The 253696-nt window shown below is 35.9% G+C and overlaps 6 protein-coding genes and 2 long non-coding RNA genes across 10 annotated transcripts; 4 read left to right on the top strand and 4 right to left on the bottom strand.

The window, feature by feature from the left end:
* The first annotated feature begins 2934 nt into the window (after window positions 1-2934).
* LOC121423280 lies at window positions 2935-4452 on the top strand. The gene is made up of 3 exons (XR_005971256.1): window positions 2935-2986; window positions 3829-3899; window positions 4367-4452. It is a non-coding gene; the product is annotated as an uncharacterized LOC121423280 (long non-coding RNA).
* Window positions 4453-21568: 17116 nt separating this feature from the next.
* On the bottom strand, window positions 21569-37192 carry LOC121423076. Its single transcript, XM_041618359.1, has 13 exons — window positions 37086-37192; window positions 33951-34293; window positions 33283-33540; window positions 31504-31613; window positions 30868-30959; window positions 29326-29355; window positions 28625-28720; window positions 27664-27771; window positions 26113-26139; window positions 25125-25219; window positions 24393-24537; window positions 23715-23963; window positions 21569-22664 (listed from the first exon to the last, which is right to left on the bottom strand). Exons 2-13 carry the CDS (start codon window positions 34281-34283, stop codon window positions 22546-22548), a joined length of 1662 nt encoding a protein of 553 aa, XP_041474293.1. The 5' UTR covers window positions 34284-34293; window positions 37086-37192; the 3' UTR covers window positions 21569-22545.
* Window positions 27694-28811, top strand: LOC121423077. The gene is made up of 2 exons (XR_005971231.1): window positions 27694-27783; window positions 28633-28811. It is a non-coding gene; the product is annotated as an uncharacterized LOC121423077 (long non-coding RNA).
* An 8270-nt stretch (window positions 37193-45462) lies between the features above and the next one.
* On the top strand, window positions 45463-125827 carry LOC121422489 (katanin-interacting protein-like). Of its 2 annotated transcripts, XM_041617571.1 has the most exons (40): window positions 45463-45579; window positions 48846-48910; window positions 49572-49642; window positions 50436-50593; window positions 51354-51460; window positions 52350-52413; window positions 53025-53188; window positions 53978-54181; window positions 56210-56266; window positions 59031-59214; window positions 59396-59423; window positions 60845-60948; window positions 61618-61805; window positions 63040-63269; window positions 65091-65253; window positions 65799-66026; window positions 67084-67221; window positions 67986-68862; window positions 69648-69801; window positions 70881-70955; window positions 71830-71873; window positions 99093-99299; window positions 100607-100828; window positions 101779-101851; window positions 103124-103265; window positions 103882-104079; window positions 104717-104811; window positions 105063-105105; window positions 106001-106147; window positions 108720-108924; window positions 109813-109990; window positions 111288-111453; window positions 113492-113670; window positions 115979-116043; window positions 116551-116661; window positions 117629-117768; window positions 118862-118963; window positions 120421-120581; window positions 121276-121376; window positions 121818-125827. In XM_041617571.1, exons 1-40 carry the CDS (start codon window positions 45573-45575, stop codon window positions 121868-121870), a joined length of 5898 nt encoding a protein of 1965 aa, XP_041473505.1. In that variant the 5' UTR covers window positions 45463-45572; the 3' UTR covers window positions 121871-125827. The 2 variants fall into 2 exon arrangements, with proteins under 2 accessions (XP_041473505.1, XP_041473507.1); XM_041617573.1 differs by lacking the exon at window positions 70881-70955.
* A 1730-nt stretch (window positions 125828-127557) lies between these two features.
* LOC121422490 (cytochrome c oxidase subunit 6B1-like) lies at window positions 127558-149146 on the bottom strand. Its single transcript, XM_041617574.1, has 3 exons — window positions 149040-149146; window positions 129616-129816; window positions 127558-128181 (listed from the first exon to the last, which is right to left on the bottom strand). Exons 2-3 carry the CDS (start codon window positions 129808-129810, stop codon window positions 128128-128130), a joined length of 249 nt encoding a protein of 82 aa, XP_041473508.1. The 5' UTR covers window positions 129811-129816; window positions 149040-149146; the 3' UTR covers window positions 127558-128127.
* A 6325-nt stretch (window positions 149147-155471) lies between these two features.
* On the bottom strand, window positions 155472-178750 carry LOC121423160 (nose resistant to fluoxetine protein 6-like). The gene is made up of 17 exons (XM_041618462.1): window positions 178524-178750; window positions 171997-172227; window positions 171369-171520; window positions 170591-170672; window positions 166792-166897; window positions 166023-166401; window positions 165020-165110; window positions 163795-163968; window positions 162843-162939; window positions 162218-162310; window positions 161044-161215; window positions 160527-160606; window positions 159815-159925; window positions 158106-158274; window positions 157081-157270; window positions 156509-156651; window positions 155472-155819 (listed from the first exon to the last, which is right to left on the bottom strand). Exons 2-17 carry the CDS (start codon window positions 172211-172213, stop codon window positions 155679-155681), a joined length of 2397 nt encoding a protein of 798 aa, XP_041474396.1. The 5' UTR covers window positions 172214-172227; window positions 178524-178750; the 3' UTR covers window positions 155472-155678.
* A 3488-nt stretch (window positions 178751-182238) lies between these two features.
* LOC121422388 (nose resistant to fluoxetine protein 6-like) lies at window positions 182239-220058 on the bottom strand. Of its 2 annotated transcripts, none has more exons than XM_041617396.1 (17): window positions 219990-220058; window positions 216850-217123; window positions 205832-205983; window positions 205072-205153; window positions 197268-197373; window positions 195233-195443; window positions 194044-194149; window positions 193223-193396; window positions 192748-192844; window positions 191832-191924; window positions 190390-190558; window positions 189722-189801; window positions 188898-189014; window positions 186872-187037; window positions 186064-186253; window positions 185466-185608; window positions 182239-183494 (listed from the first exon to the last, which is right to left on the bottom strand). In XM_041617396.1, the coding sequence occupies exons 2-17, from the start codon at window positions 217088-217090 to the stop codon at window positions 183339-183341; spliced, it is 2283 nt and encodes a 760-aa protein (XP_041473330.1). In that variant the 5' UTR covers window positions 217091-217123; window positions 219990-220058; the 3' UTR covers window positions 182239-183338. The 2 variants fall into 2 exon arrangements, with proteins under 2 accessions (XP_041473330.1, XP_041473329.1); XM_041617395.1 differs by having other exon boundaries at window positions 219985-220058.
* Window positions 220059-224074: 4016 nt separating this feature from the next.
* Window positions 224075-248796, top strand: LOC121423122. Its single transcript, XM_041618411.1, has 5 exons — window positions 224075-224253; window positions 245709-245822; window positions 246742-246811; window positions 247624-247865; window positions 248293-248796. Exons 1-5 carry the CDS (start codon window positions 224131-224133, stop codon window positions 248386-248388), a joined length of 645 nt encoding a protein of 214 aa, XP_041474345.1. The 5' UTR covers window positions 224075-224130; the 3' UTR covers window positions 248389-248796.
* The last annotated feature ends 4900 nt before the right edge of the window (window positions 248797-253696 follow it).

Genomic DNA, 253696 nt, shown 5'->3' on the forward strand with positions numbered 1-253696 from the left:
TTGATAAAACTTGAAATTCAATCACTTCGTTATTCCTAATCCGATTTTGATGAAATTTTCAGCATTTTGCTCTGTGAATTATACTCTATTCATTTAGATGTAAATATTGTTCAGATTGGAGTACCCATTGAAAAATGAATTGAGATTTAAAAATGATTTATATTCACAATTATAGTAAATGATAAAGAAGAGAGATAAAATGTGTGCAATTAAAAATATAGATAAAATGAATAAAAACGAATATGTTTGCTTAATACTATAAACGAGGAGAAGGCATAGAATACAGAGAAGCCTTATTGGTGCTGCCACCAAAAGAACAAAATAATGAATCTATATCAAATGTATTGGCATGAGGCTATGCTCAATGTGGAGAAAAGCTTACTTGTCAATTTTCTTGTTCAAAGTTTATCTAAACATAAAATTTCATATTTTATTCATTTTTGCATATTTTTTTTCGAAATCGTGTAAATGAGCAATGGAAATAGATTAGCCATCTGTACTTCACCTAGTCCAATGACCTTCTATTTGGACCAGATTTCAGTCGCTCTTGTTTGTCCAGACCAGTCGGGAGGGAATGTCAGTTAAACAAAACAAAAACAATGGCGTTGGTGTTATATTTATTACACTTTGCTTCATTTAATTGCTAATTTAAAAACTGCATATTTAATTTCAGAATAGTTATTGCTGGTCAAATTGGTTGTTGTCATTATCTAGGATGCCTTATGAAATAATTATAATCCACCACAGGCCACAACAGGCTTATATAAATACGTGGAAATAGCAGGATGATTAAAATAAAAATAAAAATTTATAGGACAGATTTTAAACTTATATTCAAAAATGATGCAGTCACCATATATATTGGATACTTTGCAAAGATAATTATATGGGAAATATTGTCCAAACGTAATGTGTCATTAACGGGTTGATTTGATCAATGTAATCTCATCATACACTCTTGATTGCCTTACAGTATGGGATAGGACTTTTTTTGTAAAAAAATATCATCCGCCTCCACAAAGATGACAGGGTATGACACCACCGCTTACATTCACGCCAGTGTGTCTATACTTTGATTGTTTGTCTATCTGTTTTATATTGGACAAAACGAAGTGTTTAGATCTACACTAGAATAAACAGAAGTTTAATGACTTTCTCTATCAATATTACCATAGAGCTATTAACAGATATTACCACACTCCAAGCTCCAAGAGTTGGAGCACAAACTTACAATGAAATGCCAACATATGGATTGAATCAATCACGCATCTCTCCCTTTCTCTATCCTCTTTCACATACATGCGTGTATTCTCAACGGATGTGTCCATGGCGAAACCAAGGATATACAATAACTCAAAATTTCGCCCGTATAGTGTAACTGCCATAAGTGGTGGCGGGAGTTACCCAATGAAAAAATAAACTGAGGAATTTCAATATGCTTTTGCGCCAGCGTCTGTACATGACTCTCATGGCGATGACAATTTAATGTATACCAACACTGTTAGAAAAAATAAAAGAAGTTCCTGCAGCAGAGTCTCGAGAACACCTGTAATCTTACCGAATTGCGTAATAATCATTCTGTAAATTCATAAAACAAGTATTTTTCTGCAATTTAACAGAACAGGTCTGTTTAAAAAGGGGGAAAAGGGTGTTTTATTCAAGGAAATTTGTAAGATTCCATACATCAAATACCAATTTCCTGTAAGATTACGCAATTCGGTAAGATTACATGCTGGCCATGTTGGTCGATGCCATTATCATATCCAATCCAATGTATGAATATACAGACTATTTGATGACCTATCTGGGGAGTGAGCGCCCTTCGGCCGCTCGTAAAAAGGGACATTAAATCGAGACGGTTTCTAGTGATTCAGCAATGGTTTACGACCGTTGTCAAAATTTGAGAGGAATTGAAGTTCTCTGACCTTCGCCATTGGCTCAACGATGTATGAAAAATCTCAAATATATCCTTTTTCCAACTTTTTTACAACTACCCCCTTTCACCCTGACGAGATAAAAACGAGTGATTTTGGCCAAGTAGAAAATTAGTCGAATTGGAGGCCATTCGTGACATTGATGAGTTAATAACGAGAGAGTATGGAGAGATTTTGGCCGGGGATCTCATAGTGAGGTAGGCTATATGCTGGTAGCATCTCAGAAAAACTGTATCTCTACCAAAACTTAATATATTCAAATAAAATGACAATTATTAACGTTAAATAATATGATTAAGAACATAATTAATACAATCAATATGATTAAGAACATAATTAATACAATCAAATCGTATTCTTACCGAATTGGGCCTTTGTAGATGTTCCACAACTAACTTTTAAAGATTTCTGCTGCAGTGTTATATAACGTGAACCTTACTGCATCACTTCGACAATGAGAATGACCAATACTCTTCCCAAAATGAAAGTAGATGAGATGAACAAAGAAATTCTTTGTGACTCATTAGTGAAGTCCAAGAGGAACTTTCTAGAATCTTACTTGTAGTCTTGTCTTAAGACCTTTTATAATTAAAATATTACATTTTCATCACTACATCCTGACGTAGTCACATTATTCGATTGTATATTTAACTCTGTTTTTATCGCACTATATTGCTGATGATAGATGGATAGATCCAATTGGCCCGAATTCACAAAGGTGGATTCTGCAAAATCCACGGATTAATCCACGGATTTTGTTGAGTCCACAGTCCACGGATTCGCTTTTGTGATTCACAAAGGTGGACTCGACCGAATCCACGGATTCTACCAAGTCTATTACGTCACGATTTCGAGTCAACTGTTTGGGGTGGTCTGAAACAGTGGACTCCACAGAATCCGTGGATTCTAGGCGTAATTGGCCAATCACAGCGCAGCATTTGGGTACATCTAGCTAGCAGACAACAACCGCTGGACGATAATTTTGCAGCAAAATTTAAGTTGGACGTGAAAGTGGTGGAAAAATACATGCTGGACCGAGCTCCGAGAAAATTGTGAGTAATTTGACATATTTGTTTGATGAGCAATATTTTTTGTCACTTTTTATGTATTGATTTGTGAATTAATGTCCGAATTTATGTCATAAATGCATGTATATTAGGTACGGTCATGAGAGTCGAGATAGTGAAAATAATTCTCGCGGAAATGGTTTTGTGTAGCCCCACAAGTGCATTTCTGTGTTGTTCTTTCGCGAGCTCTGTGACACGGCTAGACGTACTCGTTGACGTTAGTTAGACGATTAGACCCTTGACATACTTGTTCCCCTTTTCACTCGGTTCTTCCGAAATTTATGATTCCCCTGTCCCTGTCGCTGGATTTTCTTAGATCTACATGGTCTATCTTACTCTAGCCTGCACGCCTGAAGGCTCCTGAAGAGTAAAAATCAGTTCTACGATGCACTCAGTCTCAGTCAGATTCAGAATCAGATTCAGAACTGACAGAAGTTCAGTTGGTACTATCCAGGGTCATGATGGTCATGAGTAAGCCTACGGGCCAGCTATGACTAATTTTTACTCTCCAGGAACCTCCAGGCTAGTCTTTTCAGCAATTTTGAAGATTTCATTTGAGATGATGAATCGTTTCAAAGAAAATAAATTTGGGAGAGCAGTCATGTATTTTAATTTTAGCAAAAAAAATGGGCATTTTCAGAGATAAAATAGGGGATGTCCTTACAGAGATGAGACAATTTTCAGAATACAGATTTTAGAGAATTTTCTCAAACTGTTATCTCAATGACTGATGACTGAATCTCATTCTAGTCTCATGCTCATTTTTCTTATGACTATTTTCTTTGCCATTGAAACTTAACCCTATGTCAATTTCATTTTCTATGCAGAACAAAAAATGGCAGAAAATCACCGTGCTCATTTATTAATGCATCTTGATCGTGTCAACAGCCTCAGAGAGGTAAGATTTGATTCAATTGAACAAAAAACCGATGCAGTGCTTATTGCAAAATATTTCCCTTTTTTATTACTGACAAAATTATGACTATATGGAGGAGATACTGGTTGAAGCACTAGTGATGAAACCAACATGGCAAATTTTTGTTCCTACTTGCACAAGCAGTGACAATTTTCAAGATTTAAAAATGGATGGAGTCAAAATGAATGAAAGGAGTACAGCAATTAAAGCAGCAGATTATTTGAAACATTTGACTTGATGTATGCAATGCATATTTATTAATGTAAAAACAAAATTAGGAAAAGAAAAACTTAATCCTAAATAGACTGGGCTATTTCCATACTGTACCTAAGAAGACTAGGGGGGGGGGCTGAATGGTTAGCAAACCTTACCTATTGTTCAGGGAATCTTGAATTATCATTTTTTTTTTCATGTTTGTCTACTCTAATTCTTTTTCCATGTATACACAGATAGCCAACAGGCCCAGACCCTGATGGGATTACAGAAATGAATGAATCCTTTTGAGTTGTACATGGATGAAGCCTTTCGAATGCGGTATCGCTTCTCAAAAGAGACTGCACTCCATCTCATCAACATGTGTGAGGGTGATCTGAGCTGAGGAGGAATACAGAATGTAGTGAACCTCTACCTGTTGTCATAGGTGTCATCGATGGGACTCATGTCTACATTAGGAGTCCTGGTGGGGAACAAGCCCTGTACTTCCTTAATCGGAAGAACAGGTATTCCGTCAGTGTGCAGATTGCATTTTTAATATAAATGTAGACTCTGTTATGCCAGTCTGAACTTTTGGGGAAGGGTCGATAATGTGACTTGTACTCCTATCATCATTCCAATGTCACTAAAGTATAATAGCGGTCATTGACTATTTTTAAGCATTGAAATTTAGATTGTTTTATTTAGCACCCTCTCTTTGTTATGTACCGTACAGTACTTATTTGTCGTTTAACCCTTTATAGCCGGGGGGGCCTAAAAGGCCCTCCTCGACATATTTCGCGATAATTTCTAAATGCAAAAAAATAATACGCTGAAATTTCATGACTTTTTTCTTTCACATCTCCGGCACATTTTGAGACCGTTTGTGAAAATCGGGGGTACACTTGCGGAGATATAGCACATATCCGTAACCAATGTCACCGAAAATGGCAATTTCCATTGACTTTTGTGTGTACAATGTATGGGTTTTACAATAAGTGTTGTCAGATGAATGTTTTTTTCTGTTTTTCCTCACATAAGTTTCTTTTGGGCTATCACCAACTATTCTAGATTAAAAAAACAATAAAAAGTAGATATTTCAAAACAAAGAAATATATAATAAATTAAAAACAAAGAAATACATAAGAATTTGGAAACACGGAAGGAAACAAGAATATTATCGAGAAAAATTAGCATATGTGCATAATTAATTACTATCATAATCTAATAATTATACAATTTCAATACAGTTGAGTGAGCTGTCTTTTAGATTACATGACTGGCTACTAACATGCTTGATTCCATTGCATTTTCTCAAAAAATGGGGGGAAAACTACAAAAAAATGAAAATTCCTTGAAAAAATTTGAATATTTGCATAATTAATTAGATATATAAAAAATGATAATAAATATCACAAATTTGACAACGCATTCTTGTAAAATACATAATGAGACACCCACCAAATTTGGTCGCAATTGGTCGATAAACGGCCGAGATCTGAGGGGGGGGGGCAAATAGGCACCCCCCCCTCCCCGGGCTATGCAATTTCAAAATAGCACGGGCTATATAGGGTTAAATATGCTCTTGAGCATTTTCCTTACAAATTCATTTATCTTGATATTAGACGCTACAGAGTACAGACTAAGAATTTAAGTGAGTCTTTCGATAATTGTGTTTGATATATCAACATATATACAAAATCTTATAATTCCATTGTATTTCTTTAAGTTAGAGAAATGTGAAAATCATTCAGACAAAGACCAGATCCTTCTAACTAGGTTTACTTTAAAAATAAATACTCACTTTCTTACTGTCATGCTCTTCGTGTATTTTTCAATTGATAATACCGAAGTCATATATCAATATTCAATAAATACTTAATCATCATACAGAGTGATGAATATAAGTACATTAATAACATAAATATAATATAGTATCACCCCTATCTGACGTCTGAGCTGGACATTTAAAATGTATGGCCCTAGTTTTCATGAATATTGATAATGAGTCAGGTACTGTATTATCTGTATACTATATTTGTTTTTCTTGGTCTTTATAGTACAATGTCATCCATTGCAACATAATTCCTAATTTATGAATAGATATGTCTATATACAGTTTTTATGATATCAATATTCAAATGAATTCTCCCAACCACATCAACAAATCAAGATCTTCTGTTATTTCTTTATCTATGAGTATTTAATATAATCTGCAGTACTGCTGATACAATATAAACCCCTCAAAAAAAGTTTGTAAATCTGTGTTTGGCAATTAATTTCTCCCAACTCCCAATTTCACGTAATGCATATTTGATATCATTGTTTTTTCAATGAAATTTGTTGAGGACTCTTCTGATAATAAACAGCATAAAATAAATACATTTAAACCAGTAAAGCTAAAAATAATCATACATTTATAATTTTTGGTTGAAAACATAATTTGCATTGATTTTGTACATGAAATCACGCTTTTGAGCAATTTTTGGTCTGACATAATGTTACGTAATTTCGGGACCGCGTACCCGGGTGACGCAAAACTGGTCTCATAAGTTGCGCAAGACTTGAAGGTAAAAGTCAGCGAGCACGTTTAAAAAATATCGCACTGCGAAAATATTGCGTCAATCTTTGGGGGGGGGGGGGGGCTCCGAGGCCTGTATAGGGTTGATGGTATTCCATGATAGTATGATGTATATAAATTACAAAAAAGAAATTACATGCATATCACTTGACTTGCAGAAAAATTAATGTTAACAGTCATAATCTATGTAATCATAGTTAAATAATCATGTAAAGTGTGGTTATTCATGTGTGGAAAATGTGACAAAATAATATATTAAATTGTTGTCTGTTATCAAATTGAATTGATTGTGCTTTGAATCATTCCAGACGTTATTCCCATTCATAAGAGTGATCATGGTGGTGATGTGTTTTTTGTGTGTGTCAAAATCAAATATAATGCTGTGATATTTTAGATTAGGTGATGATGTTTGAGTATAAAGGATTGGAATGTCTGAAAACGTTATTCATGATTAGTTTCCTGATTGCATCATGATCATGGCGTGATTCAAAGTGAATTGGCAATCAGTGATTACCTTGTTCTTAAAGATGGATCCAGTGGTGCTTTAGTGATGTGGAATTGGTTGCTGTAAAAAGGATTGTGATTAGTTTCTCAGTTAAATATCTTATCCTGTCTATCTGAGATTAACTCGATTAAATAATGGATTTCTGCTTTTTGCCACTTCAGGGCCATGGTTGATCAGGTGCAGCTAGCTGATGATGTGCTAATTTTTTTTTGTGTGTAAAGATATACAACAATCAATGCCAGCAAACATAATTCTTGGGGAGGGGGGGGGGGGAACCAGCAAACATTTATTTTAGAATAATATTTTTTCGTATATTGTGTATATGCTGCAGATGTTTGTTTTCATGACACTGAGCATGCGCAGTGCAGTCTCAAAAAAGGGGAAGTCCCTAAATTTGATTGAAAATCCAAGGTTGAATCCGTGGATTCGGTTGAGTCCACGGTTGAATCCATGGACTCAACCGTGGGTCTGGTAGAATCCGTGGATTTTTGAGTCCACTGTTTGTGAATCACAAACTGCAGAATCCGTGGATTTTCCAGAATCCATGGACTCAAAAATCCACGGATTCTAAAATCCGTGGATTTTGCAGAGTCCACCTTTGTGAATTCGGGCCATTGAATCCGTTGTACTTTTACACTCTCGTGTCTCGGGTTTAATAGTTCCATCTCCTTTGTAATATCTTGATGGAAAATTCAATGCTAATCGACTTCACCGCGAAGAACATAAAAGTCAATGAACAATAGAAAATCGCTAAATGTAAAGTGGATAAAGAGCTTTCATTTTAAAACTTTCACTGACAATACAAATGTCCATCTAACCTTCAAATAAAATTTGTCAAACATGTGGTGTACTGTGTAATCCTACCTTTGTAAATCTTGAAAATAATGACTCCTACTTGGTCCTCAAAGTGAAATAAAATATCGAGACGCCGTTTTAATCTTCGTGACTGCTTTCCTCGCGGTGTGTTCAATCAATGCTTTAACAATAGAAGAAGTACACCTCAGGGCTGCACGGGCCTAATCACTAGTGGAAGGCCATATATATTCATTCGTGCCAACCTATTGCTATTTTTTTTTTTATTTTGATATGTCTCATTGACAAAGTGTATGCATATGATTGTCCATCTAACACTGATTCTATTTTTTGGTAATTACTGAACTTCCTTTTCCCAAATTGGGAGGAAATATCACCAATTTTGGACTATATTTTGACTGGCCGAAGGATTAGGGCTATTTTGCTGTTTGAGGTGATGAATCTGCTCCCCCCCGACGATGTCTTCAAACACGCCAATTTATTTTTAAAATGAGCCGGTCGAGGGACCCTTTTCTGGTCAGATATGGATTGCCAGATATATATCCTATCCAATGGTAGTAAACATTCGACCCCCGAATTTCATCCTTATTTTTTATGAATTTTTTAAAGTGCAAATTTAACACACGAGTCTATGTGTGTGTGTGTAGGGCTATGCAACCAAAAATTATGTAATACAAATATAACCCTCCCATTTGAACACTGACAATAATTCATTTTCATTTTATTTATTCAAAATAAACTTTAAAAAACTCACTTTTCAATATCTTATGCATTCTAATTATATAACAAATTCTTTGTCAATGATATTATGTTTTTATAAAATTAGCTCCATTACATGTCCTCCCATTCGTGATATTGAAAAAAAACCACCATGTTTAATAACACTTCTGTTTCTGTGTCTGTTTGTGGTAACTCCCGTATAGGAACTCGGCAGGACAGCACACTCTAAAAACAAATCAGTCAAAAATTACTGGTTAATAGGGTCAGCTGGGAGCAACTGTTATTCTAGTCATATTTGACTATTTTCTCGTCATATTTTACTAGAAAAGAGTTATTTCTGACTAGAATATATGTCAGAAATGTGAATATCAGTGATTGCCATATCAGTTGCTCCCAGCTGACTACTGGTCTAGTCAATTTGACTGATTTGTTTTAAGAGTGCATGTTTTGCTGGTAAACGCCAAGCTGGTATATAATCAATTACCTTGAAAACATTTTACGTCTAGGTTAATCAGCAATAGTGGCTGACATAATAGACGACATATATCACTCTTGGGCCTTTTTATCAAAGTGGAGACAATGGCAGAGTTGGGATTCGAACTCACAACCTTGCAATTATGAGTCCAATGCTCAAACCACTGGACCACACGACCCGTAATTGTCTACGTAGAAGTTTTAACTTAACGAAAACCATTATAATACGCATACCTTTGTGAAGCAAAGCCAGGAGGTACAGATACCTGCGCACAAAATAATATTGGGGAATCCCATTACATCATTCATTATTTGCGTCAAAGGTGTTTTTTTTTACAATTCAAGGGCATTTTGTTTTCCGCTGTATATTTGAACTACCGATAATTAGCTGTTACCCACCCATCCCTTTATCGCACCGTTCCTGATAGGTGCAACAAATTGATAACGTTATGCATTTTACAGTCTAGTATATTGGGTGCTCGCTTTATTTGCAGTAACTTTAATGCTGGTTTTCTGTCGCTTTCTCTCAAGAGCTACAATTATTTTAAGCTCCTGGTGCTACCATATAAACATTTTGAAAGGATATCGATTTGACTGCGAAGAAAATTAACGTCAGTGAACAATAGGGAATTTCTTTCTGTAAACATGGTAAAGAGCTTTCCCTTTGAAACATCGATTTCACTGTTAATACACGTGTCCATCTTACCTTCAAATTCAAATTAAGAATGTCAAACATTTGGTGTACAAATAAGCTTACTTTCGTAAATCTTGAAAAGAATGACTCCTTCTTGTTCCTCAATCCTCACAGTAAGATCAAATGACGAGACACTGGTTTAACCTTCGCGATTGCTTACCACGACATGTTCAATTAATACTTTGGTTGATTTTATTAAGAAGTACACTTCCAATTCATGCAGAGCCCGATGCTCATGCGCATTGGCTTCATCAAAAAAAAAATTTCGCGCCATTTAAGTGTCTACTGGTTACTCCACATCTTTCTTTGTTTTCGCACTCAAGCTCTTGCTTTCCAGGTAGAAGGGGAATCTCGATTACATCATAATTGAACTATTTATAAAGTAAAACATCTTTACTTTGACTTCTGTGTCAACGTCAACGAGTTCAGAAAAATCGAGTAATTGTCAGAAATAGCAATATATGCCTACATTACAATAAAAATATGGAACTTCTATAACAAGTTCTGCATGGACAATTCACTTCAATGACTAAAAAATTTAACCACACCCGAACCTCGAACAGGGGATTCCCTGATGACGTAGACTATCATGAGTGGGGTTTTATTTGCACTTCAATGATTATCTGTATATGCAGCCCAGGTCTTGAACAAATAACTCTGTTTGATGAGGGTAACTTCTATTCATAAAACAATCATCAAACAGCAATAAGATCACTCGATGACCAAAAAATCGAAATCACAGCACCAACTGATGATATATATAACGGTTAATTATCGGATGGTCTTATACCACTTGGTCTACTTATCAGTTCGTCCAACTTCACATAGTCTAAACTCAGGCGTCTACAACCAGTTCGTCTAATATCCAATTTGTCTAATTCCCACTTGGTCTAATATCTAATTCGTCTAATTTCCACTTGGGCTAATATCCAATTCGTCTAATGAGCAGTTGGGCTAACACCATTTAGTCTAACTTCCAGTTTGTCTAACACTACCTGGTCTAATTTCCACTTTGTCTAAATTCCACTAGGTCTAATTTTCATTTCGTCTAATTGTCACATGGTCTAATGACATTTTGGTCTTATTGCCACTTGGTCTTATTTCCATTTTGTCTAATTTCCACTTGGTCTGATATCCAATTGGTCTAATGACCACTTGGTCTAATCGCAAATTGGTCTAATACCCAGTTGGGCTGATCGTCACCTGGTGAAATATTCATTTGGTCTAATTCACACTTGGTCTAGTGTCCATTTACTCTATTATAACATCATTCATTATTATTAATTTGATCTAGAATTAACAAAATATGGTACGAATATAGTGGGTAAATACCATGCATCAGTTAATACAATGTCATGTCGCCAGGATCCGGAGGGGTAGAGCCGAAGTAGGGCTGGTGGGGGCAAAACCTGCACCATGAAGGACTGTCGTTGACGAGATAGTCGCTCATTCTAATCAAATATAATTCTTATAATCAGGCCTACATACTTATCGATTATATAGATGGTGATGAAAATTTTGTCATACTCATAATCATTACATCACTGCATGCACATACAGAACAATAAGTTGGGAATCGTATCTACCCTGGATGCACCCTAACAATCAGGGAACCCCCATTTACTGAAAACAGGGATATTATAGAAGCCCACCACGGGAATCACAGTGGCCCTGAAATCAATATTTGTTCAAAATATAACACCCATACTAATTTTTCGGAGTCCATCCTTGGCCTTCAGAAAATAGGAATGCTGAAATTTGGAGCACTGAATGACAAGCTATGTTGACACTAAAAATATATGGTATCACCTCCGTAATGAAATCCACTTCTTTTCCGACGAGTTGTGTATTGATATAAAAATAAACCAACATGATATTTACGCAACACCATTAACATCATTGGGAAGTAAAATGGGCCTAAATAGTTTTTAAATAAGTAGCAGTCGGGTGGAAATCCTGAATAAAAACTAACATTGGGACTTTGGATCAAGTCTATATACGTCAACAATTTTTTAATACCCTATTTAATAGGGCATTAAAAAATTGTTGATACACCGATATAAATGGTTGTCGAGTACAAGATCAGGATTAGCAACATCAAAACGACGGCTGTAAAATATAGATTTTGATTAATTTCAAATGTCTTAGAACAGAAACCAATTACAGGAAACAGTAGATTTCTATTTTAAATTTATATTACAATAAACTTCTCTGTAGCAAGAAAAAAAAGAGACTCCGTCAGGTTTTGTAACTAGTGCAAGTGGTACTTAAATGGCAAATTCAAGTTCAAGAAAGCTCCGATCACAAAATAATCCCTTAAAACATTCCTCTTTAATGAAGCGTTCAAATAAACGTCTCCAAATACTTTGCCATACATGTATGTTACTGATTAATGTTGATGTTGTTTAACACGTTGTTACTCTAAGTAATTCCTTATGTTGTATAATTTTTATTTCTGTAAAGTGCATGAGTCCTCTCAGGTTTGAAATGCGCTACATTACAATCATCTGTGGAGGCGCGTTAGCTCAGTCGGTAGAGCGGGGGTTTCGGATTTCGGTGACCTGGGTTCGATTCCCAAGCGGTGCTCTAGTGCCCTTTGATAAGGCATTTATCATAATTACCAGGTCCATCGGAGAGGACCTTCAGCCGTTGGTCCCCTGGTTGCTGCCTCACAGGCATTCGTGCTTTCTTAGCAGTCAGGTATTAAAAAAAACCTCGTTATAACCGATAACGGTATAACGGTATGAATGAATGAATGAAGAAATGATGTGGTTCGATCGATGATGACCTTTGAGCGAACTGCAATTTGAGTCACGGATTGTGACGTCATCTTCATCCATTCATAAATTCTATAGTATTGGGGAATCCTTTGTAGGAAAAAAACACACCCGCCTGCACTCCGTACTCTCCTATTATTGGATATGTTGGAGTGGGTGGGGTGGGACCTAATTGGGAGGGATTCTGGGTGTAATAGAATGAGAACTCACCTTAGATCCGGCCTTCCGGGCATGGAGTAGGATCAATGGATAGGGGTACATAATTATAATCACGACACACTATGGATAAGTAGTTTTGTGTGTGTGTTTCTGTCATAAGGAAAACAGAATTTTCCTTTGTCATTCCATTAAGTTTGAAAACATATAAACAAAATCGCAAAAAGTTTTCAGCTCTGTGACTTTTTTTTGGCACAGCAGAAAGGCTTACTCCAGATCGATCAGTCGATGTAGCATGCCATTTTTTATCAGTTGTCAATCAAATTTTTCTAGTTCTTGGAGAAAAAAAATTGAATAAACCTAATTTCATATAATAAAATCCAAAAGAACAAGTGGGGATGTGACATCATCAGCCCACCTAATGAATATTCATGACGACTGTTTCACAAAATATTCCAAATTTGAAATTCAATAACTTTGTTATCCGATTTTGATGAAATTTTCGGCATTTTGCTCAGTGAATTCTATTGTATTTATAAAGCTAACTTTCAGCCCGAACCATCCCTTTGAAGGAAGGTTGTTTCAAGATCGAGCCCCATCTTGCAAACTGTCTATCACGGCAATTGATAGGCCTACTTTGAAGAGATGATTTTTTTATTAGGAAGAAACATTTCGATTCCATAATCGAATGGGTTGTTATTACTAGATGAAACCACTCAGATAAGCAGGGACCGATTTCATTGATATTCTTAATATTTAAAGGGATTTAAAGGGGAATCCAACCCAAATAAAAACTTGTTCTTAGGGGAATAAGAAAAATCAGACAAGTTGATAGGTGAAGTTTGAACACTATCTGACAAATAATAAGAAAGTTATGATTTTTTTTTAAGTTGTGAATATTGGTAATCCCTAGATCCATGGAGACTGCAAATTGGCCACATATGTGATGTCACAGTGATGTAAGGCAAGGACATAGAGATAGATAATCTATACATCTCTATGGGCAAGGACTACTCTTCCATGTACTCCAATACATAAAATGGCTAATATGTCATTTTTTCAAATGTTTTACTTCAATTTTTTTTTTTTTCATGAGGACATAAAACAATATACTACAAGGGTTATATTTAGATTACTGCCCCAGGGGAATGGGCAGTTAGGAGAAAACCACAAATCCCAATTAAGTACATGGCCTATGGGAAAGTTGTCCTTGCCTCTTGTCATAATTTACTTACCCAGTTGCCAATTTGAAATCTACATAATCATAGGGATTTCAATTTTAAAGCAGCCATAACTTTCTTATTGCTGGTCCGATTTCTTTCAAACTTTCACCATTCTGTTTTATCTATTTTTCTCCTTTCCAACACTACATTTTATGACCAAGGCTGGATTCCCCTTTAATGTGAGTTTCTATCATCTAACATGATCTGAGTGATTTTGATTTTATGTAAAGGTGACTTTGGTTTACCACGACGAGCTTCTCTTCCATTTCTAGTCTCCAACAAAGGGAGGTTTTTGGCTCACCCCCCCCCCGTACTATTCAAAACAAGTCCTAACATGCTTGGAAACACGTTCTACACAATACACACATACTTCGATCCATACCCATTCATTCAATATCTTAACATGACGTATCGTACAAAGAGATAAAGCCCCATGCAGTCCCACGTGGGACATATATTGCATGGTTAACAGAACAAAAGTGAATTGAGACTGAAAATATACCTAATTAATTGAATAATAAGTGACTTCTCAATTATTGCATAGGTCCGATACTCAGACATTTGGAAGTGTCATGACCTTGATTAATTTCAGAATGATGCTCTGAAAGATTGATGTCTGCATGGGTCCCAGCGTGCAATCGGCGTGCAATCATTCAAGTTCATGGCCGGAAGGAAAAAAAGGCTTCAATTTAAGTGGAAATTATTCACATTCAGTACATTCGGACACAAATACATACATACGTACACGTCTCATAGATCGGTGACACGACAATTGCTCCTGCGCCATTTGCTCCGGTATTATATCAGAGGGAATAGGGTTAGCGTTAGGGTTGCAATAGAGATTTTGATTCAGAAGATAATGATTAGGGTTTATTAAGTTATAGAGGTTGGGTTTTGTGTTTGGCTTAACGCGCGGTATTTCCGTCGGAGCAATTGTCGCCGGAGCAAATGGATATGGAACCCATAGATTATTTCCACGTAGAAAACACATGTCGCATCGAATTTATTTCTTTAAAATAGTTTCATCGTGGGTTTAAATTCTAGAGTTCGGCATCATCTTAGAGCGGCAATGAAAACAGATTAAAAGAACAAGAAAAAAAATGATTTCTTACCTTACAGATGAGTAGACGAATGAACAAGGATGAAGGGCAAAATCTATTTCTCGAACCGGCCGGCGAACGTCTCAATTTCAGTGTGTCATCCTGCGGATGACATGCGGTAGTGATAGATCCCGATAAATCAATTAAGGGGAGAAGCCCAAAATATTGCGCAATGTCTAGATGCGAGCGACCCACTCGGAGCGTGTCACATGTGTGTTTCTTGACTTTCTTATTGGAGGAGAATGTGCACGAGTATGTGGGAGTTCCACTTCTCAGACCGGATATCGAGAGTGCGTGCCTGGCCCTTGCACCCCCCCCGCCCCAACAAAAGAAAATTATATACATATATATATATAATCGACAACCATATACCAATACCAAATACCAACAAAATTGCTCTACCCACAATGTTTTTGTTTACCAGATCATTGTGCATTGAAATCAAACGATCACATGGCTTTACGATGACCTTTGAGCAAACTGTCTTATATGAGCCGGTGATTGTGACGTCATCCATTCATACATTCTTTTGGGGAACCCCATGTAGTAAACAGACAAAAACGCCTGCCTATTGGATATGTTGGAGTAGTCTACAAATGTAGACCCACATCTGCAGTGTGTGTACCTCAGCTGATTCAACAAGTCTGCATAGCAGACTATGTCTACTGAAATGGCTCGCTTCGCTCGCCCTTTCAGGCTGGTTTGCTTCGCAAACCAGTAGCAGATCCCACCTCACGAGCCATAATTCAGAGTCTGCAAAGCAGTAAAAATGTTGGAACGGGTGGGGTGGGTCTTAATGGGAGGGTGTCAGTGAGTTTGGGGGAGGGGCGGGGTGATTATAATGCCGGGTTATAATGAGAGCTCACCTTAGACAGGGGAACATTGAGCAGTAGGCCACATTAATCACGGTACACACCGGGGGGGGCACTCATTATATAATGCATATGTGCCGCGGAGGGACCCCCATTTTTACACTCAAATTTCCGTTCCAAGGCATTATCATTTTCTTCTTGTCGAGAAAAACAAATCCGCTCCAAAGCTTCGCATATTTCGTTACGCCGTTCCGATCGCATCGATCTGCTACAGAGCTGCAATTTTGGTGCAAAGCGGCTTGCCCGTTCCATAGGGATGTATACACACTCACACGCTAGCGACCCCCGTTTTCACAAACATATTATGTAGTTCCGAAGCCCGTTCCGAGGACCCTCATTTTTACAACAAGCCCGCTCCAAGGCCCCCGTTTTTGGTCTCGCCCGTGGCACACCCCAACATTTTTTTTTGGTCGAGCGCCCCCCCCCCCCAGGTACACGTGGATAAGTAGGGTTTTTTCTGTTTCGTTTTTAAAGGAAAAACATGCAGAATTTTCCTTTGTCATTTCATTGATTTTGAAGGGTTGTTCGTCAGCGTTCGCGGAACAGGGATGGCCGCACCCTTTCGAGATAACGGGGAGCTTTTCTCGAAAAGATGGGTTGAGGGAGGGGAGTCAAATAAACACACCTTTTCGGGACAACCGGGGGAGCTTTTCACGAGAGGCTGTGTTTAATCGTTTTCTCAACCAGTCGTTTATATGAAAAATATTCCTCAAAATAATAACAATACAATATTAATGGTAGAGGTGCATGATGGGGGGGCTTGGGGCGCTTCCTCCCCCCCCCCCCGAAAAAATGACGACAAAAAAAAGAAGGGAGAGAAAAGAAAAGAAAAGAGAGAAAGGTGATATCATTTTCTGAATATTTTTATGTCAAAATCTGATAAAAAATTTGATTTTTTTTTTAATGAAAATGTCGACTTTTTTCTCCATTGCTCGTTCACAACTTTTAGTACATTTTGCCCGATACGACATATCTGACACCTCAAAATTTTGGGCTCATTACGCCACTGATAATTAGGAGAAAAGAAGAGAGCTTGCAGTTTTGTGTGATTTTGAATAAAATTGCATATTATGAAGTAAATTTAGACCCCAACAATTCCACAAAGCCATATAAAACAATGGAATGTTAGAAGAAATAGCGTTTTCTATTCTGAATAATTAGCATTTGCGCAGAATTATAATGAAACATAATTATCAGTGGCGTAATGAGCCAAAGATTTATGAAGGGGCTAGATATGGCGTATCGGGCAAACTTAAAAGTTGTGAGCGAGCAAAAAAATACATTTTAATCTTTAAAAAAATCCAGTTATATTCATAAAAAACATATTTCACCATTCACTCTTTCCCTTCTTTTCTTGGTTGTTATTTTTTTGTCGGAGGGGACAAGCGTCCGAAGCCCCCCCCCCCCTTATCTGTACACCACTGAAGCAATTACGTTGAAACTGGCTTTCTTTCGCTAGCTGCTATAGCTAGTACTATAGTTACCATGTACGGCAGAACCCGGTCGACGAGTGCACCGCCGAGACTATTGAAAATAAATAAGCCTGAATGAAAATAGATGACATACATGCACGCACACACACCCCCATGCACGCACATTCTCACCTCATATGCGGCTTCCATATATACTCTCATACAAATTTACACAGACACAAAACCAACTGGTACAAGAGACTACTCAGCACTGCCTTTCGTGAAAACCTCCCCCGGTTGTCTCGAAAAGGTGCGTTATTTTGACTCCCCTCCCTCAACCCACCCATAAGAAAAGCTCTCCCGGTTTTCTCGAAAGGATGCGACCACGCTCCCTGCTCCATCCCCGCTCCGTGAACGCAGACGATCGTAACAAGCCATTTTGACAACACATTTTGTTATTGCACAGCAAAAAGATAGGCTTACTCCTGTTGATGTAGCATGCCATTTTTACCAGGCGTGGTTCTAGACTAAAAATTTGGTTGGGCTTCTGGGGGCTCGAAAAAAAATTAGGTTGGTTTATTCAATACAATGAAAATAGCCTATTTTGGGTAGCATAGTGTACCAAGTTGGTAGAATAGGAGACAAAAGTGATCTGAGCTAACCCCCCCCCCCCCGCCTCCAAAATATTTATAATAGTACGCAAGGGAGCGTAGCGACCGATTGAAAAAAATCACATATTCAAAATGACTGAGAATTTATTTTATAAGCATGGTATGCATGTAGATGAGGGCACGTGATTAAAAAGGGGACAAGAAAGTTTTATTATCTCCAATTCGTTTTATCTATTTATATAAACATTATGAGTTCGCCAATTAAAGGGAAAACACCCGAAGAAAAGTGGCTCAATAAAAATAGGAGAAAAATGATTTTAAAAATGGTGAAGTTTTAAGGGAAATCCATCAAAGATTAAGAAAGTTGTTAGAATTCAAAATTTCGGAATTGTGACGTCATAAGTGAACCAGCTGCGCAGTATGTAATGTAAAATTGCAATGGTTCATGATGACTTTTTTTGGGGGGAACGGATGTGAAATTGTTTGTCTATTGATATACTGAAGGGAACAGTAAAAGCATTTTCAAATTTCTGAGAAAATGACATTCATTTTTTTACTATACGATGTGTAGGAAAGCTGCTTGCATTATGACGTCACTAAAATAATTAATTTTTTTTGTTTTTATTCGCAAACCTTCGGCGATATTTTTTCATATTTTTCGGCTATTTTTACTATAAACTATTCGTCAGAGTGAACCTCCCCTTTATGTAAAAGTGCAACAAAAAAGAAAATCTTCTTTCAAAAGTGATAGAGACCTATGAACGTAATTTAAGACTTGATAGAACGAGGGGACATTAATGGCACCCATCTCCTATAGAATATTACGAGGGAATGTGGTTACAGTAGAGAAAATTATTGAGATGAAACCAATCATTTAGATCACTTTCTTATAAACTGCCTAAAAAATCTGCATTTTCCAATGACTGTATGAGATACTCAGCATGCAGATATAGGCTGCAAAAAGTCGCTGTTCTGTGAAACACATTAGTCTACACAAGAGTATTGTGGATTAGAGTCAAATATTTCTAAGCAGAGGGGGTAGATGCGTCGATCCTGGGGAGGGAGTGATCGCCCACATGAATATATTGGGGGGAACATATAGATTTGCCCCAAAATATTATAAATTATGCAATGCTAAAATATGTTTGAAAAAGCATCGGAAAGTACTATGTAACCATTAAATTTGACATTAAAATAATTTCAGATATACAATTTCGTCTTCGCTCTTAAAATTAAGTAGACTAAACTTATGGATATTCCCCACTCCATTTTAATTATCGGTCGACATACCTGACCATAAACCAGTGCCGTACCTGGCATATTTGGTTGGGGGGGAGGGCAAGCGACAAGGATGAGCAAGGTTGGGGTAATAGGCATGAACGTATATAGGCACAATTTTTTCAAGGGGGCTGATAATAGTTTTCCAAATATCAACTTCACATTTTTTTATTTTCGAGCGAGCGAATATTTTTTTCAATTATTATTTAGCCTTTTTTCATGATGTGAAACGTGCAGAAATTATACATTCGGTCATTAAATTATACCAATACACGAGGATATTTGGGCACCTCGCAGTCCTCGTTGCCCTGCATTTTGCAGCCATCCCCCCTCCCTCCATGCACGTTTGGATGTGTAGGTTTGGCAGTGGCACTGAAGGTGGGAAAGGTTACCCAGGGGGTGCCCAATAAAACAGTTGGGATCTTGCTACTACTAATATTTGCTATCGGGAGATTGCATTTTAAATATTGTCGAAATTGATTCTTTTTGTTGTATATAATTCCAGAAATGAAATGTATTGGATCGTGATCGATATATTTCTAATCAAGTGGTCATTGCAATGTTTATTGTAAAATAATTATTTCAAACCTCTTTGAGGGTGTTTACATTTTGTCTGGAGACCTTATAAAAGAGATATTTGACATTCATTTGAATTTAGTTAAAAAATAATAATTCTGAATTCTTTCTAAAAACTAAGACCTAAGACGATACATTTTGTGCACTTAATTATGAATAGGATGGTAATTTGTTTCTAGCTGAATAATCAATGGATGCGAGCGCGAAGAGCGAGCTGAAAATTTGAGATATTCCCCCTGACAATTGGACATTCTAAGCACTTTTTTTAAAACTATGAACAAGATGGTAGTTAAAAACAATTAATGGTGGGAGCGCGAAGCTGAATTTTTTTTATATTTCGACCTAAGAACTTGATATTCTAAGCAACATTTTGTAACCATGAACACATTGGTTTCTAATGATATATTTTTTGTTTTTTATATTCCGACCTGAAAACCAGACATTCTAAACAATTCATTTAACTATGAACATGATGGATATACCTAAACAGTTATGTGAGCACGAGGCACGACCTGACATTTTTGATATTCCGCCATAAGAACTGGATATTATAAGCACTTTTTGTATCCGTGAACAAATTGGTTTCTAACTAATCAATAGACGCGAGCGCGAAATGCGAGCTGAAAATTTTTCATATTTTAATCTGAAAACTAGACATTTATCTTAGGTATCCAACAAAATTGATGCCCCTGGTCAACCCAGTCCGTCCTCACTTTCGGTACAGAGAGCTCTTAAAGTCGCATTGCGTAAAAATCACAATTTACCGATAACAGGGTACAGTTTAATGAACATTTACCGACAAAGATGGTGGCACTAAAAAACCGAATCAGCTGGAAAAGCCCCGAGTGCCAGACAGTTTCCGACAGTCTGCAGTCCAGTTTTTGTTTTCCCCTTTTTCTTAAACTCTTTCTTATTCCCCTTCCCCCTTTTTCTCTCTTTCCTTTTTCCTCTTTTCTTTTTTCTTTCCCTTTTTCGCTTCCTTTTTTTTGCTTGCCGACTGTGACTCGTCAGGGGGGAGGGCAGTCTGCCCCAGCCCTGTCCACCCCCCCTTAGGTACGTTAGTGTTATGAACTTTATGTTCCTAATAACCCTACCCTAGACGGTCAGAGAGTAGTGGCCGATCCATTTTCTCATTTAAGGATTGTTATGTGCGGTATAAGTATTGTTATAGGCCTATTTGTGGTGGTTTAAGCAGGGTGATTAATAAAAAATAATGCAAGGCAGTCTGTTGCAATTGCAGAGGATCATTGATTTTCTATACCTGCATTAATGTATTCTGCATTTAGATTAAATGTTATTTTGCGAGAGAGCGTGTAGCGACCGAGCGAGAATTTTTTTAATTTGAATAGTAACCGCCTTAATTTTAGGGCACTGACATGAATGGAATACTGCATTACTCAATACATTATACAGCATATAGAACCTTCATATTTGTGTTCTTTGTGGTCTAAAATTTTGGAGGTTCATTGATTTTTGGGGGAGGGGGAGGGCTTCAGTCCCCAAAGCTCCCCTAGAACCGCACCTGATTTTTACCTCTGCCATTATACCTCTGCCATTTTTACCGCTGCCATTGTTACCTCTGCCATTTTTACGCCGAACCATTCCAGTGGGCGGGGCTGCCTGTGCTCTTCTGAGCGGGGATAGATACATGTATAAAGTAAAGAGAATAGAAACAGTTTGATAGGAATAATTCAAATTTTATTAAAGGAAGTCCTCAAATATAGATGGTATCAGTTATGAAAATATCAAACAGATATATTATAATTAGGTTATTTTACTCTAGTCTGTATTCTCCGATTTCGAGTCAAATAGTATTTCTGATCTGGCGAAATCTTAAGCCAACATTTTGTTGTCTGACGAGCTGTCAGATCCGACAATGTGACAACTGCCCTTGATTTTGATTGGCTAAAACGCACAGATTCATGACGGTTGCTATGGTAATGCTCGGATAAAACACGGTATAAAACATCTGACTAGTCCTTCACGAAATGTTCCCCGATCAAAACAAGCTTTCAGACTTTCACTGCCTGGTGACCAATTTCCATAACATGGATATGTCGGATTACATTTACGAAGACAAAATATAAAATGCATACACAAGTATCGAGACAGAGATATAACCAATGCAGGTGATTCGTCATGTTCATCAGGTAGTGCCTGGCAAAAAATGTATATGGAGTGACTGGATTATTATTAAGTACTTGACATTGTTTTTAACCACCGGATTGCAAACAGCTTCATGTTTCGCCACAACTGTTTTCAACCGGATGAGCCATGTGAAAATGAAAACACGATAATCGGTGGCCAACAATGATGTCGGCCAGGGGAAGCGGAAGAAAATAAAAGATTCCTTTAATGTGCCTGTGACAAAATCATGTGCTCGACACAAAAATAATGGTAGAAATAAGTCTTATTTCCGGATTCTTTTCTCACCAACACACTGGCGAAGAGAGAGGGGGAGAAAGTTGGGAATATTGTCCCTCGAATATAGCCAAGGAATACATGGATGAAGTAAAACGACTGGTCATTTTGACTAGCGTATAATATCATGCCCAAGTACTTATGCTTCCCGCCAAGGGATCCGGTAAATTTGTCAAATCTGGCCCGTCACTTTTGGAATGCATGTGAGAACCGTCGTCCATGTTTACTGCGCGCACACATTAATGAAAACTTCAGTCAAGAACTTCGGATACCCTCTGTCCACCGATTGACGACCACTGCTGATCTTGAAAACCTTCTTCGATCGAACAAAATACATGTTACCTATTAAGAAAGAAAAATAAAACAATAGTAATTTTTTTTTGGGGGGGGGGTAGATTTATTGTCGGGAATAAGCTGATATTTTGTAGTCTCGGGGTAACTACTTGGATTACTACTTAGAATGGGCGACTGACTGAAAGGTCTTGCAAGGGCCGCGGAACGGTTTTGAAAGTGGAGGGCTGACCATACCAAAAAAAATCACACTCAGACGGTCATTTTTACGTTTTTGTACACGATTTTGGGAAAAAAATTGTGGGGCGGGGCTGAAACCCCCAGAGTTGCGAACTAACGATTATATGCATTATTTGATTTTCCTTTGTATAATACATTTGTGTGCGTTTTAGCTAAAAAAATAGAGCTAATCAACAAGTAATACAACATTGATTAGTGGTCGCCCCAAGATTATTCAAAGTCTTGTATAATTATAAGAAAGGGTTCAAGTAAAGGACAAGTCCACCCCAACAAAAACTTGATTTTAATAAAAAGATAAAAATTCAACAAGCATAACACTAAAAATTTCATCAAATTCGGATCTAAAGTAAGAAAGTTATTGCATTTTAAAGTTTCGCTTCATTTCACAAAACAGTTATATGCACATCTCGGTCGGTATGGAAATGAGGAAGTGATGACATCACTCACTATTGCTTTTGTATTTTATTATATGAAATATGAAATATTTTTATTTTCTCGTCATTGTCATGTGAAATAAAGCTTCATCCCTTCCTGAACACGTGGAATTCCAGTATTTTAACATTTTGTGCTTCAGACAATCCTAATCGTCAATTCGTGAAAATTGAAATATTGTATAATTCAAACAATAAAAAATAAAAGAAATAGAGAGTGAGTGACATCATCGACTCTCTCATTTGGATGTAACTGGCTCGTTCATAAAACTTTTATGTTAAAAATAAGCGAAACTTTGAAATGTCATAACTTTCTTATTTTACATCTGATTTTGATGAAAAATTCAGCATTGTGTTCGTTTTATTTTTCTCTATTGATTCAAATCAACATTTTTCTGAGGTGAACTTGACCTTCAAGAAAGCCTCTTACCACTCGCATCTGAGAATGCATTCGTTAGTTTGGTTGGCACGCCAGGGAAAACATCAGAAATCGGCCTCGGGTATGTGCTGTCAACCCGACCCGATCTTTCGTTGTAGAGGTATGTCTTTGAGCCTTTGAGGAAGTGGGTGTTCCCTTCTGACGCAATGTATATTGCACCAGTAGGTCCCTTGGGGATTCCTGTGGGTAGCGCACTACGCCCCGTTCGTACGGTGCCCATGTACATGAACAGCTTCTTTCCTGAAGAACGGAGATGAATGATACATAACCTGAATAAGAGCCCGTATTACCATCAGAATCATTTGAAATGTTTAAAAAGTGCCTAAAAACCCAGGGCAATGGAAAATATTTTTGTTACAGGGGGAGCTGATGTAAATTTGACAAGAAAAAAAGGATTTCACAACAAAATGAAGGTCATTTGGGTCCCGAGAAATTTGACAAGCAAAAAAAGGAGTTTCATCACAAAATCTACGTCATTTTGGATATATGCTCCATTCCCCCCCTCACCTATCATAATTCCTGGAGTGCTGCCTATGGAGAATAACACACGCAGCACCGCCCAGGAAAACAGCACCCCCGCTTCCCAGTGCCATGTAAAAACCTGCATGTGGGGCAATGACTAAAATACTGTATAATTATCAAAGTTTATCATCATCCATCACATCTTACCTCTGGCAAATACGACTTCTCCAGTAGGAAGCTCGTAGGCGGCACTCACTTTGGTGGGTAAATTTGTGAAGAAATCATTGATCAAATCACCGGATTCTGGGGAGAGTAGTTCACCATTGGTTCGAACTCGCCACACTTTGTCATCCTAAGAAAAAAGAAAGAAAATAATTGGAGAAGTAGAAATCGGTTCAGTGTTTTACTGTTAGCATGGTTATTCGCGTACTATCCGCATATTTTTCGTCAGTTTATATAAAATGCAAGGTGAATAAAATAAACGCAGAGAGAATTTTTGCTGTAAATTTTCTGCCACAAGTACCATAACCGACAAAGTTTTGAATTTTTGATTTTTTTTCTAAAATTTTTCACTTTTTTCATTTTTTTTTCAATTCAATCAAATTTTCGCCCGCAAACTACCACAACCGATGCAGGACCTTCATTTTTATTCTTATATATATATATATATATATATATATATATATATATATTCATAAGAATAAAAACCTTTCATTTTTTAGAGCTATGCTCCTTTTAAATCTATGATTTTATTTCTACGGCATTTACTATACCATTTATGATTATTTTATTCCTTATGCCGAAGCAGACTATTTCTATATATATGTATGTTCATGAAGTTATTCAATTTATTCATTGACTTGCAATGTTTCCGGCACCAAATGAGATACAAAGTTATATTCGATTAATTCATAACTGAATTTAAGAAATAAGTAATACCCTAAAAAGATGGAGGATTCCCCGGATATAGGCTGCTGCTGTGAATTTCGTGTTGCATACTTCAGGTTTGGTGGGTGGATCAGGTGGACCTGGTCCTAAACAAAACAAAAGTTGAGAAAGTATAAAATATTGTTTAAATTTCTAGATCCTGTTATAAGTCGGAATAAAAGGCATACGGCCCAAAGGGGCTGGCAATTGTTTTTTTTTCATAAGTAATCTGACAGGCAAAAAAATTCTCTACATTATTTGACTTTTCCTCCTTTTTCTACAAGCAAAAAAAATGAAAAGGTTATCTGTACAATTATACCCCCTTGACGCCCATGGAGCTAACAAAAAAATACACATTGAAATACAGTATTTCTTTAGAAAAATCATACATTTTAATTCTAGCACTCCCCCCCCCCATCCGCTAACAGGAGCCATTCAAATATTATAATAGTCAAACTTATAGGGGGACTTCGGGCTAAATATGTAAAAATCACTAAGAAAAATGTTGAAAATATCAAAATCTGAATAACGAAGTTATTAATTTTTTCATATTTTAGCATTAATTGCTTTGTTATATGCACTTGGTCTTTATATTCGTTAGGTGGGCTGATGATGTTACATCCCTACTCTCCCTTTTCTTCTGTTATTACATGAAATCGTAATTATGTTTTCATACATCTGTGTACGAAGTAATGCATAATGTCAATTTTTTTTATTCCTTTGATTTTTGATCGAATTCTCAGTGTTCAATTTGTCTGGTTTTTTTTACCTGTTCAAATGATATTATTTTCATCATGGAGTTTCCCTTCTGGACAGTTTTTCACCAACACATTGGTGTAGAGAGAGGGGATGAGGATGACGGACCTCTCTTGCTAGATATAACATGTATAATGCTCTATATCCAATCCCGGGTTTGGATCTTCAGGTTTATACCTCCATTTGACATGTGTGAGTGGATATCATAATTCAAAAGTATATAGTGGTTTAATATTATACTTACGACAAACAAAGTCTGGGTCTGCTGCATCTATATGACAAGTTGGGAAAGATTTAGAAATCAAACATAAACGCAATGAAAATAGCTTGCATTTCGTATATTTAGCAAAAATATGCAACAGATTATAGAAGATCAATGATGAAATAGTGTAAACAGAGCTAACATTGTAAGTTTAGCATGCAAAAATGGAATGATCATTGCACACATGGCATATGAAATCAAGAAGATATTTATACTTTCATCTTTCAAATATTTCCTTCTTTTTTTAAAAAAAGGAAGCACAAATGTATTGATTTTCTGTCGTATGTTTCGAATCATAGTTTTTACTCATTCATAATTTCCTTTCACTTTCTGCTTTCTCTTTCAAATAACGGATATTTTGAGGCGATGTGAAATTGAAACGAGGAAATGAAGATTGCAATTGACAACCACCGTGACCGCAATAACATTGAGGACAATATTGCGGTTGCCTTTGTTCTGTTTACTTGTTATGAATTTAGGAAATATGTACAGATCATTTGAGATGACATGACTTTAGTTCATTTTCCTATTTTGTGCCCTCAACTCACTAAGCTCAAAATTGTAGTCACAATATTATGGATATAGGGCAATATTTTTGGGGTCATCCTGAACGGGACAGATAGGCTATCTGTAGCCACTGAGGTAAATCCTTGCGCCACACCTATTTTTCGGGGAGGGGGGGGGGGGTAACAATAGATCATTCTCCGAGAACAGAAGGTGTGGCGACAGCCCAAGAGTCGGGCATCCCATTAAATAGAAAACATGCCAGCGAAAAAATCTATTATTTGTATTTGTTCCATGATTATCATCTGATATTTTTGTCCTCTCTCGCTCTTTTTAATGCAGATCAATAAACGAGAACGACAGATCAGATGCAATTAAACGTCTATGCTTAGCCTCTAATAGAGGTGTTGGCCTCTTCCTTTAGAAGTGGTATAAGAGTTACTTTGGAAATGTCTGGAGTGAATCGATCATTTCAGTAGAATCGATGACGAGGCATAGAAAAGTGGGCCAATTACTTCAAGATTCCTAACACAAAAACACAAAATACTTATTACTTCAAAAAGGAATACATTTATTTAAAAAAACATAAATGGATAAACAATCCCAGTGTGCCCCCTGCATGGACCCGCACCTGCTTTTGGTTTTCAATAATTATCGAAGCCTCCGCCCCAAAGGGTCTATTCAAATATTAATTTTGGGGCAATTGACTTCCAAATACAAAGGAAAGGCTATAGGCCACTCCCCCTCCTTTGATTTTTTTCTTCAAAAGTAACACTACTAAAAGTGGGGTGAAGAAAAAGGGACGAAAGTAAAATACAGGATAAAAGGGGCGTTTTCGATAGTTTTGCTTTAAAATCCGCCTATCACTCAGCTTAAAGAGGGGAATGTCACGTTTTGGTCATCACCCCCCCCCCCCCCCATCGAAAAGAACAATCCTGGTACCGCGCCATGCACGTATCACTCCCTAATCAATAAAGAACACTGATCCAGCCACCGCCCTTTTACAGATAACTCCAGCAGAGAACTTACTGCATAATCCGCACATCTGAGGACATCCTTCTCGAACCTGTGCGTAGCCGTCGCAGAATTGTGGCCACCATGTATTATAACACCGACTGGATGTGTCCACACATCGTTCTGTGATTATAGGTAAGAAAAAATAGTTATCATCGCTGTTTTTTCCTCTCTTCTTGTTTTCTTATGTCTGGAAGCCTTTTGAGTTATTATACCTTACAATCATAATGTTCTCTTATATGCCTTGAAAGATGATATGGCCTATAATGGAATCATAATATGGAGTGTTGATTTTAGAATACATAAATCATGGAGCTATATTCTATATGGTCTTGGTTTTTTTTATATGTCTCAATGAGTTTCATGAATCATAATAATCACCTTCCACATTATTGCATTTTACGAAAGAGTCCTGCAAACTGATTTAGAAGGTTAGTAGGATTGGAAAAAAATCATCTGAAAATCGGTCCCAAAAGTAAATATTCTTCAAGCTTTTCTGGCAGTTTATATTCTGCATCACATTTTGTGCAAAATTCATTCAGGACTGATGTTTCAGTTTTGGTTGAGTTTATTTCCTGTAACAATCAGTCATAATAACCGAACATCTTGACAAAAATCTTTAAAATTTATTGAATGAAATAAAAACGCATTTATTAATGGAATGGCCTGCGAATAATCGATAGATGGCGCAGGTGATTGATTTCGACGAACCTGACAGAATAAACTCGTGAGTTCTACCAGTGGTCAATATGGTGTAAATATTTTGAAAAGGTGATTATATAATTTTTTTAATGAACTCCTTAAATTGGTAAAAGTTTCAATGAGAGCTGAAGAAAATAATGAAATTATGCTCATGCATAATTGAAGAATGTATATATTTTTTGCTACTTTCGATCTTTTATATCGACATTGCAATGTTGCGGATAATGTTTTTGAAGAAAATTACCTGGGTTTTCGTTTTCTTTTTCTTTCTTACCTTGACAGGTCGCACCGTAGAAGCCATCCTTGCAATTACACGTACAAGTAGATCGATCCAACACACCGCAGTTATCACAGGAATCGATAGCACAATCTACTCAAGGAATAAACGAATGAGATAAGGGAGAAGATAACAGTTATGAAGTAGGAAATAAAGGAGAAGTAAACGAAGAAGGGGAATAGAAATAAGAAGAAAAAAATAAAGGAAATAATGATGATGATGATGATGATGATGATAATTAAGAAGAAGAAGAAAAGGAGGAAAGAAGGAGGAGGGGGAGAAGAAGAAGAAGCCAGAAGACGAAGAAGAAGAGAGAAAGAAAGAGACAACGATGAATAAGAAAGTGTATTAAAATGACTGGTAAGAAAAGTTGTAAATAATTTTACATTATGATGACGATATGATGTAAGTTTATATTTGAGTATTTGACGTCAACTCAGATTCATATTTTTTTATTCTTAACTTAAAAGCAACTTCACCAGTCAATGCGAGTTGATCAGAAAAAAGCTTATTTGTTCAATACATAGTTAACTGATTTGCATGATTTAATACAATACAGAGAATCGAAGATAATTGATAACATAATTATGAGACTACTGTTTAAAATATATAACAATATTTGCAATTGAGCATCTTCCAGTCGTAAAAAAGGTCAAGAACATAAATGAACGAATAAAAAAGAAAGACTTTGCACTCACCACAGACTTCGTTATGCTCTGCACAAGGCCCTGCGTGGTGTAAAAATGAAAGAAAGAATAAAAAACATTATACGAATTAAATTTCGATTTGATTTGATTTATTGTTTTCTTCTGCATTCATATCATTTGTATAATAAATATTTCACAACATAACAAACATAGCATATTGATAACCATTTTTGGCATGAATAAAAATAATACTGAAAACGAAAACCTATATAAAAGCTGAAAATCTTAACGCTTCACTTTACACGATATACTGAAAGTTTATTCAAACATTAATTTGTTTTAAAAAGTCACAACTAAGTAACATACTCATTAGCTACACAGATCGAATAGTCGATTAGTAGAGCTGAGTAGAGTATAAAAGCGTGCTGAGCTTTGGCATATGTCAGGGCAAAACGCAATCACGACCGTTTCATAAATAATATGGTCACTTTATCGCTTTTGTTTAACTGCCATGGAAACCTTGATTGTGATTGGCTAATAACTGATCCTTGTTACCATGGTAGTTGCCATGATGGCAAAGTTACTGTAGCTGTAATTTATAAATTGTGCCCCTGAAGTCAGCTGTAATGAATGTACAGGAAAAACCGAGCCAAAAGGAAAAACGTCGCGACAACAATATAAATCAGTACTCTACTTCACTTTGCTTCAATTCCGAATCGAAATTCTTCAGAATGTCTAGATTTCACAGTGAAACAAATTTCTTAATATGATCTGGTTTATGATATGAATTCATCGAGACTTGAATGTTCAAAAAGGATTCGACACTCAAATGGCAAGTTTTGTTATCATTACTGTTAATATTTGTAAAAATATTTATTTTGATTTCTCTAAATGATACCTTCATAACGGTAAACAAGGTTTAAAAAAGAAATGGTTTACTAATTGTATTGCGCCCGACGGGCCGCTATTTTGGTGGACATCATGTTTACGCGAATATGACATTGGGTGATTTCAATTACGGTGTTGGCCTCAGTGTTGGTGTTGGTGTTGAAATTTTGATTGCTTCCCCTAGCTCCAAAACTTATTCATATTTTGAAAAAACTGATCCAGATCACATTCTTGACATCTCAACAACTAGTGAGTGACTTTTCGGGACCATCTTCATTTTATGTTTGGTGTTATAATCGTATGAAAATTGACCTAACACCAACACCAAAAGGTCAACACTGAACTTGAAATCACCCACTGTGTCCGAAAAAATCGAAGGTCAAAATTAATCAATAGTTTGGTAGATTCTATCCAATAATTTGATAGTTTTCACCTTTTTTTTGGGGGGGGGTCAGACCCTTATTCACAAACAAATTTTCTTGGGTTTCATACGGTACGTATGCTATTTTTTTTTATTTATTCTAGGAATTTCATTTACTAACAGTACCCAAAATGAATTTAATAAAATGAACCAAACTCCGATTAGACATAATTATACAAAAATCAGTCCGTTTTTCATGATTTATTTTCCCGAAATGAGCTATCCTGTATTTGGGCTGATCTCATATTCATGTAATCAATTAATCCTTTAAAGTGTTATCTTACTGCATAGTCCATTGTAGCATTGTCCTGAACCGGTGGTACATTGGGTACATGATGTCCCAATAGAATACGGTTGTACGCCTTGGTAATTCCCTCTAAAAAGTATTTAAAAAATAAAACCAAAATTAGTAGGACCAACATTACTTTTACCAATATAATCTACCATTTGAACCACGCATTGCAGTATTTTGTGACATTTAGGAAAATGCCTGATAAACTCTTACTCGACCAAGCCCAAGTTGGCACTTTCTAATTACTAAAACATGATTAAAACCATGCATAAAATCCTTTTTTGTTCATTTTTTTTTTTTCTATTTCATTCTATTTTTTTTTAGATTTATCCAATATGAGTTAGAAAGGGAGCATATACGTGCATGTCATGTTTGTTGGGTAAACTATTTAGGATGCCTCGGCAAATATTCACACACAAAATTTGGCAATATTCAAGCAATATTTGCCGTCATGTTACTCAATAAACCTGCGTATTATGGATCCTCACAGTCATGCCAGTATTATAGGTCATCAGTTTGGAGTGTTTTTTGTGACTAATTTTTCACCATGCACAATCATACAACATTTGGCGGCATTTTATCAAGTAAAGTATTTACGCATTTTTACGAGTTCAATGGAAATACTTACGCAGGGGCGTAATTGCAGACGACATACCATGCGTTTCTCAGGGGAGTACGGCTGAGACTTGGACAGAACGTTCGGCCACAACCGACCCTGTTCGTAGCGGCCCAAACAATCTACATGGAAAACAGAATTATTGTATCTTTTTGGTGTCAGTGTTTAGTTTGTTTTTGTTTCGTGTGTTCAAGATAGTTCTAAATTCGAAGAGACAAATACAGGTGATTAATACCTAGATATCATAATTTTGAATAATATTCTGCATTAGACTATTGAGTTGGGTTAATTTGATACTTCGCTCAGCAACCTACGGATGAATCAAGAACAGTAAATACAGGCCTATTGAAAAAGCCCGTCAAATGAAACAGAACGGTTCAAGGGCTTTGGCGAAAATTGATGAACCGGAACAGCAGTTTTAAAGCTGACGAAAAATTGTAAATACGTCGTTTCGCCAGAATCAAGGACTAATTTTTTTTTTTTTTTGATTAACCAATTACCGACGAAAAAAATCTCTTTGATGTTCCTTGTCAAGATGGGCATTTTCGAAATCATTTCCTGTGTTCGTCCGTAAGTTGCTGAGTGAAAACTCCCTATTTTTCTTTGTATCACCAACGTCGTCTAAAGCTTGGAGAAATGTCCAATAGGCCAAATAAGAATATTGGTATACACACACAATTTCTTATTACAGTTTCAAGATCGTCAACCCCCCCCCCCGCCCACTTTGATTATTTGTGAAAGTTTGGCTTTCATAATTGTTTTTTTTCTCGTTTTCAAATGCCGTTTCAGACACCGGTTGGTCAGTATTCGGATAGGGCATAATTGTGAAAGCCATGTTTTAGTTAAACCTGTGATAACTAAGACCACACTTTTATGGAGTGCCAGTGATCAATTCATTCGCCAGTTAAATATTTTTTTTGCTGCCGCAAAGTGTGTATCGTGAAATGGAAAGAATATCAAAATACAAAAAATAAGAATTTTAGTTAATTAATTAATAAATATATTATAATTGCGTCGAATATGGAAGACATATCGTGAAGCCCAGCATTCCATAGATGGTTCAAAATACTTGTTTAGACTATAGGGTTACACCTTGGTTTAGTTATCAGAGTATCACCCTCATTGTTTTAAACTAGTGAGTGCGGGTATCACACGCCTATAGTTGCAATATTAGAAGGCAAACCTATCCATCCGACCCAGAGCATTCGTAAGATATTTAATTTGATTTAACTAATCCACAAATGTGTATGAATGATTATGATTCGCCACCTAGCACTGATTCTAGAAAGGGCAATCATTGAACTTCCTTTGCCCTAGGCTTGGGGAAGAAATCTCACTTTCCTTTTGGAACTGCATTGGGGATATTTTATTGTTTCAGGAGAAGAATGAGATATCGTCACGAGATGTTCCCATAATGTTGATTAAAAAAAATGAGCCGGTCAACGTACCCTTTGATGGTCAGATATGAAATCTCAGATCTATTTCCTCTCTACAACAATAGTAATCCTAATCTAATTCTTATCTATGGCGGAATATTTACTAGTGTGAAACTTTTACACCAAAAGCTTTTACAAAAATTCATCATGTATTTTACAGCCCACATGCTTGAGGATAGGTTTATACCGAAAAGAAGAATACACAGGGGGGTATTATTTTGGTCAGAATCTCAAAAAATAAGTGGTATTCTATATAAAATTGGAAATATTCTGAAGGCAAATGAAGAACCTTGGGTATTTACCATTTAAGATTTCCCGCCCACCAATGGATTTGTGCGATCCGTGAGAACTTTACCTGTGTATAATGACCACACACTCGACCACAGTACCCGCCACTACCGGCCTGATAGGTATAGTCCACTACCTCATCATACCAGTCCTGGGTTGCTTTAGTACCAGAACGTGGGCTGTCTCTAGTCCCTGTATAGGCCCAAATATTCTGGCCTATCGTTTCGTATGGGGAGACATTTTGCATTTCCCCAGGCTGAGGGTGGTGGAAGCTGCAGCCTCTGGCCCAGGCCAAGGCCATGTAGGCCAGATCATCGTCCCATGTCTATCAGGAGGAAATGAAAGAGAAAGTACAGTCACGTACAAATTTAGGGCAGTATTTTACCCAATGCGGTAAACATATGGGTAAGGTTAAAAAATTAAGCAGCATTTACTTTAGAATGGGCAAAATTTTCACCACCCTGGATGAAAAAAAAATGCCCAAAAGAAAAAAAAGATTAGGCAACCAAATTCCTGTTCTGAATACCAACACTAACACATCGTTAATGTACAAAACAAATTATTCATCTATTGCATTTTCTTTGTGTGGAAGTCATTAAGTTATGTAATTTAATTATATACTAAAATTTGAAGCAAAATAATGTCAATGACCATGACAGAGAAATAGCTACATGCAAAGATCAAGAGTAAGAGGACAATAGAAAGGGAAAACAAAATACGTAATTTTTTTTTTACCATGTGCTCCATATCTGAAGCCGTAATCGCGTTTGGGTCGTTTCTTTCAAAGTCGTTTCTCGCCGCGGGTTGTCGACGGAGTAGATTGTGTCTGTCGACGATTTCGTCCGCTTCGTACACAGCGAAGTTGTAGTCGCCGAAGCCAGCGGGTAGTTCTTCCTTCTCGGCCTCGTTGGGGGTCATGTTGAAGCTCTGGTAAGACTTGAGCGGGCCCGTGGTCGTCGATGAGGAAGTTTCCTCATCGGTCTGACGTTTGGTAAGCTCACGACCTTGAGACGACAAAATGAGGATGGTGGTGACGATGTATAGCGTAGCGTAGCTGCCCAGAGCCATGGTGTTATTCCTTGTTATAGGATTTTAAAAAAAGTGACAAAAAGACAGACTTGACAAAAGAGTTATAGGGAAAAGAGAGAAAAATAATCGTGTGTCAACAAGCGAGAGAAGGAAAAACAATTGAAGAGAGGGGAAATATCTTGCTTGAAATATCACATATTTCACTTCATGTATCGGATAGGAGGAATAATAAAGATGGTAAGAAAATGCTAAGAATGAAGAAAATGGGCATCGAGGGAGATGGGTAAGGAAGAATAGAGACAGAAACAACGAAATATGAGAAGAGAGGGAAGAGAATGAAAGACAGACAGAATGACAGAGACCTAAATGAAAATTAATAGAGGCGATCGATTGAGGTAAAGTAATGGCGAACGTTCATTTGCTCATGCAGCCCCTGTTTTATCATGGACCATGTTTTTATGGAACAAACTCCCAAATTCTCTGAAAACAATCGATTTAAATTCAACCAGCTCTTAAAACATATTTAAATTGCACCTAGCCTCAACAAAATGAACTCATTAACATTTCTCTTCCTCTCCTTTGTTTTATCAAGCGCATAGAGACTTATTTGTTGTGTTATATGCGCTATACAAAAACTGACCATTGAATATTAATGTTATTAATGAATTCGGAAAATAAAAAATGTGCAATGCAAACCTTTTTCTTCATGAAATTGAATGAACGAAGGAAAGAAATAAAAACGATTACACAATATTGAATTAGGGCCTATAGGAGGTGTGCCAAATAACGTAAAGTCATAAGTGAATAGGAAATGGAAGCACCGTGAATGGAAATGAAAAGATTGTTCCTAAGTCATATACATATAGTCTCCCGAATGTGTCTTCAGCAAATTATTATCTTCAACGAGATTTCATTCCACTCAACATCTACCCAATGAGCTTTTAAAAAAATGTGTCACATCGCTCAGTTTGACATCCACTGTGGATTATACCAAATAATCTGATTTTCGATTGGGTCATCGCATCATATGCATGCTGAGAGCAAATGCAAGACACACTACGACCAAAAAAATACGTGCAAGTTTGCACCCAACAACAATTGAAGCATGCAATCTTGCACTATATGGCGCAAAATTGTTCCTTCTTGTTCATTATTGCACCTGGAATGCCAGTTGATATAAATTCTGCATCTGTTTCGGATGCATAGATTTATGTGTTCCGAAACATTGCACCATCCATCATGATCCATACAACTTTGCCGCAAAATGCAGTTAACTGTATCGTCAATTCTGTAAACAAGCGTCCAGGGCAAGTACGGTGCAAAGTTGCACTCAAGAATTAAGGGGCTCACAATGTTTAATTTGAAGGGTGCAAATAAGTTTTCACGATGGTTACCGTTGCTCAAGATTTAGCAAACACCGATATTAGATTTTATTCAGAACATATTGTAACAAGCTTTTTTATTATTTACATTATAACAGAGAGTCATGATAACTCAGAATTATTGTTAATAAAGGCATTTATTGGTGATTTGTGGAATAATATCAACATAGTGTAATCCTCCGAACATCATGAAACGTCATCACTTAGCTTCAAATAATGTCTTCCTAAACTTTGCAGAAAAATTAAGTTCGATCATTGTTATTTTGTCATTGTCATGAAACCCGTTTTATTCATCAACTAATGGCCACGTTTTGATTTCCATGTCAATATACCTGGTTATTTCGCATACATTCGTAATTCCGAAGCTTCGTTATTCCGAAGGTTCGGATATTCCGTAGGTTCATTATTCCGAAGGTTCGTAATTCCGAAGGGTCGTTAGTCCGAAAACAAAGTGAGGTTCGTAATTCCGAAGGTTCGTTAGTCCGAAAACGTAATGATTAACGAACCTTTTTCATTTACGGACAAACGAACCTTCGGAACAACTGACCTTATTTCGTTTTCGGATTATCGAACGTTCGGAATAATGCCACAAATGTTCGGATTAACGAGCCCTTTTTATGTGTTTCGGAATTACGAAACTTCGGAATAAAGAACCTTCGGAATTACGAAGTGTTTGGCTCTTTGATGTGTACGTCGGATTCATTGCAAGAGAATCTGGCGATCGGGCAGATGTTCATAATGACCCAGCTATATATTAATAATAATTTATGAATATCGATGCGGAGGAGGAGGAGGATGCGGATTACGACGACGACGGTCATAACGATGATGACGACATGAGGACATAATTGATAACGATGATGAAGTTGATGATCATGATGACGATGATGGTCATGATGACATAGATGGTGAAGGTGGTCGTGGTGATGGTGGTTGTGATGATTATGATAATGATGATGGTGGTGGTGGTGGTGGGTGGGAGTGATGATGATGATGATGGTGGTGATGGTGGTGGTGATGCAGTTATGTATTAGGTTACTATGACTTCGTCATATTCCTCATATAAAGATGAGATGGGAAAGGAATTTATCAGCAGTATCAAGCAATAATTATTTTGATACAAAGTCACTCGATATAAAGTTGTCTCTATCATCAAGGATTGGCGGTTCAAGCACAATTGAATTTAAGTTTTGAATTAAATTTTTTAACCCCGGCAAAAAAACTCAAAATAAAAATGATTTTCATTTCACTTTAGATAGGCTGTGTAAAAGAATGCAGAGTACTTCGAACAAGCAAACCCCCTTGGCACTGCAACTTAAAATGGTAAAGAAATCTTCATATAAATATTCATTCTCTTACTGTAATATTATGTTGTAATCGGTAAATAAGCCTTATGGAAATATATTTTTAAATAGAGCGATTCGATGATAATGATATCCAAATTATAATTAAAACTTACCTTGTTGGACCCTTGAAGAGATAGATGCTCCTTACTCGTTCGATGATGAGAGAATTTATGATCGCTCACATCCAGATAGAAAAGGATGGAATGCTTAATGATGACGGGAGATACAAGCTCGCACGCAATCACCTGGGTTCATTCAGACCAGAGGATTTTTTTTACGAACTCTGTTGTTAAAAGGGCTGAAAATTCCGAGGTCAAATTTACAAAACAAATTATGAAAGAATGGACACAAAGAAATCTCATATAGCATGCAGGAACATCGACGTCCCCTATGATTAAAAAACAATTTTCTATATCTGACTCGTGTTACTTTTTCTTATTTGTGTCTGCTACCAGTCCCCCCCCTCCTAAAGGCGATATCGAACCACATACGATATCGACCAAAATAACAATTTTGTGAGGTAAACTTAGGGCATCCAGGTTCTTTTTCCACCCCTGGATAGCCTAAAAAAAGGTAAAGCGTTCAAAATGCAATAGTGAGAGCGAAGCGACCTAGTCGGTCGAATTTGTATAAGGATCCAATACCCTTTTCCCACCCTATAGGATAGCAAAACAGGTAAAACTTTCAAACAGTGTGTACATGCTTACAGAGGGTCGTGGGTTCGAATCCCAGCCATGGCGTAATTTCCTTCAGCAAGAAACTGATCCACAATGTGCAGCACTCAATCCAGGTGAGGAAAATGGGTGCCGGTAGGAAGTAATTCCTTAAAAGGCTGTGTGCACTGTGAACGCCCAGCTTAGCCGGGTAATGAGCACATAACAAGGTGCCATATAAATACCCTATATTATTATTCTTATTACATTTCGGGTGGGTTGAATTTTTCGTGAAAAAAAAATGTTTTCAAAGTAGGTTTGAAAAAGTCTTTGAGGAACACCCCCACCCCTCTCCCTTTGCGTTTTACCCTGGGCGTGTAATATACCCTGACGATCATTACATTTAGGAAAAAGAGAGAGAAGTCCTATTATTGCTTTTCCTGGGCTAGATCGAGCTATTTCATAATTTTTCTTCCCAATACAACGATTCTTTGTGGTCTGAAAGAGGAGACCCTACCTGACCTGTGTTTGTTGTCCTATGTCCGATTTGTATCATCACAGTTGGAAGTGATAGGAACGGAATGATAAATGTCAATGCTAACAAGTGACAATGATGACTACGGATGTGAGTTTTAAACAGGTAAATAGTGGAAGTTCGCGAAAAACAGGTGGTTGAAATACAAAGTTACAAAGTTAAGCAGAATATTACAATTATAATATAACTTTGAAAGGTGCATCTATATTTATTGGTAGAAACATGGACCTATTCTATGATAGAAATATACATTCCTAGGTTTGGTGTTGGATTATGCGAGTTCAGGCATTTTTATCTTTTTTAAATACTTATTTCTGATTATTTTTGTTTCTTTTCAAGTTCTTTATTTTTTCTCTCTTTATTCATTTTTTTCTTTCTCTCTTTTCTTTTTCGTTGTCTTTACTTTTATTTCTTTCTTTTTTTTCTCCTGCCATGTTACTAATATACTTTATTTTTATTTATTTTTCTAGAGGTTGGTGTTTTGTTATTGCATTTTCTTGCCAAGCTCCTCTTTCTTTCTAGATTTTCATCATACGATTGACTATTTACTATCTAAACCTAAGCGAGACTGTGGTGATGTTTCAAAACCTACTTTCTCACTCTGTTCACTTTTCACCCCGATAATTAGAAAGCGCTTAATATAATTGTGTTAAGGACAGGAATAGTACGGGAACTTTCGTTTATATTTGTAGACTTGAACTTGAATTATAATCGTGTTGTCGGCTACATTGACCTCTTAAACATGTTTTCCTTTAAGGGCTGTATATCCTGTGTTTATCTGGTTCATCCCTCAAACAACAAATTTTAATCAGGATTTCGTTTACAAAAACTGAAACAATAATTTACATAAAGTCACCCAAGATGTTACAGTTCACGTCAGGACACCCCCCCACTAAGTTCTTTTTGCACTGCAAAAGTCCGGTGTTGATTTAGCACCAGCCTGGAATCTATATAGGCATAGGCGAATAAAGCGGGGGGACGTGCCCCCCCCCTAAATTTTTACCTGATGACCTTTTTTTTTTTTTTTTTTTTGCTTGTCAATTTTTTTGCCTGTGTTCCCCCTCAAATTTTTTGTGGGCTTGTCAAAATATTGTGGCGTTCCCCCCCCCTAAAATTGTTGGCTTCCGCCGCCAATGTATGCAGGGGTAAAAAAAAATGGTGATATTTCGGTTTCCTTAGGGCTCCTGGTTGATGCGGTGTCTTCTCCTGAGCGTTTTTTGATGCATTCACAATTTTGAAAGGATTTTAATGAATAAGGTAGTCATGGTCCCGGTCATGGTAGTAGGGTGCTCGGGGGAACGCCCTCTTCATGTAGGCTGGTGCCCTGTGCAAAGGAGAAACGTCGCCATTTTATAACCTATCTTTATTATATTTATATTACATCATTTGTTCTTAAGTTATACTCATTGTTACTTTTGTGATATACCACTATATTTAAAGGGGCCAGGTCAACAAGCCGTGCTTCACTGGGGTCCCAAACCTATACCACTGTTTGTGTTTTATTTGGTTTGAATAAAATACTATACTATATGTGTCCACACCAGAGAAGTATTGAAACAATACCAGATTGTAATCAAACCGATGCTGTTTTGACACTAATTGGTATAAACACCTTTCTGGTGTTAAAACCGAAATGGTGTTTTTTAACACTTCTCTGGTGTATATAAATTCCGAGCTTGTTTTAAATCAACACTGGAGTTTTTGCACAATGAGAGCTTTGTATGGGATGGGGCTTATTAAATACTTTTGATGAAATCGGCCCGAAATCTGTTCCCCGTCTCTTATGAAACCCTTGATGTACCCTTTACGAATCGGCACGTAATATTCAATGTCGCTCATAAAACATGTTGAAAAGAATTGCATCGACAATATCAGATGAGGAATTAAATTGTTAAAATAATCACGTTCTCTTGTGTTTGATTAGATTAAAGTACTAATCATCGAAAGTAAAGACGATTAGTGTATCCTCGGCCTTCAACGACAACAAAAATATCAGTGAAATAAAACTCAACCTCAGATCACGTCTCTCCTGCACAGTGGCGTACCGTGGGTCACGGCATTGGGTGGTGGGGGCACCAGCAAAACATCTGAGTCACTTAGTGGGCGCGCGAAGCGCGCTCAATTGCAAGGTATGCTGATCTAATAGAGACATTTTAATGGTCAAGTCCAACCCCAGGAAAATGCTGATGAATAGAGAAAAATCAAACTAGCATAGTGCTAAAAATTTCATCAAAATCGGATGTAAAATAAGAAAGTTATGACATTTTAAAATTTGCTTTTTTTTCATAAAACAGTGATATGCACAACTAGGTGAGTCAGTCCATCACTTACTATTTCTTTTGTTTTAATTGTTTGAATTATAAAATATTTCATTTTTTTATAAATTTGACAATAAGGACCAACTTGACTGAATCATATAGTATTAAACACTGCTTATTCCACATGTTCAGGGATAAGTTCATCATTGTACCACCTAACAATGAGGAGAAAATTACAATATTTCACATTTCATGTAATAAAATACAAAAGAAATAGTGAGTGGATGACGTCATAGTGTCCTCATTTGCATACCAGCTATATAACTGTTTTATTGAATTAAGCGAAAATTTAGAATGTCATAACTTTCTTATTTTACATTCGATTTTGATGAAATTTTTAATGTTATGCTTGTTGGATTTTTATCTTTTCATTCAAATCAACTTTTAGTTGGTGTGGACTTGTCCTTGAAGGACTGTGGCATTAAACGAATATGTATCTCACTGATCTAATAATACGAGCGTGAAGAGCGAGCTAAACATTATTTTATATTCAGACCTAAATATTATGAGCAAATATTTGTAATCATGATACGTATATGTCTGTCTCGACGGCGAGCACGAAGCGCGAGCTGCATTTTATGTATATATTGACCCAAAACAGGTATAAGGCAACTTTTTAAAAGAAATTCATGAAGAGTCTATACATTTCTCATAATCTCACCATTAATAGAATTACACCTAAACATGTAGTCATTGTAATCATGAACATATACGTATCTCACTCGTGAAATATTGCGAGCTCGAAGCGCGAGCTGAACATTTTTTATATTCAGACCAGAAAAGGAGACAATTTATATGTCTTATGTAATGTAATATCTGTAACATAATATAAACAATCTTCCCATACTACGTTTCTCTTCTTTCACTTTTTCTCCTCCCCTTTTTTGCCAGCCGATGGAGGGGAGAGGGCACGTGCCCCCCATGTCCCCCGTAGTTACGCCACTACTCCTGCACTTCGAAAAGTGGAAATGACGAATCTGATTGTTTTCCCTACAATGTGAATTCAGGAAATATATACGTTGGCAAAGTAAACGCACTAACATTTTTAAAAGGTTATGAATACTATTGTTACAACGACTGGGCTAGTATAAACCATTTTGAACATTCCATGATAATAAAGAAGTTGTTTAACAGCTTATAAAGGGCCACAATGGGGCAGGGGTGACCGCCACCCCCAAAAGAAAGAAAATGAATAAATGAATAAGTAAGTAAATAAATAAATAAATATATATATAAATAATAAATAATTGATAAATAAATAGATTGATAAATAAAAAATAATGAATGAATAAAAAGATAAATAATAATTATTTTAAAAAATATGTAAAATAACAAAATAGAACTTAAAAAGGTAAAATAGATATTCATTTTCATTAGTCTACGTGTCTTTATCGGATTGAATACAGTAGAATATGCCTACGTTTGTTTTTGTTTCTGTTTGTTTGTTGTCGTTTTTTCGTTTTGCATTGTTTTTTTTTTTTTTTGGGGGGGGGCGTTGCAGGGAAGCAATGCCCTTAGACCTATAAAGTCTATAGCGCTTATCCTATATTTAGGTACTGGTTTCAGCGCGGCGTGTGGTGCTCAATACATAACAGTCACTTTTTGTGTTAAGCATTGAGAATGAGATATATATATGAGAAATATACATGATTTAGATAAATTTAAGACTTCCCTAAAAAGTATCTGCTTAACTTGTAATGAATTCAGTGCCCAGCCCCCTTCACTTACTTTCTAATTTCTTTCCTTAGTTTTATCCAAGTGCATAGGGACATGGCGTTGCTATATATGCGCTATAAAAGAACTGAAGATTATTATTATTGAAAGTGCTGCAATTAATCAGAAGTGCAGTCATTACAAATTCCTATATGTGATGGTTTTACTGAAATGTCTGATGATTTATGACCCACTCAAGCACATATAGGATGGCCATGCCCATGCCCCCCCTCCAAGAAAGGGTTTTATGTCAAGAAAAAAAGTAAAATGGAAGGGAAAAAGTGAAATATATCAAAATCTATATAAAAAAATATTTGTATAAAAATGTCAAATGGTTTTTTACTCATTCCGCCCTTGTCATAGTTGACAACTTTCCTCGAGTTTGACCGGGCTGCAGGGTTTGAAATCAAAGCCGACATTTTTATTTTTAAAAATAGAATAGGCCTACCATTTTCTGTATGCATTATTATTTTGAAAGATATTTAGAATGAAAATTATCAGGTGTGCCGCATGAGTTTTTGGGTTAACTTTTTCTCAATCGTTTGATTTGTATAACCTTTATATAATTTCCTCTTTAAAGTGCAGATCTATCTAGATCAAATGTGAATAGATTTTGTAGGGCATCATTGGGCGACGATCTTTCCTGATCAGTTCATATTGCCTCATTAATGCTGCAGTTGCATTCCCCTCCCCCCGGTATGGGCAGTTGAAAACAGCCGTTTCATTTATTTTTATTCAAACTACCTATAAAGCTTGTTTAAATAAAGGTTAAAACGGCTGTTTTCGACTCGTCCTACGGCCGCTTTAGGGGAAGTGACTGTATTACTACATGGAGTCTTACTCTGAATTCGCAACCGACAATGATTTATGCACAGAAGCTATATAATTGTGCTAGTCTTGTTGTGTGAAGACCAATTAGTTGATCAATCAAAGTTCATCCGGGTCTGCGCCTGCAGACTAAGTTTGGGATATGAAATAAAAATAAAGTATAAAAAAAGAAGGAGAAAGTAAAAATTCTAATACATTCTGTTACAGAAGGTAGGCCTATTTGAAATGCATTTTTGTTTTTCTTTTTATTTTTCGAGTTGAAACTGAACATTATAATAATTTTTTTTTAACATGTTTAGGATATTAGTATCTAACTGTAAAGAATTGATGCAAGCGTGTATGAAACGCGATCCGAAATCTAGTTGCTATAAAGGATGCGAGCGCAAAACGCGAGCTAAAAATATATTTATATTCCAATCAACGGAGCCCAAAATTGTCAGGGACCAAAAATGACATATCGGGCAAAATTTATGAAAAGTTGCGAGCAAATTAAAATTTCGACATTTTAATTTATAGGGTAATCCCCGGGATAATCAAATTGTATGATAGATTTTGACATAACATTCTGAAATTAATGTTATGTTTCACCCTTCTTTTTTTCCGATCTGCCGAATAACTAGACATTTAGCACGTTTTTTAATAAATAAACAAGTAATGCGCGGGCTGCGATCGCAAGTTGATTTTTTTTATATTCTGACCCGAAAGGGAACGCGGTTTAAGACGTAGCAAAATTCTGAAGATTTTATAAATACCAAGTTTCAAATGATGCGAGCGCGAAGCGCGAGTTGATTCTTTCCACGATTTTTAAAACCTTAAAACGGGACATTTTATACTTTTGCGTAATCATGAAATTGATGCGTATTATTTTTAATGAGAATGCAACGCGGAACTGAAAAGAAAAGGAAACATTTCAAGCAGGGGCGGTTCCAGGATTTTCCAAAGAGGTAGGGGCACATTTTTCCGAGGAATAATTTGACTTGACAAGCAAAAAAATAAAAAAACCAAAAATTTTACAGAAAAAAAGGTCTTTATACTTAAGGGGGTGGCACACTTCTGTTTTATGGAATTTTTACATTACAAAAGTTCTCAAAGGGGGGACGAGCCGGCTGTGCCCCCAGCCCCTGGGGCCGCGGAAGCGGGTGAGCCCCCCCCCCCCCACACATTTTTCCAAAACCGTGTACAAAAACGTATAAATTACCATATAATTTTGATTTTTTGCATGGTCAGCCCCCCCCCCTCCCACACTTTGAAAACCATCTCGCAGCCCCTGCCTGAAGCGGATTATGTATCTTGCTAATGAAAATAATTCGAATGTGTAGCGCGAGCTTAAATATTTTCTTATATTCAGCACTTAGGATCCGTAAAACGATAAAACAATAATGAAAAATCAAATCGTGATCACAATTTGTGTTCATTTACTTGAAAACTGGTTATTTCATTCCCAGTGCTTTCTCCTTGTGCAGATTATATCTCGCTCAACGCGGAGCACAAAGCATGAGCGAAGGTTTTTTGTTACCAACTTCAAATCATAATCTGAAAGTTTTCTATTTTCCAATTATTTCCCTCGACTCGTTCATTCACCCTTTCCCCGATCTTATCTTTCTCCTTCTTTTTCTCCTCGTCCCTCAGTCTTTTTTTTATTTTCCCTTATCCCCCCTTTGGCACCCCAATGGGCCGGGGCGGCCGCTTCGCCCCTTCGACCTGCCTACATAATTTTCAGAAGTAGGAACCTTCCTATCAAATTAACTTGTTAGCCTCTGAGTCTATGAAAGGGGGAGCCACCCCAACAAACATTTATTTGAATAAAAAGGGAAAATCAAAGAAGCATCGCAGTAAAATTTTCATCCGAATCTGATATTACTGTTTGAATAAGAAGAAAAAGAAGAAAAAACCCTAAAAAATCCCCAATTTAAAAAAAAGAATGTCATGAAAACATAATCATTTTATTATGGTCGGAAAGAGTCGCGGAACGGCTTTTTAAGGGGGGGGGGGGGGGCTGAGCCAAAAGTGGGGGCTGAACATGCTAAAAATCACAATTGTATGGTAATTTTTGCGTTTTTGTACACGGTTTTGGAAAAAAAGTGGGGGGGTGAAGCCCCCCAGCCCCCCCCCCCCCCCGTTTCCGCGGCCCCTGAGAGAATCTTCTCCCAAATAATTCGATACCATATTTACATGGTATGTTTTCACACTTTTAGTATAAATTCTCAATGACATCACCGTCACTTTCGATTTCGCATGTTTTTTTTAATGATTGAAATATGGAATATTTTAATTCTCTTGTCATGTGAAACAAAGTTTCATTCCTTCTTGAACATGTGCAATATGCATTGTTTTACGATTTTGTGACGTCCTCGTTGTCAAATCTGTCAATGAAATATTGTAGGCCGGGATTCAAACGGCGCTTCAAACTTTTCGGAAGTATCTTTGCTTGAAATTTATTTCAGCTTGAGATGAGGCTACGGATTGCATCGCTGGGGACGCTTTTCACTAAAAAAAGTACGGCGATCAGAATGTTCCGAATGAAACAGCCTCTTACATATTTAACAAATAATCATGGACAGTGAGTACTTCTTAGTCATTTTCCTACCTCAAAATAACCGTTTTACTGTAGATTGTTATCATGTGACGCTATATGACAGTGCTAACTATTGAGGAGAAACGATAACATTTGATGTTAGTCCCACGTGTGTACAATTGCGTTTGTTTTTCATCGAGACATTCAACTTGCAATGCAAGCGAGCGCGAGCACGCACTTTTGAATGAGTGTTGTTCTTGAATGAGTGTTGTTGCGCTGAGAAATCTTGTTCTGCTATTAAGCAGATTTACATTCCTCTTTGGAGAACCATTGGTCTGTTACAACTGGAGGCAAGACTTTAATATGTCCCATCCACTAAAATTGAACAAAAAAAATATGGAGGGAGTCGGGGAGAATAAGGTTTGTCATGTTTGTCGTCAAGAACTAAGAATTATTTAACGAGTAACATAAAAATACTAAGAGATTTAGGAAGGAAAAGTTTGATGCATACCGGCAAAATATGGCTATATTCCGTCAAAACCTAGAGTGTGCATAATTATTAACAATGGCATCAGTTTATTTAGTCAGAAAATAATTAGACTAATAGTAGCACTCATTCAATGAACAAGGTTATAATATAACCTTGTTCTCAGTTATATCTCCATGTGTGACAAAATAAGGGTGGCAATGTTTGGCTTATTTTCTCTTTTTCTTTGGGGCAAATGCTTGATTTTTTTACACTGACAGTTTCCATTAGACCTGTTAAAGGGAAAGTTCACCCTGAAGAAAACTTTGTTGTAAAAATAGCAGAAAAAATAGTAAAAAATATTGGTGAAGATTTGAGGAAAATCCGTTAAAGAGTAAGAAAGTTATTAGAGTTCACAATTTTGGATTTGTGACGTCATAAACGAGCAGCTGCCCCATGTGTTATGTAATATAAAATGTATGAATTTCAAATTTTGTATGGTTCCTGATGACTTAATTTTGTTTTCTTTTCATGATCGGGTGTGAAAACGATTTGTCTATTGATATACAAAAGTTACAGTGAAAACCATTTTCAATTTTCTGAGAAAATGACATTTCATTGATTTTTTACCATTCGCTATGTAGGAATGCTGCTCGCATATGACGTCACAAATCAAATAATTGAAATTCTAATAAGTTTTTAATTTGATGAATTTTTCTCAAACCTTCGGCAATATTTTTTATTATTTTTTCTGCTATTTTTACAATAAACTTTTTGTCAGGGTGAACTTCCCCTTTAATTCATACTGCTTGGCTCTTATTTAAATTTGATTCTTTATATCATTTATTCTTAATTAAAAATAGAGATCAAAAAATGAAAATTTTCTTGCCATATTACTTTCCACCAATAGAGGGCGTACACAAAAATATGCCCAAATTCAAGTTTTTGAGCGCTCTGGTGAATACAAAAATTATTCCCACATTACTAATGATGAATAAATTAAAACTGTTTGAAAATTAGTAATTTTGGTCACAAAAGTGATATTTGAATGATTTTTTAGAGTGTGTGCTCTATACAGCATTGGGATACCATAGTCCTACCTGTAGATTCTCCACAGGCCAGATGGTAGCAGTGAACAAGTGAATAGTAGTAATCTTGCCTTGGAGAGTAGACTAGTCGTAATATCGGTTGATAACCGTTATGAAACCCATGCCGTTTCAACAATTCCTGCTAGCTCATTAAGTAAGTAAGGCAACATAAGGAGATGCTTCATTCTGCCGCGAGAGGTTCGAATCCGAGTTCCAAGCGGAAGTAAGAAAGAAAAAAAAGAGAACGAAAGAAGCACTCATTCAACAGTAGAGGCACTGATCAGAAAATTGGGATCGTCCCAGTTTACAGGGACTGTCTCAGTTTATAAGGATTTCTTCACACAAGAAATCTAGGGAAGTTCATTCCCTGTCAAGTGCCAACACCAATCAAGTGTGCTAGTCAATGTAAACATATCAGGTTTCATAACAAGATTATTGGAAGACGGTAAGTCGTGAAAAATAGACGGTGAATTGGGGGGGGGAATTAAGGTCACTGAATCTATTTTTAGCACTCTCAATTTCCGCTATTGCTGTCTTTGTCCCGTAGGGGGAAGTGAAAAAAAAGTCCCCATTAACAAGGACAGTCTCAATTTATCAAGACATGATTTGTCTTGGTTTAAGAGGATATCCTTGTTTTCTGGGACAATCCCAATTTTTGGACCAGCGCCTCTACTGTTCAATGAACAAGGTTATATAACCTTGTTCTCAGTTAGATCTATATCTCCTGGTGTGGCAAAATAAGGGTGGCAATGTTTGGCTTATTTTCTCTTTTTCTTTGGGACAAATGCTTGATTTTTTTACACTGACAGTTTCCATTACACCTATTCGTCATACAATTTGGCTCTTAAGTAAATTTGATTCTTCAAATTATTTTTTTTCTTAATGAAAAATAGAGATAAAAAAATGAAAATTTTCGTGCCATATTACTTTCCACCAATAGAGGGCGTACACAATAATGTGCCTAAAAATCAGGTTTTTGAGCGTTCTGGTGAATACAAAAATTATTCCCGGGGGGGGGGGGGGGGGGGGGCCAGTCAAATATATTGCTGTACACACGCATGACCAAGGAATTTCCAAACACCCCCTAAACGAGTTTTTCTCTGTGTGCAAAATAACCCCCTAAACAAGTTTTTCACTGGCTTTATTAACACATTTTGACCCCTAAACAAGTTGTTACCAAAATATGATCTCAGGGAAAAAGCTTGGGGAAAAAAGCATACCTTAAACACGTTTGGCTAGTCTTTTTAAAAAGAGCCTTGGGTAAAAAACATATCCTAAATACGTTGGACCTTGCGATTGACCAGTCTTTCAAAACCACCCTTTTTCTTGAAAATCGGGTCCACGCGCGGACCGCGTCCAAAACTGAAAAACACCCCTTTAAACGCATTTTTTGGGTCACGCGTGTGTACAGCAAAATATTTGACTGGCCCCCCAACCCCCCCCTCCGGAAATTATTCCCAAGTTACTAATGAAAAATAAATTGCAACTGTATGAAAAATTAGTAATTTTGGTGACAAAAAAGTGATATTTAAATTTTATATTTAATTTTTAATTATCCCCCACTTCACTTTGTTTGATTTTTGGTCATTTCATGTATGTTAGACTTCAGTGCATTAGGTAGACTTGACTTTTTCTTCGCAGTGTAATTTGTATTTGACAAGAATGTGCACAAATCATATGAAAGTGAATGTAATTGAAGTGAGATCTTGAAAAAATAGAATTTGAAATTAATCAGGTGAATTTTCTTAACTTTACAGGGGGTCGGCGCAAACAGTGGCAGAAAGAAGCCGTTAGTCCACCAAAAATAGCTGATGCAAACCAGGTAAATAGGCAAGGGCTTTTTTAGTTTTGTGTGCGTGTGTGTGGGGATGATGATGGTCTAATAATATGATTAACTAATCAACTACTAATTACTGACATGAAGATTCAAGTGCATGGTTGTAACTTTCATATGAAAAACTGGCATTTGAAAATTGATATTCCATTTATGTTGGTTTTGTCAGAAAAGAGTGATTTTGGTAAATGAAATATTTGTGTAAAAATTGTAGCTTACAATACAGGTATATTACTATCATTTTCATACTGGTATATTGAAGTATTATCTCCATTTCAATTAGATGTGCAATGATGTTAATTGCCATTGATTTGCAATAATTTTGTTAAGTGTTCAAGGGCTTACTTTGTAATTTACTCTACTCGTCAGAGTGAATGTTATCCTGTTCTATTATTAAAGGAAACCAAATCCCAAGGGTAGAGTAAATTTTAGTGGAAATGCAACAAGAAGTTTTTCAAACTTCCGTTATTCTCTTCAATAATTTATAACCAATTTTTTTTATATAAAACTTGCTTTAAATTGCTTTTCTCATTTTACTCTTTCTAATAAGATTGATTTTCTCCTTGGTATTTGGTTTCCTTAAATTGATAAATAAAGGCATACTTGCATGTACTCATCATCTGGCCTTTGTAATAATTTTCATTTACAGACCCCACGTGGAGCTTATGAGGGACCGGACAAATACGATGAATACTTGATACAGCTGCAGTATAAGAATAGGTACATATTTCCTCACCAAGAATGCATATTCGTAGCTTGTAAAGTTTTAGAAGTGTTGAGCATTGGGGTAATTTTGTCAATATTTATGAAAATTTAATTGTATTACCATAAAGATGACCTTATCAGTTTCAACATCAATCTGGATCTCATTTAAAAACAACTTTACCTTTTGTTTGATGATGGGAATATCCTTCTTGCCTTTTAACTAGCATTAAGCTATGAAGGGCATGTATTTTAAAAAAAAATTATATGTAATATATTCTTACTTCCTATAAACATGCATTTATTGAGAAATGCCACTCTATTCCTGGTGTGTACTGTATGCTTAAGTATTATGTAGCTGTAGCCAGTAAACTAGTATAGGAATGAAAAAGGGGAATAAAATTACTACCATTACCCTTGACTTTTTTAGGTAGAAGTAATTTAAAATTAATAATGATAATAGTATTCAGCTTTTATATACTGCTTAATACATCGGAGCAATGTCTCTAAGCACTTTACAGATATATTATTGGCCTGGTAAAAATCATGTTTTGTACATAACACAGGCAGTTGAATGCCAAAACTGAAAAAACATCTACAGAGAAGAAGTTAGATGTGCAATCCGGGCTAATGATAGCATTGAATTGAAAATCCCTGAGATTTGACACATGAAAGCACATAAAAATTTCATGTCATTTTATATTGATTCAACAACAACCACTTTTAAATACATGATAAATTTGCAGTAATATTGAAAGAACAATGCATGGAAACAATATCATTTTTTTTATGATGTTTTTTCCCTTTACAGGTTACTGAAGCAGTTGAAAGCCAAGGATGAAAAGCAGATAGCCTTAGAGAGGAAAGAGCAAGGGTTTTCTTTGTATGTCAATGGAGCTCATACCAACCTAGCAGGAGCCAAGCACTCCCCTCGAAAACCAACCACAAAGAAACCTAAAACTGCTGGAGGTAAGAAAATTTAAAGTTATTTTATTTAGAAAAAGAGCGTAATCAAGTCGTTGATTGGTATCACTGACAAGTCTTTAAGGTCGCATGATCAAGGTTAAATATCATTTATTGTTAATGAACATAGTCATTATATGAATGGTGTTTTTTGTGAATAATTATTTCATAGTAGTTTTCAAAGTCAGCACTGCTGCTATATTGAATTGCTTGATGCAGGTGAGAGGTGCTCCACTTGTTTTCCTTTTCACACATGCCATTTTTTTTGCCTAACCCCGGCTAAGTAAATGTTTCCTTATCTCAAACATAATTCAGTAATCCCTGACTAGTGTTAGTCATTCATGATTGCTTTCCTCTGATTGGACAAAAATGCTGTCTTTGTTGCCCCTAGGGCATAAATCAAGCAACGTCCTTGGCTTAGCCAGGTTTCTTTTTACACCAGTGATCTTAACCTCAGACTATCATTCTTAGTACTGCAATTTCTTGGCTAATCCTGCTATTTTACAGTGCCAAATAATTTACTCTAGGTGGGGTTAGCCCACTTTGCAAAAAAATCAATGTAAAAAGAAAGTGGGCTGAGTTTTATCCTGTACTATAATAAGTGGGGCTAAGGAAATTTTTGCATGTGGAAAAAGCATGTGTGAATAAGTTATAACTTCTTAAGTGTGAATGTAGTTTACAGTAATACAGGTGCAAGCATGCTCTGGAGGGCGCTGTCATTATAAATACAGGTATTGAGTCATTCATCGTTGTTTTTCTTCCATAGATTACCCACGAAGAGCTCTGATTGGTCAGATAGATGTTCATGACGATCTCGACTTGGACAGAGCCAAGACAGCACCAGAGAAGGTTCAAAGAAAGAATTGGACAAAGGTATGATATTTTCATTGTCCAATCGCCAAACAATCAAAATTCGAATGAGATGTGAGGGACAGTGTGTGATTGAGCCGTCTGTCCATTATAATGAATGAAATACTTCCTCATTTTTCAAGCATTATTCATAAATTTGGTAAATTTTATTCAGAGAATTTTATTTAGCACCGAAGAATCCTGGCCAGTCTTAACTTATAAACATAAAATAAAACCTGGGTCCCCTCTTACAAAGAGTTACGATTGATCCGATCAATCTCAGTTATATGGTAATCCATCAATGTCATAATTTCTACTACAGGACATTTGTACAATGTCCTTTGTAAATATAAAAGAGAAACACTGAATTTTCAATAAAACAGTGAATGGGAAAATCTACATCATATCTTGAAAATATTTTGAACAAACGTGCATTTAAAATGTTGAAGTTGCTGGCTATCCATAGTTGTGGTTGATGAGCGGATCAATCGCAACTTTTTGTTAGACGGGGCCCTGAAAATGTAAGTATCTAATAAGGTATGAATTTTATAGTATTGGTTTGATATTCTTTCAATTTGAGGGATGTGGGTTCGATTCCAAGCTATGTTGTGTTTCCTTTCTGCAAGAAACTTACCCACATTGTGCTGCACTCAACCCAGGTGAGGTGAATAGGTACCTGGTAGGAATTTATTCCAGCGCTCATAACAGCTGCTCTGCTAGAGCCAGGGTAATTATGTTGTAAAGCACTTGGAGACTTCTGATAAAGTGAGAGTTAGGCGCTATATAAGCAATTATAATCCAGTATTATTAGTGTGTCTTCTATTTTGTTAAGCTAATATTATTTTGATACATTTTTTTTTCCTTTTGATATGCAATCAATTACACAATATCAATTATCTTTTATTCAATTCAGGCCTCTGTTGATATAAAGACAGATCAAGGAGAGAGATTAAAACTAAAATCCAGACTTGCCCAAGGTAAGCATTACAGCTAAAGGCTGTTTAGAAAGTTGTCATTTTCAACAATTAAAAAAATATATATTTCCAATCACTCATGCAGCCCAAATATATTTTTTTTCATATACAGGTTCATCATCACAGAATTACCAATTTTGATATTAATCACCACTCAATTACTTTTTTCTGCATTTCCATTTTGCTTCATACATCAATTTCTTCACTGTATAAGTCTACATTTTGTCATCATATTCATCTAAATGTATACTACATAGTTTAATGACTTTGTTTTTTTATAGACTGATGTCAATAGATCTAACACAAATCAATTCTTCACAACTGTAATAATAATTGTATTGTCATATACCTGTAACTAGATTAACAAATTTTCCACATTTGAAGAATATTGGTATTTTATCAGAGGTAAAAATTACAAGATGAGAGGATGATTCATGTAAATTTCAATAGTTATAGATGAACTCTGAAAAAGTCCAAATAATAATAAGTTTTTACTTATCTAAAGAAGCTGACATATGTCCTATTCATCGACAAGGTTTTTAATATTTGCCAAAAAATCCTTATTTGAATTGATGAAAAAGTATGATTTAAAAAAAAAAATTATTATTTTGCAGCCACCGAGTATTCTGAAGACTTTGAGGTTTACGAGAGTATTGCTTCACAAGCCGACCACGAAGGTGATGAGGATGATGGAGAGAATGAAGAAAGGAAGAATGAAGAGGAAGAAGAAGAGGAGAAAAGAGATAGAAATGATGAGGATGAAGAGGATTATTCACAGGTTTGTGGAATGATTGTTGTTAAAGTGTTCACTTACGAGAAAGACAGAAATTATATTTTATGTAACCCGAGTAAATGAACATTTTCATATAGGAGCCCATTTTAATGCTGCTGGTAACTCCTCTACTTGCAATATTCCTACCATGCTGACAAAGCAATATTAACATTATTGTATACATGTAGGAACCCTACATTTTTGTATTGCTATAATCATTTATCATATAGGGAACTCCTCTACTTGAAAAAAAATTATGCTCTGCTGATGAAGCAAATTACCATTATTGTATTGGAGTCCTACAGCTTTTTGTATTCCTAAAATCATTTGTCATTTAAAGAAATCCTATACTTGCAATATTTGTAATCTTCTGATTAAGCAAATTACCATTATCCAATAGGTACCCTACAGTTTTTAATATTCCTAAAATCATTTGTCATTTAAAGAAATCCTATACTTGCAGTATTTGTAATCTGCTGATTAAGCAAATTACCATTATCCCATAGGTACCCTACAGTTTTGTGTATTCCTAAAATTATTTGTCATTTAAAGAAATCCTATACTTGCAGTATTTGTAATCTGCTGATTAAACAAATTACCATTATCCCATAGGTACCCTACAGTTTTTTGTATTCCTATAATCATTTGTTATATAAAGAAATCCCATTCTTGCAATATTTGTAATCTGCTGATGAAGCAAATTACCATTATCATATAGGAACCTTACTGTTATATAATGTCTTTTATCCGTTATCATATAGGGATTTATTTTCCATTTTCATTACTTGTAATCAGCTGACAAAGCAAATGACTGTAATCTTAGAAGGTGCATCAGATGGTGACAGTGATCTTGAAATTGATGCTAGCCAGTATACCAAAGAAGCATCCTCCCATCAGACAAGGAGAAAGAAAGGTGGAAAAACTGAAGAGGAAGAGGAGGATGAAGAGGATGATGATATCGTAAACCAACAACTGCTCCTCAGCATTGAAGATGTAAAGGTAAGCACGCAGCCCCACATTCAAGAAGGTGGTTTGCGATCCTTGGTTTGGAGTAGTGGTTTATGCAGATATCAAGTATTAATTTTGCTTAATTCAGCCCAGATATTGATGGAGATTGCAATAGTTAATTGGCGATTTATTCACAGGGCACTGAATTTATGTTAGTACTAAAACCAGGTCCACTAGTGAGCTGACTCTTAAACAGTATTACCTTTATGTAACTAGTGAGAATTTGCCCCTTTTGACAAAAAGTGTGCAATCATTTTTTTATTCTTTCCCATAATTTGCTATTATGAGCATGATTAATGTATAAAATCTGCATAAACCATCGTTTCAAGTCCTGGATTAAAAAAACACTTTTTTTGAATTGGTGTTTAAATGGCTTCATTGCTTATGGTGACAATCCTGCAAATTGTGAATGTTATAATGATTTGGGTGTAGATCATTTCTGTTTGGAATGATATACGTGTAATTTAGTACACATTATGTATGATTCATGTCCAAAACATGAAAAAATATGAAAAACATAATTTATAGGAATTATGTGAATGCAGAAGAAAACAACATATCAAATCATGGGGGTGTTTCACAAAGATTTAAGTATGACTTAAGTCGCACTTAAATGCCGACGCGTACATGATATGCAACGCGTGATCTTTTTGATAGATACGCATTAGTGCGCGTCCTCATGACACGACCTGACCTATGCGGTCAAGCCTTTCATACCGTACACAACTCGGTATTTAAGTGCGACTGTTAGTCATACTTAAATCTTTGTGAAACACCCCCCATCAGTTGTATCCATAATTCATATTATTGTTATTGCATGTATGCTTACATTTTATCATGAAACTGGCATTGATGTTCAGAGTATGATTCACTCTATTGTCCATTTCTTCTTTTTTTTCTATGATTTCTGAATTAACTTGTAAAGTGATACTGTAATACAAACCTTAGTTCTTGATTCTTGGGCTGGTTGGTGCACTTGATCACATATGTCAATATGTGCAATCAAGCTTATACGTGAATCGTACGATCAACTGCCAAGTCTGTGTTACTGACCCCTGGTGTGTGTTTCATAAAGCTGTTCGTAAGTTAAGAGCAACTTTGAGAACAACTGGTGAACCTTTTTTACAAGCTGAATCATCACCAGTGAATATTTAATGGTGAATATCACTTAATACAAGAAACATACACCATTCGTTCTATAAGTATTTCGTAACTTATGAACAGCTTTATGAAATGGCCCCCAGGAACCGTAAGACTAGGTATTGATACCAGAAAATTATCAAGAATGATTGGGGTAGATTGTTTCAGAGTTGAGGGGATACTGGATAAAAAGATCAGGTTGGTATTTCATAAAGCTGTTTGTAAATTAAGAACGACCGGTGAACCTTTCTTACACGCTAAATAATCAACAATGAACATTTAAGGGTGAATATCATTTACCACAAAAAAGGATCACCAGTCATTCTTACAGTCGCTGGTAACTTACAAACAGCTTTATGGAACACTCACTTGATTCTTATTCTAAAGGGATCACTTGCTCATTCAATGTAATTTTTCCTAAAACAATGGAATATCAAACCAATTGTGAATACCAGGGCTTGAAGTAATTTTCATTTTTAGGGGCTATAATTTTTTGCCACATTGGGCTGATTGCTTAATTTTGGGGGCTATCTTTTTTTCATTTCAAGAATTACAACCTTGTGCGACAAAAAGTTATGCCATAAAAGAATTGCTTATAATTCTGCTATATATGTAAAAATTTGATTTTCTATACATTTTTAATATTGTATTTTTTTGTCTTACCTTGGGGCAATTTTAGAAAAGATGGTCACCCAAACCATACAACTTTGGGAGCTTTTAAGGCGATTTGAGGGTGAAATCACCAACTACCATCATGGATTTTTTACACTGATAAATACAGACTTTCTTTTCTACATGTATGTATGCAAAGTGAATTCTGATGTTAATAGTATTGTGTCCCAAATTGACATTGCTCCATTATGTTGCTTTTGTTTGCAGACACTTAGGAGAAGTTTGGAGGCAAATCCTCACATAAGGAGAAGCATTTGCAGAAAGGTAATTAATTACAATATATGCAAATCAAACATGAAAAAAGTGGGATGCATAGATGATGACAACATAAATTGTGATTTCATTCCACAAACTCTGTCACACCTCTCCCAATGCTTTAAAGATAAATGCCCGTTGTGGTAACGATATCTAAATGAGTTCGTACAGAATCCAATGAAATGACCATCAAAGTGCCTGTTTGTATAAATAAAAAATATGTGCCAAAGGATTCTGGAAGAAATTGTGTAATTGCTGAGAAATCAGCAAATAAGCATGGGATTCGGGTCAAGCGTCGGGCCGACATTCAAAGCAATAATAATACACTGTCCAACATGCTCTTATCTGTGTTGGTCATGTTGGTGATCTTCAGTGTGATCATTTTTCAGCGTAGATATCAAGATTTCACAAAGTTCAGTTTCTGTAACTGTACCAGATCTAGATCCATGATGATATAGTGACAATTAAGCCTGGTTTTACAGACTTTCTTGTGAAATCAGTGTTTACTGCAACTACTTTCATTTATCTTTAACATCAATAAGCAAACAGACCTGATGGCTGAAAATAGGAAGGCTGTACAGTGTGCCAATTTGGGGCCAGATATCTGACAATCGTTTGTACTTGTAGATGATGAAATCTAAGAAGAAGACTTTCATTTGTGTATACAAATTGCTATGTCTATCCATCACCATTTCTGCACTTGATGACACTCCTTCCAGTGGCTCACTTGTTTCATCATCCTATTTATAGCTTCCTGTATGAGCTGTCAAAGGGATTAGTCCAAGTATCAAGTACCAATGAATGCATCACACTTTTTTTGTGAGATTAATCGGCAAAAGTGTGTTATACTATGTAATGATGTCTTTAATTTCGCAGCAATATGGAGAATTAAAATGAGAAATACACACGTCATTGTGAATTTAGGCAAATGCTTGGCTGTCAGTTTAAATATATACATATAACTGTGCATGCATTTGATTTAAAATCATAATCATTTTAAGCAAAGTTGTATGTCTCTGACATGCATTGAAATAAAATTTACTTTTCATGATTTCTTCAGAGAAATTCTTAGATAATGTAGGATATGGGACTGCTTGATTTTCACATTAAAGGCTTATTACTGACCCACTGTTACATTTAGGTTATTTTTGCATAGTGCTATCCCCTTCAACTTTTTCCAATAGTATAACATGCCTCTTGGCGACTTGTTTTGAGAAAGAAAAAAATATATGTAACTGCAGCAAACAATTATTTCATGAGAATGTCTTTAAAATCAAAGTTAATTGTTGGGCTATTATCAAAGATCTAGATCCGGTAAATTAATGTAAACTTAACTGATGGCCTTCCCTTTTGATCTCGGCCGCCGTTCGTGTGATTGCATCAAAATTTGGCATGTACGTTTTTTACCACATAAACTACAAGCCAGTGTAAGGAAAAATTTCTGAAAACAATTATTTCTTATTTATTATGAATAAAACCATCAAATTCATTCGTTAAAAAACATTATTTGCATACTTAACACCAAATTTCACTTCAAAGTTTCTTCTATTTTTTCTAGATGTCATCTTTGTAATCAATTTTAAAGGTTTTTTACAAAGAAGAATTGCAACAGCCAATTTGTTTTCCTTATGTATTTGTTTGTTTTTAGAGTTTCTTATGTATTTCCTTGTTTTTTCATCTTTTGTTTTTCATTGTTTTTTTCAATGAGAATTATTTTAGACAATTCAACAACTAAATCAAACCCTAAAATGATTAAGCAGACCAATTAGAACGAAAAATAATAACCCTTTAATGAATTTCATCTCCCATAGACTTTGTGCACAAATAGGGACAGTGATTTTCCGTTTCTAAAAATTGCCTTTTCCGTTTCAGAAAATCTCAAATTCCGTTTCAGCATGTCTGGAAACGGAAATTCCGTTTCCCCATAGACTTTGTGTACAAGAAAAATTGACAATTCCGTTTACATAGAAAACCAATACGCAACGAGTAGCGATGTCAAAATGCTAGCGCTGCTCAAAATTTGCATCTACCAATGTACTAACATCGCTTTAAAATCCATTTTAATCGAAGAGATTCGAGCTAAAAAAAAAATAGGGAAACATAAACAACATTAATATATTCTCACCTTTCATATTATTAGCATTATTTTATTGTTAAATGGGATTTTATCGCTGATTTGGGGACTTTTTGGACATCGTTTTGAGCAGTCGACGACTTCCGAATATCCACCATTTTGGATTTGATGAATCACCGTGATCATTATATTATGACCGAACGCAGAGGGCAGCAACACACGGCCGGATTCTGCCTTCTATGCGGACGTAAGTGTAAACTAATTTGGATACGATCGAGTGATGGAGAGGCTCGAGTGTAGTTACGATGTGTTGATTGTCATGATTGTTGTTGCAAAGTGAGATCGTGTTTTTTCAGTCGATATTAGTATTTTGTTGATGATTTGGGATTAATTTCTGTTGCTTTTTTGTGCATTTTGAGAAAAACGTGTTTTCCGTGACTTTCCGTTTGAAAAGCTACTTTCCGTTTCAAACAGCCGATTCCGTGAATTTCGTCCGTTTTCCGCGATTGCGGAAAATCACTGTCCCTACACAAAGTATAAAAATGAGCCATTTTCGGCATAACATCGTCTCGTAAAAAGTCACATATTATATCTGCATTTCAGAAATATCGCGCGAAGCACGATACTGGCATGTGTCTTTAATTATGCCCTTGAAGCAGTCAATGTCTTTATAATATATCACTTTTTGTATTTGACCAGGGCACCGATTCTGATGAAGAATCAAGCTCCGAAGATGATATTGAAGAAGAAGATGAGGATGAGATTGAGGAAGAACTTGATGTTGCTGATGACAGCCTAGATGCTGGGAGGAGAGATAGTGGGGAGAAGATGAAGATCGAGCCTGGTGATATGATAGTACTTGATTTCGCATCACACATGAAACGTAAGGATCATATTATCGTAGGATTAGATTATCTGTGGATTATCTTTATCTAATTGTTTAGTGTCATGCATTTGTTTATTTAGGATAATGTACTTCAATGAAAATTCATTATTTGTTCTTAAATAACTTTTAGTTGTAATTCATTAAACATCTGTATTTTGTTTCAATTTCTCATTTGCAGCTAAATCCAGGGAACTTGTAACTGCAAAGTAAGTAACAGTATTCCTTAAATGATTGATTTTACCATGATTGTGAACCAATCATGTAATAAAAATATTGCTGTCTTTAAATATTTATATCTTGTGTAGGGTAATTGTGAACTTTTAATTTGTAAATAAATAAAAAAAATAAAAAATCTGGATATGTTTCATTCAATTTAGAAAGCTGTTAATTCACAGATAGGCCTAACGCTGTGGGATTGGTGCTTTAGAAATATGCTTTATTTTTATTTTCATTTTATTGATCAAGTTTTTGTCTCACCTGCGAAGCAAAGTGAGACTATAGGCGCCGCTTTTCCGGCGGCGGCGGCGTCAACATCAAATCTTAACCTGAGGTTAAGTTTTTGAAATGACATCATAACTTAGAAAGTATATGGACCTAGTTAATAAAACTTGGCCATAAGGTTAATCAAGTATTACTGAACATCCTATTAGAGTTTCATGTCACATGACCAAGGTCAAAGGTCATTTAGGGTCAATGAACTTTGGCCAAATTGGGGATATCTGTTGAATTCCCATCATAACTTTGAAAGTTTATGGATCTGATTCATGAAACTTGGACATAATAGTAATCAAGCATCACTGAACATTTTGTGCAAGTTTCAGGTCTCATGATGAAGGTCAAAGGTCATTTAGGGTCAATGAACTTTGGCCGAATCGGGGGTATCTGTTGAATTACCATCATAACTTTGAAAGTTTATTGGTCTAGTTCATTAAACTTGGACATTAGAGTAATCAAGTATCACTGAACATCCTGTGCACGTTTCAGGTCACATACCAAGGTCAAAGGTCAATGAACTTTGGCCGAATTGGGTGTATCTGTTGAATTACCATCCTAACTTTGAAAGTTTATGGATCTGATTCATGAAACTTGTACATAAGAGTAATCAAGTATCACTGAACATCCTGTTCAAGTTTCAGGTCTCATGATTAAGGTCAAAGGTCATTTAGGGTCAATGAACTTTGGCCGAATCGGGGGTATCTGTTGAATTACCATCATAACTTTGAAAGTTTATTGGTCTAGTTCGTTAAACTTGGACATTAGAGTAATCAAGTATCACTGAACATCCTGTGCGCATTTCAGGTCACATGACCAAGGTCAAAGGTCAATGAACTTTGGCCGAATTGGGTGTATCTGTTGAATTACCATCATATCTCTGTAAGTTTATTGGTCTAGTTCATAAAAAGTGGACATAAGAGTAACCATGTATCACTGAACATCTTGTGCGAGTTAGAGTATTATTCAAAGTCAGCACTGCTGCTATATTGAACCGGGTGATGCAGGTGAGACGGCCAGAGGCATTCCACTTGTTCTCACATTCACATCTAGTCTATAATTTAACTAAAAATACTTTAATTGAAATAAAAAAAGAATGATTGGGCCAACTCAACTTTCTGCTCCATGTTTGTAGGAGGAAAGAAAATGCTGATGATGTCTATTTCCCTCCAAGATCAAGTCAAGATGATCTTAAAAAACAAGGAACTCCAAAACATAGGGATATTGTTATGGATTCAGGTAAGAAATAGTAATTGAAGATTTCCTAATTATTCTTTATTTGGGTTTTATGTATGTTTTTTTTTGTCTTATTGTACTAACTCTCCTGCTTCTCCTTCTCTATCCCCCCCCCCCTCTTCTCTTTCTTTCCTCCTTTCCTTCTCTATCTTCTCCTGTATATTCTTCTCCTCTTTCTCCTCTATCTTCTTCTTGTTCTCCTCATTATTCTCTTTGTTCTTCTCCCCCTTCTTCTTTTGCTCCTCACTCTTACTAGAGCTCCTCCTTGCCCCCCCCCCCTTCTACTTCCCTTCCTTCTTGTTCTTCTTGATCCTTTTTTCTTCTGTCTCTTATGTTCTCTTTATTCCTAGAATGAAAAGTGATGGAATACCACCTTTTTTATTTGTGTAATATATTGTTAATCCCATAATGATATCTCATTGATGTCTTCTCTTACATAGCTCCTTATCATTACTATGTTTGAGACTTTATCACCCATGTTGAAATGTTCTCAGTTACTGTCTTAAGGCCAAAACAAAACAAAACTCAATAAACTTCAAATGATGAAACAAACAATGGCATAGTAATATTTTACTGTATATCTTCATGTTGACTTCCTTTTTTGATACTTCGCCATTAAAAAAAAATGTTTGGAACATAAATGCGTTTTATGCATTGTCCATGTACTTGTAGGTCCTGTTGTGAGAAAATCCACTCCCTTACAAACTCAGAAGAAGAAGGATGAAGAGACTCACAAGTGGGCCAGCACTCCAAAGGATGACGTCTCGGCCATCCAGAAAGCTATGGCAGCAGAGAACAGGGTTGCTACGGCAACACGAACGCAGAGTGGTGCCAGGACTGCTCCTAAGGAAGAGACCAAGGTAGATAGTCCTAAAGTAATCTGTCATAGATTGCTTTCTGTGTTTTTGCAATGATAATACATTGAAATAAGGATGATGTATGATTTAAAGACCTTAGGGCTTGGTTGGAATTAGACAAAAAAAATCACAATGCACCATCTCTGAGAAATGTGATGTTTTCACATGGTTTATTTATTTTTTGCTTATTTTGGATGTGTTTCTTGTGTACTTTTTATGGGTTTTACAATATAATTATTATGTAGAATATAATATCATACTCCAGTGTCATGTTGTTTGTGTAAATTTTTAGTATTGTCTTTTCAGTGCTCAATTGAAATTCCTTATTAAATACCACCTCAAATCTCATAGGGTATGTTTTTTAGGGGTAATAAGTTATAAACGGCTCCTTTTGAATAAGGATTGATAGGTTTATCATTCCTGAGTTGATGATTAGTGTATTTATGATGAGCAGAAGTATCTGGGACCTGTTTTACAAAGCATGTTAAATTATTTTCATATTACAAGATATGTTCAAAACTTCTGAAATGATGCAATAGATATGTTTGAGAGTGGTAGAATCCTACCATTGGTATTATTTGATAGCAAGTTTATGGAAAATAACAAGAAGCTTAGGATTAGAAATAAATTGTTTAGTCATAATATGCCAACATTTCTTTGTAAATGTTTTTTTTTGTTCATCATATAGCCATTATCTCTACATGCCTAAGTGGCCAGTGACCATTTCTTTCTAAAGTAATAGTAATTTTACCCCCTCTTCTATACTAGCCACTATCACCATTTGCCCAAAAGATCAATACCCATTTCTTTTTTTTTTCTTTTCATTAAACGTTTTTAAAAAGAAACTATTATAAAATTACATGTAAATTATCAGGGTCGTCTTTAGGTTTGTTATGTTATACCTGTTTAGGGTTTGTAAGGTTTTGTTAAATGTTCAATTGATTATTATTTGTATCATCTTGTATGTACTATTTATTTGAAATATGCTCTTTTTTCATATTTTCTTGTATATTACTTGGCTTTAATTGTTTGTATATTGGTGGCAGCATTTCTCAAGACTTCAATGTTCTTCCAAGCTCTCTCCACATTCTAATTTGTTGCATATATATTTTTACCTTGTAATTGTTTTTAATTTTAAATGAAGTAAATTAAAATTGTAATTATTTTGTAATGATAACCATTGTCTCCATATGGCTTAGAGACCGGTGACTATTCTTTGTTTTACCCCATCTTGTAGCCATTATCTCCATCACCCGATGATATGCCCAAAAGACCGGTGACTGTTATTCTACATCGCGGCGACGAGAACAAACCCGAGACCGATGACGGCAATGAAACGGAAGAGATTGCTGAACTGTCCAGTGCTTCGATTGAATCCTCGAGCCATGACCCGTTGCTTAATTCTCAGAACCTGGATGACCTCAAGCTAGCTATGGCCCTGGAGAAAGTCAAAGACATGGATGCGAAGTGAGTAGATCAATCCTTTAGATATTATTGACAATAGCTTTACAGTTTTATGGTTTGGCTAGATATTGTTCTATTTATTCAAAGCTCATAATGTATTAAAGCAGATATGAATCATTATTGACTTGCCCACCGGAGGTGTCGTCGAGACTTAGGGATCCAAATGTCGTCCGTCCGTCGTCCGTCCGTCACAAATCTAATGACACATAACTCCACAACCGTAAGATGCTTTTCAACCAAACTTGGATGGTAGATGGACTTAGGGGACCTGCATCTTGTGCTGCAGTTGGAGGTCACATGGTAAGGTCAAAGGTCATTTTCAGGTCAACATTAAAGTTTACATGCAAGACTCTCTTTTGACACCGAACTCCGCAACCGTAAGTCACTTTTCAACCAAACTTGGATGGTAGATGGACTTGGGGGACCTGCATGTTAAGCTGCAGTCAGAGGTCACATGGTAAGTTCAAAGGTCATTTTCAGGTCAACGTTAAAGTTTACATGCAAGACTCTCTCTTATGACACCTACATGTAACTCCGCAACCGTAAGTCACTTTTCAACCAAAATCGGATGGTAGATGGACTTAGGGGATATGCATGTTATGCTGCAGTCGGAGGTCACATGGTAAGGTCAAAGGTCATTTTCAAGTCAATGTTAAAGTTCACATGCAAGACTCTCTTATGACACCTGACTCCGCAACCGGAAGTTACATTTAAAAAAAAACCTGGATGGTAGATGGACTTGGGGGACGTGCATCTTGTGTTGCAGTCGGAGGTCACATGGTAAGGTCAGAGGTCATGTGCAAGGTTTTTATGACAAGTGTTATTCCATCCCAGTCATTTCACAATGAAGTTTTGATACAATTCTTTTGCGTGCCCTCACAGATCACGATGTTTCTGGTTATTTTCATAAGTGGGCTAGACACAAGATCGCCTTTGCCTTGTTCAATTTCTCATATCTGTCCAGGTTCCTAACCCATGATAATAGTGATAATAATAATACATCACTTATTTAGGGCATCACAAACAGAAAGCTTCTCTATGCGCTTTACAAAAGAGAACAAAAAATACATCATAATATAAACAAGAAATAGGCCTATAAATAACTACATTACTTGATATTTGAACTTACAATTGTTACCAATTTAATGCAACATTCTGAGCAATATAGTCTTGTAAAGGCCCACATGAATGAAAATACACTGATTAACTTCTTAATATCATACCTCAATGTTTATTTGTAAAGGGAATATAGATGTGAAATGCGATTTGTAAATCCGTTCATAAATTACAAATGCTTTTACAAAGACTTGTGTCCATTAAATATCACTTAAATCAGCACCAATGAAATTTTGGGTACACCATAGTAGCACAACAGAGGATCACTTATTAAGGTTTAGTCATGCATGACATCTGGACATTTTTTTTTAATGGCTCTAATGGTAACTTATCAATACTTGTCATCTGATAAGGTGTCAGATCTGATAATGACATAGCATCATTGTTTTGATTGACTGTGAAGCATAGGTATCTACATGTAACTGTTTCTACAGAAACTTTCAGAAAATGATAACTTGGCAGCAGGCAAACAATTTTGTTTTTTTTATTATTTTGGGGGCTTGTATTCGCAACTTACTGCCAAAATCTGCAGCATTTGATAAGTTTTAATATTTCAATGAATGGGAAGTTTCCATGGCTCTTTTGAGCATTTTGGGGCAAAGTTGCCCCAAGGCCATGTGTATTTTCCCCCCTGGTAAACAGTTTTGAAAGGTATCATAAAACAGTCCCTCGGAAGCTAAAAATTGTCACCTCCCTTTTCTTATCTAGGTCACAGAGGAGACTTCTGAAGGTTCTTGGAAGACTAGAGGATTCAACAAGCCCAAGATCATCCAGGAACACACCTCGTCACCACCCTTTAGGAAATTTGTCTACAGAGGGCGCTTCTGAGAGTGATATCTTCAAGGGACCCAAGCTAGCTCCTCGCTCAAAGGTAAGAACATGGATTTCAAAACTGAGTCTGGACCACATAGTTAGTAATCCTACTGCATCTCTTTGTCATTGCTTAGGCAGTCATGTCAAATACGCCTCTCTCTACCCAGGTTAAGAATATGAGATCACCCAGCTCCAAATTCACAATCAGTTTTCATTCTTGTTTCTATGTTTAAAAAAGCAAGCCAAAATATGCATATACCTATACATATAGCCCCCTGACATGTGAGCTGTTTTTACCCAGGCTTCAAAAGTTGCATGAGAGTAGAAAGAGAAAGGGCGTGGAAGTTTTACATTGTGGGTTTATTGCGAAAATTCCAGCTCTTTCTTTATGGAATAATTTGACATAGAATTTCAGAAATATATTATCAGGGACATTCAAATCTAAACTAAAGTCTTATAACATCTAATATCAGCTCTTGGCACTATAAAACTCATCAAATCTCTCTAATTCTTTTTCTTTTTTGTTGTTGTGTGTCTTAAAGAACACTATATATATGCATAGTGTATATTATGGTTTTATCATAATCATAATCATTTTTACAGAGTGCATCAAGTTCAAAGTCAAGTTCACTTGAAGCATCATCCCCTGTCCTTGAGGTTGTCATTGAGATCAACTCTAATTGGGGTCATCCTTCAAGGGTAGGGGTCACAGAGGTACAGTTCTTTGACCTCCAAGGTCAAAGGTTAACACTGCAGCCATCGAGCATTGAAGCTAGGAATGCAGAGGAAAGCAAAGGAGAGCTTGCTAATATTATCAATGCCAAAATGAAGGTATCTATGCAATTCTTTGCATTGAAAAGTTAGACATTAAAGGGAACAAAATGTATTTATAAATTTTGTTTTTCATTGGGGTATTCCTATTAGGAAATAAACACTTAACTTTTATATTTCCTTAGGATCAACAATTTGAAAAAAATTTAATGATATTGGATATAATGCATGTAATAATAATCATGATAATGATACTTATGATTTATATTTTACATTGAAATTTTGAGTTTTACCTCAATTTTAACCTGCTGGGGTTACAGGTGGGTGTTTCATAAAGCTGTTCATAAAGTCACAAACAACTTTATGCACAACTGCAACATGTTCTTAGGTCATAACTTTATTACATAGGGATATCACATAGCACAAGAAAGGATTACTATTATTACTATTTGTTTGGCGTCACCTGTGCCTGGGAGGCGAAAAGCGAACTGAATCACTATGACCCGCAGGTCTCTCCTCCCGATATAACTGATTAGGGGGAATGCAGGTGGACCACTACACCGCGGTTACCCCCTACTCGTATACGAATAGTGCAGTGGGTTCTTAACATGCAAAGGTGGTGACTCTCCTCTACATGGGGCCTCCATTTAACGTCCTATCCGAGGGACAGAGTGTTTTCCATTGTAACATAGGCTGCATCTATGAAACATGGGAGAGACGTTTACACACAACGCACTGGCTTCAGTCATCCGCCCGGGGTGGACTCGAACCCACGATCTTTGGTTCGACGGGCAGACGCGTTACCGACTGAGCCAACACCGCTCTCAATCACCAGTCATGCGTAAAGTCATTCGTATCTTACGAACAGCTTTATAAAACACCCACCAGGTGTAAGTCCCTTGTAGTAACTTTACTGAGTTCAATTTGATACTCATGCACATTGTTTGTTCCTGAAATGTAAAACAAAAATGGGGGGAGCTTAGAATAAAACCATAGTTTTTATGTTTAATTTTTTTTTCTTTTTTAGCCAGAGTGAATTTTGTTTCTTTTGAAGAAAAATGTTTATTTTTCTCTATAGTTTGTGATAAAGCATGAATGATGGGACTTATTTTTACAGACTACAAAAGAAAGGAACATGTGGAGCTGTGAATATGAGAAGGGGTCACCAATCTTACTTCTGTTCAGAATCCCATCCTCTCCCGCCGGCAGTGGGATCTCTAAGATGAAGATATGGAACTTCAACAAGACTCTGAAGGTCAGTACGTGGGAGAGTTTTCATGAAATAAAAAAGTTGGCGATTTTTACCGACAGCTGTTGCAAGCTACTGTAATCCTCGCATCTGATTGGATGAGAACAAATTGGTCAGTGAAAATCACAGAACATTTGCTTTGTAAAAAAAACTCCCCTGACATAAATAGACTCGGTTAGTGTCTAAATGTTTCTCTCATGGAGATTCAGTAACCAGTAATAGTTTTCATGAATGATCTCTGAATATTTAGTATAATTTTGTATTAATTGGTTGTTGCTATGTCAGACTATCCTTGGGAAATTTTTTCACTTTGTCAAAATGAGTCCTTGTGTCCCCCTGAATACCAAAATAGAATATGTTGGTAAATATGATGGTTGTGCAGGGATGTTGAATTGAATACATAGCGAGTATTTTTTGTCTCAATATTTCTCAAAGATTCTAGGCTAATTCTTTCCCCAACAGAAAACTACCCCACTACTAGATGAACTCTTTGGCTTTGGGAAATTTTCATAGAGGAGTTGTCATCTTGGAGAGGGTGTTTGGTGGAATAGTTGAAGGAGCTACTGTCAACAGGCAATATATGCTTTATAGGGGTGTTGTTGGATGAGAATAGTATCTGCGCCAGTTGTCCTATCATGCCTCTGCTATATCAAATTCAGAGATATGTTTTTATCAACTTTTTCATGTATAGAATTTTACTCAGATGTGGAAGTGATTAATAATCAATCGTAGATTATTAATTATGTGCCTTCTTTCTATCCTGCCCACAGGATTTAAACATCGGTGTCAAAGAAGCCAGAGTACTCCTTGGAGATAAGGTAATATGGGAAGGAACGGTAGACAAAGGCTGCGGGAATCAAGTCTTTGATTACAGTACAACCATTATGATTCCTATGGAATGTGCAAAGGAGAATGCAAGTAACAGTATTCCACCTGATGCAGTAAATAAGGAGAAACAAACTGCTATTTTGAATCCAGACACACAAAGAACTGAGCTCTCAGAACAAAGGAAAAATGTGGAGCAGAGGTTGCATGGTGCTGGAGACAAGGGCTTGCAGAGCAATCACCCTCAGGGGAAATCTGTGGAAGGGAGGTTGTCCAATCCAAATAAAAGCAACTCAAACAGTAATGGGAATGAGGATCGGGATGATGACGGGAGCGGAGAGCTGCGGAGGAGCATAGCGTTTGAGATAGATCTGGATCTGTTCCCGTCCAAACCAGACCAAGATCCAAAGGTGGACCAGACCAAGCGCAAGGACTTGACTCAGAAGCCCATTGAAAAGAACAAGACTAAAGGTCAAACCCCTGCTAAACCTAAACCAAGTGCCACTCACCCTCCCATATCACTCTCTACTCCATCTTCAGCCCAGAAAGGTCAGGTCCCAAAGATCAGTGTAGACCCCAAACATACTGCTACATCTTCTGCGTCTCTAGAAGCCTCGGTCAAGGACTCCATAGGGTCGAGCCAGGACCTTGGATTGAGACCTGGTGTCTCAGAGAGCTTTAGTCCAGAAGACCCGAGACAGACTATTAGATGTGAGACCAGGGTGCTCATGAGGTCAACGGACGCTACCCTTGATCTGCCAGTGGTTGATGACTCCATTCATATCTATGCTACACCAAGGTCCTCTCTGGATGCAAGCAGGGGTAGGTTCATTGATTCCTATGAGAAAATTGGATCTAATTCAAAGTAGACGATTGACTGATGATTTGGTTGTTGTGGTTGTGCCATTCAGGCAAAAATATATATTTTTTTTTTTTGGGGGGGCACTTTCAACACCTTGCTGTACTACTTAAATGTGAAACATTTGATAAGCTTTAATATTGCATTGAATAGGGATTTTCCAGGTCTCCTTTTTCAGTTTCCAGTGCTCATTTGAGCATATCGGCTCGAGCCCCTGTGTGTATATTTTTTCCCTAGTGCCATTGTATTAGTTGATCTTTATGTTTTTTATTGTTGTGATATCTCTACCCACCATAGGTGGTTGCTGAAGGCATTATACTTTAGGGTCATCCTCTGCATGAAATACATGTAGGATACTATTTTCAGATAATAAAAGGTTCCCATTCAAACTATAATTTAGAAATGCATTTTTTTTTAGCAGTGCTCATTTTAAAAAAATATTTTCATGTCATGTTTTAACAACAAAGAACAAACTAAAATATTATATTGTAAAAATATTTTTTGGCTTTCAACCCAGATTGCATTGATCGATCTTTCTGATAAGTCAGAAAAAAAATATAGAAACTAGCAGGAATTGAACCTGTCATCTACTGATTGCAGGTCAGCGACTGTACCACCAGGCCTTCACTGGTCCATGGCACAGTCACAATGAAATAAGAACAAAGCCCTCAGTTCCCCTGATTTAAATTAGAATACAAATTATACGAATTATTCTATTTTATATTTCATTTGCATGTATCTCACTCAGAGAAAACTCCCATTGCTGATGATGATGTGACTCCAAGAGCCGTTCCAGTGGGATTAGAATCCTCACCAAACAAGACAATCGCTGCCAGTGAGCAGGACACAAGCTTTGATAAGGAAGAATCTTCTATGCTTGATCAGCTCAAAGAATTAACAGGGTGAGTTAATATGGAATGTTGTACATGTTTGTCAGTCTGCAAAGTGTGTTACCATACATGGAAAAAATAGTATTGATCAAGACTGGCCTCACAGGAACTTTGTTAGTGCTAACAATGTGCTAACAGGGGTCTCTGTTACAACTGGTAATGTTGCAGTATCACCAAGTGTTACAACAACTTCTTATATAGACCTTGGATCAACATTTGTAACTTGGCCTACTATAAAGGCTCTATTAGTACTGCAATACAGTTTTGTAATGCTTTTATTCTTTTTGAGTTAAGTGAGAATGCTCTGTATATTGTCCTTGTTTTACATTATCTTTACCTAATTTATACATTCATTATAGTTGTGCCATAACTGTGCTCTGTCTATGTTTTATGATCATATAGCTCTGCTGTTCCTTTCCTTTCCTACATGTGAATCTACTTAGATACATTTACTATATCTTTCATAAATGCATTTGCTGTGAAATTGTAATTTATCTTTATTTTTTTTACATTTATGTTATTGCCCGATATTTTCTTTCCTTCAATTTTATTTTTTTCTACTGTATCTTCTTTAATGTATTTTAGAAGAAACAATGTGATTTTCTATTCTATTTGACTGTGTCATCTCTTAAATATAGATTTCCTCTATAAGTCAAGCAGACATTAGTCCTCTTCTTTTATAAGTAAATATGAGCAAACTTATCGTCTTTCACCCTGTACACCTTACCAAGCAGCTATGACTAGACTTTGAACATAAATCGTATTTAAATTTTCTCTGATTTCATGACACACTTTGTGTTATTGGTTGAAAACACAATTTGCATATGAAAAGATTGTAAGCCTGCCTGCTCCAAATAAGTCTTGCAAGTGTTTAAAAACACTTTTTCCAACATATTGAATTCTGGTATTGATTCAGTAGGCCTACGTATAAACAACATTTTAATCCAGAACCAGATTTCAATCATATTTTAAAATTGTTTCTTATAAAAATTTTTCTTCAGTCTATTCTTAGTTGCATTGTGGAATGTACAGTGGCCATATTCTTCTACACTTTCAGTATTTTCTGAATGTTGTCTTCTCTATCTTAACAGCGAACAAGCAAAGAGCGAACGTCCTCACACTGATAAGCCTTCATGGCTGAAAGGGGATGCAAAGAAAAAACGGGTGTAAGTCACAATATTACAACCCCTTCCCCCTCCGTTCTTGCTTTAAGTTCGGTACATTAGAATGTTCTAGAGAGAAAGAGAGACAGACAAAGAGAGAAAGATAGAGTAGGACAGGCAGAGAGACATAGAGAGAGAGAGATATAGGCAGACACACAGAGAGGGGGATTAAAGAGAGATAAAGCGAGAAATACTGAGATTGAGAGAGATAAGAAGGGAAGAGTGATTGAATTATGAATGAATATATGAATGAATATATGAATGAATATATGAATGAATGAATGAATGGACTGACAGATTGACGAATGAACCAAAGAACGAACGAATGATTAGGGAGTGAAGGAACGAGTTAGTGAGTGAATGAAAGTATTAATTAATTATTCAATTAATTTTTAATGAAAAACTCACAAAAAAGGTATTACCCATGAAATATTATCTATTTAATATTTCACTTTTTGAATGTTGAGGATAATTTTGTATTCTATAAAATCCTAAGCTTTCTGTTTACTACAGCTGTATGACTTTCAAAATACTAGTCAGTAGTCATTCAATCAGTTTTTCCTTTTTAATATATCGCTGTCTTGTCTTTGTTTTTTCTCAGCATGTATAGTACTTCCCATTATAGAGTAGACTTGAAGAAATGAAATTAGAGATAGAACTAGGAGCTGGTATAGAGTTGATGATATGCCTCTGGCATTGTACCTGCATGTTCAACCTCTGATGCTGCATGTATGTGAAGTGAATATTTAATTAAAATTTTCATGTATATACTTCATCTTCTCACTTTCTTTTAATGCATGTTAATATTTTGTTGTGCCCAGTTAATAGTGTTAAAGTATTGTTCAACAATATTTCTATGTCTCTTCATCTCCTGTAGATCCAAGCCTAAGCAGCAGAAACCACCGTGGCTGAATATATTAGGTAAGATTTATGTTCATCTTGTTACATATTTATATTATCTGAATTATTACTTAATTTGGGGTTTATGAAATGTTGTGACATTTTAATGTCATTAAGTCGAGAATGTTGCTATAGTGTCTGCATTGACATCGGTCTCTGACTACAGTAGAATTCCCAGCACCTCGCAGAACTCCTCTGATATCCTCCAATCAGAACGTTTGTTGATAACTCTTCTTCCCTGCCTCTCATTGAGGGTTAACCCTATTTTTATTGGGTTATTTTAAGCCAGGATATACGCAAAAATTTGCACATGCATAGAGCCCGATGTACAAACTAAGTTATTACTGCAAATAAGAGTATGAAATTTGCCCTAAATTTGTGTTTTATTATGTTGTTTTTGCCTTTAACTTAACTCATTTTATTTAGCTAGGATAATGCTATTTTTGGGTGGAAATATCAATTTCTTCATTTCTAAGTAATATGTACAAAAGAATTGCTGAAACATAATAATTTTTTTTATGTATTTTATTGTTTTTAAATTATTATGTATTACTATGTTTTTTCAAACCTTTGTTTTTTATTGTTTTTTGGGGGGATGAACTTTGTGTAGGACCTCGAGTTGGGAATACCCCTTTTCCCAGGGTATTACTGAAAATATATAAACATGAAAGAATGATAAAGAGATCTGAATAAAGGGAGACAGAATTCAGACTGTATTATTGACATAGGCTGGCAACAAAATCGTTCAGGTGTGTCAGCCCTTTGAAGTCATGGCTGAACGTGGCCTAGACTATTGTTCGCTTACCTACATGTACCTTACAGGTATTTTTACTATTCAATGTTTTTGAATGATGAAATACATGGTATAAATAGAATTAAGGATCATTCGCTGTTCCATTTTGCTGAACTGCAAGCAACAACAAAGAAGACACAGCCACATGTATGTGTCTGTATTTACAGTGTGCGTATAATGCCAGGTTGTTGTTTTTTTTATAAGGGAGAAGGGCTACACAATTTACATGTATGAGACATTAGGTGACATAAATTATGAAGATATTTTTTTTTCTCCTCAAAGAAGAGAAAGGTTATTATGTACATGTACATGCAGAGCCAACCCAATCTTTTCAATAGACCTATTTTTTTCTCTGTTTTCCCTTATTTCTCCTCCTCTTATGTATCTTCTTAAAAAAAATTATACTCCTTATTCTCCTTTGTCTTCTCTTTTCTGTCCTATTTTTTTCTCCTCAACCTCCTTTTTCTCCTCTTTCCCCCTTTTCCTCTTCCCTCTTTCTCTCTCTCACTCTCATTTCTCATGTCATGTCAAGGTTTACCCCCCCCCCCAGCAAAACATTTATTGGATAAGCTTTAACATTGCAGTGAATTGGAATATGGGGCAAGGCTCTTTTTAATATACAGTGATCTTTTGAGCAAATCACCCCAGACCCCATGTATCCCCCCCCCCTCTTTGTCATTGCACAGCACCATCTGTCTTGCATCTTCCATTTACGCAACACAAGTATTAGTTCTTACATGTAATCCATCTCCTTTTGACATCAGTGAACTGGGGGGCGTTTCATGAAAGGACTTGTCGGACGTTTTATCCAACAAGTCTTGTTTTATTTGACAACTCTTGTTTTATCCGACAGTTACTGTGTAACAGTGCTTCTCAACCAATCAGAAACCAGGAAAGTTGTCAGATCTGACAACTTGTCAGATGAAAATATTGATGAAATGCCCCCCAGAGGTTCAAATCCTGCTAGTTCCTCAATTTTTTCTGACTTTTTAAATATCAGATAGATCAATCAGTAAAACAATACTAGGAAATGATACAAAGTCACTCTGAATTTTCAGAAAATCTGTTGTTTATTAGTATGAGGATTATTCTCTTCTACAAATTAAAAGTACCGGTACATGGAGTCTTTCTTACACATTGTTTTGTACATTGTTGCTAGGGAGACAAAATTTTATTAGTAACTAAAAAATATGTTGAACAAAGCTATGTTTAGCTTTTTTTAGGTCATTGTTCAACTTGTTTCGAAACTTCATACATTTTTCATGTCTATAAACTGTTCGATTCTAAAGATATTTTCAATACAACTTGAATTTTTTTTATTGTACATAATACTTAGTTCCTTTGTGATCCATTGTTTGTTTTTACTCTTTCTTACTTTTACAATTTTAATAGGGAAACCGTCATGATAACATTCTTAAAATTGATGTAGGAAACAAATATAACTATGATTTGGATCTTCATTAATCATTTAATATCCTCGAGTTTATCCATAAACCTACCTATATTTACTTCACTAAGGTCATGTTTTTCAAAGGAATATGATTTACTGTTATTTTCTTTTTTACAAATACTAAATATAGGTAAATGATCGCTGATGTCTGCAACCAAAACACCTGAGATAATATGTACAAGTTTATTTGTAAAAAATATTGTCTAAAAGGGAATTTGTATTATGAGTGGTACGTGTTGGAAAATATATTAACGGATACATAGAATTGATCATGAGAATATCTAGAAATTCATCAACTATTGCACTATTAAGGGAATTCATTAGATCGATATTAAAATCCCCAACTAAGAAGAGATCTTTATTTTCTTTATTAACAGATTCTAGAATAACATTCAGCATTCCAAGAAAAGTAGGAATAGGTTGACCTGGAGGTCTATATATTGTACCAAATACTGTTTTTTTTGGGGGGGGGTTCAAAGTATTAAATTCAATAAAAATGGATTCTATACAATCATTATTCACATCAAGATCTTTTCTATGTATAAAGTTAAGATCATTACGAATGAAAATCCCTACACCACCTCCTCTCTTTTTTTCTCTTGATTTTTCAATAAATTCGTACCCACTTATATTACATTGTATCATCAGGTTTTGACCAAGTTTCAGAGACTCCTTTTCCGCAAAATGTAAAATCTAAAATACTAAGTAGAGATAATAGAGAATCACCATTTTTAATATACTGCTACAATTTACATGCATGCATGAACATACGTCTCTTAATTCATTCAACTCCTGATTATTAATGCAACTATTGAATTCCTCAGGTAAGTATACATGTAACTCTTTGGCGAGCTCACTATCACATTTTCATTTAAACTTGGAGATAAAAATTGTTTCAATTTAGAGATATTTACACCATAAACAGATTTGCTTGAACTGACAGAAATAGGCATACACATACCTGTACATTCACACACCTACATACATGTACAAATACATACAATAAATAGATAAAAGAAATAATCAGTAATTAGTAATAAGTAAGAAAATATGAAAAGTAAGAACCAGAAACATTCAACATTTTGTATGATTTTTGACATTCTTCCAAATTAGAGTACAATCACCAACAGTTGTGATCATTGCTTTAATACTCCCATACAGAGAAAGCCTCTTCTATACATTCATGCATTTTAGCATTACCTGGCAATTTCTTTTTGGGCAGACCATTGCAAGTTGCCCCACTATCAGTTTGCATCTGCATCTTTTCCCCTTAAATAAGAGATATCACATTCTCACATCCTGTCTATGTTACTACATGTACATATGTATATTTTGATAAAGGCACACTTTAAGCATACATCTATATACAAACTAGTTATACATGTACCTTTAACTGCTACACTTTATTCTAATCTCTTCAACCCCTGCATCTTCAAAATATATACAGTGCGTCCTAGAAAAATTCAACGTAATTTTTTCCTATCATGATTATAAATTTGCTTTACTCGACCAAAAATGTGGTAGGTATGTGCCACGGGTGAGACAAAAACGGGGCTCTGGAGCAGGCTTATTGTAAAAAAGAGGGAACGGGCTTCAGAACTACAATGTTTGTGAAAACGGGGGTCCTTGGAACGAGTCGCCTGCGTGTGAGTGCGTATGCATCCCTATGGAACAGGCATACGTGCATGCAGATAGCCCGGCGGCGCAGGCGCCGGGTACGCTCGTGCAGTGCTAAAGGCGATGGTTGAACAGCGCTCTGCGGCCGCTTTTCACCAAAATTGTAGCTCATTGTAGCAGATCAATGTGGTTACGAACTTTGTTTTCCTAATAGGTAGCAGAAAAACTCACAATTATAATTTGCTCATGCAAATGAAAACTTGGTAGCAACTTTTTCCATTTTTCTACCTCAATCATGCATGCATTGATGAAAATATCATGAAACAAATTTACAGGTATATGATTATGATAGCAAAAAATTACACTGAATTACGGTTTCCTTTTTTTCTGGGATGCACTGTATTGGGTTAAATCAGCTCTTTCTTACAGTTCTCAATTTTTTTGAGATTCAAGGTTTTACCTACTGTTAATATGCAATATGTATATTTCAACTAAGAAGTATTTTTAGAGACCCATTTTGGTATCCAGGGTCTCTAGATTGGCATGAGAAGATTAACGTCTTGCCAAAGGACGCTAGTGCTGTGGTAACATCTAACCTTTGAACAAAAAGAAACATGCTACTACAACACCTCTTTAATTAAAAAACATTGAAATTATCACTGGTTGCTATAGGAACCTATTTTGGTATCCAGGGTCTCTAGATTGGCATGAGAAGATTAACGTCTTGCCAAAGGACGCTAGTGCTGTGGTAACATCTAACCTTTGAACAAAAAGAGACATGCTACTACAACACCTCTTTAATTAAAAAACATTGAAATTATCACTGGTTGCTATAGGAACCTATTTTGGTAGCCAGGGTCTCTAGATTGGCATGAGAAGATTAACGTTTTGCCAAAGGACGCTAGTGCTGTGGTAACATCTAACCTTTGAACAAAAAGAAACATGCTACTACAACACCTCTTTAATTAAAAAACATTGAAATTATCACTGGTTGCTATAGGAACCTATTTTGGTATCCAGGGTCTCTAGATTGGCATGAGAAGATTAACGTCTTGCCAAAGGACGCTAGTGCTGTGGTAACATCTAACCTTTGAACAAAAAGAAACATGCTACTACAACACCTCTTTAATTAAAAAACATTGAAATTATCACTGGTTGCTATAGGAACCTATTTTGGTATCCAGGGTCTCTAGATTGGCATGAGAAGATTAACGTCTTGCCAAAGGACGCTAGTGCTGTGGTAACATCTAACCTTTGAACAAAAAGAAACATGCTACTACAACACCTCTTTAATTAAAAAACATTGAAATTATCACTGGTTGCTATAGGAACCTATTTTGGTATCCAGGGTCTCTAGATTGGCATGAGAAGATTAACGTCTTGCCAAAGGACGCTAGTGCTGTGGTAACATCTAACCTTTGAACAAAAAGAAACATGCTACTACAACACCTCTTTAATTAAAAAACATTGAAATTATCACTGGTTGCTATAGGAACCTATTTTGGTATCCAGGGTCTCTAGATTGGCATGAGAAGATTAACGTCTTGCCAAAGGACGCTAGTGCTGTGGTAACATCTTACCTTTGAACAAAAAGAAACATGCTACTACAACACCTCTTTAATTAAAAAACATTGAAATTATCACTGGTTGCTATAGGAACCTATTTTGGTATCCAGGGTCTCTAGATTGGCATGAGAAGATTAACGTTTTGCCAAAGGACGCTAGTGCTGTGGTAACATCTAACCTTTGAACAAAAAGAAACATGCTACTACAACACCTCTTTAGTTAAAAAACATTGAAATTATCACTGGTTGCTATAGGAACATATTTTGGTATCCAGGGTCTCTAGATTGGCATGAGAAGATTAACGTCTTGCCAAAGGACGCTAGTGCTGTGGTAACATCTTACCTTTGAACAAAAAGAAACATGCTACTACAACACCTCTTTAATTAAAAAACATTGAAATTATCACTGGTTGCTATAGGAACCTATTTTGGTAGCCAGGGTCTCTAGATTGGCATGAGAAGATTAACGTCTTGCCAAAGGACGCTAGTGCTGTGGTAACATCTTACCTTTGAACAAAAAGAAACATGCTACTACAACACCTCTTTAATTAAAAAACATTGAAATTATCACTGGTTGCTATAGGAACCTATTTTGGTATCCAGGGTCTCTAGATTGGCATGAGAAGATTAACGTCTTGCCAAAGGACGCTAGTGCTGTGGTAACATCTAACCTTTGAACAAAAAGAAACATGCTACTACAACACCTCTTTAATTAAAAAACATTTAAATTTATCACTGGTTGCCGTAGGAATTATGATGAAAGGTAGTTTACCCAACATTCATTACTTGCAGTGATGAAACTTTTGTGTTTTGCTGATCAGTTCATCCCATAGGGATCATAACAAGTTATATATTCACATGAAAGATTCTGTTTGTTCCATTCCAGAAGGTTCTTCAGGATCTGGATGATTTATCTTGTTGTGAATATCCGAATTATAAATCTTTATATTTTTCTTCTTTTTACAATAATAATAAAGCGTAAAACAATCAAGCGGCAATAGAACTGCACTTAAGATGAAAGGGAACGATCGGGTCGCCGTGCACTGCCAGGTAAGGGGGTATTGTGCTGTCGGAACTTGTAAGCTAGTGAACACTTTTTGCGAGAGTGATCACGCATTTCCTAGAAAGCCAGTGAACACTTTTTGCGAGAGTGATAACGAATTTCCTTGTTGACCACAGTAGACTGCGAGACAAATGAATACCCTCTAGCGATTATGTTCATCTTGTTACATATTTATATTATCTGAATTATTACTTACTTTGGGGTTTATGAAATGTTGTGACGTCATTTAGTCTGGAATGTTGCTATAGTGTCTGCATTCACATCGGTCTCTGACTATATAAGAATTCCCAACACCTCGCAGAACTCCTCTGATATCCTCCAATCAGAACGTTTGATAACTCTTCTTCCCTACCTGTTATTGAGGGGTTAACCCTATTTGATTGTGTCATATTAGGCCAGGATATACTGGGGGGGGGTCAAATTGACCACCCTCCTTCAGATCTTGGCAGCTGATTGTGCAATCGCCGCAAAAATTTGCACATGCATAGTGCCCGATGTACAAACTAAGTTATTAATGCAAATAAGCGTATGAAATTTGCCCTAAATTCGTGTATTCTATTATGTTTTTTGCCTTTAACTTAACTCACTTTATTTAGCTAGGAGAATGCTATTTTTGGGTGGAAATATCAATTTTTACTTTTCTAACAAATATCTACCAAAGAATTGCCAAAACATAATTATTTTTTATGTATTTTTATTGTTTTTAAATTATTATGTATTACTATGTTTTTTCAAACCTTTGTTTTTTATTGTTTTTTGGGGGATGAACTTTGTGTAGGACCTCGAGTTGGGAATACCCCTTTTCCCAGGGTATTACTGAAAATATATAAACATGAAAGAATGATAAAGAGATCTGAATAAAGGGTATTATTCTGTATTACTGTATTATTGACATAGGCTGGCAACAAAATTGTTCATGTGTGTCAGCCCTTTGAAGTCATGGCTGAACGTGGCCTAGACTATTGTTCGCTTACCTACATGTACCTTACAGGTATTTTTACTATTCAATGTTTTTGAATGATGAAATACATGGTATAAATAGAATTAAGGATCATTCGCTGTTCCATTTTGCTGAACTGCAAGCAACAACAAAGAAGATAAAGCCACATGTATGTGTCTGTATCTACAGTGTGCGTATAATGCCAGGTTTTTTTGTTTTTTTTTATAAGGGAGAGGGGCTACAAAATTTACATGTATGAGACATTCGGTGACATAAGTATGAAAATATTTTTTTTCTCCTCAAAGAAGAGAAAGGTTATTATGTACATGTACATGCAGAGCCAACCCAATCTTTTCAATAGACCTATTTTTTTCTCTGTTTTCCCCTTATTTCTCCTCCTCTTATGTATCTACTTAAAAAAAATTCTACTCCTTATTCTCCTTTGTCTTCTCTTTTCTGTCCTATTTTTTTCCCTCAATCTTCTTTTTCTCCTCTTTCCCCCTTTTCCTCTTCCCTCTTTCTCTCTCTCACTCTCATTTCTCATGTCATGTCAAGGTTTACCCCCCCCCCAGCAAAACATTTATTGGATAAGATTTAACATTGCAGTGAATTGGAATATAGGGCGACGCTCTTTTTATTATACAGTGATCTTTTGAGCATTTTGGGTGCAAAATCACCCCAGACCCCATGTATCCCCCCCCCCCCCCCCCCCCCCCTCTTTGTCATTGCACAGCACCATCTGTCTTGCATCTTCCATTTACGCAACACAAGTATTAGTTCTTACATGTAATCCATCTCCTTTTGACTTATCAGTGAACAGAGGTTCAAATCCTGCTAGTTCCTCAATTTTTTCAGACTTTTTTAATATCAGATAGATCAATCAGTAAAACAATACTAGGAAATGATACAAAGTCACTCTGAATTTTCAGAAAATCTGTTGTTTATTAGTATGAGGAATAGTCTGATACAAATCAAAAGTATTCTTTTACACTTACTGTTGTACATTGCTGCTAGGAAGACAAAACTTAATTAGAAACTAAAAGAATATGTTGAACATTCAGGGGAAATTCTCTTGGTGTATGCCAACTCAACTTTACATCTATTCTGGGAAGACAATAAATTAGTGGTGTCGGCCATTGGGACCAAGTTTTCACCTTGCAAACTATATATTTTCTGAAAATTTGTAGTAATTTTTTTTTTAATTGATGATTTTCAAATCAAAGTCAATATACAGTGTACTCTGGCAAATTATTTGTGGTATGGTTGCAGTAAACCTGAGAATAAACCATTTCATCATTAGCTACATGTATTGAGCAACTTTTTTGCACATGACCTTTCCTTTTTTCCAGTTGGATACACAAGCAATGGTTTGCCACCTGTCATTATTGGCTCAAAGCCAAGGGTATTTCCAAGATTTCTTAAGTGGGGGGGGGGGGTGGTGTTTATGTTAATATGTTTGTATGATAAAGGCACACTCAGGCATAATATGATATACAAACTAGTTATACACTTTATTCAAATCTCTTCAACTCCATGATGATACGATCTGTCGCCAGATGGCGCTATTCCAATGACATTGATTGTGCATCCATTGCCTAACACCTTTCCTTATTTAATAGACAAGTACACCCCAACAAAAAGTTGTTTTGCATTTAAAAGAAAAATACAACAAGCATAACACTGAAAATTTCATGAAATCAGATGTAAAATAAAAAAAAATTATGACATTTTCAAGTTTTGCTTAATTTCACAAAACATTTCTTGAACACTTTTAATATGTTCATTTCAAGTGCAGTTTACTAACTTTTTAGGGCCTTTGTATCAGTGTTGTAGTCAAGGCATAAACCTCCAAGGCCGAGGCCAAGGCTTTTTTAACTGGATTTTGGTCCTGGGTACCAAGGCCAAGGCTTCAATACCCAAGGCTGAGGCCAAGGCATGGAAACCCAAGGCCAAGGCCAAGGCCTGAAAACCTCAAGGCCAAGGCATTTCAAACTTTAGAGCGAGCGAACTGAGCGAGCAAAAATTTTGACTTTTGTACATGAAAAACGAAAATAATTTCATGGTAGATTTAGACATTATATTAAATGATTGGATCACTGAGATCTGAAGAACAATCGACCAAGAAAAACCGCTTTGGAATTGCATAGGCTGCATTAGTCTGCAATTTTATTCAATCTGTATAGAAAAAACAGAAATGAATGCATCATAAGTATTTGTTCAATATTTGCACAAATAAATGTTGACTTTGATTTTACATATCAAATATCTCGAGTCATTTTGTCATTTATATAGAAAATGAACAATAAATTGTAAGTCAAAGGCTTTCACCTCAATACGAATAGATATGAGGCCTCTAGTCTTAGCCATGTCATAATTTGCATGTACTTTTCAAATGTGGAAAAGCAAACGTTTGGTGTATAACAAAACACTTTAACTTTTATAGGTATGCTTTTTGCATAAATTAAAGAACTTCATCCTTATTGAAGCTCACACATATTATTCTAAATTACGAGAATCACAAGTGCTTCATCTCGTCAATTATGCTTAACTTGCCTGTCATTTTAATATGACTGACACTTTGTGTGTCACTTTGAATTTAAGTCTTGCATCCAAAGACACATTCATAAATAAACACACCAGTCTTGAATAAGACTAATCAAATAAGACCTGCCTTACACGCATTCCATTTGATCATTTAAAGCTAAAAATTATGGCTTGGCAATTTCTAATTACATGAGCCTATTCCTTAAGCTCAAATAGCATTTAACCTCCAAAAGAAACATTTGACCTTGAGCTAACCTTCATGCCCAAAATACCACTTCCTTGAAGGATAATCTAAATGTGACTAATGTAAATGTATATAAAAAGTAGACGTATCTGCAACGCATCATTTCTATGCTTGTTATAGATTTTATACAAAACAATACACAAACTATTGTTTCTATCTTTTTGATAAATAACTCACAAATGCTTTGCTTTTATCATTTGTATCAAAGCTAATAAAAAAGTTAATGGCCTATTATCAAAAACCTATCCCTAAACAAGTAGGCTTTCATTGATAAATTATAAGCCTCAGAATATCAATATGACACTTCATCGTTCATATCAACGTAAAATTCAAACTTCCTTTTCTATCTGTTTCCACAAATTAATCGAAACCTTCAGTCAATATGAAAACTATCGGTATCTTTTTATATGAAACGACTATATGAAACGACTCATTCATTGTTTCATGTTTGTTTATCTGAGAATGTAGTCTTCTAACCACTCTATGTTTGTAAAATAAATAATCGTTCTATCAAACAGAATTCTGAACCATTTCTAAATTGACCTTATGAAATTCAATATCTTTTATCATAAAATGAGCGACATTTATCTCCATGTCATGTCTGTTTTATACCAAATTGATACATGTTATAATTTCAACTCGACCTACGTGTACGAGTACCAATATCGGTCACGTATCGCTTCATTGTTTATGCACAGCGAATTACCGTATCGTACTACGCACACATAGGTCAAGTAAATTCCAGTTTTCTTCTATATCCAACCAAAATATACATTTCTGGTTTATACATAATTATTAAATGATAATTTATCTTTACACTCACTTCTTGGGCGGCATTTCTCGGCAACTAAATTTTATCATAAGATGACTTTCATCTTTCAAACATCCCTTCAGCTTGAACATAACATGGCTTCTGCGAACACGTTTTCTACAGAACAAATTAGCATAAATTCCGAACGACTTCATGGTAGCCGTGAAATTTCCAATGGTGTCTTGTAAAAAGGAAAAGGAAAAATTGTGAGATTCACAACAAAACAATGATAATATAGTTACCTTTGTACATATAATTATTATTATTAATATTATTATTAAATTATTATTAGACTTTATTATTTTTTATGTGATTTACATTGCAATAATTATTATTACCACGGTCATCAGATCCTGGCATGCCCATTCTCAACGTATGTCTTTCTCCACTCAATGGGACAGGGGCGGCAGAACATATTTTTGTTTGGGGGGGGGGTCAAAGCCAAAAAGGGCACTTATATATATGTTAAAATTGACATTTGGTGCAAACAGATATTTTCAAAATGAGATCATCAACTATGTGATGTAATTGTGTATTTTGTGGAAATTAAGTTGACCAAAGCTTCTTTAGTGATTTCTCATTTCTCATTGATAAGATAGATATTTTGATTTAGCGGTTTAAAAAAAATCAATTTTGAAGTTGAAAAACTCTATGTTTGGTCAATTACAGTGCTAATCACTTTTAAAAGGGCATACTTGCGAGATGTTGCCTGCGTGAATCATAAGCAAAAGCTTTTGACATTGAGACATAAAAATCAAATATTCCGGGCTCTTTTTGTAATCATGTAAAAGATGTGTATCTAACTAAAGAATTAAGCGCGAGCTGAAATTTTTAATATACGCCACTGATTCCTGTTATCAAATCGCTGTAATCTTTATCATAATGATTATTACTATCATTATTATCATCATTAGTCATGATTACAACACGTTGCCAATATATAATGCTATTTTTCATCATTACTGTTTTCTTTGTCACGTACGAATATGATGATAATTCTTGATGGTGATAATTACAATTTATGGCACTGCTAGAACACTTACTACTGCTGACTGGAAGAAGTGCCATTGAATATACAGAACAATTACTAATAACATTCTAACATTTATAATTACTTATATAAAAACAAATGAAAGTACAAAAAACAAAATGCCTTGAAAAAGCCTTGAAAATGCCTTGAAATTTCAAGGCTCAAAATCCTCAAGGCCAAGGCCAAGGCCCTCTCAAGGCCAAGGCTTGAATGCTCAAGGCCAAGGCTTTGAAAAAGTAGGCCTTAAGGCCAAGGCCGAGCATCAAGGCACTACAACACTGCTTTGTATATACACAATTGAATATAGTAAAAGTAAAACACATTAGAAAATTCCATTGTTCTTGGATAAATGAATAAGTTAGTCACATAGTCATTGAGATATGACGGCTCATGGTGCTGTCACATGCTTCTGTGAACTGTAGGATAGTGTGGATGTCACTGTTTTTGCTATGATCATTGCGTTAGGGACCATAATTATCCTAAAAAGGTTCCCTTGTAAGATTTAGTACTCTACTGTTGTTTGAAACTCAATTCCAGCCTCAACGACTACTCTGTAATATCGTATTCTGACCTTGCCAAGAACTTTTGCTTTTATCCAAGATTGACCATCGCAAAATTGCAGACAGACTCTCACTGCTCAGTTCTGGAAGATCTTTGGTGCTACGATCATGAATTTTAGCTTGACAATCTTGGGTAACATGCTTTTTCTCATAGACATTTGTTTGCATTTGGGGTCAAGCAATTTGTCTTTCATGGGCAGGTTGTTGCAAAGTCTGTGGGAGAACATATGTTGTGTGGGCAAGCTGTTATCCCAGCTGTAGGAGTATTGCTCGATACTGGAAAGCCCATGCACATTTAGAAGTCGTCCCATCACGTTTTGTCTTCTTCAACAGGCGCTTTGCCTGTTTTAATGCACTTGCAACTTTTCCATTACTCTGCAGATAATGTGGCAATGTGGTGTGCACAAAATTGTAGTATAGCTGTTAGGGAACTCTGCGAAATCACACAAATTAAATGGAGGTTCATTGTCCTTGTGGACTATCTCAGGCACACCATGTGTTGATATTTCCCAGTAGTCTGATATAAAGGTAATCTGTGCCATCTAGCATTAGGATATAGCACCCAAATTTCTGCCAACAGCAGCTCAGCACCTCATGTTGATTGATCAATGAATGTGACTCTCTCTTACCCCTTTCATAGCAAAGGCGAAGTGGAGTTACTCCAGAGTAACTCCGGGTTGTGTTGATCCGCTTGTACTGCGGACCGACTGAAAACCCCCTTTCATATTGGCAAGCACCACAGCGGTGTATCCGCAGTCGTTGCCATGGTTTCCAAGCGAGTTCGCGCCATACGTGTGGCCGAATTCCCCAATGAGCGTTTCGCGCCGAAATTTGTTTTGCAAATGCAGCTACGCTAGATAGCGATGTGTGCAGCGCGAGCGTCCGGTACTAGATACTCTACTATACTGGCTAGATAATCGTTGGCTTTATGATATCGTAATCTGTTTGCTTCCATATCACAATGTTACTTTGAGTCAGTTCTTACTTTTGACGATTGTGATGATGATTGAACTGGCCGCAAGAACACGGTTAAAAATGCGGGACATTGACGATTCGTTCGACTTACAACTACGGAGATCACAGCGATAAGCGCATGCCGCATTTCCGGTGCGGAGTATTAAACTCCGTTTGTAACCCTCTTCTCGAAGTGGGTTGAGTACTCTGCTTTGAATCCGGATCGAACTAATCTCAGAATTTTCATATTGCCCTCCAAAGTGGAATAACTCCTCCTGGACTCCGGAAAACTTCACTTCGGTTTTTACTATGAAAGGGGTATCTGTGGCTTTCGCAGATAGAACACTCATCCATTGTAATCGCACGATATATCATTGCGAATAGCATAGTAGGGCTTTGCTTCCGGTTTGCATTTACGAATTAAGTCAAGCCAAACAGATTTGACATACGCAACTATTTGAAGCCCTACTACATCTCTTTGTGTTGCTTCACGAATTTTGACTTCTGTTAACTGCGAGTCTGGTATGGCGTCCATCAGATGGAATGTCTCCACCTCGCTTTCTGTCGCTGACCGGTCTAGAAACTCTAGATATACTCTAGACAGGGTATTTGCAATCAAGTCTTTACCAGGTACAGTAGGGATCTTAGTATTTCGTATGATTTTTGACATTCTTCTAAATTAGAGTACACTCACCAACAGTTGTGATCTTTGCTTTACTCCAATACAGAGGAAGCCTTTTCTATACATTCATGCATTTTAGCATTACCTGGCAATTTCTTTTTGGGCAGACCATTGCAAGTTGCCCCACTATCAGTTTGCATCTGCATCTTTCCCCTTAAATAAGAGATATCGCATTCTCACATTCTGACATCCTGTCTATGTTACTATATGTACATGTACATATGTATATTTTGATAAAGGCACACTTTAAGCATACATCTATATACAAACTAGTTATACCTTTAACTGCTACACTTTATTCTAATCTCTTCAACCCCTGCATCTTCAAAATATATACAGTGTGTCCTAGAAAAATTCAAGATAATTTTTTCCTATCATGATTATAAATTTGCTTTACTCGACCAAAAAAATGGTAGGTATGTGCCACGGGTGAGACAAAAACGGGGGCTCTGGAGCAGGAGGGTCCTCGGAACGGGCTTCAGAACTACAATGTTTGTGAAAACGGGGGTCCTTGGAACGGGTCGCCTGCGTGTGAGTGCGTATGCATCCCTATGGAACAGGCATACGTGCATGCAGATAGCCCGGCGGCGCGGGTGCCGGGAACGCTTGTGCAGTGCTAGAGGCGATGGTTGAACAGTGCTCTGCGATCGCTTTTCACCAAAATTGCAGCTCATTGTAGCAGATCAATGCGGTTACAAACTTTATTTTTCATAATAGATAGCAGAAAAACTCACAATTATAATTTGCTCATGCAAATGAAAACTTGGTAGCAACTTTTTCCATTTTTCTACCTCAATCATGCATGCATTGATGAAAATATCATGAAACAAATTTACAGGTATATGATTATGATGGCAAAAAATTACACTGAATTATGGTTTCCTTTTTTCTGGGACGCACTGTATTGGGCTAAATCAGCTATTTCTTACAGTTCTCAATTTTTTTGAGATACAAGGTTTTACCTACTGTAAATATGCAATATGTATATTTCAACTAAGAAACATTTTTAGAGACCCATTTTGGTAGCCAGGGTCTCTAGATTGGCATGAGAAGATTAACGTCTTGCCAAAGGACGCTAGTGCTGTGGTAACATCTAACCTTTGAACAAAAAGAAACATGCTACTACAACACCTCTTTAATTAAAAAACATTGAAATTATCACTGGTTGCCATAGGAACCCATTTTGGTAGCCAGGGTCTCTAGATTGGCATGAGAAGATTAACGTCTTGCCAAAGGACGCTAGTGCTGTGGTAACATCTAACCTTTGAACAAAAAGAAGCATGCTACTATGACACCTCTTTAATTAAAAAACACTGAAATTTATCACTGGTTGCCATAGGAACCCATTTTGGTAGCCAGGGTCTCTAGATTGGCATGAGAAGATTAACGTCTTGCCAAAGGACGCTAGTGCTGTGGTAACATCTAACCTTTGAACAAAAAGAAACATGCTACTACAACACCTCTTTAATTAAAAAACACTGAAATTTATCACTGGTTGCCATAGGAACCCATTTTGGTAGCCAGGGTCTCTAGATTGGCATGAGAAGATTAACGTCTTGCCAAAGGACGCTAGTGCTGTGGTAACATCTAACCTTTGAACAAAAAGAAACATGCTACTACAACACCTCTTTAATAAAACACTGAAATCTATCACTGGTTGCCATAGGAACCCATTTTGGTAGCCAGGGTCTCTAGATTGGCATGAGAAGATTAACGTCTTGCCAAAGGACGCTAGTGCTGTGGTAACATCTAACCTTTGAACAAAAAGAAACATGCTACTACAACACCTCTTTAATTAAAAAACACTGAAATTTATCGCTGGTTGCCGTAGGAATTATGATGAAAGGTATTTACCCAACAATCATTACCTTCAGTGATGAAACTTTTGTGTTTTGCTGATCAGTTCATCCCACAGGGGTCATAACAAGTTATATATTCACATGAAAGATTCTGTTCCATTCCAGAAGGTTCTTCAGGATCTGGACATTTTTTCTTGTTGTGAATATCCAAATTACTAATCATTTGAAAATATTCACTCGCTTTTCTTTTTATATTTTTCTTCATGTGACAATAAAGCATAAAACAAGCAAGTAGCAATATACATGTAACTGCAGTAGAGATGGAAGCTGACCGTAATACCACCTGATTAGTATTCATGTATTTTTCAGTTGGTATTGATGAAGTTGTAGTAGAGTATTGATAACTTTGATTGTATTGCATGACAGTAGTTTGCTCTGTAGTCATTTCTACTGGTGGTGGACAAGGGTCATCACTATCACCATCTGATAGATACAAACTAGTATCATTACATTGACATCTGTTTTTAGATTCAATCCATAAAAATGAGCAACAGAATGTTGGTTGTGCGTTTCTGATGAGAAAAGTCTGATTCAATGGTGCATCAATCTCAGTATATGTTGAATAAGGGGGCAGCCAGACACCATTTTGATAGCATTCGATGTCCCCTGGTAGACTTCCAGCACTGGCTGTGCAGTCTATGGAAACCCACCCTCTTCCTTTACCTTCACCAACAACACATGATGCCTTACCGGGAGGATAATCAACAAAAAGATCAATCTTTCTAATTGCATTGTTTAATACAAGCCTGTCCTTGTATACTAATAAAATATACGTCCCTTGGTCATATCTCATGAGTTCACGTATTGTAAGTTCCAGAGAGCAGCTCCCACTGTCATTTCTGCTCTGCACTCTGAATCTTCCAACCTGACTGCCATGTAAAGACAGAGATGGATTATCTGTTGATCTATAAAATGGGGCATGGTTTGATTGCTGTAATGTGATTTCATTACTATCACATGGGTAAGGGAAAGTCAAGGTTGCTTCCTGCCCTTGTAGTTTAGTGTCCTGTACCTCTGATGAACATCCAATTAGATTTAGTAGAATGATAAACATTCTAAATTTTAAAAATACAACTTTCCAAACCATCCAATTTTGATTGCAAGCTTTCAATATTTTCATTTTATCAAATACATTAATATACATGTATCTAGGCAAATCATCCCAATTGAATTTAAATGAATTCATTTCCTCCAAATATAACCAACATTTACATATATATATGAATATCTTTATAGGAGGTCGGTAAGAAAAAGAAACTACTTATCAAGGTACTTACAAACAAGTACATGAAAATACCCTTGCACATCTATGTATAAAGTTTGTAAGAACAAATATAAATCCCAAATGCACAATTAAGAATGTTTGGAAAGAGTCAAGTAAAAAAGTGACGGTTCAAGGTTTTGTGTAAGTACTGGTAATTAAGAATTATGTTCCTCTTTTGACATTTAAGGCTACCAAGCACTTCCACATGGATGACGTGGACAGCTAGTTCAACTCTTAGTGCAGCTGCAGTACTTGTAGTATATAAGTGTAGAGATGTATGTCAAAAAGGACTGTCTTTGCGATCTGCAGTTTTGATTACAGTTCCATATTCCACACTTTTTAGGTTGAGATTTGAAGGAGCAGAATGTACAATGCCTGACACTGACTCGTTCATTCAACTCTGTATCTGTGAGGAAAACAAGAGAAAAGAGGTTGCTATGTGTATGCATTGAAGCCTGTGCAGAAGTGTCAAGTGCACAGGATATCATTACACAATCACATGGCCGTATTAGTCTGACGGTAAAAATGCAATGGGAAAATGGGTTAACCCAAAATAAATTGCAAACAGAAATTATATTTTCAGCAATTGACTATTATTGTAGCCATAATAACATATCCAAAATGTAGGAAAATCAAAGATGTGGAACTATGTCTAATTTGCCTAAATTAAAAATGGCCGCCATATCTGGCACTAATTGTTATAACTGTATTTTCTGATCAAATACTCATAAAAACACATTTCCAACATTGAACCTCTGTTTTGAGGGTCAACGAACTCACTGATCAATAGTATTTAATTCACGCAATATGAAAAATAAGAAAAATCAAAGTTGTGTCTAATTTGTCTGTATTTTCTGATCTGAGACGCACATAAACATATTTGCAACATATAAATCAATTTCGAAGGGTCGAAGAATGATTTCATACCATATTTATGAGAAGTATAGAAAATCAAAGATCAAAAAAGATAAAAAATCAATCATTCTCTCCATCACTTTCAAGATGATCGAAAGAAGGGATATGGGCCTTTGATTCGATACATCCTGTTTGTTCCCTTTCTTGGGCACAGCTATAACATAGGCAGTTTTCCACTCTGAAGGTATGGTTTTTCTGTTCAAGGACAACTGGTATAGCAAGAACTGGTGCAAGCTCAGCTGCACAGTTCTTAAGACCTGTGTTGATATGCCAGTTGTCTTGGATGTGTCAAGATTGCATAGTTCCTTAAGGACAATCTTAGGCCAGAATCTGATGGTAGAGATGGATTTATTAGTTTTCAACTTCAGCTTAGCAGGAACTTGGCCCTTATTGTCAAGATGCAGATTTGTAGCGAAGGTGCCATTTAGGAGCTCAGCTTTGTCTTAAGCTCCATTGAAGACCTGGCCATTGTCATTTTTTCAGTGGATGGACAGCAGATGACTTAAGTTACAGATTTGACCAGTTTCCATCATGGCTTACTACTGGCATTCTAGAGTTCCTGCTATAGATGCTTTGAGAACTGAGCACAAGCTAGCTCTGCGTATGGTGCGCTGGCATTTAGATTTGGATTCCATGTATAGGATCCAATAATCTCTTGTATGGTTCTTTCGCCACCGTTTGTAAGCCTTCTGTTTGTATTTAACAGCTTCATGACATCTGCCATTGAACCATGGCTTATATTAGTACTTGTGTTTGATAGTCCTGGATGGTATGAAAAGGTCCATTGCATCACCAATGTTTCCTTTCGTACTGTTCCAGGAGATATTAACACTATCAGCATTATGCACCTTTGGAAGGGAGGACCAGTCAGCTTAAAGAGACCTTCCATTGACAAATCATGGGGAAAGCAACGCTAATCTCAGAACAGAGAAGGGATTCAAGTCTGTCACTTGGCTGCATGCTTGGGGATGTTATGTACATGTATCAGACACCAGCATGTTTTGGAGGTCTAATTTAGGAGAGCAAAGGTTAGTAGACTAAACCAGAAGTAAACTGCATGTTTTTCACTTTGAAACATAATTTCACAGAGGTTTGTTATTGGTTAAGCAATCAAAAGACCTGCTAAGAGTCTAGGAATTGGCATTAAGAAGTAACGATCACATGTTTGGTCAAATTCGTGCTGTCTGAACTTTTATCGCATTAGTCCGACAGGCTCTCATGACGAACGGATTATGTTATGCAATGCATTTGGCCTTTTGCAAATTTCGTATTGATTCAATTTCCCCATGATTTGTCAATGGTAGGGCACTTCTAGACAGGAAAGAGCGCATACCATCCCAGTCAGCTTTATCGTATAGCCAGGTTTTACGCTTGCCAGCCTTGCTTAATTGTAGTTGGAAGTCTTTCGTTAGCTACGTCCGTAACCACACTGGTCAAAGTAGCTGCAGGGGGTTCATCAACTGATACCACATGGTTCCCGGGAGAAATAGGAAGAGGTCTAGTTTGGAACTCCATCCCGTCCAATTCTGGTTGGGTCATCTACAAGTTGACAAAGGTTGCTGAGTGGCAAAGTTGAATGCAGATTCACTATGGGCAAAATGATCTGTTTTTATGCTTCCTAGCCACTCCTCATGGTGAGCATTAAGGTCACCCAAAACAATTATTTCAGATCTGCGTTGGAGCTCTTGGACAGCGTCAGTGTAATCTGATATGGCATCATAGATGCAATCGTCAGCAGATTGCGGTCTATACACACAGAACATGAACACCATGCAACCAGGTAGAATAATCTTCAGGCAGATTAATTCATGATGCAGCCCTTGTTTATATAAAAACCCTTAAGCATTGGATTGGCTGAAAATTTTAGGATATAATCTATGTAGGCTGCGTTTATGCGACCTCAAGCCAGAATCATGATTTAAATCACGATTCAAAACACAAACATGAATCACAATATCACAGAATCAGCGTTTAGACGACCTTCATTCCAATGCTGTTCTCAGATTCGGGCCAATCCAGTGCGCAGTTTGACAGAGGAAATTTTTCGCACGTGTTTCGGCTCTCATAAAATCTTTTGCTTCCAGAATTCAGTCAAGTTTTTCAAGTTCAAGTTTCAAGTTTATTTCATTTCTCAACTCATAACAAGATAAGAAATAATTGCACAATTATTATACCTCATTTTGTTTACTTCTGAGATCATTGTCTGTCCAGTTAATTCATTTACTAGAACTTGAAGTTGAAGGCATGACCAAAAAATGAAAAGTAGATGCGATGACCAACACAAAACTTGAACATGACAAGAAATGCATTCATAGTACATACAGTGAGCATACAGAGCGCCTAGAGCTTGGCAAGAGTCGAACCGAAAGTAGCCCAACACAACATTGAGGTCATAGAATCATGATTGTAATCACGATATTGTTTATTCAAACATTTTCTTACGTGATTCTACAGAAACATCTTTCCAAACGCCCCTTTTTTCGTGTTTCATGTTTGTGATTCTAATCATGATTATATTCAATTCCGACTAAACACAATCCCGATTCTGCAGAATCATGATTTGAATCATGATTCAGATCATGTTTCTAGGGTAAAAAAGTGGCGGATAAACACACCCCAAGTTTTCTTGCATTTAAATAAAGGAGAAATGCAGATATACCTACCTTCTGGATCTTTTTGTTATAGGAGTCGAGTAAACACCAAAGCAAATGAAACTTATTACACAGACACTGAGGTTAACAAATTTGTGGGGAACAACACAAAAGGATTATGCATGTATCTTCCTCAAAAAAGTGCCAATTACAAGAAGATGACAAAAAGGCCTAGAATTTGCCATCTCTCAAACAAGTTGGATAACTGCTGACAAGCTTGACGAAATTCCAAACAATGAGGTCCACAAACTTTTGTTGAATCCCTTGTATTCAGCTTGCATGTAATAAGTGGGAAATCTGCAAAACTACAGAAATTAACATACAGTGTAAGTGGAGCGTGTGCAAAACTAGAGAAAATTCCAGAACCGTATTTTGTGTGCAAAGCTCAAAGTCCATTTGCAGGATAGGTACCATGCATGTCTGTCTCGATCCTGAAATATTTTTTTTTTATTTTGTAAATGAACTCCCACTAGTCTGCAAGCACAGACCCATATTTGACTCTTTAACCAATGATACCATGTCTGGAGTGAAGACTAGACTCCAAACAGAAATAAAATGGAAAAAAAAAGAGAAAAGAAAAAAGAAAAAGAATTTTAAAAAAAGAGAAGAAAGAAGAAAAATAAGAAGGAAAGCAAAGGAAACAGAAGAAACAAAAAGAAAAGAAAGAAAAAAAAGAAAAGAGAAGACAAAAAGAAAAGAAAAAAAAGAAGAAAAACAAAAGACAAAGAAAATAACAGAAAAGAAAAGGAAGAAAAAAAATTAAAAGAGAGAGAAGGAAATAAGGAATGGAAATAAATATATAATAAGCTACTGAAAATGAACAAAAACTGTGGCAAAAATAGTCAATCCTGACTGGTTGCCAACCAAGGAAAGAAGAAGAAGAAATGTCTGAGTCAGTAGAGGCAGCCACAGTACACAGTAAATCTAGTCTCACTATGTCAGACTCCTATTATGCACTACACAAATTTTCGAGAAAAAAAACAAGTCTGTTCCTGTAGACTGTCACTAAACTCTCACATGCTAAGAATCTTTCTTATAATATCAATCATTTGATAAAGCGTGGTTTCCCGCCCATGAAAGGGGAATGATTTTGACATAACACCCGAATGCTTGCGCTTGCGTGCATGAATCCTTTTTCGATGAAGGATGCAGCTGATGAAACGTGTTCAAAACATTGCATGTATTTCCATATACATCACTATGGAAACAACATGGGCCCCAATGCTAGGCCTGTACACTCATGAGTGAATAATTTCAATAGCTATATGTTTGTAGATTTTGTTTTTGTTCCTTGTCATCCCCAAACATAGCTGAACATTGACAAATGTATCAGGCTTTTAGAAAATATAGTGGGAATTATTTATCCGAGGTTGGACTGGCAATTACTATTTTTCCTGAGAAAATAGTTATATTGCCAGTCAAACTGAGGATTAATAATTCCCAATGTGCTTTCATAGGAAACACCTAATATATTTAGTTGATATCCCCCTTCATAACAAGTCCTTGCTGATGTTTAATCAATCTAGACCAATTTTAACGTTGCCGGATCTAGTCCTACTCTAGGCCTATCGAGATAATGCTAAACAGTTCCTGGGTAAGCTGCGCACGGCTTCAACCCGACTGAGTTTTATAAATATATACGCACAGGCTAATTATTAACATTACTATAGACTCTATAGTATTGGACATTGACTCACCTTATTAGGTATGCTTATTCCAAATTTTAGGATCCTGTATGAATCGCCATCATGGAATTATATTTTCTGCATTATATTCTAGACCCAATTCCACACTGACTTTTCAGATTTTCAGAAAGTAATTTGAGCGCCAGAGTTTGTGTTTGATAACGGTATGGATCTGGATCCGGTCAAGTCGGGAAGTTGAGAAGTTGAACGTTGAGAGAACATATCAGGCATGAGCATGCAGTTCTGCCCATGAAAGTATATCGAAAAATATTATGCTGAGCTACCAAAAAACTATATGGAGCTATTTGCAGCGATGAGTTTTCCTATTGATACATCACTTTGTCACACGATCACAAATTGACCAATTGTTATCTTGAAATATGAATATTCATAAGAGGGATATAATTATATAATATTGACTGGCTTTGAGGGGAACATCAAATATGTCACCCACAACAGAATCATATTGGCCCGAGTCTTTGGAAGAGGGCAATGTGGTTCTTTTAAGGGCAACATATTTGATGTTTTCCGAAAGAAGAGCCAGTCAATTACCTCAGGCTGTACAATGTGTAATTCAAGCTATTATTTTGAACAATTTATATGCCTGTTCACTATTCAGTCTGATTTCAAGTTATTCAAGAACAAAGTAACCTTGCAGTCGCTCATCATGCATGGCGCGCATATACACTTGACGCGTAGAAAACTTGTGTTTGGGTTTGTGTATGCACTGGCCACGCCGCGCATTATCTACAATGCATTGGTTCATAAACTGGTTCCAGCCAGATTTCTGAAATACTGATATTAGCGATCAAAACTGGCTCCTACTGCGCAAGTGCACTAGCAGGAATAAGGCCAATATTGCCCTCTGTTTTTGTACAGTATTCATACCTGGGCAAATCCCGGAGAGGGCAACATGGCAAATGTTTACCCCATTGGTCTCGGATTCAGTGAAAGTAGCGAGCGAAATATGACATTTTTGTATCTGCTAAAATGCCTTGTATAGGTAAGGTAATAATCAATAATGCGCAATACAGAATGATGAAATCACCATTATCATGATCATAACTATTTAGGCTGTTCATGTTATGACAGTATTAAAGGCAGGGCTTATATTAATCTAAGGCCATTCAAGGATAATGGCATTGGATGCCCTTTTTTATATTCTCATTTGAATTGAAATTTTATAATGTGCCCGAAGACTAGTAGTGCTGCTCAAAGAAAATCTCAAAATGTAAGGTCTGGTCAGGTATTAAAATCCCAGTTTTATTCAGAGCATGTTTAGCATATGTGTTTTATATATTAATTTGTTCACATGATTAAGGCTAAATCCCTTATTTAGTATCTGAAAAAAGCAAAACTGAATCAATGATTCTAAGCCATGATGATTGTATTACGTGATACATGTACATACGTAGTTGAGTCGAACGAATGGGAGCCCCTCAGCACCAGTGAGGAAAGATTTTTTGATCTAATTTTTTATTTAATGTTTAATCTAGGCTTTTTACCATCAATTGCATTGTAGTCAGTTTCATTGATGTTACTAGATGTACAATGAGGAAGTAATTGTTTTTAGTTTGGTCTCATTTCAGTGAAATATTCAGTAATACATTCTAAAGTATTTGTCGTCTATCTAACAAAATTATTAATACTCTCATGAAGCAAAGTAAATTCTCGTCAATATATCCCCTTTTGTGTCAAATGGTGGTATTATTTTTAAGTTTTTTTTATATTAAAACAGATAAACAATGCACATGTAATTTTTTTACTAATAGAATTTAGCACAAATAGTCTTTTTTTAAAGATTTTCACCTTGACTGTCCAGAGAACGATTGCAATCCATTTCTACTAATTAGTAATAAGCATATTCATTGTGGGTAAAAATATAAAAAAATAAATTATTTTAATGAATTGAAAATCAAGATGTCTGCCAGAATTGCCAATTTTGAACCCCGTAGGAGATGCTTGTAAAAAGGGAACATTTTAAAGTAGACACTTCAGGCAACACAAAATAGTGGTCACATTTCAAATAGGAGGATCTTCATTGCATTAGTGATCTCCATGGGGGAAAAATGGTATTATGCCGCCAACACACATCATTTGTACACATTGTTTGTTGAGAATACATGTATTTCAATAAGGGATGTACAGTAGGTAACCTGTCTAGACTCTTTGTTAAGAGTTATACCTCGGTCACATTTGCCCTACGGCGGCCGTACGGCGAGTCGAAAACAGCCTTTGTAACATTTTTTGTACCAGCTACATATAGGTGGTTTGAGTGAATAAAAAGGCTGCCGTAGGGGAGATGTGACTGCAGCGTTACAATGCAAGGGATTTCAAGCATGACAATGATGTCTGATGTAGGGTTGATGGGGGGTATCACGCAGCAAGCACATGATACGTTCTCAGTACCAGCTTGGGATGTCACAATAGTATTGATTTTCATGCACATTGAAAATATTTGTTTTCAAGCACACTTTTGTACTACTTTATATTCCAGACAGCCTTCTTTTATTCCCTCTCAACTCTTTACAAACTTGTGCAAATTTGGCTCTTTGTTAAAAGTTGTCTAAATTACATGTATGTAGACCAATTGGGATGAGTGTGTTTTCCTTGTGTACATAGAACTACTACATAAACTTGCACTTCAGATTGCAGTAGTGATTTTTGCAAAACCAACTGGTTGCTTTAACTTGATAGTGTATCAAGTTGGGTTTGTTTGTATATTACATAGTGAGTCGTGCTAGACCTATTTGTTAACCAATTTCATGGCCAGTCTACCCAACAAAAAGTGAAAAAAATCAAACCAGCATAATGATGAAAATTTTATCAAAATCAGATATGAAATATTAAAGACATGACATTTTAAATTTTGTTTTTGTTTCTTGTTAGCAGGGAACTGATTAAACTGACAATATCACCCACTCACTATTTCTTTTGAATTTTGTTATTTGATCTTAATAGTTTTTCCTCATTATAATGTTAAATATATTTGAGATTCATCGTTATCGCAACTTATTGTGATTCAAAGAAGATGCTTTCTTTTTATCAAATCTGCAAAGAAATGAAATATTCTATTTTTAAAAAGGTACAAGAGAAATACTGTAGTGGTTATTTGACATTATCAGCTCTCCTATTTGCATATCACCTAGTCATGTGTGCATATAACTATTTTGTAAAAATTGATAAGCAAAACTTTGAAATTTCATCTTTGAAAATTATTAGGCCTACATCCAAGTTTAATGAAATGTTAAGTTTTGTGGTCGTTTGATTTTTCTCTATAAGGGTTGACTTGCCTTTCTGTGTCAAGTAAATTTAGTGTCTGTTCTTTATGCCACTGGATCTCATTTGGGTAAATTTGCATCTTGGTCTATCAACTATTCATGACGAAAACCTCCATTTGAGAACACTATACCCCAGTTTCCCTCAATCAATTCTCTACCTCCAAGTAGGACAAACCCTACTGCCCCAAGCAAGCAATATAAGTTTCAAAACACCTGTTTCTTGACCTCGGTCCGAAGATAACACAACAGCCCGAGCACGGCCCCTGCAAAGCATGCCGCCATTTTTATTCACTTACTTTCCTTATTTCGAGGTTGATTTTCTTCGTTTTAAATTGAAAATGGACTAACATTGAATTTCTGAATACAATATGCCTTTGAAAACATGATTAACTATCGAATACAATAATTTCATTCTGAAGGTCCTACTACAGGCAGAGAAGTCTTACGTAATAGCACAGCTGTTGTTTATCATTTCATCCCTGGCTCAACGCTCATAATCTGGCCTGTGGAGGTGAAATTGAAACAGCGGGGACTACCTGGCCGAGAAGGGTTGATCAGGCGGGTGTTTCATGAAGCTGTTCCTAAGTTAAGAGCGACTGGCGATCCTGTCTTCCGGTAAATGGCACACAACAATGGCGATGATCACCAGTCGTTCTTAAAGTCGCTCTTGACCTACGAACAGCTTTATGAAACAGCCCCTTGGGCTTAAAAATGATTTTTGAGATTTTCAAACGCAAAATGGGGTAAAATATCGCACTTTGCAATCTGAACTGCGATCTTTCTCCAAACGGGGGTTTGACGTAATGTTGTACACTTTCTGTTTGGTCTAAATCCTAGTTTGTCTACTTTTGGTCTAAGTGAAATTTAGCCCGGTTCCCATTTTGTCTAATTTACATATACTGTACATGCAGCTTGCCCCATCTTTTATAATGTGCATGTATTATGTTTGTAATTTGTATTATCATGATTACATACATGTACGCTTTGTAACAAGATAAAGGAGCTCAAATCAAATGTGTTCAGTAGGGCTCAATTTAATCCAAGTCCACCCAATGCCCTCAGAATGGCCTTGATGTCCTTCCAAGTATTTGTACACTTAAGGCTAAAATAAGGGCCTTTTTGCACAAGGCCTTGGTACCCTGTGGTGATCAAGTGCATGTGTGTGTCCCATTGAAAAAAAAACTTTTACTATTTATCCCCATTTTAATGGCCTTGGATTCCATAAAATGATCGCTGCCTTTTTGTTCCTTCAAGTATCCTATTATACATGGCCTTACCCCTTTGAGTTCTTAAATCAAGCCCTGGATCTGAATATTTTGTTCTCTTTTGCAGATGATGAAGTCAATAAGAGTGACAGCAGTATCCCAGAGGAGGAAGAAGCCGACCCTCTTGACACCGGTAACCCATGGCCCGGGATGCTTAGACGGAACTCTGCAGATAGGAGACCATCCAATGAGATCCTGGACTATGATGAGACTAGCATGGAACCAGCAGGGAGGAGGAGCAGGAACCAGGTCCAGAGCCAATCCAAGATAGCAGGTCCATGTTTGTTTCATTTTATGATTCCAGGGTTCCCAGCCCATCAGGGAAAATTATTTTACTTTTTTCCAGTCAGGAAAAAATCAGGGAATTTGATAAAAAAAAATACCTGAAATCAGGGGAAAATGCCTCAAATGAGGGAAAAATCAGGGAATTTTGATTGGCCCGAAACTCGAAAGCATGGTAGTCAGTTAGACTCTGCTATATTTTGTTGCATATCAAAACAACATCCATTGAATTACTGGTTATGGTGGTACTAATTAGTTTTATATCATTGTTTTTTAAATTTTTTACTGAAAATACATGTAATTTGCTGCAACAACTTCGAAAACATGCGAAACTTGGAAATGGGTTTAAATAATTATCAGGAAATTTTTAAACTTCATCAGGGGAAAATCAGGGAATTGTTTTCTTGAAAAGCTGGGTACCCTGTATTTCATGCAAACCTTAAATTTAGACTGTGCGGTATTCTCATAACATCAATTGTTTTAACCTAAGGTCAACTTGGTTGAAATTATATTGACATTGATTCAGCATACTCAGTACCCAATACACCTCATGAATATTCATGTCACAGAATATAGCATAATTCACAACCCACCAATCAGCTTGCCTGGTGTGGCGCGATCTGTAAAACAATGCGCTATTGTGAGTTCTCTGCGGTCAAGCTTTATGCAGGTTTGAGACTCGCCTTGAATGATTTGTCAAAGTTCTCTCTTATTTTAAGAATTGAGGCAAGACTGTAACATTACTAGTCTAAGATTTGTAGTCTAATTCAAAGCCTCTAGAACAAAGTTAGCCCATATCGTATGGTTTTATTATGAGTCTGCCGAATCAAGGCCAATATAGTCTCAATCAGTTAACTTTAACCAATTTTTTTATGGAATGCCAGTTGCTTGTTAAAAAATAGATGATTTTAATTTTGCACTGGTATATACTGTATCAACAAAAAAATATTTTAATTTTTTAAATGAAAAGAAAATGGAATCTAGAAATGAATTGTAATCAAATATTACTTAAAAGTCATGTACTACGTATAATGTCTGTAGTTCATTTCATTATCGAGTACATACATTTTTTGAATATATGTTTTGTTAAATTAAATTTATAAGAGTTTTTATAGCCATACATGTACATACAAAGAAAATAACACTTTCAAATTAGGATGTGTGAAAACTATAGATTACCAGTTGTTCTTTTAAAAAAGAAGCATACATTTTCCCAAACAGCTTTAGAAATGTTCTTCATTTCTTTTTTTTATCGAAATAAACCTTAAATATTTTTGGTTAATTTGTTGTTCTTCACAGCAATGGCTGATGATATGGAGGAACTGCGATGGCGACAGAAGGCCGCAGAGGGTGGCATTAGTGACGAGGATCACCTCTCGCCCCCTGCTAGATTTGAAAAGCGCCCTCATCAGTCCAGAAGCCACCAGGAGCGTAGTCTTGAGGAATCCTGGACATCTCTATCTCTCTTTGATAAATCTCAGAAGGGGAGACTGGCATCAAATGTTAACCTGGATGTAGAAGGTATTTGTCACTGGATTAGTTAACAAAAACTTCCCACTTGTTTTCCCCAGATATTCTACCAAATGCAATATTCAGTGGAACAGTTTCCTTGTGGTGACTTCGCTATAAAGGTCACATGCCTATACATTAAATTGAACATGTATTTCATCAATTTTGACATGCCACCAGGGGGAAAAATATACAGAAGCTATGGGCAATTTCGCCCTCAAAATGCACAAGAGCCCTCAAAAAATTATTTTCCAAAAGCCTCTGAAAATCCCCATTAACTGGAGTCCATGTAAAAGCTTATCCAATGTTACAGATTTAGGCAGAAGGTAGCCCTGAAAAAATATATATATTTTTTTGCCTTTAAGCCCTATGAGTAGACAAACTATCAAGCAACGAAGAATTCACTTATAATGTATATCTGAGAATTTTTACTCTAAATTCCTTTATTTTTGCATTATTTACCCACCGCACTTGGTAATTCATAAATCGTGAGTGAAATTTGTTCAATGTGCATGCATAAGAATTTGTTGCATATATGTTGCCAAGACACAAAGTTAATGTTATTTGAAATCTTTGAAACAATTTACTCCATCTTACTCAGGTCAAGAGTCATCATGATCGTGGAATGTCAAATGAATTCATGAAGTTCATGGGATCAAGTGAATACAGTGTACAGTTTGAATGCATTGGTACTAAGAAGTGTCTTTTGGAATGGTCATGAATGTTTCCTTCCTTAACTCTTATCATTCATACACATTCTAGGAGACATAATATGGCATTGATGGCTTTCGGTAGGATCAAACTTAAATCTCTGTGATATTCAATTTTAGAACAATAGCAGTTTTAGTTTGATTTAAATCTTTGGCCACACTTTGTAGTACAGGAATTAGAATAGACAAAGATTATGAATTCCTGTATTCAACACACCAACTCACACCATCATCCCTGTCTTGTTCTTCTAGGTGATGTTCTTGATACTATCTTATCAGGAAGAAGATCCAAGACTCAGGAAGATGCTGATAATGATGATAGCAGGTTAGTTTAGCAGGGGGATGTTTCACAAAACTTTCGGTAACTTAAGCTTATCTTTATGCACTGGCATATCATTTGGGTATATAGTCAGATTCTCATTCATTTTGTTCCCTCAGCCAAAATTGAAAACGGCACCATTTCATAAAGCTTGTCAGCACTGAAAAGTCTTTCTTTTGTAACTGTCAATGACCCATGCTTCTCAGTCGCTGGATTTATATAGTGCTTTTTGCCCAAGGATACAAACTGGTGCTGATATTACCCCGAATTTAGCTGCGCTGCCCATATAAGTGGTTAAGTTTCTTGCTGAATGAAAACATGCCATGGCTGAAAATATCCACCCATGTGCCTCAGATTGAAAGACAGGAGTCATAACCACTAGACCACAACCACAATGTCTTTAGGTGGTGGCGGGGATGTCTTGGTGTCATGGTTCAGTCACTTGACTCTTAAAACAAGGATTGAGGGTTCGAATCCCACCCAGGGCTAATATCCTTTGGCAAGGCACTTATCCATATTGTCACTCTCCACCCAGGTAGGATGTGAATGTCTATGTGATTAGATTGGCATGTGTACAACGATAAAGGGTGGCCTGGCCAAGATACTCCCCAGGGAGTGGAGATGGTGCACTATATGTGTGGAACAGTGATGGATCCTGTGACCGTGGTGATAATTACAATTAAAAGCACTTAGAAACCAACGTATGAAGCGCTATATAAATGCACTTTTATTATTGTTACTATTATTATATACCAGTTCACTCTATTGATAAGAGCTATATACCTGTTGCATTAATGGGCCATTCTTGGTCATGTGTGTGCCCAAAACTATGGCAAATTTTGACTTTCATTAGCTATAAATCAAAACAATTTTAGAGATTTAGTAATTCAAAGGTTATACATGTATAACATGTTTAGTCAGCTACACATGTATGGTTTGGAAATATTTTTGCTGTCTGCAATATGCAGATTCACCATCAGAGGTCAAAAGAAGTGGTTCATGTGTGTGACTTCACACATAAGCATGATTTTGAAAGTTAATTTCATCTTGAAATTTTGAATTTCAAAATGGAATCAAACTTTCAAAGTTATCACAATTAGTTATAAATCTCTAAAATTTTTATATTTATAACTAATTAAAGTCAAGATTTGTCATAAGTTCTGTCGCACATGTGACCAAGAATGGCCCCAATTTTATCCTTGAATACACTGCATCACCATGCACTAACACACTCTCACCGGTGCATTATTTGTTTTATTATTCTTTGTTTCTTGAAAGCGATGAGTTTGAGATCCCCATACTACCCTTCGGTCACTGCATGACGATAAACGTCAAGACGACCTGGGGTGACCGTCACTACATAGGTCTCAATGGAATAGAGATCTTTCAAAGCAATGGGGAACATGTTCAAGTCGCTAAGGTGAGAATCGTGAAAACCTGAAAGGTGTTGTTGTTGTTATTTTTAACAGTGATAGGCCATGAGGTCATTATTTCTTCTGAGGTTTGCATATTGTCTGTCATGCAAAACTTTTATTTTAAGGCCTTGACCACGGTGGTAGCATGTGGGTTTATGTGAATAGAGGAAAATCAATCAAGCATAGATGTCTTACACTGACAATTCTGTCAAAATGTGATGTATAATGGGAAAGTAAAGATTTTAATAGTTTTTTTTTCTTTGTAAAGTAGAGTTGGAATAACATGAATAACGTTGGCCTAAATATGTAGTCATACATTTGCCAAACTGTCAATCATTCGAAAAAGGCTTTGAATACCGGTATTGACCATTGACTACAGAATTCTACAATGAATTACTGAAAACAGTACATGTGCATATATTACTTGGTTCCAGTTTTAGGGAATAATTTCACTTTTCAATTGTGACTAGCATTTCTTGTTGTGAGAGAAAAGCTTTTGATTGTATTCTGAACAGTCCTTTGTATTTTTGTTGCAGTCATAAAAGATAAGGAGCAGATTGCACTGCGATAGGAAGAAATATTGTTTCATGTTTAATCATATCTTTTTCACCTTGTTTACAGATTACTGCAGAGCCCTGTGATCTCAATATGTTACCGGAACACACCAACGACCCAAGAGTGGTGTCAAATCTTATTGATGGTGTGAACTGCACCAGGGATGATATACACATGTGGCTTGCCCCTTTCACACCAGGCAGAATGCATCTCATCACCATGATCTTTGCCCATCCTGTCAAGGTCGCCATGATCAGGATTTGGGTGAGTTACGGGGAGCATTTCGTGAAGTGTCTTGACAGTGATTTCATTAGCTCTCAGCCAATCAGATGCAGGGATTTCAGGAACTTATAACAGTTATCAGTGGTCAGTGAAAAAATCACTGACAAACTGTTTCATGAAACTTCTAGTTTTCGTAACTTACACAAATGACGAATTTGTTGCTGCAGACACATCTGATACCATTTTTATCAATTTTTTCAATAACATTTATCTATGGAGAGTTTGTCATCTTGTATTCTTTTAATATTTTTTTCATATGGTAGATAATTTTTATTTTTAGATTAGATTATCATTGATGATATAAAATGATTATTATAAATTAATGGCATCAATATATAAGAACATTGCTTTTTAGATCAAGTATGTTTTTCTGCATTACTTTGAACTTTAAATTTTGAGTAAGTGAAGAACTAATTGATTTGGTAAGAATGATGATTCATAGCATTGTCACCGTGTTTCTCTTTAAAAACATTCGGACCTCTCCAAAAGGTTAGCGATATCTATGAGAAAATAGGAGTCTTGAGTGAAAGTTTAAAATACATGTGATTGTCATTTTGACAAAGACATGTGGCATTTTTTTAAAGATGATATTATTTCATTGTTGATTCATTATGATCAGAATTACAACAAGTCAAGAATTCATTCTTTCAGAGGAGCTAAGGATATAGAGATCTCATTGGATGACAAACACATCTTCAAAGGAGAAATTGCAAGGTGGGTGGTCTATGTATTCATGTTCTGTTATATTTTTTCAAGGTTTCCATTAAGAAGTACATGTATGTACCTAATAGTTGATTATTTAGATAATCACAGGGTCTTTGGATATGGTGTTCTTTTCTTCATTTTCTGTTTTGCTTTATGTGGTAAATACTTGCGTTTAGGTCATGATGAAAGCAATTTGAGCATGGCTTTATCCTGCAATATTTTTAATTGTCCTTTGTTTGAATTTTTTCCCTTTATTTCAGGGCTTCTGGAGCACTACAGGGAGACCCAAGCTCATTTGGCGATGTAAGTACGATCAAAGCTCATTTCTGTTTCCATAGTAAAGGAATTTCATGCCATTTCCAACACTCACTTCTTAAGGGGGGCAATATATATGTGTAACTCATAAAAGGGAGATGCTTCTCATGAAATGGAATCCCTCATGGATTATCTTGGCAAAAATAAAGTACAAGTGCCTCTTGCCTCTGCCCCCCCCCCCCCCCCCGGACTTGCTGGACTTGTGCCTTTTCAACACCAAGCCCCAACATGAAACCACCCTTTACAATCTTGATAGAATAGTGACTCTTTAAGGCGACTGCACACCTTACGACTGGTCTGCGACCCGATTTCAGAATGAAATGTAGTAGAATTTGATGCTAATATTGAGACTTGGAATATCTTACTGTATAAATAATTGTATGAATACCTATAATCAAATCTGTGAGTATGGTATCACCCTTCTTAGAATAAAAGCGAATTTAATATCTAGTCGTAATGATGTCATAGCAGTCGTACGATTGGCTACGATTTGAAACTAATTTGGCCTTTACTCCAAAATAAAGGCTTTCAAACTTTCAAAATGGTTATAATATTACTCTTCCAATTAATTTCATCCTCAAATAAAATGATATGTTCCAATCACATCTTCAGAAAATGAACAAAATGTGATTTGTTCCAAAATCGGATCGCGAACAGTCGTAAGGTGTGCGATGACCTTTACATGTATATTCTGATTGCCTTCTTGATAGTAAGACCATTCTATGTACTGAAGATGAAGATATCTTAGAATTTGCCCCTTATCTATATATTCCCCCCCCCCCCAAGTCTCCACTTGACCAACACCAAGCCCCTCCATGAAATCACCCCTTTATGGCCTTGATAGGATGTAAATTCTGTATTCTCTGATTGACCTTCTTGATAGACCATCTTATTCACTGAAGATGAAGAGATCTTGGAACTGATTTCTAAGAACGATGAGGTGTACGTCGCAGCTGAGGATTGGTTTAGTTCCAGCATGGATGAAGACGCAGCCCCGCCCACTAGACCACGCACAGCTGATATGAGTGACGTGAGAAAGCCTACATTCAAATATTTTTACTTTAACAAATTTGTCGTACAGATTAGTAAGTCCGATACAAATGAAGGAATAAAATCTAGTCATTTAAATTACAGTATACCCATACTAATATTTATTAAATGCATATACTTGTGCCGTGTGTATCCAAAAATCTTTCTTACTGGTAACACTGTCCATATACAAGTTAGAGACCTTTATTATAATTTTATTCTTATTGATATCCAACATCAATACCAGATATGTATTATGCTCATTTCTTATTGTAGGACAGCTAAACCATCATTTATTCATACCATCTTGTCATTATTTATGTACTGTTTGTCAATAATTAAAATATATTTGATGTATTTGATCATGTGTTGAAAATACACATTTAGATTGACATATTATTAGAACATTTTGGTACAATAGCACATAAGAACAATTGTGTTTTATCTTTGATATTCAAGGGTTGTTTATATTTCATATCATCTTGATGATGTCAAGACATTTATGTATTAAATATGAAAATATGCTTATTACAATTTTGTGAAAAGGAATTTTTCAAAAGTGCAGTTTGGGGCCTGAAAATTATATGGGGCTACAGCCTTGTGATCCAAAATAGTATGATAATTCATTTTTAATGCTCATCTTTGCAATTTTCTGGGTAAGAATCTTCCAAAACGTGGAGTTTGGGGTCTGGAGAGTATTTTTGAGGTAAGGTTTAATGATACAAATGGGTGTGTTGCATTAGACAAGCTATGAATTGTTTCACAAATCTGTTTGTAAAGCTATGCACAACGAGCATCTGAAATACATGTATGGCAAGCTAAATGTGTATGTCTCTTGTGCTATTCAGAAGTTGCAAGGCAGATATTGATTACAATTTTTACTGTAAAAAATACATTTTTAGTCCAAATTATATTTTTGCCTTTATATGATTCAAATCATTTGAAATACAGTGTACATACAAAATTTGTTAAAAGTATACCCTGAAAATAGTTCGGACTTGCTTTATATTTTGTTTGTAAAATCATTCATAACTTTACAGTTTAAAGGGGAAGTTTACCCTGACAAACCTTTTTTTTGTAAAAATATCAGAAAAAAATAATTTGAAATATTGATTAAAGTTTGAGGAAAATCCATAAAAGTTTGAGAAAGTTATTTGAATTTCATGTTTTATATTATGTAGAATAAAATGCACGAATTTCATTTTTTGTGATAACTTATATTTTAATTTCTTTTTAGGAGTGGGTGTGAAATCATTAATGTCTTGATAAACTGAATGTACAATAAAAACCATTTTCAGTTTTCTTAGAAAATGACATTTCATTGATTTTTTTTACTATACATGTATGATATGCAGGAATGCTGCTTGCATAGGACATCACAAATCAAATGATTAAAATTCTAATAACTTTTTTATTCTTTGTTGGTTTTTCCTCAAACCTTCGGCAATTTGCAATATTTTTATTATTTTTTCTACTATTTTTACAATAAATTTTTTTTCAGGGTGAACTTCCTCTTTAATGAAACAGCCTCCAGGGGTCCAAAACACAAAACTTAGCAATGATCATAGGAACATTTTTCTACGATTGTTTCCATTGACTACAATGTACAATAAAATTTCGTGAAAATCAAGCGTGCAATCAATCGCTGTAAAAACCTTTGTGTTACGGGACCCAGGTGTGATTGTGAGTTTATACTGCAGTGTGCAGAGTATGTTGAGGCAAGAAATAGTGTTTCTTAATGTATTTTTTGTGTTATGAAGTGCTGAGTGTCATCCAATTTACATGATATTATGGTTTGAGAGTGAATATACTCTTTTAAGGAAAATTTAAAATCAGTCTGTATAAATGGACCTTTGATATTCATGATAGTCATCAATTTTTTAACAATTAACAGATCAGGTACCCGGTGCAGAAAAGTTGCAAGTTGGAAATAATCACTTTTGATTGGTTTAATATCAAGTTGGGATTGATGTCTGGAGCTTAATAGTTTGATTGCAGTTATTTATGCAATGGCCCCCCCCCACAATACACAAACCATGTGACTTTGGCTCTAAACTTGACCTTGTTTTAACTCAAATAGATTTTTGTGGTGCTAAACGGAGAGTTTAGCAGGGTACCTGGAACTGAATGTGGAGTTTTCTTGAAGTGTTAATTTTCTTATCGATTGATATTTTTAAAATAAAAAATGGGAGATTTTGTTATTTCCCTACCAGGGGCCCTTATTATCATAATTCTATTGGTCTAAAGTAATAACAGCTGAGTATCTACCATAAGTGCAGAATGTTATTTATTTTTATTTTTTGTATGAATTGTTTTTCACCAAATTATTGCAGGTTTTCTGGAAGATACTGAGTCTTTTCAAAATCAATTATTATGCATGAATATGTTGCAAGAAAACTTCAAAGGTTTTTTCTATCAAATTATGTGTTTTTAGCCTTCAGAGTATTAGGAGTTATTTGAAATAATTGGCATCCCCAATCTATCACTTGTATGAAACACCCTGTATGATTTCTGTAATAGAAATCATCATATCCTACTATCTACATGTACATCTTTTTTCTTTTCAATCGTAGGAGCGACCAATGACCACTGCCCGACAGAATCGAGCTCGTCCTTCAAAGTCAGAATCAATAGTAGAGACCGGTCAAGCCAGAGGAAATTCACCCCCTCCCAGGTCACATGATACCAGTAGTGACAGCACCCTCTACGCCAGAGCCAATCCTGCAACAACATCCTCCTGGATAACGCAACCACAAAATACTGTGTTCAGAGGCAGACGTAAGATTATGATAATAAATGATTCTTTTTGAAGGGTGAACTTCCCGTTTCTTTTACAGAATGTTTAGAGCTCTTTATAGTCTGCAGGGTTCAGACCCTGATTGAAACTTTGATCAGCAGATGGGTCTTCTCACATAAGACTAACACAAATACAATTTGCTGTTTAGAGGGGCCTTCTATACCCAAGTCATTGGCAGGGAAGGACCTTAGGCTGCATATTTAGACCAATTTCTTTGTAGGGTTTGCACAGCGGACTAGGCTCTGCATGGAACAAAGAAGAGAAACGTGTAATAGTAGGGCAATTCCATAAAATATGTACGTCCGACCCCTACATGTGGGACCATCATGAAATTTTTTGTCTCTGATTTTTTGTTTTTTTGACAGTTTGTAATGTTCTGTCATTGACCACAACTTGGTCAGTTTATGAAGTGAAGAAAGATTTGAGAACAATAGGGGTCGAACCTACAAAAGATTGATCATTTTATGGAATTGCCTAGTAGCAACGAGTAGTTTTACTATAATGTAATTTTATCATTAATAGGAATGATATATGTATTATGCACATAATTTCGAGCATTGTATCATATCTATTTGTAGCAGCCTATCATGAAAATGCAGGATAATTTATGACAACTAAATTGAGCCATGCCCAGGTTTCAAATTCGTCCAAGACCATGACCTCTGTTGCCCTCATTAATAGCCTTGATGCCCTTCAAGATATTTGTAGACAAGTTACATGCAAGGCCAAAATAGGCTGCCTTTTTTGCCAAAGGCCTTGGTGCCCTGTGTTAAGCTGTTAAGCTCTGCCATTTGTATGCATACACACAGCAAGAGTTCTTGAAATCATTGATGTATGAACTCTTACAAACATGTACTTTGATTGAATAGATATGAAGCTGAATTTCACATTGACCTGGGGTGATATCTACTACCTCGGCCTGACCGGTCTTGAGATCATGGACATAGAGGGCGACGCAATCCCAATAACGATGGATATGATTGATGCTTGCCCGAGGGATCTGAATGAATTACCAGATTATGGAACAGATGATAGAACTTTGGATAAGTAAGATTTTATTTATTACATCTCAGGGATTTTAAAGTTTTGCTTGGGTTTTATTTCCTGAAGGATAGTCATTTCATTTCTATTTTGTTAAATTTTATTTTGTTTCAATTTATTTCTGGATACTTAACTTTTTTTTTCTCTCCATTTATGTTTCTGTCTAAAGTGAAATAAAAAAATTCCCTCTTAATCCCAATGCTATATACATTTTTTGTTAAATGTCTTTTGATTCTTCTTATTTGTAATTCATGTTCATTTCAGTTTGTACTGCTAGACATGTTGTTTTCAACGAAATCCATTTATCTTTCTTCATCTATCTATTTTATTGAAACACCTTTGCATCATGTGGAAAAAAAGATATATAAGTGAAAAGGATTGACTGATTCTTTTTTTTTCGCCCCCCCCCCTGGGGGTTCATTCAAATGTATACTATTGTGATGGGTTCATGCCAGTGGCAGTCTTGTAATCTAGCTCGCCACACTTGTAGGGAAACTAGCCAAACAACCAGATCTCTTGAAATTTGATATGCAACCAACAATTTGCACGTAAATAAAACAAGAGTCCATTATTCATGATGACAAGTGACTCTGCTTCTTGGTGGTTTATTGTACAATCAACGATCTCCAAAATATTCACATGCACTGGCATCTGAACATAAAAGGCAGCTCACGACATCGTCCTCTCACAATGCCATGATAGAACCAACAGCCATGCTGAATGGATGGACAAACTTGCCATGCTCTTCGCATGGATGCATGTTAGCAATAATGCCAATCACATGGAATAATTAATTTGTTGGGTGATATATAAAGACAAGAAGTAAAATACTCATTTTGTCTCCAACGATGCCACGAGGGTAACATGCAGCCGCTTTGTGAAGTAGAGCTCGGCTGCTATGAGAAATTCACAGGCAGACTGGGCGAGATTCGAACCCACGACCTCTTGATTACCATCCAGTGTCATAACCGCTAGACCACCAGAGTGCCCTTAGTGATCTGGGTTCAAACTATCCCGTAGATTGGATAGCAAATCAAAGGGAAAAATTTAATTTATTGGGGGATAATGACAAGAAATACGATATTCATTTTGTCTCCAACGATACCACAATGGTCAACACATGCTACTGCTACTTCGCACAACAGAATTTTGTTTTACCCTTGAGGTATGGTTGAAGACAATAATGACAATATTGTTGAATCTTTATTTTTCATTTGACCAATCACAATATACAAAAAATATACAAAAAATCACAAATACAATGCATCAAGTAATATATGTGTTTCTTTGATTTTTCTATCAGACTCCTGGATGGGACGAATGTAACCTCTTCAGACGAGCACATGTGGATGATTCCATTTACTGAGGGGGCGGAACATCTAGTAACCATCGACTTTGGGAGGGAGGTTCAAATGACAGGGCTTAGGATATGGAACTATAACAAATCACCAGAAGACACCTACAGAGGGGTAAGATTCATTTTATAAGATATATTTTTTGTGGAGCGTTTTGGCCCAGTGGATTAGTGTTCTGACTTTGAAACAGAGGGTCGTGGGTTCGAATCCCAGCCATGGCGTAATTTCCTTCAGCAAGAAACTCATCCACATGGTGCTGCACTCAACCCAGGTGAGGTGAATGGGTGCCCGGCAGGGAGAAATTCCTTGAATGCTTGAGCGCCTAGGCAGCTCAGCTAAAGCTGGGGTAATAATAATAGCAGGGCCCGCTGGTAGAACAGTTTTCGAAACTAAAGTGGCTACCGTGGGTAAATATGCCTATATTATAATTATTATCATAAAGGTGTTTGCTTATTATTTAGTGATTTAGAGTAAAATGCTTGTTTTACAGAGGGGGTAGACCATCTTGTAACCACTTACTTTGGGAGAGAGAGGTTCAGATATCAGGACTTGATATACCTGAATGGAACTATAATAAGTCAGTAGGAGATTTCTGTAGACTGATACGGTTCATTGTATAAAGCCATCACTACCCAGGACCAAAATCCAGTTGAAACCAATTAGAGCAAAACCAATTGAAACCAGTTGGCCAACTGGTTTCAATAGGGAAATTGGAACAACTGGTTCCAATTGAAAACCAGTTGCCAACTGGTTCCAGTTAAAACCAATTGGGCAACTGGAACCAGTTGGCTATTGGTTTCAATTGGTTTTCAATTGGTTCCAGTTGTTCCAATTTCCCTATTAAAACCAGTTGAATCCAATTGGAGGCAACTGGTTTCAATTGGTTCCAGTTGAAACCAATTGGAGGCAACTGGTTTTCAACTGGAACCAGTTGAAACCAATTGGTTTCCAACTGGATCCAATTGGAACTTCCAGTTGGAATGAACTTAATTAGTTACAAATTAATTAGCATTTGCACTAACTATTGCTCATGCCAACACAGAAGCAGTGTTATTTGTCTATTAATACCAATGTAAAGGGCATTGATAAAATACAGACTTTCATAGGTATATATTCATATTGGAGTTCTTCAAATATATGTATTATTATTTGATGTAATTTGGTAACAGTTAGTGGTGTACTAATTATCTTTGAATCTGTTTTAATTATAATCTATAATATTTATGAACATGGTTTTCACTGCTAAGTATTGGAAACACTTATCTGAAAAAAGTGTGGAACTTCAAATTGAAAAAAAAATAAATAGATACATTGTAAATTGTGATGAATCTCATAAAACATTAATCTGTGCACACTGGCAGAAAATATGCAAATTAACTGGTTTCAATTGGATCCAGTTGGGTAACTGGAAAATTTCCAATTGGAAACCAATTGGAAATCATTTCCAGTTACCCAACTGGATCCAGTTAGGATTTCCAGTTACCCAACTGGTTCCAATTAGAATTCAGTTACCCATCTTTCCAGTTAGAAGTCATCTCCAGTTACCCAACTGGTTCCAGTTAGAAATCATTTCCAGTTGGAAGTCATTTCCAGTTACCCAACTGGTTCCAGTTAGGATTTCCAGTTACCCAACTGGTTCCAGTTAGAAATCATTTCCAGTTGGAATTAAGTCATTTCCAGTTACCCAACTGGTTCCAGTTAGGATTTCCAGTTGCCCAACTGGTTCCAGTTAGGATTTCCAGTTACCTAACTGGTTCCAGTTAGAAATCATTTCCAGTTGGAAGTCATTTCCAGTTACCCAACTGGTTCCAGTTAGGATTTCCAGTTGCCCAACTGGTTCCAGTTAGGATTTCCAGTTACCCAACTGGTTCCAGTTAGAAATCATTTCCAGTTGGAAGTCATATCCATTTACCCAACTGGTTCCAGTTAGGATTTCCAGTTGCCCAACTGGTTCCAGTTAGGATTTCCAGTTGCCCAACTGGTTTCAATTGGTTTCAACTGGAAATTGTTAAATTCCAGTTAAAACCAATTGAAACCAGTTGGAAATCCAACTGGTTTCAATTGGATTTTGGTCCTGGGTAGAGTAAAAGATTAGATTTACGGAGGAGGCATATATGGATTTTCATGTGTATGTTTCCATTTTCCCACGTAGGCAAAGATCGTCCATGTCTGGATAGATGGGCAGGAGGTCTCACCCAGTCAGGGTTATCTAATCCGCAAGGGCCCTGGAAAGTGTTACTTTGATTTTGCTCAAGACATCAGCTTCGTCAGCCGGACAAACTGGCAGGCCTCCGTTGGACGACAGCAGAGGGTGGTTCCGGATTCTCTCAGGTGATTCTTTCAGCCAGATACACGATCAGTCACGATGAATCCATCATGCTGTTCCAATGACATGTGCTGGTCTGAAAGATCTGCACACCACTCTTAACCCTTTGAACCCTAAATTATTAGGGGCGGTGGTGACCTTGACCCTGAATTATTTGCACATATTGACCAAATTCATAAATTCCCATGATACGAGACTCAGTGGCATCTTCCCCCCGCTAGTACCCGGACCGAGCCGACTGGAGTTGTTTACCTTCCCGTAGACCTAGTCTACAAACAGAAATATCAACTTTAGTGTCTGTTTTTGGCTCAAAATCACTGTTTTTACCAAAGTCAGATATATCAGATACTTCCCCATAGTAAGCACGTGACTCGCTGTGTATTACACAGTGTGTTACCGCACATACGACACGAGCAACCACAAAAAAGTGGCATATTTTGGCCATTTTTTATGCCGAAGCCTTCCGAAACCATTGCCGCCCTTGTCTGAAATTATCGACCAAATATTCCTACACATTTTGCTATGTACATGTACTAGAGAGATGACGTCATTGTAAAAGATCACCTGACATTTGAAGTCCCATGGCTGTAGGCCGACCGGCCTATCGGGTATTTGCGCGTTCACTGGTAGGCCGGTATTCCGGCCCATCGGGTTCAAAGGGTTAAAGATAAATGCCAGTTGTGGTAACGATCTCAAAATGAATTTTTACAGAATCCAATATAATGACCACCAAATTGTCTGTTTGTATGAATAAAAAATATGTGCCAAAGGATTCTGGAAGAAATAGTTTTATTGCCGAGAAATAAGCAAAATAAGGGCAGATTCGGGCACTTCCGTTTGGTCTTTATTCCAGCAATAATAATATACACTGTCCCACGTGTGCCAATCTGTGTTGGCGATCTTAAGTGTGATCGTTTTTCAGCTTAGATTTTTTTATTTCACAAAGTTCAGTTTATGTGACTGTACCAGATCTAGATCCACGATGATATAGTAATACTTAACCTTGGTTTTACAGACTTTCTCATGAAATCAGTGATTTACTGCAACTACTTTCATTTAGCTTTAATGTGATAAACCTGCTTCAGCGGGTTCCATGACATTTGCTCCAGCAACAATTGCTCTGAAGGAAAATCTGCTCGTCAAGCCAAACATAAAACCTAACTCCCAAATCTAAATAAACCGTAATTCTAATCTTCACATTATTCCGAACCACAAACTCTATTACCATCCTAACTCTTACCTTATGCCCTCTGAGGTATGAAGACGGGAGCAAATGTTGCAGGAATATTATGTTGTGTCACCCATCAGCGACCACCTGTATTGAAGAACCACTGGCTGTAATGACCATGAAACTTTGTTTTCTTTGTAGAGACCACCCCCTGCCCATTGAAACATTTATTAAAGGAACTTGTCCATTAAGATTGTTTACTTGTTTGCTTCAGGTGGTCTTTGTATACAGGTTTACCTTACAACCCTAAGTCAAACCCTAACCCTAATCCTCACTTTATTCTAAACCACACACCCCTTAACCCATTGAATACTGAATTCTGAGATTTATAGGCTTTGTAAAGGGACTATCCGGTTCCAGTATGCAATGGGTTATCAAACCTTACCCTTTGTTTTTCAGAGTCTTCCTGAGGTCAAAATAGCCCTCATTAATCAAAAGTAAAAGAAAAATAAAAAATAGCCCCTTTACAAAATACTTATCTACTTCAACACAGGTTTATGCATCTTTTGGATTGGTCAGTCATCATGATTTAAATACCATGAATTTGGCTCCTTATAGTCGCTTGTCTTGATGTGATGTAACTTGCAAGAAGATCACTTTTCTGGTCTTCCTGTAGAGGAATATGTGTTTTATTATGATTTGTTTTGTTTCATTTCCTGGAAAACAAAATAGCAAAGATCTATACGGGTATTTTCACGGTAAATGATGTTACACGGCACAATTTTACACACTTTTCATCGTGTAAAATTAAAAGCAAAATCCTATCATTTGTTGTTTTAGAGATAATCATACACACAATAAAAGGTGTGTAAAGTTGTGCCGTGTAACGTCAGTAACCGTGAAAATGCCCATACAATGCCAATAATCAATACCAAAGGTAATCACAATGATCAATGCAGTAGTAAATACAATTTTGAAAATAAGAGTAACTATATGCAGAATCCTTGAATCCTAAGTGAGGCACAAAAACAATTCACTATTCATGTACACTCTTATTTGCGTAATGAAACAAATGACAGTTTTCATTTTTTTTTTTTTATTTAATAGTATTGACGTGCTACATGTATATATTTCTCTCTTCTCAGGCAAAGCCAAGTTGCTTTAGAGGTCCCCAGCCAGGAGTATATTCCTATGCATATGCCATGTGGATGTATCCTTTATCAATGGGGGGGGGCTTTGAGAGGCACTATAAATCAAATTTATTGGAACATTTGAAGACCTTTGCTTCTCAAATTCTTGGAACAAATGACCTAGATTTTATAGAGAAGATCACATCTTTTTTTTTCTTTTTTTTAGGGGGGGGTTGTCAATACTTTTCTGTACAATATACCCCCCATCCTGGATCCGCCACTGATCTTAATGGCTTGATTTAGGCAGATTTAAGTGTATTCAATAAGACTTTGCATAATCACTTCATTTATAATAAATATGATCAGATAAATTCATTCCATTTTATTCACTTCAGTGCTCAAAACATGAGGCAAAGTAATAAAAAAAGAGTGAATAAATGATGAATGCACTCTTTTCCCAGTTTCTTATTTGAAGTAAATTCAAACCGTGAGTAATTGCTTATGGGTTTGTAATTTTTTTAAATTTTGAATTTTTTATATGTTGCTCATTGTAATATTTTGATGTCCTTAACCTGTTGTGCTAACAGTTGTATTCCAGTTACAGCTCTTATCAACCTACGGGGATCTCTACTATGTGGGACTGAACGGTTTAGAGTTCTATGATGCACAGGGAGAGAAGATGGAACTCACTGAATCAAGTATCCTTCAAGTTTACCTTCAAAATAAGATTCACCTTGTGTCACTTCAACTGATTAGAAGAGAAATGTTGAGGGTGGTACACAAATGAGATATCTAATGTAATTTATTGCTGGTTCCATGTGAAATAATAATAATGAAGCTCCCAAATGCATGTGAGCCAGTTTTGTTTTGAAAGTACCAAATCTATTCCTTTTCTTATATTCAAAATGGGTGAAACGTGCAGTATTGTTTTACGCCATAACTTGATTTTGCAAACCACAAGAAAAGTATCCAAATTTTCAGAGATGCTATGGTGTATTTGATGTACGTAGATGTATTGTGGTATATTAGAAATGAAAATCTACCCCAGTCTTTGAATTAGCAATACAAAAATAGAATTTAAGTTGAAATATACTTTTATGTTCAAGGTGACAAATATTTGCATGCACTCAAACCCCAAGACCTGCAAATAGGGCACCCCATATGAGTAGAGGTAATGATTGTACAAAAAAATGGATAGGGGCACGAATTTGAGAACTGGAAGTGGAGATGACTAAAGAGAATTGAAAAAGTAGAAGAAAAGATAGGAAGAAATTGATAACATGAATAAGAAAAGTAGAGATTTAAAAAGAAAGAATAAAATGGAGGAGCAGAAAAGATTATTGGAATAATCCCCAGGGAGTGGAGGATGTGCACACATTTAGTGCGGGAATAACTGATTGAATCCGATGACCGGGGTAGTAATATATCTGTAAAGTGCTTAGAATGTCTTTCCGATGTATTAAGCACTATATAAAAGCGGATTTATATTATCATTAAAGGTCACTTATCACCAGTGGCCACTTATTCTGTTTTCCTCGGGTGAGTATGAGTGTATCTACATCTCAGCAACAAAACATCAAATCACATCCTTGTCATGTTTTAAGATGTGCCAAAATTTACAATATGTTAAATTCTCTGATCTTGACCCTTGACTTTCGTAATCAGACATTGCTGCTTACCCTCCCAGTATAAATGTATTAGAGGGTGTGTCAGACGATACAAGGACCCCTGAGAAGCTTATTGATGGGGTCAATGATACAATGGACGGAGGTCATATCTGGCTTGCCCCTATTCTACCGTCTGTTGTAAGTAACATCTCCATGTATTCATTTTCTACTTATTCCATTTTTACAATTTATTTTGTACTTACCTAGCTATTCTAATATCCTGACCACATATGCAATTGACTAGTACTGTCACTGCCTTATCCCACAAAAAGTTGATTTGAATAAAAAGAGAAAAATCAAACAAGCATAACACTGAAAATTTCATCAAAAATCGCATGTAAGATAAGAAAGTTATGACATTTTTAAGTTTTCCTTTATTTCACAAAACAGTTTATGCACATCCTGGTCGGTATGGAAATTAGGGGACTGATGACATCACCCACTCAATATTTCTTTGTATTTTATTACATGAAATATTTCCATTTTCTCTTTATTTTCATGAGAAACAAGGTTTCATTCCTCCATGAACCTGTGGAATAACCATTGTTTGAACATATCGTGGTCCAACCAAGAGGGACCTTATTGTCAAATTTGTGAAAATTGAAATATTGTATAATTCAAACAAAATACAAAAGAAATAGTGAGTGGGTGACATCATCGGCTCTCTCATTTGCATATCACTGAGTTGTGCATATCACTGTTTTGTGAAAAATATGCGAAACTTCAAAATTTTTCTAACTTTCTTATTCTACATCCGATTTTGATGAAATTTTCAGTGTTATGCTTGTTTAATTTATCTCTATTTATTCAAATCAACATTTTTCTGGGGTGGACTTGACCTTTGATATTTTATCTCCTATGCCGACCAGGCATGGTATCTCAAAGCTTTTTCTAAAACTTGGAAAAGGCACTATTAAGATATAATTTTCTTTATTATTGATTTAAAATATTCTTATAACAAAATAATACATCAGTTGAAAAAAGAAATGACCAGGATCAAATTAAAATTTATTAGCTGTCTACCCAGTGTATCAGTTGTTAGCCAAGAAAGAGGAGAGGAAACCATATCACTGTAAGCTGATCAATTTCAACAAGTCATTCGGTACTGTGAAGCTTAAGATCTGCTTCGTCAATGAATATATAATTGAAAAATATATATTTTGGATGTCTTATTGTGGGATTTAAGCTAAGAAGTCACATGTACGAAGTCAGTATATATTTTTTTCCTTAGATCAACCGAGTATATGTGATATTTGATGAGCCTGCTACTGTGTCTATGATCAAACTATGGAATTATAGCAAGACCCCCGCAAGAGGGGTCAAAGATTTTGGGGTGAGTTCATAGTTGTTTTCCAGCTTATATATGTAATATATCTTTGAGGTTTATTTAAGTATTGACCACACTATCAGTAAGAAAGTTACATATTTACAATTATTATTGTTTATGGTATCATTTGTAATACAAAACTTGATTATATTTATATATGCATTAAGTCATTTCCAGTCATAGTAGACTTCGTAAAGCATAAAAGGAATTTCTCTTATTTTTGTAAATTGTAATTTTAATTAGTTAAAGAATAACATTGGTCAATAAAAATTTGATTAGAGTGTTACTTAATGGTAAAAGAAAGTTGCAACAAAAAAAATCATGAGAAATGCTTTTAAATCAAGGTTACTTGTCACCATATGTATCTCTCGATCTGGTACATTAATGTAAACTTATTTTTGTGAAATCATGAAATTGTAGCTCAAAACCTGATGATGATCACTAACACAGAAAAGCATATGTGAGACAGTGTATTATAAACATTGAATGGGAAAATGCCCAATATTTGATGGAATTACATTCTTATTTTACTTATATCTCATCAGTAACACATTTTCTTCAAGAGCCATTTGGCATATATTTTTTATTTAAACATACCAACACTTGGATAGTAATTTGATTGAATTCTGTTTCAATTAATTTTGAGATCGTTACCACAACAGGTATTCATCTTCAAATTTTCAGAGATTTATGTATGTGTGGATTGATAAATCAATATGGTCTTTGTTAATCCCCTCCACATTTTGAATTTCTTCTGTATTTGTTTAATATTTTGTAACCGTTTATATAATTTGATGTATTGACTGTATTGATGGTTGTTTGTATTTTTAACTCGATTTGTGGTAATAGATTTGAATTTAAATTTGAATAAAAAAATGATGCTGTTAGATATAAGAATAGCTCAGATTCATAAGTATTACATCCACTCTAAGTGAAAAAATGATGTAGGAACCTACATGTATCTTCAAATTGAAAACTAAACTTGTTTTGAAAGAAACCATTAGAAAAAGCACTTTTCAAAGGAACAAAGATGGATGATGTAGTCTTTTTTTAACCAAGCTCTATATGTCATCTGGACATTGCAATATTATCGCTCATTCTTTTGTTCCTTTCTTTCCACATTTTCCTTTTTGATACTCCCCGTTTTCCCCTTTTTAATTTTTATTTATCCCTCTACTTCTTCTTGGATATCCCCCTTTCATCTCACCTTTTCTTTCTTGCTCTCTTTCTCACCATTCCCCCTCATCTCTCTTCTCTCCTTGCCTCCCTTTGACTGTCTGTCTTCTGCTCTTCTTTCTCTCTTCATCTCATCCTACCCCTCCCCCCTTTCTCCCATGCTCCCCTCTCTCCTCCCCTCTACCCTGTCTCTCCATTCCCACCCACTCTCTACATCTCTCCCTTCCTAACTCCTCTCCCTACCCATCATCCATTCATTCCTCCCTTCCCTCCATCCTCCACTACAGTTGTTGGTAGATGACCTTCTTGTATACCAAGGTATCTTAGGTCAGGTGACCTCAGCAGCGAGAGGTATCTTACCCAGTATGGATGTACCTATCCCATACCACACCATTCTATTCGCTGACAATGCAGAGCTCAGGAGAAGGGAACGACACACCATTCTCCAGTAAATTTTTTCTATCTTTTTTATTTGTCTCTTTGTTTGTCACAATTTTTACCAAAGAACACTTGACCAACATCAATCCAAAATAATGTTATAATTTGAAAATAAAAGCTTGCATACACTTTTAAGAGGATTATGTGTGTGAATCTGGATAGTTTTCTTAACCACATTTATTATATTGTTTTGTGTAGAGCAATTTGCTTTATTGGGATATTGTCTATGATCTCTATCATGACCCTTTGAAAGGATTTTATGCTGTCAGTGCTATGGTTTCTAAATTACTGATAATGCATGCAACTTTGCTGCCTTAACCGTATAATGAAGTCAGCTATTAATCAATATAACAGAAATCATATTTGAATATTTTATTTTCAAGGTTTCACAAAATGTGCTAATACAACTTGATTATAGAAAATATATTCATGTTTGATATATATTTTTATATATGATTATGTAATGAAAGTGACAGTTACCAGACATTTTTGCATCATTAAATGATAATATTCAAATAATATGAAAAGTTTAATGGTATATTGTTTCTGTATAGCACTTGATACATCATAACACCGTATCTAAGGGCTTTACAGATCTATTGACAAAGGACATACAAGAACATGTATCTTCTGCTTTATCCTTTGTCTGGTGAGCATAAAGATGGCTATTATTGTTGTCTCTTCCTTTCTATTTTGCTATTAAGAAACCAGCAGCAGGAGCAAGATGTTCAGATGACCGATGATCATCAGGTGGTAGCTCACTTCAAAAATCCTAAGAAATCCTCAAACAAAACAGTGGATCAAGGTGAGCATACAAATTTGCCAACTGTCCTGGTTTTATCAGGATCGTCCTGATTTTCAAAGTTTAAAAAAAAGTACCATGGTTCTAGATTGTTTGCCTTAACTGCACCTTCACGTTGGATTGCTTTACCACTGTACATCACAACCAAGGCAACAGTTTAATCATTCAAAAAAAAGCACTCAAATGTCAACTCTTCACCATGAAATAAACCTTTAATGAACAGTTCATATCGTGCAATTATTTTTAAAATAATAAATATTCTTATATCTATTTGTACCTTATGTATATAAAGCGTTTTATAGATTTATATTTTTGATAGGTGCTATGGTATTACTCTTTATTATCTAAGAATTGCAGAATTCTAACCCATTTTTATCAACCATTTTATTAACCAATTTTTTTATCAAAGAATTTGCACTTGTTCTACTGCCTTCTTTTTGTTAGCTCTAAGACCGAAGACCAGTGTCATTACTCAGAGCTCGACGAGGAGAAGATGATGAAGCGTTCACATTGATTGCAGAAGAGCAGCTTGGAGCTTTCAGAACTGGATGTGTGATAAGTTTCTTCTCCAGATGCTACCATCACATGTGCAATTACCTTACACTAGGGCCCCTATCTCTCAAAGAGTTGCGATTGATCCGATCAACTACAACTATGGACAGCCAGCCATGTCAACATCTAAAATGCAACTTTGTTCAAAATATTTTCTAGATATGTTGTATATTCATACATTCAGAATTCTCTTGAAGATTCAGTGTGATTTTCCTTGTTTACCAAGGAGATGTGCAAATTTCCTGTAGAAAAGAAAATTATGGTATGGATGGATTTCCACTGAGTTGAGATTGGTTAGTTTAATGGTAGCTCTTTGTAAGACGGCCCTGACGTCGGGGTAGCATTTCATGCAGTTTGTCAGCACTGATGAGGTTCCATTCGTTGACAATTACAACAGTCAAAGACTGAAGCACTGACAAGCTGTTGTTGTTTGACAGTTGCCATAGTTACAGTCATTGAAGAATTTTATTTTAGAATATTTTATGAAATAGGGCCAATGTGCACTGAGATAAGGAACAAACAGGTGGCTGTACATGTAGGTGTGTTAATATGTCTTTGTCAGATATAAAGTGTTAGTTTTTGTTTCAACAATTATGGAGCACATGATGACAATTTGGTGTTTACAGGGTGTTAGTGTAAGGCTGATTGTTATGTCAGTCACAGAACCAAACATGACTAGAAGTCTGTGTTATGCATGGTGTTAACATAGTGTTAGTGTAGGGCTGATTATAACATCAGTCACAGCACCAAACATTACAAGAAGTCTGTGTTATGCATGGTGTTTACAGAGTGTTAGTGTAAGGCTGATCATTATGTCAGTAACAGCACCAAACATGACTAGAAGCCTGTGTTCTACATGGTGTTTACATCGTGTTAGTGTAATGCTGATTATAACATCAGTCACAGTACCAAACATGACAAGAAGTTCAGTGTTATGCATGGTGTTCAGAGTGTTTGTGTAAGGCTTTTCATGTCAGTCACTGCACCAAACATTAGAAGAAGCCAGTGTTATGCATGGTGTTTACAGAGTGTTAGTGTAATGCTGATTATAACATCAATCACAGCACCAAACATGACAAGAAGTCAGTGTTATGCATGGTGTTCAGAGTGTTAGTGTAAGGCTGATAAAATCAGTCACAGCACAAACATTATAAGAAGCCAGTGTTATGCATAGTGTTTACAGAGTGTTAGTGTAAGGCTGATTTTCATGTCCATCACAGCACCAAATATTATAAGAAGTCAGTGTTTAAGCATAGTAAGAATCCTAATTCATGCTCTCAACACCAACACCTTCATCAAACGTAGAATTGCCCACTATGTAAGTTGTACCATTTGTCTGATATCAAAGTAGATAGAATGGAATGATTATACACGTAACCAAAAATGATGACTGGATGAAATACTGCGATATTCACAAAAGGCTATATCATGTATTTGTAAATATGACACAATTTGAATATTGATTCATTTCAATAGCCACAAATAGATCAATTCAATTGTTTTTAATTGTGATATACATTAATTGAAATTGTGCTAATCATTAGTAAATAGATGTACATAAGATTACTATTTATTATTTGAGTGAATGTTATGAATAGTGCCGTCCTCTTTTATATATATTTAGAAATTAATGATCTACATGTAAGTGTATGTTTCGTGCTGTCGTGTGCAAGGTTATGTATTCAAGTTATGTATTCTGAAAGAACTGTAAATGAGTAACATAAAATACAGAGATGCATTCAGTCTGGGACCATTCACTAGCATTTTGTCTCAGAAAAGACAAAACGGTATTCAAACTTGAAAGGATTTCTATTTGAATATATTATTCTAAATTTGAAATTTACTCTATATGAACTAGCTTCTCATCAGCACTTTCAATGCCAGCATGACTAAAATCAATAATACAGGCACCAAGTACATGTACTTGAATTCAATTGTTAGCAAGTTTGCAAATTGAATATGGCTTTTAAAGTTATTGTTATGATGAACCAATAAAAACGGGGGAAAAATAAAAGTTGAATTGATACCTCAACTACGTGATTTCTTTGTCATTGGACATTGTCACTTTGAAAAGCCATTTTGTTTGCTATTTGATGAATACAGGACTGAAAACTTGTGACACATCAGTTTCCTTTTACTTCATCCATTTTACCAAAACTGGCAAGAAGCTACGTCTTTTTATATATGTTTTCATCCACAACAATTCATTCAGTTACATGTGAGGTCATTGCTACAAGTGAGGTATCAATGAAAAGTGACAATTTCCTCTTTCATATTCAGGTTAATTGACATAATAAAGTGTCATCAGGTATGATTATTGATATTGCATTTTATTCCCTTTAATTTGATATTTATACAATGTAAAATCTGAACTATTAATCAGACAAAATCAGGACATAGTTCTCAAATCATCTTGGAAAATCATCTTTGTGAAATTGCCCTTTTTTCACAATATCAAGAAAAACAGAGTAGGTGGGTCAAAATTAACACTGGTTGAACTTGTTTAAGATTTTTGTGCCGTGTTGTCTTTTTGTAATGATATTCAATTGCAGACATCACTTTTGGTCACACATAACTGTACATAACACTAAGTAGGCCTATATGAAGAACAAACAATAAATGTATATGATTCCGTCTCTGTTATCATCATTCAGACATAGTAGGACAAGTTGTTTATCAGTCAACATGAATGACACACTTCAAGCCTGAGAATTATTGTCTAGAGTTATGCAATTAGGTCATGATATATATTCAAAGTTTTGGGTAGGTGTTTAAAGGTAATAGCGTGATACATGCTACTTAAAATAGAATGTTAAGAGATTGAAAAGAATTTTTTAAATATATTATTACACATATCACTTAACCCTAATTTAACTGGGTTGACATGCGCTTACAAAATGTTTACATATTTTCGGTACTGCATACCCGGGCATCGCAAATTTGGTTTTAAGAGATGTGCAAGATTTGAAAATTAATAGTCAGTGAGCAGCGCAGTCAAAAAAATTTCGCCCGATGGCGTAGCGATGAAATTTGTCGAGGGGGGGTCAAATTGACCCATTCCAGTTAAGTATAAAGGGTTATGAATGTACTCATTGCAGAATTCTATTGGTTGCAGATTATTTTGTTGCCTTACAAAATAAAATCTTTTACCTCACGTATTTTTTCACCTCTTGCCTCTGTACTCAAAACATAGAGCGTTGTTTGCTGGGCCTCGTCCTACCATATCTGAATGGGTCTTTCATTGTCTTTCACTATTAGATAGAGTGCCTTGGTCAAAACACCATTTCGTGACTTCTTTTGTACTGTGTTTGGTTACAAGTGAATTATTGTCACACTGATCTTTGATATATTTGTTTTATTTGCTGGGAAATGTTGATATGCTACATGTCTTCAGAGTAGAAATGTATTTTATTCAGAAGTACTTCACCATGCACAGTACTGAAGCCAATGCAGACAAAGGTGAAAGTAAGCCGTAGTTCAGGATACGGACATGAGATTAAATGTAATGTACTTGTGACAATGCAGTATATTGTTTTTGTCTAATAGCCGAGATTGTAAAAGATTGTGTTATAGTAGTTGATAGGTTTGTGATTGCATTTCTGGGGAATGAAGATCTAATCCATGGATCCGAGAGGTGATCTGTAATTGTACACCGATACTGGACTAGCTCCTTTTACGTAATATGCGTCATACTGCTTGGGTGTATATTTTTTGTGGGGGGGGGGTTAGACTACAGAGGGTAAAGATCTTTTTTACTTAATATAACAAGTTGCTTTAGCTTCTCAGTATGAGGACTTAGCATACTGAAGTTGTACCATATTGTTATTGTACAAAGCTAAAAATGAACTCTTTTCTCTAATATAGAAAATTACAAGCTTATCCAGAAAAGGAATATTCTTTAAGAGGGAATAAAAAATCTGAGGTTTTTTATGTGAATTCTGAAATAACCCTTCACGCAAATTTGCAAAATCAATGTTGGGGTATTCATATGGACTACTGCAAAATCAGCTGTATTCATATTCATTCCTTTATTTTGTAGACCTATAGAATTTTAGCATCATTTTTACAAATTCAAAGGCGCTCGAAATATTGTAACAAATTCAAAAATCAATGAGAGAATTTATGTTTGTTGCATTCCAGTGTAGGTAATGGTCAAAGTAATTCCATTCATGTATGCATCACTTTTTGTCACTGCTGTAGTCGCGTTCAAGTATGCATTTGAAAATGTATTAAATATGACACCTGATATGATTATTCATGTTTCTTTATTGTTTGTTAAAGTTGAATGAGCAAGGTAGTGCAAGACCTGTCTGTGGGGTTGCAAGAGATTGAATTCATTCAGTGTAGGAATTAACCTTAACTGCATTCATTTTACACCTGTAGCCAGGTGGGTTTGATCGAACCCCCTAAATTTTTTTGAAGCAAGATAAAATAGGGGAGGAAAAGGAGAAAAAGAAGTATAGAGAAGGGATTGAACCTCTGAATTGAAAACCCTGGCTACGGGACAGACTTTGGAGTCGAGAGCTGAGATTAGTCACTAAAGTTGTGATTGATTCAAGGTTGTTGCTAACCTTATCGGGGGGGGGGTTCAGATTTGCCAGTCACCTTCAACACTTCGGCAAGAGATTACATGGTGTAAATTGAAGGTGAAATTTGAGATTGAACAAACTATATGTAGATTCAAATAGCTAGTACTTTTTCAATATACATGTCATTTTGATAAGTGCCTTGATTCTATCCCCCCCCCCCCCCCCCCCTTTAATAGCCCTACTCATTTCCTTTCCTTTAACTCTCATCATGGAAGAACTCATGGGTGAACCACTTCTGGTTCCTCCACACACTCTGTTTTATTATACTTTCTCACACTTCCTTAGTCTGAAAATTTTGTCTCACAACTGATCATTGTACATGTATTAGGTTGTACCCATGAATTTGCCTCATTTTGAATTGGTACTAAACTTTTCATGAAACCATTTCAACAAACAAATTTTTAAGTAGGGAAATTTGAAAAGTTGGAAGTTTTTCCATCCATATTACACACTTTCAGCTTTAAGCTCGATGGACATTAAAAGTTGATATTCTGCTCATTTGTCTGCCTTTTCTTTACAATCTCTCATTTCATTCCTTCCCCAGCTTGTTCCTTCTCTTTTGATCTTTCCCCATTTATATCTCTTTCTCTCTCTCTTATTTGTTTTATATCTATTACACCCCCTGCTCTCTCTCCCTCTCTCTGACTCTCTCACATAAACCAACACAAAAAACAAACGTACTATTCCTATTCATTAATATCTCTGTGTACCCTTTGTTTAAATCAACCCAAAGCTTAAAACACAATGATCTGGGCAACCTAACTGCCTTATTTGGGCAATAATGGGCAATTCCATAAAATATTTCAACAGGTTTTTTCAACGTCTGACCCCAAAGTTTCTCGGTTCTTTACTTGAGATCAGACACTGCTCAAGCCATAATAATCTGAGAGTATGACTTTTCATATGAAGAAGGAAACAAAGAAAAATCACTTAATCCCACATTTCGGGTATCAGATTACATATTTTATGGAATTGCCTCTACATATACAATGCTCCACATGTGAGACAACCCCAGCAAAGATTGAGATTTTTCAAAGAGTATTTAGAGTTCAAAATTTATTCAAATATCAGTTTTAAACTAATATTTCTTCATTCCTAAGATAATTTAATTAATTAGAATCCACAGTAAGCACAACACACCTGATAAGTGAAGAACAATTGCTCGGGTAGTATTTACAAAAACACAACCATCAAATGATAAAATTTAAAGAATTCATTTGAGAAGAACCTCATGTTCTTGGATGGACAATGAAAAAAATGCTTTCAAATTCTAATTTTGTTATGAACCACCGTAATAAATCTCCATCTTGCAAAAATATTGCAGAACAATGTGCAATAAAAACATATATTTTATTTACTCAGGATTTATTTGGAGTGTTTTATATTTCCAAAATAGGGCAATAAAAATTATGGTCTGGTTTGTGCATGCACATAACATGTTCTAAGAATCAAGATAATTAGTCCGATGCATTAAAATTTTTCTGACGTCAGATTAAGATGATGATGAATGTGTTCTTCACTTTGGCTTGTCAACTCATAGAGGTACAGGAACAACGGTGCTAAACTCTAGTAGAATATAAACATCTGACGGTATCTACAGGTCAAGTGGCACATCATATCTTGGATGCAAATGTCCCTTCTTCCCTCTGAGTATCCCAGTTCTCAACCTGTCAACCAAGATCACACAGATTTTAAACGATAAAAGACTTCAATTGCATGAGGATCAATGAAAAGGTTCATTTGGGGCCCGCCTTACAAAGAGTTACGATTGATCCGATCAATCGCAACCATGGAAAGCCAGCAACGTCAACATCTAAAATATATGTTTGTTCAAAATATTTTCTAGAAATGATGTATATTCATACATTCATTTTTCTTGACAATTCAGAATGCTTCTCTTTGCTTTCAAAGGACACTGAGCAAATTTCCACAAGAAAAATTCTGGCATTGATTTCCATATACTTGAGATTGATCGGATCAATCATCACTATTTGTAAGACAGGGCCCTGGTTTGTGTGTAGACACGAGAAAATGTTCATTCGCAATACCTGTTTTTGGTAAGCTTTCGCTTGCTAGGCTGCAAGCTTCGTCAGACCTCCACCATAGCTGTTGTGGCTGGTGCTGATGCAGCTTACCAAAAACAGTAAAAATAAAAAAATTGTGATTGTGGAATAAAGAATGTTGTTCTCATGTCATGAGGATGTAAAGAAAAGATCATCTGATGAAAGAGAAAACTACATGTACCAATGCGTTGTTGGGAAAGGGTTCAAGGAGAGTCTTCGGATCTGAAAAACATTTGTATTAAAGCTCAGTTCAAGTTCTGGTATAGAGATCTAATTTCGATAGGAAATGGTTGGAAGCAATCCTGGGGCCCGTTTCATGAACTATAATAACATTGCCATTTTGGCAAATACCATGGTAACAGGGCTCAGCAGCCAATCATAATCAAGGTTTCCATGGTAGTTGCCATAATGGCAAAGTTACAACAGTTGTAAACTTTATGAAACAAGCCCCTGGAAACTCTATCACAATCTCTATTGCATTGAACACCATACACATCAAAATCAATATGCAACAAGCATCATTTTATCTTTTAAAATTACATACATGTATCAAGGACTGCCTTCTGTTCATAAAACAAACTGATATTTTCATACCAATATCTTGAAATCGGACATATGTTTCATAGCAAACACTGAAATGTCCATGTGTAACAGCACTCTAATAGACTCATTTAAACCTTGGCTGATACCTGATTTATAATTGGGCAATAAATGTGATATCATAGATCGAATCCTGTCCATTTGTATCATTTGGAGCGTTGTGGCCCAGTGGATTAGTCTCCGGACTTTGAAACAGAGGGTCGTGGTTTCGAAACCCAGCCATGGCGTAATTTCCTTCAGCAAGAAACTGATCCACAATATGCTGCACTCAACCCAGGTGAGGTAAATGGGTACCCGTAGGAAGTTATTCCTCAAGAAGCTGTGTGCGCTATGAACGCCTAGCTTAGCCGGGAAATATAGGAGCGCCTTGAGCACCTAACAAGGTGGATATGTGCGCAATATAAATACCCTATATTATTTAAATAATTTATACTCACACCATGCAAGTGGACATAATGACTTGTAGACTCTCCTGAAGTATTCACAAGGCTCGTAGTCCTCGCCCTTCTTTTTCTGGCAACGGTGGAAATCTACATAGTTCTGCCAGCAGTTCTTGGTCTGGTTAGTGTTGGGGAAGCGGGCATCAAAAGGTGCCGTCCTGTAGTTCTCAAGAATTTCCTTGAATTCCGACATATTGTGCTGTTCAGAACGATAGAGAGTCATTGGAAAGAGAGAGGAAAAGGTAAATAATACAGATGAATAGATTGAAGTATAAAAAAGTTTTTTTTTTTAATTCTTAAATCTTGATCTTGCAGCCAAGAAAAAAAAAATAATGATCTCTACCATACCATTTCGCTAAACAAGACAGGCATAAGTTATCTGCAACCTACAGTGTAGTACCATGTAGAGTAAACTGAACTTGTTTCTTATAATTCTTTTACATACATGTTAGTACAGACCACCCTCTGTGGCCTATTTCAAAGAGACTTGCAACTATTGAAACTATACCATGAGTGTAACAACCATGGAAAGCTTGATTGTGATTGGCTGCGGAGCCCTGTTACCATGGTACTTGCCACGATGGCAAATGTGCTAGGTACAATAGTACAATAGCACTTGGTGTATTCTTGTACTGTTGTGCAGGGGTATGTGCAGTGTCTCCCTACAAAGGGTCTGAAATATAACAACATGCAACTAAAAGACATCCTGGCTCTCAAAGCTTGGTAAATTTATGTGACCACAAACATAGCACTACAAGGGGAAGACTGGACATTTTTGGGGAATTCGTATTCTTTCTTATACACAAAATCCCCTTAAGAGTCCAATCTTTCCTTAAAGTAAAATCACCAAACAAATTGTCTCATCTTCCCTTTGTGTTTGCTTGTGATAATGTGTGCTAAACACAGTACATGGGTCATCCATTCCATATATACATAATAATGGCCACCAAGCAACTAGAAGCTGCATCGGGCACGGCGACCGTGCACAGCACCACAGCAATCCGGCACGGCCAAAAAATGATCACCACTAAATGCTATGAAACTGTTTCCACTTCACTGTTGTACCACACATCATAATTTGCTGGATTTGCAGATCGATCATCAAACCATTTTCAGAGAATGGGACACAGCATTTTCACTTCTGGCCTATCACAGCCCAGATATATTACATAATTGACCACAAATGTTCTGATCAAGCGACCGATCAACTGCGGAGATGGTCTATGGGAGTTTGCGTATTAAATGTAAAATCGCACATACACATAGGTCTATGTGTATTACCAGCTGAAGTGAGGTGATCAAGACACAGATCTAGGCCCTAGTGTCATTTCGTATATATATTGTAGAACTGAGCCCTAGAAAATATTAGAAGACAAGAAAATAAAGCTAAAAAATAAGACCAAAAATAGTGATCTAGATTCTAACTTAATTGACCTAAGGGCCTATAGACAGCACTCAGTTCGGATCCAACAACGCTTTAGTAAATTCAGTCGTAGTAACATAACAGTTAGATCTAACATTGTTTCTGGGAATTTAAACTTCTAATAAAAGACTTATGTGGTCCTTCCAGCACAGCATATGGCAAGGCATGCCGTTTTCCCCGTTTCCACTGTCCCACGGCACAGCATTAAAAGCCATGCTCGGATGCCATCCAGCAGGCAAAAACCGTCCCGACTTTTCCATGACAACCAAAAGCTAAGAAAATGGTAGTCTCCAAGAAGGCATTAGATGAAGCTGTTGTAATAGCACGATCATACGTTGTTCGTTCAAAGAGACAATGGATTCACGACATCAACAGAGAGATGAAAACAGACAATATTCTGTCCTATGGCAGACTCCACGAGGCATTAGATGAAGCTGTTGTAATAGCATGTTCATACGTTGTTCTCTCAAAGAGACAATGGATTCACGACATCAACAAAAAGAGAGATGAACACAGACAATATTCTGTCCTATGGCAGACTCCACGAGGCATTATCAAATGAAGCTGTTGTAATAGCATGTTCATACACAACATCAACAAACAGAGAGATGAAAACAGACAATATTCTGTCCTATGGCAGACTCCACGAGGCATTAGATGAAGCTGTTGTAATAGCGTGTTCATACGTTGTTCTCTCAAAGAGACAATGGATTCACGACATCAACAAAAAGAGAGATGAACACTGAGAATATTCTGTCCTATGGCAGACTCCGAGAGGCATTAGATGAAGCTGTTGTAATAGCATGTTCATACGTTGTTCGTTCAAAGAGACAATGGATTCACGACATCAACAGAGAGATGAAAACAGACAATATTCTGTCCTATGGCAGACTCCACGAGGCATTAGATGAAGCTGTTGTAATAGCATGTTCATACGTTGTTCTCTCAAAGAGACAATGGATTCACGACATCAACAAAAAGAGAGATGAACACTGAGAATATTCTGTCCTATACACAGAATTGGAGAGAGACCAAGAAAACTTTCAGATACTTCCGGATGAACATGGTACAATGCCTTGAGCTGCATGGATTGGTCAAGCATGATATCCAGAAGATAACAACCACATTCCGAGTCCCAATTTTGCCATGAGAGATTTTGAGGTAAACATGAGCACAATCATAATATTTTTACCGGTGTGGCCGGAGCTTTTAACTTTATTTTAGTTTGTTTGGTATATAACTTTTATTACATACCATGTTAAAAGATATAATAAAGTATTACATAGTTGGAGTCTAGATCAAAGACTGTTTAGAATCTTAGTATGATTACAGTTTTGGGCTTAAAAATTGATAGGCTACCATACAGTACTACCACGTGATGATAATGGTGCGTGATGGCGTTAATGATTATGATCACTGGCAAGTGGCATACATAAGGGGGCGTCGCACGGGGGGATAAAAACACTTTATGCGGTTGTAGGAGGACCTAGTGGGTGTGATTGAGTTTTTAAAAACATGTATCGATCAGATATGATTATTTTCGTCTGGGACTAGACCTTTAACGTCACCATCCGAATATCAGATGTTATCCGGGCTCGAACGTACATCCTATCAATTTGTAACTTCCACACATACTTGATGCACACCACAACGCCCAGTTAATGAACAAAAAATTGTCTCTTATCAGGACATATACATAGAGAGAATAAGTTGGCAAAAGCAATTCTAGGCGGGGAGGGGGGCCAACGGGGTTATACCCTAAAAAGGAAAAGAATGGAAAGGGAAAAAGGAGAAAAAGTGAATACAATAGAGGGGAGAGAAAAAGATGAGGAAAGAGAAGAAAAAGGAAGGAGAGAAAGAAAAACCGGTAACCCTTTTTTATTTATTTACGTAAAATGAAGAGATGAGGGATAAATAGGGAAATGGAGATGGGAAATTAAAAGGGGTGAGAGGGGGACAGAAAGAGAAGAAAAAAGAAAGGAAGAGGGAAAGAAAAGAAAAAAAAGAGATAAGAGAAGTAAAAGAATGGGATAGAAATAAAGGGAATAGGGAGAAAAAGAGAAGGGAAAGAAAAGAGTGCAAGTAGGAAAGAAAAAAAAATGAATTGAAAAGGGAAAGGAAAAGTGCTTATACAAAATTATGTGAATGTCTTGAAGGTCATTATCAGCAATTTTCAGCTCTCGCTGCATGATCACATATAAATCATCTCAGAAGCTTTTAATGTGCGCAAGGACAAGCAACTTTCTTTTTTTACTCGGCCTAATTGTTTAGCTGTATTTTTCTTTCTCAACACACTTTAGAAATTGACTCAGTTTTAGGGGGTCAAAGGGGTTATACCCTAAAAAGGAAAAGAATGGAAAGGGAGAAAGAAAACAAAGGAGAGAAAGGGAAGGAAAAGGTACAGTACCAGTCAGCAATCTTTGAGTACACTCGGTCACGCGGCGAGCCATTTCCGGCCGTCGCAGCGTATTGACACGCAAATGTCACGCTAGAGCACACTCTGTCATGTATTCGAGTGTTCTGATTTTTGACACGAGAGGTGCGTCCATTGTTTACCGAGTGACAAGTGTAGAACTGACACTCGGTCGGCGCTTGTGTGTCCGCTCGCTCTAGCCGAGTGTCAAGTGTAAAAATGACACTCCGCGCGAATGATATCATGTTATGACGCACAGCATATGAACCGCTCGATTCCGCTCTCGAGCATGAAGCGGATAGCCCGGTCCGCCGCATATACGGGCCGCGCTAACGGTGCGCGGCGACTGGCAGCTCCGCTCCACTGTACTGACACGGTAACTGTAAACCGGCCGGCCGGTCGTATACTGAGCTGCGTGAATATTTATGATAATCGACCCAGAATTGAATAAATCTACTTACAAACTATTCCCAGTGCACCTACAGAATGTATATATTGTGTAGAGTTCTGCACTACTTTATAATTTCGTCTTCACGAGACATGACTTGCGCCTCGGCTACACCTGTACAGTATTCATGTATTGTATGTCATGTCGACTGATAAATCCAAGATTTTACTTGTGTTTGGATCGGAGTAGTTTTTTTTTGTCCTCTGCGCCGGGTTAATTCCTTGGCGATCGATCTTACCGAGTTTGTATCAATAAGGCATCTACATTTATACATGTATGTATCTACAACTGTAGTACATCAACATGCATGTACTGATTTACAATCCGTATACATTAAGTGCATAAGTTGAATTGATTTTTATTATAATCTCTACATTGGCGGCGGAAGCCAAAAAATTTAGGGGGTGTCCACCTGAAATTTTGGGATGGACACAGGTAAAAAATTGGACAAGCGCCCCCCAAAAATCAGGAGTGGCTAACCAAAATTTTTGACAAGCCAAAAAAAAAGTTCATCAACCGAAATTTTAGGGGGGGCAACACACGTTTCAGGGGGGCCCACTTTAGGGGGGGACGCTGGAAAAAAAAATGACAAGAAAAAAAAAATACTTTAGGGGGGGGGGGCGTCCCACACCCCGCTTCCGCCGCCTATGAATCTCTAGGATATTGAAGTAAGGTACATGTACCTTTAAAACTTCCAGTGTGTTTAAGTTACACCTTTTATTGAACTCGGTTCTTAATTTAATTGTATGGCTTAATAATCAAACATCAATATATTATACTTAAAAATAAAACTTTGGTCGACATGTACAATCGATTCAACCACAAGTAAAGTTGGTTGCAATGCCATATCACTGTTTTTCTGTTTATTCATTATTCATGTAACCTTTAAGTTTTGTAAAAATAAAATTAATCCTGAATTGATCTCATCATTTATCTTGCCAAATTCAAAATGCATTACATTTCATAAGCCTTCGCTGTTATATATTTGATTATATTAATTGTTTATGTTCTTGTTTGCATTATATTGTGTTTCTTTTCATTATTACAATGTATTTTAAATTGATGATAATTCTGAATTTCAAACTTAAATTTGAATGGAATTAAATTTTTTGTGGTACGCCTTTACATGCATTACTGATATCGCCTCTGACCTCATTCAACCAACCCACCTCACCCGCCTGCCTCCCGCCCTTCTAACTAGGCTCTGATTTATAGGTTTATGTTTTTAAACCAAACATTAAATTCCCATAAGCAGAGAAAATCCTCCATTTTCATTATCTTCGGGGGGGGGGGGGTGATTAAAATGGCAGTCATGGAATTCATCTGCAATATACATGTATATCCAGCTATAGCAGACAAGGGGAGCCGAGGGAGGGGGCGGCCGGTCTTACAGTTTCAGCCCCCTGTATATGCTTTCACACCAAACCTATACCTCTTTGCTTTTCCATATTCGTTCTTTTTTTTTCTCCTGCCTCCTCTCTTTGCTTTTTCATTCTCGGCCAGTTGGCTTTACATTTTTTTATAATATCTCTGAATTACCTTCACTTAAATTTTGTTATTCATCCTCGGTCTTCCATTTTCAACCCCCTCTCTTTGCTCTTTCATTCTCGCGGCCTGGCTCCACTTTGCTTTTCATTCTTGGTCTTTTCACACTCTTATTTTATTTCTCCTAACTTACCTCTTTGCTTTTCCATATTCGATCTTTCTTTCTTTTTCTCCTACCTCCTCTCTTCGCTTTTTAATTCTCGAGTTTTTCTCTAATTATTTTATTTCTCTTACATGTACCTTCTCTCTGTTTTTTTATTCTCGGTCTTTCATAAATCATTCCACCTTTTTTCATTGGTTTATCGTCGATCTTTCATAGTTCTCTGATCCTCCTCTCCTCGGTTTTTCATTCTCGACCTTTCTTTTTGTATTCATCCTACCTTAATCCTCTCTTTTCCTTTTCATTCTCTCTTTGGGTTTTCATTCTCGGCCGGTCATTCATACATAATTTCTTTTTTGGCCTACAGAGGCTATACGCACTTCCTCTTTTTTGCTTTTTCATTCTCGGTCTTTCCTTCCCCTTTTTAGGGGAAATGGTTTTGTGAATTGGACCCCAAGTTCAAAGGTATTTTCATACAAACAAAAACAAAAACGTCAATTTTGCGATGCTTCACTTGCACCGTGGTGTCGGTCAATGAACGAGTTAATCGGAGTTAAACATAAATATTTATTGTAAGCATTTCTTCACTCTATTAGTTGAAGTGTCAGCGTGTCTGTGCTTGGACAATAATCAGCCTCCATGAGGATCTGAGCTGCTTCTAATTGATATTGTTCAAGATGTGTTTTATTGTATAAAGACCCCAATGCACTTGAGCATTCATTTAGGAAAGATAACTCTTAATATCCTTTTTATAACAGCAGAAGCTTTGAATTGAACGCCCCAAGCTGTAGCGACTTGAATGGGGATAATTAATTACATCGTCTCGCACGTTTTGTGAACAATGGATGAAGGTGTGAATTACCGCTAACAGCTAACAATAGGAAGAATCTGTTGCAACCGAAGTTACGCAACGGAGTCTTTTGATGTTTTATTCAGCGATGACCCCCCCCCCATTGTCCAATCACGAACAGTCAGCATTTGAGAAAACGGAAATATCGAGGATGAGGATAATGGTGATGTGATGTTTCTTATGTTATGAACTTGATATGGTGGTGACGTCAAGAAAAAGTAAATTTTCTCTGTAGAAATAAGGGTTGTCTGCATATAACATACATTCTTTTGGGGATATTGTTTATTTTACTTGTACTTGACTTTGTTTCTATATTTTGATCACATATCGTGATTTAGTTGAGTAAATAAATACACACAAGAAATGATGTAAGACATAGAGATTATGACGATTGGTTGTGATTAATGATGTTCCACAAACTGGATATCAGTGATGCTTGACGATTTGGGCATGTACTGTATACTTGCCAAGGCCGGGTACGTTGCAAAGCCAGGTGACAACAAAAATCGAATATGCAGCATGCAATGACCCACATGCAGCTGAGAATTTTGCAAACTACCTTAACATATTCATACGTATATGTAAGAATTATGATGAAAGAAACATGTCTGTGAGCTTAATATCAATGGCGAAGGAATATTCTTTAAATCACAATCTTGGTCAAGCTTTCGATTTGTATACAGCTTTTTACCAGGGCTGTATAATGCAATAAATTATAATATAATACTACTTCTAATGAAAATGATAATTAGAGCTAGTAGAACAAATGCAACTCTCAAGTTCTGTCTCATGAAGGTTTGTATTTTATACGTAAGTATGATAAGACCATCGATAACAACCAATTCATAAACTTGTTCAGGGGCCGCGGAACAGTTGTAAAGTGTGACGGAGGGGGGGGGGGGTTGACCATACAAAAAATCTGCAGCTTGTTTTGACGTACCATCTAAGTTCTCAAATTATGTGAAATGTTAGAGTGCCGTCTCGTTTCCATCAAATCTTAAAACAATTTTTGAAATGCCTCAATTTTGAAAGTATTTGATCATTACCTATTATGTTGATCAAGTCTTCTAAAGTGGAAGTTCAACCCGAAGAGAGGTTTGCTGTGAAAATAGCAGAAAAATAATAATAAACTAGAATTTAATTCGTCATGCGGACGAATTAGGTGGTCTGTCATGATTTTTCATTCAGAGTCGGCTAATGTATAAAATGAATAATTTAGATATGATTGATAATCTTGATTCTAGACATCCTAAGAATAAATTTTGACCATTGCTCAATGTGATTATTAATGTTTCCCATAGACTTTACACGTAAGCAATTTTGAGAATTACAATTCCAATATTGCAAGTGAAAAACGGGCATGATCCCGGCATCTGATCAAAAAGTGGAGGGCACATTACCGAAAGCCCAGAATCTAAGCTATAACATATTAAAAGCTCCGGCAAAACTGACCAGAAGAAATGGAGATATGGCTCACGAAATAGAGGAATGTCGAATCTAGTTTTGAGAAAAAGTCATGTCCCATAGAGATTACACACAAAATACATGTGATATGAAAAAAACAATTATAATCTGTTTTATCTTGCTAAATTTTAACTTTCATACCTTTTAATTATCATAAAGGATCATGTAAGAGGTGGCAAAAAGAAAAAAAAATGAAAAAAAAAATCATCTTTTCTACCCCAGGAATCGAACCTCCGCCCTCGAGAAAGCAAGTCAAATGCGTTATCCATTGAGCCACGATATTCCCCATAGAGATTACACGTAAGCAATTTTGAAAATTACAATTCTAATTTTGCAAGTGAAATACGGGCATGATCCCGGCATCTGATCAAAAAATGGAGGGCACACTTCCGATAGCCCAGAATCTCAGCTACAACATGTTGAAAGCTCAAGGAAAGCTGACAAGAAAAAATGGAGATATGGCTCACGAAATAGAGGAATGTCGAATCTAGTTTTGGGAAAAAGTCATGTCCCATAGAGATTACACGCAAAATGAGGAAAAATGACATGCCTCTTTTCATCGCTGTTTTACGCAATGATGCGTTTCTCAAAACGAATATTCATCTGAACTGAGGAGAAAGAGTACATTATAAACTACAACATATTGAAATCTGGGCGAAAAATGATCTATATTCGAGAAGTTACAGCCAAATTTGCATAAATTTGATGACGTCATTTTTGAAAAAAATGAAATTTTTAGTTTGGGCGCCTATTTGATGACGTCACGATATAATTTAGGGACAATGGTGACATGAAATCAAATTTACAATTAATACTCTATCGATATATGAAAAAAAAATTGGGGGTCAACGGACTTTTTAAAGAGCTACAGTGAATTTACAATAGGCATGTTTTTGCCCATATATGGCCTATAGTGAGAGCTCGCGCGCACACGTGCTGCAAAGTTTAACGGGTGTTAATTTCGTTATTAATGGTTGTAGAAAGTTGATCAAGGTATCAAATTGCTCAGAATTTTATTAGCAATGCAATGATATTAAAGAAACGGTTTTTTCTGCGTTGCGTTAAGGTGTAACGCGCGGAAACGCGCGCGCATATGTGCGCGCGCGCAAATTTTTGAAATGCTTAAAATGACCTGAAACGTACCCAAAAAAATTTATAGGTCATTTGGACGATTTTTTTACCTTTGACGCGCGCGTACGCGCGTGTCATGACCTCTACATGACCTTTGATGACATTGACATTTGACCCTTGACATGAAGTTAATGTCATGTAAATATTGTTAATTTTTGACAATTGATAATGAAGATATGATCAAATGAAGAATTTTACAAAATGGCGCGTAGATGACGTCATCATGACCATATGACCTTGAAAAGCTTATTTTGCCGTCTCTATGATAGATTCTATATATGACGAAAAAATCAGCAAAATTGATTCAGCCAATTTCGAGAAAAGTTGGCGACAAAAAATAGGTACTATGAATAAAGAAATAAAGAAAATTCTGACGAAATCAAGAGGTGATCTGTCGTAGACAGACCACCTAAAAACCACTTTCACTATGAAAGGTTTTCATAAATCTTTATTTTCGTTTTCAAAATCGGACCCATTAAGGAGTATTATTAAAGGGGTGGTCCGGGCTGAATGAAAGTATGTATAGATTGATGAATAGAGTAGAATTCACTGAGCAAAATGCCAAAAAAAAATCATCAAAATCGGATAACAAATAACAAAGTTTAGCAATATTTAGGTGGTCTGTCTACGACAGATCACCTATTGTTTTCGTCAGAATTTTCTTTCTTTATTTCTTTCTTTATTCTTGGCACCTATGTTTGTCGCCAACTTTTCTCGAAATTGGCTGAATCAATTTTGCTGATTTTTTCGTCATATATAGAATCTATCATAGAGACGGCAAAATAAGCTTTTCAAGGTCATATGGTCATGATGACGTCATCTACGCGCCATTTTGTAAAATTCTTCATTTGATCATATCTTCATTATCAATTATCAAAAATTAACAATATTTACATGACATTAACTTCATGTCAAGGGTCAACTGTCAATGTCATCAAAGGTCATGTAGAGGTCATGACGCGCGCGTACGCGCGCGTCAAAGGTAAAAAAATCGTCCAAATGACCTATAAAATTTTTTGGGTACGTTTCAGGTCATTTTAAGCATTTCAAAAATTTGCGCGCGCGCACATATGCGCGCGCGTTTCCGCGCGTTACACCTTAACACAATGCAGAAAAACCGTTTCTTTTAATATCATTGCATTGCTAATAAAATTCTGAGCAATTTGATACCTTGATCAACCTTCTACAACCATTAATATAGAAATTAACACCCATTTAAGTTTGCAGCACGTGTGCGCGCGAGCTCTCACTATAGGCCATATATGGGCAAAAACATGCCTATTGTAAATTTACTGTAGCTCTTTAAAAAGTCCGTTGACCCCCAATTTTTTTTTCATATATCGATAGAGTATGAGTTGTAGATTTGATTTCATGTCACCATTTTCCCTAAATTATATCGTGACGTCATCAAATAGGCGCCCAAAGAAACAATTTCATTTTTTTCAAAAATGACGTCATCAAATTTATGCAAATTTGGCTGTAACTTCTCGAATATAAATCATTTTTCGCCCAGATTTCGATATGTTGTAGTTTATAATGTACTCTTTCTCCTCAGTTCAGATGAATATTCGTTTTGAGAAACGCATCATTGCGTAAAACAGCGATGAAAAGAGGCATGTCATTTTTCCTCATTTTGCGTGTAATCTCTATGGGACATGACTTTTTCCCAAAACTAGATTCGACATTCCTCTATTTCGTGAACCATATCTCCATTTTTTCTTGTCAGCTTTCCTTGAGCTTTTAACATGTTGTAGCTGTGATTCTGGGCTATCGGTAGTGTGCCCTTCATTTTTTGATCAGATGCCGGGATCATGCCCGTATTTCACTTGCAAAATTGGAATTGTAATTCTCAAAATTGCTTACGTGTAATCTCTATGGGGAATATCGTGGCTCAATGGATAACGCATTTGACTTGCTTTCTCGAGGGCGGAGGTTCGATTCCTGGGGTAGAAAAGATGATTTTTTTTTTCATTTTTTTTTCTTTTTGCCACCTCTTACATGATCCTTTATGATAATTAAAAGGTATGAAAGTTAAAATTTAGCAAGATAAAACAGATTATAATTGTTTTTTTCATATCACATGTATTTTGTGTGTAATCTCTATGGGACATGACTTTTTCTCAAAACTACATTCGACATTCCTCTATTTCGTGAGCCATATCTCCATTTCTTCTTGTCAGTTTTGCCGGAGCTTTTAATATGTTATAGCTGAGATTCTGGGCTTTCGGCAATGTGCCCTCCACTTTTTGATCAGATGCCGGGATCATGCCCGTTTTTCACTTGCAATATTGGAATTGTAATTCTCAAAATTCCTTACGTGTAAAGTCTATGGGAAATATTAATAATCACATTGAGCAATGGTCAAAATTTATTCTTAGGATGTCTAGAATCAAGATTATCAATCATATCTAAATTATTCATTTTATACATTAGCCGACTCTGAATGAAAAATCATGACAGACCACCTAATTCGTCCGCATGACGAATTAAATTCTAGTTTATGAAAACAGTCGTCATGAATATTCATTAGGTGGACTGATGATGTCACAGCTCCACTTGTTCTTTTGTATTTTATTATATGAAATTAGGTTTATTCTAATTTTTTCCTTCAAGAACTAGAAAAACTGGATTGACATCTCATTTAGTGCATTGGATATTTATTGCTGCAACTTATTTCATTATTAGGGAGACATATTATTTACACAAGTATGAAATAATGAAAAAAAACATGATTTTGTGTAATAACATAAGAAAACGGAAAGTGGAGATGTGACATCACCAGCCCACCTAATGAATATTCATGACGACTGTTTTCACAAAATATTGCTAAATTTTAAACTTCAATAACTTTGTTATCCTATTTTGATGAATTTTTGGCATTTTGCTCAATGAATTCTACTCTATATATTAAGATATAAATACTTTCAGCCTGGGTCATCCCTTTAAAACAGACGATGTAAGTGGTATGAAAATGTTGTTTTCACGTAGAGATCTTTGTGGCAGTTTCAATTTGTGGCATATTATACTGTTAAAACGCCTAAAATAATATTGTTCAAAAGGAATATTACTGCTTTCTCTTTATGGTTTTAGATTGTTTTTTTTTACTGTTACATGTTGAATAAAATACTAGAATTTAATTCGTCATGCGGACGAATTAGGTGGTCTGTCATGATTTTTCATTCAGAGTCGGCTAGTGTATAAAATGAATAATTTAGATATGATTGATAATCTTGATTCTAGACATCCTAAGAATAAATTTTGACCATTGCTCAATGTGATTATTAATGTTTCCCATAGACTTTACACGTAAGCAATTTTGAGAATTACAATTCCAATATTGCAAGTGAAAAACGGGCATGATCCCGGCATCTGATCAAAAAGTGAAGGGCACATTACCGAAAGCCCAGAATCTCAGCTATAACATATTAAAAGCTCCGGCAAAACTGACAAGAAGAAATGGAGATATGGCTCACGAAATAGAGGAATGTCGAATCTAGTTTTGAGAAAAAGTCATGTCCCATAGAGATTACACACAAAATACATGTGATATGAAAAAAACAATTATAATCTGTTTTATCTTGCTAAATTTTAACTTTCATACCTTTTAATTATCATAAAGGATCATGTAAGAGGTGGCAAAAAGAAAAAAAAAATGAAAAAAAAATCATCTTTTCTACCCCAGGAATCGAACCTCCGCCCTCGAGAAAGCAAGTCAAATGCGTTATCCATTGAGCCACGATATTTCCCATAGAGATTACACGTAAGCAATTTTGAAAATTACAATTCCAATTTTGCAAGTGAAATACGGGCATGATCCCGGCATCTGATCCAAAAATGAAGGGCACACTTCCGATAGCCCAGAATCTCAGCTACAACATGTTAAAAGCTCAAGGAAAGCTGACAAGAAAAAATGGAGATATGGCTCACGAAATAGAGGAATGTCGAATCTAGTTTTGGGAAAAAGTCATGTCCCATAGAGATTACACGCAAAATGAGGAAAAATGACATGCCTCTTTTCATCGCTGTTTTACGCAATGATGCGTTCCTCAAAACGAATATTCATGTAACTGAGGAGAAAGAGTACCTTCTAAACTACAACATATCGAAATCTGGGCGAAAAATGATTTATATTCGAGAAGTTACAGCCAAATTTGCATAAATTTGATGACGTCATTTTTGAATAAATGAAATTTTTAGTTTGGGCGCCTATTTGATGACGTCACGAGATAATTTAGGGACAATGGTGACATGAAATCAAATTTACAACTCATAATCTATCGATATATGAAAAAAAAATTGGGGGTCAACGGACTATTTAAAGAGCTACAGTGAATTTGCAATAGGCATGTTTTTGCCCATATATGGCCTATAGTGAGAGCTCGCGCGCACACGTGCTGCAAAGTTTAACGGGTGTTAATTTCGTTATTAATGGTTGTAGAAGGTTGATCAAGGTATCAAATTGCTCAGAATTTTATTAGCAATGCAATGATATTAAAAGAAACGGTTTTTCTGCGTTGCGTTAAGTTGCCGGGATGCTCGGGGAAAAAAGCATTTCAATTTTCTTAGAAGACATTTCATTTATTTTTTGCCATTCAATATTTAGAAAAGCATTCTAGCACATGTCACAAATCAAATCGAAATTCTAATGAATTTTATTCCCTAATGATTTTTTCCTCAAACCTTCGGCAATATTTTTTTATTTTTACTACTTTGCACTTAACTTTTTTCAGGATAAACTTCTCTCTTAAAATAAGAATTAACTTTTGTTCTGGTGTGCAGGCCTGACTCCTATTTTTGTAAGTAAAACAGAAAGGGGACGCAATAAAAAAAGGTAAAGCAGAGGAAGAGGGTAGTTTATGATCAGATAAGAGTAAGAACAGATTGCAGGAGCCAGGAGGAAGAAAGATGAACAACGGGAGGGCTCGCGGGAGAGGTGAGACAAAAGAAAAAAAAATCTATGAAAACGGAACTTCAGGTAAATAAAAACAAATTCCGTTCCCACCCAATAACCCATCTTTCATCCAATGACGAGAATTGATGTGAAGCCGTATAATACGCAATCATGTTCGTGAACAGATCAAATAGCTTACAAGTTAATAAAAGGCTCATTGGGTAGTTCATGCCCCTTTTATTTTTTAGTACCCAATTATCATTCCCCAGTGGCGTAGCTCCAGCCCGAAGGGGGTGATAACATTATCTTGACCTGCTTGGATTTTTTTTTTTGGGGGGGGCGTCCCCCATTTTGCAAGGAATTTATGCCATGATTGCTTTGTCGGTTCATTTAAAATAATTTTGTTTGAGTAGTTATCATTCTACCATTCCCATTGCCTAATCTCGACTCAACTCCTAAAAGTTTCATCTCATGGCTTCATAGTTCCCTATCTTTTTTTGAAAATTCCTTTTATTTCATTTTTGCCTCTACTTTGTATTAAAAAAATGTGAACGTCAATATAAGTCCATTTGCCTTTCTCTTAATATCGTGATATGGCTCACTGTATGACTCTCCTGCATAGATTTTTTATTGGACATTTGCCAATACCATACCATAGAAGCGCATTGCCATTGGGAGCAGGTCAACGTTAGTAAGAGAGTTGTAAAGAAAGGGACATTTAAGTTGATATTTATTAGAAATCTGTGCACTGTGCATATTGGCGATTGTATTGTACTACTTTAAGACTGGCTTCAAATCGTAAATAATTTGCATGGAATTACAAATATCCGAATGAGTAATTTTATCTGCGTACCACACGATACCGGTACATGCATGTTCTTTGGACACTAGCTACAACAGGCTCTGCTTGAGCTCTGCTTCTATAGACAATTACAAGGCGAGGCTCGAGTACTGACTTAATTATGTTATCAGTTTTTATCACCTACATTATAGTTAATTTCTCATTGTCAAAATATATTCTGTTTATTATGATGAACATTGAATGAAAACAGGCAAACCACCTATTTTTTATCATGACGAATTCGAATCTATAGCCTTATACATTGTAGGCCCCCTCGTCGCCGAAGTTCATGGTCTTAAAAAAGAATATATTACCGTCATCGTCACAACCCACATCATACAAATTCATCATCATACCCCTCATCATTAGAATTACCAGCATCACAGCACAGGGGCCGCGGAATGGTTTTAAAGTGGGGGGGGGGGCTTACCCTGCAAAAAATCACGTCACACAGTGGTAATTTTTACGTTTTTGTACATGGTTTTGTAAAAACAAGGGGGTTGAAGCCCCCAGCCCCCGATACCGCGGCTCCTGCATCATCATGACATTATATCACGTACCCATTATTCACAATCAAATTTTGACTCCCCTGCCCTGGAAACTCCCCCCCCCCCCTCCCCGTATGTCCTCCCATTGTTCACTCTTCTCACTTTGCAATTTCGGTATTTCATCTGAAACAAGAAAATCTTACTCACCTGAGCGAAGTAAGACATTCATGCTCCTGAGTGGTATGGTATCCAATAGTCATAAACAACGCGAATTATCTTTGGTTGATAGGTCAGATACGTTAATCACGATGTCCAGGGATCGAGCCTCGCACAAACTGAGGAGGGTTGCAGCTTTGTCAGCGTCATGGATGATAATTCACATGTGGAACCTCTTCAAGTCTTACCTTTTCTTGATGAGAAACACTCAAAAACCTTACCACTTTTTTAAAATTAAATTAGGCTGTTTATTCCGATGATGTAATCAGAATGCATCACACCAATCTCAACAAATCCTTTTTTACCGCTGATATTATATTCATGTAAACATAATGTCTTTTTACATGCCCATTCTCCATCATCGCCATGTCATACTCAGTATCGCCACATATTATATCCATCTCTGTAATCATCGTTGTTATCAACACGGGATCAACATCATCGTCCTTATCACCACAATCATTACGGTCACACCATCCTCATTGTCATCGTTTATAAGATTATCATAATCATCACCACCATTACTATCTTCATCATCATCTTTCAATGCCATTATCGTGATCAAATTTGTATGGTCGTACTTTATTTAAAAAATAATCATGATCAAGAGAAGTTCATCTGTAATAAAATATTTCATATACCGGGGTACATCATATTACGTTGTAAGTAAAATATTGAATGGAAACTGACAACAGACCATAATGGTGGATCAGCGGCGTACGCAGAAGGGGGGGGGGTACAGGTGTTCACCCCCGCCAAAGTTTTTTATCCCCCCCCCCCTGAAGAAAAGTCGGAAAAAATGCTTGTCAAATTTGTGTTGGGTACGAAACGTAAAATTTGTGGTGTAGACCTTTTTTTTGCTCGTCAACATTTCATTCAGCTGGGCCCCCACCCTTTCAAAAATCCTGCGTACGTACGCCACTGTGGTGAACCTTACCACTTTAAAAAAATATAAATTGTAGGCGGAAGGCCTACTTATTCCGATACTGTCATCAGTATCCATCATAACAAATCCCTTTTTTACCGATGATAGACAATAATTGTGTAAAGATAAAAACATGTCATTTTTACATGCCCATCCTCCATCATCGCCTTGTCATACTCATTATCGCCACATCATACACAGGCGGCGGAAGCCGCGGAAGCCTAAATTTTTAGTTGATAATTTTTTTTTGCTTGTCAATTTTGTTTCCTGCGTTCCCCCCTAAAATTTTGGGTTGATAATTTTTTTTTTGCTTGCTTGTCAAAAAATTTTGGTCCCCCCTGAATTGTTTGGCTTCCTCGCCGCCAATGGCCACATAATCATCATAATATCCATCACTCATATCATCATTATTAATACGGCATCAACATTATCATCCTTATCCACACTCATCAGGGGCCGCGGACCGGTATTCAAAGTGGGGAGGGGGGGGGGCTGAGCCAAATGTTGGGAAGCTGACCATGCCAAAAAATCACAATTGTATGATCATTTATAATAAGAAGGGAAGAAGACAAAACCTCAATATAATAGAGAGAGGAACTCAGATAATTATTAAAACAAATGATACTAGTATATCAACAATGACAATATGAACAATAGTAATGAATAATAAATCATCATGCATAATATCTCCGAAACCGTATTATTACGGGCCTTGACACTAGAAAAAAAATCACAAACATACGCATTGTAGGCCTACATATGAATCTTGGATTGTTTGGGTCATTGAGGGACCGGTGAGGAACGGGAGAACAATGTGAGTAAAATCCTAGATCTTATGTTCTCTTGATGTAGGCTCCTGTTAATTCCTTCATTCACATTTAAATTCTGAATTGATTTTGCTTGACCGGAGCATGATCAAGCACGCAAAGCCAACCACAAGCTGTCGCACGCCGGAGAACCGGGCCGGTAACCGGGAGCGCCGTGCCAGTGAAGTGTGCATGCAGCGCAGGTGCTCTCCGTCTTCGTGCCGCATGGCGCAGCAAGAGGCGCGGCCGGTGCCTCCCTGTCCACCTCGATCGCATAGCGTTTACTATCAAAACGCAATACATGAACATCTACGCAAAAGCAACTCGAATTTGACCTCTTTTGTTCGGATTTGTCGAGTGTAAAAACCGCGTATGACACTCTGGTCACTTGACCATGACGAATGGCTCGATCACAAAAGATCGACGCCGAGTGTAACACGCTATTGACACGAGAGCAAAATGACACGCGAAGAGAAATAGTAGCACCTGCTCTCGTGTAGTCGCGCGTGTGACACACATCCGGGTTGGATGGCTCGCCGCGTGTCCGCGTATGCTCAAAGATTGCTGACTGGTACTGTATATAATAGAAGGGGGGATATGAGGAAAGAGAAGAAAAAGGAAGGAGAGAAAGAAAAACCGGTAACCCTTTTTTTAATTATGTATGATGGTGGGCCCCAAGTCTGCGCACCTAACAATTTGAGTTCAGATTTAACATGATTTTCTTCTTATTACACAAAATCTTTGATTTGATAAAGTTCCTTATATTATTAAGAGTAAGTGTACCAAATTTCTCATTAAAAAATAAAAGAAAATATAGGATTTTCTTGAAAAAACTGCGGGCAGTCATTTTCAGATTGAAAAAAACAATGGTACCCCATCTCTGCGCACTCATTCAATTTGCACACGTTTCGGGGATTTTGATGACAAAGGCTGCATTTATGAGGCTGTCACATGAAATGCCCTGAATTCATTATTTTTCCACCATTTTGAGTCGGATTTTTTAATGAATACCTGCCTATGTATTGCATTTGTAAAGTTCGTGCTCGTTGCGTATCTTCTTTAATTAGAATCGCGCAGATACGCGGGGGTGCGCAGACTTGGGAGACCGCGCAGACATGGGGGAACTGACCATAAAATGAAGAAAGATGAGGGATAAATAGGGAAATGGAGATGGGAAATTAAAAGGGGTGATAGAGGGACAGAAAGAGAAGAAAAAAGAAGAAAGGAAAGAAAAGAAAGAAAAAGAGATCAAAGAGAAGTAAAAGAATGGGACGGAAATAAAGGGATTGCGAATAGGGAGAAAGCTCGAAAGAGAAGGGAAAGAAAAGAGTGGAAGTAGAGAATAAAAATGAATTGAAAAGGGAAAGGAAAAGTGCTTATAAAAATTATGTGCATGTCTTGAAGGTCATTATCAGTAATTTCCAGCTCTCGCGGCGCGATCACATATAAAACATCTCAGAACAGAAGCTTTTAATGCGTGCGAGGGCGATCAACTATTTTCTTTTTTTTAGTTTTAGTTTTACTTGACCTTACTTTACCTTTATTATTCTTTCTCAACACAAAGCACACTCACTTCAGAAACTCACTCAGTTTCAATTAATTTCTATGTCTTGAACAAGCATCCATTCTAATCGACTCGATCAAACTACAAGGACTACTACTTGACTCTTGAGCATGTTGAGTCATCGACTTCGTCGATATTTGGAACTGTTGCACGTCACTGCACCGATTTTGATTTGTGGGACTACAATAAATACAGCGGTATTTCCAACCACTGATATTCCCCAACATATTTCAGTATAAATTACAAAATATGACTTGAATTAATATTCAAACATCTCACCATGTATTAAAGAGGAGACATCAATAGAAAATACTTACATATTGCGATTATTTAGCTGGTAATTTCAGTGTGAAATAGCACTTCTTCGTGCGATATTAGAATGGAGTAATGGCGAAAGGTCATCGGCAATGAGTTAAGGTCATATCAATAAACCAATCACATGCAGCAAATGTATAGTCTATTTGCAGACGTAAATAAACTATAAAAGCCGAGGTTCGATTTGGTTGTGATGCTTTCAAAACTTCAAGTATGTTATTCTTTATTTTTCTATTTTCGAAACAGACAAAAAGATAGTAGAAGTAAGAAAGTAATTAAGAAAGTAAGTAGATCTAAGTAAGAAAGTCAGTGAGAAAGAAAGAAAGAAATCCGAGATCTTGTCATCTGATCATCTCTTCCACAGGATGTAGACAAGAAGAGATCCGAGATCTTGTCTGATCATCTATCCCACAAAATGTAGATATGACGAGATGGTTATCTGAATATCTCGGTGGAACTTTTAAACTTCCATACTTACATTTAATATAACCCAGGTGAGGTGAATGGGTACCCGGTAGGAGTGCCTAGGGGTAATAATAATAGCAGGGACCGCTGGTAGAACATTCTACCGCTGGTAGAAACTGAAGTGGCTAGTCTGGGTGAATATACCTATATCATTATTATTATTATAGAACTTTAATAAGCAAGGTTATATACAGTGTTGTTGATAATAATGAAATGGCATAGCAGAAAGTATGAATTGTAATAATGTGATGGATCTTGTCAGAACTTCACAACACATACTACAAAAAATAAGATAAACAAGTATGAGGGAAAGACATTTTGCAAAAGATGTAAAAAGGAAGGAAGAGGTAAAAAGAGAGATAGAGCCATAATGGAGACAAAAAAGAAGTAGAATGATAGACCAAACAGAAAACAAAGAAAAGAGACCATGAAAACCGATAACATGAAATCAAATATATTGGTTTGTAATAACAAAATATTCCTTGTCCGATTTCTTTCAAACTGTGACCATTCTGATTTTCTTTTCCTTTTCCTCATAGACCATTTCAATACCAAGGGTGCATAGCCCTAGCATCATTAAAGGAGAATGAAACCATTAAAATAAGATAGCTTGTGTAAAAACAGAAAAATCAAAGAAACAGATCAACGAAAGTTTGAGAAAAATCGGACAAATAATGAGAAAGTTATGAGCATTCGAATATTGCAATCACTAATGCTATGGAGATAGCAAATTGGCAATGCGACAAAGATGTGTGATGTCACTTGTGAACAACTCTCCTCATTACTTTAGTATATATTTCAGTTGAATTGCCTCTTTTATCACATCTATCCATAAATCATGTGTTCTTTCTACATCAGGGCATACATATTTTTTAAGAATACATCATGGATAGAGTTTGTATCATAAGAAAAAGCAAAAAGAGACATTTTGAGGGTATTTTATAGTCCACCAAAGGGAAAGTTGTTCATCAGTGACATCACACATCCTTGTCGCATTGCCAATGGGAGGATCTCCATAGCATTAGTGATTGCAATCAAATGCTCATAACTTTCTCACTATTTGTCCGATTTTTCTCAAACTTTCTTTATTCTTATTCTTTGATTTTTCTGTTTCTACACAAGCCTATTTGTTCCAAAGGTTTCATTCCCCTTTAAGATCTTGCTAGAAATTTCATATTGGGTTGGGTTTCTACTTTGCAATCATGAAACAAATGCATAAAAATACAGCATTGTGGCAAATACGAATTGAAATTCTTGATATTGATAAGTTTTGTGTGGCATTCAAATAAGTTTCTGATTGCACAAAATATGCTCAGAGGATACTATGAAAGAAATATCTGAAAATCAAATACAAGTTATGAAAGGCAACAGTGGCGTACCGTGGGTCACGGCATTGGGGGGGCACCAGCAAAAATTTCGGGTCACTTAGGGAGCGCGCGAAGCGCGCTCAGTTGTCAGGTATACTGACCTAATAGAGATATTTTAAGGACATGCAGTGCCATCAAACGGATATGTATCTCACTGATTAAATAATGCGAGCGCGAAGCGCGAGCTGAAAATTTTTGATATTGAGGGATAAAAATTGACATTATAAGCGAATTGTTTTGTAATCATGATACTTAACTGTCTCGCTAAACAAACAATGCGAGTGCGAAGCGCGAGCTAAAATTTTTGTATATACTGACCCTAAACAAGGAAATTTTAAGGATTATATTTTAGAATCCATTAAGAGTATAAATATCTCACCATAGTCATCTAATGCTATTGCCATCCTTTGCTGATTTTGTTAGAATTACATCTAAACACAGTCATGAAGCACCTTTTGTAGTCATGTAATCATGATTATCATACGCATCTTACTAATCAAATGTGCATGCAAGCGCAAAAGCGCGAGCTGAAATTTTTGTATATATTGACCACAAACATGGATATTTTAAGGACTATAGTTACGAATCCATTAAGTCAGAGTATACATATCTCACCATAGTCATCTAATGCGAGTGCCAAGCGCTTGCTGATTTTGTTAGAATTACATCAAAACACATGGAGCACTTTTTGAAGTCATTGTAATCATGATTATTATACGCATCTCACTAATGAAATACTGCGAGCGCGAAGCGCGAGCTGAAAATCTAGGAAATTCAGACATGAAGAGGGGCATTCCAAGGCTTGTTTGCAGGAATTCACTAAGACCCCACATATTTCACTAACCAAATGATGCGAGCGCGAAGCGCGAGCTAAAAATTTTTTATATTCAGATCAGAAAAATTGACATTTTAAGGACTGATTTTAGGAGTTCATGAAGAGCAGAAATCTCACCAATCCACTAATGCGAACGTTAGCACGGACAGGAAATGTTTTATATTAAGACCTTAAAATAGGGCAATAACTTTCAATAGTCATGAAAACGAAGAATATATCACTACTTAAAACAATAATAACTCTAATTGCGAGGAAATATATTATTTTCTTGTATATTGATTTGAAAACGGGAGGCTTTAGTACAGCAGGTCTATATATCTCGTTAAAAAGTCTATGCGAGCACCAGGAACAATGAAGACACAAATAAGCAAATATAATGTTTCATAAAGTTGTGAAAAAATGCTTCTTATGTTATATAGCATAATATAATATAACACTATGATAAACAACAATTTCTTCTTTCCCCCACTACGTTTCTCTTCCTTTTTCCCTTTTTCTCTTTTCTCCTTTTCCCCGTTTTTTTTTTTTTTTTTGCCAGCCGATTGGGGGGGCACGTGCCCCCCCATGCCCCCCGTAGTTACGCCACTGAAAGGCAAGACACATGTAATTAGATATAGAAAGAAACAAAATTTCACTAAAACAACCTCCATAATAGGGGTAGCACCAAGATATTTTGATGGGTGTGGGGGGGGCAAAATTGCCTATTGGTGATGCCATATTTTTTCTAAGTTGAATTATAGAGCTCTTGTAGGGCTACAGGTTCAGACCCCTACTTTTTATATTTTTCTTTTCTTCTTCAATCCTCCCTTGTTTTTCTTTTAATTTTCCCGTTTTGGCTACTTAAAAAAAGTCAAGGGGATGACATAACCTCCATATATTTATGGGATAGCACCAAGATATTTTGATGGGGGGGGGGCAAGACTGCCTATCGGTGATGCCATATTTTGTTCTCATTTGAATTATAGAACTCTTGTCGGGCTGCAGGTTCAGACCCCTACTTTTTATATATATTTTTTGTTTTTCTTCTTCAATTTTCACTCATTTTTTCTTCGTATTATTTTCAGGGGAAACCAACTTGGCTTGCCATATATATTTCAGTCACTTGTATTAAATGTGCAACAAGAATTCTGACAGCAGTGGTTTACTTATATTCATCATTTATTTCAATTTATTAATTTACATTTATAACACAAACTTTTGGCAAATGTAACATTATTCCTCTATACTTCGCATTAACATTCTCATTTCACATAAAAAAAACAATGTAAATTTCCAGTATAAACCAGAAGACATTGAGGTCTCATTGATATCTCACAGATGCGACCCTATTAATATAAAGGTGAATATAGAGGAAATGCAATGTGTACATAAATGTGAATGAAAATTTCCATTAAGAAATTGAATGGAATTATCAATTAAGAAATATTTATATGTACATGTGATATGAAATATATAACTTATATTTTAGATTAAAAAGCAAAATTCAAGTTCAAGGATGAAAGCGGACTTCTGCAATATTTCTAAAATTTACACACAAAAGTCCAATAAGGCTAAGTATTTTATATGCTTGTATATATTTTGGCAATTTCAGCAAGAAAAAAAATTGGCACTATTAAAGTAAATATGGCAAAAAATCAGCTCTGTACACTGTCTTTCCAAGAAGTTTTATCAATAAATGTCGACAATAAAAGGGTAAAATTTCAGTTATATATCATATGCCCTCAAAAACGAAACATACTTGAAAATACAACCATGAAAGTCTTTGACGCATAGGCAAGTATTATACGATCTAAATTATTCTCTGAATAAGCAAACATGAATGAATTTGATTGTTGTGTTATAATGTACTGATTAATATATAATATGTCACTTTAACTTTTCTTTTGTTTGAGGTCTTTGAAGCCACTCGCACCAAATATATACCAAAATAGGCTGCGTACTCATGTGGAGGGGGGGGTGTTGCCCCATGCGCAATCGACACTGCCCAAAAGGGTATTGCAAAATGAGATGAATTCTTGAATTCTCGAAAAGCTAGTGCAGGATGGATGGCATAGGCACAGTATGAATGAATGCATTATAGTTGTGTAGTAATGCATTGGCTTTCATAGAAATGGAGATCAAGAGGACTGTTTAATTTATTTTTTTTCAGTGTCTCCTGGTGTCAACCTATTTCAACTTGAACCAGCATAGACACAGCTAATATGTGCATTTATGGAGTGTTGTGGCCCAGTGGATTAGTCTCCGGACTTTGAAACAGAGGGTCATGGGTTCGAATCCCAGCCATGGCGTAATTTCCTTCGGCAAGAAATTTATCCACATTGTGCTGCACTCGACCCAGGTGAGATTAATTGCTACCCGGTAGGATTTATTCCTTGAACGCTTTAGCGCCCATTAATATGGTGGCTTAGCTACAGCCAGGGTAATAATATGATACCAAGTATCAAAGCACATTTGAGTATATGCACATAGTATCTGAGCTATATGGACATATTATTATTGTTATTATTTATGCACGGTCTGAAACTCCCTTTGGGAGAAATTTGACTTAAAACAAGACCAACATAATAACTGGTTTGCAAAATCTTGGTATGCAAGGTGTATAGGTATGCTTAATATTAATTGCAACTCTTTGTAAATGATTTTCCATAGACTTATGTTACGTTTTGATTGTAATATTGATTGTATCTTTTTGTTACAAGACTCTGGTCTGAACAGCCTTCACTTTACAGGCAACTATTCAACAAAAATACTGAAGTGCAACTTACACAGACAAAACTATATCAAAACTTGCATAACTTGTGCTTTCATGACCCAAGTTTCATGAACCAAGTTAATTCAACTTGATTGCATACTTACAAATTAACAGATTATCTGAGTTGTCTGTTTAATGAAAATATATATCTTTACACATTGCCAAAGGCCATGCATAATAAAGCAAGGATGAATTTCATTTCATATATTTCTGTATCAATAGTAGGCAACAATTCACTCTCAGTTCAGATTGCAAATGCATGATAAATTGATAAAATGCAATTTAACCAACACAATATTAAGAATCTACATGTAGATGATAAAAAATACACAAGTTAATTTGTACAGGTTGATTCATTTGGAACTACGTAAATCTGTTCAAATTAGAAGTCTGACAATATGTAAATAACATGTTATTCATAAGTTTGACTTATGAAGACTGAACTATACCTACAAATTTTGTTTTTAACGTCACAATATTTCATGGACCAAACTGATTTCAACTTAATTGCATAATTGGAATTTAATTGATTAACTGAGCATTTACATGAAAATATATATTTTCCTACACCGCAAAAGATCCTTCATATTATAGGTTGAATTTCAGTTTGAATATTTCTGTATGAAAAGTAGGCAATGACTTGCATTCATTTCAGATTTCAAATACATGATAATTAATGGTTTCAATTCTATTTTATTTCATTTCCATTCAAAACATAATACAAAGTAATATAAAGTAATACAAATCAAGTACAATTTTACAGAAAGGGCATACTTACTTCGTAAAACAATAAAAAACAAAAAACAGCATAATATAGAGCATAAATGGAAATGAGGGGGGTCCACTAAAAAGCAAAGCTTGTAAAGTGTGGATCCCCTTGGAAATGAAGAAATGGTTAATGTTATAGTTATACAACATTTAATCCTGCGACAATTGCTCCCCTGCAAATATTTATGAACACATAGCTAACGGTTGAGATGGGGTTTTTTTTATTCAGAAATGTTTTGAAGATTAGGGTTAGGGTTGAGTTTGAGTGTAGGGTTTATTTATGTTTGGTTTAAAGTGTGAAATTTACCCGGTATATGGGAACAATTGTTGCAGGACCAAATGCCATGGAACCTAATATAAAACAGAACCAAATATGTGGTAAACTACCACAGATTCTGTAACAAATATATATTTCTATTGCTAAGTTTGTCAACAATAACTTGTTGAATGAAGTTCATGCATCCCGTTGCCTATGCCTTGATTGGACGATGGTTTGTAACATCTTCTCCATGTTACCAAATGGAAATTCAACCAAGACACACAAGACCAGGGCAACAGAGTGGGCCAGTAGAATAGAGCCAGCATACAGATAAGTCTGTAATCAATTATTGAGACAGAAATAATTACAAATCAATGTTTAAAAGATTTTTTAAGCCTGTCTATGAATTTGTAAAAAAGAATTGTAATGAGGACCATACTTCGTAGTTTTTCTTCTACTTTAATGCTATTCGTATAAAGCGCCCTACAAATGTTATTATTATTATTATGTGTGTGTACCTGGAGTGATTGTCACTTTCTGTAGTACATTGTTTCTACTTGATTCCCTTTTTTTTTACTGTTTATCATGTTTACCATCCTCTTTTGGTAATGTCATTATCTTCATTTAAAGATACATTTGAACAAATATAGATTTAGGGCTTGTATATCTGAAATGCATATATGCTAAGATTGTATTATAAAATGTTCATCCCATTCCATAGTGAGAAGTGGTTTCATGCTAATTAGAATTTTTTTTCAGTGTTGACCTTTTGGTGTTTGTGATAGATTGTGTGTATTACAACAGCATAGCACCAAACTTCAAATGAAGCACCTCTTAGAACAATCTCAATTAGCGTGGAGCTATCTATCAAGTGCTAAGCTCATTTTCACTTACTCAGATGAGGGGATTGGTGTAAGGAAAGGCAATCTAAATTATGCTCTTACACAAACACCAGTACCAACACCGAACTTGAATTCACCAATTGAGCTACACCAATATAAAATACACTGATAGAGGATACTCACCAATGATAACACAGACCAGTGAATAGGAACGGCTAAACTATAACCATACAGGCTCTGTATGACAGGATGTATAAGGTAGGTTGAATAGGTCAATCGACTCAACGGCACCCAGAAGTTCCAGGATAAAATATCATCGACCACTCCTGCAAAAGATTGGACAGTACTACAAATGAAGTCCATGGTATGACAAGTAAAATACTATTCAATATCAGGGGGAAATCGAAATGGGAATTAAAAAAAAAGTAACAGCAGAAAAGCAGATAAATAATGTAAAAAAAAACACTACTTCCCTTGGTCCACCTAAATTTGTTTTCTTTTACTTTTAACCCCCCCCCCCCCATTCAAGAGAAGGCATGTAAGCTCAGCCAGTAGAGCGGTGGTTTTGCAATCCACTAACCAAGGTATTATTCCCACTTGGTGCGCTAGTGTTATTCAGGAAGGCTTTGCAGGTCCCTCTGAAAGGACCTTAAGTCTTCGGTCCTTAGTTTGCTTATTTATAATCATCCATGCTTTCTAATTCCAAGCAATCAGGTTAAAAAACCCATCGCCAAACCCCAGCCCCTTCCTCTCACCTCCGTATCCATAATGACAAGCAAATATGACCCAGGAGACAGCTAGGGCCCAGGCGAAGCGAGAAAACGTAAGGGACATAATGTTAGCAGCCTGGCTTGGCGTGGAAACACCTCTGTTTGCATTGTAGAGACCGTAGACCACCGCCATGGCTATGGCAGTGGCGACAGCCCAGCCTGCAGCTGCAATTACCTGCATACAGAATTACAAATATAACATACTTATGGTTGAGTGGAGAATTTCTTTATTTTTAGCAGTGTATTTCACAGTGTTTGGTTTTTTTTACATGTCAGAACCTGTCATGATGATGAAATGATTAAACTTTCATATCAGTAAATAGAGGACAAAATATATATAATATATTTTCAGGGGCTACTTTTCACAACTGACTGCGTAAATCTACAGGCTTTAACATCGCAGTGAATGAGTAGTTTTCTTGCATTCTGGTGGCAAAATTGCCCAGAGCCCCCGTATAACTTTTTTCCTTGGTACATGTATGTACTTAATAAAACATCAAATTGAATGATCGATACTGTCTCTACAACAGTAAGCTTTACGTGTCTGACCAAAATCACAGATTTAAAATCCATTCAAATAATAGTATGAACATTTCAATGACATATCTTTTACTACACTCCATCATTACCCAAGTCTTCCTCACTCAAATTAAAAGTTGATTAAGTTGAGACAGATCACCTCTCCCTCTTTCACCCTTAAACAAGAAAAGGTGAAATGCTGGGATATCCTTGTGGAATCAGTTGCCATATTCCATTTTGCAGTATTTCAAACATCGATTGTTTCAAAATTGCTCTAAAACCCATTTGTTTAAAATTGCCTTCAAGTAGTTTCCTTTCATTGTCATGACTGCTTCTTTTATCTTTGTCCCTTCCTGCTCCATAAAATTTTTATCTTAGTTCCTTTTCGCAGCGACTTGACCACATAATCAATGTGAATTTGGCACTTTAGAAATACTCTATATTATTATTATTATTCATATTCCAATAGTTATACATGTACATGCACTTACAGGAGAAATTTTAAGTTTCTTGTTTCCAATATTATACATGGCATAACCAAGAGCCATGCCTACAAGATAAGGCGGGATGCGACAATAAGGTTTGTTGTAGACGATTCCATTGACATCATTAGCAAACATATATTCCGTACCAGGAGATTCTATTACAGTATCTGCAATTCTAATAAAGAAAACAACACAATAATAAATGATAGTGTGACTTATTAAGCACCAAATTCACTCTGTACAGTGTTCAAGGCGCATAAGAACTATGAAATTGAATAAAAGAGTTTTGAGAAGATTTTTATAAGTCTTTACAGAGATACAAAGTGGGGCATGCATGAGCAAAGGATCTTTCCCGCCAAGTTTATGAACCTTGGAATTGCAAGGTAGCCAGAAGTGGAGGAGCGTAAAGACCTACTTGGTCTGTTGTAATTGATACAAGATCTATAGATTGTATTGTGGTGCCTACAAGGTTATAGGTTATCATAGTCTTCAACTGAAACTGGATGCATGAAATATGATATCATGGAGCATTCTTTACATAAATCCAATGACAAAAGTTTTAGTTAATCATATTCTTGCATCAATTTGTAACTGTCTATCTGATCCTGGTTTCACATTTCTTAGTATTTATCAATTAAAAAGGTTGATTGACTCATAGCTCATGAATATGAGTTGGTTACACAGGTTACACCAATCTATACTCTTATAGAATGTCAGTAGCCAACCCCTTTTAATATCAAGAACATATTATCTTAATCCTGCACTTGAAAAGTCAAAAATATTAGTTTTGATTTAAAAATAAAAAATAAATAAATAAAATTAAAATGGCATGCAGTGGTTACTCTTTATTTGTCATCAATATTGAATAAGGTAGATGAAACCCTAGCATTCCATAGAAATGTGGACTAAGTTTCTTCAGAGCCTGAAGATTGATCTATTATGTTAATACCACACAATGGCCTTTATCCAGTTTAACTTGGACCATGGCATAACTGTGTGATGAGATTATGGAAAGCCAAAACTATCCAAATTGTCCACTGTGCTTTTTCCACAATGCTTTAATTGTGATGAAGTTCCAGACAGTTCAAAAAGACACAACTGGCTATCCACTGTTAAGCCACAACTTTAGATCAGAGTTAAATTAATCCCGAGCTAGATGGTGAAATCCTTGGAACAAGTTAGCTTATGTGAAAACAGAAAAGTCAGAAAGAAACAAATCAATGAATGTTTGAGTAAAATTGATAATAAGGAAGTCATGAGCATTTGAATGTTGAGTTTAAATGATGCAAACATCCTCCCACTGGCAATGTGATCAATATGTGTGATGTCAAGTTTGTACAACTCCCCTATCACTTTTCATATTTTACCTAAATAGACATTTTTATCAAGTCTATCCATAGATCACAGGTTTCATAAAATATACCATGGTGAAAAAAAGTCGGTACTATCATTAGAATGAGCAAATATAGAGGTTATAGGGTATATTTTTAGTGTACAAAGGGAAGAATTGTACTTGTGTGACATATCAAATCTTGGTCGCATTGCCAACTGAAGGATCTCTATAGCATTTGTGATTTCAACATTCAAATGCTCAAAATTTTTGCATCGTTTGACTTATTCTTTCATTCTTCTGTTTTCATACGAGCTTACTTGTACAAAGGGTTTCAATTTCCTTCAAGAATACATGCAGGCCAATGTACTTCAGTATGTCTCACCCTTGGGCTAGTATTCCAACCTCAAAGTTATTCTTGTAAACTAGTACTGCAGTTGTGATGAAACTGGCCACACAAGTTATAATTAATACTAGCATTCCTTTAACACCATACCTGTAGGAAGAGAGAGAGGGGAAAATATCAACCAATTGGAGAGTGGCCTATCATGCTAAAACATAAAATAAAAATAATAATAATCTGGTCATTTATAACATACATTGTACATACATTTTACGAATGTAAGTGCTTACACATTTATTACTACCCTGGTCATCAAAGTCAATCAGTCATCCCTGCACACAATGTAAGTACATTCTCCACTCCCTGTGGGGTATTCTACCCAGTTGACATAGGGGTGCACACAATACTGGAAAAGCTACCATGACTTTCTCACCCTATCGGGCACAAGATATCGAGTGTGGATTAATGCCTTCCCAAAGGACGCTACGCTGTAGTGGGATTCAAACACACGACCCTTTGATTACAAGGCGAGAGTCAGAACCACTACACCTCTTCTATATACCCCAGCCAGCAGGTTTTATAAGACCGTTGACACAACATCATTTAATGATTCAAGGCATATGAATACAATGTCAAAAGGTTGAAAGTAAATTCCAACTTTCGTTATTGGAAAATTAGTTTATTAAAAACAGAATTCTACGAATGACTACCTAAATTAAAGAAACTCAAACACACATAGAAACAATATACCTACCAGAACATAGGGATGATTAGAAGAGGACTTATGATGAAAAACTGCATGTCATTGGCAAGGTACCAGCTCCATGCTATACACTTTGAAGGTAGAGTAAAATTAGTTTTAAAAATTTGGAAAATGAGGTAGAATTAGATCAAATGAGGTGAAATTAGGTAAAATGATGTAAATAAATGAATGATGGAAAATGAGGTACATGTATGTGGGTTAGGATATCACAGGGCCTATACTTGAAAAGTTCTGTGTGATCTTTTAACAGCTCAAGTGATTGGATTAAATAGATAGGAAGTGGGAGGAGCTTTAAAAAAAATGCTTACACAAAAAAAAATGCTACGAATAGCGAATTGGAGGTGTATAAGAGGCATGTTAAATCAGAGAAATATCAACACGACAGATATCACCAAAGGCAGATAACAAGGAGTACAAATGTTATTGACAATGTCATAACACCTCACTCCCCCCATAACCAGAAATACCCAGCACACATGAAAATAATCAAGAACATCAAGGTCCTTACATCCTGCCGCAGACCAGGAGGAACAAAGTTATTGATGTAGAGGAGATCTGTCCACCACCAAGCGTGACAAAGTTTAACTCTATCATCAAAGCGAAAGGAAACGGGCCCCTGACTCATATAGGGTATGAAGTACATCCAGATTAAGATGATTACAGCCAGGCATGGAGTCAAACTAGGGGAAAGAAAAATGATTAAAAAGGGGATATTGTAAAGCTGTTCTTAAGTCATGCATAATCTTATATATACTTTTCAATAAAACTGCTTTAATGCTTTGATTATTCCTCATAGGATTATAGGATTCTTTTATTTTCAGCAATTCCTAAAATCCACCCTTGTTTTTAACTCTTTTCCTTCATGCTCTTATTATATTTGTATGAATCTATCATAAAAATGATAATTTGTTATTACGATCTCATGTATAATCATCATATCATTCTAACTGTATATGCTACTTCTCTGTTCATTTTATTTCATTAGAATTGAAAATAAATGAATTGAATAGAATAACTGCAATATGAAGAGTCTAATGAGATGGTGAAAGTATTTTAAGAGGGTGTTCCATGAAACTGTTCATAAGTTATTGAAGACATTACATTTCACTGGAACGTGTTCTCTGGTATTAAATCAGATTCTCAATCATTTGAATCCCATCAACTACAGTTGAAAATTGCTTTATTAAGATTAAAGTTCTTGTCATTATAAGCAGCATCTGAATGCGAACTTTACTTTTTTTGGTAAACTCAGATAGGGTTAATTACTGGAAATTCAGTCCCAATATGTTAAAAATCCCAGCAAAATATGTGTTATCTCACAGGGACAAGAGTGGTCACTAATCGTTCATACATCATACGTAACTACGAACAGACGTATGGAACACTCCAGGTGACATGCCATCATGAAGTTGTTCATATGTAAGTTACACTAGACTTTTGCATGATTGGTGGGCCTTTTTCATTCCAACTATTTCTGTTTTAACATCATGGATAATTTCTAATCAATTCCAATTCTAATACAATCTTGACAAACAATCTTTGCAGTAAAATGTTTAAGAAAAAAAAGATCAGAGATCAGATATTAAAAAAGGGACTATACATAATTGAAAATCTGATTTAGAGAAAGACTTTTACAGATGAGATGCAAAACTGGACAGTATTTGTATGAAATTGAGACTTACCGGATATACCTGTGTAAGTATAGCCATCCCCAAGACAGTTTTCCATCATTTTCATTCATCTTCTTCAATGCATGGTACGTCAAGAGTAGACCACTAAAAAACATGGATACAAAGAAAATACATGTGTCATTGTAAGGATTAAATTAGACCTCATTTAAATTTTAAAAAACAAACAGGGAACCCCATTAATATGATCCTGATTGTTTGCAAAGGGATGAGTGCATGGTTAAAAAATAATGAAGCGCAATGCTCTTGGTTTTCCATAGTTAGGAATGATTGAGATCAATCACAGTTCTTTAAAAGACAGGGCCTTGGTAAAAAATTGTTTTGACTTGAGCAATTATTTGCATCTGTGACTTAGCCTTAGGCAGAGAATTGCTGTATTCAAAAGAAAATTTCGATCTCAACATTCTATTTCAGCAAAGTTTCTATTCCCTCACCTTATCATGTATCAATTCTTACTTCCAAGTTACTTTTAACTCTAAGCCGGAATGTTAGGGTGGCTATCATGTTTTAAAATTACAGGAAGGTCAAACAAACAGAAGTTTTGACATGAATACTTTATGGAGTTGCCCTGCTTCATGAAAAATAGGTGCTATTCTTATATATGTGGTATAGTGTTTACCTGAGCAAGAAGAAGGAATCCACTGCATACGTAGCAGCAATAAGAGCCTGGAAGCTGAAATCCTGAAGGAAGTTTCCAAATGCAACAAAAAGATTTTCTAAAAGAGAAACATTACATTAAAGAGTACTGCAAGTTAATATTCTGTTTTCATGATTGACTGGAATGTAGTTGAAATACAATAAATGTATGCTGCATTCTAAAAAAAAAAAAATGGTCAATAAATGTAGAGTGCATTGTAAAAACAAAATAGATTTCATGCACAATGTAGTTCAAATATGCATCACTCAAGAGTGAAAAAGGCACATCGATACATAAATTTCTTATGTGTCATGAATTTGCTAAATGTCTTGTACTTTAATAACAGAAAAACAATGACTGATGATGATGCTGATTACAGGTGATAATGATGATGATTGTGGAGGAAGTGGTGGTAGTGATGATGATGATGACGATGATGGTGATAGTGTTGGTGATGATGTTGATTGTGGTGATAGTAATGATGATAATGATTATGATGATGGTGGTGGTGGCAGTGCTGGTGGTGACAGTATTGTGGTGGTAGTGATGATGACGATGATGATGATAATGATGACGACGACGACGACGATGATGATTATGATGGTGGTGGTGGTGGTGGTGGTGATGACAATATTGTGGTGGTAGTGATGATGATGATGATGATGATAATTATGATGATGATGATGATGGTGGTGATGGTGGTGGTGGTGGTGATGACAATATTGTGGTGGTAGTGATGATGATGATGTTGATGTTGTTGATGATGATGATGATGATGATGATGATGATGATGATGATGATGATGATGATGATGATGATGATGATGATGATGATGATGATGATGATGATGATGATGATGATGATGATGATGATGATGATGATGATGGTGATTTGTAGTGGTAGTGGTGGTAGTGATGATGATGATAATAATTACCTGATAAACCTGCATTCATCACCATAGAGAATGAATGACCCAAGATGATCCAAGTAATACTAATAACTCGGATACCATTTAAACAAGGAATGCCTCCTGCAGCCTGCTTTGAGCTAAGGATCTTTGGAAGGTTGCGAGACATGGAAAAACAGAGAAGAAACTGCTTCCACAAACCTGAAACAAATACAAAAGAAAGTGTTTTCATATAACACCCTCCAGCTGAAAACCAAAAATAAGTCACATGAAATGAAATGAGTTTTCTACAAAGTTTGAAGGTAAATCCTAAGCTTTAGATGATATAACTTGTTGATATTGATAAAAATTGAAGGACAAGTCCACCCCAACAAAAACTTGATTTGAATAAAAAGAGAAAAATTCAACAAGCATAACACTGAAAATTTCATCAAAATCGGATGTAAAATAAGAAAGTTATGGCATTTTAAAGTTTCGCTTATTTTCAACAAAAAAGTTATATGAACGAGCCAGTGACATCCAAATGAGAGAGTTGATGACATCACTCACTCACTATTTCTTTTGTATTTTATTATATGAAATATTGTTATTTTCTTGTCATTGTCATGTGAAATGAAGTTTCATTCCTCCCTGTACACGTGGAATTCCATTATTTTAACATTTTGTGCTTCAGGCAAGGAGGTCCTAATCGTCAAATTCGTAAAAATTGAAATATTGTATAATTCAAACAATAAAAAACAAAAGAAACAGTGAGTGAGTGACATCATCGACTCTCTCATTTGGATGTAACTGGCTCGTTCATATAACTATTTTGTTGAAAATAAGCGAAACTTTGAAATGTCATAACTTTCTTATTTTACATCCAATTTTGATGAAATTTTCAGCATTGTGCTTGTCTGATTTTTCTCTATTGATTCAAATCAACATTTTTCTGAGGTGGACTTGACCTTTAAACTTCAATAGTACTTGATTGAATGTAGGAGAAATTCATTTACACAGAACCTTGCTAAGTGACTTGTTGTTGGTATTGGGGTGGAGGGTCAAATATCATGGTATCTGTGAACTTCAATTCCAGATCTAATAGTGCCTTACTCCCTGCAAATGACCTTTGACATTTTCAACTCTGCCAAAACATGGTGTCTTTTATCAAAGTTTGTCAATGTCATCATATCTCAGTATTCCTATAAAGCCTAATAGGCAAACAACTGCAAGGAAAGAGAGGGGAAGGGAGAGAAAGAGATAATTCCCTTACTGTTTGGGGTTTTGTTCACACTGACCACTTGATAATGAGATCCAGCAAGCAAGGCTGTGGTTTCTGATGCTGTGCCAGAAGCAATCTGAACCTAGAGGGAAAAAAATAAGATGCTTTATCACACTGAACAAAGAAATCAAATACCAGCACAAAAAATTTTAAGAGTGAAAATGAATCAAGAGCCAGTGAGCCCATCTCTTAATAACAGACATTTAACATACTTATGAGCATGGTGCTTATTATAATCAGGGTCCTGATGCATGAACAATATTTTTGTAGTAGCTTTGCCCTTGATGGGTATCTTCCATGGGCTCCTTGATTTTGGGTCGTGGGTTCGAATCCCAGCCATGGCGTAATTTCCTTCAGCAAGAAATTTATCCACATTGTGCTGCACTCGACCCAGGTGAGGTAAATTGGTACCGGCAGGAAGTAATTCCTCAAAAAGCTGTGTGCACCGAGAAGGTAGCCTAGCTTAGCCGGGTAATAATAGCAGGGCCCGCTGGGAGAACAGTTTTCGGAACTGAAGTGGCTACCCTGGGTAAATATACCTTTATTATTATTATTATTATTATTATTATTATTATTTTGATTGGGTGTTGAGCATGACTATTATTAACCATGGTAGTTACTATGGGATGGCAAAATAATTTTTCATGCATTAAGGTCCACGTGATTCGGGGTTGACTGTAATTCTATTAATATCAGAAGAAAAATAGGCAGGGATTAAATCTGACATTGTCTCATGCAATAAGAACAGCTCTATAATCAAGCGGTTCTTTTTATTGGTCAGCAACCATTCAGTCATGCATGAAGCAGGGAGAGTTCATGGAAGGAGAAAGACAGGAGTGCAAGTGAAGAAACTTTCAAAGCTTCTGCAAAGGAACCATCAGTCACATTATTCTGTTGTCTGTACATGTACATTGAAGAAAAAAATATCGTCCTCTTTTTGTATGGAATGGAAAATCCTGTATTGATTGGATGCTCTTTTCAAAGATTCTCATACCTCTCTATCCTCAACTTTGTTTTCATGAAGCCCTTCCCTCTGTCTTGTAGAACCATAACTCCCATCAGTGGAACTCAGATGTTGCTTTTCATTTAAACTTTGACCTTGAACTTCACCCTTTCCCCCATCTGACCTGAGGTCATCTACACATGCATAGACAGAGTCTGGGTCATTGTCTTTACTCCTCCTCTTATCAACAGTGGCATAGATACTAGAGGGATCAGTTGATCTCTGAGATGGCCTCTGATCTCCACTAGATCCATTAGCTGTGCCATGTGGTAGCGGAGGTAGGGACGGTCTCCGCCTTTGGTTGCGGGTGATGTGTTTGTCTAGTACTGTGCCAACAATACTGAGCATAGACAGGATGCTAACGAGAACACTGAAAAAAAATTAAAAAGGAGAGAAAAATCACAAAATAGACTCATTCTGCATCCAGAGAAACTCCATATAAGACCTCTTTACAGTTTATTTAAAACATATTTTATTCACAAGTTTTAAAGAAAGAGAAGGATAAGGAAAGAAGAAAAACAGAGGGCAGGAAGACACAAGAAGGACAGATGGAGCAGAAAAAGAAAAAGTAAGAGAAGAAAAAAAAAGATGTAAATAAAGAAAAATACAAGCACAGCGAAGAAAAATAGTAAAAGAACAAGGTGAAAGGAAGGCAACCATAAAGCATACTCAAACTATTAATAGTAGCAAATAAATTTTCAGAATTATAAAACATTTTTATAAAGTTTAGTTTGAATGATACAATATTCAAATTACATACCATGTTCCTATAAATCCACCATTGAAATCAGCATGGGGTTTCTCTGTACAATGGACTGCTGAGCCAGCAACATCCTTTAATCCAATCCAGCTCACATTCAGTAGATCTGAAGAAAAATCATAAGATTATCAACAACAAAAATTCTATTAATCCATATCTCCAATTGTATTCTACATTTTGATTTCTGTCCTTCACATTGACATATCCTTTCACTTTGTTTTACTGTCCTTGAATATTGGAATATCATTTAATTCCTATCATCTGCCAAGCCTTTTCTTTCTTGGAATATACATTCAAAATAAGAAAATTTGGCACATGACATGTAAATCTTGATAGTTGATAACATTATTATTTCTTGTTATTTCTCATATAAAATGTGGAGTAAAAAAATGGAAAGTAACTGGTTTCCATTTTCCACTAAAAAAAATCTTTCAATAATACAAATCCTAACCTATTACCAGCAGCTTCAATATTGGTTCATGTGTATGCAGAATATGGAGAGAAGAGAGGAAAGGGTCATGCTTCTTTTATAAAGATTTATTAATTATGGAATGACACCAAAGTAAGGAAAATAAACGGGAAGTTGAACCTGGGTAGTCTGGCAAATGCACCAATCAGTTTAATTTGTAGCTGTGCTATACGTCTACAGCAAACCATGTATTCATCATTACACGTACAATCAATTGTAAATCTCAAGCACATACTATGCATCCCCTGTATTATACAAAAGAACATCCCCTTGTCACCAAAACAACAATCCCCGGGCCTTCCTGTGCCTGAACAAAGCTGCAATGTCCTTGTCATGAATACAGCTCAAAGTGCAATTCTAGAAATACACATACTCTAATGTTCCTCGCCAATTTTTTTTTTATTCATATGGACAAATTAAAATGAATATCATTTGCTGTCATCAGTTAATAGCTGATTGTAACAAACGTATACAGATAAAAAAGAATCAAGATTTAAACTGTAGATTAGGAGAACAAACAGCAAATAATGTAAAAACAATATTTGTCTTGCAATTCATTTTTCAAGGCTATTCTCTTTTTTTCTTTTTAAAGAAAGGGTATTGCAAGAGAAAGAAAGGTATATAAATGAACACTTGATCTGCAGATTGCAATTGATTGCAATGTTCTTTATGTGCTGATAACCAGGGCAAAATTTCTGCTGTGAAAATAAAAGGACAAAAAATAAATAATATATTTCACAATTTCATTCATTTTTTTGTTTGTTAAACTTCAAGAATTCCAATCACAAAGCTCATATTTTCACTGGAGCTATACAAGCATGTCGATTTCATGAGTTAAAAAAGCACCCAATTACACTTTAAGATCACCATATTCCTAGTTCATGCAGTCATCCACTATACCAACACATCCTTTGGTGTGAAAACATTGCAAATCATAATTCAAAACCAGTTTGCAACCATATACATGTACCAGTACACAAGTACCATCCCAGGAATAGTGATTAGAAGAAAACTGACCATAGTACAGCAATAATCATCTTATTTGAAAAAAGTTTGGAAAATTAAGAGAAATAACTTATGCATGACCTCAGTACTAAGAGCACCTCTCTAGAGTGTCTCTGGAAAATTAAAATTTTGCCAAATAAAAACAAAGATTAGAGATATAATCTATATAAAAAAAAACACCCCAAAAATGTACAAGAAGCTGTATGTACATATGTACTTTTACAGTACATGTACATTTAGCTCCACATCACATGTACATATCATGATTAAGCATCTTTCTTGTTATGGTAAAAATTATCCCTATTCACCTAGGCTATCAGCTATCCAAATACGTTCAGTTTGGAAAGGTCAAATAACATGACTCATAATAGCATGATGTCTGTTGAAGAATAGTCTGAATAACAGTGGCACAGTCAAATCAAGGAACTGTTAGTCTGATACCTCCATCAAATTTGCTATACGGCAGCCGTACAGCGAGTCAAAACAGCCGTTTAAATTTTTTTTTACCGACTACATATAGGTGGTTTGAATAAAAATTAATATAACGGGTGTTTTCGACTCGCTGTACGTCCGCCGTAGAACAAATTTGACTGAGGTATTACTAACAACTCCCTGGTCATATGATGAACTTTGCTATTTATACAGCATGCCCTGAATATGACTAACAATTCACAGAATCCAGACTTATACTTAATCAAGTTTTTTTGAAAATCCAACTCAATTTTGTATAGGAAAGCAATGCACACAACACATATACATAATATACCTTATTAGATATTTTACAATCATTTTTTTTCCAGTTCTGTTTTTTCTTAATTCATTACTGCAGTGCAAAAGTCAAGTTCATTTCCTTTTTAAATTAAATCCCAAAGTTCCACTGCATGGTCATATTTGCTTTCATAGCTCATGACTTTCGTCATCCAGCTTGTATCATTCCCCAATTCCAATTATTTCAATAGATCTTTCTCATTATGACTATCAAGGGTTCCACTTAAGATTACTGTTAATAGTCTCTTAACAAATCTTCTGCAAATCTCCATGGTTTAAGAGGGGTGAATGCAAAAGCAACAACAATTAAATAGTAAGACTTTCAAGGCGGTGCAAAAATTGTATACTAAAAACTTGGAATGGGCTGGGGAAAAAAAATGCTGCAATTGATTGTGAATTCAAATCAAATGAAGTAACACTGATGAAACTCAAAAAGTTATAATATTAAGTTAATTATTAACTGGAGTTTTGAAAACTGAACAATAAACAGGATGAAACAAATTTGGCATCTTATCTATTTGACACTTAATAACACAATGTTTCTAAGCGCTACATACTATTACCCCGGTCTTACTACACCTGGGTGGAAGGTGGCAAGTGTAGATTAATGCCTTGTCAAAGGACATGAGTGCTGTGGTGGGATTTGAACTCCGGACCTTGTCATTCAAAGTCCAGAGACTTATCCACTGAGCCACAACACCTCTAATATTTACTTAATCTTAGTCTTTACTATTGGTAACAACATAACCAAAAATGAGCTTTATTTTCATGAATGAATGTACGGTAACTATAAAACACCAAGATGTACAGTGCTTGCACTCAATGAAAAAAAAATATATATTTGAACAAGGTCAACATGTACTCTGACCTCTTATCAACCAGACATCATTTTATCTATTGTCTGAAGTCGTAAATTTCAGATAAGAGGTACTCAGACATATTGACTGCCATTCAAGAATTCATTCATATGAATTCACAGCACCAAATGTAAACATGCATGGGTAATTTTCATAAGAGAGCACATTCAATTCATACTCTATTTTGCAATGATAAAAAAGATGTTTGTTTTTTCCTCATGAACATATCATCATGATCTATAATCAAAATTCCAGTAAATCAATATTTGAAAAAAATTTGCATTTTTTTTCTACTTGTTATATTTTACATTAAAATAGTTCTTATTCTACCAAAGCCGATCCTACCACCTGCAATACTTTGATGGTCATTAAATTAGGTAAAGGGGTTTTAAGGTGTTAATAACATGCTCTTACAAAGTTCTTTAAAAGAACAAGATACAATTTCTTACGAATTTCACTTAGATCAAGTCAAAAGGGGGGGTTGAACATGTACATGACAATCAACAAATACACTAGATCAATACATTCATCTATGTTTTCTTACTCTTTCTTTTTCTTAATAATCAAACATCATTTGATCATCAAATGCGCAAAACTCACACACATTACAAAGGGAAATTAATGTTAGTATTAACATGAAAATGAATTCTTGTATGAAAGTGCCATAAAATTGAAAGCAAGGATTGCATACTGTATTTACCTAAGAAGATTTCAAGCCCATTCTGTATGTCATCTTCATGGCAGGTAATAGGAGCACACACTCCCCAATTGATTGGTAGGGCCTGAAAGTGATATTCAACAAAATAATTATGGCTCTGTAACCCAAAGCTAATAACAACAGATCACGATTATAACATTGTCAACTGACACATAAATTTTTATTCAAAAGCATTAAGCATTGTTCAAGAATAAAACAGAGAAAAGCATTATTGGTCATTTGAACAAAATAAATATGTAAATGATGGTGTTTACACTGCACTTCATAATAAGTAGTAAAAACAGGAGCCGAGGACAACCCAGTCCTAAAATGTCCTGAGAATGATCTATAAAGCTATATCAGACCTTTGAATTTTGAAAAACACAGTTTTACTGAGGAGCATCCATCCAATCACCTTCAAAGAATTTAATTAATGAAGTTAGCTGTATCATGCTCATGTAGGCATACACTGTAAATTTATCTGACCAAAGAGAGTGATCTCCTTGATCTGACTTCATAGAAATGAAAATTGATAATCAATATCTCTGTTACTCCTTGATTGGTTATTGACAAATCCTTAATATCTCTAAATTTTCTGCTTTAAAGAATGGCTTTCAAAAGTATGGACTCCCCCTTCTAGTGTATCAATTAAATCATTATTCCTCTATGTATACATGTACCAAGACACATTTTGGAATATCAACAGCTATTGGCGAGAGTATGATCACTTTTGTTTTGGGTTAAAATATAAAAAGGTGAAAGATAATTTTTCTTAACTTACCAAAGTGTGGTTGGCACTGAGAGTGATGTTGAGTCCCATATCTACAAGACAATATCTAAAATCAGTGATATTCATACACTCGTCATAATGACCGATCCATGCTGTGTTCCCAACAAGAGTACCGGGTGTTGGCTTTCCAAACGAATCCACAACTGAAAGATAATGGTGTACATGTGAAAACAACAAATTAATAATCACAAAAAACTTCCATCCCTGGATCTGGATGTGTACGATGCATGGCCCTCCTGGGCATAAATGCATCTGATAAGAGAGGGCGGGGTGAGGATTAGAAGGTTCTGTCAATGGCCTTCTTGAATGAATCGCATGGTAAATATCAATGCAAATCTGGAATTGCAAGTCTTGAATTCTTTTTAATATAATATTCGTATTTGAAAAAATATGTATAAATACATGCATTACAAATTTCTCAAAAATCAACTCATTGTTTTATAGTTTTATTATTGTTTTATAGGTTGGAACCATAAGAAAACTCTACTGCATGCATGCAAAAATACACATTTAAAGCATTGCACAATTTGTCCCGAGAGCCCCCCAAAATTGTTACTGGAACAGAAAATATCCCCCTTCCTACTTTATGGATTCATTGACAAGTCAGCTGAAAACTCACCTTGAAACAAATTGGGATCTCCTGAAAAGAGCTTCAACAAATCCGCCAGGCAAACTTCAGAAACATTCTGAATGGATGCTTCCTTCTCAAAGACATTCCCAGGAGGCAAGTAGTGGGCAGCATCTCCCAAGAATGTACCTTCCTTGTTACCAACGTTTCCTTGGCAACCAGTGCAGATTACAAGAACAACAGAGAGTGTGATGTAGAAGACCATCATCACTTGATTATTTCCTAGGAAAAGAGATCCCATACAGGATGAATTGACTACACAGGCCAAATATTTAACTTAAAATGCAGAGCTCTATCAAATCATTCAGAAAAGAAATGTATACACATACACCATGAATCATACAAAAATGGATTTACTTTTCAAGGCTTACATGTACAACATATGGGTGCCTCATGTGCAGTAGAAAGACCAGTATGTTCTCCTGATTTTTATGAATTATATTAGTATGGAAGATATTCATATTGCAATTTAGAAACCAGTTTGTACACTATGATTTTTGTTTTGACTTTGGAGGATCGTATTTGTGACAGTTTAACTCCAACTGGAACAAGTTGAGTGTAAGCACCATACCTTTGTATGTATACATGTACATGTACTCTGTAACACTGGGCTTTGGTGAGCCAGACAACCAAACAATACTTTGAAACTTCTTTGGAACTTAAAATGTCTGCTTAATCCTCATTGAACATAGAAGTATAGAGGCCACTGTAATCATGTCCTACATGTAGCTTTTATCATTTTGTATTAAAGTTTTGTGACACTACATACTATAATTAATGCACATTAAAGGGATACCAAGCAACTACACTCTGAAGTTTCTGAAGTACCATGTATCCTATTATCCAAATAGCTGTGCATCTTTCCAGATAGAACTTAAATGTGGGGATATTAACCCCAATCTGGGCCCAGATGATGAAAATCTTAAAATCAAATATGTTGTCTGAACTATAATTGAGTCAATTTATGACAGAGAATTACCCCCTGTGTTTGGAATGCAATCAAGAACCTACAGTCATCAGCTTTATAGCCTATGAAAAGAGAGGAAAGAAAACTCTGCAACATCTGATACCCCTTTCATAAACCCAGTTACTATGAATTAGGCGGCTAATAGCAGCATAATTTGGTCGTAAAATTGGAGGAGGACAAGTAGTTATCCGGGACATTACTCTGATGCTGCTATTATCCGCATAATAGCAGCATCGGGACAAGATTTTGAGTTTATGAACGCATTTCCAAATAATGCAGATAATTGCCATGGTGCGGTCACAAGGTCATCCTTTTCCAACACAACCGCATCGGAGGGGGCATGTCCAGTTGTCATGGCGATTATCCCCCTTATTTTCGGAGTTTATGAACGCAATTTTTATTGAATTATCCACATTACTCTTAGGCGGCTAATTGGAGGATAGGTTTATGAAAAGGGTATGAAATGCATGACACTAATCAAATACCAGTTATCATTGATACGAGGATCTGCAACAATGAACGTACCAACACTAGACACAATACAACCAATCAAACAAACTTAATAAAGATGAGAAAGGAACCCAGATGTCGGTATACATGTAATTTGTTTTCTGTATTTTTAACCAACCTGAGAGCCCTATCAAATAACAAGTGGAATGCCTCTGGCGGTCTCACCTGCATCACACGATTCAATATAGCAGCAGTGCTGACTTTGAAAACTACTATAACTTGCACAAGATGTTCAGTGATACTTGGTTACTCTTATTTCCACGTTTTATGAACTAGACCAATACACTTACAGAGAGATGATGGTTATTCAACAAAAAACACAACATGGCCAAAGTTCATTGACCTTACATGACCTTTGACCTTGATCATGTGACTTGAACTCGCACAGGATGTTCGCAGTGATACTTGATTACTCTTATGTCCAAGATTCTTGAATCAGATCCATAAACTTTCAAAGTTATGATGGTAATTCAACAGATACACCCAATTTGGCCAAATTTCATTGACCTTTGAACTTGGTCATGTGACCTGAAATGCGCACAGAATGTTCAGTGATACTTGATTACTCTTATTTCCACGTTTTATGAACTAGACCAATACACTTACAGAGATATGATGGTTATTCAACAAAAAACCCAACATGGCCAAAGTTCATTGACCTTACATGACCTTTGACCTTGATCATGTGACTTGAAACTTGCACAAAATGTTCAGTGATGCTTGATTACTATTATGTCCATGCTTCATGAATCAGATCCATAAACTTTCAAAGTTACAATGAGAATTCAACAGATGCCCCCAATTCGGCCAAAGCTCATTGACACTAAATGACCTTTGACCTTGGTCATGTGACATAAAACTCACGCAGGATGTTCAGTGATAATTGATTAAACTTATGTCCAAGTTTCATGAACTAGGTCCATATATTTTCTAAGTTATGATGACATTTCAAAAACTTAACCTCAGGTTAAGATTTCGACGTTGATTCCTCCAACATAGTCTAAGTTCATTGACCCTATATGACCTTTGACCTTGGTCATGTGACATGAAACTCTAAATGGATGTTCAATAATACTTGATTAACCTTATGGCCAAGTTTCATGAACTAGGTCCATATACTTTCTAAGTTATGATGTCATTTCAAAAACTTAACCTCAGGTTAAGATTTGATGTTGACGCCGACGCCGCCGGAAAAGCGGCGCCTATAGTCTCACTCTGCTATGCAGGTGAGACAAAAATGATGAGTTAGATATTGTCGTCCAACAAAATTCCGTTGATGTAATCACAATCTCAGAAACATGGCTAATACTATGACACAACACTGGATCATTTAAATATATGCATCTATGAATGGTTTTCTTTGTGAACAAATCAGTGGTGGAGTCAGATGTTATGCTAAAGAAGAATTTTGCCCTTTATTAGCTAGCATGTCCCTGGTTGGTGGTATTGAAATGTTTGTTGATCCTGACACTCTCATAATTGCCATGTTCCTTTTTATGCATTATTACTGAATGGATAATAATATGGTATATTTCTCCCTAGAAATGGCAACTCAGATCATCATCACCTAAATATCAAGTCTCTTGGTGAAGTATCCAGATGCTGGTGTGACTGTTTGAGGTGATTATATCAATGATCTGGATCTCCAACCTTTGTTGAATAACAGCTGCCTTTTTGATTGACAAAACTAAAAGAGGTTTTAATATTTAATCTATTCACCAATTATTCTGATTTCTAATCTCTCATCTTTACTTTCTCCAATCCGATATGAAACCCTACCCTCAGTGGCGTAACTAGGATTTTCCACAGGGCGGGCAATAGAATGCCCAAAAATTTGACAAGAAAAAAAAAAAAGGTCTTCAATCACAAATAAAGGATTTCGTACCAGAAAAAAAATTGAAAAAATGTCTTCAAGCTCATCAGGGGGGCAACAGGTCTTTCAAGCGCATCAGGGGGGGGGCTGGGATATGTCCTTTGCATGGGTTGTGGCTCATCAGGGGGGCAGACTGCCCCCCCCCCGCCCCGTAGGTACGCTAGTACCTACCCTTAACAAGTGTTGGAAACAAAAGGATCCTCTTAGCAAGTATTTCCTGAATTGAACCCCTAAACAAGTATAGCGATATTTTGATTATGTCACATCAGTTTTACCTTAATACAGGGTGACCAGATTTCACAAAATGAAATACGGGACATTTGACAAACGAAGATCAACAAAGAAGCCTACACAAAGTATTAGACTTGTGAAAAATATAAAGAATTGGAAGAGAAGGTGAACGAAAGAATGAAGGAGAAAGAAAAGAGATGATTGAGAAGGAAAGAAAATAAAGGGAAAAATAAAAAATACCAGAAAGTTAGAATAAAAGAAGGATGAAAGAAATAATAAAAGAGGTAAAATATAAGGTTTCCGTCATTCTTTGAAATTAAATAAAAAGAAAGAAAGAAAGAAAAAAAGGAAAAAGGAAAAAAAGAAGAAAAGAAAGAAAGGAAGCGAAGATGAATAAATGTCTGAAAGACAAAATAAAGGAGAGAAATAAAGGGGGAAAGGTAAGAAAAAGAAGGAGGAAAGAAACAATGAAGGAAATAAACATGTTTCCTTTATTCTTTGAAAGAAAGAATGAAAGAAAGAAGAAAACTGGAGGAAGGAAGGAATTAAGGTAGGGAAAGAAAGAAAGAAACAAAAGAAAGAATAAGGGAAAAAATACGAAGGGAAGAAATAAAGAAAGGAAGAAAGAGCGGAAGGGAAGAATGAAGGGAGGAGAGAACGCAAAAAAGGACAAAATAATGGGAGGAGAGAAAGAACGAAAAGAAACAGGAGATGAAGAGAGAAGGAAGCCACGGTAATTATAAGGAAAGAAAGGATGAAGGAAATAAAAAAGGATATTTGATGAAGAAGGAAAGTAAGAGAAAGGAAAGAAAGAAAAATGAACAGAGAGAGAGAAAAGAAAATGTCTAGGAAAGAAAGCGAGAAAATAAAGATAGATGGAACAAAAAGGGCAAGCAGAAAAGATAGAGTATATATAAAAGAAAGAAAGTTCAAACTTCAAGTAAACAAAAAATCCAATCATCTAATGAAAATCATAATTTTATTTGGTGGTTTTTTAATGTATTTTTAAAACTTAAAAAATAAAATGTTTTAGAAATTGAAAAAATTTCAAAGTGAAACATATTGTCAAACATTAGGTGAAATATCCCGGCATCGTACACACCAAGACCCAAAACGAAAGCTGAAACAACTAGATCTATGAAAAGTCAATAACTTGTTCCTCCGATTACATCTCCAAATCATTAATCTGAGAATCCATAGTATAATTATAAAAATTTCCCGCCGATTTTGTGATTATTTTGGTGGAAATTGTCAAACATTAGGTGAAATATCCCGGCATCGTACACACCAAGACCCAAAACGAAAGCTGAAACAACTAGATCTATGAAAAGTCAATAACTTGTTCCTCCGATTACATCTCCAAATCATTAATCTGAGAATCCATAGTATAATTATAAAAATTTCCCGCCTATTTTGTGATTATTTTGGTGGAAATTGTCAAACATTAGGTGAAATATCCCGGCATCGTACACACCAAGACCCAAAACGAAAGCTGAAACAACTAGATCTATGAAAAGTCAATAACTTGTTCCTCCGATTACATCTCCAAATCATTAATCTGAGAATCCATAGTATAATTATAAAAATTTCCCGCCGATTTTGTGATTATTTTGGTGGAAAAACTGTTTATCATGCTTGTGAGATTGTTTGCACCATTGAGAATTTGCTTCGATCCTACATGCCTAGCTAGTAGCCTGCCACACACATGGAGGCCAGTTCGTTTGCAATGTATTGGGTTAGCAAGAAATCATCGCAGAACTTGCAAAAGTTTACAGTTATCGATTTAATTGTTGTCCATGCTTCGTCAGCTGATGGTTATTTAATGAAAATTTGTCGCTTTTAAAACTACATTTTGTTCAATATTCTGAAATACGGGACAAATAGGCGTCCCGGGAAGGGTCTGTCGGGACGCCGGGACACAGGAGCAAAATACGGGACAATCCCGGGAAATACGGGACGTCTGGTCACCCTGACTTAATACCTACATCATTGGGTTTAAATAGTACGGCCTATTTCCCACACCTCATGCAAATCGTACTCTAAACACGTAGTATTCACTGTTGGGGCAAAAAGTACATCCTTTATAAAACATTTGTTTTTTTAATACCCTCACAATTTTGACCCTTTACACAAAGCTTTCCTAGCAAAACAGATACCAATTATATCCATTATTTTAGTGTCTTTAACAGCTTTATTATGATTGCGTACTTAACGTGCCCTATCTTGAAAAAGACATAAATTGTAGGTGTTTTGGGGGTCGCGCATGATGTCCACTTGTCAATGTAAGTGCCCCCCCCCCCAATCCTGCTTTACCGACGTCCACCTCACCTAAAATGCTGTGGATCACCATCATCATCTTCACCATCATCACCATTGTCATCATCACCATCATTGTCATCATCTTCACCATCTTGATCCTCTTTCAATTTCATCATCACCAATCATGGTCATCATCATCACTATCATCATCACCATGCACCATCATCTTCATCTTCATCATCATCATGCATCAGACATGATCCAGCATCATCATTTACAATTACATGAACATTTATTATTTCTTCATCAATTTTTATCAGCATCATTGCGTCATCGTCATCATCATCTTCATCGTCATCACTATCATCACTATTCACTATCATCACCATCATCTTCATCTCCATCATCATCATCAATCATGAGACTAGGCACTAGCAGACATGATCATTCAGCATCATTTATCATTCATCATCAATTTTCATCAGCATCATCGTAATCATCATTGTCATCATCCAAATTATGGAATCATGCAATTATGATATCCTCATTGATTTATGTGCGGGTACCGATAAGATATGTACGGTACGTCAGCTATATTTCATTTAGGCCTAAGCAATCATAGCAATGCCAGTGCGGCATAACTGTGTCGTCAGCTCCGTCAGCTCAACTTCAACTTACCTCAAAACTCTAGCCGACTGAACGACCAACGAACTAACAGTTATACAGCCACCTCCTCTTTCTTGCTCCTTGAATAAAACATCAGTCCATTTACACCTTTACAGTCTGGAGTTACCATTATTTAAAGCGGGCTTATGATGTTCATCTTCACCGCTGCATCAGATCGGGATCACGCGAGCTTACTGATGAAAAGCTGGCTGGTGGCGCTGGCGGGCCCGGGCGCGGCCGGCCGGCTGCGCTGCGACCAGGCCGGTCAGTCTAGTCACTCGCTGGTGCTGCGCTTGCCTGGATCCCGCCCATAGAGTTATATAAACCTAAACACGTATTTAACTCTATGATCCCGCCGCGCCGACCTGGGGAGCGTTTCATCAATATCTTCATGAAACGCCCCCGGATCTAAATAAGATAATCGGTGAGGATTCTCTCTCTCGAGTTGATGTTATCATTACTCTGTTCCACAAAGTCCCTTCAAACCCTTGTCATATTTCTTTGAGTGCATAAATCTAGCTAGCTTAACGTTTTTATTCCTTAAAGCAAACACATTAAGTATACTAAAGTTAGAATGGAAAGCTCTTATTTTACTGTATACTATTCAAACTTGTTTCAAAACTAGGATTGCATAATATTGGAATCATCATGAATTCATGACTATATACATCACTTATTATTATTATCATTATTATCATCACTGTCTTTGTCATCATCATCATGATCACTATTATTTTTCAATTTAGACATCACTAATTATTTTGAGAATACATGTAGTATCATGTAGTGGATCGTATTACTGAACACTTATGTATTAAATCATATTAAACACATTATTCTCATAAAATTCACCAAACTTTCACCATAAATACATAAAATATGTAAAATTTTTGCTGATATTGTTTTTCCTTTTTACGATATTAGCTTCCAATCGGACCCCTCTTCGCGTGTGAAATATTTTGGTCACTTGAAAAAGGTATCGTATTGCCGAACATGTTTTCTATGGGAAAAGTTGAGTAAACAAAATCACTGATGTGCTAATTTGATATTATTTCATTATTTTTAGAATATTAAGACTTTGAAAATGTATTTTTGACCATTTTTCATCATCTTACTGTTCAAGTTCTCTTTGGAAGGATGTTACAAAATTTTGAGCGTATAAAATTATTTTCTGATGCGTATGAATGCGCACGTTCAGTAATACAAGGCTGGTCGGTAATACAATCACTCACTATACTATCATTAATCAAAGTAATTGTCAATACTGTAGAATGTCCTAATAGAGAACAATTTCCTTTAGTTTTTTTAAGCAGGAGAGAAAGATCATTGTGTTTGTTGTATAAAGAAACATTTCAAAATGGCAAGTGTAATATAATGGTTGTAAATGACAGATATAAAATTGTATAGATATACTAAAGGATTCCCAAATGTGTGAAGCAGACGTTAGATAATTTTCTTGATCTAGATTTTCATGGGATTAATCTAGCACTTTTTGTGGTGAACTGAAAACTGTTTACAGGCTGAGATTTGTTAACTTACCAGAATCTATGCTGTGTGTAGTTTGGGGGTTTTTGAAAAAAAAGCCACATGTATAACTTCATGTAGATTCATGTTAACCACAGTTAAATCCTTGGCATTCTGTTTTGGATAAATCTGTCATACTTTTATCAAGGCACATCCAAGATATTTTAAGATTACAATTATCAACATCATTACTGATATCATCATCAACATCATATTTATAACAATTTGAGAAAAATAAATAAACACAGACACCTGTAATAAAAAAAAGCAAAACAGAACAAAATACAAAAAGTTTAGATGGAAAAATATTTGATACATTTATGTTTTCTAAGATAGAGTAGGACTAGGTCACCAAAAAAATAATATACAATTACTTTCGGGTAGTTTAAGCAAGAATCACAAATATTTCAGGATATATATTACCATTTCAAGATATTTCTAATAATCACATACCACATACATATTTATTTGCATCTCTTCTCACTACAACAGTGCAAAGGAATCAGTGCATTGCAAAGAGTGGCACAGTAGTAAATGCAGACGCATATACAATCCTTTGGGAATTACATAATACAGTATTGATAAGTTAATATTTGAAATTATCATACTGTAATTTTTAAAACAGATTGTTTTTAAAGTGACATTGTCAAAAATTGTTGAGAAATAACTCATTCTTTGTTTTTAGAAACAAAATTTATTATTTTGTGATATTTCCTTCATGTAACTACGTCATATAATTCAAAGCTAATATGCAGCACTATTTCAACTTTCAGAAAGCAAGAATTTTGTCAATTGGAAGACATAAAAAAGGGCCAATTGGCATCTATACAAATACATAAGGATAAAGATTACCAGGTAATTTTTTAACAGCTGAACACATTTTTATCACAAAATAAAATCAAATACTGATATTTTGCCAACATGAACATACAGTACATGATTATAAATATACTACATATAAACATTAGTACTGTAAATGTCAAATATTAATCAAATCCTATTTCAAATTCTTGAAAGATCATTAACATTACATAGCGATAAAATGGAAATTTAAAAAAATACACAAATAACAGGTCACCAGATTTCAAAATAACACAGATGAAGGAATGCATAGATCAAATCTACCTACTTTTTCATTCCATTCATTAAAAATAAATCATTTAATTAACTACCAATAATTAAAAACATTTTGATCATCAACAATAGTACTCATACCTGAGAATACTTGACCCTTCTTGCAAATTACGATTACAATTAAAGGGGAAGTTCACCCTGAAGAAAACTTTCTTGTAAAAATAGCAGAAAAAATAGCAAAAAATATTGGTGAAGGTTTTAGGAAAATCCGTTAAAGAGTAAGAAAGTTATTAGAGTTCAAAGTTTTGGATTTGTGACGTCATAAACGAGCAGCTGTCCCATGTGTTATGTAATATAAAATGCATAAATTTCAAATTTTGTATGGTTCCTGATGACTTAATTTTATTTTCTTTTCATGATCGGGTGTGAAACGATTGTCTATTGATATACAAAAGTTACAGTGAAAACCATTTTCAATTTTCTGAGAAAATGACATTTCATTGATTTTTTACCATTCGCTATGTAGGAATGCTGCTTGCATATGACGTCACAAATCAAATAATTGAAATTCTAATAACTTTTTAATCATTTGATGAATTTTTCTCAAACCTTCGGCAATATTTTTCATTAATTTTTCTGCTATTTTTACAATAAACTTTTTGTCAGGGTGAACTTCCCCTTTAACCTTAAACTGTGAACATTACACTTACAATAATGACCATTTTTTTTATAACATAAGGGTCATTTACATACAGTTCATTCACCATCACACCACATGAAATGGTTCCTTTTGTAGGGAATGCAAAGTAAGACAATCATTGTACACTTTTCTCAAATTATTCATAACTACTACAGTAAGAAGGTCAAAGTTCATTATTTGTCCATACATCCATTTCTGAGTGAAGGGCATTTGACTCTTTAGGGCATTATAATCATCATTTTGCAGTCACTTTGAATATATACTACTCTTGATATGAACTTAAGCTTATCTTAAAAAATATTTCAAATATATATTTGTTGTACTATACATATACAAGTAAGAGACATATACATAACTAAATATTAAAGTGATATAAAACTTAAGTATAAAGATATATAAATTATGAAAATATGAAAATACAAAAAAAAATCCCCCTATAATATTTGAAATCAAAGACTGGTACAGCTTAATGTATAAATTGTCAGCCTAAAAGGAATTCACTGTAGATAGAGAATAAAGATACTACAGGTACATAGATAATAGACAAACCGACGGACAGACAGACAGTCAGATAGATAGATAGATAGATAGATAGATAGATAGATCGATAGATAGATAATACGTAGTCTTTTGAAAATCAGTAGTCATTGCTGAATGTTACATACTTAGATAATACATCAAATCAAGATTACAAACATATAATGTGAAATCATATAAAATACAACAACAAAATACAATAAATTTAAATGAATTATGGAATGAATGAAGGAATTGGTGATTTTACAATCAAAATAATATTCAAGAATGCATAAACACAAGTTTAAAAGCGTAGTCATGTATAACTGTGTAGTCATGTGCATGGCATTGTCTGGTACATGCGTAGTTAACCTTGCTGTCCTAATTAACAGTAGGTAGGGAACCATTATTTATTAAACATATTACAGCTCAAACTCATGATCTTCAAAAATTAAATGAAAATACAGTTATAAACTAAGGAAATGTTGGTTAAAAGATTGCAGATCATTAAATTGATTTCACAAGAAAACTACTAAAGACAAATACTGAATAATCTATACCTTCTGAATGTTAATGATGGGGGAACTCTATGGTTTTGTATCATTTTGACCCTTGACCTTGTACTTGCATGACTCCTGAAGGGGAACCTTTAGGTTGGTATCATTTTGACCCTTGACCTTGTGCTTGCATGACTCCTGAAGGGGAACCTTTAGGTTGGTATAATTTTTACCCTTGACCTTGTGCTTGCATGACTCCCGAAGGGGAACATTTAGGTTGGTATCATTTTGGCCCTTGACCTTGTACTTGCATGACACCTGAAGGGGAACATTTAGGTTGGTTTCATTTTGACCCTTGACCTTGTACTTGCATGACTCCTGAAGGGGAACCTTTAGGTTGGTATCATTTTGACCCTTGACCTTGTACTTGCATGACTCCTGAAGGGGAACTTTTAGGTTGGTATCATTTTACCCTTGACCTTGTACATGTATGTGGCTGCCTCCTGAAGGGGAAACCTATGGTTTGGTATCACTTTGACCTTTGGCCCTGGACTTCCCTGAAGCTGCTTGTCGAAGCATCTTCTCTAGGTTGCCAATCGGGAACTCTAGGATGAGCGTCACCAGCAAGGCAACAACATGACTCAAGAGTAGGAATGATGCAAACATGTAGATCTGTGTGAGAAAAGAGTGGAAGACATAATACAGGATGTAAAAATGATGACCCAACCACCAAGTAATGATGCATTATTTCAGCTGCAAAAAACAATCTGGATTCAGCAACTCTGTCTTATTTAGAGGGCTATTATTTTTTACCAAGTAATATCAATTATGAATTTGTTGTCTTGCAAATTTGTGGTATCTAAGGATCTTCCTTGTACCTGTAGCTATCGTAGGTGCTGAGGGTGTGCCTGCAATCAAACCTACAAGGGGAAAGTTAACAAGATGGTTCACAAGCCATGAGTCTCACCTTATTTTGCGATATGCAATATGATCTTTTGACCGCTTGATGACCTTTGACCTTATAATCCTAAATAACACACGTGTGATATTACCAATATTTATTTCTACCAAGTTTAAATACCACTGATGCAGATATAAAAAAATTATATCAAGTTGAACAAAAACTTTAAAAGGATGAACATGACCTCATATCATTTTACCTTTTGACCGCTAGATGACCTTTGACCCCATCATCCACATGAACACAAATGTGGTATTACCCAATGATCATATATACAAAGTGTGAATAGAAATATCCACAAATATAGAAATGAGAGCAAAACATGACATTTTGGCCCATCATCCTCAACAACACATGTGGTATTACCAAGGGATCCATTGGAGCAAATGTGATCAAAATTGATGCAGAAATAAAGAAATGAGAGCAAGTCGAACAAAAACTTTAACATTTTGGAACAGACTAACGGACTATCAGACCAACAGGAAAAGTGATTACTACTAACAGGTCTTTGCCGAACTTCGTTCAGGCAGGACAATAATTGATGCAAAGGTTTGAGGTTCCAGCCCCAGAAGCATGTAATGGATGGTGGTGTTAAAGGTCAGTCCAAGATGTACGTCATCATATCTGATTGATACACGTCCTTAAAAACTCAATTACACACACTCTTTTAGGAATGCTCCCTCAGGATTGAAGTAAAATACAAATTGTGTGATGAGAAATAGAATCTGATGGCTGGGTTAGTAATATATTTTCAGTGCCATAAATTGGCATTGCTTCAGTGCTATAAATTGGGGACATTGCCAATTTATGGCACAATGAATGCAGAATACAACTACATCTCCAACATCCGCCACACAGATTTAACCTCTCGATTACGAAGCAAGCATGCATGATCAATCCATTCTAAAATGGGATGTATGTAAGAACTATGGCATGTAGGCTATGTATATGTGCACAAATAAGAAACTGCATCCATGGCTGTGCAATCGCTAAAATTAAAGTATACAAAGAGAAAAACCACAGGCTTTTATTTCACCTCACCTTAAAGGTCAAGTCCACCCCAGAAAAATGTTGATTTGAATAAATAGAGAAAAATCAAACTAGGAAAATGCTGAAAATTTCACCAAAATCAGATGTAAAATAAAGAAAGTTATGAAAATTTAATGTTTTGCTTATTTTTCAAAAAACAGTGATATGCACAACTCAAATGAGACAGTCAATGATGTCCCTCACTCACTTTTTCTTTTGTTTAATTGTTTGAATTATACAATATCTCATTTTTTTTATATATTTGACAATAAGGACCAACTTGACTAAACCATATAGTATTAAACAATGCTCATTCATCATGTTCAGGGATGAATTAAACGTTGTTTCACTCAACAATGAGGAGAAAAATTGAATATTCCCAATTTCATATAATAAAATACAAAAGAAATAGTAAGTGGATGAAGTCATCAGTCTCCTCATTTGCATACCCACCAAGAAGCGCATATAACTATTTTGTGAAAATAAGCAACACTTTATAATGTCCTAACTTACTTAATTTACATCCAATTTTGATGAAATTTTCAGTGTTACCCTTGGATTTTTTTTGTCTTTTTTGTTTGTTTTTTTGTTAGATTTTTATCTTTTCATTCATATCAACTTTTTATTGGGTGGACTTGTCCTTTAACACTTACCAAAGTAACCATAGACCAATGAAAAGGCACGGCCTGGGCATAGCTGTAGGTATACATGACAACCGGGTGGAAGAGGTATGCAGCGTATGTCAACCGACTCAGAGGAACCCAGAAAGACCAGCTCAAAAAGTCATTGATGATCCCTGCAAAATAACATTAAAAACCTTAACACAATTTTTGTTTTTGTTGATCATTTCATCAACAAAAGGAAAATATATGAATAGCGATCTTTAAAAATAGCTTAATGAGCATACTCCCATATTGGAACATGGATGTCCTAATAGCTCCTTGATTACCCGTATGAAATGAGGACTTTGAAGACTGTTTTAAAAGGGTTTTGAAAAGCAATGGGTGAAGGGGATTGGTCTACTTTGTAGAAGTCTTCAGTGCTTCAAATAGTCTTTCACTACCATAACTGGTATTTTGAAGTCACCCTGTGAATATTTCATATTACAAAATACAAAACATACTACATAAAACGAAATTAAATATTCTAAAACTAATAATCTTCAAGTAACATATGACCCAGTTCAAGCCAATGACAAAGTCGGCATCACATTCACATTTTCGTGCATGACAGATCATAGAGTTCACTCACCCGCGTAGCCATAGTGACATGAAAACACTACCCAGCAGAGTGCGATAGCCCAGGTGAATGTGGAGAGGCTGTTGTAAGCTATGCTGGCAGCAGTGGTTGGGTTAGATACCCCTCTGTTTGCGTTGTATAGACCGTAGACTACCACTACACCGAGACCTGCTGATATGGCCCAACCTGTAGCTGCCAATACCTTTATAGCATGAAGGAAAGATGAATACAATTATAGTGACGTACATATGATAATAATGATAACAAAAAACAAATATTCCGTTTTCTGGAAGAGTCTATTCAAATTGTGCAAATAAATCCGCACAATAATGCGCATAGTGTTTCCTCTTCATTGTTCCATGTTATATGGGATCAGGACAATTACCCCGACACAACTACCACCCGGACAATTTCCCTGAGGACAATTACCCCCCCCAGGACAATAACCCCCTAGACAAAGGGAGTGCACAGAGATATACGTCGGCCGTATGTTTGACGTAAGAAATACTCAATGCATTCTCGAGTATCTTGGAATCAAACGCCGTAAGAAAGCTGTAAAAGTGAACTCCATCCACTGGCGGATCCAGGGGGGGGGGCAGGGGTCCTGGGGGGTAATTGTCCGGGGAGTAGTTGTCCAGGGGGTAATTGTCTGGGGGGTAGTTGTCCGGAGGGGGGTAACTGTCCTTGAACCATGTTTTATATATATTAGTATTGAAAACAATGCAGCTCATATTTTACAAACTCCCAAATCATTTTTTAACTTGAACTTAAATAAAATCAAACTTTCAATTCAAATAGTCTTGCTGATTTTAACTCTCACCGGTGACAACTTGATCCTTCTCCGACGACTCTCCATCTCATAAATGAAGTATCCCATCGCCATGCCAACCAAGTACGGCGGGATGCGGCAGTAAGGTTTCACATATATCATTTTCTGAAAAGCAAGGTTCACATTCAAGTTTGCCCCAGAGCCACTGGCAAAAAATCTGAAGAAGAATATATTGAGTAAATGATTATTTCATTTTTTGTTTTGGTATGAATTTGCAAGGCCAATTTTCATGACAAAATCCACACTTTAACACATATTAAATGGGAATTTAAATCTACTGGTTGAACAAGTACATCAAGAAACATCCATAACACTTTCTCCACGAACACATTAATAAAGTGCTTTATACATGTATGTCAATGGAAAACAGGTGGTTTTGAAACTGATAAATAAAATTTGCATAATAGTATCATTATCAGTTTTACATTAGGACAGGAACAATTTGAGTAAAGGTTTAGTCACTAAACCATTGAAATTTGTGAGATATTTCCTATTTTTGAGCAAGCGCCATGAGCGCCCAGCTGAGGCGGATACCGGCGCTATACAAGAACCCATCATCATCATCACTACTAAATTCAATCCAGATAATACTGTCATTATCTATTGGATCATTTAGCACTATTAAGTTGTCGAACAAATAACATTCAATGCAGGGCCCTAGAAATAATACCTAAGGGGAATCCCAAATTTTGCAACATTGTAGTAACATGAAATCACTGTTATTTTGTGTAATTTTATAAATTTTTAACTTCTAAAACTATATTCATAACTGATACATTTATGTTTAAAAGAAACATGTAAAAATGGAAGAAAAAAACACAATGAAAGTTGTCAATTTGAAAAAACAAGTGGAATGCCTCTGGCCGTCTCACCTGCATCATGCGGTTCAATATAGCAGCAGTGTTGACTTTGAATACTACTCTAACTCGCACAAGATGTTCAGTGATACATGGTTACTCTTATGTCCACTTTTTATGAACTAGACCAATAAACTTACAGAGATATGATGGTTATTCAACAAAAAACCCCAACATGGCCAAAGTTCATTGACCTTACATGACCTTTGACCTTGATCATGTGACCTGAAACTCGAACAGGATGTTCAGTGATACTTGATTACTCTTATGTACAAGTTTCATGAATCAGATCCATAAACTTTCAAAGTTATGATGGTAATTCAACAGATACACCCAATTCCACCAAAGTTCATTGACCTTTGACCTTGGTCATGTGACCTGAAACGCGCACAGGATGTTCAGTGATACTTGATTACTCTAATGTCCAAGTTTAATGAACTAGACCAATAAACTTTCAAAGTTATGATGGTAATTCAACAGATACCCCCGATTCAGCCAAAGTTCATTGACCCTAAATGACCTTTGACCTTAATCATGAGACCTGAAACTTGCACAAAATTTTCAGTGATGCTTGATTACTATTATGTCCAAGTTTCATGAATCAGATCCATAAACTTTCAAAGTTATGATGGGAATTCAACAGATATCCCCAATTCTGCCAAAGTTCATTTACCCTAAATGACCTTTGACCTTGGTCATGTGACGTGAAACTCATGCAGGTTGTTCAGTGATACTTGATTAACCTTATGTCCAAGTTTCATGAACTAGGTCCATATATTTTCTAAGTTATGATGACATTTCAAAAACTTAACCTCAGGTTAAGATTTCGATGTTGATTACTCCAACATGGTCTAAGTTCATTGACCCTAAATGACCTTTGACCTTGGTCATGTGACATGAAACTCTAATAGGATGTTCAGTAATACTTGATTAACCTTATGGCCAAGTTTTATTAACTAGGTCCATATACTTCCTAAGTTATAACATCATTTCAAAAACTTAACCTAAGGTTAAGATTTGATGTTGACGCCGCCGCCGCCGCCGTCGGAAAAGCGGCGCCTATAGTCTCACTTTGCTTCACAGGTGAGACAAAAAATTATCAAAATAAGGTGAAACATATTTAATTGTTCTGTATGATCAATGTCTGATCTACTTCTTACCCTGCAACAGAGAGAAATAACCCTGGTAGAAAATCATTCTGATAAACCAATACTGAGATTGTAATGAAGCTAGCAGCACAGGTTACAGCTAATGCAATCATACCAAGTACAGGGAACCTACAAGAAGAGATAATCCTTCTGATTAATAATTCATGTTATTGATAATCCACAATACAATTTAGAATATTGATAATCCACATTATTGATAACCCATATATTTGCTTATCCACAATATTGTCAATCCATATTATTGACAGTAAACATCATTAAAAACCATTATCATTTATGACTTTATTTTCCATTGGTTGTAAAAGTTTCATATCTTTTGAAACACAAAATAAAACTTGCCGTAACTTTTATAGATTAAAAATCCTTCTTTGATTAACAGATTCTAAGTTCTTTGCATTTAGTCATCCCATTAATTTACTTAGTTAAGTGTTTGAAATATATATATATTTCGTTTCTACATGAAGGCGCTCGTACCTTTGCAGTTTATGATTGTTGATTTTGTTTTGCTTTATAAAAATATTAAAACAATAAATGTAGAGCTGAACTTTTTATGAACTCTTTCAGATTTTTCTACTTTGCTTTTTGTTCCTTTCTTTTCCTTAGATTAAAATTGTGTTCAGATAAAAATAAACTTTATTCCAATATAGGCCAGTATGAAATTAAATTCATACCTATGACTTACAGTATGCAAAATCCACCCTTTTACATATGAAGGGTTAACAAGAAGAGTTAGATTGTGGGAAACAGAACCCCCCCCCTTCCCCGATGACTGCGATTGAAAGATCTCAAAATATAGGAAATAAAAGTATACTGACCAGAATAAAGGCAGGATGAAGAGAGGACTAATGATGAAGAACTGCATATCATTGGCCAAGTACCATCCCCAGGATACACACTATGAAGAAAAATAAGAACAAAGAAATCCATTAGTGACATATATACTACATATGTATCATAATGCAATGCATCAATCAACACTTTGCCACTCTCCACCCAGGGGTTGAGAGTGCACATCCTCCTCTCCCTGGGAAATATTCCAGTCATTCATCGTTGAGGCACACACAAGAATAGACAACCCGCAGTGACTTTCACATCCTACTGGATACCCACTTAGCACGTGGTGGGTGTTTCATAAAGCTGTTCGTAAGAGCAACTTTAAGAATGACTGGTGATACTTTCATGTGGGAAATGATATTGACCATTAAATGTTCATGGGTGATTATTTAGACTTAAGGGTCAAATGTTCACCAGTCATTCTTAAAGTCTTGTCCAGTCTTGTGTGAACCTCACTGATGAGTGGCTGGAATATTCCCAAGGGAGTGGAGGATGTGCATTGTTTGAGTGCAAGAGTAACTCATCAGATCCAATGATCATGGTAATAATAAATATGTAACCACTTCGATAAGTACCATGTACATCTTAAGCACCTTAAACAGAACCACATTATAACTGTTTATCATTATTACAATGAATAATATCTTACATCTTTCTGGCCATCCGGTACAAAGTTATTGATGTAGAGTAGATCGGTCCACCAATATTTCTGGCAGAATCCAAGAATTTGGTCGTACTTGAACCAAACTGGACCTTGGTTGAGGTTCTGAAACACCAAGGTCAACACTAGGATCAGAAGAGCAAGGGTCGGTGTTAACCTGTTAAGTCAAATGAAAGATTTCCAATATGAAAAGAGGATAGGTCGACTGTGCAAAAGATAGATCATTCTAACCTATTATATTTATTTAACGATATTTAGGAAGAATATACTAACCACCAAAAATTACCACTGTGAAGAATATTTCTTTTAAATTCAATACCTAATGAAAATGTTGGGGCAAACCATATGTGTATGTCATCCCATGGATATTTTTGTATAAAGGGGAGGGGGGTAATTATAGAGAAGCATTCAAACATAATCTAATAAAATGACCTCCCAAGTACATATGTGTAGATTAAAATCATGTGCCATGCAATTACGGTTTGGATATTGCATAATTCATTAAAAATTATTTTTAAAAAGCTGGCAATCCTTGCCAGGTGAGAGGTCTTTTTCAAAGCAATAATCAAAATACCGATTCCCACATGTTGGCAATCTTCTCTTTGCCTGCTTTTCAGCTTAGATATCATGATTTAGCTGAGTTGAGTTTATATTGTCAGCGCTCATCCGAAGCGTCGGTCAATTTCAGTCAAAAAATCGATTTTGAGATATTTATATAAAATGAAAGTAAAAGTCCTAATCAACACATAATTAAATTTCTAGGCAGCAATTTATTTCATTATTTCAGTTTCTGAGATATGAGGAGATTTTCATTGCGATGCCATACAAATTGTTGATAAATGCACAAATCCATTCAGAAATATGTACTATAGCAAAGCAAACAACAGCTGCATGCACTTATTCAGCCAAACCGTCATATCTGCACTGCGTTGACTGTGCATGTGAAAGAGCGATACGTTTTGCCAGATCAAACGAATTGAAATCGCAACCAGGGTCATCATATCCCCTGTGGGGTTTTTGTACAGGGAAAATCTAAACCACTCAAACTGAAATTACAAGCATGTAGCTCTTATGCGATATTTTCTCTGATTCTTGGTTTTGTGTAGTAAAAATAAAGATACCAATATCAAGAAATTGTCTTGGTCTTTCCAACCATGTATTTTTCTGGCAATGAATATATTGTAAGGCTGGGAACAAAGTGAAAATAACAGTAAACTTTGAAGTCAATTTTCTCTGAAATGGGTTTGCACGGTTGTATGCATGATACAACAGTTTGGATGACCGCGGACAATATGAATATACTAGATCTTGATGTAAGATAAATAATAAACCTTCATTTTACTGAAAAGTCTCTTTAGTGATACTGCTTTCTACAAATAATGAGAACAGCTTAAAGAAAATTATAAAAAGATGAATGGTAAGAGTACTACCTGATGTATCTATGGATGTAGAACCAGAGCCAAGGTATCTTTCCTCCGGTCTCTTTCATTCTCTTCAATGTGTGAAAAGTCAGGAGTAGGCCACTGGAAGAGAAAATAGGTGTACCAAGATTTTGACTATTCATACACATACATTTCTTCTTTTGGGGTGTGAAAGGGAATCCAAAACCTTGATGATAAAATGATTTTCGTCAAATAAATAAAGGTAAATAAGGAAATCAGAATATTGAAAATTTATAAGATGCAATGTGATAACGCCCCCCCCCCCTTTGTAGTGTAGGGGATCCTTGATACTAGTAACATGTTGCAATGTGTCTGGATCACCTAAATTCCTTTTGAACTTGGGTAACAACTTTGATCGATACTGTCTATTTGATTATTTTATCGTCAAATTTAACAGACCATATGTCAAAAGGTTTAATAGCAGGTTTCTTTCTGCGTACTCAATGCATGTGCACACATGAGTTGGGCACATATAACTACATGGGCTAGATGATCGATGATACTGCTGGAGTTCCATCATCTTATACCAGCCTTTAATTTTCACTACTACTCCTGCAGAGCGACAGGGTTCATTCAAAGGCATGCCCTCCTTTTTCCAAGATCCAATATGGTAATTTAATTGCTAAAATTGTCGTCTATTTTGCTTGTCACTTTAATCAAATTCCCATCGTGGTGCTGTGATGTGCACAGGTAAATGCAGTTAATTCCCAACTGGCAAAGAGCTGGCACCCCCCCCCCCAAAAAAAAAAAACAACAAACAAACAAACAAACAAATGAATAAATAAATAAATAAATAACAAAAAATAAAAAATGCAAAGGATGTTGTGTATTTAGTCTGCTAGCTGTCTATCAGGTTATACGTAATAGGTGAAACATGAGGGTGGGAATGATAAAGATGTCTTACCTCAGAAAGAAAAAGGTATCTACCGACAAAAATGCATTGGCGATGGCTTGGAACGCAAAGACATCCAACCATCTAGGTAGGACTGATATTAAATTCTCTGCAGAGACAAAAACATTAAAAAAACAAGCATAAATAAAGATTCAAACTGAATGGTGTCTACTAAATAAAAATGCAATGCTGATAGCTTGGAAAATAGGTCAGACCTGAAACATCTTGTTAAGACTGATTATGAAATTCTCTGAAGAGAAAAGAAAATAACAAAATATCAAACTCTCTTAAAGTACTCAAATGCTAAACTGTTCACATTAATTTCTTGATTGTTTGATGCTACAACAGGAAGTTATCTTCAAAATCCATTTCAACATTGAGAATGATGAGAAAATGCATATCAATGAAAAAGCTGAACTAAAATGTTTAAGAAAATTTTTGGAGCATCACACTGCAAAAATATCGGTCAACAAGCTGTACGCCTCACCGTTTGCTTGGGCCTGTAGTATGAAGCCCAACGTGTGACCCAATATGACCCACGATATACTGATGACTCGGATTCCATTCAGACAAGGTATGCCGCCCTCTGCCTGCTTGGTGTTGAGAAGCTTAGGAAGGTTACGAGTCAATGCAAAACATAGCACTATCCTCGTTACTATATCTGTGTTAAATAAAAATAAAGCAGATGTTATTCAATGCTACAATTAAGAAATAATGATGATAATGGTAATGATGATGATGATGATTAATTCCTTGAATGCATGAGCGCTGAAAGGCAGCTCGAGCTAAAGCTGGGGTAATAGTAATAATAACAACGCGCCTCGGAATAGAATATTTCTAGATAGATGGCGCTACATAAATGCCTATTATTATTACTATTATGATAATGAGGAGGAGGAGGATGATGATGATGTTGAGAATGGTTCTGACAAAAAGAGCGGGAGAGGATGAGATGGAGGTGGGAAAGATGGAGGAGAGAGGACACAAGGAGAGAGCTGGAGATAAAGGTAAGGAAAAAAATAATTTACAATTTTTGGCATTTTCACTTATAAAATCCAATCATCAATTCTTAAGCTGGTTATTTGTTTATAAACAGAAACATGAGGCAATACCAAACAAGAACTAAGAACTAATCACATTGCTCAACTATCTGATACATGCGGTTAATAATAAAAAGTCTGAAATCTAGCAACAATCCCTTTTTAATAACATTATCAGATCCAAATAAGCACTCCCGTACACATTGGATCTATATTTCCGCTCCCTGGTGAGAATTTCTCAACATGAACACATGTCACTAAATCTTACTTGGGGTTTTCTTGTGCTTTATATCAACAGAGACCACACTATTGGATGTGGAGGCCGGTACTCCCGAGGTCAAAAGAGGTGTTTTTTCATCCTTTTCAATAGCTATCTGTAGATATTAGAAGAGAGGAACATAATCAAAATTTTTAGGGGAACTCCTTGGGAGGTGTTTCATGAACGTTATCAGCCCTGACAGTAAGTAACCATAGTAACCGTTTAGGATCAGCGCTTCTCAGCCAGTCAAAACCAAGGATCTCACTAAAATTGTTGGGAGCTGAAAACTTTCATGGAAATACCTCCTGTTGAAGAAAAGCAGAGTATAAAAATTAAAAGGTTTTTTTTTCATGTCATTTTAGGAAGATTATATTTACATAATCAATAGGTCTAAGTATACATCCAGTATTGCTCTCCAGATGTTTTAAAATTGAAAATATTACAAAGTGAAGCTGAATGCTTGAGCAGAGTCCCATAATACAGATCCAATTCTGTGAGCAGTGCATGTGACTAACATGTGACTCAAACAAAAACAGGAGTTACTTATCATTCAGGGTCTAAAATATTAAACCATAAACTAATTCTTAAGTGCTTTGTTATCACAATTTTCCAATTACTTTGAGACATTTACTGCCATGAACCATTCTCATGACCAGTAAGTGACTTTATACAATTCATATTTGGCCACAAAGTTTTATCAAACCATGATGAATCTTTCTTCTGAGTCCTGAAGGTCACATTGAAATTCCAAAAAGGACATTAGTTGATGCTGAGTTAGATACAGAGGTTTCATAATGTAAACAAGAGGATTGCAATTAACTATTTGTTTTGATTTGTTCATTTAATCATGGAATATGATTGTGCAATATAATAAAGCTGGTCATAAATGATGCAAACATCAAATATTTGCATAGTCCTATAAAGCCATCACGGTGCTCCAAAGAATGACTAATAAATGCCACAGAGGAGGAAGGAAGGAAACAGTGGAAATAATTGCAAAAATCTTGTTTAAATCAATTAATCATTTACTGCTTTTGACAGAAAATGAAAGAAGCAACAATAAAAGAAGTGTGATGACCCAGTGTCCCTTTCGTCAAGGGGGGCTAAAAAAAAATTAAAAAGAAAGGTGGTACACGTGAAAAAAATAATGCTTCATACTTCAAAAAGAAGTACACACAAAGATTTTTGCAAACTTTACCTTATTTCCATCCTCATGATCGACAGCTAACTGATCGTAGAGGTTGGATGCGTTGCCACTTTGCTGTTGCTGTGACCCTTGACCTTTGACCTCATGACCTCCATTGGCTTCACCTATGGGATTACAGCGGTTGACTTCAGATGACCTCTTAAGGCAATAGTCTACCACAGAGCCCAGTATCGTCAAAGCAAATAGTGTGCTGATAAGGACACTAAATAGTAGAAATAAAATTCATATAACAAACAAAAATGATATAGATAGCCAGAGATAACAAGTTAACAGAATATCAGTAATTATAATGAGATATCAGGGAACTTTAATTCAATGTTTTGACTGCCAAGATTCGACAGCTGTGGACTTGTCAAATTTTCCAATGCTACCGAAAGTATTGATCAAACTTTGTACAGTGGGTAGTATGAATTGAGGGTAGTTGTAGTTGTATAGATAAATCAGAACACAGGTCACCCCATTTTTCATTTAAATCTTTACACATTTTGCTTTGTATGTACATGGATACAGTACTTGCAAAAAAAATTACTATATCTGTATTTATTTCAGGTTTATTTTGGATAGCTTATAGCATTATCGGTCAATTGTTTTGCTAGTATAGTGAATAGAAAATAACTTTGGTCCCCCTATTCTTATTCAAAAGTGTATTTGACTATCATTTAATATTTATTGATGGTAATTATTCAACACCCTATCTGAAGCCAATGAAGGTTTTGGAAACAGAAGGCCTCAAAACAAAATGAGTAATTTTTTAGTAGAGTCTACCAAACAAATCTATTTGACATGTAATGATGCTGTATTTTGCTCTACAGTGCGTCCCAAAAAAAACTATACACTTTTGAAATGGCTGCCAAATAAAAAGTATATCACTTTGGGGGGCAAAGACTTAGATATATGAAAAGCCAATAAAGTCATCTTTCACATGACACCAAAATGTTGGAAAACTATTCATGCTTGAGTGAGCACTACCCACTTAAACAAAGGGTATGAAAATTAGGGTGGGCAGGAATTAGCCTTTCAGATTTTTCAGTTTTTGAGAGGCGAGTCCCTTGGAACTTTCAACCTGAGGGTGTTGAGATGAATTAATGGTCATGCAAATTTCATGAATTATCAAATTGAAATTCCATGCATGAGTGAGCGTGAATTGCAATCTTTAGTGCAGCATTTTAACTTTACAATGTGGGTCTCAGCAGTGTGTTTAATCGAGTCAGGAGAATAGGGGTAAGAAACGACTTCAGTGTGAAGTAAGCTGATGGTAAAAGGGTCAACAGAACGTTTAACCTCCCTCCTCCAGCAAAGGCTAGTCTCTCAGGAGGGGTGAAAGGTGTAGAGAGAAAGAGAGAGAGTAGTGGGGAATTCAAGTGTTCTGTTGACCCATATCCTGTCAACCTACTTCCCCCACCTAAGTCCTATCCCTATTCTGACTTCCATGAACATGTTGCTGAGATCCACTTGAAAAAGTGAAAAATTGTATTTTATGTTCACTCATTAATGTTCACGCATTAAATTTCGATTTGATAATTCTTGAAATTTTCTCTAAAAACCTAAATTGATAATGCTTGATCATTGATTTATCAAAACACCCTCAGCTTTGCAAGTTAAAGGGACTCGCATCTCAAAAACTGAAAGAAATTGGAAGGCTAATTCCTGCCCACCCTAATTTTCATACCCTTTGTTTCAGTGGGCAGAGCTCGCTCAAGCATGAATAGTTTTCCAACTTTTTGGTGTCATTTGAAAGTTGACTTTATTGGCTTTCATATATGTAATTGTTTTTCCCCAAAGCGATATATTTTTTATTTGGCAGCCATTTCAAAAGTGTATGGTTTTTTTTGGGGGGACGCACTGTATAGGCAATACATGTACATGTAGGTAGTCAAATGTGCTATTAGACCACAAGGTTTTCAGAATCTTTAGCTGTTTATTTATTATTAAGGTACCAAAATCTCAAAAAAGGCCAAAATGTGGATCACATTCTTCTTTATTTAAGTCACTATACCTGCACTTTAAAAAGGGAGCTACACCTTACCAGGCCATGATGAAGCCAATATTGAAGTCAGTGTTAGGTTTCTCTGTGCAATGAACAGCTGAAGTCAACATGTTTCTAATGGACAACCAAGGAACATCCAAAATACCTAGATATAAATGAATTATTAAAACAACATAAACATGAAATCTAAAAGGATGCGAAATCAATGAAAATCAGTTTCTAATCATACACTTTATTTGAAAAGAAAAATCATCCCAACTTTAAACCTCAACTTCCAGAGAAAATACATGCAGACGTACACAATACCTAAAGAAGGGCAATGTTCATTTCATGTATTGTGTTTGCTATTTCTTTTAACCCAATCTATGCCAAGGAGTGAATGCTTGACCTGATACTGTACACTGTAGGTCTCATTCTTTATAACAGATACCCTGACTCCTGTCTCAAATCAATTAAGACTTTTTTAAACTGTAGGTGTAAAATTGGGAAGTTCATTGTGAATATTGTGCTATCACTGAAAAAAAAAGGATTTTTTTTTAAATATCCACTGTAGGCTATGACAAATACAGGGTCCCGTAACACAAAAGTTTATAGCGATTGATCGTACGCTTGATTTTTATGATTGTATGTACATTGTAGCCAATGAAATCAATCGTAGAAAAATTTTTGACGATCATTGCTAAGCTTTGTGTTACGGGGCCCAAGTGTCTATAAAGGTACAAGTAGTACAGTAGTTTCTCATGAATGCACTCAGATGAAAGCTTACATTAGTTCAAAGACACAGCTACATGTAAACCAGGGGGTGCACAAAGACTTGAAATTGGTTGTACAAAATATGGAAATGATGGAGTCAATTATCAAAGTTCACCACTGTATGAAAATATTATTAATGTACCAGTATACTGCATACTCGTACATTTTTTTACAACCAACAAATCTGTAATATCTGAAAATTGCCACTGACTACAAATCATTGTTACATAAGAGCCCCATTATGTACATTTAATCAATTGTCAACCAGGGGCCTGTTGCATAAAACGTTTTACCTGAGAAAACTCAGGTTGTTTTTACCAGAGTTTTCGCCCTGTGTTAAAGTCAATGGCAGAAATCAGACTAACCTTACATGTAGTTTTCAGTTTTTACCAGTTTTCTCAGGTAAAAAGTTTTATGCAACAGGCTCCAGGTGGGTGTTTCATAAAGCTGTTCGTAAGATACGAATGACTTTACGCACAACTGGTGATCCTTTCTTGTGCTATGTGATATCCCTGTGTAATTGAGTTATGACCTAAGAACATGTTCCAGTCGTGCGTAAAGTTGTGCGTAACTTTACGAACAGCTTTATGAAACACCCCCCAGGTGGTACCTGTAAACAGCTTATGGGCATTACAGAATTCGGTATTCAATGCGATTCAGAATTATAAACATGTGTTGGGACACTACATATAAGTACATGCACATGGTCCTGTTCACGGATAGGGTCCACTTTAGACTTTTTCCATTTAGAGGCTCCATGCCAAAAAAATAAATGAGTTGGAGAATAACTATCATTGTTGTTAGTTACATACCAATAGGTCCTACCTCCACTAGCTTAACAGGATTCATTCTCTGTTTCCTTTGGGTGGAAAAATATTCAAATGTGACCAAAGTGATCACTTATGGTGTCAACCTCAAAAATGGAATTTAATGTTTAAAGCTGCCAAATTAACAATGATTAGTCCATCAGTTTCAGTTGGTTCTTTTTGTTGAGAGTATTAGTTGTCCTTGAATATCATATATATTTCATATAAACAGGAACCTCTGAAATATGAATTTTAGGCCAATGAAATTTAGTGGCAGGACGTGACATTTTCTGTTCACATTTTAGTGTTATCAAGTCCCTGACCTATAAAAAAAAATTGAAATTGAAATGTTTCATTAACCATGCAAAAATGTTACATAGAACATAGAGATTTAATGTACCGAAAATCATTGTCCAATGATTAACATTGACAAAGCTGTGCAGGACTTGATCTTTGTTCACAGTTTCCTGTTCACAATTTTGTCACGTCCTGCCATTTTTGCTCGGAGCCTGTTCGTGATAATGCTCGACAATGGATCCATCTGTTATTATTCATGATAAGCACAATTCCTAAGTCTACACAGTCAGGTGTAACTTTATTGGAAATATGCTTGAATGCATTCACAGTACTAGATCTAATTTTTCTGTTCACACGTGTCACGTCCTGCCACATCTGTCATGTCCTTCCCATCTTATGCCTGTATCTACTTGAAAAATATCAGTCTATCATTGCAATTTTAGTATGTTTGCAGTTACTGCATTGGTAAAATGTTGGAATATGTACTTTTAACTTTGTGTTCATTACTTCTGTGAAATATGGAAATAACTGTATTTGAAGTGGTAGGACGTGACAAAACAAATGTGAACAGAAATTTATCCACGTTTTGATATGCTTCTCTTTATTTTTCTATTTTTTCCTGATTATTTGCAAACATTCTTTGTTTTAAAGTTGGTCTTCTGTTTTAGATACATTTTCAATAAATGCAATTGCTCTATTTTATTACCTTTAACATAACTTATTGTGCTTATACAGTGCCTATGGGGCTTGTGAACAAAAGTTAATTTGAACACTACTTGTTGTGTAAATATATTTTTTATTTTTTTGTTTTTATTAAATAATGAACAAGGAACTATATACAGAACATTACACTGCCAAATAAATAATAAAAAAGTGGCCCTGATAGATTGAAATATAAAATTTTTCAGCCAGGACGTGACATAATTGATGTGAACGTAAAATCTAGAATTTCGTAATGTCCCCAGTCAGCAGTGTCAAATAAATGCCACAAGGCAAAATATCAGCATGCTTATTTACGATACACATACATGTACACCCAACCACACACACATACTCACAGGTGCAACCACACACACACACCCACACACACATATACTAACCACTGCATCATTATCCAATCCTTTTGACATGCACTTACAGCTGAATCTAAAATTTTAGCTCTATTAGATTTCACCAAGTTGTAAAGTGACAAATTTGTTGTGCCAAATCATTTGTCATAAAGCTAATTAATGATTGTGTCAACATAATGTATGCCATATATTCAAGGAGAGGGGATTATGGAAGTGATGCGGACAGATACATGATATCTTCTTGTAAATAATAAAATCGGGTATGATTTTTCTGATTTATAGATTATCCAATAGTTACAGATCGGCACAGATTAATCCAGGGTGGTATATTCCTGGAGAATGGAGTTGATAGGTGCTGGCAGTAGAAGATATTACCTTGAGGGCAGAAGGAGCTAATATCTATTAGCCAGTAGGCATATTTCTCAAGCAACGACGACAAGTAGGAAGGTCAAATGCCTGAAGCTTCTTACATACATTCACCAAATAAACTCTCTGACTTGGAAAAGAACCCAGAAGAAACCACATGTACCATGGACCTATAGGCATATCACCAGATAGAAGGGCATCAGGTGACATAGCCTGGATGGCTTTAAACACTAAATCATGAGATGAAACGCAAGAATCAGGAGAAAAAACTTGTGCAAGGCGAAAAACTGATCGCCCTGAAAGTGAACTTTCACCTTCACCAGGTACCACACAAGCTCCCACACCAGGCAAGAGACCTCTCTTTCTAACAGATGGGAAGGAAGAGAAGGGGCTGAGAAGAAAAGCTTAACTTTACCAGTGGTGGCAGTCTGACTCTGATTCCTGACTAAGAAGAAGCCCTGGAAAGAGGTGAACACCAATATTTCCCCCATCAAGTCAGTCCATGGGTGAATGACAGGGCTTTAATAGAGAAAACAATGACCAGAAGCAGTTGCTACCAGAAGAACACTTTGTGTTAAAGTAGTAAAGTGGTAAAGGTTAGGTGTAGTTTCGAAGACGCTTTTTCCCCTATCACTCCAGAAGGACTCCAAGAGAAGCTAGCTTAGTCATATAAAGAAGATCATCCCAGTAGATCACAAAGCAGTTGGAAGTTGGATAGCCCCGAAAAGTCATTGACATCTTGGGTATATGTAGCAAAAGCTGAGCGATAGCACAGAATTGAGTTGAAAAGTGTGATGAGGAAAGTGAGAGACATCCTGTTCACTGCATCAGATTGCAAAGACCTCAAATCTGGAGCTGTTAGGAGACCTAGTAGACACTATTTGGTCCTGCATGCTGAAAAATCTGAAGGGTTAATTTGCTCCTCTGCATCCAAGCAATCAAGAGAAGTCTCATCGGAGATGAAGGGTCCCTAAAAGAAGCAGAGATATAATGTGCAACCTCTGAGAAGAGAGGTTTAGGCTTCCTGTCCAAAAACTGGAGAGGCTACATGTATGCTCTTGCCTTCATCAATCACCCTCACATGCATGTAGGAGGATGACCCTTGTTTTAAAAAGAACAAGGATTAGGAACAAGATCAGATTGGCTACAAAAGAGAAGAGATGATGGGCAGAGACCTAGTGCAGTGTCATTACCCTAGGTCAGGATGGACTGGAAGCAACTGGAGGTTTGTGACAGGGAAATAAATGGGAGCAAGAACGCTACATTAGCAAGCTTCAGAGAAGATGGCCAATGACTCCCATCACCGACAAATGAAAAGAGGAAGGAGTAAAAAGAATATGGGGGTCCTTTTTTCTCATCTCCCCCTTTTTCATACTGTACAGTCACTAACAACTCCCAATCCACTCTGATAATGGGAGTGCACGGGAGTGTGGGACTGAACCAAAATATTTTTCACCAAGAGTGTTGGGGCCAAAATGGCACAGACAAAATGTTGAGCTTTGCATGGCCAAGGTTCTGACAGTAAGGGCGCAATTAAGAAAACATGTCCTTCCAGAGAGTAGGTAAGCCTGCTGCCTGTACAAAAAGTGAACAGAAAATTAGGTTGTCAGAGAATCAGGGTCAAGATTGTCAGAAAAGGTGGGGTCATGATGAGAAAATACCTAGAAGTAACAATCCTTATAAAAGAAATAGTGAATAAAGTGCATTTTTCAAACTGTCCCTAAAAGGTAAAGATAGGTTTTTGAAAATGATTCCAAAAAGTACTCAGCTTCTGGCTGCATCTGACAGCTAGAGGGGAAGAAAAATGTGAATATAGTGTTTCTCACTGTCAATATTGTGATTGATGAAGGTACACATACATGCATATGCTAAAATTATAAATGTTTGTATTCAGTTTAATAGGCAAGTTTTGAATAAACAAAACTACTAAAAGGTGCATACACTGACTATCTAATCATGGATGTACATAAAGATATATGGAAAAGAAACTGGAAAAAGGAAAATTATGTGACATTTCCGTTCACATGTAACGTCCTGCATGTATATCTGTTCACATGTAACGTCCTGCCAAATACCAAATGCAAAGCCAGACCCTTATTAGGGCAACACAAACATTGAAAATTATACAAATAAAGACTATATAAAACATCTATCAATCTACATGTATGTGATTCTTGTGCAACATTTACTTTGTTCTGCATACTCCAGTATATACATGTACATGTATAGTCTCTCATTAAAAAAAAAAGAAGAATGTCAGGTACATGGTAATGTCATGTGTGGAGATGGGGCGTTTTTCGCTTGTCCAATCATAAAATCAGCTAAATAACCCTGTCAAGTTTGTTAAAAAATTTCTTACTAGCTCAGATTTCTGTTCACAATAGTCTGTCACGTCCTGCCAATAAAAACATCAAATCTGTGGTTTTACAAACAGTACAAGAATCAAGCCGATTTTCGTTGTGGGTTATCACTGTGGAAAGGGTAATTCACCAATGACATATTATAGTCTTTTCTTCTGGTCTTGAATGTATAAACAAAACTTTTGCAACTCACATTCACATTTTTTACTGAAATCCTGCCAAAAAGCATTACAAAATTGGTAAATCTTAAGGAAGAACATTCATATTTGAATCTTGGGCAGCAAAAATAATGTGCTTTAATCACTCAGAGAAGAATTGGCATGAGTCCATTCCTTCCGTTGAAAAATGTAATAGAATAAGTACCACTTTTTGGAAAAATATTGCTGTAAGTTCAGGAGATTGGGTTTAGTATGAGGTATAGCAGATGGAATTAAGGTCCAGAATTCATTTTTCATAAAAATTTATAATCCAAAGTTTTAAGAAAAACAACAATTATAATGTTTAATTGGGTTTGAAAATTTGACCCCTAGGTTGACAAAAAGTGGACCCTATCCGTGAACAGGACCACATGCATATATTTTTCTAAACGAAGGGGGGATGGAGTCTTGCAATTCATTTTGTTTCATTAGTTTCATAATTCAGAATACCATGTCATTGGCATGGCAGAAAGTCAAAGAGCGTGATTTTTCTGAATGGAAATATGTTTGTTGAGCTATAAAACTGATGTAATAACAGCACTTATCTTCAATAAATATTTACTCTCAGATAGAGCAAAAGATATTTGAACTCAGTCTGAGTACTTTGACATTTATAGTAAACTTGATTGTGGGAATAATTTAAATGTAAAATTCATTCCTGTAGGTGATACAAAGCAATCCAATATTCCTTTTTCACATTTCAGTACATTTTTTCTGCTGCGGTAGTAAATAAAATCAAAGGAAAGGAAGAAAAGAGAAATGATGGAATGATGGAAAGAAAGAAGGAATGAAGATGGAAGAAAAGAAAATGAAAAAGAAAGGATAGAAAGGAAAATGGGAAAGAAAGGGGGATAGAAAAAAGGAAAAAATAACATTTTTATAAAATAAATGTGTAACTTCAGAACAATTTACTAGTACTTTAGGCAACACAAAAGATGCATGAGACTAAAAGAAAAAAAACAAAGAAATGTCACAGTAGGAATCTCTCACAATAGATACCAACAATATCAAACAGGGAGCCTGATGAGATCCCAGTGATTTTAGGATTGAAGCTTCCATAAAAATGATATTTTTATACAGAAGTGAATTCTTTTGAAAGTTATGAATGAGAGCCATATATGCTATACATTGTTAAGAAATTATGATAGCACTTATCTGTTTAATCTATGTTGAGTGCCTGATTTTAAGACTTATTTTGTCTTCTTTGGCTCCCCACAATAATGTACATTTCTTTGTATTATGTTTGAATAACTCGGTTCACTTTCCTTTTCGATTATGTTTGTTTCCTATTTTGTACATATGGCAGTGAGTCCAAACTTCGCGCGTGTCCAATCTTCGCGGATGGTCATTATCTCCAAAACTTGCCAATATCCTTAAAATCTGACATCATCAACGTGAAAAGCGACCTAAAATTACCCTTCGCTGAAAGTTTCTTTAGGATTAGTCCAGTATTCATGAAAATATTGGCAAAAGATCGGCAAATTTGTCAGCGTTAGCGCCCGTTTTGAAGAAAGCAACAAGCATCACGATATCACCATTTTACAAGCAGAAATCATAAAGAATGTGAGTTAAATGTGGTACTAACCAATTCCATAGCATTTTGTCATCAATCTGATATAAATATTTCATTTTTTGAGCTTGAGTCTTTGTTTAAATCTCCACAAAAGCTTTGGTGTGCGAAGTTAGGTCACACTTTTTCTGAACGGTTTTCCAGCACAGCCAGCATTCGCCGATCGGAATAGAATTTTGAGATCGCGATACCCGCGAAACCCCGTGACCTACCATACATTTTCGTCCATGATTTTTAATGATATTGCTGTCAATGTGGTAACTATTTCTTGAATTGGTTTTGTATAAATTATGAATAATTTGTGGACAAAATTAAGCCTGATGAATATTTTTGAAAAGTGCGCGAAGTTTGGACACCCCATCATACTTGTAATGTTTTTATATTATTGTGGAAATAAATGATTTGATTTGATTTGAAAGCTTACCTAGTAAAAGTTCAAGACTATTTCTCACATCTTCTTCACTACATGCCTCTGGGGCACACACACCCCATTGGATTGGAAGGACCTGATATGGACGAAAACAGAAAAATTACGCCATCAAAATAACCAAGTGAAATGAGTGATTTCACACTCCAATCACTCATGCAACCAATCCCACCATCAACACAATCTTCTGGAGCCTTAATACATGTACATGTATATCTGCTACTAGTGCTGGTCAATACTTGACTTCAGTATTAGTTATCACCAGCAAAATACTGCTGATAACACAATACATCACAAGTCTGAAAATTCATTATCAGCTGCAATTATGTGATTATGTGAGAACAGGGAAGGGGGGTGAAAGTATGCCAGTCCAGGTACAGCAAGCATTTGGGTTGTTCCATTTAACTTATGAAGTTGGTCTAAAAAAGCAATACAGAGCAGCATTTGTAAACAATAAATACTGATTAACTTTTCATGATCAACAATATGTTGGTCATCATGTTATTGCAATATGTCAACAAAATCATAAAGCCATCATAAAATAATTTATATTTGTCTGACATAGCAAAAATTTTGATAATATTGAAATATCATCATTATCTGCTACAAAAGCATACATGTACGAATGTATGATTTCAATCAATTTTGTTTTTCATACTATATCTGTTCTGTACCATTCAAAAATAAAGAAATGATCATGATCAGTTATACTGAGGCTTAAAAATTGTGAAACCTCTTACTCAAAGCAGAGCCTTACCGTTGAGAAACCAAAGAGCGTTGTGAGGTTGGCCTGCATTCCCACTAGACAATGTCGATAGCTCTCAATCTCCATACATTGATCAAAGTGGCCCAACCAGGCCAAGTTACCAGCCAGGATTCCTGATGCAGGTTTGCCAAATGAATCCACAACTAAAGAATGAATGGAATAGAAGATTTAAAGTTATACTCCGGGCTGAATATATATTCATATCTAAATGAATAGATTAAAATTCACAGAGCAAAATGCTGAAAATTTCATCAAAATCGGATAATAGATACCGGTATTAAACAAAGTTACTGAATAAAGATTTGTATTATTCCAGTGAAACAGTTCTAGGCATGTCTTCATGAATATTCATTAGGAGGACTGATGATGTCATATCCCCTCTTACCCTTTTCTTGTGTTATTACATGAAATCATTTTTTTTTCATTTTTTCAGAAATGTGTAAATGATGTGTCTCCATATGATGAAATAAGTTACAAAAATAAATAACTAATGCACTTAATCAGTTGTCGTTCCAATTGTTTTAGTTCTTGGTAGAATTTTTTTTAATAAACCTAATTTCATATAATAAAATATAAAAGAACAACAAGTGGAAATATGACATCATCAGCCTACCTAATGAATATTCATGAAGAAATGCCTAGAACTGTTTCACCAGAATAATGCAAATGTTTAAATTTCATTAACTTAATTATTTTTATTTGATTTTGATGAAATTTTCAGCATTTTGCGCTGTGAATTTTACTCATTTATTGGGATATTAACGTCTCCAGCCTGGACCATCCCTTTAAAGAAAATTATTGTTGTTGTATAAAGAACACAACAACATGAGAAATTAATTTGACAAGTCTACATGTAAAACATATCACACATGAATAAAGGAACAAATATAACAAGGCTTTTAAACTTTTATATCTAAAGCCTACAGTGTAGGGTACATTTCTACAGTATTCTATACAGTCCAAGTGGGGAATTTTCTTAAATTAGAAATTCAGGCCATTGAGAAATTGGACATGCAGTCAAATGAGTCAACCAATAGGGTATAGGTAAAGACATACATGTAGCTTTGGTGGCCTTGAATTCATTTTGATATTTAAAGGACAAGTCCACCCCAGCAAAAACTTGATGAGAATAAAAAGAGAAAAATTCAACAAGCACAACACTGAAAATTTCATCAAAATCGGATGTACATGTACATGTAAAATAAGAAAGTTATGGCATTTTAAAGTTTCGCTTATTTTCAACAAAATAGTTATATGAACGAGCCAGTTACATCAAAATGAGAGAGTTGATGACATCACTCACTCACTATTTGAAATAGTGAGTGAGTGATGTCATTTTATCTTTAGTATTTTATTGTATGAAATGAGCATGATCGGTTAAGGGTTCGCATTGAGGTGAAAAAAAATTTTTAAGGTACTTTTATCAAATTTGCTTTTAAAATAATCTTTGATATCTCAGGTTTCAAAAAACTAAGTTTCATGAAGATTGATGATTCCGAAAGTACCGGAATAGTCCATTTTATTCATGGGGGTGCTGCTACCTCTCATCACGGACGGACATTTCTACTCAAATTAAATTCACTCTAGTTTTATTGTTTTTAAAGTTACTCTAATTTGGTTTGGATGTTCTTGCACTCAGAACATTTCTCTATTATCAGACATAATATAGTAGAAAAAAAATATTGGGAACTAATTTTTCTTGATAGGTGTTAACATTTCCATTTTGAAATTTCCGTCCGTGATGGAAAAAAAGATGAAAAGTTTTTTTATTCTTTATCAGAGTAGAAATAAAAAATAAAAAGGTTTAGAGGTATCTCTCTAAACACTGTACATTATTTTATTTGAACATGGCTAAAATCCATACATTTTATCCATATCATAAACTCAGTCAAAAATGATCACGGACGGACATTAATTTGATCACGGACGGACAAAGTTAATTCACTCAAATTCATTTCACTCTAGTTTTATTGTTTTCAAAGTTACTCCAATTTTTTTTAATGGTCTTGCACTCTGAACATTAATCTATCATCAAACATAAATTAGTAGGAAAAAAATATGGGAAGTAAACTTTCCTTGTAGATGTTAACATTTCCGTCCGTCCGTGATGAAATTAATGTCCGTCCGTGATCATTTTTATTAGGATAATGTCTATGGATTCAGCTTTTTATTCTTTATCAGAATAGAAACAGAAATAAAAGTGTGTAGAAGTATTTCACTGGACACTGTTCATCATTTTATTTGAACATAGCTAAAATCCATACATTTTATGCATTTAATAAATCAATGAAAAATGATCACGGACGGACATTAATTTCATCACGGACGGACGAGTGAAATACTTGTCGAAAGATTCATATATGCAAATGAGAAACTTTGCTGAGCAGATTATGAGTTTAATTTTAGCTTCTAATTGCAGTGAAAAATGGCTCTGAGAATTATTCAGAACTCAAATGGAATAAGCCTACAACTCTTCACAATTTTTTGTGATATCTTTGTTTGGCCGTTATTGGGGCTATATTGTTGTCAGGAAAATTGTTAAGCATTATTGGAATGCAGATAGAGTTGAAAAGCTACATGTACATGTATATGCCAAAAAAGCCGGAAACAAAGTATGGCAAGAACAAGTCCAAAGCTGTACATGTAGATTTCATCAATTCAAGCTTGCAGAAAGTGATGGAGAAGAAGTAGAATGCAATGCATGATCTGATAAGCAGAAAAATCAATTTTTCCATGTACAAACTTATGGATTCACAATGCTTCTAACAGAACATAGGTTTGTGAAAATTACATGAATACCTTTTTTCGAAGTCCATTTTGGAGCTAATTTTAAGCAAATCGCTTATCTGGTAAACTGTGAAAATGCATAAAGCTTGCACTGCAGTGTTTAGAAGTTAAGCTTTGGATTGGAATATCAATTTCAATTTTGGATTCGGTCAGGGCCTAAATACATGAGGGCTGTTGATCCAACAAACAAGCATAAGGATCAGTGACCTGTTAATCTTTTAGATTTAGTTTTTGGACCTTAAAAAAACATCTTTGCTCTTGGAAAATTAATGCCTAAAATCATCATGATCATAAAAATACTTGTATCAACATGATCAATAATCAACTAGCTGTTGATTTTGAACCTACTTGTATTCTACACTTTAAAAAGACAATAGGGGAAGGCGGGGTAAGTTGTGACACTTTTTGCATTTTGCACGTTAGAATTGATATGACTAGTAATATTGTAGAAATAAGTACCTTACCTTTAAATTTGATTCTTGGGAAATATTTTTCACCTATATATAACTTTCTACCCCCACGCTGAATGTCATTGTGACCTTTGAAAAAAAGGATGTCAAATTGCTCAACTTGCCCCATCTGTGGGGTAAGTTGTGCCATCGTCTGGGGTAAGTTGAGCCACAAAAACTATGTAAAAATGTATGCGGGAAGAACCAGGATGTCAATTTTTCATTTAAAGTCTTTTCACTTGCTAATTCTCTATGAATACTAACATCTTCTGAAAGTAAAAGGACTGTCATGTGAATTTGCTCCTTTCTGCCTGCATATCAATGGCTTTTTACGTTTTTTATTTTTTTTATTATACATCACCTATTCTTTACGTTCGATTTTGACAAGAAATGTGTTAAGAGCAATCGTATGTCTAGATTATACTGTGCGTCTAGCATAGAAATCAAGTTGCTACATCTTAAATCAAGTTGCAGCAACTTGATTGAAGTTGTAGCAACTTGATTGTGCAACTAATACTGTTTAATATTATCAAAATATGTACAAATCATCAAAACAATTGCATTTGTTTACCAAAAAAGTACTAAGAACTTTTTACAGAGTACTTCCATTGTATTTTAATTGTGTCCGTCCGTGATGTCCGTCCGTGATGGAAAATATTTGCAATTCTCTCGGAAGTTTGATATTGGTTAAGAATTCAATATGCTGAACATAGAAGCTAACATACCCGAGTGTTAGGTGCATTAACAATAATTGGTCCATGTAAAGCTGTTTAGATAGAAACAATAAAAATGTACAAAAATTCTAAAAACCACATTTCTATCTTGTCCGTCCGTGATATGGCACATTTAGTGGATACCTGTGTTTGTAGGTAACCATGGCAACAAACTTTTTTAATCATTCAGCATACTATGTCCTACCCTTCACTATAAAACACAAAGGAACCTTGTTCATCTTATTCCTAATTTGTTACAAGCCTTCAAAACTTTCAAAATCTATCAAATGTCCGTCCGTGATTAACCGATCATGCTCAAATATGAAATATTTTGATTTTGTCATCATTGTCATGTAAAATGAAGTTTCATTCCTCCCTAAACACATGGAATTCCATTATCTTAACATTTTGTGCTTCAGGCAAGGAGGTCCTAATTGTCAAATTCGTAAAAATTGAAATATTGTATAATTCAAACAATAAAAAACAAAAGAAATAGTGACGTCATCGACTTTCTCATTTGGATGTAACTGGCTCGTTCATACATGTATAACTATTTTGTTGAAAATAAGCGAAACTTTGAAATGTCATAACTTTCTTATTTTACATCCGATTTTGATGAAATTTTCAGCATTGTGCTTGTCTGATTTTTCTTTATTGATTCAAATCAACATTTTTCTGAGGTGGACTTGACCTTTAATGAATCTTGGGCTTTCCATGTGTAAGGTCAGGCACTCTAGGCCACATGATAGTTAAACAAAAATGTGGTTGAAATTGAAAAGTATGTAACAGCAATGATACATGTAAATGTTGTGCAAGGGTGCATGAACAAAATTTTGCTAACACCAGACACAGATCCATGATAAAAGGGAATAATATTCATTGCCAACTTTATTTGCAAAGTTTTTCATAATGTACAACATCAGGGTGGAAGTACAAACAAATTCTTTTGAAGAAACACCCACTCATTTTGGGAAACATGCATACAGAGAGTGGAACATATCTCTACATAAAGGTCAACCAGGTCTACCCAAACAAAAAGCTTGAAGTGTGACACAAATCTAACAATCACTGCATTAAAAATTTCATAAAAATGGTATGAAAGATAAGTTTAAAATTTTGCTTTATTACAAAAAAAAGTTATAAATGAAAAACAAAATTATATGCATACAAGTCTCTGATGCCAATCACTAATCATTTGTATTCTAAATCACACAATATTCCGTTTGCCAATTTCAGACTCTTCATTAAAATCACAATAGATTTATACAATAGAAAATCCACTGAGAATACAGAATGAATAGTAGTCCAGATTGGACCTTGTTGTTTGGAAGTGCCCTTTCCCAAAAGCTAACATAGAGGGCACATGTCTCCCAATCTCTAATCAGCGACAATCCACTCTTCTTCGCTCCCCAGAGTGGATTGTCGCTGATTAGAGATTGGGAGACATGTGCCCTCTATGTTAGCTTTTGGGAAAGGGCACTTCCAAACAACAAGGTCCAATCTGGACTAAATGAATAGTGGGAGGGTCACAACATTGGTTTCATTTGCATAATGACCTGGATTTGCATTCATACATGTTACAACTGTTCTGTGAAATTAAGCAAAAATTCAAATAATCACAATATTCTAATATTTTCCATCCAAGTTTGATGAAGTAAACTTGCAATGGGTCAATCCAGTAGTCAGTAGAGTGAATAATTCACTTTTTTTCCATCTGTTCAGAGGATGAAAAGTGCAATGTCCTTTATTTCCTATATGGTTGAATATTATCAGGCCGTGCATGGCCTACTGGCATAGGAAACTGTTGCAAGTCTGACAGACAATTGTGTGCAGCGCCAACATGTACAGTGTACTGGCACTTCATTCGCGGGGGGGGGGGGTGAAGGAAACATGCAGAAACTTTGGGAAAAAACTTAAAACTCTATATAAAAAAGCATCCTTTTAAGAAGGGGGATTCTGAGGAACAAGAATGGAAATATATAGAACTTGTTCTAAAAGAGAGCCATGTTCCTTCCATAGTTGAGCTCAATAGGGCGTCATTACCGGTACCGTAAGGGCACTAGTATTCAACCCGTTTGGAGAGTTTCCTCAAATATATAGAAATATAGAATTTACCTGAATTTCAGACCCGTCTTATTTCGAAGAGCAAATTCTTTTTCCGTTATTTTTTTTCTTCAACCAGTCGACTGTGTGCGCGGGCGATCGAATTATACGGCGATGGTTTTCAGCACTAGTATTCAATCCGTCGGCACTAGTATTCAACCTAGCGATTTGAGATGGCCCTGTATTTCAATCTGCCCTTGTCCCATCCGACTATGGACTAGACCATTTGAGATGAGACCAAACAGGGAATTAATCAAACCCAGAGACTTACATAGATCTAGATCTAATTTAGCAATCTAAGCCCTTTTGAGATTTGCTGTCTATCCTCACTAGGTTGAATACTAGTGCCTTTCAGTGCAAAAGGCCATCGCTGCATAATTCGATCCTACGCGCATACAGTTGACAGATTGATAAAGAAAATACCGACAACAGATTACCCTGAAAACAACAAAGGTATGAAATTAAGATAAATTCCCAATTTCTAAATATTTTCGGGAATATGTCAAAATCTTTGAATTCTGCCGGGTTGAATACTACTGCCCATACGGTATGTACCTTTAAAGAAATTCCAGTAGTTAATTAGCACTGATTTCATGAGAAAGTCTGTAAAACAAGGCTTAATTGTCAGTATATCATCGAGGATCTAGATCTGGTACAGTTTAATACATAAACTGAACTTCGTGAAATCTTGAAATCTACGCTGAAAAATATTCAGACTGAAGATCCCAAACACAGATAAGCGCACGTGGGACAGTATATAATTATTGCTTTGAATGTCGGGCCCGATGCTCTACCCAAATCCTGTGCTTATTTGCTGATTTCTCAATTACACAATTTCTTCCAGAATCCTTTGGCACCCCGTTTTATACAAATAGACACTTTGGTGGGCATTTCATTGGATTCTGTACGAACTCATTTAGATACATGTATCGTTACCAAAACTAGCATTTACCTTTAATCCGATTGATAAGAGATAGTACCGGTAATACCCTACTTAGAGTCTAGACTGTGTTTATGAGATTACAAATCCATGCACAATGGAGGCTGTTTGCAAAGGCTTCAATTATGTACATACACATTACACACATTAAGGCTTTTCAAATGATTACTTGTTGAAGAAACACAAAGTATATGAACCTGCAATGAGTTTGCCTAAAGATGAAGATCATGCAGGCCAGACAAAAATAATCAGTCATTCAGTCATATCAGAAGACATTTAAGCACCAAATCTGTGCTTAATACATGCTGTAGAGTGTTAAAATTGTGTCTCACCTATCGGTGACTACTAATAAAGGAAAATGAAACCCTTGAAACAGGATAGCTTGTGCAAAAACAGAAAGAAAAAAATTAAAGAGACAGATAAACCAAAGTTTGAGAAAAAAAAGTAAATGAATAATAAGAAAGTTCTGAGGATTTGAAATTTAGATCATTATTGTAATGTAGATCCGCCCATTTGGCAATGCGAAAAAGATGTGTGATGTCACATGTGAACAACTATCCAATTACTTTTCTACATGTATACATGTATATATTTCACTAAAAATGCCTCTTTTATCAAATACACAGTATCAGTACATGTACATGTAGATCATGTATTATTTTTAAGGAGGGCATGTAAGGAGGGCAGATTTTCAAAGAATACATTATGGATAAAAAGTTTGTACATGTTTCACCCTAAGAAAAACCAAAATCATAAATTTGCAGGTATTTTATAGTACATGTACATCAAAGGGAAAGTTGTTCACATGTGACATCACAAATATTTGTCACATTGCCAATGGGAGGATCTCATTAGTGATCACAATATTCAAATCCCAATAACAGTCTCATTATTACCGGTAGTCTGATTTTCTCAAACTTGCTTTGATCTTATTCCTTGATTTTTCCACAAAAGCCAACTTGTTCCAAAGGTTTCTAAAGACACAGACCAAAGCTACATACAATGTGAATTTTATTCATATTCTCCACTTGAGAGCTGAGTATTTAGCTCAACAAATATTGACAATAAGCTGTCTTGTGATTCTCACCTGCCCATAGACTGTGACATCATTTTGTGTTAGAAGCGTTGTGATCCCATATAAACAAAGGAAAACTGGGTGATTTTTCTGCCTTTTCCGATAGGGACGGTAGTAAATTCTTTTTTTTTCAATTTGTGCAGGAGTACTTTACTATTCAATGTTAAATAACAGTGTTAGCTGAAAAAGTGAAGAATGGTATAACCCTGACTAGAGAAATGAAAATATTTATTTCCAAATTAATCTTCCCATATTTCAACTTATGATTTCCACTCTCTCCCAGCTCCCTGCTATTTATACTGAAATTGAATTTGAAAAAGATCTGCTAGTTTTGACCTGTACTCTCAAAGTTTACCCCTACTGTACGTTGGTAGCTTGACAGTGAGGAAATTCACTATCTGTAGTATCATACTGTTGTCAGATTGCGAGTTTTTATCATTACTAGCCTAATGAGGCGAAACTTTTAAGGGGCCAGACATATGGGGCAACATCTACATGTATAAGAAACTGCAAGGGAGCATGCAAACAATTTTGTAATAGACTTTGACATCTATCATATTTCACACTTTTTCCTTTCCTCTTCATTCTTTTTTTCCCTTTTATTTCTTAGTCGTGAAAATAATTGGGGGTCCATGGCCCCTAAGCCCCCCCCCCCCCTCTGTATGCCAGTGATGCACAACCGAGATCCTGGATACATTTAAAAACATTATAGACATGGCTTACATTTATTTTATCTTTTCCTTCACTAACCATTCATCTCAATGATGAAAAAGAATCCCAGATTCTTTGGTTTTCTTTCAGCTTGATAATCACAAGCTGAAGAAAAAACTTTTGTACAAATGTATGTATACCACTTTTTAGGTCCTAACTTCCATTTTAGTACCATGTATTAAATTGGACTTAAGACATCTTCACATACATGTACTAAGAGGAAATTGAAGCACTGTGATCTTGTTAAAAATGGAAAATGCAAATCAATCCATGAATTATATTTACTTATTCATTCACTTTCTCCCATATTATTTTATAAATACCTTTTTATTAATTTGTTTATGTAATTAATCACAAACTTATTTATTCAATTATTCTCCTATTCATTTATGATATTTCTTCATTTATCCATTCCATTAATACTTTGATGTTTTTTAGTACATGTGTAGGATACATGACTAGCACTCCAAGGTTATACTCTACATGCATACTGTACATGTACTAAGTTATCATAGCCAAATTACCACCATCTGTTTTATTCATTGCTGGTTTTATAAAGGCCACATTTCCTCTTCTCTTGAGTATTGTTTCACATTGAGGCATGTAAATAAAGAGGGCTATATCCCCAAACAATGACCAATCTGTAATATATATGCACTTTTTAACTACCAGTACATGTATGTAAAAAATGAACATTATGAAACTGTTGGTCTTAATAATTCATTGTACATGTATATCCATGTGCAATTCAGTCTTTGTAACTGCGATTCATGATTTAATAAAATACAATCTCGTTATAAACACAGGTTTTCAAATCAACTGGGTGGTGTGTCATGAAGAAAATAGTGACTTTCACTTGCTAACGTGGACTGAGCCAATCAGAATAAAGGATTTACTTGCTTCATGAAATGTTCCACAGCTGATGATGAAAACCTTTGTAGTGTGATAAAAACTCAACAGTGCATCCCAGAAAAAAAAAGGAAAACTGGGATTCCCATGTCTTTTTACTTCAAAGGTAAATAAACTATATTTCATTTACAATATTTACATAAACTAGTCATATAATTCAATTATTTCTAGAGCTTTATTTTGATACCTGACATGAGACAAACACTTCACACATTAATGAGTGAGATGAGTTTGAAATTCAATGTCAAAACCAGGTTGCACAGAAAATGGGATTAGATTGGCTCATTAGCATTTCTTTTGTATTATTTGTTAAGATTCTCTCGCTGATCCCTATGAGAGTGGATTCAGATTCATGCGCGAGTTTCTGCACAAATTGTTTCTGATATGCCTCAATATGTATTGTTTGTACTCTGCCATGCTTGAATGATTTGCTTTAGGCTGTGATTTCAAATTCGAGAGAAGATTCCACTCTTGCCATGAGTATCAAATTTATAGTAAAAAACATATTCAATAATTGCGAAATCTATCTCTAAAAATGAGTTTCCTTTCTTGTGGGACGGACTGTGTTATGTTTACATCAACCAGCATGCACATGTACAATGTAAGCTCTGCTATTGAGGGTTAATGATGGTTTGCCCCTCAATTCGTTAGTGTGCTTTGCATGTTCCAATGATGCTGGGTAAAATAGAGGCAAAGGAAAACTCCTACATGTAACAACAGACAGGAAGGGCAAGCTATGGTATGTTTACCCTTTGCCTGTCCCTCCAGTCTTTTATGCATTCAGGCTTTCAAATATTTCTCATTCTTATGAAATATCTATAGGAGGATCAAGCTACATGTATTGTATGTTAACAAATGGCTTGCGCCTCCATTCCTCTGTGTGCTCAGTGTTCTGGTACAAATCAAACTGCAAAAACAGTGCTGGAATCTGGCAATAAGAGGCAATTTAAATGGAAAACACCACTGAAAAACAAAGTATTTCATCAGCACTTACGCATCATGTAAGTGTATTGGGCCATTCTTGGTCATGTGTGTGACCGAAATTTTGACAAATTTAGATTTTAAGTTTATCTAAAAATTTTAGAAATTTAGTACCATAATTAAAAGCTGAAACATTAGTCAGCTATCATTTGGAAATAGTTTTTGCTGTCTCTAATTTGCAGATTCAAGGTCAGAGGTCAAAAGAAGTGGGTCATGTGTGTGACTTCACACAGAAGCATGATTTTTAAAGTTCACTTTAAGTCACAATTTGTCATAATTTCTGCCACACACATGACCACGAATGACCCTAACTAATTGAAAAAGAAAATGAAATGACATACCTGGCACCAATTCTTCCGTTTCATTCTGCAACTTCTGAAGTTCGTACAAGCAGAGCGGAGAAACATCATTGATATTAGGGGCATCGGCCTGCATAACAAGACCACTTATCAAGTCCTCTGAAGAATGTGTTTTCCTACTGCTAGCTGAAACTTGATGCATGATAGCAAACCAAATTATGCATAGTAGAGCATGTGAAAGTGGTGTATGACATGAAAACAGTCCTTTCCACTGGTAGGCCATACTGGTCTCCAAAAATATTGCTCAAAGGATCCCCTGTAAAACATGAATAATCAAAACATATGTTGAGGAAATTTTCTGGCATAGGCCCTAGATCTAATTAATAATTTGTGTTTTTACTAAAAAGTGACTTTAAGTTATTTTGTTAAAAATTTGAAACACATTTTGTGGAGCTGTCAACCTAGTGCAAGCAAGTATGGCTAAAAAAGGAATAGCCAACTGTGGCGTAGCCCCTGAGGACTTGCAGACAGACATCAAAATAAAGGAGTGATAAATTTTTCTTATGAGCTTTGGCATTAACTTAAATCTCTTGATTCGTAGTTGTCAACTTGTCGATTACTGTCAGCCGTAAAAACTATGTAAACAATCATATAAAAGAAAGCAAACAAAACAATAATTATAAATCAATATAATTACACATAGATTAGGTTAGGGCTTAGGCAATGTAAACTTTAGCGTTGACCTGAAAATTACCTTTGACCTTACCATGTGACCTCCGAATGCAGCATAACATACAGGTCGCCTAAGTCGGCCTACATCTACCATCCAAGTTTTGTTGACAAGTGAATACGGTTGAGAATTAGGTGTCATAAGAGAGTCTTGCATGTAAACTTTAACATTAACCTAAACATGACCTTTGACCTTATAATGTGACCTCCGACTGCAGCATAACATGCAAGTCCCCCAAGTCCATCTACGATCCAAGTTTGGTTGAAAAGCGACTAATGGTTGCAGAGTTAGATGTCATAAGAGAGTCTTGCATGGAAGCTTTAACGTTGACCTGAAAATGACCTTTGACCGTACCATGTGACCTCTGACTGCAGCAAAACATGCAGGTCTCCCAAGCCCATCTAACATCCAAGTTTGGTTTAAAAGTGACCTACATGTATGGTTGCGGAGTTAGGTGTCATAAGAGTCTTGCATGTATTTCTTAACGTTGACCTGAAAATTACCTCTGACCTTACCGTGTGACCTCCCACTGCAGCATAACATGCTGGTCCCCCAAGTCCATCTACCATCCAAGTTTGGTTGAAAAGTGACTTACGATTGCGGATTTAGGTGTCCTAAGAGTCTTGCATGTAAACTTTATACCTCAAAAAAATGAAGTTCTGTCGCGATACCTCTCCTAATTCTTTCAAAACTCATAACAAAATGGCAGATCGAGACTGGTGTAGGAGAGAACTTTTCGGGGGGGGGGGGGGTTTCGGTTCCAGTCTGTGCCTCAATGTCAGGATACTGCCACATGTTAGACCTTCATCCAAATAATCGTGGTAAGTGCATAATTTCTGTTTTCAGAATGTTTGCCACAAAATAAGTGAAAGATAATTGTTCAAATATTAAAATTGGCATAGACCCCTAGATCTTGTTTTTATCTTCTCAAAACAAAGTGCATAGCTTTTAACGTTACGTTAGGTCCCTCCATCATACTAGGCCTACTGTATTTTGTAGGATTTGATCGGCAATGATCCTATAAATCAAAAATTTGCGGAATTTTGATGCAATTTTGCATGCACCTAGACAGGAATAACCGTCGTTTCTGGGGATTTATTCAACAATTTCTGACATTTTACTGTAATCCCCATTTACCGACGGTAAAGTGTCCGTGTGGGCTCCCATTCGTTATAACACCAGCACCTTTGTCCGACCAGAGTCCAAACTTTGGTGTAATATTTCACATCGAAGTTACAATCTAAGGATGTGAAAACTAAATATGCGAAATATTTGATTCTTATATTTTTAGATTATTTAAACGATATAGATGAAAATGCATGAAAATTATACTTTACCGATGTTTAGTTGAGTACGACCCAGGAAAACAGGTCGAAATGGCAGCCAAACTATGAAATATTTACAAACGAACGGAGAGGGCGTCAACAATGTACGAATGTGATATCGATATTGCATTCCACCAGCAAGGCAATAATACGATATGATACACTCACGAAGACAAACGATAATAGTTATAATCGCGATATATCGAGACATTAGCGATAATGACGTCATTCAAGAACCCAACTTGTAAGATAAACCGTCAGGTCAGGAGAAAATGGCTTAGATGACAGATTTCTCAATCATCCAGTGGATTTTTTTTTATATCTCCGGTCCAAGGTATGCAATTACTTAAATTGTTTGTATTTCCTTGATAATGTACGTCATAATTTTCACTCAAAAAACAGTTTTAAATCGCGATCTATAAAACGCTAGTTCACTATACGTTGTCTGTAGCCACGGACCCCGCAGCTTTTCAGTCTATGTATGGTGAGTGGAGCCAACGCAGTTCAGCGGAACAACCAAAATACAGAGACTGAAGCTTTTGGTCTAGCATGCACCATGCCTTCAATTTTCCTGTACACGGCGGCAACATTGCACCCATGGGCGTGCCGCCCCAGGCTTCATGGGGAGTAAGCCTAACGTTATAATAGAAATAATTTTACTCCCCAGAACTTAAGCCTTTAGTTCAGACTCACTGAGTCCGCGTCCGGGGAGCGTTTCATGATTTTCATCAATATTTTCATCCGACAAGTTGTCAGATCTGACATCTTTCCTTGATTCTGATTGGCTGAGAGGCACTGTTCCTATGGTATTAAACTGTCGGATAAACTGGTACTTGTCGGATAAAATGTCTGACAAGTCCTTTCATGAAACGCCCCCCAGCTACTCCCTGGCTTAGGCTAACCCAGGGAACTCCCTGGCCTGGCCGTACGGTACCGGAGGGGTACCGGCTGTGAAACACGATTAAAATTTTAAATTGAAACACCCACACCGCTAATAACGTAAAAAAATAACATGAATAGAGGAATTCTCAGGCTCAAATTCCATTGCCTCCGCTTTCCAGCATCTAGATTGCCGTACCGGTACATAGGTTCTTGATCGCGTAAAATTTAAAAGTCACTTACGGTACCAATAAAATGTTCCTAATCTCGCCACCTTGATCGAGTTAGGTCGGTGTGCTGTGACTGCTGCTCTGGCCTGGGCGCCGGCGTCGCGCGTCGCGCGTCCTGCATGCCTGATCCTGGCTAGCATCTAGCTGCGCTGCTGCACGAATGGTTCGTCGGTGGATTGTGTAGCTAGTCTGTATGTTCAAACCCCTTGATAAGTTTTATCCACTTGCTGGGTTTCGAAATAAGTCTAGTCGTGGGACAGCAACTTAAACTTTGTTACAATTTAACGTTCAAACTTTTTTTTCATAGTAAAAAATTAAGTTCAGCCCCTGGTAGCCTTTAGAATCAGACTACCCTTTCAGAGTTCGACAAACTTAGGTCTTGCAAGCGCAGGCTAGGCCGCATGCATTTATTGCGCAATAAATCATGGGGGGTCGACAATGGTTACACAACCCAGTCCGTTTGTATCTTCTCTTCTCGCCCGGTCTTCTTCTCTCTTCTCTTCTTTCCTCTTCTCTTCTCTTCTCTTCTCTTCCCTTCCCTTCCCTTCTCTTCTCCCGGAGGGGGGGGAGGTCAAATGTATTGCTGTACACATGCGTGACCAATAATTTATACACCCCTAAACAAGTTTTTCTTGGGCTTCATTTACACAATTTTCCCCCTAAACAAGTTGTCGCCAGAATATGACCTCGGAGAAAAAGTTTTGGGGAAAAAACATATACACTAAACAAGTTTGGCTAGTCTTTTAAAAAAATACCCTGAAGACGTTTGACCCCGCGATTGACAATTGACCACTCTTTCAAAACCACCCTGACCCCCTCCCCCGGGGGGAACTTTCTCCCCTCGATCCATTGTCTTCTCTTAATTTCTCTCGTTTTCCCTGGGTGATTTATCCTCTTTCATGGGCCATTCATGCCTCAATCCCTAACATTGGTTTTACTGCCATCAACCTTGTATCTCACTAAGGAGTTGGTGCATGGTTAACCCCTTGATCTCATGAGCATTATCTTTTCAAATTTTCCCCAAAAGCGAAGTTTAGGTAGGTCAGCCTGGCTTTGGTTGATGCCCTTTTATTTTTGTTGTGTGTAGCCGGGCTTTGTTATTATTTTTTTACCAAGAGGCAAGATGATAATGATTTACAATAATATAATTGGATTTATAAATATAGTACAGCGGTTTATCTCCAAAACGTAATTTTGAATGATTTTATTTACATTAAATATTGCAAACGTCAATTTATATCACCATGTGAAGGCTTTGTCACGTTTCAACCCCTTTATAATATAAAAATAAATAAGGATCTAATAATTTATTCAATATTCATTTTCTATATAATTTGAATTCAGTTGTCCTACTATACTTCTGGATGTTTCCGAACATAATTATACAATTCTGTCTGCTTTTTATGTTGGCAGGACCATGTCCTGGCGGATCTTGTGATACGTGCATTCACAATCACTAAACCATAAGATTATTCAATGGTTCCCTCATTCTTATTAAAAAAAAATCATACTTTGGCAGTTAATAGGCCTACAGCATGATCTTGGAATATACAAATTTTATTTTGTACTTTTATACAGACTTTCTGAATAATTCAATAAAATGACTACTGCGCTTAAAGATATGAATTTATTCTGTCGCGAAGAAAAGGAAACGTACCTGAAAACGTGTTATTTTTTCTTCTCACTTTTATTTTCAATTTTCTTTTAAGCGCCGCCAATAAAGGACCGCAGGTGCTTACCTAGTCTACAAATGTAGACCCACATCTGCAGTGTGTGTACCTCAGCTGATTCAACGAGTCTGCATAGCAGACTAGGTCTACTGAGGCAGCAGAAGTGGCTTCGCTCACCCTTTCAGGCTGGTTTGCTTCGCAAACCAGTAGCAGATCCCACCTCACGAGCCATTCAGAGTCTGCATAGCAGACTAGTGCTTACCCCCCCCCCCCCTTTCTCCCCCTCTCTCTGATCCGCCTATAGTCCCACATAGTATATGGGACCATAATTATTATCCCGTGTTATCATCTCTCTGCATGCGATAATCTGATCGAGTCTCCATCGGTAAGTGCAATCATTCCTGGCCTGCAGACCTTGATGTCGTCTTGGAAGAAAACTTTCGGCCAATCAGATTGCAGAAAGTTTTTGGTAGCAATGAGCATACTGCTTGTGCAGTAGCCTGAGGGAGGATTATGATGGCGCTCTTCAATGCTCTCAGCGCATGCAGAGATACGGTCGCAATGCGTAAAAAAATATGAGACAAGAGCCGCCATACATGATATGCATGGTAAAAGCAAGGAGCTTCCAAAAGCTCCTTGGTAAAAGTTCCTTTCACCCTTTCCCGTTTAATTTTTACATCCTTTAATTTGTTTCCCTCTCTTTCTCCCTCATTCTTTTTAGTTTATTCTTTCTCATTGTACATGTTTGTATTTTCTATCCTCTATTCATTCACTTTCCCGTTTCTTATATTTTTTCCCCTTTTATCCTTCTTTCAATCCCCCTCTGTTGTCTTTTTTATTTCATTTTACTTCTATTTTCTTTTGCTCCCCTTTCTTTCGTTCTTTCTTTATTTCTTTCTTTCTTTTTTTCGTTTTTTCTTTCTTTCTTTCTCCCATCTCCTCTTCCAATTTTTGTACATCTCTCTTCACTTTTCCTGCAAAGTATTGAATTTCCCTGCAAAAATTCTCAAAAGGGGATAATACGCCACCTTCGGGATGTGAACATTTAGAGATTTCAATTGGTGATTTCAAGTTCAGTGTTGACCTTTTGGTGTTGGTGTATACACTTACGTCATTTTTTACACGAGTATAACACCAAACATAAAAAAAGAGATGGTCTGAGGTGTCAATAATGTGATCTGGATCAGTTTTACAAACTCAGAATGAGGTTTTGGGGCTAAAGAGGAAACAATACACATTGTGCTTCCAACACCCAAATCACACAATGTATATATAACCATAGGTCCATGTAACCAAGGGAGGCGCATTATCAGTACATTTTTTCTAAATTACTTTAGCTCTCTTTAAAAGTGCGAGATAAACTTAGTCATGGCAGTGGCATAATAATGAACCAAAAAAATTTAGTGGCCAAAAAATGGTGTATAGAGGGGCAAGAAGGCTTTGAGTGAGCAAAATTTGATCCTCTCAATACAAAAAAGCTAATTTTTGTGATAGATTTTGACAATATTTCGAAAGTAGTATCATATTTCTACAATGTTCCTTTCTTTTCTAATATTTTTTTATGGCGGAAATTTATTTCATAACATTTCATATACAATTAATTTATGGGGGGTTCAGGGGTGGATCCAGCCTTCGCTAATAGGGAGGACTGGAAATTGTTTTCAGCCATTATTTTTTTTTACCGATCGGCTGCTCAATTTTGTTTGTTTATTTGAAGGGGTAGTCGTAATATTCACTTCTTAGCTTTATTCGTATAAATCAACATAAATATATTATATTCTCATAATAAGGCTTATTTAAATAGTGTGGGCACGAAGCCCGGGGAGCAAATTTTTTTTTTTTTTTTTTTTTTTTTAGATTTCATGATTTTTGTCCTAAATTCTGGGAAATGCATGTGACCCTGAACAGATGTGCATGCAACTAAATACTTACTGCAAGCGCGAAGCGCTAGCAGAAATTTTAATATACGTAAAACTGTTATGATAAAATTGACATTCTTACAAAGCACTTAAAAAAATCAATTTGTAAATCAAACAAAATAATGAAAGTACGATTTCCGAGCTGAAATATGTTTTGTATGTTACTCAAAAACTTGATATTTTAAGCTCCATATTGAGCAAGATATGTAAATCACCTAATAAGCAATGCGAACGCCGACCGCGAGCTTAAAGTTTATAATTTTTTTCCAAGTCTTCCTCATCTTCTTTTTCCTCTTCTTTTTTCTCCTCTCTTTTCCCTTTTTTTCTTTCTTTCCCCTTTTTTTTCCCTTTTTTTGGGCTCATGCAATAGGGAGGCCCGGGCCCTCGAGCCCTCCTGGATCCGCCTATGGGGTTGGGGCTAAAGGTTAGCCACCCCCCCCCCCATGAATCATTTTTATTCAACGAGTTCTTTGTCGATGTCTCCTTTTTTCCATTGACGGATAAGGCGTTGAGGGCGTCAACACTTCTCTTTTTTTAATCTAGCGGAACCTTCGAAATCGAATCACAAAAATGGACGAGTTTTCGTTCAACAAATCAAACAGAAGTATTAATCCTTGGTGTTCAGATGTACACTCTATATCAGCTACTTCGAGTATTATTCGTTTTGCAGAGAAAACGGGACATCTCCGAGTGGTAAGTCTGAGTTGAGGCCTAGCCCGGGGCGGCGGGGGCCTAGGCCCTAGGCCTAGCTAACCCAGGCCAGGGAGCTCGGGCCCGGCCCGCGAACCGGGCCGAAGCCGAGCCCAGGGGCCTGTGGCTGTTGTATGACGAGATCAGCGATACGTCGTAGCCGGCGTAGTCCTGCAAGACTCCATTCTTCCGAGATAGGAAGATTGGCGACAAATCAGCGCTTTCCGTTTCACGAGAGCAAGGCATACTCGTGATATAGGCCCCGCTCGAGAAAAAAAATTGTAATCGATCATACCTCAATATCTAGGTTGCTAACTTCAGCTCACTATATATACTCGTGATATAGGCCCCGCTGCTGTGTTGAATGGCTTAGAATGCCCGTTCGCGGGGCCTGTTTCACGAGTATAGTACTATAACCGTTATATAGGCCCCGCACTACGGCACTTCAGTCACTCCAACACAAGAGCGGGGCCTATATCACGAGTATATATTAAGCTTGCATTCTAAGATAGTCGCGAAACAGGCCCCGTCCAATGCGCTCGTCCCAGCATTCGCACGTGTGTGGGGCTCGGATGACGGCTATATTAGTATACTCGTTATCGAGGCCCCTTACACTGTTATATCATGGAAAATAACGTGGTCATGGGGCTTGTTTCCCCGCGGCCGGTGAGAATTATCATGGGCGGCACTGTAGGGTGCCGGGGGGGGGGGCTTGGCAACAATTTATGTTCTAAATAAGCAAGGAGAGAGGACATTAGTTTGCTTCTTCAGAAATTTATTTGTCGATTTATTCATGTATTAATATAGTTATTGACTCTATTTACCAATCGATGGTATTTATTAATTAATGTATTTATGTTTTTTTCTTTTGTGATATAAAGAGTCAGAAGTATCACTCGTTTTAAATTAGTTTTATGTGCGGAAGTTCATTTATTTCAATCTATTGTAATTGATTAGTTAATGTATTTATGTTGATTAATAATTATTTATTCATTAATCATTTCATTTATTTGTTTTCATTTTGTTTCTTTTGTGATGTTTTTTAATTATTTTTATGTGTGAAATTTCATTTATTTAATCATCAATCTATTTAAATAATTAATGTATTTTTAATTTATTAATTAATCCAGGTTAATCATTTAATTTATTCATTTTCAGTTTTGTTTTCTTTTGTGATATAGAGAGTCAGAGGTATTATATTCGTTTTTAATTCTTTTTATGTGTGGAAGTTCATTTAATCTATCTATTTTAATTAATTAGTTATTGTATTTATCCATTAATCATTTGATGTAGAGAGTCAGAGGTATTCGTTTTTGATTATTTTTATGTGTGAAATTTCATTCAATTCATTTTAACTGATTAATTATTGTATTTATATTTACCTATTAATCATTTGATTTATTTGTTTTCATTTTTTTCTTTTGTGATATAGAGAGTCAGAGGCATCATTCGTCTTTATTTCTTTTTATATGTGGAAGTTCATTATCATTCCCCTTGTTTTTGGAAAATAAATTGGAGCCCCCCCCCCGCATTTCATTGTAATTATTTTTTGTAGGGAGGGAGGTGTCATCAATAATCAAATTATATAGTACTTGTATAATTTCCTCCGAATCTTTCACTTGACGTAATGCTGCGAAAGAATCCATTTATTCATTCATGTATCATATATCTATAATCACCTGGATGTAGTAGTCAATATATATTTATATAAGACTACAAATGTACATACATATTCAAAATTCAATATTGTAGCATTTATCTGGCTTCCTGTGTATTATCAAGTTATTATATTTTTTTCTTTCCTTTCATAAATGCCCCCCCCCCCCCGCTTCCCCACTTTTCATTCATTCAGAAAAGAAAACGAATAGGCATATTTATTCGGGAAAGATTTAATAATTTTCTTTTGATCAATTTCATTATTGCTTGAGGATACAGCTGTATCTACACTATATAATCAACTTAATCTGAGACCTATCCCCCCCCCCGCCCCAACAATTGGGGATAGGCCTATCATTATACATATCTATTTTACGTATAAAGTAGGTCCTACTTTCAAAGTACAATTTCTGTTTTTACGTAAATACCGTTCGTTGATATGCAGTATGCCAGTATGATATGAAAGTATTTATTTATAAATAGAGTAGAATTAACTGAGCATAATGCCGAAAATTTCATCAAAATCAGATAACAAATAATAGAGTTATTGAATTTTAAAGTTTAGCAATATTTTGTGAAAACAGTCGCCATGAATATTCATTAGGTGGGCTGATGATGTCACATCGCCACTTGTTCTTTTGTATTTTATTATGTGAAATTAGGTTTGTTCAATTTTTTCCCTCCAAGAACTAGAAAATTGGAATGTCAATTGATTTAGTGCATTAGATATTCATAGCTGCAATTTATTTCATTATAAGGGAGATATATTATTCACACAAGTATGAAATAATTAAAAAAAACATGATTTTATGTAGAAAGATAAGAAAACGGAAAGTGGGGATGTGACATCATCAACCCACCTAGTGAATATTCATGACGACTGTTTTCGTAAAATATTGCTCAACTTTAAAATTCAATAACTTTTGATTGATTGATTGATTTATTTATTTCCGTTTCACAATAGTATAATGAACATAGCAATAATATAATAAACATAACAAAACAAGGTCGAAAATACTACGAAATATAATATGTATACATAAATAATCATAAATTTAAAGAACACAATTGAGTAAATAAATTTGTCTGAAATTACATTTGTATTTGAAAGTAAAACGGAGGGACTTGCCGAAAAAAGCAAAGCTTGTACAGGCGGCAAGCCCCTAACTTAGTTTCAATATAAAACTACAACAAATAAATATTGGTTTGTAATAATAAATTTGTTTAAAAATAAATACAATTTTTGTGCACTTGAAAAAACGTAACTGATGGGTCATGTAAAGAAATATTTACGTTATACAATATTTTAAGAGAGGGGGAGGTGAGGGGGCAGAAGGGACAGAGCAGTGCAATACACTAAGTAGAGAAGAAATATGGCAGGCAGCAGGAGCAGGTACTTGGCTTTATTATTTGTTATCCGATTTTGATGAAATTTTCGGCATTTTGCTCAATGAATTCTACTCTATGTATTGAGATTAAATATTTTCAGCCCGGACCATCCCTTTAATACTGATTAAGCCACTTGAAGATTGTAACTGTATAGTTTTAATGATAATGGATTTTTGTTTGCTGGAAATAACGACATTCCGCATCAACAAATAAAAAAAAATTGATCATCGTCATTTCATTAATAATTCACTATCCAAATATTGCATTTTTTTCTTCGCCTACACGGTATTCATTTACTTACTAATACCCTCCCCCCCCCCGATTTCCCGTTTTTATTAAAAGATTTAATAATTTCGGAAAAAGTGTCTCAATGTGTTCTTATAATTTATTTTTATGCACGAATTATTCTATTTCCTTTTCTGTGATTTTTCATTTTAAGGAATTTAATGTGTCCCCCAGATCCGAGATTTCAGGGCGGGGGGGGGGGGGGGGGGGGTGCAAATTTGAGAAGAAAGTTGGTGGTGCATAGGTCTGTCTGCATGATTGAATGCGTCGTACGCAGGAACGGGTCCAGTAATTTTAAAGGGGCGGGGATACAGGCTGGTTGGACACATTGCCATTCATCGGCCACTCAAAGAGGAAGAGGTACATTTTTTTTGGGGGGTGATATGGTAGTTTATGTACATTTTACTTTAATTTTTACCTACAAGGTAGGCCTACCATACGGCCGAAATAAACGAGAACGCTAACTGCGAACATTTTGTGTATTATAATCCATGTATTAAGCGCTATGACTAGAGCACACTAAGCTCTCTTTAACCCTAAACAACAAACATTTATTTAATATTTAATTACTAAACCAAAAAAGGGAAAAGGACTTTACAGTGACGCATTAACAGGATATGAAAGGGGCGCGAGCTGATTTTTTTTTCACGCTTGAAAATAGGATGCGAATGCTATCGAAGTTCGAGTTGAATTTTGTTGATATATATCGACACGAAAAGAGTATGTTTTTAAGTTTTTAAGCACTGCTGACAAGGGAGTGAGAGGGGGGCATCTTGTTCAACACTGAACTTTTCTTGTAGAATTTGATCCATTGCAAAACAAACTCATCATCATCATATCACCATCACCCTGAGCTATTTGAAAGAATATGCCCATTCTGCTTTATCAATGTTATAAATGTATTAATTCAATTAGTATAAGTTTTGGATTGTCATTTTTTTCAAGCAATCTGCTTATGATGACAATCCTTCTGCAAATTGTGAACATCATATAGTTAATCATTTTTGTCTGGAATTATCTTTTTAGTAATCTTTATTTACAATTTATGCCAAAAATGCTAACATATTATGTTTATTGTGTTATAAAAAATGTATTATACAAATGTTATGGATGCAGAAGAAAACAATAAATCAAATCAATCAAATAAAAAATAGTGTATTTTGAATGATTTCCCTATTGGCGTTTTCCTTGAACCGTTGTCTTCTTTGAATAGATGGGAGCATAAAATTATAGGTCTATAATTATTTTTTTTATTTGGGAGCAATATTTTTTTACCAAAATCCCCATCATCTTGGAGTATAATATTTTTTTTCTTTTTTGCCACTTAATAAAAAAAACCCACAGCACCCCCTACTTATAAAAATCATTCCCAGTGCCCTGCTTAAGCGTTTATCGAACATTTGGCGGGGATATTTTTTGTTCATTTCTCTATATTTGAGATTTACATAATTCTTGGTTTGATAATCAGATCATGCTTTATTTTTCGTTTATATAATTGTATTTCTTGAAGACGAAATGATATGACTGTTGTGTTTCAGTGACATTTGTTAACTTGTCAGTTTCGTCCGTTTAATAGTTTCTGGAGGGTAAGAAATTTACTTTATTTTTAGCATTATATTTACGATATATATCCAAAATGATATTGCTTGCATCATGTTGGATTCATCTGCAAATATCATTATTTGACATTGATTTACATGTACATATAGTTTCATACTAACATAGTATCCTGTTTCCAGGCGACATCCAACAATTCTATAGGCGCTGTTTGTCATGCAGTTGCATCATACATGTTCAATGAGGTCACAAATCGTAGCATGTTCTGATGTTTTTAATAATTATATAAATGCACAAATTTACAATGAGAAATCAGATAAAGCACAAAAGTATTTCTAATTTCATTTTTCTGTTTTTTTTTTATATACAAAAGCCAAATCACAACACGTTTTTCTCGTTATGATTTCGTTTTTGTGTTTTCAAAAACCAAACTAAGTGGCTGATTTCCGTTTTCGCTTCTTCATGATTGGAACAGAAAACAAATCAATCAATTAGTACCTTGATTGTGCAGGTTACTGGGCAAGTGAAAGTGACAATTACAATTGATCTTAGCAAGACATCCATTACATAAATGGGTAGAATACAATTTCATATAATAAACACTAATTCATTAGAGAATATCGAAGTTCTTAACCAAAATGCGAGACAATAAAAACAAATATTTTCTTCAAACATTTAGTTTAAGAATATTTTTTTTCTATGTTTCTGTTTTATCATCAACTTTGCGTCAGGGTAAAATGCCCCCTTATCGTGTCACTTAATAGACAACATTTTTTCCCCAAAACACTGCAAACATGAACGAATAAAAGAATACATGTATATGAATAAACCAGGAAATGAATAAGTAAGTGAAACAATACGAAGGAGAACGTGAAATAAGTAATGCATTAGCCCCCCCCCCCCCCTCTCTCTCTACAGTTTCACGTATTGGCTTTAGTAAGATAACAGAATATATTTTGTTATATATTTCTAATACTATACGGAATACAGAGAGATCAAATCCATAAGCAAAAACGAGAAATTAACGATAATGGTATAGGTCTAACATCAAATAAAACAAAAAGTTTAATACAAACAAATACATCAACATTTAAAGGACAAGTCCACCCCAACAGAAAAATTGTTTTGAATAAAAAGAGGAAAATCGAACGATCATAACGCTGAAAATTTCACCAAAATCGGAAGTAAATTAAGAGAGTTATAACATTTTGAAGTTTAGTTTAATTTAAAATAATAGAAGTATATGCACATCCAGGTCGGTATGCAAATGAGGAAACTGATGACGCAACCCACTCACTATTTCTTTAGTATTGTATTGTATGAAATATTATATTTTCCAATTTTCTTCTCATTGTCAAGTGAAACAATTCCCTCCTGAACATATGGTTCATTCACGTTGGCCCGTATTGTATAATATGTGAAAATGAAATATTGCATAATTCAAAAAAAAGAAAAGAAATAGCGAGGGACATCAACTGTATCATTTGCATGCAAATGAGTTGTGCATAATATATATCACTAATAAGCGAAACTTTAAAATATCACAACTTGAAATATCCAGCGTTATACTAGCTTGATATTTCTCTATTTATTCAAATCAACATTTCTCTGGGGGTGAACTTGACCTTTAAACAAAATATAAATTCCTGTTATGGAACGAAAAATAAGGTTACTATAACACCTTCAACTACGACTAATTCAAAAAAGGTAAACGATTATTTTTAATTCAGATTATATATTTATGCTTTTAAACTGTCAAAGTCATTCATGCTTGAATGATCGAGGAATCCTCTGAGAATACCAGGTGAAAGAGAAGAAAGGCTAAGCTTTACAATGATTGCCGTCATCATTTTGTATAGCCATTATAACTAACCGAATGAATAAAAATAAATGAAAAATAAATTAAATGTATGACCCTGTATCACCAAAAGAACTCAGATGAAAAAGATGAAAAATAATAAATATATAGATAATAAATAAATAAATGAATGAATTAATCAATTAATTATTTTCCAAAAATACAAAGAATTAAAAACGAATAATACCTCTGACACTCTATATCACAAAATAAGAAAAATATTGAAAAGAAATATATTAAATGATTAATGAATAAAACGATATAAATACATTAATTAATCAATTAAAATAGATTGACAAATAAATTAAATGAACTTCCACACATCAAAAGAATTAAAAACGAATGATAACTCTTACTCTCTATATCACAAAAGAAAAAAACTGAGAACAAATAAATTAAATGATTAATGAATAAACACAATAATCAATTTATAAATGAATGAAATTTTACACATAAAAATGATTAAAAACAAATGAAGATTCTGACTCTTTACTTCACTGAAGAAAAAAAACTGAAAAGAAATAAATTAAATGATTAACCTGGATTAATTAATAAATATAAAATTCATTAATTAATCAATTAAAATAGATTGATGAATAAATAAATGAAATTTCACACATAAAAATAATTAAAAACGAATGATACCTCTGACTCTCTACATCACAAAAAAAATGAAAACAAATAAATTAGATGATTAATGAATATTTATTAATCAATAGAAATACATTAACTAATCAATTACTAGTACAATAGATTGAAATAAATGAACTTCCGCACATAAAAATAATTTAGAACGAATGATACTTCTGACACTCTATATCACAAAAGAAAAAAAACATAACACTGAAAACAAATGAATTCAATGTTTAATTAATACATTAATTAATAAAAACAATCGATTGATAAATAAACGAACAAGTTAATAACTATATTAATACGAATAAATCGACAAATAAATTTCTGAAGAAGTGAACTAATGTCCTCTCTCCTTGTTTATTTGGAAAATAAATTGGAGCCCCGCCCCCTCCCCCGGTACAGTGCCGCCCATGATAATTCTCACCGGCCGCGGGGAAACAAGCCCCATGACCACGTTATTTTCCATGATATAACAGTGTAAGGGGCCTCGATAACAGTGCCGCCCATGATAATTCTCACCGGCCGCGGGGAAACAAGCCCCATGACCACGTTATTTTCCATGATATAACAGTGTAAGGGGCCTCGATAACGAGTATACTAATATAGCCGTCATCCGAGCCCCACACACGTGCGAATGCTAGGGACAAGTGCATTGGACGGGGCCTGTTTCGCGACTATCTTAGAATGCAAGCTTAATATATACTCGTGATATAGGCCCCGCTCTTGTGTTGGAGTGACTGAAGTGCCGTAGCGCGGGGCCTATATAACGGTTATAGTACTATACTCGTGAAACAGGCCCCGCGCACGGACATTCCAAGCCGTTCAACACAGCAGCGGGGCCTATATCACGAGTATATATAGTGAGCTGAAGTTAGCAACCTAGATATTGAGGTATTATAATCGATTACAAGTGTTTCTCGAGCGGGGCCTATATCACGATTTTGCCGAAAGCAATTTTGTCTCCCAAGTCCGCGATATCGTTTGTTATCGATTTCGGACATGTCGGAAAATAGTCTTGATGGTCGCCTGAACATTCAATCGGAATGACGAACTTTAGTTTCAGATATCATGGAGATCAAATGTTTTATTTATTTGTGATTGTAGAATTGATGTATGGAACTTACTTTATGAGGTTAAAGGAGAAAAAAAAACTTGAAAGATTCGCAAGCGAACTGGATAAAATGTAAATTTTCATTATTTCCCTTAAATTAGAACACGGTGTCCTTGTTTTAATGTTTTACTTTTAGATCTAGTACTAGTAGCCATGTTGCAAAAAAAATAAATCTCAGAAATAAGGTGTTTTCTTCATGGCATCATTTAGGGCTCATCAAGACCTTTAATTTAACACCTCATTTATCTCAATAGCCCCAGAAATAAGAAAGTTATTGTAGTTTTAAGGTCATATAAATCGCCTATTCAATTCTTATGTATTCCTTTGTTTTTTAAGCCAAAAGTTGTGATCTTAACTGGGACCAAGGTGCACTAATAGAAAACGGCAATGCGCATGCATTTACATATGGAAGTGCCCCAAAACACTCCCAAAAATAACAGACGCCGCCGAAACAGGGACATAAAAAACATCTTTAGCGTCAGTAGATTTCACTCAAATTTCACCACAATATAGTTTAAATGTTACTCTATCGGAATGAATACATTTTACACTCCTAGTACCAATGAGGTCCAAACATTAACATGTATGGACCTCATAGGCGACATTACCCAAAAATATGGGTTAGACAATGCTGTTCTGATTTCCAACCCAAGACTTTGGTAAATGTACGCCTTAATACAAATTGGAGTTACGTGATATGACTTTCATTTGTTGGGGAGACATTAAAAGTATTAATTAAGTAGTTCAAATTAAAATATATTATCATTAAACTTACATTTCAGGCCCTTTTTGTTGATTTTCGGTGAGCGTTCCACACAGCTGCGACGAGTGATCAACTCCGAAGTAATACGCGAACTGGTCAGCTGATCGGTCAGGTGATCGGTAGATTATCTTTTTGTCAGACGTTCATAATTTATGTAAAGCGTATCAATCTTCAGTATCTTGATTCCAAAGTATCAGTATTGCAGATAAATGTCATTATTGATTGGAATCAGTGGGGGGGGGGGGGGGGGGGGGGGGGGGGGGGGGGTGGGGTGAGCATTTCTGCCCGATCCCCCTATTGAGATTTGTAGTAAATATTTTGGAATTAAATACGTTGTTCATACTAGTTATGCGACCCCTCCCTTATGATGATCACAGCATTATTTGTAATGGGGATATTTCGTTCATAATTATTCTTGTCTCTTCTTTCTCCTTTTTAGCCTTTTTTTGCTTGTTAAAACCTTTTTTCCTTTTTTTTTGGGGGGGGGCTCGCCAAATTTTACGTGGGTCAAAATTACCTTCATTTTTTTAGTGACAATCTTTTTTTCATTTGTCCAGTTCTACGCGAGACAAAATTACCTTCGATCATTATTATAGTTAAAAACTTTTTTATATTTTTTATTTATTTATTTTTTTTTTTTGGGGGGAGGTTGCCAAATATCACGCGAACGTTTGTCAGCTTTTACTGTTTTATTCGACTTATAATCAAATATTAAATGGGGCTTACCACAGTTTTTTTTAAAGTCAATTCATAAGAATATTCCTCCTCGGGATTTGAGCTTTCTTTCATGAAATATCAGTTTTTTTTCATGATTACCAAAAATACTTAAAATTTTTTATCGGTGTATGCCTATAAAGCTTTAGCTCATGCGTTGCGCCTGCCATATTTTAATGCTGATCAACTTTATGCTTTTAATGAATTCCTAAAAACAATAAATTCTCAGATCATCAATTTTGTCGCAATCGAATAATTCGATTGCGTCTCTCTATCAGTTTTGAATATTCATAAAAAATATCAGCTCGTGCTTTTTGCTCATAATATTTTGATTAGTAAATTCTTCTCTTATATAATCGAGTCGGATAGATAGATAGATAACTAGAGAGAGAGAGTTGGGGGGGGTCCCTCAGCTACTTGTCCTCGCTTATTTGTTATTATTTGTTATTATGCTCATGTTGTGAGAGCTTTGTGTTTTCACATTTTTTTCTTTTTCAACCTTTTTATTGTCTCGGAGCTTCCCTCTATTTCTTTACACTATATTATAATGTAGTCCTGTTTCAATCATTGGCGGGGGAAGCCCCAAATTTTAGGAGGGGACAACCTAAAAAATTTTGACAAGCAAAAAAAAGGCTCTCAACCCAAACATTTTAGGGGGGACGTAGGAAAATAAATTGACAAGCAAAAAAAAAAAGGTCAACAACAAATTTAGGGGGAACGTCCCCGCTTCCGCCGGCTATGGTTTCAATTCTTTTTTTGTTCTCATTTCAATGAAAACATCATTATTAAACTGACGTACATGTAGAAGACTTTATTACGAAATTTTGACATTGTTTTGTTTCATTTGTTTGGCTTTCTTTTTTTCTTCTCCTCATCTTCTTTTTCTTCTTACTTTTTCCCTTTCCTTATTTTCTCTTCAGTATTTCATTCAGGTATCCGCCAATTTATACAACACCAAGCATATAGAGGCGGATAATCAGTGAGGGAGCATGACGGTGTGCCGCTCTAAAAAAAGGAGGAATATTGGAAGAAAAAAAAAGAAGGGATGGGGAAAAAATAAAGAAAAAAAAAAGATGATGATGGCAATGACGATGATGAAAATTATCTTGGTGATGATGATGGTTGTGGTGACGGTTGTGGTGATGATGATGGTGATGCTAATGATAGTGGTGATGATGATGATGACGAGATGTAATTTTGTTATTTTGTCTTTGAAAAAATTAAGTAGTGCAAAGTTGAATTCATTTAAAGTTTATTATGAAAATAGCAGAAAAAAAATTGGTATGCGTTCGAGGAAAATCCATCCCCCACCAATCTTTTTCAAAGGTAAGATTTTTTTTTTTGCCCGGGGGGGGCACTTCCATTCACGAGTGAATACCATGCGCGACCATGGGGTCTCGAAAAGCACCCTAAACATGTAATTTCCATATTCTGAAAATGCACCCCTTAACAAGTATTGGCGTGTGAAACCCTACCCTTAACAAGTATTGGAAACAAAACGATACTCTTGGCAAATATTCCCTGAAATGAACCCCTAAACAAGTACAGGAATGTTTTATTGTTACGGGTCCTTCGGTCGTCGGCTTTACCTTATTTGGTTTAGTACGACCCCACCTTCTACACCTCGCGCAAATCGGACTCTAAACACGAAGTGTTGGAGCAAAAAGGACATCCTTTATAAAACATTTTGATTTTGTTTTATCATCCCCGCAAATTAGACCCTAAACACGACGGTTTTCCTAGCGAATTAATAGATACCCTTTTTTCGTTATTTTTGTGTTTTTGACACCCTTATCACGTTACATAGGTAACGTGCCCTATCGTGAAAAGGACATCCTTTTTACGTTTTTTTTTGGTCGCGCATGGTATCCACTCGTCAATGTAAGTGCCCCCCCGGCCCCCCGGGTTTTTTTGTGACGGCGTAGGCCTTTGCAAGCAGCTATTATTATGGTAAAAAAGTAAATGAAATGTCAAGAAATACATGATAATGATTTTTATGGTACATTTTAGTAGGCCTATATCAATTCATACTTGTTATCAAAAAGAAAAAAGTGGGTCGTTACGGACCATTAAAAATGGGAAATTTGGGCATTTTATATTTAGGATAGAGCAACTGCTCGTTATAGACGTCACAATAAATCAAGCATTCTAAATTCTATCAACTCCATTTTTTGTCAAATAACACCTTCATCGATATTTTGAAATGATTTTTCTCATATTTTCATCATCTTTTTATCAGGGTGAAATTCCCCTTTAATTTACAAAACAGATTCGCAAACAATATCAAGAGTAGTGGGAGGCAAGGGTGGAAATCTAAGGTAGGGGACCAGGGGCTGGAAAACAGGCAAAAAAAACAAAAAGGAAGGTTTATCACCCCCAAAAGAAGGTCGTCTCGTCCAAAATACATGTTTTACTTCGATTTAAATGATGTAGGCCTATTTCTTTCCATCATATATAAAAGAACAAAAATAGTAGGGGACATTTGATAATGTGCCCCTACTATTTTGGGTTAGGGGGAAGTGTCCCCCTGGGATTTGCGCCCATGTGGGTGGGGGGTGCTGCACCTCCTTTCGGAATCATTATGGAACAGTGTGAATAGTCGCTGTGATTTCGATCTCATACCTATAAAAAAAATAGAACAAAAGAACGCCTTGACCACAGGCCAAAATGCCTAACAATTTTTCCGCGGCATTAACAACTCTCGTAAGGGGCGCTCCATTTATAAATAGAGTTGCATGTGTAGCTGTCTATGGCAACAGAATCCATCGCAGAATTGAAGCCAGAAGCGTGGGAATTTGGCAGAAAATTCAAGAAAAGAACCGGTGAGTACCGATTTAAGAGTAATTATATATTCATTAACATTTATTGAATCATAAGAATAAAGACTTTTTACGGAAAGAAAGCTTAGTTCTAAGCTAGGGCTGCCCAAATGCGCGTGAGTGGAGTCTCAGTTTCTTAACACGGGTAAGTATTGCGGTGTCGCCTAGAGTAACATTTTAGAGTGCGATGATACCTGTAAATGTGAATAGCAAGAGGTTAAAAGCAAGGCCAAAGTTCCAGTAGCACACACTCATTCAGTGAACAAGGTTATAATATAACCTTGTTCTCACTTATATCTCCATGTGTGGCAAAATAAGGGTGGCAATGTTTGGCTTATTTTCTCTTTTTCTTTGGGGCAAATGCTTGATTTTTTTACACTGACAGTTTTCATTACTCCTATTATTCATACTACTTGGCTCTTATTTCAATTTGATTCTTTAAATCATTTTTTTTCTTAAAGGGGAAGTTCACCCTGAAGAAAAGTTTGTTGTAAAAATAGCAGAAAAAATAATAAAAAATATTGGTGAAGGTTTGAGGAAAATCGGTCAATGATTAAGAAAGTTATTAGAATTCAAAGTTTTGAATTTGTGACGTCATATGCGAGCAGCATTCCTACAAAGCGAATGGTAAGAAATATATGAAATGTCATTTTCTCAGAAAATTGAAAATGGTTTTTACTGTGCCTTTTGTATATCAATAGACAAATCATTTCACACCCGATCATAAATAGAAAACAAAATAAAGTTATCAGGAACCGTACAAAATTTGAAATTCATTGATTTTTTACCATTCGCTATGTAGGAATGCTGCTCGCATATGACGTCACAAATCCAAAACTTTGAATTCTAATAACTTTCTTAATCTTTAACGGATTTTCCTCAAACCTTCACCAATATTTTTTATTATTTTTTCTGCTATTTTTACAACAAACTTTTCTTCAGGGTGAACTTCCCCTTTAATTAAAAATAGAGATCAAAAAATGAAAATTTTCTTGCCATATTACTTTCCACCAATAGAGGACGTACACAAAAATATGCCCAAAATTCAAGTTTTTGAGCGCTCTGGTGAATACAAAAATTCTTCCCAAGTTACTAATGAAAAAATAAATTGCAACTGTATGAAAATTAGTAATTTTGGTCACAAAAGTGAAATTTTAATGATTTTTGAAGTGTGTGCTCTGTACAACATTGGCATACCATAGTCCTACCTGTAGATTCACCACAGGCAGGGTGGTAGCAGTGAACAAGTGGTAGCACACAGAGTCGCAAGATCACCAAGTGAGAATTTCAAGTTTATACAGCTGCCATAAACATTCAACTACGTAAAAACAATGATGCCATGGGGAATAATCTTTTCTTGCACGTGCAAAAACAATACAAAGCAATGCCCCCACAGTCGCCCTGCAATTCTAGCCAGCACACTCAATGCCTCATTCAGAATGCACCTAGAGGGCGCTTTTGCAACATACCTAGATCTAGAGACACTTTTCATTGATATTTCAACGAAAGGTACTCTTGTCCGGCATAAAACTTGAATTGACTAAGCATTTTCGATATTGTATTACTTAAATATTCTGATTTGTTATAGAATACTTAATTAAAATGATAATTTTGCAATTTATGGGTTAAATGTTATTTGTTGAGGTAAAAATTGGGTTCGAATGGAGTAAACAAAATCAATGTGTCTGATTGTTTGAGACTAAAAAGGAAAATATGAGAGGCTGCTTGTGAAAAATCCAATTTGTTTATTTTATTTGTTAGATATCACGCAAGAAATACAAATGTGAGTGTTTAGAGTATAAACATACATTTGCATAATGAGTAATCAAAGACAAGCAAGATATGAAAATTGCTCCAAACATGTCCAAGTGGGTAAAGTGGATATTGTATTACTTAAATATTCTGATTTTTTATAGAATACTTAATTAAAATGATAATTTTGCAATTTATGCGTTAAATGTTATTTGTTGAGGTAAAAATTGGGTTTGAATGGAGTAAACAAAATCAATGTGTCTGATTGTTTGAGACTAAAAAGGAAAATATGAGAGGCTGCTTGTGAAAAATCCAATTTGTTTATTTTATTTGTTAGATATCACGCAAGAAATACAAATGTGAGTGTTTAGAGTATAAACATACATTTGCATAATGAGTAATCAAAGACAAGCAAGATATGAAAATTGCTCCAAACATGTCCAAATGGGTAAAGTATTGCTTTGCAATAGTAAACATAGAAAAATCTGTGAAATCAATCCGCAGAAAAAACACAATTTTCAGAAACAATGCTAAAAATAACGACCATAAACGGTCATATTTAAAGTTGATAAATTTATGGAAGTTTATATAAAAATATAAGTTTTAAGAATATAGAAATATATATTTTCAACATTTCAAAGTTAAAGGTCAAGTCCACCTAAGACAAATGTTGATTTTGAACAATTAAAAAAAATCAGACAAGCACAGTGCTGAAAATTTCATCAAAATCTGATGTAAAATAAGAAAGTTAATGACATTTCAAAGTTTCGCTTATTTGTACCAAAATAGTTATATGAACGAGCCAGTTACATCCAAATGAGAGAGTAGATGATGTCCAGCGTTCTCGCCAGAAAAAAATTCACCCATGTCGGGAACTTGTGCTGCCACTCCTGGGGGGTGGGTGCGGAAGGGGGGGTTCACCCCCTCCCGCGCGGAGCGCGGAAGCGACATCCTTTTCATCAAATAGAGACGCTAACTAGTCTCCAAAAATAGACCCAGTTATACATGTAGGTTCAAATGATAAAAAATCGTAATTTTAAAAGGTATTTCAAATTAAATATTTTGCAAAATATTTTTTTGAAATACATGTGTAGAATCGTGGGCAGTGCCACAAGTGGGGGCGGGGACATGGTGTGGGCAAGGGATGAAATTGTTCAAGAAATGCTCCACCTGGGGTCAGTCTCAAAGAATAGTTCATGAATGAGTTGTTTACATCTTTGGGCTTTGGACTTTGGACTCGGCTGATCTGGGCTGATTCATTCATATGCAGGGGTGTGGCACTTGGAGGGATGCATGCATAATACCAGAGTACCAGCATGGATTTAGGAAGGATTTTCATTGGAACAATAAACTGAAAGTTTTAATCTCATTTCATGTAGTTTCTTTTGATATAAATATCATGGAGAAGGGGAAAAAGGTCCTACTTTCATTTATTCTAAACATGTGACTTTGATGGAAATTTCTTCATGGGGAGGGGCAAAAAATTAGGTCAACTATTGTGACTTAAAAGACTTGATTCCCGACGAACAATCGAATCATTCGATTATTTTTTCAGGAAATAATTGAATGGTAAAAATGACAATCGTCCCAGGCCTAACATCCATGCACCATAGCGGTCACGCACAGTTCTCAAACTCCTTTGCTATTCGTTCATTGTGTGCAGAGAGGGCGGGATAAAATGACAAACACAGTACAACTCCTTTGCTATTCGTTCATTGTGTGTATAGAGGGCGGGATAAATGACAAACACAGTACAAGTACATGTTCCTTGTATACAATGCATTTATTCCAAGTTCCACTCCCATCATATCAGTAAGCGCAGCTACCGGTAGGTCATGGAGCATAGCCGGTGTGATGTGCGGGGCAGACGGGGGAATAGGCAACGGAACGACCGTACCGTGCTGTCATATGCCCGCAATATCAGCCGCGAGCTAGCTAGCACCTTGCCACTTTCCTAGCCGTAGTAGGCCTGTAAGTGGTCTTAAGTTGGTGGGACTTCGGCGCAACCCGATAAATGAAGTTGATATCACTAAGATGAGTTCATGGAGTGAATTATTTTTTTCTGAATATTTCCATTTAATTTTTCCACGCATGTCGCTGAAATTTTACGCATGGTTCCACTTGGTCTCCATTTCCGCACGCATGGTGTTTGAACCATGCGTATTATACACTGGCGAGAACGCTGATGATGTCACTCACTATTTCTTTTGTTTTTGTCTCACCTGCGAAGCAGAGTGAGACTATAGGCGCCGCTTTTCCGACGGCGGCGGCGGCGTCAACATCAAATCTTAACCTGAGGTTAAGTTTTTGAAATGACATAACTTAGAAAGTATATGGACCTAGTTCATGAAACTTGGACATAAGGTTAATCAAGTATCACTGAACATCCTGCGTGAGTTTTATGTCACATGACCAAGGTCAAAGGTCATTTAGGGTCAATGAACTTTGGCCGAATTGGGTGTATCTGTTGAATTACCATCATAACTTTGAAAGTTTATGGATCTGATTCATGAAACTTGGACATAAGAGTAATCAAGTATCACTGAACATCCTGTGCGAGTTTCAGGTCACATGATCAAGGTCAAAGGTCATGTAAGGTCAATGAACTTTGGCCATATTGGGTTTTTTTTGTTGAATAACCATCATATCTCTGTAAGTTTATTGGTCTAGTTCATAAAAAGTGGACATAATAGTAACCATGTACCACTGAACATCTTGTGCGAGTTAGAGTAGTTTTCAAAGTCAGCACTGCTGCTATATTGAACTGCGTGATGCAGGTGAGACGGCCAGAGGCATTCCACTTGTTTTTTTATGTATCCTGTTTTTTTTTTTGCTGAACGTTATAAGCACGTTTTTTACCATTCGTAATTTCTTTTTAAAAAATTGTTTTCATGTTGTTTATCTAATGATAGAGTTTGCTGCCCATTTCGATATTACAAGTTTAATTGAAAAAAAATGGAAAAGGGGCGGGGCGGGGAAAAGACAGGAGGGAGAATAAAAGAAATTATACCCCCATATAAAAAATAACTTGGTGCCATCCTATATAAAATCCATCAGAGTGCACTCGAAATGACCCCCCCCCCCAAAAAAAATAATTGTTTAATGGTGATATGTCAGTGACTGTGTGGCTTGCCGTAAACGCAATGCTGACGGTGGTGGGTGGTGTGCAAAGAAGATCATGCCTACGTAGGACATGTCTGGAGGTGTCTTTCCAAGGATCATTCTTCGTATTGCCCAAATCGGCTTTGTGAAACAGTTTGAGCGATTTCTCGTTCATACGTATAGCGGTTCTACCAAAGACCATTTCATGCAACAGATCCCAGGACTCGTCTGCCAATATAGGCCGACATGGGTACTCTCCAAAATTGATAGAATGGGGTCGCAATAGCACTCCAAATAAAAGGGGAAAAAAGAAATTATGTACTTACCTTGATTAAATGGATGAAGGTCTATCATGACACACGCGACCCCATTTTACCCCATTTTGGAGAGTACCCTCTGCCTAATGTTACACGAATAAGTCCTGGGCTCCAGGTTAAGGCCATGCACGGCCACGGTAAGCCTAGCCAAGAGGCTTCTAGAGTCCTAGAGAGTAAAAAAATCATTTACTTATGTATGCTTACTCTCCACGGAGCCAGGAATTCCTTCCCATTCATCTGCACATTCTGCCAAAAGACCTGAAACTTTCTCCCCCAAGATTTCTACTTTCGCCCCCAAGATTTCTACTTTAATTCCTTCTAAAAGATCTAGCCCTAAATCATGTACATGTAAGTGGGATACATCTTCATTTCCGACATTTTTACGTTATCAATTTCATTTTTAAACAAGAATTCATCAAAAAAAATGAGAAAAACATGATGAAAAGATGGAGGAGACTTGCCCGATGTTTACGCCGCCATCTTGTTTCCTATTGTTCTTTCCCAATGTTATGGACGCGTGGAGAGTAAGCATACGTTAGTAAATGATTTTTACTCTCTAGGAGCCTCCTGGCTAGGTAAGCCAAACCGAGGCCTTATCCCAGACCAAGCTCAAGCCAAGGAGTTCCGTCGCTTGAGCTACAGCGGACCGGCGATGCTAGTCCTTGACTTGAGCTTGTAGATCTACTAGACTATTATTTTATTAACAATAAACGATAGGTCTATAGATTTACGCGGGAGAGTAACTTTAGGTGAAGTTATATACTATAGTATAGGAACAATAAGAATAGATTTTACGAGGGAAAAAGAGTGATAGATTAATAAAAGATAAAAAATTATATAGAATGTAGTATTTGGCCATACCCGAAACCCACTGCAAAACAGTTGTTCATACCAAGAAATCCGATCGGAAAATGGCTTTAGAACAACAGATCTGTCGTCAATTGTCAAATGATCATGTGCCAGAGCTCGCAGTGGAAGTAGTGAGACAATCATTTAGCATGATGACATCATACTTCATAGAAATGACTTAGACATGTTGGAAGAGTCTAAATATTTCGCCACCGCAACAAGATTCGGCTGTAAAATTAGTGAATAGGGTTCTAGGGAAAAGGGAAGTGATGTATTTATATTAAATACATTCAGCTTACCACCTGCACCTTTCCAAAAATTATGCTGAAAAATAGCGAATTTTGATGGCAAAAAGATCAGGATCGCCGTCAGCGCAGCTACAGCTAGCTGAGCATACGAACGTGTGTTACGGTCTTAGACTGTAAACTCTTGCTATAGTGTAACTCGCTCCCTAGCTTATTGAAAATGTGTCCAGTGTGTGCGCGCACTGCCTCTGTGTTGTATGGTACCATTTTGTTTGTATACACCAACGCACCGGATGCACGCATAGGATCCACTGCATGCACACGTACACGATCGCCTATGATTTGCTCTAAATAAAAGATATGCTGCAGTTTTTTACCAGGTTATTATATCTTAAATCTCTTATTTTGTGATGAGAAAGATGTGTTTTCTCTAGAACGGACTACAACTCCCCACTACAAAAGAAAAACTTCAGTAGTTGGAAAAAAACATACAGAGTGTTTGTGCGTGAATATTTTGTACTGAAGCGATATTCTCACATAAACTCCCCATTCACTGTGCGCTCGTACATTATATTTGCAATAGAACACTTACCCGGCGAGTTACACTATCCCGGCGAGTTACACTTTAAGCACGATTCGCTTATAAGATTGTAACAAACGTGCCAGCCAATCCACTTCATTGTTAATAATTGTCCGTAGGCTACTACGCCTATTGATTGAGATTTTTTTTTCTAATCTTGGATTTGGGAAGACAAAAAATTTGGCCAGTCATTCAGATTTAACAAAAAAATGGTACCACATGTCTTCGCACCCATTCTCCTTACACTTGATTCTGGGATTTCGGTAAGAGAGGCTGCATTTTGTGGCCATAACATGAAATGCCCAAAATTCAATAATTTTCCAAAGTAAAAGAGTCTGTTTTAAACTGCGCTTAATCTAATATTCATTGTGCATACCTCAGGAAAGTAAGTTGACCAACTGTCTGGACTGGATTTTTCAAGCAGGAGTGTCAATGCTTTTTAATTAAACATTTCAGACAGCTCAGCCTCATACAAAATGAATACTTCTGAAGCTGGGGTTGGTTATAAGATGAAATGGTAATAAGCCAATCTCCAACACTGACTTCATGCATGTAGAGACATCCAACTGACAATCCTCTAATATATTCAAAGTGTTCCAATAATTGCACGATACCAGTATTTGACACAATATACACAAAATCACTATATCACAAATCTAACTTGGCTAGCACAAGCGGTATTTAGGATTTTTCTCTTGGTGAAATGACGGAAAAAAAGTGTAGTGTGAAAACTTGAATATGAGATGAGATGGAAGATACAATGGATGAAGTTTGCTCCAAGCAAGACGATGGAAGTCCAAAATATTAAGTAATTTGACGACGTTCTAAAAACACGTGTTTACTAAAGAAGAAAACTTTGAGAAGTGTGTCAGAAAAGAAAGAAGTAGTTTTCATCCCAAATGTGATGGTGGGTGTAAATAAAGAGAGAGGGGGGAGAGAGAGGTACCAATTCAGGGAATTTATAGTGAGTCACAGGTGAGTGTGCTGTGTGAGGGTCATTATTGACCACTTGTTGGCATGTTTTTTTTTATCTTTGCAGTTTTTATTCGTCACAAAATCAATCAAAGTATACAAAACATATCGTTGCACTTTAATCAAACAGAACATTGATGCAAACTGTGTAAGTACATAACAAAATATCCTGAATAAATTGTGTACTCAGAATAATTTATAAGCAACTTGTACCCTAGTCCTGCCGGCAGGATGATCCATTGACCGAGAAGAAAAAGGGTACGTATGGTAATACCCGTTGGTCCACGATCGTCCTGGCGTCGTCGTGGTATAGCGCAACCCAAAAATATGACATTTTCATGTATTAACATGACCAAACATATGACATAAAAAAAACACACCACAACATGAACAGAAGATTAAACAAACTCACAAAAGACGATTAACACAAAATACTAATCTACAGTGGTTGCAATTTATGCAATGGAAAAAATACTTGTTTATGTTTTGCCATTTTACATTGTGTTCATTGAGTTTGTTTTTTCTTTTTTGCAATAATTTCCTCAGTAACTTTATAAGATAAAAGATAATAATTAAATTGTATCAAAGTAGGTAGAGACTTGGTATTTACATCGCAAAATGAATTGTTTACGGAGTAAAATTAGAAAATTAAATGCCTAGGTGGATTGACTTTTATTGCTAGGGAGTGGAAGCAACTGGTATCCAAGGGTAACGTCCTCTCGAAGATGATGAGGAATAGAAGGCAAAGTTGAGAAATGAAGTAGGATGAAATCTGGAAAATACTACACTTCCAAGAAAAAATTGAAATTAGATCTAGATGTCATTTTCCATGTTTTCTTTTTTTCTAATGCAGAAGAGAGAAGAAGATATGAAAGAAATAGAAGAAAACCTCCATAGGCAGTCTCCATCACTTAGACTCATTGAACAGCTTAGGGAAATAGCAGAGAAGAGAAAGCAACTTGTTCAGGTTTGTGAAATTATTTAAAGGGGTTTTCTGCTCTGACATCAAATTTGCTCTAATTAGTATAGAAAAAATTCAAGAAAGGTTAAGATTTGACGAGTAATAACAACCATGAATAGATCATAGATTCATGAATATTGCCATTGGTAGGTGGTGGTGACATTTTCCATGGTGATCAGACATGAGGGGACAATTCTCTTGTTATTGTTTATTCTTCATGTCGAATCTGAAAGTAAAGAGTATTAAGCCAAGAATTGCTCATTGAAAAATCATGACATTACAGTGCCATGCCTTGTTATGAGTTTGTTCGTGGAACTTCACACAGTAAAATCATTTTTTTTGTCTCCTGCCACATTTTAAGGCCTCATGTGGTATTGAGTCTGCATATTATCTGTTGCTGAATTGTATTGTGCTGTGTCATTCTTGTTAAATAGTTAAATAGAAAAGGTTTTATTGTTGGATCAGATATCACAGCTCCCTGGCTAAGTTGAATACATTCAAGTGATGAAATTATAGAATAGCTTGAAAACCTGTATAACAGAACAAAATTCATAGAAAGTAACTTTTACCATACCAAAAATATTCTATATGTTCCAAAATTAACAATAAAATTTAGATTGCTATATTAAAACAAGGTTTGATTATTTCAAACGAGGTTTGATTATTTCAAACTTTGGTTTATTTTTGATGAATTCAACGTTATTAATATTTTATTGTCACTATTACATAGTCATTATCAATTTTGTTAGAAATGTAAATAGAATTCATTAGTTGCTCTATTAAGGAGCAATAAATATCATTAATAACAAATGTCAATACGAGTGTTTCTTAATTCTAATACTTCTCATTCTTTATAATCATCTCCAAATATTAAAAACACTTGAAAAATTTGCCGGCTATTGATTATTGCATATTTTAACCGTAGGTGAATGTTGAAATACAATGCAGACTGATGGATAAAGAGACAAGAGACCTCACCCACCTTGACCTACTTGGTAAGTTACTCATCAATGTGGAGGTGCTGTGGCCCAAGGTGCCTGACTAGATGTGAAAGTCCAGGGTTCGATCTGACTTTGATCCCCTGCCTCTGCCACAGCACCTATGGCTGTGAGCAAGACATTGAATCAACAGGCTCTTTTACCATATGTTGAAATTAATAGAAATGCTATTAGCGTATAAAGTTACAAATCATTGAAATATATTTCGCCTTGGATAGTTCTATGGTATATGATAGTTCTATGAAAATAGTATGAAAGAAAAACAAGGTGAAGGTGTATTAAAATCAACATTGATGGTACTGGACTCTGCCATCAATATGTATGACTGAATCATGCATGTATATCTTGCATTTCTTTTAAGACCATACACACCTCAAATCGGATGTGATTTTTATCACCTCTGATTAATTTGGATAAATCATGTTGATATTGTCATGTAGATGAGGAGAAAGTAGAAACTGGCAGGTGATTGCTCACTATTTTGCCCTTTTTTATCTCCACAAATTACACAAACATAATTCCAAAGGGGTGGAAATAATTTGGGTGTCTGTTTCTAATTTCATAAGAATGTGTATGCGCGTCAGTTTTTTTTTACTATGATCACATCATTAGAAGAATAAAGGGAAGAATGCATGAAGTCACTACAGCAGATTAACTATTTGTAAATGAATACAGCAATATAAGTATCTTTCAAGAACGATGCAAAAACTAACCAAGAAGAAAGATTTCATAGTTTATCCCTGTTTCTTTTATCAGAAACTTGGAATGATGTTTTGAGCTGATTATGTCTGTAATTCTTTTCTATCCAGAATCCAAGATCTCCAATCTGAATGCATTGAGCAGCCATCTCCAGCGGATCCTGCAGGGGAAGAAGGAGCTAATCAACCGGCTCCAGCAACCCCTAGTAGGAGACTTCCTCAGGGTGGAGGCGACCTTTCACCCCCAGGTCAAAGAACTATTTCCTCTGGTTGTAAGCTGCCTTGCCGAGCTGAGTGCAAACCTGGACAATATTCAGTGGGGCAGCGAGTTTGATCTCAGAGATGGAAGAGTGGTGAGTTGAATTTTAAAGACCTATATTTACAAAAAATAAGAAGTTTGAAGCCACAATGAGATTTCATGCATGGTTTATTCCTAACTTAGTGTATTTGCAACGAAAGTTAAAGTAAAAACGAAAAATGAACATGCATGCCCATCTTATAAGATACTAAATTCACTTACCCGGTATTTTACTACTATTTACATTTACTGTGTATATAACTTGATTTAGTTTAACAGTAGACTCCTCAACAGTGGGCACATCGTGGTCTAGTGGTTCTGACTCGTCTTCTAAACAGAGGGTCATGGGTTCAATTCCAAATCGTATTGTTTCCTGAATTAAGTGCAATAACTTGAAAACTGCACATCTCTGTGCCTGTCTGTCTTTGCTAGACACTTTCAACATTCTCTTCTCTCTCTTTTTTTTGCTTTCTACTTGATAGGCAGCCATTCTTGATGACATCGCTACCTCATTGGCTCAACTTCAGACTAGACTCCACTCTGTTATGCAAGTCAGGTCTTTGGTCACAGAATTATGATGGGATATCACCTACATGTATACTCTTCTACAGTAATACTGTGGTCACAGAGTTATGGGTTATCACTTGGACTCTTCTAAAGCAGTTTCATGTTGTGGTCACTTGATGAAGAATAATGATTTGTATCCGCTAGGCTCTTCTACAGCTTTTTAATGCTTGTAGCACTCTTCAAATGGATTCTGATAATTAAGAGTGTCATGAAGGGATATCCCTTACAGTTGCTTCATACTTTGCCAGACAGGACCCTGTATTGTCATGCAGGTTAGATCACTGGTTTGCAGGTAAGATGTGATGTCACTTTAAACTCATTTCCAGCTGTTAATGCATTTGTCACCTTACAAGGGGACTGTGGTAACTGGACATAAATCGATGAAGGATAGCCTTTGTATACATGAGTCCGTATGTAGGCAGGTCCTGAAAAAAAGTGGCTTCTTTCATCCAAGTGATATTCATGACTAGAAAGGTTTTGTATATTTGATGAGCTTGATGCGGACCAAAACACCTATTTCTATTCGGCCATTGCTGCTCTAAATATTTGTCGAATTTCGAGATTTTGGTATCATTGTAAAGAAGAAGAATCATTCTTTCAGGTCATGTGCTTGAACGTATTCAAATATTTTGCAATGTAGGTGAAACTTATGATCTATAATATGCTACAAAATGAATATTTTTACCTGACTTTACTTTTGTTTGAGCCCAAATGATTTTTAGATCATGATAAAGCTGAATATCTATGCTTTAAAATGGTATAAGTTTCAAAATAAGAATGGGTTTAATCTGGTCAAGATCACACTTTTCATTGGCCAAGTACATTAAGTAGCTTGAAAACAAAAATACTGCACTCTGATTTGTCAAAGAGACCACACACTCAAAGGTTCCAGTGCTGGGTTCGCGCCAAGGTCACACTCCCTATTTGATTATCTGATCAAATTACCTGCACACTTTGAAACCTTATCCAGCCTATCAGAACTCTAGATTTCATGCTACTCCAAAATTTAGAAATATTGTCTTGTATCTTGTTGGGAAAAGTGATCTTGACCCAATTAAAAGGTGCCACATATTAAGAATGACATTGTGAGAAAGTACAGAAATTCAGCTTTGTAGATATCTTTGAGGCTTAAAATAAAAAGTTTTGCACAATTGGCAAAAGAAAACAGAGGAATAATATTCATTTTTGATGCACATACACATGATTAAAAAAAAAATTGATGCACATTTTCAGGCCTGAAATTCAAAATATTTTATACAAAATAAATGACCAATATGACCAACATTTACTCTGTCCAATTGTGCAAGGATGTTTAATTTGATTTGGGGATAAAGTAGGTAAATTCTTTAAGAAAATCTCATGATTCACAAGATTTTGCAGGGAGGAGTATTCAGCCATGAAAGGATTTGGATGAATCTTGCCTATTTGCTGCAGTCTGACTGGGGTCTACAGCTGTGTGATGCTTCAAAAACAATAGAAATTATAATCACCAATTAGTGTTGTAATGGGATGTCAGTTAGACTTTTTTTTACAACTGTGTAGAATTTCACCAACTTTCCAGTCGGATTGAGGTCAAGAGTGTTATGATGAGGTATCAGTTAGACTCTTGTACAGCAGTTTCTTTGCACTCTTCAGCTGGTCACTAGTTACAGAATCATAATGCAATAAATCACTCAAACTCTTCTACTTTATATTCATGTTGATGTACAGTCATGCAGATAAAATTGAAGAAAATCTCTGCTCATCCAAGTTGCTATGGGTCATCAGTATGAGGTGGTATTTCACAAATCTTAAATCAATTGAAAGTCAATTTAAGGTCCCAAAGTAAAGTATCGCCAATTATAGATTAATTTCTGATTTTAATTGATTACTACGTGTAGTTTGCTTCCCTCTGCAAAATTGATATATTTGTTATTGTTACACTGACCTTGTTGACATTGAATATCAATTTGCAATTTAACATTGAAATATTGCAGTCAATCACAAATGAGTTTCTTACAATACCTCATCAGACTTTTATCCAACTGTGTGATGCTGTAAAATTGCTCATTTTAACTGATTTTAACTGATATCAGGGGTGTGAGAGTTCAGGATTTCAGATATTTTTTGTTATTTTCAGCTTTCAGCTTATTTTCGGCTTTTCTCTGTACAAAAGTTATGGGAGCTCTTTCTATTTCAGACTTTTTCAACACTCTTCAGCTTTTTTTCAGATCTTTTTATTTGTGACCACTCACACCCCTATGATATGAAGCATTGATGCTTGTACTATATTACATTGTAACATTTGCTCGGCACTCATATTATAAGGGGGAAAGGCTCTAAGGGACTTCTGATGCAACTTTCTCTAATATTTCATTCACATATTACTGGAGGATTTGCCCTGGACAACCATTAAAACCAGTTGTGAAAATGGAGAAAGTTCTTTGAAGTTTTATCAATTATTGTCCTTTCCTCACTTGTACATGTAGGTTTTTAAAAAATATTGTGTTCCGGGATGTAGACTAAGGAGGAGGGGAATCTTGGGGTCATGTTTCTAGATATGATTGAGCAAAAGGTATTAATTCGATAAAAGTAGTCATCATGAAAATTTGTTCACTACGGCCTTTGGTTTTGTCAAACCTAACTTTGCTGGCAGTTATTTGTGAAATATGACCTTAAGACCCTATATACATGTATATGAGGGTTGGATTCTATGGAAAATATGTGATATAACATAGCAAATTCATTCAGTGTCCGACAGGTTAATTTTGTTTTCAACCTTTCTTTTTTTTGGGGGGGGGGTGGTGGACACACAGGTATCATTTGGGTTATATCAGAGAGTTTAGCCTAATCATGAAATTTGTCACCTCTCTTCTCGTGTGTGTTGGTGTGTGTGCACTCGTTGTGTACAAAGTAAACAGGAGTGGATAGAAGTCACCAGCACTGACGAAATAAACTGCAGTGAATGGACTGGTGATTTAAACCAGGATAATGCCGAGAGTTGTAGGTTTGAATTCCACTGCACAGTAATTTGGCAAGCTGTCAGTCTGGACGCTCTCAACCCAGGTGTTATATTGGAACCCATGAGCTTGTGAAATCCATTATAGTATGCTAATGTTACCATTTTTTATTAAGCTTACAAACCCTTGCTGGGGTGCTCCCTAGAGAGAAGAGAAATGTATATCAAGTCCAGGAAAGCCAAATTCCAGTAACGGTGGTATCTGTAAAATGCTTAATAGAGAAATTATCCCAATCTATATTATTATTAGTAGTATATGTATAATATGTGTTCAACTTGACAACCAGGCACCTATCACACAAAGAATTGTGATTGATGATCCAATCAATATTGCCTATGAAAGCCAACAATGCCAGCATCTAGAATTCATACATTCAATCCATATCCATGCATTCTAAATATATTGTGCACTGTATACTCATACTTGTCTAGATTAATCAGTGTGCTCTTTAATGTTCCCAATAGGAATTTGTGTACATAAATATACCATTTGTGAAAAATTATGTCGCTGGCTTTTCATAGTTGAGATCGACTAGAATCACAATTCTTTGTAAGACAGGGCCCAGGTGTGCATCTTTGCATCATGGATGATTTTAAGTAAAGATCATGATCTAAGTAAGAAAAAATTCAAAGTATTGCATTTGATTTTCATTTCAAGCAGAAAAATGTTGGAAAAATATTGTACATTTAGCTTGCTATGACCATCGAAAAAAGAAGCAATTTATGTTTTTGTAAATATTAAAATTATTAATGAAAAAAATATGTATTATACAGTATATGTTCTTGTTTCTGTAAAGTAGTAGAATTGTACTCCAAAATATGTTCTGTAATCTGATTGGTCAAAATCGGATCACATGATATCCAGTGAATTGCACTATGGTATCCAAAATGCACTATCCTGCACTCTGACGTCATACCAAATGTACTATCCTGCACTCTGACGTCATCCAAATGCACTATCCTGCACTTTGACGTCATACCAAATGTACTATCCTGCACTCTGATGCCATCCAAAATGCACTATCCTGCACTCTGACACTCTGATGTCAGAGTGCAGGAGAGTGCGAAGTCTGGAATTATCTAGAATCATCTAGAATTTAGATCAAATATAGCATTCGGGGCAACTCGGTAACATAGGGGGGTATATGAAACAAACAAGGCACACGTCCTTGTGCATAGAGGACCTAAATAATGAATTCTGCGCTCAACTCTCCAAATGGATACACCGCACTTATTCCTGTGGACCTCGGTGCGGTATATCCCTTTGCTCTTCTCGCACATTCATTATTTGGCCCTGCATTATTTGTATAATTAATGATGATGGATAGAGAAGAAGCTTGGAAGATGGTTGGACTGATGATGATGAGGAGGAGGATGAAAAGAATGATGACAGTTATAATATTGATGATGGTGACGATGATGATGATGGTGATGATGCTGCTGTTGCTGATGATGATGATGATGGTGATGATGATTCTGGTGGAGGTGGTGATGACAATGACGATTGTAAAGATGATGAGTTTGGTGATAATTGTTTTGATGACGGTGGATGAAGATGATTATGATGATGATTAATTATGATTATAGATGATGATTATGATGGTGATAATGATGGCGATGGTGATGATAATGATAAAGATTATTGTGGTGGTGGTGGTGATGATGATGATTGGAAAGGTGATGATCATAATGATATGGTGATGATAATGGTGATAATGATTGTAATATTGTTGAAGGTAGTAGTTGTGATAATGATCATGGTCATAATCATGGTGATGATGAAGGTGATGACAATTTTGATATTGATGATAATGATGGTGATGAGGAGGAGGAGGAGGATGACAAGTATGATATAAATGGGGATGATGATGACAATTAGAATATTGACGGTGGTGATGATGGTGATGATTATGAAGGCAATTATGATTCTGATGGAGGTGGTGATGATAATGACGGTGTTAAGATGATGAGTTTGGTGATAATTGTTTTGATGACGGTGGATGAAGATGATTGTGATGAATAATTATGATTATACATGTAGATGATTATGATGGTGATATTGATGGCGATGATGATGATAATGAAAAAGATGATTGTGGTGGTAGAGACTGATGGTGGTGATGATAATGGTGATCATTATTGTGATATTGATGAAGGTAGTAGTTGTGATAATGATCATGGTCATAATCATGGTGATGAAGGTGATGACAATTTTGATATTGATGATAATGATGGTGATGAGGAGGAGAATGACAAGTATGATATAAATGGGGATGATGATGACAATTAGGTTATTGATGGTGGTGATGATGGTGATGATT

This window comes from Lytechinus variegatus, chromosome 10 (genome assembly GCF_018143015.1).
Source record: "Lytechinus variegatus isolate NC3 chromosome 10, Lvar_3.0, whole genome shotgun sequence".
NCBI classification, from domain to species: Eukaryota; Metazoa; Echinodermata; class Echinoidea; order Temnopleuroida; family Toxopneustidae; genus Lytechinus; species Lytechinus variegatus.

What these genes read in the sequence shown, in the direction of transcription:
- LOC121423076 (XM_041618359.1), bottom strand. Translation starts at nt 34,283, where the DNA reads ATGGCTCTGGGCAGCTACGCTACGCTATACATCGTCACCACCATCCTC. An exon ending in AGACCCAGACTTTGTTTGTC is followed by an intron (nt 25,220 to 26,112) that starts GTAAGTATAATA and finishes TGTTTTGTTTAG; the next exon opens with GACCAGGTCCACCTGATCCA. An exon ending in TGCATTCTCAGATGCGAGTG is followed by an intron (nt 22,665 to 23,714) that starts GTAAGAGGCTTT and finishes CTTTCTTAATAG; the next exon opens with GTAACATGTATTTTGTTCGA.
- LOC121422489 (XM_041617571.1), top strand. An exon ending in CAGCTCAAAGAATTAACAGG is followed by an intron (nt 69,802 to 70,880) that starts GTGAGTTAATAT and finishes CTATCTTAACAG; the next exon opens with CGAACAAGCAAAGAGCGAAC. An exon ending in GATGCAAAGAAAAAACGGGT is followed by an intron (nt 70,956 to 71,829) that starts GTAAGTCACAAT and finishes CATCTCCTGTAG; the next exon opens with ATCCAAGCCTAAGCAGCAGA.
- LOC121422490 (XM_041617574.1), bottom strand. Translation starts at nt 129,810, where the DNA reads ATGTCGGAATTCAAGGAAATTCTTGAGAACTACAGGACGGCACCTTTT. An exon ending in CATTATGTCCACTTGCATGG is followed by an intron (nt 128,182 to 129,615) that starts TGTGAGTATAAA and finishes CTTGGTTGACAG; the next exon opens with GTTGAGAACTGGGATACTCA.
- LOC121423160 (XM_041618462.1), bottom strand. Translation starts at nt 172,213, where the DNA reads ATGATGGTCTTCTACATCACACTCTCTGTTGTTCTTGTAATCTGCACT. An exon ending in TGGGCTTGAAATCTTCTTAG is followed by an intron (nt 166,898 to 170,590) that starts GTAAATACAGTA and finishes ATTTTTCTTCAG; the next exon opens with ATCTACTGAATGTGAGCTGG. An exon ending in GATGAATGCAGGTTTATCAG is followed by an intron (nt 162,940 to 163,794) that starts GTAATTATTATC and finishes TTTCTCTTTTAG; the next exon opens with AAAATCTTTTTGTTGCATTT.
- LOC121422388 (XM_041617396.1), bottom strand. Translation starts at nt 217,090, where the DNA reads ATGGCCTACCAGTGGAAAGGACTGTTTTCATGTCATACACCACTTTCA. An exon ending in AACGGAAGAATTGGTGCCAG is followed by an intron (nt 205,984 to 216,849) that starts GTATGTCATTTC and finishes TTCATTCTTTAG; the next exon opens with TTGTGGATTCATTTGGCAAA. An exon ending in TACATCCATAGATACATCAG is followed by an intron (nt 190,559 to 191,831) that starts GTAGTACTCTTA and finishes TTGACTTAACAG; the next exon opens with GTTAACACCGACCCTTGCTC.
- LOC121423122 (XM_041618411.1), top strand. Translation starts at nt 224,131, where the DNA reads ATGGACGAGTTTTCGTTCAACAAATCAAACAGAAGTATTAATCCTTGG. An exon ending in AAACGGGACATCTCCGAGTG is followed by an intron (nt 224,254 to 245,708) that starts GTAAGTCTGAGT and finishes TTTCTAATGCAG; the next exon opens with AAGAGAGAAGAAGATATGAA. An exon ending in ATCTCAGAGATGGAAGAGTG is followed by an intron (nt 247,866 to 248,292) that starts GTGAGTTGAATT and finishes TCTACTTGATAG; the next exon opens with GCAGCCATTCTTGATGACAT.